The sequence below is a fragment of the Centropristis striata genome, chromosome 16, assembly GCF_030273125.1.
Source record: "Centropristis striata isolate RG_2023a ecotype Rhode Island chromosome 16, C.striata_1.0, whole genome shotgun sequence".
Taxonomy (NCBI): domain Eukaryota; kingdom Metazoa; phylum Chordata; class Actinopteri; order Perciformes; family Serranidae; genus Centropristis; species Centropristis striata.
In genome coordinates this window covers 16,780,959-17,042,747 of record NC_081532.1, presented here as the reverse complement: position 1 = coordinate 17,042,747, position 261,789 = coordinate 16,780,959, and the positions used below count along the sequence as shown (strand labels likewise).

The following is a 261,789-nucleotide window of genomic DNA, read 5'->3' as shown; positions in this document are numbered from 1 at the left end:
ATACACTTTGGCCAGAATTGGATTTTAGGAGGACAATAGACTTTTTTCACAGCAGACATTTTGACATGTCAGAGTAGGACAAGCACAGGTGTCTTTAATAACATTACTAATGATTGCATTCCACTTAAAGTAGCTCCTGGTATTGTGCATGCTGGCTCACCGGAATAGCTTACTAGTACACCTAATGGAACCTTATTCATTTTCACCTGTGCTTATCCTGCACATAATGTCTTTTGAGAAACACAGTCCAGTAAAGAGCTACATGCTACATGTGTCTGTAAAACTTTTTTTAAACGTACCTTTGAACATGAACCTGAACAGTAAGTGAAGCTAGCATCTTTTGTTTGTTGTTTGTTAGCTTGACTGGCAGTGACAGTGGCACTGACACAGTGTTAGTAGCTTTGAAACATACAATAATATCCTCTATAATGTTACATTGTGTTCACAAAATTAAGTAAGTAATGTCTACCATCATTTTGAAAAGAATAAAACTTAGCTTTCAAAACATGGTAAGTAGGCAACACCTGCTAATTGGCAGTATTGGCTGCCAAAGTCCAGCAGTAAATATGACAATTTTAAAGCGTTTATAGATAAAAAGACAAGTCAATAATCATGGTCAATTGGGCGTTCCCAATGGCACACCTGGTAAACCGTGTACCATGGAGGCATTGTCCTCGTAAGCGGGCGGCCCGGGTTAGAATCTCACTCGGAGCCATTTCCCGCATGTCTTCCCCTCTGTCTCTATCAATAAAGCCCAAAAATGGCCAAAAAAATATCTAGTAATATCTACTATTATAAAAAATAATAGTAATCATGGTCAATGGCCAGCTGGACTGCCAACCACTAGACATTATAGCCCAAATTATGCTGATTAATTACCCACTTAAAAAGTTAAGCATCCTACTAAACGAGCATCTGTAAAATGTTTAATGCTGCTTTAATATTATTAACTATATATATTAAGCATGTTTTATGTTGTGATTTGATTTGAGACTTGACTTGCCTGAGACAAAATTACTTGGGAAGCATTTGAGAATTGGACCAAATGATTTGAGTCACATGTCTGGTTATTATAAGTTTGCTTGCATGTGAAAAATAGTCAATTGTGTGAGTCTCATGGTCAACACCTGAGACCTGACCTGGCAGCCCTGGACGTGATGTGTGAAACCCTGTCTGAATTTTTATTTTTGAGGCTGTCATGGGTAAAGCGCAGTTTCAGTGTAGACATTCTCAGCAATGGTGCTGACTGCTTATTATACAAGGTTTAAAACTGAATTTTTCATTGAAGGTCTTAAAGTTAAGAATAGAGCAAGTCAGTGTGGCTTTTTGAATTTTGCAGTAAAACTGGTAATTACAGCTGCACCTTTTCGATTATGAGTTGAAATGGCCATTATAAAAATTAAAAAAAATTGTACCATTGCTCATTTATGTGCTTGGTGGTCTTGATTTATAATGTCACAGCAGTTTATTGAGTAATTAATTTCTGCTAGACCACAGCTGTTTGCACTAAAAGTACCACCAACTTCTGTCCATGGCGTGAATTATCTTGTATTAGAAACTGCAGACTGAATACTAAATAGGCCAAGTTCGGAATGAAGTCATGTTCACAGGTCTGTAGAGTCATGTGTGTTTTATAAAAGTGAAGCTAAAGCAATAGTATCAAAATCAAATCTCAAATAAAGTTTAGCCTATCACTTTATTACACTGGGTTGAAATGGAACCCAGATAGTCATTTCCAGTAATAAAAGCCTGTTGAATTAAACCACTTTTGGGATTTAGATCACAAGCCTATGCAAATTCTCAAGACACAGACAAAGTCACAGACACACAGTTACAGAAGAGTCATTTATTACTCCATTAGAAGAAATACAAAGATGGCAGAGAAACTGTGATCACATTAGTCCTCTGAAAATGTAGAAAGAATGAATGCTGCTCACACCAGGAAACTCCGCACGTCAAGGTAAATGGTGACTGTCAAGATGAGGGGGAACATCAGTTAACGTGCCTTCAGATATCCGGCGTGTTTGAATTCCTAAATTCACACATTAAGGCTCAATTTGCTACACCAGGGCTATTGGAAACATGAGACACTGAAAGAGTATTCCTCATAGCAGGATTAACAAGCTCAGCATTTGAACAACGCTCAATGTCGTCAGTTTCATTTTGGATATCTATGTAGATGCTCTGTGGTTGCGTCACAGTTCTCTTGGCAACCATGGCTGACGTAATCTACTGGAAAACTGACTGTGCACTAATAATAGCCACATTCAGGATATATCAAACGACCTACAGTACCTTTACTGGACATGTAAGTGATAATTGAGCTAGTAGTGTGATTAAATACCGAACAGACTGGCATGAAGCATCACATCAATTATTATTTTGTTTTTTTAAACATTTTGGAAACATACTGATTCTGCTTTCTTATTAAGAGGTAGATGACAATAACTCTCTCTATTTTTGTCCATTAAGTGAAGCTACAGCCAAAAGAGGTTAGCTTAGCTTAGCCTAAAGACTGGAAACAGGGCTGGCTCTGTCCAAAGGCAACAAAATCCACCTGCCAACACATTTAAAGCTAATTGACAAGTCATATCTTGTTTATTTGATCCATTAAAAAAAACTGTGAAAAGTGTAAAAAAAAAATAAAATAATAAAATTGCAGTTTTACAATGGGTTACTTGGTGGTCTATATATCTCAGCCTGGCAATCATGACACCAATAAAAATGACAAATGGAAGTTTTTTTCACTTCGTTTTTTGAACAGATTATACAGATTTTAAGCGTTAATTCAATTTCTCAGGGTGCTAGTAGACATTTTTTCAAAAAGCCACACGAGCGGTTTGCTTCTGACCCCAGTCTTTATGCTACGCTAAGCTAATGGTCTCCTAGTTGTAGCTACATATTTAAAGGGACATACGAGAGTGGTATTGATCTTTTCATCTTATTCTGGCTAAGAAAGTGTATTTCACAAAATATTTAACTACTCATTTTAAATATATCTACTGTAAACTCTTATTTTTGTGTTGCCTGTAATCTAAATTTAGTCCAGTGTGTAAGATTGAAGCCTCTTTTACAGACAAAAATATTCAACCGTCATTGCCCAAGTGCCCATGGATGTTCAGCAATGTATCCACTAATATAATATTAAGTAACACCAAATATTTCATGGTAAGAATTTGATTAATTTTGCTCAAATACATTTGGAAGTCTAGAAAAGGCAAAGTATAGTGTGCTTGCTCTATTGGCCCATAGTTGGGGATGAGCCATAGAAGAGCCAGGTATTTTAATACAGGGAAGTCAAACTTTTTGGCTTCATAGGCTAGTAAGCAACTTACATAGGAATGAATGGGCCAAAAGCGAAGGCAACATTGTAGACAGCAGTGGTTTTTGAGGCCATTAAATACATCACAACATTTGAACAGGGAATTTTTTTTTCCGCTAATATCACCTAAATCCAACATACAGTTTCTTTAAATTAGGTACGTTTTTGAACTATATCTACAATAGGCTTTGAGTTGCCAGTTGTTGAGGTTGTGAGACTTGTTGATCAAGTTTCCAGGAACCCTCCTCTGTCTCAAGTATTGCTTATTCTTTTCCGTCCATCTCTGGGAAATTCATATGAAGTCTGAAGTTATCAGAGGGTGAAAGAAAAGAAGCAAAGCATGGCGTACTAGTTGGATTTGCCCTGAGCTCCACACACCACAGACAACAACTAGCCAGCCAGTAAAAAATAAAAACTCTGAGGTCACAGCAGGCCTGATGTCAAGCCCGACCACTAAGAAACACTAAATCTCATAAATACGTTCATGTTTCCTTCAGAGGATAGAGTTTTCACTAATAAAGCGATCCACGTTTGATATAAGACACATTCAAGTACTTCCATTTAATTTGAGGAACCGATATTTAATTCAAAGAACAATGAGAACCACAGTTAAACTGAGCTCTAGGAGTGGTGCCTCTTGTTTCAGATGCATGTGTGTTTGAATGTGCATGTTTGTGTGTGAGGCCCAGAGGTGCTGGGTGTCTTGTGTCTGGAACTTCCAGTCCTTGGTGCGTTCAAGTCCAGCCTACATTTGGTTAAGGAAATGAGCGCGACCGTTGTCCTCCAGGCGGCGGGTGAGAATCTCGCAGCCGGTCTCCGTTACCAGCAGGGTGTGTTCGAACTGAGCCGAGCGCTTCCCATCTCTGGTCACCGCGGTCCAGCCGTCAGGCCACGTCTCGTCTTGCCAGCCACCTGAGACATGACACAGAATAACACACACACATGCTCGGCTTTGGCTTAGACAGCATCAATTAAACAGAGTTGTAGAAACTAACACCTCTGGCACACACTCACTGGATACCTGATGAGTTGTTTTTAAGATTTTAATGACCTGTTTTAAAGCATGACTGGGTCTGCTATTTCACACATCATTTAACTCCTTCCACTCACCTTCACATATCATGGGCTCAATGGTGAACACGTGGCCAGGCTTCATCACTCCAACTGCTTTGTTTTCTGGGAAATTAATGAAAATAGAAATCAACCTGTTGTAGGAGAGCGTGGAAGAAATTCAATAGGAACATTTTCGGTTTGTTTGAGGGCAGGAATGTGACTACTCACTGGCATAATGTGGCACATTGGGAGCAGTGTGGAAAAGTCTATGGATACCGTGGCCGCAGTAGCTCCGCACCACAGAGAAGCCGTTAGCTTGAGCGTGCTTCTGAATGATGTTTCCTAATTCTCTGTAGCGAATACCAGGCTTCACTGTTAAAACAAAAAGGAAGCATGAGCTAAGCATGAGTTATAGGCCTGGGAAAAACATTTTTTTTAATAAATTGAATTACCAAATCTCCCTCAAAAGAAATTTCTTGAACAAAATGATCAGGCCTTTACAGTGTTTTGAGATTCCTGCTAGACCGCCTCGTAAGTACTGGTGCATGCAATTTATTGGAATTGTTGTTCCCATGCAGCCACCACTGGACTCTAATTCTATAAGTAGTAAAATACTAATATAATATTAGTCTAGCCTGATCTTTAACTGCAAAGGTGGATTTAAACAGAATTAATTAACATGCAAAAAGGGTGGACTTAAATGTCGATTTAAAATGTGAAAGTCAATGTTGTCAATGAATTAGGCTCTGAACTATTTGGTACAGCCTTATTTAAGAGTTAAATCATTCTTTAGTGCCATTTTTTTTATGAGGACCCATTACAGAAGATTTTACCAGTTTTTCCATGTCAGCTTAAATATTGATATTGAAAGTCCATTCTTGACCTTGGAAACGAGTAAGAAACAGAAAAATACTGTATCCAAAGTCAAAAATAAGCGATCAATCTCAACACTCAGTGCTCCCTGGTGGACAAGCTAGGTAATGGCGAAAGTTTCTAAATTAATTCAACTGCATGTTCTGCATTTCTGTACTGCAAGTTGTTGTTACTCGACATATAATTTATTTGTTTAGTGATCAGGGAAAATGCATGGACAAAATATTGATATTGTGATTTGATACCATCTTAGATTCTGGATATTGAAAATCATAATATGGCATAATCATTGTCCCTTTCCGATTTTGAAAGGCTGCCTTACAGTAAAATGATGTATAACCATAATTCTGAAAAAGTAATACTACATATAACTACAAACCTACATTCAATTGAATATGGTACAAAGACAAGATATCGAATGCTCAACCTGGGAAAACTATTGTTTTCATTAACATTTTAAAGTGTCCCAACCTTGTGCTTTTCTGGACTCTGGACTTTTCTGGACTATTCTAGCTGTTTTATTACTCGTCTTTACTCACTAAGTTAATTATAACAACAACATTCCATTGAAAATTATTGATTAAAAAGCTCATAAATAAATATGAATAATAAATACGCATCAATTGGCAACCTAACATATCGTCTCACTCGATAGAGGTTTTGGTCAAATATTTTGTGATATCTGATTTTCGCCATATTGTCTAGCCATAGAGCACATTAGTTATTTAATGCTAACACTTTTCAATAAAAGACATGCAATTTTATATTGTTTCAGACCATTATTATTAGCTATTCAAGCTATTTTAGAGATAATACATAAAAAAAAACTTCCAGAAAGTCTAAACAAATCCTACAAAAGCTGTCCAGTGGGGACCATTAGATCTGGCAAAAGTCACTGATGCTCTCCACATTGATTTAAGCTTCATATACAGTCATAGAAATGTTTTTAGGCAACCCTTGTTTTCTTCAATTTATTGTTCATTTTCTTGATAATGAGTTTGGTTATTATCAAGAAAACCATGGAATGGCTGGATATCAGCTCTTAAATTAAACTCTTATTAGCTATTTTTGTTGTTATCATTATATTTGTCCAAACAAATGTGCCTTTAGTTGTACCAGGCATTAAAATAATTAAGACATTGAAGAAAAAGGGTGGTCTAATAATTTTTTCCATGACTGTATAAGCCTTAAAATGGGTTAAATGACTGCACAAAATGCAGTAAGGGTGAAGATATAGAAGTGCAGTGATCTGCATGCACACATCAACACTACAATGAAGCAAAGCTGGGATTCCTACCAGAGTCGATGGCTTGCATAAGGCATTCATATGTTGTCTGAACCAGTTTCTTCGCTTCTTCATCCACATCGCCGACATAGAAGGTTTCATTGAGGTCACCATGGAAACCATTGTGGTAGACTGTGATGTCCACTGCATGAGAGTGAGAAGCCACTGTGTTACATGACAAACTAGATTCTATTATGTTTAACACAAAGAAAGTTATGTTATGAATAACCTGGAACATGATGAACAAGGATATTTACAAAGCAAGGCCAAACTAAATTATTTTGACTTTTATTAAAAATTGCTGATGAAATTGGAATTGCTAGTGGGCAAACTGGGACCGTTTCCCACTTAAGGAGAAATATAGAGAGCAGTGCATCTGACAGGCTAATCCCTACTGCTAAAGGTTAATGAAACAATTTGTCTTGTCGGACCACGCAGCGAGAGATGAGTTGTTGGCAAGTGCTCCATCAGACACTCTGAGGGGAGTGGCTGATGGAAGACATCGCCTTAGCAGAAATATTCATAAAGAGGCTAAAATTGGGCAAACCCCCGCTGACACCATTTCAGGATGCTGGTACAACCATTTGTCATGGAGGAGGAATCTTTTTTTCTCCTCTCAACACTCTTTAATAAAACATTTCCCTCCATCCAAACTTAGATTAACTGTTTCTATGACTTGGTTTGAAATTGAGAATATGACAAAAGTAGAAAAATTGAGGTGTTTAAAAGCTAATGGAAACATCAATGTTGGGTTTGTTTGCTAGGGATTTTACATACAAAGATTTACAAGACTGTCGAGAAAAAAACTGGTACTGTATGTCATTTATTTCCAGTTAATTCTAACATATAAAAAGTTATAACAGTAAAGCAATCACAGATATGAGAAAAAAAAACAGTTGGAAAACTGGCACTCAGGTACTAAAATCATGTATTGTGTCGTGCAATGAGCCTACCGTTCAGGATATCTCCTTCTTGTAATAGTCTTCTGTCCGGGATGCCATGGCAGATGACTTCATTGACAGACGTGCAGCAGGACTTGGGGAAGTTGTAATAGTTGAGAGGGGAGGGGTAGCAGTTCCTTGCTATGCAAGCCTAAAAAAAACAATGTATGTGATATTCTTGAAAGGGTTGTAGAATGCTGCAGGGATGTTATCATTGCCCTGAAATTTTTCCATTTTTCCAAGACATTAGACTATAAAACTACAGTTGTTGGCAACTGTCTTTTTTAAGACATGTAGATAAATTATCCAAAAGTATAGAGTGCATGGATTAAAGTAAAAAAAGTCTTCTGACACGCTACAGCCAAGTCACGCGTCAACCCGAGTATCTACTGAATCATATTTCTGCATCATATTGTGTTTGTGTGAAGACTTTGGCCCAATGTTTGGGTAAGAGAGGACACAACATCCCACCCTATATAAAGTGTGTGTCTTTGTGTGTATATATACTGTACCAGATGGACAGCATGGTCGATTTCTTCTGTTGTGGCCCCTGGTTTCACCATCACAGCTGCAATGTCTAGTACCTCTCTTGCCAGCTGCAAATAACATCCAAAACCGAAATGCATTAAATGGAAAAGTAGAAGTGCATATCATGACGTTGTGACAGCAAAGACATTTAACTTACCTTGCACACTACTCTCATGCCTTCAATGTCCTCAGGACAAAGGATCTTGATCTGTGAGGTCCCCTTCAGAAACTGCTCAGACTCAGATATCCCTGTGTAAAGAAAGCAAGGACACAAAACTGGCATCAGTTTACATAATTACTGCATCTTAAGTGAGAGATGACATTGTTTTTTTGTTAGTAAGAAGGAACAAGAAATAATCACCCACAGAGTTCCCACACATTTTCCAAAATTAAAGCACTTTTCGAGAAGCACGAAGGTGCATTTTCAAGCTTTTTCAGCACCTTGCAGCTGTGGTAAATGACACATTTACCTACAGTATACTGATTATTTTTCTTCTTCATCATATTAAATTCGATGTCATTAGGTTATCAATAATCAAAATGATGTTTCTTGACAGCATTCTACAGAGGGATGATGAATTAAAGTTAATGCAACTAAGTTTCATGTTTCAAAATGTGTTGGCTGTTTGTAAGTACAGTTGGCATCCAATATTACCCAAATTCAAGCATTTTCAATCACTGTTCAAACTCTTAAAAGGCAACATTAAATTGTTTTAAAACTAGTGACTATTCATTTTTAGCAGTACGCCATGTGGATGGATTGTATGAAGCCACTGTATCCACCATAATTCACTTTTACCTTCTGTGATGTCTGAGTCCTGGCAGCTTCAACAGAGTGCATGATTAATACGACTCCAGAACAAGAGTACATGTTTGTCAATTTAAAAAAAAAAATAACAAAAGCTCATCTGTAGCCAAAACATTCTGTTTAATTAAGGCTACATCTACACAGAGCAAAAACCAAGATTGGGTTGACTAAAAATAATAAGAATTGTATTTCAGTTAGTCATTGTTTTTTTCTTTTTTTACTGCTTTAAGCACCACAAGCCAAGATCCATCTAGTTCTATTATATTTGAGAGAATATAATATATAACAGGCGATATCTCCAACACTCAGCAAATCCCATCTATTTATCAATCTATCCGAAACAATTTGAAAAGGGGACTAGATGATATCACAAACACGCTCTGCTACTTGTTTGATAAATCTGCATAAATTCCACCCATTCAGACTGCAAAATGCTTCTAAAAATGACATTAAAAAAGTAAAGCGTTGCCTTTATGTCTGATTTGTGTCAAAGCTATTAAACTCCTTGCTTTAAGATTGCTTGAGGCATGCAGTGTCGACATTTGATTGTCTTTTAAATCCCTCATCAAAATTCATCTTTAACTCGAGGCCTTTTTCTTCTAATATGTAAGCGATTAAAGCGCTATTTTGTTATGACATTCTTTTGACTTAAATCCCAAATTTCTAAGCAACGTAAAAGCATCTTGCAGTGCGATGGTACTATAGATAACTAGCTGCTGCTGCACAGAATAAGCTACAGCATCAGCACCTGAGCAGAGGCTGAACCCAATGACACTCGCACTGTCGGCTCAGAAGAGCAGAGAAGGACTGTTAGTGGTATATGGAAGCACAGGTGTCAGTGCAGTCAACACATCAGACTACCTGCAGTTTAAATATAGATTAAATGAAATCATATGTTTCTTGGAAAAGCAGATTCCAACACTATATAAATGTTGTCCAATGCACTGGAGTCATCAACAATTCACTGATCTATAATTTATCAACTCAACAACATGATTGCTGGAAGAACATGAACAGTTGCCTAGCAACTCTGACTTTCGACAGGTTTGTGTACAAGTCAAGTGCAGCCCTCCTTCTGACCTGCAGAGCCGACAGCGTGAGCACAACAATCAATCAGACTTACTTACGCTTTGCTACAGCTGCTCGGAAAAGAACAAAGGTATAAGAGCCACAGTGCGCACATTAGAATGTTTTTATAACAATATGGTCCACCATGTGGAAATTGCTGATGCTGGACTACACACACACACACACACACACACACACACACACACACACACACACACACACACACACACACACACACACACACACACACACACACACACACACACACACACACACACACACACACACACACACACACACACACACACACACACACACACACACACACACACACACACACACACACACACACACACACACACACACACGAGAAAGGAGAATCCAGATGGTTTGAGTTGAAGTTAAGTTTGTCAAAATATTACCCAATATGGCTCCTAAACCTATACATACTTTGTCATTGTATGTGCATGAATCAAGAAGGTCCATTCTGTCTGCACAGAACAAACAGAAAGAGACAACTGCTGCAGATCGACCTTGGAGGCTAGCTGTCATTGTCTGGTAAACTCAGACAATTAGAGCTACTCATGAATAGGGCGGCACAAGAATGAGTTCTTAAACCAGGAAGTAAGTTAGCATTTTTGCGCCCTAGGGTCTATCCTCTCAAACTCAGTGAGGATTTTTAATGGGTTGGTGGTTAAATGCCTCAAATAAGGCCCATGGCTAAAACAAGCTGAAGAGGTTTTTGATGTACGACATAAAATACATTGGTAAATACCCCACTTGTGAATTTTTACGATTTTTCGTGGCCTTAAAAACGCGGTTGCTAATAGGTGGCTAAATGAGACTACAGTGGTGGTCGGGGACATTAAACATCATCACACCTTGGACATGGACAGGAACTGTCTTAGTCCACCTCACAGCCTCTAGTCGTGTTTTCCAGTGCTCTTCCAAACATTTGAACAAAACAATAAGCAGAAACATATTTGCCACAGATCTTATTTACTGCAATGATCTAAAATCAAATGCAAAAATCCGCTAAAAAAATCCTGCAAAAAAAGGCTTGACCTACAAATATGTAATTTCTTTAGTCTCTATTGGAGAAAAGGTTGAGTCTGTGTCCAACAGTTTTAAATCATGAGGTCATTTTTAACTGAGAAGAGTGCCTGTGAAGGGTTTAGACATTTCTTTAACACGCCTCCTTATAGGTTTATTTTAGGCAATTATCAATATTTTACAGGTTATTAAAAAAAGCAAGTTGAGCTCAATAACAGTGCCACATTAAAAAAACATTATCCTGTAACAATAGTGCTTCAGTCTCCGAGAAGACGTCACAGGGGAATGAAAGGAGACTGTAACCATGACTACCTGAGTATGGATCTATGCAGTCAGATGAGCGATGTAGAGGTTGCCATGGTTGCAAAATGAATGACTTGCCCAGAGAAACAGATGTTAATAAGGAGGGTTACCATTATAGGTGTCTGATAATTAACATAAAAGAGGCATGAAAACAGTGTGACAACAGGCCTGCCAGCTGGTTTTACTCTTCCCTACAGTAAATCTGAAACCATTATATGGGAGGGATATTTTTATGCTGTTTGGAGTTAAATCAATTCCAGTTTAAGGTTTAAAATATCAGCCTGGAAAGAAAAGTAATCAGGATAAAGGTACCTCCATATCATTTTAATGCTATTTTTCTCCCATAACATGTCGTCTTTCACAATAGTGGAAAGAAAACATCCAAAACAATAATTCCTATATTTGATCCATTTGCACCTGTAGATTTCTCCTTAATTCACTAAAAGCTAATGTTCTGTTGCATAGTGTAGTACCACAGACGTAGTCTAATCCCCTTCATCACAGGCGTCGTTAGAAAGCTCCCACTTTACTGCACAATACAATGTGTTTTAAATATTCTATATTGTAGCTACGAATTAGATTCAATATTTTGTTTTCAAATAGGAATTTCCATTAAGAATGTATGAAATCTTTCAAGGTTTTTTTTCTCAAAATTATGTTTTCCTCATGCTCTGAGCCATAAATCTCAACTTCAGCTACACTTACAGACACCAAACTTACCAGTTTTATTCCCCAATATATCAAACATTTTGTTCCTAAAAACATGATAGCTTTTTTAATGGCTTTGGATTGTATTTTCTGATTTATGAAATGATAAAAGGAGATGTCCCAATTATATCAACAAAATAAAACATTAACTGAAATTTGCTTTATCCAATGTTGAGATGTATGTCCTGGAAATATGTAAATGAGTGCATATCTAATGACTTCACACCTCATTTGTATGTCTAAACATAACATTTCAGAAAACTTGTAATGCAAAAAAATATTGTACAAGTTGTTAATATATAATAAAATAAGTATTAAATCCTGTGAAATTTTAGGCCAATCCTACGGAATATTTTCTTATTTCAATGCTTGTGAGATTTCCTTTTTCTTTGATCCATCAAAATGTTGCTGCAAAATGTGCTACAATCTGCCAGAGATTTTTAACACTGTATCCTACCAATGCATTTACTAGACTAGGCTTAAGTTTCGCTGGTGCAACCGACATGAAGGCCATTCTAAAGACTGGCTCTGACCGACTTGGAGCCCAGTTGGTGCAACCCCCTCCTGGTGACATGCAACCGCATGCAGAATAGACTCTATATAAATAGATGCACTTAATGTGTGCAAAGTTCACAAGCCCAGGTTCTGACCAGAAACATTTCATCATACCATCATTAACAAAATGTGCTGGAGTTAGTACAATGAGTGTATTGGTGATCCGCTAGAACAGAAACAGAGGGAGAGTTGTGTAGAAGAAGATGACAGTGTGCCAGCGTTGCACATAGGGTATGTGAGTGGAAACACATCAAACATACCAAGAATAATCAGGAGGGAAAAACAAACTCTTTTTTTTATTTTTTTATTTCTATTTTAATTTCTTATTTTAATGTTTATTGTAACCTGTTGCTTTTTGGGAAAGAGTTTGTTTACTGTTCAAACCGTGCCATACAGTGTTGTGAAATGATCCTTGTTTTTATAATTAATATAGTGTAAAAAGTTGCCAGTGGGCAACTGTGGTCTTTTTCAAAATAAATGAAAAGAAACATATCCTTATGCATGTGCGTTTTCTACATGTGGCGGTCTTGTTCTTTATTAAGTTCTATCTTCAGCATTACCTACAGGGGTGCAGACACTCAGACTGTCCTGAGTTCTTTAGCCTACAGCACAAGGCATGAATACTTATCTGTGTATTCATGCAAGAAGTTATACATAACACATGCATGGATGACCACTTTGTCTATGGACTGTCCTTCAACAGCTTGGAACTTAGAATGTGTACTTGTATATTATCAAATGTATGCCATCAATAGTTGTTTTGTAGAAGTCACCTAAAAATTCTATGGTTGTAGTGAACACCTGCATTAGTCGATATTAAGCATATTAGATGACATTCACCTTATTGATTATTGCCGGTCAATTTTAGACAGAACAGTCCGTTAAAAACAGTTTAAATTTTATAGTGAAGATTTCTTTGTTTCCATGGCATAAAAATGGGAATTAATAACAAAAAAACACACAGAGAAAAACATTGCATCTGCAAAATAGTTATTATAAACATTGATATCGGCCCAGAATTTCAAAATCAGTGCACACTAAAAATAAACCAAAATAGTAGTTTTCTGGGGAAAAAACCCCACCCCATTCAGTTTTAAATAAGATACAAATATCTCCAAAGTGGATGATGTGTCAATATGATCAACTTAAAACAACTTTCCTTGAGAAATAATAAACATATTTACCTCTGGGATGATCAGCATAGTCAGGTCTTTGTATGTCACCTGGCACGGGCCTCATAGGAGTCTATACCAAGGGCACGGAGAGGACACATGTTATGGAAATCACATAAATCAGCACATTAAAATGTTAACATTTACTGCTATGCTCTGTTCTTTTTAGATACATTTGGTGTTATAGGTATACGAGCCTATTTTGGATTAAAGAGTTATTATACAATGTCCCAAGCCTCACAGTTGTCTCACAAGAGAGTAACTGACATTTAAAAAATTGTGGTACATCAATTAAAAAAGGTCATATACAGTTGCTACCATTGTTACAGCACTAAATTATCAGAAAGTTTAGTTCTACTGTGTACATATCACATATGTCTGTACTTGACTCTTCTTTCCATTTAATGTATCATACATGGCAAATATGCAAGTTTTTGAACAGTTAGAGCTTACCAATGGATAGTGAGGGTGTAGTTTTCCTGTGTAGCGGTAGCCCGGCCATGGGTCTGTGTTGATGTCCTTCTCCACACAGTTCTTCGAATCATTTTGGTTCTTGTCCTCCTCTGACAAAACACAGCACATGGTATCTGAAGCATCTGGCACCACTGTGTCAGCTCACACACAAGGAATATCATCCATTCTCAACTCTCACAACAGGCCCTAATTGAACCATTGCATATGTTCAATTATTAAGGCTTGGCAACATGTCCATTGTGATATAAGACTAGACATTGTCTTGGATTTGGGATATTATAATATGGCATAAATTTGTTTTTTCCAGGATTTAAAGGCTGCATCACAGTATAGTGATGCCATTTAAAAAAAAATTCTAGCCATTTTATTCTTTGCCTTTACCCACTTAGTTGTTATATCCACATTTCTGATTTTAATATCAAGGTATTTGCTAAAAATCCTAATTGCCCAGCCTTGATTCATAAACTGAATGAAACCACTAGTGAGAGACCGAATCAGTGAGCCGATCAATGCCCCTTTTGGAATAAGAGGCAGATTATTTATTATAGCATTTCACTGAGAACAGAACTGACAATAATTAGTCGTACATACTTGCTTTTTTGTGCAGCAACTTATGAGACACCCAGCTCCCTTTGAAACATTCCTGGAGATTAAAAAAAAAACACAGACAGAAACGTTAAATGGGGATAAACAATGACGGATACAGTGCAAATTATGCAAAAGTCAAATTAACTTATGTCTGACAATCACATGTATGGTCACTGAATTCAAAACCCATTCAAATCCAACCAAAAAACAAGGTTACTTGGCTGCACACTGGCATACTGCACCATACACCGTAGAGACTTTCACAAATGTCTCTGTATGTAACCTGGACACAATCCCTCCTCTACAATGTATTGCTAATTGCAATGGTGTTTGTGTCTTTATTTGAAAGTTAACAGCAGTGAGAGAGGGGAAGTATAGAAAGCAGGGTCATGTTGCACAGCCAAAAATGCAATCACAGCAAAAATCTCTTCTAGGGTCAAATACCATGCCACCACCAGATCATTTAAACAGCCAACCAACCCAACTATTTATAAAACTTTTGACTCAGAGAACATTGCAGAGCTCTTCAGCAGAGGGAGTGATCACTGTAGTTTAATGTTTAATGCTTTATTGGCAGAGACTTTTTCCAAGGTAGTGTCTGCTGCAAGAAAGTCCAAAGTAGCACCTGAGCAGCACCAACAAACTTCATCAATAGGAAATCAACTCTCACTTGCAATGCACACAACTTGTAATAAGCTTTATGGTATTTAAGTTAAAAAACAATTGTACTGACAGTGGGGCTGTCAGTACTAAAAGTTGTATGTACTGCAAAAAAAAAGTCATGCTCAGCTTATATCTGTATAAGAAGTGGGGAGCAGCTTTGGTTAAGGCCTTGGGGGCTATAGCCAAGTATAAGGTCTCGTCATTAGGAAGTCCATCTTTAAACTGACAGCTTTTTGACTGGGGTTTGCTCTCAAAGGAGACAAAGTACCAGGGTCAGACGTGAGGGTCAGACATCGTGACAGCAATGCTCTGTCACGCAACATTAACTCTGTGGCACCCAACAGCTCATCATACTGTTCTCTTCTACTGAAATAGATATACATTACAGAATATATATTATTTTATATATATGTACGCAGTTAGCAAAATAACCAGACACTGTATGCTTTTCATTTTGAGCAGAGACGTTAGGCTATTTCACTCACTTTAGCCAATCAGCCAACAGTTAGCTAGCTAAACGTTTTCTCTCGGCCTACAGTTATGGATATAACTTGACAGCAGTTATAAACACAGATTGCATTATTCATCCTCTGCAATCAATATTACGTTAATATCACACAGCCAGAAAGCACCGGAAAACAAATTGGTTATTAACGGTTTACAAAGCACCTACACATGTCTACCTAGCCGGCCAGTTAGCAGCCTCGTGATAGACAGAGGGCCCTGGGTGTGTGGCAACAGCCCACATTTAAAATTTAACAAGCCGAAAAAGCAGCACTACCTGTGAACAGAAATAGGAGCCTTGAATGCCAAGCTTGATACATGTGGGACACTGAAGTTTAGCGTCCTTGCTGCAGCCCTCAGTCTCACACTCCCTTCTAGCCTCGGTGCTCGCCATGCCTTCGTCTGCAGGAGGTGGAGCCGCAGAGGAGCAGCCAGCCAGCGGCGCCACACTGCGCATGTCCGCGGCGGGGCCGTCACGTGGCACAGCCCGGTCCAATCAACTGGAACTTTCCGTTATTATGCTACTTAAAAGCTCCATTACATCTGAACTGACTTTATTGAAATTAGACCCTGCTGACACTAGTGTTGGTCAAATCTGTTTTTCTACTAAGAAAAGTAATAACAACTGTAATATACGTGCTTTATTTCAAAAGGACATAATCTCTGTTCCAAATGTAGTCTCTTACTGGAATAGCTTCACTCCAGACCTGAACTGGAAGAAAATCGGGTGCCTTCCTTCTAAATATCTGATTATAAATAAGGTTAAAGAAGTGTCTTTTAAAATTATTCATAGGTTTTATCCCTGCAGCTTATTTCTACGTAGATACAAAAAGGACATGGACGTGAACTGCTCATTCTGCAAACAGTGTGAAGAAGATCTTTGTCATTTGTTCTGGTCCTGTCTATTTGTATCTGCTTTCTGGCAAGATGTCTGCACATTCATTTCCCAGAATATTTTATCTGTTGTCTCTTACATATTTAAATGTACTTTTTGGGTTCCTCTCCTATCCTACGAACAACAAAGATCAATTTTTCATTATCAACCTGATTGTTCTACTGGCAGAAAGGACATTACAGGAACCAAGAATAGATTTAGAAATATTGAATATCAAGGGAGGAAATCAAACAGCAGATTTAGTACAGGAATTTTATAATCACACAGGTGTTAAGTATGGGGAATTATTTACATTTTTACAGATGGATCGAAGGATGAAAAAACAGGAGCAGCAATGGTGGTTCCCAGTCATAATAGCACATTGTCAAAAATAACATCAGATCATTTAAGCATATATGCAATACTAATGGCTGTAGAGTGGATGGAGGTCATGGGGGAAAGAAAGGTAGTTATATGTAGCGATTCAGTTTTATCAATATTAACCATTAAAAACAGGACAGCCAAAACACATCAGGAAATATTACATGAAATAATGTTAAAAACATCCGGATTGACACAACAGGGGAGGGAAATAGTGTTCATGTGGGTTCCAGCTCATCAAGGGTTAATAGGAAATGAAAAAGCAGACAAAATGGCTAAGGAAGCAATAAAAAAAATAGAGGAGGTGGAAATGAAAGTAAAATTATCAAAAGCAGAGGGAAAAAGTCTAATCTGGAAAGAAACAATCAATCAGTGGAACCATCATTGCAAAAGGGAGATAAAAGGGAGGCATTTATTCAAACTGAAAAGTGTAGTAGGGGAGGCAGGGTGCTATGGTGATAATAGAACAGAACAAGTAACTATAAGTAGACTAAGAATAGGGCACAGTAGGTTAAATAACACACTCAATAAAATAGGAAAACATGCAACTGGTGAGTGGGGAGAGGGAGACGGTAGAGCATGTGGTAACAGCGTGTCCTGAGCATGAAACGGAGAGGGAAAGGATGAAGGCAGAGATGCAGAAGGCAGCTATAAGAGGAGAAAACAAATAAAAAATATAATAGAGGGTGGGAAATCTAGAGAAGGGAGGAAAATCCTTCTGAGATTTCTTGCCACAACTGGACTAATTCAAAGAATATAACAGAAGGAAAGTATGGAATAAGTTAAGTCCAGCAGATGGCGGTAAATGCAACGAAAAGGATGCCAACTGCCGATAAACACCAAAGAAGAAGAAGAAGAGAAGATTTGTAAGATGGCGACCGCCGAACCGGTGAGCACTTTCTCTAAAGAACATATCAAAACGTTGGGGGGGCTGCTTGCTTTAATTAGTTCACATTTAAAGTTTATGTATGACTCTAAACTGTTGTCTGTAATAGAAAATTGACAGTTGTTACAACCACACGGGCTGTTTGACTAGTTTCAAGTTAGTCTTCTGTGCCACGACCGAAGCGTAAAAGAGGAATGGCTTGTGTGTGGAGATCTCCCAACTTTAAAGCTGACGTCACAGCTAACCGACGTGCCGTTCACCTCTGCGAAGAGAACCACGCCAAGTTGCCTTACAAAATGAGTTAGTTTGCTATTACTTAGGTTTACCGCGAAAGTACATTCACGAGAAACAATTATTTAAGAGAAATATTACTATTATGAACTACCTGAAAATTCGGCATGTAATGTCAGCCACCAAATACAAATGTCAGTTTGTTTTTGCAGCGAAACTTTCAACTGTCAGAACTGGTTGACAGTCTCCCTGCTGACCTCCACGATGCAACACAAGCTGTTATACTTTAGTGGCTGAGGTTAACGTTAACTTAGCTAACGCTAGATCAGGGGTCGGCAACCTTTACTAACTAAAGCAGGGATGGGCAACTGGACGGCCGCATATGGCCCGCACCCAAACTTGAAGTGGCCCTCTGTACAACTACATGCATTTGAGCTTGAAATCTTAAAAGTGCAGTGTAAAAATGCACAAAATTGCTTCTTTCAATTAATGTTGGTCTGCTGTTCTTGCACTGAAAAACAAAATAAATCGCAGTACGTGGTTATTTTTTATTTGCTTCAGACCTTTTGTATTCCTTTTTATACTGTTATACATGCATTTGAACATATCAAGTTTCACCTACGTCATTGTTATGTATTTATTTAACAGTAATTTAAATTAATTTAGGAAAACAACAATGTTATTAATTGGAAACAACATTTTTTTTAGATGTCCTTTTTCAAAAAATGTATTTTTGTGTATCACCATCTAGTTTCCATGACTGAAGGGTATAAAGCAATCAACAACTGGAAAGTGGTTTTGAATGGCTAGCCTCCATGCTATTGTTACAGGATCATTTCTCCTCTTTTGACTTACATTAGAAAGTATTGTCGTTTGCGATGGGAATAGAAACCCACTGCCTACTCCCCTGACATGTATCTCACCTCTACCTAACTGCTTTTCAGGAACTCAGCCCCAGTCCAACCCTGCCTGAAGAAGATGGAGCTGAGGAGACTGGACAAGAGATTGTGAACCCAGAGGCCTACATCAAACACCCCCTCCAGAACAAGTTAGTGTTCAAGATAGCCAATTAAGTTAAGTCAAGCATTAGATCACGCAGAGTCAATTTTTAGTGGCAGGCAAATAGAGGTGCATCTCAATAAATTAGGATATCATAGAAAAGTTTATGTCAGTAATTCAATGTAAAACGTGGAAATATCACATAATATAGATCCATTACACACAGAATGAAACATTTCATGTCTTAATTTATTTAAGTTATCCAAATTATAATGATTATGGCTTACATTTAATGAAGACCTACAATTCAGTGTCTCAAAAACTTTAAATAACAAAAGACCAATTTTAAAAATGTTTAATATGGAAATGTAGCCCTCTCAAAAGCATGTCCATCTATATGCATCAATACTTGGTTGGTGCTATTTGACTTGAACTACTGGAAATTGACTTTTCCATCATATTCTAATGTATTGAGATGCGCTTGTACTTTATGAGCTTATTTACACTTTTCCCAGGATATAAGTGTGTCTCTCTCCCCTTTAAGAAGATCACTGACAGTGTTTATCCATTTGGGATAGTTTAAGGGTGTAAAGAAAGTTCTGAATCATTTTCAATAGTTCCCTTGCCTTTACATAACTATTTATGCCTGTCCTGTGCATTTAAGCCAACTTAATTTAACTTATACAAGTCTTCAGTTAATAACTCTATTGACCTTTGATAGTTAATTAAGTTTTAGGTTTTGGTGGTTACATCATCAGATATTCCAGATATGCTGCCTGTCAAGTTGTAAATTCGGTTTTGTACTGTTGACTGTTTGAAGACATCACCATGGAATTTCAGAACATCTCGTGGTCATTTTTCACAAGTTTTGAGACTTCAATTTGAATGAATCATTTGATCAAATACAATTTTTGGTAGTTTTATGAGTAATAAAAACGATGGCAATGCTGTCGTAACTGCTTTAGTTTGCCTGTTTAATTGAAAGGGTTTTGATTGACAAAAGGAGGGTCAAAATGTTAATAAAATGAACATTTGCTATTTTCTTAGATTTTAAATTTTCAGGCAGAAAAAAATAAATCACATGTAGTGGTCCTTTTCAGATAGAACAGTGTCTGATCTCCCTCTGGTTGTACTGGGTGTCTTCAAGACTTAAACAGGATTTGAAGTGTTAAGCTGGAAATGTATGCATCATCAACTTTGGGGTAGAAACATGGGCGTTTAATCTCTAAGCATAGTTCAAGTACTGAATGATCCTTCCTCCTTATAGCTGAGTGGACGGCTCATGCAGAAGAGAAAGTAAGACATGAATTGACCATTCACCATATACAAGGAATGCTTTGTTCAGCAGGAGGAAGCGTGCAAAAGACAAAATGTTCTGCGCACAGCGGACAATAAAAACATGTCAAAAAAATCTCCTTCTCTCCATATTTAAACATGGTTGCTTTAGACATATACTGAGCACTTACTTAAGCAAAAATCATTTTTCAACTAGACTTTTAGTAAAGTCATGTGGAAACAGATATGAGCTATTTATTATGTTTTAATTTTTTTTTTAAAATGTCATTACTTTTAATAACTTTTCTTAATTCAAATATCTAAAAACTACTACACCTATATTATATATTGTGTTATGTTGCTTCCCTATATTGTCCCAAATATTTCCATCTATGTTCAAACCCAGAGAAATCTGTAATTTTATTCAAATTGCCAGTGTGTTCAATTTGGTCGCCTGGAGTGCCATCATATAACCTGAACCCCTTTAGTATTGAGCAGCAGAGGCATTTTTGGTTAACCGCAAAACTTCACATCCATATCCTCACAGCCCTAACGTTAAAATTATAACTTGGGGCTGTTTCATTAGAATTAAATTACATTAGAGGAATAAATTTATTTACATTAATTGAACTTTAATACTATAACTCGTCTCTGAACATTATTTCCACCTCAAATACAGTCATGGAAAAAACCTTAGACAACATTAGACCTTTGTTTTCTTCAGTTTCTTGTTCATTTTAATACCTGGTAAAACTAAAGGTACATTTGTTTGGACAAATATAATGATAAGAACAAAAATAGCTCGTCAGAGTTTAATTTAAGAGCTGATAACTAGCCATTTCCCAGGGTTTTCTTGATAATAACCAAAATCTTTATCAAGAAAATTAACAAAATTGAAGAAAACAAAGGTGGTCTAGAAAAAAATTCCATGACTGTATATGAAGGTTAAATCAATGTGAAGCGCATCAGTGACTTTTACCAGATCTAATGGTTGTAGTTGGTCCAGCTTTTGTAGGATTTGTTTCGACTTTCTGGAAGTTTTTTATTTATTATCTGCTCTAAAATAGCTTGAATAGCTAATAATAGTCTTTTATTGAAAAGTGTTGGACAATATGGCGAAAATCAGATATCACAATATATTTCACCAAAACCTCTATCTAGTGAGACGATACTGTTAGGTTGCCTATTGGTCCTTATTTACTATTCATATTTTTGTTGTTATCATTATATTTTTTACAAACAAATGCACCTTTAGTTGAACCAGGCATTAAAATGAACAAGAAAGCAAAGAGAAAACAAGGGTGGTCTAATAATTTTTTCCATGACTGTACAACAACTCCCTTGATCCCAAACTGCTTGACAATGTCATTAAATTCTATAGTTTATTGTTGTTATTGAGCTAAGAAATTACATACAATGTGTTTAATGATTTATGAGAATATAATACATTTAATGAAATGATGTATAGTATTGTGCATGTAGTTAGAGAGTCGGGGGTCAGCTGTGTTACTTGTGGCCGCAGTCCTGTCTGTGTGTTTTCAGGTTCTTCATCTCAATTTTCTCTCTCAGTCCAAACAAGTGCAGTCTGCTGGATGGGAGACTTTATTTCCCCACAGTAAGACTGTGTCTGTGATGGTGCTGACCTGTCCACAGAGTTACAGTGCCTTCCTCTCAATCCATACTCTGATAGATTCCAACTCCCTTCTGTGCTGAATACAGATAAGCGACAATTGAATATTTCATATATATTTAAATTCCACGGGGATATTTATCTCCAAAAGGGTCAAATAGAAAAACCAAACTCAACAGAAAACCAGTCAGCTAAAAGAAAAGTTGGACCGTAAACATTTCACTGAAACACATCGGTTGATTTATAACGGCAAAATATGCCGACAAATTGACCATTAAAATTGGTCAAATTAATTTGGATTATCTGGTGCAGTTTATCAAACATGGTTTTCCATACAGGGAAGTTTTACTACTACAGGATATACAACATCAGCCTATTAGCCAGGGCTGTACGTTCAAATGTTAAATTACGTTTTTGAATGAAGCTTCGAATGTCTGTCGTCATATTTTTTCACCATAAAAGAATAAGATTCTCAGTTGAATGAAGTGATTCATAGAATGTAATGATTTAATCACACAGAGGCTTTTCATAGAGAGTGAGAGTTTTGCTTGTTGTGAAACGTTGCTGAGCGCCTCGTGTTTTTCCGTTCAAAGTGCCCCGCCTTTTTTCCGCAGGTCAGAGTTATAAGTATTTGGACACACGAGTTTGAAACAATTCTGTGCAGCACTGGAATGTAATTCTACAAATAGTTTAATACTAATATTATTAGTGTAGACTCATTTTTATTTGCAGCTGTGCAGAAATACCAGATTTAAACAGAAAGTTTAACAAGTTCACCGTTATGAAGGAGCAGGGTTCTTACCAAGGCCAGAAAGTTTGGAAAATCCTAAATTGTATTTAGTTTTCAAGGTAAAGAATGTAGTTCAATTTGAATATACTCCTTGAAAAGTGCTTGATTTTCAACAGTATCAGATTTTTCAGTCACTCGTGTCAACCAAAAATATTAGTATTTTTAACTTTTTATATTTAAAATGAAACACCCCCATCAAAAAATTCTGTACATTTAATTTTTATGTATATGTATGTGTATTTATAGTAACAATTTAGATGTAACGATAGAGGCTTTGAGAGTCTGGAAATGTTTTTCTAAGTACCTTGAAAGTGCTTGAATTTTACTCTTAAAAAGCTGTATGAACTCTGATGACATTTTAAACCATTCAGTGCAGCTCTACAATTAGCGTCAGTTTTCTTGACCTGTGAATTTCATCATGGGGTGCATAAGGTTATTCCAGCATTATTAGAGGACAAATAAACACCCTGTAGAGATCCATCTAATAGGGACTAAACAACATATCATGTCTCTGATTATAGATTTTAATCAAACCTTCAAATATTGTACCAGACAAATCAACTCGGTGTGTCATAAACTGAAGCCTACTTACTGTTGGATTGTCATATTTACTCATCAGACATTCTCTTATGCTTATACAAAACCACTAATTTATTTGTACTGCGCTCTCATTTAAAAACACGACCCAAACCCAGTGACAGACGAGCTGCTTTAATGGCTTTATAATAGTGTCAGCAGCCACAGTGTGCTTTATTATTCCCAACGCAGAGAGCTTAAGGCAGCTGCTGAGAGGATGCAGCGTAAAACAAGTGTGACATAACATTTACAGTTAATTGGACCGAGACAGTGATGGCGCGATTTACCAAACAGTCTGTGTCTGCAGCATCCAGGTGCATCCATACGTCGCTCATTTGCTCCGAAGCTCAATGGCTTTTGGTTACTTTTGCTTTCCTCGTGTTTAATTAAGGCCTTGTTACATTTATGCAAATTCCTTTTTTGTTTTCGCCCCAACAGATGGTCCCTGTGGTTCTTCAAGAATGACAAGAGCAAAACATGGCAGGCCAACCTGCGGCTCATCTCCAAATTTGACACGGTTGAAGATTTCTGGGCGTAAGGAGCAATAACTCTCTCCAAGTCTTTTTAGGGTTTTTTCTGTTCCTCTCTGGAATCAAGTCTAAAGCAGTAAAATGTCACGACTGTATAATGTGTTCTAAAATACTGTTAAATCGATATGTGTAGTTAATGGCTGTTCTCTTCGTTTCAGTCTCTACAACCATATCCAGTTGTCAAGCAACCTCATGTCAGGCTGTGATTACTCTCTTTTTAAGGTACGTTTGATTTACTTACTATTTAATATACGAAATAATAATAATAAGCCCAATTGACTATTATTCACATTAAGTATGAAACCTGCTCCTTGTGTCCTTAATCATTTAAAAATAAGCTTCAACTAAATTGTGATGGAAATGTTTTTCTCTTGATTTTGGGGCTGTTGGGGGGGATAAAAATACATAAATAATTCACGACCGATGCATTTGAGTTGACAGCTCTGACTACATACATGCTGGAAATAAACTTAATTAACTGGAGCTATTTAGAGATTTTTCTCAAGCCCTGAAATAGCTACAATTCTGAATGCTTGAATGTCCAGATTTTCCAGAGTAAAAATCTCTAGAGATGTATGGTTTAACTTTTTTCCATGGTCTAGTGTTAAAAAAGTACAACCCAGATTTTTAAAATAAACTTGGAACATTGTGTTAAATGTAAATAAAAAAACAAAAGTTAATCAGTTTTGACATTAAATATTTTGTTTTTGTACAGTTTTTAATTAATTATGTCAAAAATGATTAGCAATTAAATAAGAATACTTAAAAACACCAATACATATAGAATTGGCACCCAAGTATTGTTCAGTGTTAATTTTGTTAACACAAACTATGATGAAATCAAGAACCTTTCCTTTTTCTTTCTTTCAATGAAACACTGAAAGAATTGTGTAAAAGCCTATAAAACATCTCAGAAGACCACGTTGACATCATTACATGGGCCTCTCACATTTGGCAGATTGAGCTGATCGTCATTCACACTTGAAGTGCAAGCAGAAAAACTTGTCTTTAGCTAACTGGTTTTATCACCAGTGCAACAGTTCGGCAAGATTTAATCAAATAAAGCTCTTGCAAACAGCTCATTGAATTGTCAACACAGTGTTAATGTGTAAACAACAGCGTCATTAATGGTGGGTAATGGATGGACGATTTGGGAATAATGTCGAATTGTACACATTTTCTTCCTATTATTACAATTGCTATATGATTCACAATACTGTAGGAAATGATCACTTTTGCATAATTTTCATTGAAAATTAAAAGGATCTTTTTGTAATTTCCTTCTGTATCAAATAAATATAATTCTATTTGTTACCCATGTTTTGCCTTAAACAAATATTGTGCATCCAATCTAGATATTGCACAAGTCAATATTAAGATTTTAATAAGATTTAGATTTATTGTGCAGCCCTAATTTACACCATGAGACATGTTTTGCACATATGGCATCTGATGTCATTCCTGCTTGAAGTACAAAGAGAAAAAGTCATCTTTGTTGTTATTTGAAAAACAACATTTCGGTTTTATCACCAATTAAACCAAATTGCAAAGTTTTAACAACATCAGAATCAATTAAAGCACCCGCACACACAACAACACTTGATTGAATTGTCTACACGATGTTTATGTGTCAACAAAAGTATCAGTAATGAAGCCTGAACTGAAGTTTCTCTGACTAGTCAACTACTCCGCTCCTCTGCAAAGAGCTCATTTAAGCAGATATGATGATTGAAAAAGAGAAGTTCAGTGAGTTAAGTGACAGGAGGCGGCTAGCAGCCACTAATTATATTGTGTGAGAAAGGTGCTGATAATGAATGGAAAAGCAATAATCAAGTATGACTGCAGCCTATAATCAGTGTACTCTTATATCGGTCATTAGCAGGATCACCCGTGGTGAAAACTAACTAGTGAAGTTGTATTCATAGCAGGGGAGCTTATTACTAAACCTGCTATATGAGGCAGAATGATGAGGCAGCTTGAGACAAACAGTTAACCATCACTTGACACATACTGAGTTTTTGCCACACTTTTAGTTCTCCAGCTGCCAACCTTTAATCACATGTAAAGAATATCTGCTGGAATAATGGATACATTTCTTACAGGCAGTGTTGAACTCGTGCTAAAAACTCCCTATTAAAAGCTGTTTTGACGTTGTGGTGCAGTGGTCTGGGATGTGTATTGACAATTTGAACCGTTGCTGCAGGATGGCATTGAACCCATGTGGGAGGACGAGAGGAACAAGCGTGGCGGGCGCTGGCTGATCACACTCAACAAGCAGCAGAGGAGATTAGACCTGGACCGCTTCTGGCTGGAAACTGTAAGTTTGAACTGCAGCTGCTGCGCTTTGTATCCTGTTCACTTAGTATGAGTGATGCTATTACTCATTTTTTCAGTCTCTGAATACATTTATTACCTGCAAACCACCCTGGAATTACATTTGTTGCACTGCTGAAATAGGTGATTACACACAGATCAGATGGTTTTGTGGTGTCATCCTTTGGCACAACAAACCCTGTTATGGTATTTAAATGTATATATACTATATATTGCCTTGACTGTTTGCTGAGTTGATGATAGGGGGTCACAACACGGTCAAATGAGAGCAACTGAAAATTGGCCTGCTTGCTGCTAAGTCTGCAGTCCACACAGTGTTGTGGCGAACCCTCTAAAGGTCACTGACAGCGATACAGATATCTTGCAAGCTATGACTCTCCAGTTAGCAGACAGTAATTACTGTCAATTCTGCACCATAGGTCTTTTTAGGTAAAAAATAAATAATGAATTAACCATGTTTTGTTAAGCTGAAAACATATTTTCAATGATTGAGGACAGTTTTAAACGCGTAGTGAGCTGTGATACTAGGCTGTGGTGGAGGGTGATGCTTTGCCCGAGTCCACAACCTGCAATGTTGAAAATTCAAACTCATTATTAGGTCTTCGTAGCAACCTAAGCTAGGAAGTAGCGTTATATATATCCTGATATTTTGTGAGAGCAAATGTTTAGACAAAGCCAAATATGACATGTCACAAGTATTGTTTTTGAAACTGTTTATTTAAGTGAACATAAATACTGTATAACAGGATTATCTTTTTGTTTGTTTTTTAAATCAAAACTCCATAAAGTGCACATTTAAATAAAAAGATCTTAAATAAAAATAACCTATGAAATTAAATAGGCCAATCTTTTTCTGAAATAAATATATTTATATGAGAAAAAAATAACAAACATTAAAAAAGAACTAAATATAACAAACCCTAGTAAAAGCAGCATTTATATATAAAAGAAAAAAAAATATTGACATATGCGATATGGTCTAATTCCATATCACATTTAAAAATATATTGATATATTTTTTATATTGATATATCGCCCAGCCCTACTAGGAAGAAAAACAATGTCAGGAGGCTGTAGTATAGGGTCTGAAAAGTGAAGCCAATTGAAAGTGCCATAAACCTGCATTATTTCTAACTCCACTGGTCGCATAAAGAAGTCTAAATGTATAGAAGTCTATAAGATCATGACCACACCTCTCACTTGATTTGTTACCAGTTAACATTTTTCCTAATGACTGTTTGGTTTTAGTTGCTAGTTTCAAGTGTTATTCAATACAGTAAGATGCTCATTTTGTAAATTTTGGTGCCATTTAGAGTGAAATAGACCACAAGGGTATGCTTTAGACGAAACACTAACAGGCTAATTGTTTTAGATTAACCTCAAATTTTGGGTGGTAACTTTGTTAGCAGCAACTTCTGCAGCACCCTCTCGTCCAAATTTGGTCACCTTTTGCTCCAAAAAAAAAAACAAGATGGCAACGACCAAAATCCCCAAAACTCTCACAAATGGGTGATGGAACAATGGCTATGTCCACTTCTTTGCATTTTTTTTTTTTTTTAAGATTATTTTTTTGGCATTTTTGTTGCTTTATTGATAGTGAGAGATAGAAAGGGGGTGATAGAGGGGAAGACATGCGGCAAAGGGAGCTCAGGCCGGATTCGAACCCGGCTCCGCCGCAGCACACGGCATACATGGTTAGCGCTCTACCGGTGTGAGCCACCGGGACGCCCCACTTCTTTGCATTTTGAATGGACTCGAGGATAACCTAAATAGAATTTGGTGGTCAGGGTCAAACGTCAAGTTAACTGTGACCTCTTGAAGACGTTTTTTGCCATAACTTAAGAATTCATACGCTAATAATGACAAATCTTACCCAAATGTCAAATAAGATAACATGATTATGTGATAACATTTTATATCCAGAAGGTCAGAGTTCATATTCACTGTGACATCAAAAACACATTTCTGGCCATTATTCATCACCATAACTCAGAAACAGAATGACTGGATGGTGGAGGCATACAATTGCAAAGTGGTAGCTCTAGACTTTTAAAGTTTTTTTTGTAGCTAGAAAAGCAGTAACATCACTGTAAAATGCCAAATCCTTGTTTTACAACAATGTCCAGGTGGTTACTCCTCTATGAATCTGTGGAGAATTTGTAGTTGCAGTCAAAGTGGAGATGTGAATCATCGTGACAGCAGCTGTTATATCATCTCCTCACCAGCTCCTGTGCTTAGTCGGAGAGGCCTTTGATGACTACAGCGATGAGGTCTGCGGAGCCGTGGTCAACATCCGCACAAAAGGAGATAAAATAGCCGTCTGGACATCAGACTTTGAGAACCGGGAAGCCGTTACACACATAGGGTGAGTCGTGTCATCAGTATCAAGGTGTTTCCATTCATAAATACAGTTGATGGCATTTTCTGCATCTTCTTACGCTGTCGCTCCCCTGTCAACAGGAGAGTTTACAAGGAGCGTTTGGGCCTCCCCTTGAAGATGACGATCGGCTACCAATCTCACTCAGACACAGCTACCAAAAGCGGTTCAACCACCAAGAACAAATTTGTTGTTTGAGAAATGCCTTATGTGCCTCTTTAATTTTCTTGTCTTATTTGTTGTTGGTTCACATGTTTACTTTGCTGCAAAGACTCTGCGGAATGCAATCTGGAGGAAGAAAAAAAACAGTGCCAAATGTTTCCATAACCTGCCCAGGACTTGAACCACATGAGAAAAAAAACACCATGGAAAACAGCTGAACATGAATCTTCCAAAACACTAACAATGAGAGGTATTAATAGTGAATGAGATTTAGAGTGTTGCATACTCTACTAAAGAAATTTGTGTTGATTTTCTTTTCTTTGATGTCAGGGAATCCTGAAATGCAAAAAAATGTATATTTCTCTCCCTTTTACTACAGCATTGTTGGTTTGCTGTAATGACATTAAACCCTTTTAATTTATTATTAATTTGCCTGCATATGATTAGATTGTTAGACCTTTGTTTTATGCTTTTATTTTGCCTTAAGCTGTTGCACGTAATCAACCTTTTAAAAAGTATTTCATGACTCATATTCATTTTGAGTGTTAATATAATTAAAACATTGGTTTTGCAATTATTTGTTGTTAAATTGCGTAATAATTTTTTGCAACTTGCAATTGATACCTTCTTTGTTATAAATGGTTTGCTTTTTGACTTCCAGGGGGGCTGTATTGCAGGATATTGACTTTTTGTTTTATAGTAGATCATTCAATAGTTATTTTCCAATGTTCTACTTTTCCACTTTATCAAAAAAAGAACCGAGTGGCAAACTCTGGGCCGTAAAAGTGAAGCCAATGGGGAAGTGCCGTAAACCTGCATTCTTTCTGATGGCCAGCAGGGGGTGACTCCACTGGCTGTGAAAAAGAAGTCAATGAGAAAATGACCTTACTTTGCACTTGATTTTTTTTCCTCACTAAACATTGTCATGAGGAGTAAATGGATAAGATTATTAAGGAGTCAGCTTTTCATGTTGAATAGTCCAATTGTCCAATTAAACAAGCTAGCTAACATATACAAGCATTAGCTGATGATGAAACTCTCATTCCAGCTTCTTAACCATTTTGCACATGTAAAATACCGCAGCTCACTACTGCACAGACCATATACTGTATAAATAATAGAAGTAGTCAAAGTGACGTCACCCACTGGTTTGTGGACTGCTCGTTTGAGGCATCGAGTTCATTGATACACTCGTCACCATCTTGTTTTCGGAAATGGGAGAAGACCATATTTGGACTGTGGAGGAGCGAGAGGGATCAGACGACACTGACTATACGCCTCTCTACACCGGCAACCTGACTGAGTGAAGCCGCTGCTAATTCATGTTAGCCTTAACTGGGATGTTCATTTTGGCTTGCATTAAACAAAAACAAAATGTATGTTACTTACCTAAGAAAAATGAAAAGCGACTCCTTGGAGTGTCTATTAGTACAACCAAATCCTGAATAAGACATTTTTAATGAACAAAATGTTCCAATAAACTGTCATTACGTGAAAATTTAGTGTGAAAGGGTCAAATCTATGAGACAAAACCAGTAAGTGGTCGTTTTTTCTAAAAAAAAAAATATATATAACTTTATTTACATGGTGTCGTGGATACGCTTTGTTTTGCTTCTCTCCTGATGACGGCTCGCCTTGTTAGAAATTGGGCCATTATTTACACAACAAACATCATGATCAAATCACATTGTCTTGAAGATTTTTTACTCGCAATTGAGACCATAGTGTCCTAAAAAAAATTTCTGAGGTAATCAAGTGAGAAGTTTTCTCATTTTGTTTTTAAATGAATGGACCAAAATACTTATGCAGCCACCATCAGCACCCCTGGTTTGTATTTTTGTTAGAATGCAGCTTAAGGCACTTACTGGTTTGCCTTGATGCTCAGACCAGGAGGTTGCAGCTTGGTACAGACTCTGGCTCCAAATAAAGTTAAGATGGCAGCTCCCATATGTGGGATATTTTGGCTTTACTTTTTTTTTTACAGTGGGAGGAAGTGGAGATGTGTCATCCAATCTTTGTACAGTCTTTAGTCGGTCTGATAAGAACACTTTAGGAGGTACAATTAATTTCAGGGAAACAGGAAAGTCCTTCCTCAACCTCCAAGTAGCTTAAGATTCACTGTTCACCTCAGTAAAAGTGCCAAATCCAAACCTAGCCGCCTCCACCCCGTCATCCCAAGATCCCTGAAAATGTCAGTATAAAAAGAACTTAAAAAGAAAAGGTTACTTTGAGCAACATGGCTTCCCATCTCAGTTCATTGCCACCTTTAAAAATGTCACTTCAACATGACAAATGTCATCACATTCTCAAGGATCGGCATTCTTAAAGCCAGCAGGCGCAACATCTACATGTAGATCCTTCTTGATCTGATGAAGCGTTAAGTGACTGTCGAAGCTTCATTAGGTCCTTGTTGAAGCTACGGCGTGCTTGTGGTAGTAACCTTTAAAGGCCAGCAGATCCATCATGTAAGATCCTTTCCAAGCATGCACTCAAATGATAAACATAGGGAATGAAATGTATGTTTAGGCTGTAGCATCTGTCAAGAGCAGAGTAAATCACAATAGAAGACGGACAAAATTAAAGTAAAATGAGTGCAGTAAAAGTCCAAATAATAATCCATCCATCCATCCATCCATTTTCCTCCGCTGTAAGTCATAATTTCTCAACTCATAATTTTCTGTAGCTGAATTACCAAATAACATGGTAAACATCCCACATCCTCTGTGCAACATAGAGCACCCTGATTGGCTGGAAAAGTTTTTTTAAAAATCACTAGATTCTACATTAATAAAATACAATAACATTTCAATCCAATGAATTACATTTTTAAGATGTTTTGATGTCTCTCAGTAATCATAATGTTACATAATGTTTATGGGGATGTTTTGAGATTTTATTATGCAATAAAAATAGAATAGGTTTAAGAGCAAAACCATCAACACTGCAATAAAAAATGTTAAGTAAAATCAATTTGCAATTAAAATGTATTGTTATGGATGGGGAAAAAATTAATATTAAAACCCCACAATTTTATTTGCTGTTAAGCTGAACGTGGGTGAAAGATGTAAGGCACATCTTTATTTGGATTCAAAAGTAATACATTTGGATTTGCAAACAAAAGTTTTTGATCTGCAAAAATACATTTTAAACCTGAAATGTATTTTCACTCGGTAAATAATTTATGGATTGCAGAATGGTTAGTTTTCCTCTAAAATGAACCTTCCTCTATAATTTTTCTGTTTGATTTCATAATAAAAACACAAAAGTAGCCCCCTCTATGTCATTTGAAGTGTAAATATTAGAAACCGAGAAATATCAATAAAGTCATCTTCACTATGCATCTCATCCTTAGTGATTGGTATTCATTTAAAATGCATCATTTTTAATTCAGATAAACTAAACATAATATAAAATAAATCTTTTTTTTTTATTATTATATTTTTTATTGCTACATGGCAAACAAGGTACCAGTAGGTGCAGTAGATTCTCAGAAAACCAACAAGACCCAGCATTCGTGATATGCACGCTCTTAAGGCTGTGCAATTGGGCAATTAGTTGAAAGGGGTGTGTTAAAAAAATAGCAGTATCTGCCGTTGAGTTTACAAAATCAAAACAATTTTGTACAAACTTTTTTGTTTCTAGGATTTAGCAATCCTGTGACTCACTAAACTAATATTTAGTTGTATGACCACAGTTTTTTATAACTGCTTCACATCTGTGTGGCATGGAGTCAACCAACTTGTGGCACCTTTCAGCTGTTATTCCACTCCAAGATTCTCTAACAACAATTCTAACACAATTATTTTACATTTCTTGGTTTTGCTTCAGAAACAGCATTTTTGATGTCACCCCACAAGTTCTCAATTGGATTAAGGTCTGGGGATTGGGCTGGCCACTCCATAACATCAATGTTGTTGGTTTGGAACCAAGATTTTGCTGGTTTTCTAGTGTGTTTGGGGTCACTGTCTTGTTGAAACACCCATTTCAAGGGCATGTTCTCTTCAGCATAAGGCAACATGACCTCTTCAAGTATTTTGACATATGCAAACTGATCCATGATCCCTGGTATGTGATAAATAGGCCCAACACCATAGTAGGAGAAACATGCCCATATCATGATGCTTCATTGTCTTCACTGTGTACTGTGGCTTGAATTCAGAGTTTGGGGCTCGTCTTACAAACTCAGTTGATGTGTTCTTTGGCAAATTGTGACCTCTTCTGCACATGCCTTTTTTTTAACAGAGGGACTTTGCGGGGGATTCTTGTAAATAGATTAGCTTCACACAGACGTCTTCTAACTGTCACAGCACTTACAGGTAACTCCAGACTGTCTTTGATCATCCTGGAGCTGATCATCGACTGAGCCTTTGCCATTCTGGTTATTCTTCCATCCATTCTGATGGCTGTCTTCCGTTTTCTGTCACATGTCTCTGGTTTTGCTCTCCATTTTAAAGCATTGGAGATAATTTTAGCTGAACAGCCTATAATTGTTTACACCTCTTTATAAGTTTTCCCCTCTCCAATCAACTTTTTAATCAAAGTACGCTGTTCTTCTGAACAATGTCTTAACGACCCATTTTCCTCAGGCTTTCAAAGAGAAATGCATGTTCAACAAGTGCTGGCTTGATTCACACATGTTTTTTCACAAAATTGATGACCTCACTGATTGAATGCCACGCTGCTATATTTTTGAACACACCCCTTTCAACTAATTGCCCGATTGCACAGCCTTAAGACCGTGCATATCATGAATGCTGGGTCTTGTTGGTTTTCTGAGAATCTACTGCACCTACTGGTACCTTGTTTGCCATGTAGCAATAAAAAATATACTAAAAAGTCACATTGGACATTTATTTTGAACACTACTGTATAAATGGATTGAACAAAATATTAAATCACATACTTATTCAGTGTTTTGCATCATAGACATAAAAAATACATTTACACAGTCCATTATTTAAGACTTGGCATACAATTTTAAAACCAGTTTGCAATTAAAAAAATAAATGCAAGCTTGGAAACTATCCACAGCATGGCTAATTATTTAAAGAAATTATAAAAAGAAATGTCTTCTTCAAGGAGTGAAACAGACAGAGACAGAAAGCAAACAGCTGTTTTATTAATTTTACTCAGAATAATGTGAATTAATTCATTTTAAAGGTGTTGGAATGTAGAACAATTACAAACTTCAGGTGAAAACTGAAAACAGGAGAGGAAAACTTGTCAAACAAGTTGCTAAAGCTCAATCCTAGGTGTTGTGGTTGCCGTGACAACACATGTCTCCCTGAGAAAAGCACACTGAGTCTTATGTGTGGAAGTTCAGCAGCTATTGTACGATTTAAGGAGCAACTTGTTGTAGCTGCTGTGTCGGCATATTAAAATATAATAAAAAGGGTACCTCAGTTTGACCTCTAGCCTGTGACATCATCAGCACAGGTGTGACATCAACAGAGTTACATCACAGCCCATGAAAGCTCTCTGCACCTTCTCTCAATAGATTAAATTAAATGAAAGGGCACATGCTCCTGCTTTTAAGTGTGGTTTTACAAGACATTTTCAAGAGATAAAATGCCATCAGTTCAATTAATCTTCAAATTTGTCGATTGAGCACTTGGTCTCTTTTTTTTGCAAATTAATAACAAGAGTGTAGGGAGTTGGAGGGTCTGTAACCAGAACTGTATTCAGTGTACAAATTTGTCCAGAACATTTACACATAACGGATTGTGAAAAAACATCCAGATTTACTGATTCATTAAAAAAGCTTAGTCAAGAGTCAAGTCAAGATTCACCTGATCATTTTCATATTGTTCATAATTTTAACATGATAAAAAAATTTGATATCCCGATTATATATATATATATATATGTATATATATGTATATATATATATATGTATATATATATATATATATATATATATATATACAATTTAATATATATATATACATATATATATATTAAATTGAAACCTTAACAAAGATAATGTTTAGGGGGGTAGGATATCGGGGAACAGAGTTGTTTTTTTAACTAACGTGGGGGGGGGGGGGGCGTTTCACACAGTCTCCCAATTTGGAATTGGAATTCCAAAGAAGTCGGGATATATACAGGTGCATATCAATAATATCATGGAAAAGTCAATTTCCAGTAGTTCAAGTCAATATATATATATATATATATATATATGTGTATATATATATATATATATATATATTTATCAATATATTTAATGCCCAAAGGTGTGCAGACAAATGAACACAAGGCTAGTGACACGGTCACTTTATTAAATGGGGTTACAGACTAACCTTGGCAGCAATGAATGCAATCAATGCAGTAAATTGAATTGAGCACAGTTTCTCAGTCTCCAGTCGGCCACAGTTGCCGCAGGACTTGCTTGTTTTCCAATCACAGGCACTTATCGAAATCCCAAACCCTCCGATGTGAGATAACCGGTCAAATCAATCGGGCAGGAGGACATAATCCAGCAGGGGAAATACGAAATGAAGACTAAAAAATCAGAATAGTCTTCCGAAAGAAAAAGCAATGTGATTTAAAGCAATAACTGTGACCTGAATCCACAAAGAGCCCGAAGAAAATATTATTACTGTGGGATATTTATCCAGCTGACTTGTTTTAGGGCTGCGCTGGGGCATTTCTGTCGACGCCGTGGCTCCGGGCAGGTTTTAATAGGTAATCATTTCACTGCTGTCCATCATTTTACACTGGAGGGAGCTGCAGCCCCATTTAACTTTAAACTGGTGCTTGTAGGGCCAGTAGGCAGTACAGGGATGGATTTGTTTACAGCCGTAAGTCTACATCCTGCAGGCTGTCAACTTAAAAGGCAGTGATTTAGGGGCTCAGTGTTGTGTGGATTACACTGTGGTCTTGTCTGTCTGCCTGGGTGTTTCCTATCTGGGGCTTTGATGGTGGCAGCTCACAATTCGGGGAAGAAGAAATTAACTTAGGCAGCAACACAAGCTGAAAAATGTATTGTGAGTGTGCAGAGGTGAAGAGGGAATTTCAGGCAATCAACACAAGCATAAAACATCAAAAAGGAACTTTTCTGTGTGTAAGCATGACTGGCAGAGTCGTGGGAAGAAACAGCAAAGAGATTACATGTTTACCAGCACAGAAATGCGCATTACATGTGTCGCCAGCAGCTATAATTAGGACATTACATCGTGTAATACCGTTACAACTAAAGGATCTAAGCCACAGCCATTTGTGAAGCTCAATGCTTTATCAGCTTACCATTCTTTATATGGCGGATCAATTTCCCTCGGGGCTGTTTGGGCCTTCATTTCTCTCCCAGTGGTATGGGGATCAATGGCGGGATTTGTTAACCCAGATTAAATGAATGAAGGGGCTAATCAGAGAGGCAGTTAGCCTATACTTTGCAGCCTTGTGGTTGAGAATGATTGGATTACATTTAAAGCCTGTACACATACAGCCAACATATGTAGAAGGTCCCATGAGACACAATCATGCAGTAAAGCAGTCATTGTACACATGCTTGGGTTTTAAGTATTGATCCAAACTCCCTGTACACCTGTCTGAGTCAGTGTATAAAGCACATCTCAAAGGAAACACCATTTATGCTTGTTTTGGCTGCACATTGCAGGCTCCCAGTGCAGTATGGGATTGATTTTTATCATTTATTGATTATCTTCAAGGCACATCTTGGAGCACCAAGTTATTTACCTTAACTTTTAACTGTCAGTGGGACCCTCGGGGCTGAGGGAGCTTTTGGGCAACCTTCCAATTTTGTATCCTCCTTTAAAAAAGAAAGAATCATCTGTGTGTGCTATATTTACAATATTTGTATTGCTTTATGGTGCTGTCAGACAGTCAATGGTCTCGACAAAAACCCCAGATTCCACTGACAAAAACAGTAGTTTCACCTCACAGGACGCAGGAGGTGCTGTTCTGCCGTTACCTTCTTTGTCTAGTTTGTTTGTTTTATCATGTGACTTTGGTAAATCCAAACTAACCCCTTAAAACACCAAAGTCACACAAACCAAACAGCTGATGCAGAGGTAGACCTATAACTCCTGTGGACTGCAAGATAAAATAGTTGGTTTTGTCAAAGGAGTCTTGGGTTTTTAAGAGATCATAAATAACGGCTTCAACTACCCCCTTGTAAACTTAAACTGAGCTCAGGTAAAACATTTTTAAAATATATAGTATATACGATAACTGATATGGATATGTTTTGCTATACCTTTAAAGGAATACTTTACCCTTAAAATGGCTATTGGCTATCCATCACTTAGAACATGTTTACTTGAATTCTTAAAGAAAACATTTTTCTCGGCCAAAAGCATAATAAATACATAGAAAGTAAATGGAGTCCAGGATTTACGGAACCAAAACTATATCAAAACCAGGCGGCAACCTCCGGGTCTGAGCAGTGAGGCAAACAAGGAAGTGCATTAAGCTGCATTCTACCAAAAATTCCAACAGGGGGTGGTGAGTTTTTCGGTCCATTCATTTCAATACAAAATGAGAAAACTTCTCATTTGATTCACCACCCCAGAATTTTTTTTACACTATGGACTCAATCGCTAGTAAAAATATTCTTTAATTGTGTGAATAATGGCCCCATTTAGAAGAAAAAAGAAGATAAAGAATCGTGTGATTTGGGGCGAGCCATCATGGCAACGTGTTAATAAATATATATATAAAGGACATTTACCAGTTTGGTCTCATAACTTTGACCCTTTCACACTGTATTTTCACTTAATGACTTTTATTTGAACGTTTTGATCATTAAAAATGTCTTGTTCAGCGTTTGGTTGGACTAACAGACGCTCCAAGGAGTCGCTGTTTATTTGTCTGAGGTAAGTAACGTACATTTTCTTTTTGGTTTTTTTGCTAGCCAAAATTAACATTCCAGTTAATGTTCCAGTTCATGCTAACATGAATTAGCGGCTTCTCTCAGTCAGCTTGAGGTGTAGAGAGGCATGTAGTCAGTGTCCCTCTCGCTCCTCCACAGTCCAAATATGGTCTGCTCCGCGTACCGGAAACAAGATGAGAAGTGTAACGCTGAACTCAATGCTTCCAACGGGCAGTCCACAAACCACTGGGTGACATCACGGTCACAACGTCCATTATTTATGCAGTCTGTGATCAAAACACAGATTTTATACCCTTTCACAACTTGTGCATTATAATCGAAGTCTCATGTATCCAGTTGTATGCATTTACACCAAAACCTTCCTATTTAAAACACTTCCGCCACTTCCGTCCCACATACATCTGTGTCTGTGCACCACTCCATGAAATGTTCAAGTGTTCATATTTCTGATAAGTTAGGTTTTAATTAGTTATCTGATGCTATTGTGTGGGGTGCTCACACTTGACACTCATTTGCTCTATCCCAATGTCAAGGATCCTTCCTTGGTGGGATCCTTCCTTCGGAGTCGGGTCCTCCAGAGACAAGGCCAGAGTCCTTCCTTTCACTAGCCTGGGTATACCCATACTGCCTTGTGCGCTCGATTTCATTTCGAACTGCGAAAGGGTCTGGAAACCACGGCCGTTTCTTAGCCCTGTTTTAGGGATCCAATCACAGAACGGGGAGGGACGGCAAGGCGATGACGCGTACTACTCGACAGATGGAAGCTTGTAGTTTTGTAGTTTTCTTACGGATCCAACATGGCTGCAGCAGACAACTCTCTTTCGATCTAGCTGACGCCGTTTTAAATAGTTTAGAGCAACAGTTGATTTTAAAAGAAGAACAACAATTGACTTTACACTCTTGTTTCACCGCGAAAAAGGATGTTTTAGCCTTGCTTCCGACAGGATTTGGCAAAAGCCTAATCTACCAACTAGCTCTGCTATCGCTCACTGCCGTAACGCCGGTGATCTCGCTACGAGTCGGGGGACAGCGGGGGACTAGCCCGGCTATGTAAACATCCATTTCTGTCGCTCTACGTACATCATCTGGTATAACTGATACGACTGGCTAAGAGCTACATACAGACGCTTATGATAGACATTCTTAGCACCCAATAAACGGTTCCGGAGGATCACACCTCCTCTACAGAAAAATGAATGGCTGGTTTCCAGACTAATCTCATTTGTGATTAGTCTGGCGTTAGCCAGGCTATCCTTTCACTGTGAGTGTGCAGGTGTGTGTCATTGGTTAATTGGACGTCCTGCTTAAATTCAGCGCCGCAACTTCAAAACCAGTTCAGACATGGATGTGGCTTTGGCATCACCACTCTGCCACATATTGTGGAAATGGGAGAAGATTCTTTAAGTTTGATACACACAAGCATCCTTGGAATTTGGACAAAAGAAGGACTCTGTCCATCTTGGACATTGGGACAGTCCTTCGGTGGATGACGATGACGTAGTATCCTTCAAATTCAGCCATTTGAGGATCCTTCCTTGACTTTGGGATACAGCCATGGAATGTGGATCAGTGATCAGCTCAGTGCATTGTCAGGTGTGTATCTCTGATTGCTCCTTATTTAGACCAGATGTGTGAGGTCTACATATGAAGCTGAGTTCCAGTGCTCTGTGCTAATGGTCTCACCTTCAGAGGCAGTGGCCCTCATTTATCAAACAAGCCTAGAAACGAGTGCAGATCTGAGTGTATATTTCGTCTTACAACAGGGTTCACGTGTGATTTATCAAACGATCGTATCCTGCCAATCACAGCGTAAGAATGATTGGACTTTGATAAATGTGGCGGCTGAAAACAATCGTAATTTGAATGTCACGCCCTGATATGTACCGGGTCTAGAGGCCTCGCCCCTAGAGATGACAACATGTGGAGACGACACACAACCAAGAAGAGGAATTTCTCCGAAGCAGAGATTGAGACTCTGACGTCTCACGTGCAACAGCACAAAGTTATATTGTTTGGCAGCCTAAAAAGTGGCATTAAAGGGAGCAGGAAGAATGAAGTGTGGAAGGAGATCACTGCTGCTGTCAACAGTGTGGCAGCAGACACTCGGACCCCCAGCGAGGTGAGCATATTTAATTTATACATCTCTGTGATTTGTATAGCTTATATAATGCTATTATTATAACATTAACATAAAAAAATTAAAACATGTTTTTTTTATTTTTCAGGTAAAGAAAAAGTGGTCAAATTTAAAACTGGCCACAAAAATGTATGATGGCAGCCCTGAGGCGAAGCACCACGCTGACTGGAGGAGGCCAGGTGGACCCCGGCCTTAAACTGAGCCAGACAGAGGAGCGCGGGGCAGCTCTGATCGGAAACACTTCGATTTCGGGCACAACCGTAAGGATAAGTAAGTCTATGCTAGAAGCCTGTTTAATGAATTTCACAGTTGCAGTGTTCATTTTTAAAGTTTTATTGAAAAATTAAAACAAAGCTCTTGATTGTCACTATTAAATAAATGTGTTTCAGAGCCGGCACCAGTGGTGTTCAGCCTTCGACCAGTCTGGAGCCAGCCCCTCAGAGCTCGAGCCAGGCAACTCCAACAAGCTGTGGTGGAGAGCACAAGTCCTCCGCCTCTCGTGCTGCCTCACGACCCAGGATTCATACAGCAGAGGTCCTGGAAAAGCAGAGCAGAGATTTGTCGGTCATTGGTGGAGATTAACATTAATCTCAAAGCTATCAAAGATGTATTGACAATGATAAGGCACACTTTGAAAAATAAAAAAAATGTTTAACTAAACATTGTGTATTGTCTACTTCGAACCTGGTCCCACAGGAATCAGTGAAATAGCCACAGATTCGCTTAACTCAAAATCCGTGGAATAGCCACGGAATCACTCAAATTTCTGTGAAACTGACACGGATTTCGCTACAATGCAAGTTAATGACAGTCATATCCCGTGGCTATTCCATGGACATTTTTCCCTATTGGTTTGTTCCAAGTCACCTGACTTTCAAAGTCCCGGTGGTCAGAACAAAAAACATGGCGGACAGTTCTCTCATTTTTAGTGAAAAAATCAATATTTTGACTTAGTTTCTGCATAAAAATGGATTTTGATCACATTTCTAGCGAGGAATATGTTTTATTTTCTAAACATTCACTCAGTGAATGTACATAATCACTTTGTATGTTGGAATAGCTACGGGATATGACTGTCATTAACTTGCATTGTAACGAAATCTGTGTCAGTTTCACGGAAATTTGAGTGATTCCGTGGCTATTCCACAGATTTTGAGTTAAGCAAATCTGTGGTTATTTCACGGATTTCTGTGAGACCATGTTGCTACTTCAGTATAGGCTACTTGCCAAACAGACGGATTGACATTCTTACATTTTAGAAGCGATGAATGATGTCCTGCCGCCTTCTAATAGGTAGCCTTCTAGTAGCTTGTGGTTTCAGTTTGGTTTGTTTGTTTGCCTGTTTGTCTTGTCAGTCAGCAGGATAAAAAAAAGTACTAATCTGATTTTCATGAAACTTTGTTGAAGGGTGCAGCGTGGGCCAAGGAAGAGTGCCAAGAGGTGGATGCACTTTATTTTTCACTTTCATTAACACTGAGAGCATTGGCAGCGGGTGCCCTTCTAGGTTGTTTTTATTTTAATTGCTCTAAAATTCATATGAGGCATGCATTCACCATAAACAGATTTGTGTGTGTAGTGCACCTGTCATATTACAACCACAGAGGAGAAGCTCAGCCAGGACACTGTCAATTTGGCATGTAAATAAGACCCAAACTTTGGAAGAGGATTAGGGCCACATGTGAGTCTAAACTCAGAACTCAAATAAACTACGCACAAAAAGTAAGGCAATTTGTGTTAGGTAGATTATTTTGTTATTGTAACAATGCTTTTTGGCAATAAATCTTATACCGTTGGAAAGCCTGAAGTCTCCCCTTTTAAATGGTAATACATTTGTAAGGAACATGCATTTGTGGTATAGGCAGCAGAGCTGAGTATGTAGGCTGTGCCCAAGAAAAATGTGCCAAATCTTCTCATTATTTTGCTGTTGCCATTGACTCTTATTTTAAGCTTTTGGTACTCCCAGGTGATGCCAATCAGGTGCCAATCAGAAACTTGATTGGAAGCACCTGTGAGAATGGGCCCTGCCACAGTGAGTAGTCAGTACCAGGGCCGGGTCTAGGCAGGGGCAAGAGGGGGCCTGGCCCCCTCAAATAAATGTTGTGCCCCCTCAAACTAAATCCCCCAAAATATATTATATTTCATATATTTTTATTATCTCATGCCTCTCTCCTCCGCTCCACTTCTTAATGTCTTAATGTCTTGCTTGCCCCCTCAAATATAAAATATATCAAGTTGTTTCTTGTGTCATGTTTCTCGCCTCCGCTCCATCTCCCCTTTTCGCTCTGCTCAGTGTATCGGTCTGCTGCCGGCTCGCTGTGAGGGATAGCTGTCTGCCCAACTTCCAATCACCCTTCAGTATGCAAATGAGCCAGTGTCAGGTTTCTAATAGCAGCTTGCAGCAGTAAACTGCGAATGCGAAGCAAAGGAGCTCTGTTAAACTCGTTCATTGTGTTTTGTGTAGTGACATACTTAACCCTTGTGTTCTGTTCATATTTTTGTTACTCAGCCAGTGTTTGCGGGTCTGGTGGACCCGCTGCATTTTTTGGTTTTTAATTCAACACAATCAAACAATTTTATGTTAAAATACTCTACAGATGTTTACTTCATCCCAATTACAAGCAATATAAACAGCATACATGATTAATATTTGCCCCTTACCTTTGTTAGATCATATTTTTGCATTAAAGTGCTACTCGTTTTTGTTTGTTTTTTTAAGAAAAATGTAATTTAAAAAAGAGAGTTGAAAACATTCAACAAATTTACAATTTTATTTTAGTTATATTAGAGATTTAACCCTTTCAGGTCATGTCAAATGTCCTGCACGAGTAATTGCCATCTGTGTTGGCTGTTTTTGCATTCTTATCACATTGGAAGCCATGCATGGTGGATCATTTCTTGGGCAAAAAGACCATTCCATTTTTTGACATCCAAATTTCTTCACTTGCTAGCTGCTGACAGGGGCTCACCACTGCTCACTGTTTGGTGCCGGGGTTGCTAGCCTTGTGGTTTGTCTTCATTTTGCAACTAGCTGATGCTAAATCTCATCATCTTCTTCAAAATCACTGTCCGACTCTGACTTTTCAGAAATGTGATCCTCATATTCTGTATCCTCTTCCTCTACATCATCATGAAAAGCTTCTCTGGCCTCCTGTACGGAGAATCTTTTGCCCATTTTGAGCAATTGTATTGTATCAGTTGTCACTGGCAAAGCTCCATTTATTGTGCCCCAGCCCAAATTTGCAGCTAGGATAGAGTAGCCTATGTGGAAAAAAGTAATTTGTATTATAAAAATAAAAAAATAATAGTAATAATAAAAATAAAAAAATAATAGTAATAGTAATTTGTATTATAAAAAAAAAAAAATACAAAAAATAAAAAAAAAAATACAAAAACATCCTCCTGAGGGATTGCCACCTTATCGTGGTCAGGAGGTTTGAGTGCCTCAGTGACCCTAAGGGCTAACCCAACAGAAGCTAGTCTTCATAGGGACACCCAAGTTGGGCAGGTCTTAGGGTAGAGGCCTGACAAAGTGCAGTCAGTTTAGGTTGAGGGTAGGACATACAACTAACAGCAACCCAAGTTCATATATGGTTAGTGTAACAACAATAACTACAATAAAATAAGTGTGTTAAGCATTTGAGACCACAGTACTTTACAAGGCACTTGTTCAGTGTACCTGCATCCGAGTGAGTGAATTTGTCAGTTAGACATGGTAAAAGGTGCTGGAGCACAATGCCCCCTCAAGATTTGTGGCAGCCCCCTCATACATGCCTGTCTAGACCCGGCCCTGGTCAGTACAGTCAGTACAGTTGGTGTCTGTTCCAAGAATTGGCATGCCACGTTTGACTGATCTGGATAGGGCCCATGTGATAGGGCAACTTCAAGCTGGTGTTCCGCAAAACCAAGTTGCGGCATTATTTGGAGTGAACCCTAGTACCATCTCCAAAGTGAAGGCCAAGTTCAATATAACGGGGGATGTCAGAGACAGGCCACGAAGTGGGCGTCCCAAGAAGACCGTTTTCTCACAGTGTCAGCACTTAGGCATCGTAGGCTGACTTCAACAGATTTGAAATCAAGGTTTGCAAGACAATATGGCGGACGGCTCTCTGCTGTGGAGAGGATAGAATGGCCTGCCTGCAGTCCTGACCTCAACCCCATTGAACACTTGTGGGATCAGCTTGGGCGTGTTGTTCGTGCAAGAGTGACCAACACAACCAGGTTGGCTGACTTACGGCAAATGCTGGTTGAAGAATGGGATGCCATCCCACAGCAGCGTGTGACCAGACTGGTGACCAGCATGAGGAGGAGGTGCCAGGCTGTTGTGGCTGTATATGGTTATTCCACACGCTACTGAGGCTCATGTTCCTTAAATTAATGAATTGTTAAATTGTCAATATGTCTTGTTTCTTCAAACTTCAATCATCCAATCCACCAAACACCAAACAAGAGTCAATGGAAAAGTAGCCTAGGCATTGGCAGAGAAGATTTGGTAAATTTTTCTTTGGTGCAACCTACATACTCAGCTCTGCTGCTAATCCCACAAATGGATGTTCCTTACACATGTGGTACCTTTTCAAAGGGGAGGCTTTAGGCTTTCCAACGGTATAAGATTTATTGCCAAAAAGCTTTGTTTCAACAACAAAATAATCTACCAAACACAAATTGCCTTACTTTTTGTGCGTAGTTTATAATTTTTACATGTGGCCCTAATCCTTTTTCATACCAGACAAATGAGCTCAGCAAGACAATTCTACAGTTTGCAGAAGTAATCTAAAGTATTTAGAATATGTTACTTAATTTATTTACATTTTATGGCATGTATTCAGTGATCTGTAGTGAAATACATTTGGAAAGTAACCCTCACAACACTGAGTATCAAGGAATTAATTATGGGTTAAGTATTCCTTTAAGCCATTTGTAATATCTCAACTTCTTTGGTATGTGGTCATTTTGTGACTTTCAGAATCAGACTTTTGCTCATTTAATCATCGCTACAAACCTCTTTGCCCTTTTCTTCTTTCCTTTCCTAATTGAAAAATTGACATTTAGTATTCACAGTGCAAATCAACACAGTGATTTGTTTCTTTCATACAGTAGTTTTTCATTCCTCGGGACCCACAGTGCTGCTGGTTATCTGTCTTACCAGGTGGTTAATTGCAGTTAATCACAGTCAACTGGCAATGCAGGTGTCAATTATTCCCTCATTAGATGGCTGGTATAAAAAGCAGCAGGGTTTTGAAACCAAAGAGACTGCTTTTGAAAAGAAAGTGAGAGGGAAATAAAAATGAAAAGGTTGTTTCTGCTAAAACAAGTGGGCCAGTCAATGAGTTTGAGCACTTTGGAAGCAGTTTGAACACATTTAATCAATACAGTTTCTTATTCATTTAAACTCTGCATTCATGTTCCTTTCAAAGAATGATGATGTCATTACTGGCAGGGTTCACAGAAACTGGAGATAATTAGCGTAGCCTTTTGTGACGTTTCACAGTGTTTGCACTTGCAGTTATGTATTAAATTGGCTGGTAATAATAACCCCATGTGCACTCCCCGCCTCATTCATCCGTGACAAATGAGCTCCAGAGATTCAGTTGTCGTGTTTAATTTGTCGTCTCGATTCACTGAGGTGAAAATTTTCCTATAATTTAATTTTATACTTTTTTGTTATATGCCTCCCAATGTAAAAAAAAAGTTATTTATTTATTTAATTGTGATCTGCATCTTTACGTCAGCATCTTTTCACAATAGGGAAATTGCATATAAAATAAACATAAAACTGGAAAAAGAATCCTATAATAATAAAAATGAAGAAAAAAAATATTAAAGTCAGTGCCCATTTTTGCACCATCAGTATAATTTTTAAGACAAATGTCAGGAAGTATTTCACCTAGAGTGAGGCTATAAATGTTAATGGTTTCCAAATTACTTAAAATCTATAGTTTTCTGTGCTGAAGAAGATCTATGTTTATTATAACCAAAGACTTGCAGCTGCATCCAGAAAAATAAAACTAACCTTATAAAGTTGCCGACCAACTTTTTAGCAGACAATGTCCAATTAACACATCATGCAGACAAATCAGAGCCCAATATAGCAAATCATAAATTCACCTCAAAGGGCTTTACAATCTGAACAACATATGATGTATTATTAGATGAAAATTCATTGTCGGTTCATCGCTATGACCCCTTTCACTCTAGCGTCCAACCAATATGACCACATCATTTGCTGCTTCATCGGCCTACTGAAGGTTGGGTACATAGTGCCCCTTACCGGTGGCAGGAGATCAACATTCTCATAACTAACTGTAACTGTTGCAGTTTTAAACATGTGGCCCTAATACTTTTATGTTAATGTTCTGAAACTGAATTTGATTAAGTTTCAGCAACAAAGCTTCTTGGTTTGGTTTAGAAAAAGTTCCAGGTTTGGGTTAAAATAACTACATTTGTTAAATTGTTGTTGTAAGAACGCAATAACGCAAGTGACAGTCACGTCAGTTATATACAGGTACATCTCAAAAAATTAGAATATCGTGAAAAAGTTCAATATTTTTTCTCAATCATTTCAGAAAGTGAAACTCATACATTATATAGATTCATTACACATAGAGTGAAATATTTCAAGCCTGTATTTCTTGTAATTTTGATGATTCTGGCTTAGAGATAATAGAAACCCAAAACTCAGTGTCTCAGAAAATTAGAAAAATGTGAAAAAGTTAAATACTGGAGTCCACAGTCAGTGGTGATTTGGGGCCATGTCCTCTGCTGGTGTTGGTCCACTGTGTTTTCTGAAGTCCACAGTCAACATAGCAGCCATCTACCAGGACATTTTAGAGCTCTTCATGCTTCCACAAGCTCTTTGGAGATGCTGATTTCATTTTCCAGCAGGACTTGGCACCTGCTCACACTGGCAAAGGTACCAAAAGCTGCTTCAATGACTATGGTGTTACTGGGCTGGACTGGCCAGCAAACTGGGCTGACCTGAACCCCATAGGAGTCTATGGGCTGTTGTCAAGAGGAAGGTGAGAGACACCAGATGACCTGAAGGCTGCTGTCAAAGCAACATGCTGCTGTAGGCTGATCTCCTCCACGCCATGCCGTATTAATGCAGTAATTCATGCAAGAGGAGGGCAACCAAGTATTGAGTGTATAGAAATGAAGATACTTTTCAGAATCCTGACATTTGTGTTTAAAATATCCTTTTTTTTTAATTTATCTTATGTAATATTCTTATTTTCTGAGACACTGAGTTTTGTGTTTTCATTTTCTGTAAGCCGTAATCATCAAAATTACAAGAAATACAGGCTCGAAATATTTCACTCTGATAGAGATGGTCATTTGATCCATTGTTGATATATCAGTCTGGAATTTTTCATTTCAAGGGGTGATCAATGAGTGCAGACCGAATTGCCTCAGACCACAACTAATTGGAGTAAGGAGTTGTGGGACGTAGCGTTGAGTGACATGTGCAAGTTGATGCTTGGTCCGTTTTAAAACAGGAAAAATATGGCTGCCTGATCTAACTTTCTCAAATTATAGTTAAACACTGCATTTAAATGTTTCTGAAAACATTTTAGGCAAGAAATAGGCAATGCAGTAACAGCATCTTGATTAATATTTGATCAGTGTTGTCTAGTTTGACCTGAGTTACATGAGTTGCGTAGGGCATCAGTCAATGGAGGCCACTGGGAAGAAATCTGTCTGAATGAGAGAATGACCAAACGTATCTGCTAGAGCAAATAAAACATGAGCTCTGCAGATTTGACTGGTTTTCATGGTTTATTAATGACAATGAAGTGAAACCACCTGAATGTCACTGGTTGAAATGAATGCCTTCTGTAGCTTGTGGTTGCCTGTTACTTTAACTCTACCTTTACCGTTATATTAACTAACTGTGTAGCCCACTATAACATACATATGTGTGTCACAATTCCACACTACACTACAAGTTCTGATGAAGTTCGGAGTGTGAAGTTTTTTCACATTGGATTTTCTGTAGGGAAAAATCCTTTGAGTGTGCTTTTGTCCCACAATCCAATGCACAAAAGAAATATATAAGCTGCTCAGAGCTGCACAGAAATCAAAATAATTGCAGGTGGTGGTGAGACAGATGCATAGGAAAACAAAAGACATGTGCTGAATCTTTGGAGAGCATCTGCCTTCTCTTTGTTTAATTGACAGTTGTAGTTTGACTGACTGACTGACTGTGCAACCATTATTTTCTGTCAGTACAAAACTGGAAAGAAACTGGATTTTTTTCACACTATACCATAACAACTGGCATATGGTGCACAGTGTATAAGTAAGTATGCATCAAAGAATTAGGACACAGAGTGATTAGCTCCCTGTACAGCTGGTTAACAAGGAATTTACAGAAAATATACACAAAGTTGTCACAGTTAGTAGAAAATTAAGACATTATGTGATACTTTAGGCACTATGACTACAATCTATGCATGCAATAAAAAGGTGGAAAGCATATTATGTTGTCTGCCAGAGTCTTATGTATGGTCTATCCTCGAGGCCACTACTGCCCTATTAGGCCTTAAGCCACATTATTGCTGCTGTTATGGAAAACGCATGATTGTCCTTCAAAATGCAGTGTTCTTTTTGCAAATACATCATTTTCATATGGGTGTCCCTAGAGGGAAACCCTAACCTTAATATGGTTGTATTATTTTACTGAGCTTTGTTTGCCTTTATTATAGGTTAAAGAAATTATACATTAAAATCAGAAGACATTTGTAACACATGCACACACACACACACACACACACACACACACACACACATATATATATATATATAGCAAAATTGCATTAAATTGAATCAGGTAAGACATATTGGCATCTCTAAACCTTTTTTTTCTATCTCATAAAAAAAAAATGTTTTTCAACTAATTCACAGCTAGATGTGCTTGACGACAATCAATTTTTTTTCCACTGTTTGTTTTTAATGCCTCAAGTACTTTGCAGTCAGTTGCTGCCTTTGTGCACTTGGCTTGCGTTCACCAACTGATGCAGCCTCCAACTATTCAACGCCCACCTCGGAGCCACTTGTCACTTTTTCATGGTTGTTTTCTCTCAGTAATTCTCCAAACAAGTGCATTTGTGCAAGACTGTATAAAGGATCGGGTCGTGTGAATTTAATGTGCACAATAAATTGGCTGTGTTTTCCGTTTAATTGCTCCTGTGAGGCGTGTACAGTGCAGGATTTTGCCTGTGTTACAAGAGTACAGCTGCAATGAGTGAAATATTTAGGCCTAACTCAGGATAATGAACATTAAAAGTAATTACAAACGCTGTCGTACAGTGTTGGAATAGGAAAGAAAGGCTAAATAAAGGACATTTGTTCTTTTATGCTCATTTTAGTATCTTTTAGCACTATAAACATATTTTCACTCAGCAGGCAAAGCATTAAAAAGGTTCAAATTGTCTGTTTATCTTGAAATGATCACAATATGCTGAATATTTTATTAACATCAGGCATACCCTGTCTCCCATGTCAATCCAATTATGACCTGTTTATAGCTCTGTGGTCTGAATCCTCATCCTCTGATCACTGCCGCCGTGTTCTCATTTACCAGCTATTGGTGGTAAAATGATTTCATTACATGTCTTGAACACCAAGCCGCGTGTTATTAAAGGCGGTCACAGGGTTTTGCTGCTCTCTCCTGACCAATTTGCCTCCCACAACACAATAAAAAGGAATAGATGTTGCAGTATTCCTTGTTGGTGCTTGACCAGGGATAAAGTGGTTAATACACCTGCCTCTTATGCTAACCAGACACTTTATCCTTTGTTTCCCAACATCCTGCATCACCTTCCCTATAGGCTAAGCTTTAATATTGTGCGGTTGGTAAAAACAAAAAATGCCATGCCATGTTGAGCTAAACATAAATATTTGAAGCTTAGGGTTATTGCAAGTTCTGCCATTAATAAAACATGCAGTACATAGTTTAATGATTGTTCTCTTGTGTTGGAGCAGAACGTTCTTATTCCCTAGTCGGCAACTGATTCAGACACGCGAAGACACCTGACCTTCACAGATGAGGCTGCTCTTCGTGTCACGTTTGAAACCAAAAGTCAGCATCTAGGTTTTTGTGTTGACTATTTAACTCATGGACGTTAAGTTACGTAAGAAAACGTACTTATTGAACCAAACCATGATCTTTTTGGAACCCTACCACATATTTTGTTGCCTAAAGATAGCTAAGTAGTTTTATTTTAATTTACAACCTTAACCCAGGTTGTACTTGAACAGTTTGTATGATTTACCACCAGGCGGCAACCTCCGGGTCTGAGCAGTGAGGAAGTGCCTTAAGCTGCATTCTACAGAAAATTCCAGCAGGGGGTGCTGACGGCGGCTGCAGAAGCATTTGGGTCCATTCATTTCAATTCAAAATGAGAAAACTTCTCACTTGATTTATTACCTCAGCTATTTTTTTTTTGGACAACACTATGGTCTCAATGGCTTGTAAAAACTCTTCAAGACAATTTGATGTTAATAGTGTAAATAATGGCCCATTTAGAAGAAAATAAGAGATAAAGAATTGTATGATTTGGGGCGTGGCTACCTTTGATTGACAGGTCACTTAAAAGGCGAGCCGTCATCAGGATAGAACGGGAGAAAAGAAAAGCAATGCGTGTCCAGCATAGACATAATGAAGATTATTATATTCATAATGTCTATGGTATCCAGCGTGAACTTGTTTGTCGTTGTCCATGTTTCCGTCCGGGTTAATTTCATAGCTTTGACCCTTTCATACTGTATTTTCATTTAATTACAGTTTATTGGAACATTTCGTTCATTAAAAATGTCTTATTCAGGGTTTGGTTGGACTAATAGAGACTCCAAGGAGTCCCTGTTCATTTTTCTTAGGTAAGTAAAATACATGTTGTTTTTGTTTTTTGCTAGCAAAAAATTAACATCCTAGTTTTGCTATAGTGAATGCTAACATGAATTTCGCTCAGTCAGGTTGCCGGTGTAGAGAGGTAGTTTTATTCCAGCAAGCTATTTAATAGAAAGTTAAAATTCTGTGTAGAATTGGTGTTCACAGAAAACAAAGACAGGACAAAACAGGAAGGAAAAAAATGAGAAGACCAGACCTCACTAATATCAAACTCAATCTTTTATCCTTGCCTCACGTCATTCATTGCAGCCTCCCATAATACCACCTTCTCTCCAAACTTGTCGTTCGAGACCCTAGTTACAAACTCACTGTGGTCATGTGATGTTTTGACTCTTTCGGTAACCAAGTGAGATCAGAGTTCCACCATATAATATGAACACAGTTCCAAAACATTGCTTAACAGAAGGGTGACTGATTTTAATACTGTCCTGTTGCTTTCAGAACTTCCCCCTCCCCGTCTGTATCCCTTGGCTACTTTCACAATGTATTCTGTTCTTCCATGTCTGGAGAGGAGAAGATAAACATTAAGCAAAGACTCATTGTCTGGAACCCTATGTTCCCGGCTTAAAGCCAAAATGAAAGATAGCGAGGAGACCAGATGAGAGGATTAGTTATTTACCTCTTTTATATTTTTGAAGCTCATGAGTAAATATGAAGTAAATAAAATTATTTGAGTGATGTGACTATCCTTCCGCAACCATAATGGAGCATGGTAGTTGGACGTGTAGTTGTGTAGTAGGCTGTAAAAAGTGACACCATGGGGTTTGGCAAGTGTTCATATGTGATACGTTGGGAATGAGAACAAGGTAGTTGTACAGAAGAAAAGAAGCTTCAGAAGAAGAAGAAACCTCAGGGAGAGCGACAGAGGAGGGATCCATCTCCCAGGACGGACAGACGTGCAATAGATGTCGTTGTACAGGGCAGATCAACAGAGTAGAATAGAGTAGAGAGAGGTTGGGGGGGGGACAGAGAGGAGCAGGAGTTCTGGGAGGGGGCAGCAGCAGGTGATGAAGCGCCATCATTTGCCAGTAGTGATGGTGAGTGGACCAGGAGAGGAGCATTCCCATCTGGGGCCGAACCAGATCCACGGCAGTAAGACCAGCAGGAGTGATGTGAAAGAGAGAGCAGAGAAAAATGCGAGTACTCTGGGAAAATAAAAGCTTATGACATGTATTATTGGGACATCAGAGAGAGAGAAAGAGGGCCCCGCTGTATTGGGCCTATAGCGGCATAACTAGGGGTTGGTCCAAGGCCTCAGCCAGCCCTAACTATAGGCTTTGTCAAAGAGGAAAGTTTTAAGTTTACTCTTGAATAAAGAGAGGGTGTCTGCCTCCTGTATCTGGCCTAAAGAGGAATGGAGGAACATTTTGCGGACTGATGAGAGTAAAATTGTTGTTTTTGGGTCCAAGGGCCGCAGACAGTTTGTAAGACGAGCACCAAACTCTGAATTCAAGCCACAGTACACAGTGAGGACAGTGAAGCATGGTGGTGCAAGCATCATGATATGGGCATGTTTCTCCTACTATGGTGTTGGGCCTATTTATCACATACCAGGGATCATGGATCAGTTTGCATATGTCAAAATACTTGAAGAGGTCATGTTGCCTTATGATGAAGAGGACATGCCCTTGAAATGGGTGTTTCAACAAGACAATGACCCCAAACACACTAGTAAACAAGCAAAATCTTGGTTCCAAACCAACAACATTGATGTTATGGAGTGGCCAGCCCAATCCCCGGACCTTAATCCAAATGAGAATTTGTGAGGTGACATCAAAAATGCTGTTTCTGAAGCAAAACCAAGAAAAGTAAATTAATTGTGGAATGTTGTTAAAGAATCTTGGAGTGGAATAACAGCTGAAAGGTGCCACAAGTTGGTTGACTCCATGCCACACAGATATGAAGCAGTTATAAAAAACTAAAAAAGTTTGTACAAAATAGTTTTGTGTTTGTAAAGTCAACGGCAGACACTCTGCTATTTTTTTGAACACCCCCCTTTCAACTAATTGCCCAATTGCACAGCCTTAAGAGCGTGCATATCAAGAATGCTGGGTCTTGTTGGTTTTCGGAGAATCTACTGCACCTACTGGTACCTTGTTTGCCATGTAGCAATAAAAAAATATACTAAAAACCTGGATTAATCTGGTTAGTCACATTGGACTGCTATTATATTGAACACTACTGTATTTGCATTTTTGGCATGGTGTCTGCTATTTTCATAGCTTCATGCCTGAAGAGTGTTGCCCAGAAACATCTTTGACACAGCAAAATTAAATGAAAAGACAGAATACAGACAGAGGACAGGGTCTCTGAAGATACAGACACCTCCTAACACTCTCGTGGGTCATATGTAAAGATTGAGAGGAATTATTTTTTATCTATGCCGATACATTCTTTTGTGGGGTTTTGTGTTTTTCGCTAAATCCTGTATAGTATACCTTTAAGTAATATCCAGTAACTGAAGTCTGCTGCTTCCCTGTGTGGTGTTTCACACACACACACACACACACACACACACACACACACACACACATATCCTGCACGTGGTGTACATATATAGTAGGTGGTAGTAGGTGGTTAGGTTACCTCACCATACAGTGGGGGGGGGGGGGGGGGACAGCCTGCCTGGCTCTGTCCGTAGGAAAAGAAAATCCCATCCTATCTTATCAGGATCAGTGACTACCGGGTGTCTTCACTGGTTGCCTAGCAACCTCACGTTGACAACAAGACCCAAGAAATGGTGCCAGCCCGCATGTAATACCACAACTTCATCATTTTTGCACTTTTGAGCAGATTAAACAAAAGATGTGCATGTTAATTAGTGAGCTTTAAAGGTGCTGTGAGGCAGGTTCTTTTAAGGGACGGAGCCAAAACCTTGTTTCAAGTCTTTATGTTCAGCTAATCGCCTGCTGGCTCGAGCACCATGGTTGCAGTACTTACATTAGAGTGGTAATTTTCTCATTCATCTCTCTGCAAGAAAGCAAGTATGCTTCCCAAAATATCAAACTGCTCCCTTGGAAAGGCCAATCTACAGACCCATAGAAACTATTTCTACAGTATTCAGCAATTACTAAATGTCAAATGACATTTGACTTTTTGCCAAGAAGTAAGCCACAGCAAACTAAACATCTCTATGTTGTGTATTTACTTTGGAGCATGACCTTTAAGCAGATTTCTGACTGCTCAGAGTGGCGATAAACAACCTGACTCAACCCCTGGACGGCAGCAGCAGCCATGGCAGAGCTCATCAGCTGGAGGTGCTGCTGTTTGTTTAAAGGGGAGCTGTCACACAACCTAACATCTGAGGCCTTACGCAACCCCGCTGTGGTTCACAGGATCACCAGGAGGCTGGTCAGGCATCAACTAGGGACATGCCACTACGGACTCATGGAAGGTTGTAAGGCTTATGTAACTTTCCCACTTTTTGCCTCAATGCATACAGTTTGTGATGCATATTGACAGTTTCTATCCACTAGAGACAGAATGAATGAGCTTCCCAACATCCGTCCACAACAGTGTTGTGCTCAAGCCTGCAACCTATCCCTATGCAACGGTTTAAATATCTTACAGAGATGTTTGGTATATCTATTGAAATAGTCATTGTTTTAAACCAGTGACTGTTCTGTTCAAGGTGGTTTAATGGTCATAGTTTTAAGCACATTATTACTACTTTTGTATATTACTACATACAGTAGTTAACTTAAAGAAAATAACTTTGACTTTTGTGTCCTGAGGGAAAGTCCTGTAGTGACGTAAGTGACGTAGTTAGGAACAGAAGTTACACTTTAAGTTACTTACGTTACTTATGATCCTAACTTAGAAAAAAACAATGTTGAATTTTGGTTTCATAGGCAACACGAATACCGGTCTCCTGAGTAAAGTCCTATTATTAAATATGTGACGTTGAACAGAACGTAATTACACCCAGTTCGAACATAACTTAAAACAAAGAAAATAACTTTTTTTTAAAACATTTGTTCTGCAGTTACTTACGAAGTTATGTAATTGCATACAGAAGGTCCATGTTAACTTGCAAACGTATCTTATAAGATAAAGTTATTGAATTTTGGTTTTACACGGGGAACGAATCCCTGAGTGACTCCTGAGTGAAAGTCCTGTGGTTACAAAAATGATGTACAATGTGACACACTACTGAACGTAACTTAAAACAGAAAATTACAAAGTTGAATTCTGGTTTCAGGAGGGACATGAATAACTGTCTCCTGGGTGAAAATGGAATGATGCAGTTACAACAAACATTCATATGAGTCATAATAAGCTGTGCCTTCTGGTTTACAGCTCCGTGGGTTTTTTACAAATTGGAGTACACTACTATCCCTGTTAATATCAAAGAATATCCATGTACTGAGGACAACAACATTGACTCAGCATTGTCCCAAGGCTCATTCAGTCACAGAACACCTTTGGAAAGATGAAGTCAAGATGGCATGATTGTTTTCTTCAAGGCCTTGGAGGTGAGACCAAATGGTGTGCCTTCTGTCTCTGTTGTTTCTGCCTCTCTGCACAACCTCTGCGTGAGTACAGGCGACATTTACAATGTAAGCCAGATGCTTGTGATCCTGCGGCTCCGCTGCCACCAGGCTCCGGGACAGTGGAAGCGAGTCGTGTTGAGAGCAGGCACGGACCTGCAGCCTGCAGTTTTGTCCCTGAGATATTTCATTATTTCCTGCTTTTAGGTGACACAAGAAGTTCATTCACTTATATGTCATGATTGCTGCTGTCTATGTATTTATATGTTTTTCTGTGATATATGTGGGAAGAGGGGTTATATGTTATATGTTGTATATGTGGGAAGAGAGGGTATTTGGTACTTGTGTGCTACACAGTGTTGCTACACTGTGCTGTGCCTTTTTTAAATGTATGCTGTCCTGAAAGACCTGACTGTGAAAACAATTATCCCTCTGGGGACAATAAAGAACCTAACTATAATTAGCTGTTTTTAAAAAAATTATAAATATGATTCCATCTTTTTATTTCTCTTTCCATTCTCCTTTTTCTTGCTTTCATGTTTTTTCTCTCCCTAATAATGAGTCTGTTGGAAAGACTGGATGAAGCAAACATATATTAATTATCACAGGTATTAATTCAGGACAAATTAGATGATTGCAAAAGTGACTTTTACTTAATAAGGCATAATTACTGTCAGCAAGATCTGGCGGTGTGTGCGCCTCATTTCTGAAAGTGCTGTCAGTCTCAAATTAAGTTTACAGTCTCCTCATCTGACCTTTTGAGTTGGATTAGAAAAAAAGGAAAATTGAAATGTCATGTACCCTATGTTTTAATCACCCGGGATATTAATACATTGAAATAATATTTCCTGTTTATCAATCTGAAATGTCAAAATGTAAGTCGCTTATATTTATAGCCTCGCCTCTGTCATTATTTGCCATCAGTCAAGAAAATATTCTCCCAATTTTGGCAGGAGTATGCAATTCCGCAGACATGATTAGAATACTTAGTATAATATTTGATTATTTATTCACATACTTCACTTGTGCATCTCCAGAGTTCTCAGAATCCTGCTAGTTTTCATAGCTTTAATTAGGGGCTGATTTCCACCTGGTGGATTTAATTAACAAACAAACAGAATAGAAAATTAAAGATTCTTAACTTACACTAACCAGGGATTTCATATTTTCAAATAACAATATTATCAATAATAATGACAATAGCCATTCTCACTGTTGACAAGCTCTTGCACAAGGGGTTCTACATTTTGTATAGATGTATCGATAGGAAGGATTTTCTTTTTATCCATTTTAACTGTTATATTGTATTTAGTTATGTAGATATAAACTGTTGTGTGGTAAAATGTACTAGCAACAAGTTATAGAACCCCAGAACTTAAGTTAAAATCTGACAAACCAAAAAACTGAACTTTAAAGAGGACAAAAGTGGATTTAAGCTAACAATAACTTGCTAGCATATAGCTAACATTAGCTTGCTCACTAATAGCTAATATTTGCTAACATTATCTTGCTAACAGCCAATTGTCTTCTGGTTGACATAGAGTGCTAAAAGTATTCTATGATATGTTTGAATGTAATGGTTTTAGCTAGAGACATTTTTTTTAGCATTTTAGTCCATGGTTGTCTAAAAGTAAACATTAAAGTTAAGTTTTGGGACCTGATTTCTATACGTCTGTGTCCAATTTTTTTCCCCTTCAAAAAAAGTTGTTTATTTTGGTTCAACAGTTTATAAAAAAAAAAATTTGTTCTGGGTTCTTTAACCTGTTTGTAGTACATTCTACCACAAAGTAGCTTTTGACCATTTTTCTGTTTTTTGCTAGTGCACAAAATTTGCAAGGAGGCTCCTTCTTCAATACAAAGTCATGGGAGACTGATAGTTCCAAGCAAACGTGGAACTGATGGGTATGCCATAGGTTTTGGCTGTTTCTTCCCCCATTATCGAGCTATTTCACCAAAATTGTGGGCCGACCAGGCGGCAATCTCCGTGTCTGAGCATGGAGGCAAACCAGGAAGTGCCTTAAGGTGCATTCTACCGAAAATTCCTGTGGGGGATGCTAAGTTTGGCTGCAAAAAAAATCTGTCCATTCATTTCAGTGCAAAATGAGAAAACTTCTCACTTGATTTATTACCTCAGAATTCTTTTTAGGACAACACTATTGTCTCAAGAGCTAGCAAAAAGTCTTCTTCAAGACAATTTGATGTTAATAGTTCTAATAATGGCCCCATTTAGAAGAAAATAGAAGATAAAGAATCATATGATTTTGGGTGTGGCTACCTTTGATTGACAGATCAATAACAAGGCGAGCCGTCATCAGGAGAGAAGCAGAACAATGCGTATCCACGGCAATGTATCAATAAAGTTATATATAACGTTATATAGATATAAAAAAAGCACGCTTACCAGTTTGGTCTCATAACTTTGACCCTTTCACTGTATTTTCACTTAATGACAGTTTATTTGAACGTTTTCTTCATTAAAAATGTCTTGTTTAGCGTTTGGTTGGGATAACAGACACTCCAAGGAGTCGCTGTTCATTTTTCTGAGGTCAGTAACATACATTTGGTTTTTGTTTTTTGCCAAAACTAACACCCCAGTTAATGCTCCAGTTAATGCTAACATGAATCTCTCAGTCGGGTTGCCGGTGTAGAGAGGCGTGTAGTCAGTGTCGTCAGATCCCTCTCGCTCCTCCACAGCCCAAATATGGTCTGCTCCGCATATCGGAAACAAGATGGCGACAAGTGTAACGCTAAACTCGATGCTTCCAATGGGCAGTCCACAAACCAATGGGTGACGTCACGATGACTACGTCCATTTTTTATATACAGTCTATGGGGCCGACTAACTGACCAAAGTCTGCTCTGCTAGCATTGCTAAAGACCTGAAAGAGTTGTCGGTAGAACTGTGTAAGGAATAAGGAAAGATCTGTCTACCAGTACAGCAAGGGAAGTGAACTGCAGACCATCAGCTCATTTATATACAGCAGGTTGGTGAACTTTCGTGCCTGAATTATAGGCAGAGATTTAATGAACATGCTACAGGCTCCTAGACACATCAATAAATGGATGTAATCATACATTAAAACAAAAGTACTACTATAAAAGTACATACTATCCACATTAAATACACCGCAAACATACATAAAATAGATTATAGATTGACTTTTGACATCATTGTTTTATTTTGATTGCATTGATAGTTCTATGGGGGAGCAAAATGTTTTCAAAGCAATCGAGAATAAACTGTTTCTGTGATTTAAATTCTTGCACCATCGGTTATGATCTGTAAGTTAAATGAAATGATTGTCTGTAAGGGGGAAAAAAAAGCTAATGGAGGGATACATTCCTCTAATTTAATGTAATTGTTTTGTTTTTCCTCTTTTAATTGAGGTGTTTCAGTAATGTTCAATCCATCAAATTAAATTGTTTTTATAGCGCCTTGTATGAGTTAATGTTATTAAAGTTGCTTTACAACTGAAAAACTGACGACAATGCATCAAACAGGGTGAGAAATATTTGATGTTAACATCGTGAGTAATGGGATTGTAATGACTGATGGAGCAATAAAAAAAAGTATAAACGGCTACAGTAATTTTAGTTTGGGCTTTATTTCTTCCTCAGCATGGTTGCCATAGATGCCAGAACTGTTCCTCTTTGGTCTCTGATTCTGTCTTTACTGCTTCTATTTTGGTCTCCCTCTCAGTCCAAAGTGTCAGGCGGCGCAGGAGGGGAGTGGCAAGCCAGTCTCTCACCACAGGGACAGAAGCGGAGTGTTAGGTTGTCTAGCCAGAACCCCATAGAGACATTAGCCCCACAGGTACATGCTAATGAAGACAGTGGAATCAATATTCCTGCCATACTCCCCACAGCCACACACACACACACACACACACACACACACACATTTATATTGCTGTATTTGTGAGGACCTTCCATTGTCTACACTTAGTTAGTAGAGGTAGGGTAATGTAGAACCCACTGTATTCATTATATTCAACCTACTTATCTTCAAATTACTTTTATACTTTGTTATTACTCTGCCATATTTCCCAGAATGTTTTTTTAAACACACAAACTATTCCTTATCATTATTGGTCCCTTCACAGACATGTAAAAAGGGGAAAAAAAGAACACCTTTTGGCTTTACTGATTTTCGCACTACTGATGCTGATGCTTTGTCATGGCCCTCAGAATCTGACGTTCAAGGCACCCTTAGAGCTCATATCTACAAGGATGCAAATAAAGTTGGAATAATTTTGTTTTCAGACACAATCCCTTTGGGGTTTTATCTTCATTGTGGTATGTTTGGAAGAGATTTTTTTTTTAGTTTTGGGAAGACACACACTTTACACTTTATCTGTCAATATTAAATCAAATGTCACAATCATGTCATGGAAAGAGGTAAAAAATAATTAATTCCAACTTTATGGGCGACCGTGTACTCCCTTTTGAACCACACGTATTTGTTATAAAAATGTGTATAAATCTGGGTTTTTTCCAACGTTTTAATCATATTAAGCAAATGTGATCCTGTCTGCTGTATGTAGAGGCACTGGCTTTGGGTTACATCAGACCAGTGTTTCTGCTAAAAGCTGGCAGGCTAGATAAGGTTAACTATATGTTAAGATAAAGGGAAGTACACACGACAGGGGGAGTCAGACACGGGTCAGACGTATTTCTGCTGACCATACCTTTGACTTTGGGGAACTGAGAATAACAGCATCTGTGTCAGACAGGTCAACTAGACGTTGGAAACCTCCCACTATAGGAGGCATATAAGCCAATGGTTTTGACTATCATGTGAGCCTTTTTCTCTGTAACCGTACTCGCTGTGTTGCATGATTAAAACGCTCCTCTTGTACAAGACTTTAATTAAATTCAACTTAAACTTTGATACTCTGAATCCAACTGTCTTTATTGAAGGGTCACTGTGAAATGTTCACGTTCTTGTTCATGTGCAACTTGTGTTGCTGGAGGATTCCTCTAGAGGGAGCACCACATAAATCAGACCACAGAACTGTACGCTGTTTCCACAACAACAAACCTTAGATTACTAGTGATTTAAAGGCAATCCTCAATGAGAAGAAGGCAGCTTTTAGAGATGGTGACAAAGCACGGCTCAAACAAGTACAATATAAGTTGAAGAAGAGATTAAAGCTGGCAAAGGTGGAATACAAGAAGAAACTGGAGACAGAACAGCAACATCCGTGAAATGTGGAGAGGAATCAACACCATCTCTGGTTACAACAACAAGAAAAGACAGCCAGTGGTGGGTGATGTAGAAAGAGCTAATGAACTCAACCAGTTCTTCAACAGATTCAATACAGCGGCCTCACCCAATGCTGCTGCTGCTGCTCCTCCGCCTCCTCCTCCACCTCCTCCTCTTCAACATGTGTACATCTCCAAAGCAGCATCCACCGCCCCTCTTACACCTGAGCTTCCACCCTTGTCAGTCACAGAGATAGGGGTTGGGTTGGAACTGGGAAGACTTTGCTCTGGGAAGGCTGCTGGCCCAGATGGTGTGTGTCCAAGGCTGCTCAAGGACTGTGCTGCCCAACTGTGCCAACCTCTCCACAAGATCTTCAACCTCAGTCTACAGTTGGGGCGTGTGCCAGCACTGTGGAAGATTTCCTGCGTTGTGCCGGTACCAAAAATAAAATGTCCAGCTGAACGTAATGACTACAGACCAGTAGCCCTCACTTCTCACATCATGAAGACCTTGGAGCGGCTGATTCTACGCCTACTGAGAGCTGAAGTCAAAGACAAACTCGACCCCCTGCAGTTTGCATACAAACAACACATCGGAGTGAACGATGCTGTCCTCTACATGCTTCACCATGCCCTTGCTCATCTGGAGGAAACTGGTGCTTATGTGAGAATCATGTTCTTTGATTTTTCAAGCACATTCAACACCATCCAACCCAACATACTTAAAAACAAGCTCACAGAGATGGGAGTGGATCTTTCCTTCATCTCCTGGATCACAGATTACCTGACAGGAAGACCACAGTATGTCAGGTTGGATAACTGTGTTTCTGGGACATTAATGAGCAGCACAGGGGCTCCACAAGGGCCTGTTCTGGCTCCATTCCTGTTCACACTGTACACAGCAGACTTCAAATACAACTCTGAGTCCTGCCACATCCAGAAGTACTTGGACGACACTGCTATTGTGGCGTGTATCAGGAATGGACAGGGATCTGAATATAGGGATCTGATAAAAGCCTTCAGTGACTGGAGTCACAAGAACTATCTTCTACTGAACACCCCAAAGATGAAGGAAATGATCATAGATTTCCACAGGCTCAAGCCCCCTCTTCAGCCAGTGAATACCTGTGGGGTGGACATTGAGGTGGTGCCAAGTTATAAGTATCTAGGTGTATACCTGGATAATAAGTTGGACTGGTCCCTAAACACTGACGCTCTCTACAAAAATGGGCAGAGCCTCTGTTTCTTAAAGAAGCTCAGATCTCTGGACATGTGTAGTAAGATGCTGCAGATGTTTTATCAGTCTGTGGTGGTAGTGTGTTGTTTTATGCTGCAGTCTGCTGGGGAGGCAGCATAAGACACAGAGATGCAAGGCGGTTGGACAGACTGGTCTAAAGAGCTGGTTCTGTGGTTGGAGCCAGGTTGGACACACTGGAGGAGGTGGTGGAGAGATGACCTGTCAAGATGTTCGAGGCCATCCTGAAATACCCGGATCATCCGCTACACAAAACCTTTACAGACCAAAAAACAGCAGTGGACGGCTCCTCTTTCTCCGTTGCAGGATGGAGAGATTCAAAAGATCCTTCGCTCCTACAGCCATCAGGCTGTCTCATTCTAACAAAGATTCTATTAGACTAACTGAATTTCCCCTTGGGGATGAATAAAGTAATTTTGATTTGATTTGATTGATGGTAACCAAAGCATCATTTCTATATATTTTATGTTAGATTTGTTGTCTTTTTCTGTATGACACTGATATCCGTTTATTTATTTCTCAATGCTTCACCTGTGTGTGCAGGATTCTGATGTTCCCTTTTGATACTTTGTTCGTTTACAGTTTGAAACAAATAAAACAAACCTGTATAACACCTCAAGCCTTTTCTCCCTTTGGAGGATTCTTCTCATTCCTTGCTGTCTTTGTGAGGACATTTGGTCCCCATAAGGATAGAAGTGTGAGAAAACACTCTGACACACATCTCACATCTTCATTATGCCACATGTGAGTCGGGGGTCCCCTGTGACTCACAGTATGAGGGGATGTCACAGAAGATTAAAATAGGGGAAAGATAAGGGGGAAGTGTGGTGTGTATGAATAACAAGGTGGGTAGGAAAGGATTAAAGCTGATCTCGGAATAAAAGTCGAGTGGAGCTGAGTGAGAAAGAAAGAAGAAATATTTAAAAAAAGGGGGAAGTGAAGGTAGAAACAAAATATATCCCACAGGCACTCGTCTCTTTTTTCCCTCATGCTGTTCACTGGTAATAGCAGACTGATAAACTTGGAAGACTGGATTCCAACCATCCTATAAGCAAACCAGCCAGAATATGAAATAGAACTTCCTCTGAAAACTTTCAAAATAAAACATTAAATGTTAGTGATTTATATAAAAAATAATTTTAGATTTGTATGTATAAAGTTATTCACAGTTATATAAAAATATTTTCTTGTGTTAACCCTGGACACTATAGTTGTGAATTAGTTCCTGCTGTCTATATATAGGCATGCAATCAAATCCTCCTTCTGAAAGATGTGATCAGGGTTTGAGTGATATGTGAGCCATGTATCGACCGGTTCTTAAAACCCAGATAAGCTTACCTTGATGTCAGCATAGTCCACCTCTGTTGAAATTGTTAATTTATTTCAACAGGAATTGATTGGGTAATTGATCAGTGCTGTTTGTCCAAGGGAAGCCTTTCAGTCAATGCTAATGTGACATTTTGATCTGATTGCACACACAAGAGTAAGTGTTCAATTGTCATGTCTTTTTTTATTGTCTTGTTACGCTTCTCATTATTCTCAATTTGTGGTTGACACAGGGGGCTTAGTATGCAATGCATTGATTATTTTTATTTACCATATTGGGGCCAGTGTGTTGTTGAGGTTCTAATGTATGAAGGACATGACCTATTGGATGGATGGATGGATGGATGGTTAAATATGTAATATATATTAGAACTAAACTGACCAATGCATGATGCAACAGATCTCTAAAATGACCATAAAAATAAAAATAAAGCATGATGCTGGGATCCACTTGGGTCTTAGCCATATTGACAAAGACCCTACCTGGACCTGATTAGACTGATAAGATATACACCCACCAGCCACTTTATAAGGTCAACCTGTTCTACTGCTCGTTAACGCAAATATCTAATCAGCCAATTACATGGTAACAACTCAATGCATTCAGGCATGGAGACATGGTGGAAGTTCAAAGCGAGCATCATAATGAGGAAGAAAGGTGATTTAAGTGACTTTGAACATGGTTGTTGGTGCCAAACGGGCTGGTCTGAGTATTTCACCTGCTGATCTAACAACAATCTCTAGGGTTTACAGAGAATGGTCTGATAAAAGGCAACAGTAACTCAAATAACCATCCTATGCAACCAAGATATACAGAAGACCATCTCTGAACACACAAAACGTCCAACCTAATAAAATAGCAAATGAGAGTAGCTTGGACCCTGCCTGACTCAGTTACTAGGACCAATGAAGATCTTTCCTTTCCTTGTCAGGCTTTTCCTGTGATCTAGCACCAGCTGGTGTTCATCAGTTGCCAGCCATCAGTCATCAGTAGTGTTTACCCTTTTACAGCAGTTAGCCAGCATCTTTAGCTCTGTAATCTGAGCCCCTCCACACTCTGCTGACCTTCATCTGTTAATATCTGGTATCTCTACTTTCCAGATATTTACTACAATTGACCACTTAAAGGTATAACGTAGCATTTCCACATCAGAATGTTTATAAATAACTAGGCCTATATATGTATTTGACTTGTATACTTAGATTTCTCTGGGTTTGAATTTTGTTGGAAACAATTGAGATAATGTGTCATTGTGTTCACAGTAACATCCTGTTTCATAAGGTCACTTTTTCAAGTTGCCCTTAGTTCCAGGGAAACAAAATGATAAAGCAGAGAGTAATTTTAATCCATTAACTGTCTTTCTAATGAACCACAGAGAGAGAAAAAAAAGTCACACACTTGCAGAAAAAAACTCACAAATTTATTGGGGAAAAAAGTCACACATTTACAATTTGAAAAAAAGTCACAGATTTGTAAGAAAAATGTTTTTTTATTTGGTGATGAGACACATTCTTAATTTGGGTATTTTATCTTTCTGTAATATTCTCAGTGTATTTAACAAGTTAATATTATCTTCAGTTTATCATTTATTCCTCTATAGACAGCAGCAGGAGCACAGCCTGACTTGTAACCGCAATGAAGGATCACAGGTGATGAGGATGATTGGAGATGATTTTTTTGTCCCTGTGATCCTCTATGCCAACATTTGCAGTGCATACAAGTGACGTCAGTCAATTGGTCTTATCGTTACTTCATGTTTTCGTTGGTGTTAACGGGCTTATTTTATAATCATATTCCATGCTTTTACTTTGAAGGCCGAAGCCCCTCAGCCTGTGTGTGCGGCAGCTGCTGGCTTGACGCTGCTCTCTCTCCTCCCGCTCTCTCTACCTCTCTCTACCAGCCGTCATCCAGCGCTGTGTGCCGATGCCTCGTTAAACCTGGAGCCGCCGCCAGGAAGGATGAGCAGCCCGGTTACCGGAGAGAAACCCAGCTTTTAAAAGAAAAAAACATTAAAGATAAAAAAAAAACGGATTTTTTTTCCAAATGAAGCTAGTTTTTTGTGGAAGATAGAGTGGAAGGAGACCAACTCAGTGAGAGGATTGCATCCCCAGTCTGTGCAAGTGTGTGAGTGTGTGTCAGTCAGAGTGTGTGTGCCTCGGACTCCCCACTCAGTGATGTAAAACGTGAAGGTGGATTTTGGCATGTGGAGGAGCAGGTAAAAGGTAAGACTCATGACACCTCACTGGAGCGCTGAACAGGTCTCAGTTTGGAGCTCCTGTGGTTTCAAGCTGTTTGCCAAGATGAATGGAAATCATTCATTGCACGACTCAATTTTAACTGTTAACTCGGAGGGGGGGAAAAAAAAGATATTGACACTTGGTTTCATCAGCAGGCTATAGGCGTAGTCTATTTGGGCGTGAGGTGTGAGGATTTAGGGAGGATGCAAGTAATTCAATAAATAAACAAGAGAAGTGATGAGGTCCCCATGACGTCTGTGATGAATGAGAATGGAGATGAAAGCTGTGCCTCAGTTTAGGGAGCGATGTAGGTGTTGAGGGTAGAAAATGTGGTGCATTCACTGTGTGAGTTTGGGTGGATGACGACACTTTCCTCCCCACAGCATTGTGGGATGAAAAGGGAACCAATTAAGTGATGTTAAATTGGAAAAAAAAAAAAGTCAAATTTGCTTTGGGTGAATGGTTCGGTGACGTTTCTCTCACTCAAGATTGATGCAGCAGTGAGATTGCATGTGCACCCTGGACGACATGATGACACCAACACACTTCACAAGGTGGATAAAACCCTCCCCAAGCTGCACAGCGGGGGATGACACATGCACCGTATGAAGTTGGCGGTTGGTGCTCTGCTGTGAGTCAAAGTGGCCCTGCAGCAGGGGAACAGTCCTTTTTTTTTTTTTGTACCCCCCAGAGTGGACCAGGATCTCTAAAAGCCTGCAGGGGTGAGATATAGTGTAGATACATCCTTTCATGCGGATGAGTGGTTGCAAAAAAAAAAACCTCACTTTACACACTTCTATCCCAACCTTAAGTATGAGCAATAGGACTGAATTATAAATGAGTTATGCTTCAGCCAAGGGACTGAGCTACTGTCTCCTGTCTGACTTCGGCGGGCATTAATTGAGTATGGCATAGCTACGGTAATTGTGTGCAAATTAAATCTGCCTGTTCTTATCTCTATAATGGAGAGCAAAGTTCAGGGGAAATGGCCAGGGATGCATTTGTAAGCCGTGTCTAAAAATAAAAAGAAGGCACAACAGTTTGGCGAGCTGTGTCAAATAATTTATCACACTGACGAAATTCTTACATCTTTGCGCCGGTATAAATCGAGAATATCAAAGTAGGTTTTTTATAAGTTTTTCTTGTGACAAATGGATTCAGACGCGGGGACTTTCGCCCGTGCGTCAGGGTTTTCGACAACTGCCGCCCCTGCTGTCTCCAAGCAAAGAGGGATGCTAATGGAGGAGAGAGAGGATACAGGCGTTACCGCTGCAAGAGAGAGAGAGCGTGTCTGTGAGAGAGTGTGTGTGAGGCGTTTCCATGGCAACCTGTCAGGGGTGTGTTTGGTCCCTGGAGACGGTGAGGAAAAGGAGGGGAGGAGAGAGATGAGAGGCGAGGAGAAAACTATCCCTCGTTAAGGGTGAGAGGGGGATGGGAACGGAGATAATGGAGGGAAGAGGGAAAGGTAGGATTGTCTCCCCCTCTTCCTATTGTTTGTTTTCTCCTCTACCCTGCTGTGCGCCTCCTTTCCTTTCCTTCCCTCACGGCACCTTCTCTGTTCATTTGGAAGTAAGTGGCAAGGCTTGTCACGGCTGTGTTTATGTCATATGGGAGGGCTTCACGGTTATCATCAAGTGCATCAAAGTGTTGGAACTCGTTCCAGTTCACGGTCGTTTTCTGTTTCTCTTTGTGCGTGTCTTTTAGTGACTCACCACTAACCATGACCAAAATCTTGACCTCCACAGCCTACACTGGTCAAGTTCAAATCCCTGCATTTATCGCTCCTCATGATGAGCAAACTAATGAGTTAACATCCCACCCATGTGGCTGAGCACCAACCAGCTGGTTGCTTCTTGGCAGTTTTATTTCCCTCAGATGGTGCCAGTAATGAGAAGAAGCAATGCCAGTGTTTGGGCTTTATCTGCTGAGGCTTTAGCTCTATTTACTTATACAGATTACCTTTATTGGTATTGTTAGGACCTCCATCATATGCGTCTCTAAGCTTTAAATAAACAGCTACAATGCAGCTCCATATGACACACCCACAGCGCGCACGACAACTCCATTAAGAGACCAACATTTCTGGAATGTCCAAAAATTAGAGTAAATCCACTTAAGCCAACTGTAAGATTTTAGTCATGAACACGAAAGCTTTCAAATTGATTATTTGAAATATATCCACAGTATTTATCAGTATTGCAAAAGGACACATTCCACATGTTGCAGCAACAAGTGTCACCTAAAGATCCAGATTTTTCAAATATATGTCCACATCTTGCACAGAAGTAAAGCATATTATGACTTGGTGCATTCAACAGTCATATCCTTGTGATTTTAATTAACAAGAAGATCTCCAAACCATACAACCACATATGATGTCTGATCCAATCCTTAACTATGACCCACGGGAGTGTTTCTATAATCAAAGCCCTTACTGGTGGCAGGAGGTCACGTAACCATCACTGTTTTATCCACTTAGTTAACATTGTCAAACAGTTTTTTTAGGTTTAGGCTACAAATCTACTTACCTAAGGTTAGGGCAAAAAGACTACATGGTGAGGCATTATAAAAGATAAAGTAAATTCAAATAAATGCATGTAACTTCTGGAAGTGAGGTAGTTACGTAGACGATGTGTCAACCGGAAGTAAAGCAGTTATGTTGCTGACACAGAAACGTGACGCACTGAAGTTACGTTTCTTTACATCAACTAACATTGTTTGCTTTTGGTTTCACACGTGACACAAAGACCAGTCTCCTGGTTGAATGTTTGTTTGACCCATCTCCCACGAGACCTACATGGATTTTGTTGTTCTTTATAGTCCATATCTTTGCTTTTCCCTTCGCTGTACACTCATAATTAAAACGGCCAGTAGAGGGCGCCACTTACTTTAAACATAATAAGGTGCTGTGCAAACCAAACATGGGGGATTTTAGGGGAGGACAATCTACTTTATGCATAAAATAATTAAACATTTGATGCCAACATGTACCTGTGCTTCTCTTATGGTGATAAGGCATAATGGAGGTTTTGCAAGCTAAGAAATCCAAGATTGGCTGACATACTGTTGAAGTGCAGCTGCAGCAAGATAATTTTAGTAATAGTTAATGATCAGCTATCAGTCAACGGGGGACTGTTTTATTGTGCTTGCTAAAGAAAGAATGGAATAAATGGGGTGAATTACAGAGTAAACTTATTTGTATTCAGACAAATTAGAGCTGTGTATTTTCTTATTCGTTGGGTCTCTTCCACCCCCATTTAAGTCATTGTTCTGCAATCAAGTATTATAATCACAATAAAACAACAGCTGGCTGCCTAACAGCAACATTATTAATGCAAGGACTTGGCGAATTCACACACACAACTTTAATTGCTTTAATAATTATGTTTTGAGTTTAATTTTTCTGCAGCATAACTAATGAATTAAATGGTGTTCACCAGCATCCCTGCATGTCCCAGATGTTGGAGCTTCCCACCAGCATGTAAACATGGGCCAAAAATGTGTCACACTTTTAATTGCATTACTATGCAATTACATGGATAAATGTAATGCATTACTAAGGCAGAGCAAGTTTGAAGTCTCTTCAAGTTTATTTAAAGGTAACATTTCCAGATGAAAATTTCCAAATACGACTGGATCTATGTTATACATTTTTTTGAGTTACTTGTTGAGATTTACATTTTTTGAGATTCAAATGTTTTTAATCTTATTCAACTCAATGTTATTTGGCTGCCTGTCAAAAAAATATCCCCATTGCATGTGTAATTTTTGTGTTTATCTGACAGAACTGGATAAGAACTCAATTTCTGACAGCTTCTAAGCAACACTTTTAAATGATAAATGGTAAATGTCCTGCACTTATAGCACGTATAGCACTTTTTTAGTCTAAGCCTCCACTCAAAGCCTTTTAACACTAAAGACTCAGACTCACTACACCCATTCACACACACATTCATACTGTTGGCCGAGGCTACCCTAAACAGTGCCACCTGCCACCATCAGGAATTCATTTACACACAGATGAACTGTTGATTTTAAACAAACAATGACTTTTATTAATCAGACTTCTGAATCTTAAGTAATCGTAGAAACAAACTGAGCAAAAGTTAGCAGCATCTGTTTGCTGGAAAGCATGGGGAAAACACTGATTTTTAAGTTAAACTGCTTTATTTGGGGGATTTTATAGGTTTTAATTTCATGGCCATTTTGGTTTAGTAATCAGGAGGTTTTTAGCCACAGACGTATTAACAGCAGAGGCCTCCTTCTCTCCAAACACTAGAGGAAAAAATAGAAGCTGGCTGCAGGTGCTTCAAGCTGCAGATGGACCGTATCAAAATTCTGTCTTTATTTATTGTTTTGATCGAGAAACCCCCTCTGGGCAGAAATGACATATTGTGCATTTAAATAGAGCAATGAGATCACCTTAAAACAGTTAGCTGCTTGGATGATAGTAAAACACGTCCACCTGTCTGCAACACACACATGTGCTGCAAAATGATCTGCAGTAATGTGAAAAATATCTGATTTATAGTACTGAAATGTATATTTTTTTACAAACATGTGTAGGCAATGCATTTTTTTACGTAGTATATTGTATTCAGATTTGCTTACATTCCTTGGGAGTATATTAATAATTCAAGTCCTTACCTGTAGATTTTTGTGTAGATTGTGGTTACTCAGCCTTTGGGTTATCAGGTCCACCACATTCATTGTGTGTACAATTTAACTGTTTCAATTTATTTCCCTCAAGGCATTCTAGATAGTAGAACAATGGGATAGTAGTAGAAAAGCATCAGATAAAAAGCTTCACTTTCATTGGAAAAGAATGTTCTCTGCAAAAAAAACGTGTGATCACACCCGAAGAGTGATATTAACAAAGCTGTCAGTGTCAAGCACTATTTGGCCCCAGTGGTAAAATTCCAGGAATAGGAAAACAGCGTCTTCTCAAGTTTTTCCCAGACAAGATCAAATCTTAGTGAAAAATAAAAGCTATCCAGGATGTGTCTCTAAGGTACTGTAAGGAGGACTTTTATAAAGCTGGTGGTTTTCTTAAGCAAAGGAAGAGGCGGTTGCAACAAGTGAAGACAAGAAAAGTCATCCGAATGCTGAATTATAAAGACGTGATAAAGTGCTTCAAATTGTAGGGCTGGAACCACTCCGAGAGCTCTTAACGTCACCTAAAGAGCAGTTCCAGTTTCGGAGAGTATTCTCAAAATAGTAAAAAAAAAAAAAAAATAGGGTGCATCTCAGTTTTCTGATACCAGGTGCTCTACTAGAGTGGATAAAAACCTAAAAGACAGCCAGATAAAAAAAGAAACTCTTCAGTATTATCTAAACTGTTGTGTAAAGAAAATCTCCAATGCCTGAAGTACGATAACAGAAGAACATACTGTACACATACACGAGCAGCAGAAATAGAAACAACATACATGCATCATCATGGGATCAAAATGATACCCTACAGTCAGCGCAGCAGACAGTCCATGTGCGCTGACTCTTTTAATCTTCTTGCTCTTGTTCTGAATACAGATTTGGTCAGAGTAACAGGACAGTGAAGGCTCCCTCCAGATGTAGCCCCGCAACACATTAGCCATGCAGCAAGCTATGGAGTGCTTGGTTGTTATTGGAGACGAATTTTTAGTTTGACAGGGAAGACAAGGCTAGTCTGTGGGGCCCTTTACTGGAGTGTGATTAGCATTGCAGATGCAGGTTTCTGTAGGCGTCAGTTTCAACAAACTCAAGGTTCCCCTCCGTCTCCAGTGCATGATTAAAATGTAAGAGTTGTGCGTGGGAAATTCACAGGAGCAGAATTATGCTCTGACACTCACAGAGACTATTTTTTGCTCAGGTATGTTGCACCTCCTCCTGCACACGCTCTCTTGCTCTTTCTCTCGAACATAAATATACACAAGGGCTCGACCCACACAGGGCTTTTTTTTTGTTGTTGCAACGACAAAGCCAAAATTGGCTCAAAGCTGCCAACAGCTATTATTTTCTGCAGATATTCTATATCAAAAATTAATGCGTGAATGTGAAGGAGGACATTGCTGGAAACGAGAGTCATGTGAATTTCCTAGAAAGGACAAAGACAATTTGCAGCATGGAGACAACGCTAAAACAGTCGAAACCTCCAAAATACTGCACTGAATTCACAGTTTGATTATTACTATAATTTTGACTACATTTATGACTAACAATGAATATAATAACACCTATTGCCATATAATAACCATAACAATAATACAATATTCATGGTTATGTAATCCTGCTAACATGTTCCATGAAAATCAATACAGGTCAGTGTCCTCACACAGACAACTAGCGTAGCATCGATCCATTTTAAAATAAATATGTCATCAATCAAACTAAATCATACCCATTGCTGTAGACAACAGCATTGGGGTCATTTATCAGAAAATCAATGTACTGTATTGGTGTCAACTCACATGCAAGAACACAACTTAAGGCTAATGTACAGGTCTTTTAATATTTTGCTAATAGAGGAAAAGCTTAGATAATATATGTGTAGTATTTTTATGTAGCATCTCTTCTTTTCCACATTTCTGCCTTATATATCAATTTATTCACATTGAAATGCCAAGGATAAGAGCACCGTCTACATACCGCTCTATACAGTCTTGAACCACCACGATTACACATTGCATTAATAACTAATAAGGCTATTTGTCGCCCTAATGTACGGCAATCTATATTCTCTCTTGTAGTGGTTACAGCACATACTAGAAGAAACTACTCTCGTCTAAAAGAACACCTTTGAGTTGCTAAAAGTCAAAATCTTTATAAGTGTCTGTCATCCTCGCTGGTATATAAGATGCTCAGCTCTCAGCAATGTCAAGAGCACATAATGGCACACATCGTTCCCATTGAGAAATGAGAGAACGAAGCAACAGGCAGGTCTCTGGAGGACACACTCCTGTAAGAGATGCCAGTAAAATGGGAAAAAGGCTTTCAGCACAATGGAGATCTCAGGTTAGTGTGGGTTTCCCCTCCTCTGGCATTATACCCAGAGGAAGGTTGACATTAGTCATTCCTCTGAAGCTTATTTTTAGATTATTTAAGAGCACAGTCGGTAAAAGGAGCTGGCTGCCCTTTTTAAGCAATACATTCATTAACACAGTACTGTAGTTTATACCTTCTCCCCTCTGAATTACATTTTGGGAGCTTTTTATGCAGGTTGTGTCATTGTTAGCTAACGAGGAGTTTTGGCATGCAGTATGTTTCTCCTGGGTGGCTAATAAAATGAATATTTCCAAACAATTTCACCTTTTTACAACCTTTAAAAAAAGAATGTTTTTTGAGACCCCTCTTATTTTAGTTATGATCTTATTAAGTATCCCAGTTAATTTAGTATTAGGCAGAAAGCTACATAAGCAATGGCTTTGAAGCCTGGTGGTTGTGTAATTTAAACTAATTAACAAAACAGTTGGTAAAAGGAGCTGTCTGCCCATTTTTAAGCAGTACATTTATTAACACAGTAGTATAGCTCGAGGAACATCTGAATTACAGTTTTTTCTGGTCATTGTTAGCTGACGAGGATTTTAGCATACAATACGTTTTTTTTGGGTGGCTAATAAACTGAATATTGAAACAATTTCACCTTTGCAGAATCTTTTTTTTTTTTTTATTAAGCCACTGTATTTCCAACTATAGTCAATAAAGCACATTTGTAGCTCGTGGCTTTGTAGTGGCCTGGTGGTTGTTTAGCCTAATGTTAGCTAGCATTAGCTTAATTAGCGAAATTGTCAATATTTCGTCAATAAAAGGAGCTGGGTGCCCTTTTGTAAGCTGCATTTCCAGCATCACAGTATTGTAGTTTAAGAACGGTACTTGATCCACACTGAATTACATTTTCTGAGCTTTTTATGCAAGTTCTATCACTGTTAGCAAACAAGCAGTTGTCGCATATGGCATGCTTCTCCATGATGGCTAATAAAATAAATATCCAAACAATTTCACCTGTTCACAACCTTTAAAATCTTCTTTTCTAGACCACTGTAGTTCTGATTTCATGATATACTGCAATGAATTTAGCGTTGGCACTGGCTTTGTGTTGACCTGGTGTTTGCGTAAAATCAGCTAATTTATGAAACTTGGCTAATGTAGTGGCATAATTTTCCAGTAATGCAGTAATATATTTTACTCTTAAATACAATTCAACTCTGTTTTAGAAGTTAGTTCAACTAAATGACACTTGCTATGCAAATTGTGTCCTCAGAAAAGGATCCTGGTTTGATCTTTGCTAAGCCAAAAATTTTATCTTTTTATAATGCCAGGCAAAATGATTTTTTATTATATTTTGCATGATCATGCATTCGTGTTTCATTGGGTTTGGAGCAGAGCGACTATTGTGGAAACAGGCAGGAGAGGTGAGGAATTAAATGTGACATAAGCCAGGAGCCAGATTTGATATCAGAATGTCAGAGTACCTGCCAGCCCTCCCGCCCTCAACCTCATCTCGTTCCATTTTGGTATTTATTTATCTCAACAGTGAGGCCCGTAACCCTGCATCTCCAGGAAATCTGCTTGCATCTGGCCCATATTCTAACATTAGCTCCCCCGACCTCTCTCTCCCTCTGCCTCCCTCCGTCTCCACTACAGCAAATTTACTTTAGTCACATATACAGTAAAAAATGATGGAAACACATAAGAAGGAAAATAGATTACACATTGTGCAGGTGATAGAAATGAAAGCCCAGAGGGGTTTATGAAACTAAAAACAGAAGGAGACCAAAACGAGAAAAGGAAAGGTTATAAAGACCTTACTGAATTGGATAATAGAAGGGAAATGATGCCAAAAGTCAACAGGGAGGCATTTTGGAATGTCATTTAAAGTGCACCAACAGCACAGAATAGAATAAAGAAAAAAAGAAATGTAAAGTGAGAGTAGTGGTGGGTGATAAGGAGTGTAACCTAAATAAGATGGTTAAACTTAAAAGCATAATGGAATGACAAAAATTACATCTTCTACTGCCCTAAATTCTAAATCTTACTATGTTTCAGTGCAACCTGATAATGAATGTGAGTGTGCCATAACGGCAAGGCTAATATTGATTGCTTTTGCTTTCATGTTTTTCTCTACCATGTATTTGCTGTGTTGTGGATACTGATGTGTTTGCAGCAGCACTGAAGATATATTAGACCCCACAAGCTATATACTTTAGCATTTCATTGCCATGTGAAGTAAAGATAAGGTAACGTTTTCAACAATGCTGTAATGCCATAAAATTTTTATTACAAGCAAAATAAAACTCCGGTATAAATAGATAGTATGCATGTTAGGCTCCCCGGTTTAACCGCAGTGCAATAAATGACACCAGGTGATAGACAAACACAAATCATACTGATATTCCTGACATCGTATGCGCAGTAATAAAAACATCTGCTGATTGCCTGTCATGTATGATAGAGAGGAGGAGACGACCTGCTGTTGCACTTTTCAGAACAAATATTGTTTCAATCTAAGATGGTCAATATGGTTTTATTCACCTCTGTGACAGGAGGCAGGATGGCTTTGCGGGAGTGCTCGGTAATAGTACAAATAAAAACAGTGAGTGCGGATACAAACAGGTTGTTTGCTCAGACGGGAAACAGAGCAGCGCTCCCAGGGAACACCTGCTATACTTTAGTAACCACCCTGTCAATACGATTGGCCCAGCAAGCTGTAGTCTTAATGCACTCACCCCGCTTCATCATTATAAAGCACTTCAAAGAACACAAAGGCCATTAAACCGACAGTGTAGCACCAGGCCTGCGTGTTTCCAGTTGTGGAGCCCGTGGCTACTCAGCTGTCCTGTTGTGTGGACGCCAGTGCTTTGGTTGATCCTCTGTCTGAGAGCACACTCCTTGCCGTGGGGCCATGTGGCTGGTTGACGGCCAAAGCCGCCGCTTCAGTTGCTTTTTTAGGATGACAGCATCAGCTCCACATACCCTGCCTGCACTAGCTGCATCCGTCTGTGCTGCTGTAGGTAGTGTGCAGAGCTGCCTCTCATTCAGGGTAATTATAATTTATCGTTTCCTGGTTTAGTTTAGATTGTGATTTGAATAAATATGTTTAAGTACATTACTTTTTTTGTTTAGTCTATATGGAGTATTTGTAATACGTCTGCATGTTATATATGTAGGAATACAACAATCTACATAACGAATGTTTCTGTCACAATGTCAAAACCAGCGGCTAATATATGTGATACGGCACTATTTGCAACATTTGCACAACACTTTATCATTGCACGTTGGGGCAAAGGTGTTTTTTAAAAAAAGCTTCACCATGTGGGTTTTATTTGTTGGTCCAACAGAAACATGCTATATCATGATATATTAGTATCATTAGGATAGGAGCCTTTGGCCATATTGCCCAGCCCCCTACGATCCAGCGTTTTCAGACCCAATACAAATCTGATATGAGTGTTTAATTGTTAAGCATTATGCCTCACAGGATGGAAGTTACTGGAAACAGTTAACATCAGGGCTTAACTTAATCATTGGTATTTTAATATGTTATCATTAGACTAATACATCATGCACCACCAGCTTGGTAAATATATATATATATATACATAAATAAAAACAAAATATTAATAACCTTCAAAATTACCAGGAACTACAATTAAAAAGAAATATTTTTAAAGCAGCAAAAATTTAACTTTCACCCCATTTTCGGCAAAACCCAATCCAACTAGGTCAGTCAGTCAACTATTTTTCGGGCATAACTACATTGCATTTTACATCACGTGTAACCATGTCACAACCTAGCATATTAAAGTTGCATAACAAGCATACTTATTTTAACCCAAACTTAATCTTTTATCAAAACTAACCAAGTAGTTCTGTTGCATAAACCTAACCAAACAACCATTTCACAGAAGAACCAAAAACTGTGACCATTATGATCAACAAGTCGTTATCACAGGTATAAAGACTTGTTGATCTCATGTGATTGGTAGCGGTTACTAATTTAGAGGGTAGGAACAATTGACCTATGGGGTTGCATTGGCATAGAGGTTGTAAAATATATATAAAAATTCTCTATCAGTTATACATATTAATGGTTAGAATACTAGAATGATCTTTAGGGCTGACCGTCTGTGTCTTCACTGTTAAATGTGCATGTGCCACATGTGCAAAGGACCCCAGGCGAGAAGCGGCAACAAATTGTCCTTGGCATCTGGCCTTGTTTTGGTTCCCTCTGGAAAAGAGTAAGTGACCTAAGAGTTAATCTAGTTCAGGAAGTTTTATGTAATTATATCGGTAGATTGTGTTCGTGACTTTCTCTGCGGAGACACAGTCATGAGGGGAGTGTTTTTGTAAAGTGTTTCCCTCCGTGTCTCGACAGTAGACCTGTAATATTCCCTTTAAGTGTTGCACATGTTCATGCGTGGAGGAGTGTGACTAAAACCTTGGTTGCAGAAAAGTTGGCACTGATGTGGGTTTGTTTGCCAGAATACATCAAATATTCTGGAGACAGCCACAGATGACTTTTCATCAATAATTTTCACTTTATCTGACTGTGCAGAAAAAGTAAAAGTAGTAGAGCAAGACAGGCAGGCAGGGGGAGAATGGAAAATGAGCAGTAAAAGTAATTTAATTCAAATTCCATTCACCTCTATTGCGTGACAGTGGCAAATCTCAGAAGCCAACATCTCAAAATCTAAGGAGCTAAAGCTGAAACTGTAGCCAAGCCATGGCCAGAGACAAATGATTATAGGGGAGAATATTTGGTGACCCATTAAAGAGTATCTCTGTTACGTATCTCAGCAGTGATGTCAGCAAAACCCAGCAAAAACAAAAAAATTCATGTATTAATGTAAGAACCGAGTTGGCTGAAACAGTTTAACATTGTGAATTAAAACAAAAAATTTGACTAAAATATGTAAATGTATATATTCCCAAGGTTGAAAAGATAATTCATTTTATCAATTAACTGAACTCCAAAATGTAAAAAACAAACTTAACTAACTTAAAATTAGTGGTTGTAAAGTTGTATTATTCTGTCTGAAATATGAATTTAATTAAAAGTATCTAAATCCAAACATTTCTTTGCACACACAAAATGAAACCTATTTGAAAGTCAAATCTAAAAAGAATAATTAAATAAAAATAAACAATTTTCTTTAAAAAAAATATTCCATTCCAAAATCTGACATCTGTAAATATTCACCAACCAGTAAATAGGAAGAATCCGATACTCACAAATGGGATGTTGTCGCTCCAGAATGAGATTCAGAGCATTTTGCTGAGGGCTGCATTAATGCAGGCTCTGTGAATTTTAAGTAATTGTATGCTCCTCTGCCAAAATAAGTGCATTTGCTGAAATGCTGTAAGATCCCTGCAATCCAGCTGGCGAACACGCTGGAATGAATTAAAATGTCTGACTGTAGGAAACCTGCACAAGAGCACAAAGTCTTTGGTGAGAGCCAGATTTTGCAGAACAAATATTGCGCAGCAATCTCAATGTCACACTTTGGAGTGGGTAAGCGAACAGAGAGCTGCTGTTGGGACAGTGACAATTTGACGAGAGAACATCCTGAATGTGTTGCATTTCGCTAATCTTGCAAAATGTGCAAGCAGTCCTCCTCGCAATGTTTGTCAGCTGCTTTGGGGATTAATTAGCATAGTAGTGTTGGAAACGGATCCACTGCAGAATGAGACTGTCCCTTATTTTGCACGCTGTTAGTGGGCCAGCATCACAGTCTCACAGAAATAGACAGCTCATGCTTGAAGAAACTGACAGGTATAGACTATAAACAGTCATGTGATGCTTTTGTCAAACAGGCAGATGTCACTTGGTTATATTGTGCACACCTTTTTGTAGAATGTAACCATGACCTCGGTATTCACTTGTTCCTAAAATACTTGCTTTATAAGAAAGTCTACATGGCAATACCTTTGTTTTTCCTTTTATGACAGAGAAAAAATAAGTAGTGGTAAGATGCTGTTGTTTTTTGTGTTTTGACACATGTTAATTGCCACATTGTGAACCTGTGAGTTTTCTCAGCTTCAGTTCTAAATATGGGATAAAACCAGATTGTTACATTTAATTACTTAGACATATGTCTTCATATAGTGAAATCCCCCTGATGGTACAGATACAGGCACTTTTCTGCAACAAGCAATGCTCTTAATTAGTAATCTTCTTGCTTGTTACTGTTATTGCTCTTTATCCTTCTGACATGTCTCTTGGCTCTGTCTTTTAGAGGCAATCAGAGATGTGTTTTACATCAATTGATTTTATGTGATTTGGGGTTTTTTCATGTTTTTTTGGGAGGGGTTTATTGTCATGCTTCAGATTTCAGTTCTGGTGGATTATGCGACACCTGTGTTTAGTGGTTAGTTCAACTTCTTCCAATGTGAAATAACTGTGCACTTGCAAAAATACATTTTCAAAGTAGCTTCCCCATGCAGGAGTATGTGCTATGTGCACATTTCCAGGATTTTTCCTTTCATATTTCGTGCAGAGTAAGCGTGCATCATTTTCTGTGAATCCCCCGTGCATGTGCATGCCATTTGAAATCCAGTCAAGTATGGCAGACTCCCCCACTGACAATACAAACTACTATATGGAGGGGTAGCTAATGGGTGTGACTATATTTTATGGCTATAGCTGAATAAAGGCCAGCCATAAATAGTATCAACTAAAAGGTTTGATATTGTAAATATTTCAAGGACTTTAACTTTAAAATTCAAAACATTTAATGGTATATTAGTGTAAAACAAAAGAGGGGGTAAAAGTTCCAACTTTACAATGATGATACCAACAACTTAATAAAGTGAGAAGATAATTTGAGATGTGTAAGTAGCAGCCCCTTCTCTGTCTCAGTAACTCACTATGGGCTTCATTAGAGGAAGAATGATATTACTTTTTGGGTTCCTTCGCTTGAATTTTCCCGAAGTCTTGAGTTTTCACAAGAGGATTGCCTTTAATTTCACTCTAAGACTTTGCAGTGTAGCACACTATGCCATTATTCTCTTGTTAAGTGCAGTAAGGGACTTTAGTTGTGACACAGTGTTGTAATTTACCTTTTTGTTGTACCCACTTTCCTTGAAACTGCCTCGTCTACTTCATGCTTCATACAGTAAGTCGTTTTTAAGTTAATCTCACAGAATGCCTTCTTCTCCCAGAAATAGGACATGATCATAACAGCATTCAGCTGGGATATCTGTGCAGAACATTGATATGTAAACACACCAGCATTTAAATACAAAGAGAGAAAAATATCCCTGCTTAGAAAAAAGCCTTGTAGCAGCACTGCATTGCATTGTGGTCTATTGAGTCTAATTTGAAAATGGAGAAATCTGCATACTAATTAGAGCTGAAAACACCAAAGAGGAAATGGCTTGTTGGGCTACAAAAGTTCTAAGGAAATTAATTAGGCAATTTGTTGCTGATCACTCTCTGAAAAGTAAGAATAGTATATCAGTGAGCAACTAAGTGGTGGTAATGTTTCCGGCCATTTATCAGTTTTAATGGGTCATTAAGGGAGAGGGAGCGAGCAGGCTGCACTCAGGTTGCCAAGACATGTGCTAAGTGCACTCAGCATTCCCACATGGGCAGGACCTCAATCACTGTGCTTTGGCATGTTTGGATAATATTTTGCAACGCCACTCATGTCTCTAAAATCAATATTTCTTCATGTGTAATTTACCCGCTTTCCATCCCAACAAAGTTGCTTAGATCGATGCTCTGGTTTTCAAAATATACTTTCATATAAAATATTTGTTGTTGCCACAAACCAGTAAGAAAATGGGGGCAATTAATATTGATCTATCTCCAGTATATTTGCCAAAAACAAATAAATGATGTGACAGAAAGTGAGTGGCATGGCTTTTGACTGAATATTAAAAGAATTGTCATTAGGAACCTCATCTTTAAATTTAAAATGTATGTTCAACACCCAAATTCTTCTCATAATTTTTCAGTTTGTCATAATAAGACAAAGTAACAATCAAATAGTAAACAGTTGTGCATTTGCTTGGTATTAAATGTATTGCCTTCTATTAAAGGTGCCATGTAATGCTCATTTTCAAGTTCATACCAAGTTGCAACATCCAGGTCTGAAAAGTACCTTGAACCTGCATTATTTCACATGACCAGCAGGGGGCGACTCCACTGGTTGCAAAAAAAGTCTGATTGTATGAAATTCAATAGCAATATGGCCCATTTCTCACTTGATTTATTAACTCAGTAAAAATTCTCATAATATGTTTATGGTCTCAATTTCTAGTTTCAAGTCTTTTTCATTACAGAATGATGTTCATTTTGTAAATTATGGTCCCACTTAAATTAAAATAGGCAATAAACCAGGGTATGATTTAGGGTGTTTCTACAGGTCCCTAACAGTGCACAATGTGTTTTCATCTTAGAAATTTGACACTTCCACAGTATGTTTTCACTTTATAAAAAATAATTGTACATTTTTGTTGCCTGGACTAAAAATACTTAATTTTGAATAACAATTGCCAACCAATGGGTGACATCATGGTACTATACTATATACAGAAGTCCTGATGGCATGTTTAAAGCATAGACTGTATAAAATAAAGGCACACGTTCTGATGGATCGACCATTTTGATACTTTCACATAATCTATATAGGACCTATACCTGCTTTATAATTAAAAACAAACAAACATGGAAATCTCACTTTTTACCATAAGGAATCATATTTGAGGCATTGCTCAGCAGCAAAACAGTTAAATGGGAAATATTTTATAAAATCGAAATATGAAGGACAAATGGAGGAGAAAGGACTGACTTGAGCCTGAGAAAATAAAATAACATAAAAAGAGACTACAAAGGTATTGAGGTCCAGATTTCAAATAATACTAGAAAAAGAATCCGTTGCCTAGAAATGTCTCAGGTAGCCGGAGCAGCTGCTACTATTTACTCTGCTGCTCCATGTTCCATTGATAGAAAATAGATGAGGTACTAATGGATGCGTGCCACCAGTAGTTCTCTATCCTCTGTAAGACACGGGTTTTGCTACAGAGGCCCCTTTGTCCTCAGCTTCTCTGTATTGATTTCCTGGCATATGCTTGGTTTTCTTGAATGGTACAATTTGTAAGATTCAGATTGTTGGGACAGCTTAGCCACTGCATATACACAGTGTGCAGAAAAATCTGTGGTTTCACTTTGCTAGAAAAGGAGTCGAGCTAAATGATTTTATGTGCTACTTTCTCAACTGGATGGTCTTTAAACTAGCTTCCCCCGGAGATTTACTTTTTAGGGTACCAGTTGTTTTGATGACTACATGAGGGAAACGCTGTTTAAACATATAATAGAAGCTCTATCCAAACCACACTTCCTTCGAGCAGAGACAGTATGAGTTCAAGTCATTGTGCAGTGGTAGAATTTTTTCTTCTCAGTTAGTCACAAAGGTTTCAAGTGGATATCAGACTGTGCATAATGTCTTGGAATATTTATGCGTGTGCATATGAGTTGATTTCAGTGCTTTTAAGCACATTTAAGTGGTCCAAACCCGCTTCATTCCCAAAAGAGTTCAGTCCCCGGCTATGTTTGCAGGCAGCCAATTATGCGGCAGGTGTAAAAAGGCAGGTAATATTCTGTAAGAGTAGCCAGTAAACTCACTAATTTGATGCTGTTACATTAATTCTGTGGATCCGTATTCTGGCGTAAACAAATTACATGAGAAGAGTCTCAGTCACAGTGAGCCTCGGGCTTCTGTCACATTTGTAGTTAGAAATCCACAAACAGGATACTGCAGTCAGTGCTTTTATTGCTGCAACAGTTTCACCTAAAGAACAGATACATTAGACAGATTAAGGAATTATTGATCTTTGCTGCTACCAGTACAAACTGCAGCAATGCTGGTGTTTTATTTCTTGTAAAGATCCGACTGAGGAACCTGATCTTATAAGAAAATAGATTGTATTTGAAATAGTCCTCAAACAATGGCTTTAAGGCAGTTAATCAGTTAGTTCATATACGGAATTAAAAAAGAAAAGAAAATGTGAAACATTCTTTAGTCCAAACTTCTGAGATGAGAGGATTGGTTGCTTGAACTGTCAGTCTATAGTATTTCTGCCATGTTTGACAGTTTTACTGACCAAACAATATATTACATAATGTCTGTTATTTGCAGTGTCTGAAACGGTGGACTGCATGGACTAAAGACTATGATCTGAAAGGCAGATCGATACAAAGCAGTTTATACAACCTGTCTTCCAATAAAATGGGCCTGAAAAGTGAAACTAATGCAGAAGTGCCTTAAACCTGCATTGTTTCTAATAGCCAGCAGGGGCCGACTCATCTGGTTGCAAAAAGAAGTCCAATTGCATAGAAACCTATGAGAAATTACTACTTCTCACTTGACCTTAGGAAACATTTACCTAATGAGTTTCTGGGCTTTTTACCGTCTTTTTAAATACAGCACGATGTTTATTTTGTAAACTTTGGCCCCATTTAGAGTAAAGTAGAAAAAAAGATTCTAACCTCGTCATTGACAAGTTGCTACAATGGCACACTTCGAACTTTGGCCCTTTAACAATGTGTTTTCAGTTCATGAAAGTTAATTGTGTCATTTTGGTAGCCTGGTTGTACTAAAAGACACTTGAAGGAGTTGGTTGTTCATTCTGAAGTACAGCTGCAGCCAGCTAGTGTTAGTTGATAACTCCATTTAAATATGGTCATCTCTTGCGCCTTTTAGATACAAACAGTATTTCATCGCAACATCAATCAGGTTTTAGAAAACGGCACAGTACATCATCTGCAGCTTTAAAAGTGGTGAATGATTTTATCCAGGCATTGGATTGCAAAAAATATTGTGCAGACCTTTTTATTGATTTATCGAAGGCTTTTGATAGAGTAGATCATAACGTCTTGGCAAACAAACTTTTTAATATTGGTCTTTCTGAACATGCTGTTGGTTGGTTCTCCAATTATTTATTGTCGAGAACACAATCTGTCCAGGTTTCTGGCTCTTCCTCCCTGTGTCAAAAGATGTTCCCCAAGGCTCAATCCTGGGTCCTCTTTTGTTCTCGCTGTACATCAATAATGTTTGTGATCATGTATCAAATGCCTCATTTCATTTCTATGAAATTTTTTGGCTCGATTTTTGAAATGTTTTGCCTCTACTGGATTACGGTGGTCTGCTATTCACGAATGAAACAACTCAGAGCCTTAAGAAGCTGGACTGTGTTTATCATTGTGCTCTGCGTTTGGGAAATCATACACATCATTGTACTCTGTATGCCACGGCTGAAATGCCATCTTTGTATGTTGGCAGGCAGTCTCATTGGTTAGTTTTTATCTATAAATGTATTCTTGGGCTGCTTCCCCCTTACCTGTGTGCATACATGTGTCGAAACCAAACTAAACATGGTCTACGCTCGCAAATCATTGTATAGATGCTGGTGCCAATAGTGAGAACTGAATTAGGTAAGAAAGCTTTTATTTACGCCGCCCCTTTATCATGGAACAATCTGCGAAAAGAATTGAAATTGTCTGTGTTGATCACAATCGGTGAATTTCTAAAGGATTTTTTAAAATTATTTTTTTTTACAGTATATAGTTCTTATACGGAACTTACTTTCGCACTATGCACATCTGCCAATTTTCTGTACAATGTGGACATGATTTTTGGTTTTGGAAAGTTGAACTAATCTTAACTTTAAAGGAGCTTAAACCAGATGAAAAATCACACTTACAGTGTTGTGAAATAAGGGGGGCTATTCCAGGCGCCCCAGGTTCCGAAAGTAAAAGTCCTTTTCATTTTTCCTTTAGAAATATTAAATGACTCACAGTCGGCGCACATCTACAGGTTGGATCAATATGAAACTCTCTTGATTGAATCATCAGTCCAGGAGATTAATACGTGTATTAGAAAATATCGGGTTCTTTGATGTTTAAGGTCCAAGCCTATATAGATAAGAACTTCAGGGGGGAAGTTAACTTTTACTCCCAGGGTGCATTTTAACCAGAAACACCCACTCACAGACCTTAAGCGCATGTCACATATACATCCTGAATGTCTCCAAAGATTATAGTGTTGAGAAAACTGACTTTCACTTCTATTTTTGGGGTCAATATGGGGCTCAATTGCCTCTGGTTGGCCTCATCACCCTGGCCCGGCCCATGCCAAAATGGCTGATAAAGCATGATTTCTCACAAGTGAAGCTGAATTAATTCAACTGAAGTTAAAGTTGAATTAATTTAACTAAACTGGTGGCAGTAACCTACGGTGAGCCTACGGAATTATACCAATCTTGCGAGAGTCTTCCATTTCTATGTTCAGTAACATTGAAATGGCAATCCTGCCACAATATGATCAAAAAATGTGTTATTTCTCATAGACATCATGTAAACCTTTGTAAAAACATAGCAAACAGAAAACATCTAGTGAAAAAGTATCCTCAGAAGTCTTGCAAAGTACTTTAATAAAAATAATTTACTTTATTTTACTGGCTGGGGAACAAGGCTTTTAAATTTGTTGGGCTGAAATGTGTTGTGCCGAGCCTTGGTCGGATTAACCTGCTTGGAGGACTCCGGGGCAAAAATGTTTTGTCAGGCTCTTATTAATCCTCCCTGGCCCCATTAAGTACAGTGAGCACGGAGACCAAGAAATTAGCCAACACCTGATGGAGTACTTGCAACGGTCTGTAATGGTCTTTGTTTTTCTGTGTGTCAGTTAGCTTCAGTCAAAATGCATAACATAACAAAGAAAGGTCCACGATTAAGTCGGACCAACTTCAGCCTTATATTCTTTTATTGTCTCAGTAGTGTAAAATCCCAAACAAACTGGCAATTAAATGGTAAATGGACCTGCACTTATACAGCGCTTTTCTGGTCGCTTTGCGACCACTCAAAGCGATTTACACTACAGACTGTGCTCATTCACCCTTTCACACATACATTCATACTGGTGGCAGCAGCTACCCTAAACGGTGCCACCTGCCACCATTGGGAATTCATTCACACACTGATGAACGCAGCATCAGGAGCCATTTGGGGTTCAGTATCTTGGTCAAGGATACTTCGACATGTAGGCTGCCATGGTCAGGCATCAAACCTCCGGTCAGTGGACAACCTCTCTACCAACTTAGACACAGTCACCCCTAATTTATCATACAAAACCTGCACCATAGTGAAACTGGGGTTATTTTGGCCCCTGGTGGTCTGGGGCCATTGAGACAGCTGCTCACTTTTCTACCTTAGTAATCCAGTTGAGCTGCTGAAAATACAGTATTGATTGACATTCAGAGTCTGGGCCAGGATTGGCTGCACACTGCTCTAATCCTGAAACCACAAGCAAAAATGGAGGTGGCTGAGCCGAAATGGTGTTGGCTAATCGTGCTAACTGCGTTAACACTAGTTACATGGTTAGAGGTGCGAACACCTGCAATAGTATAGAACTATGGACCCGAACCCAAATGTACAACTCTGAGACAAAAGTTTAAAAATAAAGTTTTATTAAACAAAATAAAAAACACTCTTTACTGAGGAAAAACTCTACACTAATCTCAGAAACTAAAATTTACAATACTAAGGCTTGACCTAGAAAAAACAAATAATCACTCTCATGAAGCTATACTAGGAATAAGGAGACAAACAGTAAACAAAGTATCGAAGCAACAAGACAATGACATGGACAAAGCGTCGGTTCTCTGACATGGGACAAGACAAACTGGCACAGGACAAAGGGAGACACGGATTATATATACACACAAGGTAAGGGCACATGTGGAAACAATCAGGGTGGAGACAGGTAATCCTAACTGCAGGAAAACAGACAAAGGGAGAAAGTAAAACTGGGAACAAGGGACACAGACAGGAAGTGGAAACAAAATAAACATAGGAAATCACAAGACAACATAGACACGAGACAGAACTGAATTAATTAACTTAACACATCTTTCTGGACATGAAACCCACCTGATGCTCACGTCATCTTTTTCCACTAAATGAACGTCTTGATAACGTTCTTCGTGCTGAGCTTGGCACCAGACTCTTTCTCTTTCGCTCCAATGTCACCTTGACTGTCACACTGACTTGAATTCGCCCGAAGCCAGAGTGAATTCTCGGGAGTGACGGTGGAGATTGCTAATCCGTCAGAATGATTTGGTGACAGGCGAAAGTGCTAATCCTCCCATGTTATTCAGTGCCAGTGAGGACTGCCTAATCCCTCGCTGAGGGTCTGATGTAAAAAGAGATGACGCTAACTAAACGGCTCTCTAGGAAAAGGATGGAAGAAAGTTCACACTTCTAGTACACACTGATTTTAACACTGCCAATATTTACTGCTGCTCTGTGTGTTCTGTAGTAAATATCTTTTGATTCTAAGCCAAAAATGTATTCATGGGATGATTGACAGCAGAGGGAAGGCATTTTGTTCCTCAAGCGAACAGAAATCATGACTGTTGGGGAAACATGGCCTTCTGTGAGATTTAAAAACCTTCAGCAGAAGTTTCTTAAACCTGTTTTAGGGTTAAACTTCCACAACATTTAAATAACAAATATGGAATAATAAGATTTTCTTTCTGTGTGAGATATTTAAAACTGTAGATACTGATGCTGCAGCAGCTTATTTCTCTCTCCCCTTTCCTAAATACAAACTGATTTGCAGCCAGTGAGAACATGTTGCAGTTTTGGCACAAAACGTCCACACGAGTTCAAACATCTGTCTGAAAGGCTAGCTGTTCCAGAGATCCACACAGCATTCAGGCTTTCATCAGATTCTTGTTATTAATAATTGGTAACAGGCAAAATTACTTCCTCGAAATGTGGAGCTGAATACAGAGAAAATACCAGGTCCCATGCTGACAGACCGTAAGTGGAGGAGACTTTCCAGGGAATGAGAGGAGTGTAAGTTCTAAGAGACAAAAAAATTGGGAATAAGAGTATATTATGATCGCAAATCCCTTGGCAGCTAATAGGAAATGACTGACTTTTAAAGCTAGCGTTAATTATAGAGCTGTCAGGAGCATCTTGCCGTAGTTTCCGATAGGCCTACCGAATATTTACTATGAGTTGCAGTAATCTATTTTTAAGAGGAAATGATGGAAATGAGGTATGCAGTAAGCCAGAGGTTTTGTGCAGATAATATAAGTAAAATGTCCCCAAGCACTGCAAATGAATTGGAAACTTCTATTCAAAATGCATGAGTTAATCACCCAATTATTAGCACTGTGATGCAACTACTGTATTGTTAACTGTGGACCTCTCACTCACACAGATGAATCATCTTTGCTGACTGAATGAGAGGCCTGAAGGTGGGAGGAAATGAGCCAGAGAGATTTTGAAAAAAAAAAAGACAGTCTAAAAATATATTTTGATTGTAGAGCACGCACGTCGAAACAGACAAAGTTAAAGGGATAGTTTGACATTTTGGTAATTAAGCTTATTCATTTACATGCCAGAGTTAAATGGAGTTAAATGAGAAGATCAATACGACTCGTGTGCCTGCCTGTTAATCCTGTATAGCCTGACACATGAAATATTTATGAGGAATTCAATCCATCATTTTGCAACTTAAATTGCGTAACCGAACCCTAACCAAGCAGTTTCATCACCTAACTCTCAGCAAACTGCCACCTTTTCACAACGTTAACCTCATGTTTTAATCTGCAACAGATGGGATATGAGGACTGTTGATCTCCTGCCACTGATAGGGGTGCTACATTTAGGAAAAGCACTCATGGTAGAGGTTTGGAGAAACGTGTGTGTTCATAAGGGTTGGACGACCAGTGTTGCCAACTCCTCAGTAAGGAAAGTAGCTATTGGCTGCCCTAAAATTCGCTGGACATCGCTAAATGATGTCATCGCCTGATTTGCATAATTGACCATGTGCCTGTAATTGTGATGGACGCTGTAGGAAAGAGGAATAATGTCGTGGGAGAGACAAAAACAGAGTAAAAAACACCCTAAATTTGTTTAGACCTACAAATGCATGTCTTCTGTCTTCTGTCACAATTCCAACCCTCCTCCTTTATCTGGCCATGGGACCAGCAAAAGAGACCCAAAAGAGACACTGACTGTAAGCCAGCCAATCGGCGACGATTCATTTGCGGACTGGACGCCAAGGGGTTAACATCTCCGGCTCTGACTGCAGCTAGGAGGACTGAGCCGTTTGTGAGTGCTTTGGAGATCCAATAACACCAGAAGAAGTCGCTAGATTTGTCGCTAGTCTTTTTTTTTAAAGAGTCGCTCGAGGGGTCTGAAAATTCGCTAAATATAGTGACAAAGTCACTAAGTTGGCAAACTGTGGACAACTTGTTGGGTGTGGAGAGCAAACAAAATTACATATTTTTGTAGGCCAACCCGGAAGTCGCATCTCCATGGGGTCTACTGAGAATTATGGAATTTTTGCATTGGACATTGGAACATTGCAGAAAATAAGTTCTGTGGCAAACACGTTTCTGATGCTTACATGTTTTGTCCAGCAGGATAATCTTTACAAATGAACGCTACTTTTATGATGCTTGAGGCGTTAATGTAGCCGATGGAAGTAAAAAGCTAATGTTATGCTATCGCAAACTACCACGTGGTTGCATGATTTTCTACCCCACTACCGTTACGCTTTAGACGGTCTCCGACAAGCTAACCAGCCGTGTTGACAAGCTATCATGTCCGTAGCATAATACCTTGTTTATTAACATAATCTAACAATCTTCAAGAGTTTGCAAGAGTGCTGAAAAACATGACTAGAGACTGTAAGATGGACTAGTGAGAGAGTTCCCGTCTGTTTCCAGTGTGATGATGTTTAATGTCCCCGGCAACCACTGTAGTCTCATTTAGCCACTTGTTAGCAACCGCCTTTTTGAGGACAAGTAAAAAACTAAAAAAGTAGGGGTATATTTACTAATTTATAATTTATTTTGTATAACAACACTTGCGAACATCTCTTAAGCTTGTGTTTACCACAGACCTTATTTCAGGAATCTAACCAAAACCCTTTCAAAATCCTTATTGAGTTTGAATGGTTCGACCCAATGGTGCTAACATGCTAACTTGCTTCTGGTTTAAGAACTCATTCCTGTGGCGCCCTTTTGTGTTCTTGGCCAGGAGCAGTGACTTGCAGGAGTCTCTACTTACTGGGACGGTAACCTGTCAATCATGACAAGACTGCAGTAATCACTGAATAAAATGGTCTGGAAGATAACCTATAATTCATTTTAGCACACTAGATATGTTGCGTTAATTAGTGAGTGTTTTTTTTTTTTTTTTTTTACTTTTGGACAGAGCTGTTTCCACCTTCTCTCAGTCTTCATGCTAAACTAAGCTAGCCATTCAGCTCCAGGGTTAGGGTTTCACTTTGAATAGACAGATACTAGAATATACTCATATAACTCTCAGTAAGAGATTAAATGTTGAACCTTTCTTTCAATTACTGTTTTAGACATTGGGAATTGTTATTGTACTAATACAATACCGTCTGTACTTTGAATAATAATTTTAAAGAGTATATTGCATAGTATCTGCTTATCTCTCCTATAATTGAATCTTGTTGTTTGTATTGACTGTTATCAAAGCTTCAGTTCCTATGAAAACGATACAGACACAAGAAGCAGGAAGCCATTTATGTTTCTCTTCCTAAAGTAAATAAAAATGCCTTATTTATGAGGTTCTGGCTGTTTTCAAATGAGAGCACTTTCCATTGTTCTCGTTTTGTCTGAAATCCAGAGAAGCGTCTGTTGAATCTTAAAATCAAGGACGGACTTTAATCAATACTTGGGATCAATATGGGCACCATATAATTGCAACAGGCCCCTACTAGGACAGTACAAATGCTTCCCCTGAGTTTTGTGGCGAACATAAAAATGTTGACAACAAGAGACCGTGGAACATCAGTGGGCTCCTTTTCCCATTTTATTTTTAGAGGTAAGGAATAGATGTAAGTTAACACTTGACCTTTTAAAGTGGCGTCGTCTCTTTACCGTTGTGGTTTGGCGTCATCCTAAATTGAAAGAGACAGAGTTTTGATAGCCATGGGAGTGTTCCTGAAAAAAGGAATATGTTACACTCTGTGCAGCTTTTTTCTGGTTGAGTAAAACCTTATATATGGGTGATTTGGGTATTTTTTTAATGATTTTACACAAGCTTAAACGAAGAAAACCCAAACCCTTACCCCAGCTGCATTGAGCCTTGGATGGCACTCTGACAAACTGCTGAAACTTACACGATAATGCAGTTTTAAAAACACATTACACGGAACTTGTTTGCCGAAGATAACATTATTAGAATGGATGCAGGAAAAACTGCTGTAATATGCTAAAACAAATCTCATTTTGTTGAATGGGGAAAGGCCTATGAATCAGTGGTGGTACACATATACCATGAAAAATGGATGAGTTCTACCTCCCAAGACTAAAATTAGACAGGAACCTAATATGGTGAGTGTCCTTCAAGTAACACTGTGATTTATAAGCAACAACAAGAGACAGAGGGTGAGAAAAATCGGCTATTCCTCAAAACACTTGCCAAGACAGGTAGAGAAACATAATGCCAGTTGACACAGCGTGGAAAATCTGATTATTCCTTTTGGGGGAAACCTAAGCAGCCATTGAAATGAAGCAATGGCGTCTTTTCAAGCAATCATCTCACACAATATGATTACTGTTTGACTGTCCTTCAATGACAACAAAAAAGGATAAATGTACAGTGTAGTATGAATATTGATAGTTTTCTATACCTTTAGCTACAGATTTGAGTGTGCATTTAAATGTTTGGACAAATACAGTTCAAGTGGAATCATTTGGCAAGCAGCTAATAGATGAGCTACTTAACTAGTTCATTAATTAATGAGGAAAGACCTTAATTGACTTTCTTTTTTTTTTAGGTCTTTTAGCTTCTGGAGGAAGCATCTGTAGCAAAAGGCGAGAATTAATTACTTACTAACATTTTAAAAGCGCAGACTTAATGGCTTATTAATTCGTCATTTAAAGCTCTTTTATTCATGCATTACTGTAAAATACTAACTGATAAACTACCTACTAAAGCTTTTCTTAAGTTTTTCTTGTGGCTAAAAGCTGAGAACTAATTGGTTTTTGTAATCCTGTCATGCAGCAGGTGTCAGTTACATGCGTTTTTGTTAACTCAGACATGACAGTATCGTTAATGAAAGAGCCACAACGCATGCAACACTATTCATAATTGGTGCATGATTGTCTGTTTGCTAAAAAGCTGCATTAGTGATGGATAGCCTCAAATGATGAGCAGCATGAGGATAAAATGAAAAGACATTAATCCTGCTTTCATTTATATCTTGGGCCACTCGGGGGGCGTGTGGAACTAGTGTTTGCCTGTCGGCCCATTGATTTTCTCAACAACCGTTTATATGATCAACTTTACACTTGTGGGTGTGTAAGTGAGCTCCACAGGAAGTGCAGTGTTGAGTGTGAGCTCTTGAAATCTGCAGGACATATGTATTAATAATGTACAATGTGTGGTGTATTAACATCACTGAATGGTTTGCATAAACTCACTCACTGACAGTCGTTACAGTACATTCAAGAACACGTAGAAAGACAGACCGTTAGCAAGTGACAGTGCTAGGCAGGGTTATAATAGTTTTGAATTTTCATTAGTTTTAGTTTTAATTTCGTTGTCAATTTTGGTTTTCAAATTCAGTTAGTTTTAATTCCTTTTCATAGTGAGTTTGCTATTATTTTGGAAAATGATTAGTTTTAGTTTAGTTTTTATTAGTTTTAGTGTTAGTTTTTTTGTGATGGGGTATTTGTTGGGTGCCAGATTCAAAAAGGCCACAATAAATGTTGCCTTTATTTCCTTTGTCTTATCCATCTCAGCCCCAATAAGTTTATTAAGTCATAAAACCAGATAGATGAAATAGATTTCATATCGACCAAAAAGGTTTACGTATGAAAAAAGTTGACAAAGACGAAAACAAAGGACATTTTCACTATAATTTTAGTTAGTTTTGTAACCACAGAATACAGTTTCAGTTAGTTATCGGTTTATCGTTATCGTTTTAAAAAAAACCTCTTGTTTTTATTTTTATTTCAGTTAACGAAAATGTTTTTTCAATTCTAGTTTTCGTTATTTCGTTAGTTTTCATTAACTGTAATAACCTTGGTGCTAGGGGATGCAACCATGTAATGGCAGTTGTATTTCTCAGAACACAAGGAAGTGCAGTGTCGAGTGGGAAATTTGTTGGATGTGTGGTTTTCAAGAAAATTCCAAGGAACAATACCAAAGGCCAAGCAATTGGCCTTTTTTCCCCAAACAGGCACACTTTGAACAGGCACTGCACCAGTTAAGGTATTTGTATTCGTGACAGTACTTGACAACTTCAATATTCACTCTCCTTTTAGCTCTATTTTTGTCTCCACCAAGTCCTGAGGGAAATAGCTGGGTCTTTAAATGTATAATGCTTTAGTATGTTCACCAGCTTGTTGCTAACACGTTATTGGTGAGGTAGGATATAGTGTACAGAAGAGCTTTTTTGCAGAAGACAGCTGCCTGCTCCATCTTCAAATAACACTAATGAGAGTAATATATATATATATCTATCTCTATCAACAGATGTATATTAGGGCTGTCAATTGATTAACAAAAATGAATCGCAGTTTGCCTTGATTATTCCTGATTAATCCATTTTTTGTGGTCTTACCATCAAAGCTTGTGATAATGGATATTTCTCTGTTAAGGGGAGACTCATGAAAGAGACCTCTTTTAATATGGCCATGGAAGTTTTTCCTCGCCAATAGTTTAAACTAACTTTGGAGCATTACCAGTTAACTTCACCTGATTCTGTACCTTTAAAACTCAGCCTGCTACAGCTGCTATCTATCTATCTATTCAAATTAATTACTGCAAATTGTTAATCTTGGTAGCACTACTACATATGAATACAGAATCTCTAGGCAACAGGAAAAGATTTTGTTCTCAGAAGCGTTCTGGTTTACATTTTAAATCCACTTGGGGTCTGGCTAGTATTGACCAATCCTGTTCGAACAAGCAGGTAAATAGTCCGTCTGGAGAGCAAAAAATGGGGAAAGCATTGGTCGAAATACGGTCTGAAGTTGATTTTAGCTTCTTCTTTTTCATACGTAGATATCGGTATGACATAAAACACATAAAATATCTATATAAAATATCGATGAAGTTGTTAATTGTATTATCAACTATGTACGGTACATGAAAGAAAAAGTCTTGGATATTTGTTATCCTGCTATAATCTGCTGGCTACACCTGAACCCCAAAGTATTGGTCATGTACTCCGCAGGCTAAATGCTCATCAGACTGACATCTGATCGATTCTCACATTGATAGCATTGGAACTAAATTAAAAGATTAAAGTTATGGGCGTGAAAAACATGAAAAATTCTCTTTGGGTTTGCCACTACGAGCAACATCTTTCATATCATATACAGTCATTGATCCATTATTAATCTGATGGCATTTGATACAGACTTGTGCCGACAGTGTCATGTTGAAAGTGTCACAGAAATGTCATATGGTCTGAGCTGGTAGGATTGCTGTCATAACCTTTACATAAAGTGACGTGGGTGCTTAATCAGACATGAGTGCGGCATGTAAAAATTGTCTATATTACGAAAAGGGGCTTGACTCTAAATTTAAAAGCGACAAAGCGGAAGAAATGTCACATGCTGGTGTGATAAAATTCAGCTGGTCGAGGGACGATATATTCACATAATTCATTTCCACAGTATGGAGGCTCTGTTTCAGAGTGTTGGTGCTTCGGTTCTGGAGGCTATAGTTTAGAAGCACTACACCGTCCCTCCCTCTGTCTATCAGTATGAGCAAACACTCACTAAGTATTAACTGGACTTTTCTAAATCCAGAGACTGCGGGGTAAAGCAACATCCCTTGTGAGCCTGCAGCACAGCAGACGTACAACAAGCCACATGGTGGAAGACAGGATACGCTGTTGATGGCTCAACAAGGCAGCGCTTCAGAGGAAACATGGCCAGTGGTGCAGAAAGGAGCTGCTTAATTGGCAGAGTTTGAATGCACAAGCACTAATTAGCCGCGCAGAACATGGTTCAACTTCCGATTCCCAACAGCATCCTGAAAACTCCGCTGACATTTTGCGCTCTGCAGGGTGGTCAGTGGGTGTGCAGAGTGCCACAATTCCCAGAATAGAAAATGCATTTGGCTTGTTAGCATTTGTTTGTGAAAACACAGTGAATTACCATTAAACTGAGCTCGGGCTCCACTGACGATACACAGTATACTGCTTCCTGGTGCTCAACTGCCTCACATGCTCTGTGTAATGGTGTGGACATAAAAAGGCCAATCAACAGGGATTTTCTTTGTTTCATCAGACAACTTGATGAATAGAATATGTATCCCTTGTGGTTTGTTAATTCACAACAAGGTCTCGCTTTGAATCAGCATCAAATTACATGTAAAACACCGCTAGGAGGACGTAAACACAATTTGCACGCACGTTTGTTTGTGAAACAACATGTAGACGCGAAAAAGGACGATCACTTCAACAATGCGTCCTTTCAGGTCAATTATCATGTGGAGTATGTCATGTTATGTGCTCACACTGCGGCAATAATCGCCTACATGAGAACTCTCTCATGTGAAATAATTCCATTATTCATGGCAGTATTATATCTGGAAATGAGCATAGCGGAACAGTCAGGCCCATGTTTAATATTTCAAGGGAAAACAGCAGGATGAATGAATGCGATGCACTTTTTATGACTCCAGTGATCCAAAGTGACAAATGAAAACTTAAAAGAAAAACATTCTTTCTCCTTGTTTCTTTCTTTCTATAAATGAGCAAACAAGTGTAAAATGTGCATTAAACTTCTTTGCAGAGGAGTAAGATTTATGTTAAAGAAAATAACAATGGCTTCTTTCCAAGGGGGCAAAATAATTGCATCATGTAAGTGAATTCAAAGCCTCGTCTTTGCAAGGCTCTGCGAAGAGCAGAGAGGATTTATGGTCGACATTATTATGCATGGTCACCACAAAAACCACCCACGCCTTTAATGTTCTACACCTCCAACCACACATATTGGGGTAACTGTGATAATTACCTTAAAGTTGCAGTACCGCAGATGCTACTTCACACAAAGCATTGATTTAATGGACACCTGAGGGCAAAAAGAAATGTCTCAGGCACACATTATGTCAATAACTCATTATTAATTCATAAATACTTTTGTGGCGATCAATACTTTAATTTTGAGTAGTTTTAAAAATTAATTGGTACACTCCAATTAAGTCCTCCTCAGCCTAAAATGCATTTGCTCTGCACCTGTCAAAAAACACTGATTTGTAAAGTGCGGCGATAATGAACAGGGCTTTAACCCTGCTCATCCTGACAGATTAAAATCAACATGTGCGCGGAGCATTGCTTGAGTATTACCAAGATCTCCTGGAAGAGCTGGAATCACTTTCTCAAGCTTTACTCGGTTAAATTCACATTAGAAATCACAGTCAACTCAAGCAAACAAGGGTTTTATCTAATCTCGTAAGCGTGGCTTTCCTCATTTCTTCATGTATTTCTGCTTTATCTGTTACGTCGCTCTCTTTATTCTTCCCTCCTCTCTTCCTCTCTCTCCCGCTCTCACTCTCACAGTGACTCATGCATCACCCTACAGCTCCTTTTCGGCTGTCAGATTTTCTACAGTTTCACTGACTCTAATCCAATTCAGAACCAAATCCCAAAACGCTCAACCCTGTAGGCTGCCCTTCTCAATGACCCCCCTCACCATTACCATTTACCCAGAATTCTATGGGATCTTGTATGTTTTCTATCTTGCCCATGACACGGTTGGCTCCAAGTGTTTCTAAAAATATGGCCGGGCTCGAAGGGAGTCGAGAAATGGCCACTGCAGTACTGTATGTGTGCCACCTGGGTCAGCCTGGATCAGCCTGTCACAGGCACTATATAGAAATAGGCCAATCAAAGTATAGTCATATGCCATTGGGGTGCCAAAGCTTATTTCATACAGCAGATGGAGCCATAGTAGCATTTGGATTCTTCTTCTAACTCTGTTTTGGTCTCAACCAACTCCTGAGGGAAATATCTGACTCTTTAGGAGCTAACCAGCTAACATTAGCTTGTATCTTTGTCCGTCTTCCATACACTGCTAGGCAGGTAACATACAGGTGGTTCATCAGATACGGAAACAGTGTCGGGACATAAAACTTTTAAAATGCTAACATGCTAACTAAAATGCTTATTTATTTGTGGCTCAAGCACATTGAAAAAAAAAAAAATGTTTTGAGGCAGATTCTGGATAGACTCCAGAGCCACATGTGGCTCTTCAGGCCATCTGCAGTGGCTCCCTGTGGCTGTGACCAAAACATTTATACAAAATAAAATCTTTATAGAAATATTTGTTTACATTTTAATTTTTATTTAAAGCATCATAGCTTACGAAAGTCATGGCATGGCACCTTAGCCTCTAAATTTTGGCAAACTTCAAGTCTAGTTTTAAGTCTCCCTTGCCCTTGGCTAGCTTTCGATTCCAAATCTCCTGAGATATGTCTTCAGTGTCAAGCCTCTCATTTGCACTTAGCTTCTCACTGCTTTCTGACAAAATCCATCCATCCATCCATTTTCTTCCACTTCTCTGGGGCCGTGGTCGCGGGGGCAGCAAGCTACGCAGGGTTATTAGTAAAGCTGGTAGGCTAGATTAGATTTACTAGGTTTTATTGTCATTGTAAGGCTTGAAATAAGGTTCCATTCCAACATTTTTTCCCTTTTTTCTGCCAATAGTGGCTCTTTTGCCCATAAAGGTTGCCGACCCCTGCTGTAGACCGTATGTTAATTTGCGAATAAGTAAATAACTTACTAATACTATTTAATTCAGTCAGTCAGTTATATTTATATTCAAATTGTGGAATTTAATAGCAAGTTTTTCAGCTAGTTTAACACATTATAATTTTTATTTAGCTAAAATATATGGTTAAAATAGGCTACACCACCTAAATAAGACCACATTTTCCATAAACACAGCAGCCTCCCATTCTTGCCATGTTGGAAATGATTTTTATTTCCATCTGCCTTCACTGCTTCCACCATCTGCCGTTGCCAGAAAGTCTGCAAAGCTTTAGCTCTATTTAACTGAAAAAACAGAGGCCTCGTTAAAACAAGCTACTAAATCTCTGGCTAACTCTGAACAGGTGCCACACAGTACAACACTAACTGCAGAGGACTCCATTTTTCCAGCAATGACCTCGCTATTTCTTTTAATCCAACCAATGTTTGAAGAAGTGATTTTCTAAAATGTTCGCTACACTTTTCGGGATTTGTTATCAGTTACTTTTTCTTGGATATTTCTTTCTCTATACTTTTGTATTCTTTGAAACAACATGCTGTCATATAGACATGAAGGATCACATACTATTATATTATATTACATTCTGTCAACCCTCATCAGCTGTCCATTCAGTCACTCTTCGTTGGGAGAAACATGACTTTAAGGCAAATAACTGAAAACTTGAAAACACAAAGCAGTCGGAGGACAGCGGGCTCCATATGCCAGATATGGATTGGGACATCAAACAGACTGCTGGTCTTCAGCAGAATCAAAGCTACATCATTTTTCAAGGTTAGACACTTGAACAAGTGCTGAAATAGTATTTTAATCCAAGGACATGATTTACAGTCTTTGGGGAATCATCTTTATTTTATCAGTGTCTGCAACGTGAAACCTGGATCAGGACAGATTTTGATTTATGATAACTACTGTAAATACGTCAGGTTTGTTTGGAGGATTACAGCTTAAAAATGCAGAAATGACGCAGTAAATCTCATACATTTACAGATAAGACATTCCAATTCTTTAGAGGTCCCTCAGGAAGATTGAACTGTCATTCTTTTCAGGTTAAACTCAATCAAGAGGAGAGAAAAAGTCCAGTCACAAGAATAAATGCAGGTATTGAACATTTTTGCAAACCACAGATACAGTGATATGAAACACACAGCCCCCTTAAATGTCTGTATGAGATGCAGCAGGCTTTTAACAAACTTCAATCTCATACCGTCCACATCTACAACAAATACACACTCGAGAACAAGTATTTATTTTAAAACCAAACCAAATCTTTTCCTAAACTTTGTTTGTTGTTTCCTTAACCTAACCATGTAATTTTAGTTTTAATTCTAAATGTTAACCACCTGTTTAAACAGCCCAGTCGGCAACAAAAATGCTTACTTCTCTGCAAAACCACAGATTTGTTAATCGGAAAGTCAAGAGAGGAAACAATGTGCTTTTTAAAGGCACATAGGGAGACTTGTTTTTGTGTGTCATTGTTGGAATTAAGACTGGAATTAGTGTGTTTTACCGAACCTTAACTAAGTGGTTTTGTTTTTATTAACCTAACCTTAACAGTGCTGTAAAACGGCAACTGTGACGTTTAAAACAAAACCATGTCATAGTCTACAACAGGTGTCGTCATATATATGTCAAAAATGTGTTGTGGTCTGATGTCAGCAACCTGTTAAAATTAGCACTTGTCACATATTCATAGGATATCACTGTTACTTTTGACTGCAAAGGTATTCATAGTAAATTATAAGAACTTCTTTATTAGAATCACTATCGGGTCATCTATTGGGAGGCTCAAACAAACCTATGACTTTCAAGCAGGAGTGGTGTTTGTGTCACCTTATTGTAGTTAATATCCAGAAGTAGTGTTTTAAGCCTAACCCTGTTATTTTTTCCTAAACTTAACTACGTAGTTTTGGTGCACAACCATAAACAAGGTTTCTTGGTGCCTAAAACTAAATATTTTACAACATTAGGAACAAAAAAAAATGTATGAGGCGATCACCACGTCATATTTCATAGGTTGTCATATGAATATGTTGAGTAGGGATAGGTTGCAGAGGTTCAGAAACATCCATTTCAGGGTATCTGTAATTTACAAAAAAAAAAAAAAAGTGCAACATAACAATAACCTTTGTATCATGTGCTTTTTTTGATACGAGCTTTAATAACTTACAAGGCTGTGGTATTTTTGTGTGCGCACTGACTCTCCAAGTAGAGCCGCGGAGACCGCGAGTGGCCGTGAAACACAACTCTCCGACAGATCACCAGACCAGTCCCCCACTGCAGCAACAGACAACTGGACTGTAATTATTAAACAGAGAGGCAGAGAGGAACAGAGGCTGACGGGTAAAGGCAGACAGATAAATACACAAAGACAGAAGCAGGCTTGTGGACGGATAATAAGGTAGACAGACAGAGATAGTTACCAGAGCACCAGATGGATGGGCAACAAGACAGGTCGACAAATAGCAAGGCGGCCAGAATGACAGATTGGAAACACCTTAAAGTAGACGCCGCTATACCAATGAAACTGAATTTCCAGGAATGTATTCAATTTGTACGTTCTCCAATGCCAGGACTAAAGGAATATGAAAAAATGTTTCCCTCCTTACTCTATTTCTTCCTTTTTTCATTAATGTGATTGGCAGACTACATAGAGCGGATGGGAGTAAGGGTTTGTAGTTGCTGTGGCAACGGCCTGCTCTTTGTTAAAGGCTACATTCCTGGCATCTGATGTTTCTGCGCTGCGATCGATAAAAAGCCAGCCTGCAGGGACTGATGAACGGACTGGGGCTTTTGCCAGGCCAGGCAGGACCGCGGAGAGAAAAGGAGTTAGGTGGAAGATGTGTGAACAGGAGGACGGAGAGATAAAACAGCGATAGGAAGAAAGAGAGGATAGATATGGAGATGCGAGCAGTGCAGCTGCTGAGCCGGGCGGAGGGGTGAGTGCTGTGGGAAAGGGAAAGTGTGTGTGCTCTCCGGCTCCTTCTGCCTCATCTCGGCTATTTTCTGAATGTCACTCACTTCACTATCAAAGTAAGGTATGTGTCTGTCTGCGTGCTCATCATCTGCTTACCTCGGCTGCATTTTTGCTTTGCAGTGATTGACAGAGCTCTGCAAGCAGTCAAAAGCTTTTTTTTAAAGGCACCTTTCATATTTCGAGCATTTTTCTTTGCCTTTATAATGTGCACTCAAATTTCCACCGCTCACAGATGTGTCTAACGTTTTGCACACCTAATTGGCAAAGATAGCCATGAGCAGAATGCAGATACAACTGGTAATGAGGCAATTATGGTCAGCCTCACTGTCTACATAGCCATCTGTCAATTCAACAACCTGTGGCTGCTGGAAGGTGTTTTGCTGTCAAGGTCTGTGTCTTTCCGAGCTGTAAGGAGGCATGGCTCTCAGAGAACATAATGTTTTACAGTTGAACTGTGCATCCTTCCCCTCATTACCCTGCCGTTATCTTCTCTTTTCCATAAAATCCCCCGTGTACGGTGGCTGAGAAGCAGAGCCAGTAAATTAAGAAAATGTAAAAGAAATGATGGAAAAAAATTAAAAAAACAATCAAAAACAATTTAAAAATGTCTTGAAAATCACTGCAAACTTCACATATCAATTCTCATGTATTCTAAAATATGGAAGACAAAATGTATTGCTGTTTTTATTTTATTTATTGCTTTTCACATGCACAGTGCAGTTGCCCTGTTATGTAAAGCAGAAAGTGCTCCCATATCAATATGCTTTGAATCATCATGAGCTGAGACTGTGTGTGCACAGTGACTGCAGTAATGATACGCCCATAATGTATGGACTGGGATGTAGCCTGCAAGTGATGCGCAAACATTAAACATCAACTGGCTTTCTTATAAGAAGAAACTTTACTTACTGCTTTGGAACAGACGGGTCGTTTCAGGAAGAAAAGTTATACAACAATTATAGAATATAAAAAAACAGTAATTCGAAGTAACAAGCAGTAAAAAGACAGAACATTAAAGGAATGAAGCAAATAGAAAATGTTGTAGGGTAAATCAGTGATTCTCAAAGTGGAAGTCCCTAAAAGTTATCGGAGTGTAAGGTTTGTTATAGATTGCACATATTTTATGATAACACTTTTGTCACTATGTTATAAGCCTTATTCAAGTCACAAGCTAGGCCTATTTATTGTTCTTTTAAAATGTTTTTAAATGACTATATATGTATGTATGTATAATTTTATGTTGTGCAATATGGGCTGATGTGATTTTTTATTTTTACAGAACAAATGATGCATGGGGTAAATTAGAATTTGTGTTTACTGTTCATTTTAGTTTAATATATTCTTTATTTAAATGGTCAGCAAATGAGTGATACTGAATTTATGTTTATTAAGCTATTTACTTTTTATCATTTTTCTCAATTGTCATGTCCAGAGTTGGTTGAATTTAATACTTTGTATGTTTAATGTTCAATTAGATTTTATATATATATATATATATATATATATATATATATATATATATATATATATATATATATATATACATATTTGTGCACAAACCACATAATAATGGTCAGTTTTCTCTCTGCAGCTCAAAAGTTCATTATATTGGCAAACTTTTCCCCTCTAAAATCTGTTTGGTCTCAAAAGGTATTATTTAAAATAATCAGAATCCACATTTACTTCATTTACATTTCACATTTACAAACACTTTCTCTAAGAGTGTGTGTTTGTGTGTATGCAGATGTGTAAAACATATATAGAATGCATTGCATTATTTAAAGAAACATACATAGGGATAACCTCTGATGTACACACACACACACACACACACACACACACATATATATATATATATATAGAGAGAGAGAGAGATTCTGTCCACATTAATTATGTACATTTAAATACCACATCTTAGTGATAAATATAGAAACTGGGTGCATTCAATATAAATTGAAACAAAGAACCAGTGAGATGACTCATTATGTTGATTACTTATATTTATTTGTTGCTGGTCATCCTACTGGGGTTCCGTGCGCTTGGCAAACGCTGCTGTAAACTCTGTGGATTCACATTTAATTCCCTGCATAGTTTGTATTTTAGTTTGAACACTTGCCACATAGTCCATTCACCACCCCACCCCCTCACACACACATACACACCATTATGCTGTGTGATATACAAAGTCAGACACATACAGCACCGCCAAATCCACATGGGCGTTTAGCCTCAGTGCACTCTAACGAGGGTCATTTCTCGCCATCGGGCTGAAACATCTTCCATCCTCATGAAACATCCTCAGTTAGCCTGCAACCTTTTGTGCTAACAAAGTGATGAGCGTTCACATTTTTCTGCTGCTGATATTTCTGTCGCCCTGCTGTGAGTTTAATTCCATTATATCCACCTTGCCAGAGAAAGGGACAGTTCATTAAGTGGGAAAATACACGGCGGTTTAAAGAGACATAAGGTTGGATATGTAAAAAAAGGCAGGGGGCAAAGAGGTGAAGAGAGTCTGAGATGAGTTTTCTAACATATTTCTTGTTCGTATTGTGTCTTGCAGGGCTTGTTCGTGATGGTGCTCTGTATGGACAAGAAGCTGTGCCATGACAGAGGGCAACGTGGGTAAAAGAGACATGCGACACCCAGCCCTGAACCACTGCCACCTCTTCCTGGGCGGGGCCTTGCTGCTTCTCCTGGTCAGCCCGGCTTTGAGCTGCCCCGCCCGATGTGAGTGCTCCGCCCAAAGCAAGTCGGTTAGTTGCCACCGCAAGCGACTGCCCACCATCCCTGAAGGCATCCCCATCGAGACCCGCGTCCTGGACCTCAGTAAGAACAAGCTACGTATCATAACACCGGACAACTTCTCTTCATTCCAGCAGCTGGAGGACCTGGACCTCAGCGACAACCTCATCAGTGTGGTTGAGCCCAACGCATTTCGTTCTCAACTTGCTCTCCGCTCGCTCAACTTTCGCAGTAACTTGCTCCAGCTGGTGCCTGTTGGTGTACTGTCAGGCCTGACCAACCTCACCCGCATCGACCTCAGCCACAACCGATTGGTGGTTCTCCTGGATCATGCCTTCCAAGATCTGCGGCGATTGTCATCCCTAGAGGTGGGTGACAACGAACTGGTTTTCATCTCTCAGCGGGCCTTTACAGGATTACTTGGACTCCAAAGTCTGACCCTAGAACGTTCCAATCTGACCGTGGTTCCTACTGATGCTTTGGCACATCTGCACAGCCTGGTGGAACTGCGCATGTGCTACTTGAGCATCAGTTTTCTCAAGCCTTACTCCTTTAAGAGGTTATCACGTCTCCGCCGACTAGAGATTGATTACTGGCCCTGGCTGGACACACTGCCTCCCTATTCACTGCACGGCCTCAACCTCACAACGTTGTTCATAACCAACACTAACCTGTCTGCCTTCCCCGGCGCAGCACTGCGCAACCTGCCCTACCTCACACATCTCAACTTGTCCTACTGCCGCATCCAGCACATCCATCAGGGAGAGCTGGGCCAACTCCCACACCTGCTGGAGCTTCACCTCCAAGGGGCTCAGCTGATTTCGATCGAGCCCTTTGCCTTTGCGGGCCTCAAATCATTGCAACTACTGGATGTTTCACAGAACCGCCTGGACTCTCTGGAGAGCGGAGTGTTTGCCTCGCCAGACAGCCTCCAGAGGCTCTGTCTGGGTGGAAACCCATTAGTGTGCGACTGCAGATTGCTTTGGCTGCTCAATAGCCATAAGCCCCCCTCTCTGCAGATTCTGGATGTGCAGCCAGAGTGCAGCGCCCCTGAGCACCTCCTGGGGAAACCTCTCCGTGACCTCAAGGAGCCTCTGGTCTCTAGATACATGACCTGCACCAAACCACGGATTGGACCCAACACGACCCAGCTGCTGATGGCTGATGAGGGTCAGCCTGCCCGCCTGAGCTGCACGGCAGAGGGAGCGCCTCGGCCCTCGGTGGTATGGATTACACCTCACAGACGCTACATCACGACCAAGAGCAGTGGCAGGGTGGAAGTCCAACCAGACGGTACCCTGGAGATCAAGGCAGCAGAGCTGCACGACAGCGGGGTGTACTTGTGTATTGCCAGTAACCCTGCTGGCAATGCTAGTCTGTCGGCCTCTTTAGCTGTGAAGAGCCTGGGCATTGGGGACAGATTTCACTATAGCAACAGGAGCTCAAACTATATGACAGACTCTAACAGCACTTGGGGGAATGGGACTGTACTGTACAACATGACAGTCCCTATAGACATTAAAACTATCATTATATCTACAGCCATGGGCTGCCTGTCCTTCCTAGGTGTGGTTATCTTCTGCTTCCTGCTTCTTTTCGCCTGGAGCCGAGGGAAAGGACGCCATAAGAGCAACTTTGATATCGAGTACGTCCCTCGCAAATCCAACGGGGCGTCAGCAGATGTTGCAGAAACAAGCGGCCCACGACGGGTCAACATGAAAATGATTTAAGAAACAATGCACACTGACGCATATGATGGCAAAGTCATCAACAACGTGCACACATATCAGAAAAAAAAAAGTTTTTTTCTATGACACAGTGGATTTGTGACAAAAACGAAAGTGACGTACAAATATAGTGGGTGTCGATATGACGGTGATCTCGTGATAAAGTGGGCATGTGAATATAAAAGTGATATATGAAACTGTGGACGTGTTTATATGACATAATGTTCTCATACAGTACATTGAATATAATACTATAACCAACATATCAATATGGGAGTGATATAGTGCTGCACTAGGCATGTGTTTCAGTGGTGATGTGATGAGTAATGATGTTGTCGACTCACCGTGACATCAAGGTGAAGGAGGGAGCCGCTGGGAGTGACGGGGGACATCTTCGCGTGGCATTGGAGCTATCATCGCTGCAACATGTCGGGACTAAATTGTCTAATACCCATCTTAGCTGCAGTATGAAAGGTGCGTGTGTTGTGTTCATGTGTGCGCGCGTGCGTGTATGTGTGAGTGCATCAGTGTGCGCATGTTGCATTTGTGCGTTTCTTTGTGCATGTGCACGCATTGCCTTTCTCGTTGGACGGAACAATTAAAATGAATGATGGGGTCCAAAGTATTTTTCCAGGCCTTTGTTCTTGTTCGGTCATTGTAACAACAGTATTGTTGCTGTTGAGTAAAACAGAGGATTATCTATGTTTGTATGCAAAATCACAATTATTATATTGAACAGAAATGCTGCATAGATTTTGAAAAAGGTCATTGCCCCCTTTGGAATGACTCCAATATTAGATGGGGATTTTTCTAAACTCAAGGAAGCATACAGTAGTTACAATGTGAGGTCTGAGCTTTGTCTTTACCAAAGAGCACACTTACCAGCAACACTTTTCCTGAGAAATAGCAGTGGTCAGTGCCGTTATTACTCTGGAAATGCTTCCAGCTACAGAAACAGCATGTTAAACCCATTTTATAACATAATAAATCACGGGCAGATTTTCCTGCCAGACAAATCCCTTGATATGATATAAAAGAGTCGGTGGCCAGACACAATGGTGAAGATTTACTGGCCGGTGCCCTCTTTGGGACAAGACAAAGTTGAGCTTCACAGATTTATGGGTTAAATTTCCCCCCTCTCACATTTTTCTTTGATCGCACCACTTCAAACTAGCGCGTCCGGATTCTTCCCGGGGGCACCAAGGGGTTGTGGGTATTTAATAGATGGAAAGCTGTAGCGGAATCTTGTATTGTTTAGTTTTTTTGTTGAAAATGTTTTAAATGTTTAGAGAAAAAAAAAACAGTAAAACCAATTAAGGGCAATTCTTTGTAATGCAGGGACGTGGGTGTTAACTTGTGTGATCCTGTTGTGATAAAAAATGTTCAAGGTTGTATAATTGTTTTCATATGACAAATTTATGGGTATATTTTCAAAAGGAAATAAATCTTAATCATACCCCTAAAATTGAAGTTCCAGTAGTTGAAATTTTGTTTACTGCCTTTACAGTGATGTTAACATATTTCCTTTTAAATCCTTTTCCCTAAATTATAATATCACCTGTAATATTTTAAAATTTTCCTATAACCCATGGTATTTCTCTGTCACTGAGTATTGTATTGATCTACAGTCATGACTTTTTCCAGCTTTTTTTGCTATTTATATCATGTCATATAGTAAACATTCTGTTGTAACTACTCAACATTTATGTCATTTTTACTCATATGATCAGTATATCATGGTAATGTGAATTGTGTATTACTGTATCCTTTCGTTTTTGCAGGCTATTTTGACATCTCAGTTGTTGGCTCACACACGTAATGTACATGCACATTCAGATCAGGAGCAATGTACAGCACCCAATTTACAGTGACACAACATTAAAAACATAGTGCCTCGACATTGTTGGCTGATGCCTTGGAACTGTCCACACTGTAGACCTTCAAGGCCAAATTACTGCTCTGAACTGACCTTCAGCCATGCTAACACCACAACTCTTGGGATGACAGTGTTGGCTTGGATGTTTAGCCAATAAGTTTGTACAAACATTAATCCCAACATGTTAAATCCAAATGACTTTGTGAACCCCAGACTTTTCTCTCTGGCAACATGATGTTGGAAATTACATTTTTAAATGAAATCTGATACAGCCTTAAATATTACCTTAACGGAGTACTACAACAACTTTGGGATCTAAATTTCAGCCTCAGCTGTACTTTGCAAATGTTAGCATGCTAACACGCTAAATTAAGATGGTCGACATGATACACATAGTATGCCTGCTAAACATCAGCATGTTAAAGTGAAAACAGACAACCAATACCCCTTTTTCGATCGTGGCAGTTCCACAGCTGGTTTGGAGCCGGTGCCTAATCTTGGACCAGTTCCTCGAACTGTTTGCTGGTCTTGAAGTTAGCACCACTTACATCAGAGGCTGGGGGCTGGATTATCATGACAATCAAAACCAACTAAAACATGTATCATTGATTTGATTTGATTTGTTTAACTGCTACGTGATTGATACGTGTTGAGCGTGTCTATGTTCCCCTCTTTGTATGAGACTGGGGAACATAGGACCCTTTTTTCCCACTTTTCCTAAAAAGGGTCCCATGTTCCCTGGTCCGTTACTTTTTCCACCATTACTGCAAAATTCCATGGCAAATAGGCCTAACCCTAACCCTATTTAAAAAGCCAAAAAATGAACTGCAAAGTAACCAGAAAGTAGCTGCTGTGCAAATTTAAGTTTTGGGCTGCTTGAGCTAAGGTAGGCCCTGTGACGGTAGGCCTGCTGGCCATGCTGAGAGTCTACCATAAAGATTGATAGATTGCGGGGAACATAGGACCCTTTTTCAGACAAAGGGTCCTATGTTCCCCGGTATGTATTGCTACAGGGGAACATAGGACCCTTTTTAGGAAAAACGTTCAGGAAAAATGGGGAACATAGGACCTTTTTCCAAACATAGAACATAGAACATAGGGGCTGACCCCGATACGTGCTAGCGTTAGTGGGCTAGCGTTAGCTTATAGCAAAGGCTAACATCAACATCTTAAGTTCAGTATTAATAAGAATGTATTTGCCGTCCATACCATCAAGGCAAGCAGCACAAATGTGTTGTACCAGTCTTGTTTGGATGCAATGTAATGTATAATATCAGCCCAGCAAAATAACTATGTTTACGTTGGTCGAAAAGGGGGACAAGTGGTATCAATGTTCATACTGTTGCCGCAAAGACAACCGGGTCGCTTTTTCCTCAGAGGTAACATGAACAGCAAAACTCGATACACAGGCCTTTTGTTCAGAAACAAACTGTGCAACAGAGCTGGTGATAACATACTTTGACTGTTGATTTTCATTTGAACAAGTTTGTTGATGTCGTTCACATATATCATTAGCAATATCGCTAGCACTAGCACTGTCTACAGCAAGAAACAGCCGTTAAAAGTCCCAATTTGAACTAGAAACCCCAATCATTGTGCTTTCATAAAGGCTGAATAAAACACCCCATTCACAGTGTATTCATAACAAGCTGCTAGAGGTTGCACGCACTGAAGTGCATCACACTGCCATGTGGTCCAGATGGGAATTTAAAAACTGTGACTCCATACAGCTTTTCACTGTTCATACTGATCAGAAATCATCAAAACTGGGACACATTATGGAAAAACATAAGAATTAGGACACTTGGAGCTGCAGCATATATGTAGTCTAAATATCCTGTAAGCAAGCGAAACGTACATTACATGACCTGACACTTAGTTAAGGTGGAGCACTGCGTACGGTCATATCAGTATATTTTCACCCAGACCAAGTGCTTAACTGATAAAGAGTTTTAAAGCTACCTTCTTCGCAGCCTCACATGACAATCAGATAAAAGTAAATGCAAATTTGGCATCAACCTCAAATAGAAAGTGTCTTTTTCAGACAGCACTTGATGCTATCGTGCCAATGGTTAAAAGAACATGTGCCTTTTGTGTATGAATGCTCACAGGGAATATTCCAGTTGCTGCTGTGGCATCATGAAGACAAGATCAAAGTCTCTCAAACAGGCTTTTATTATTGCCGTTGCCGTTTCCCTTTTACAGAGAGAGTGCTGTAAACAATGGAGAGGGAATGTAATGCATCTATTACTGTCTGCACACCGTATCTCTCTTTGATGAAGGATTTCTCAATCAGTTTTTCAATGATTTGAGCTAATGCAAGCGGTTAACAATATAATTTATATTAGAATGTAAAAGATTTTCAGTAATCTGGCAAAGAAACACCATATTAGCTTAACTTTACGCCTGTGATTAAACCCTGAGCCATCATTTATTGCAGTAAATATATACGATTCCAGGACTTTAGGGGAATTTAAACAGTAATGTCTTTGGTGGCTCTCAAGTAAAGGTGGTCAGGGCCTTGCACCCCTAAATTAATAATTTCACACATCATAAAGGATCTTCATAAAGTTTCTGCCACAACCTTGCAGCCTCATCAAAGAGTACAAATCAAAGTGAGCCAGTCTCTGTGCACAGGGTGCTGCAACAGTGTGAGTTTACCTTGTTTGTGACAGAGGAGCTTTGTCACAGTAAGTTTCTGTAGGTGGGCGAGCAATCTTAATGTGGGTTCTTTGACTGGTTTGCCACTGATTGAAATGAAAACATTTGTACTGAGCTTTTGGTTGGTTTAGCAGTGGGGGTTATAAGTTCATCCTGTCTCATAAGATCATCTTTCTTTGGAAAAAAATAAACAACCTCAGTACTTTCTACCTCACAAGCTGACATGAACAGCCTGGCATCACCAAATGGCATGAATAAAGTGCCAATTTCTTAAGCCATTTTGGATTTTATCAGAACACATTTTCTGCTTTTTGAGTGTCATTTCACTCCACAGCAATATTTGACCGAATCAAAAAACACTCAGAGCAAATGTTCTTCAAGTGAGGTGATGAAAAATAAAGGGCGAAGAAGCCTTTTTTGGGTGGGTCAAAAAACAACAACAGGACTTTTAGCCAAATGTAACTTTTGGTTTTGTTTCATGGTTCATCACATAACATAACTTATTTTCCTAACCCTAACCAGGTAGTTTTGTTTCCTCAACCTAACCAAGTAACTTCGTTTCACAACATAAACAACAGTCATTAACAACATACAGTTATGTTATATTAACAGTTGCATAATGGTGGCATCAAAACAGTAAAGCCTGATTTCCACCGGGCTAAACAGCATCAAGTTCAACAGTGCAGATTGCACCAGACAGGAAATCCGACACAGAATCAACGTAATACACTTCAGCCCCCTTTCAAAATTCTTGACCGGGGGCACCAGATCAGCAAGCAATCAATCAAAGGGTTGAAGAGGGTCAGAGACATGGACGACAAGACACTGATTTTTTAAGTGGAACAGCATACAGTCATTTATGACATAACACATTATTTTTATAAGTATAGATGGTCAGATAAACAGATCTTCCACATAGGAAAAGCAAAGTAAGCTGTTTGTTGTTGTTGTTTACTTTATACACACAGTTTATCACGAGATCTCGCGGTATCCCGTACGTTCAGGATCATCGCGTGTTATTCCACGGCCGTTCTGCGCCAGGTGGAAATCCCCAGTAAAACAACAGCTGTGCGGCAGATGAGGCTTCAATGCATAATCAGGACTTTCACAGTCTTGGGCCATTCCATTTCCAAGATGAACAGTATAGAAACCTGCTGTATAATATGCAGTGCGCATTGAAATATACTTTTTAACTCCATTTTATGATTCCCTGAATGATTCCCTGAAAAATCAAATTAGCAAACAAAGTGTGAAACTTAAAAAACGGGTGTTTCTGAACGTTAACTGTGCTTTCAGTACAGTTTGACAATGTACAGAAGAAATCTTGCATTTTAATTCAAAGTTAATTTACCGCCAGGCTCGATAAGACACCAAACTTATTCTAAACTTCCACAGCCTTGTTCCTGTTACCAATCATTTCACTGTCTGGTTGCTCCAGACATCTGTGCTGTTTTGATGCGTGCTTCACAGTAACCTGAATCCATAGAAAATATTGGAGTTTGGTGCAGTGCCTATTCCCAGTGCCCCGAGGCTGGCTGATGATGGACAGACGATAATGAAAGGTCAGTCGCTAATCGAGCTGGCCTGCAGGTTCATGCCCCTGAAGGCCCTCGGTAAGGAGCTGTTAAAGCGTAATGTTATAGCCTGTTGGTTTTGATAGTGCTGGTGTTGTACTGCTGCAATAAAAGCTGCTGCTCTGTAGCCACGTACTTCAACTAATTCTCCTCAGACCATCCATCAATACATGAGTACAGCCTTGTTTGCATTTACAGTACATTACTGCTGATACCGCGGGTACATTAATCACTCTTCTCATCATTCTTGATAAAAAACTACATGAGATTAAGTCCTCCAGTTATTGACCTATCATATCAAATAAGAAGAAAAAAATTACAAGCTAGAAAAACCTTATGAAACACTCAGGGAAAAAGGCCCATATTCAGGCCAGAAGTAATCATGCACTTAATGGTGTAAAAAACAGATGGAGCCCCAAATTTATGCTTGTGTTTACAACTTGGAAAGTTGCAGCTTGGCATCTTTCACAGTGTTGGAAGTGTCTTCATGTGAAGCAACCACAGATATTATATCTCAGCAGCAGCGAGGAACAGAAAGAAGCAAGTATCTGATGGTTTTATGAAGTAGATGAAAACATTCACAAGGCTTTTATGACTTTTGAAAGAAGAAATAACACATTATTCATCATACAAATTAAAAGTTAAAAGCAATATGAAATACACTGACTGAGTTTGATACACTCAATGATTTTAGTCAGTGTGGTATGGCAAGTAGTGGGGGTGGATGTCCACAGTTTCTCATGTGATCAGAATGATATCACAGTGCTAATCCGTAGTCAGTTTTCCATTCAAATCTACAGTAGTGCCAATTTAAAATGCTTTTTTAAAATCTGCAAAAGGAAACGCAAATTGATGTGGGTTTCCATCTACTTCTGTAAATTTGCAAATATAGGAGCTGGCCAGATCAAGAAGAACAGCTGGTGGCAGTAATTTTCCAGTCGGGGGGCCATAACACTATTGCAGAAGAGGGCACAGCAACATGACATGATTAAAAAAATACACCAGTCAAGCCTCAGACTGAATACAGTATTGAAAACCTGATAGACATGTGGTATTTATGTTTTTTTTTTCATTTATAAAGGATGTTTCTGTCATTGTAAGAGAAAGATCGAGTGACAAATAAGTCACATGCTTCGTGTACATCATCGAAGGACAACCTCCAGACTTTTAAGTGAAGCTAATGCACAAGTGCCCTAAACCTTTCTAATGGCCAGCAGAGGGTGATCCCAGTGACTACAAACACAAGTCCAATTGTATAGAGGTCTATGAGGAAAGGACTCTACTTCTCACTTGATTAAATACATTTCAGAATGAGTCTATGGTCCTTGTTGCTAGTTTCAGGTATTCTTAAATATAGCATGATGTTCATTTTGTAAATTCCAGTCTCATTTAGAGTTAACTAGACAGTAAAGCAGGTTAGGATTTAGAGATGGGCTACCTCGTGATGGCAATGTATACATTAAATAGCTGTCAACTTGTTTTTGGATGTTGTCCGTGTTTTTCGTTTGAGAACTTTGACCCTTTTAGTTCATTAAAGTTAACTGCAACATTTTGGCCACCTAAAATGTCTTCTTCAGCCTTTGTACATTTTGTCTGAGCCTGTTTTTCATGAGCAAAAAATAAGCCAAATAATACTGCATATAATGTAAATCAGAGATGCCCATTGTCAACCAAGCTTGCTAGCTAGTTTTAGCAGGTAATTTAGAGTTTGCTGCCAACTTAACATTTGCCATGCTAACGGTATCTGGCTCAGGTAAAGTGTAACCAGTTTAACTTCTCTAGCTCCACCTTCTTTTCCAAATTGTTAATTCTAAGCTCCAGAAAAACAAGATGGAGACAGTCAAACTGCCAAACGTGAGCAATCACACTGTAGACCCCAAACCAGTGGGTGAGGTGATAGGGGCGCCGTCCACTTATTTTGTACAATCTACTCATATTGTTTGAACTTCTCCAAATAGATATTTTGACTCATTTTTGATTTCTTTGACTCAGGTTTTTTAAGGCGAACACACAGGCCAATGGAAACACACTTCATGAAGTCAGTGCAGCTTTTTTCTTCTGTGGAAATGTAAAGATTTTTCATGCTGTAGAGCACTGAATTTTATTCTCATTTGTCAGTGATGGTGAAACCGCACTCACCAGCAGCTCCCCATTTAACCCAGCTCCGGTCAAAGTCGAGCACCACTCATCTCATCTCCGTGGAACTGCCCCATTAAAACGCAGCTTGTGGCAAGTGTCAGCGAGAGGTGCAGTGTGAAAGATGAGAGCAATAACAGAAAAGAAGCACTTCACATTGCATCAGTAGTCAGCCCCTGGGGTGTGGATTGAATTGATACGTCGTCCAAACCTCTGGGGGTCGAAAAGATTCAGTGTGACGTCATTTAAAAGACTTTTCCTCTGAGTTGTATGAGCCTTGGCCAGGAGCTTATAAAGGCACCCTCTCTGTAGAGCGTTACATGTGTATAAAGAATTACAGCTGGGTGCCTGAAGGCATGCAGTGTGATTTGTGCTGAGGCCATGTAGAATTACAGTCATATTAGAGATGTCCCCTGGGCTTCAATTGCCACCCGCGTGAACACTAACCCTGTAGGCAGCAAAGTGTTCGAGCTGCCTTAAACTCAGCAGCACTGCAGTATTGCTCCTATAAACCCCCAGAGCGATAACTTTATTTTGAAGGATAAAGGATGGAGAGGAACATGTCATTTACATATCAGTGTATCTTATCAGTGCATGTTAATTCATTTTTTTACTGTTGCACTGCAGTTAGCCAACAAGTGAGATGAATGATTATAAATGATTAATTTGTGAGTTATGACTCCCTGCCCCGTTTCCTCCTGCAGATACTACATCACAGAGGAAGAAAAGCAAAGCTAGGTGCTGATTAATTCAAACATTAATTCTCCTTACAACAAGCCTCCCAGTCAGCTTTAAATAGGCCCATTGTTCAACTGAAATTTGCTCTCACAAGACACAGACGTCTTTTCATGCCAGTGTTCTTGTCAGTGAGTCACCAATTAATTTGGTGCAATCTGGAGGGCTGGCCAGTGGCAGTTGGTTTAACAGCAATCACATGTTGGTTTAAACATGAAGATGTGACTGATATGCAGCCTGCTTGGACTTTACATGGCACATCTACCACAAATGTGTGAACTGCTTTTTATTAATTATTAAGTGAAATTAAAAGTAATTTAAAGTGGACCTATTATGCTTTTCCTTATTTTCTGTCAAATGTGTAATGTTTCAATTTCAGATCAGTTCATATTAAACGTGGCAAAAGTTTCAATATATAAAAGTAATGGCTGTGGGGTTTCCAACTGTTCTGAATCTGCTACTGCAATGTTTGCATTGCATACACTGCTACATAGCTCGTTGCTAACATCAAGGAATCCTGTAATCTTGGTTGACGATGTTCTCTCCAATTTGGCATCACCTTCTTGCCGGGACTTGTTCGATTGGGTTGCTTTTGATTTCAAAGCTTAATTGGTGATTTTTTCATGGCAGAAAGTGATGTTGCTGCTGTAGTTGTTACAGTCATTCCACTGCTACACATAGCTAATCGCTAACATCTGGGAATCATGTAAGCTTGGTTGCCAGTGTTGGTAATTCTCCCCAATTTCATATCACATTCCTGCTAGTTTTTTTGTTTACTTTTATTGGAAAATAAAAGATGATTCTCAATGGCAGATATTGATGCTATAGTAATTCCACTGCTACATGTCGCGACATGCTAACATCAGGAAAACCTGTTTTCTTGGTTGCAACATTCCTCCCCATTTTCGGAGCATGTTTATTTGAAGAGTTTTCGATTTAAAAAGTTTTAATGGCTCCCTTACCATCATTCCACTGCCATGTCAAGGAAACCTCTAATCTTGTTTGTGGATGTTGTTAATTTCTTTCCATCTTCAGATCACATTCTTGCTGGAACATTTTCAATTCTGTATAATTTGGTGTAAAAGCTTTTACTGATGATTTTTCACGGTATAAAGTGCTGTTATACTGCATTACATGCATTCCTTCTGCTGGCTGGTCCAAGGCTTAAAGCAAGCATTACTCAAAAGGAGTGTTTCAGACAGAGGGTGAATAGAGAGAAAAATTACCACTTTTTTGAACATGAAAGCATTTTTATTAGAATCCCAAAATACTAATATGAACCACAAAATAAGCATAATACCAGAAATTGCCTCAAATAACTAGTTCTAAATGCACGTATCGGCCCAAGAAGCACCCGTCCATCGTTTAGCACTGGTTGTGTGTCAGCCAGCAGTCAAAGTGATGAGGCAGAAGTCAGCGCCTTTACTGGATGAAGAGTTCACTGCCATGCTTAGAGGGTCAGGAGAGCTAATTAGGCAGAAAGAACGACGGGTACCTGAGGGGGTAAATGCAATTACCAACAGAATGAAAGGCATAACTAGAAGAGATAAACCCATGAGATATCCGCTGATGAAAGTATAAATTTTTTAACTTTAAACTCTGAAATACCTGAAGTTAAAATCAAATATATGCAGTGCTGTTAGGTGGCTTTGAGATAGCAGGAAGCTTTCAGCAAAAACAGCTTTTGGCTCATTACCCAACAGCACACACTCTGATCATCGTTAGCACATCATAGCTGGTTGCAGGGCAGAATATATACGTCCCCTCTGCCAGGGAATTTATGGACAATATGACAACTACGATGACTGTGTAAAAAAAATTGCCTACTTGCCAAATTAAATGGTGAGCTAAAATAGCTGCAGTGTATCAGGGTAACAAGGATCACCTGCTCCTAAATATATACATCCCTGTCTCAGCAGGTGCTGTGAGATGAGTTGGACTGAGCCTGCAGACGGCAGGATGTCACTTCAAACACGTCTGGAGAGAGAACCAGCCTGAATAATCATTATAGCCTGTTCAGCTCTTTCCCAAAAAGGAAGCAATAAGCAGAAGAAGTGCCGGTGCTGCGTGTTTCATGTTGTCTGTTTGATTGTTTGATCCGGGATAAAAGACGCACGGGAAACCCAGACGGCTGTCTGCTTGGCTTCCTTCCAAAAACTGTCACAGTTTGGAAACGACTGGGAGTTCCTTAATGTCTTAGCACTATGGGAAGGATGTCTCAGGGAATTTGAATCTTCAGAAGAAAGACCGGGGTTGACACTTAACAGTGTCTGATGGTAATAAGAGCAACAGGGTATAAATGAACCCCTGAAAACATTTGTTCATGCAAGTGAGTCTGCTTGATGAGTCGGTCATGTATAGTATGACTGATAATAAGGGAATAAAAGGACTTATAAAAGGACTTAAATGAAAACAAAGCCTGTCCCAGACAAGAACGTAGATGCTCAACATTCTCATCCCAACTAATCAGATACTGATACATTATTACACTGACTCGCAAGAAACCCCTTTGCTTCGGTTTTGGACGTGTTGGAAACAGCGTGTCACTTTCCATGCATAGTGGCTTCCATGCTTACAGGAAACAGATTAATATAGGCAATAAAACCAGACCAAGGTTACAGTGAAAGAACAGGTTTGGGACAGCTACTTCTGCGCTTAACTGCCGGACACAGTTACACTGGTTAACTTTTCGTGTCCCAGTTTCACACGAGACACAAACTTTGGCCTCCGGGGTTGAAGTACAGGATTTGTTTGAACCATCCACCTTGAAGAACAGTCCATGCAGAGAGGAAGACAGGGTGGTTGGATGGGTCAAACATTTCCTGTGTGAAACCAAAGTTAATTTTAAGTTTTAAAGCACGGGCTGTATTATCATCAAATGTAAAAGTTAATGTAAGGCAACTTAACGTTTGGTTAATGTTAGGGAAAGACTGTGGTTGGGGTTAGTAAAAAAGTTAACACAAAACAGAACAATGGTTACACACAGATTTAATCACGATATGTGGAATTGGATGCAATGTCTCAGGTTTGGGTTGATTAAAACCTATATGTGAGATATAGGGGTATACAGTGATAATGTGTACAACGACAGGAATCTATATAAAAAAACAGAATACTGAGTCAGAGTGCTCAGGTCTGAGTAAAGCAGCCCCACTGAGTGCCACTGGCACTTAGACATCGAGAATTGGAAAACAAGTTCAAAGGGATTGTGGAAGCTTTGGTCTTGACCCAAGAAAACCTGCGAGGGACAAAGCAACAACCTTAGAAAACAGCAGGCTGCTAGGAGAGGAGGTATATTGCAAGAAGGATGTGGCAAGGTGAGTTAAAACAGATTCTCAAGCTGAGACATCGGGCAGACTGGGAAAACTTAGAGAGAGGATCTTTGTTGTAGAGCTCCGTGGGCCACCGTGAGACATATTAAATGACACATGAAAGGAAGGCGGTGTGGTACAGTACGCTGTGCTACTGTAGCAGCTGTTGCTGAGAGGCTGTAAAGAAAGGATACACCCCATGGGATTTTTGGTAATATGAATTTGCAGGCTCATTCATTTCCAGTCTACCTTTGAGTTGATACTGAGTGTGGGATTCAGCGCCAGAAAAGGCAGCTTCGAAATCAGCTGCAAAGAGCGTGTGCATAGCCTTTTCATCATTCATTATCACATCCAATGAGGAAGAGTAAACAAATGTTAGCCACAGATAGTCAACTCAGCATACAAATGCGTATTTACATGTGAGGGTGACCAGAAAACACCAGTATAAACAGTTCATATACACAGCAAAATGGTAGAGCAGAGGCAGGTGTTCAAAGGGTTCACAGCTTACGGCAGAGCAAATAAAGCGTGATGAGCACATGTGGGGCATGAAATCCCAACACAAACACAGCCACTCGGTCTGGACTGGACAATAACTGGTGCCTTGAAGCCAGAAACGCATGGATTCTTGCAACAACAGCGCATATTAAAAGACACTATTGCAGTGCCCGTAGGAAGTATGTATTCGCTAGCATGCTAATCGTGAGATAGCACATTACGCAGTATGCTGCACTAAAAGTACATTAACATGAACTCAATTTGCTGATATACTATATTGCATGTAAGTATCTCATATCAAATGATTATGGGCATTACGCTAAGCAACATTAATGTCATCCGTGAAATTACACAGTAATGCAACATGAGAAGTGAATAAAGCTAAATCTTCGCTTAGCATGCTAATCGCGAGTAACAGAATTTGCACATTACATGCAGACCACTACAACGTCTGCAACTCCATGAAATACTTACTTTTCATAAAGTACGCACACCATCCAGCACATACACATTAAACATTGATATTCGCTGAAAACTATTCGAATATTATTTGAAAACCGAACCTTGTAGCGCTCTTTAAAACTTTAAAAATAGTTAGGCTACATAGACTTACAGAAGAGATGAGTCAGGCGTGGAAATCCAGAGTGAATTGTGTTACTGACCAGGCGTAGGTCTATCACACAATGGGGTAGAGCTCCCCTAAAAGACATCCGATCGGAAACAGTGCAATGCCGCAACACATCCTACGTAAATAATGATATTTTGAAAAATGAATTTAAAAAATCTTCGAAATCAAGGATGCACACCTTCGTGCCATTCGCAAGCCACATACGAAATCTAAGGTCAGTCTGACTAAGGGTCAGCGAGATATGCCCTAGAGACACACACACACACACACACACACAGACGCTTCTTGCTTTTATAGATGGAAAACAGCAGCTAAGATAAAAGACAGGCAGGTATGTGTGGCATTAAGGAAAACTCACTTTCAGAATGCATTTGAAGTGGAACTTGATCAAACCTGAGGTGATGCATTAAAAATCAAAAGAGATCAGAGGTACACTGTTGTCATAGCATCACCCTGATAAAGGCTTGTTCAAGGTGAAATGTGTCACGAAGTTTTAACTATTGAACACCATTCAGTCAGTACAGAATAAAGGCTGTAGACTTTTGCTATCAAAATCTGTCTGGGATGGTTTTAGGCTTTTAATACATTCTGGTAGTCTCCATTTCGAGGAGGAGCTATTGATTCCTTTCTGCTAATGACATTCCTGGTGCTGGCTCCCTAAAATCTTTACTAACACCTCAGGTAATTTGTATTGATCCGGGCCAAAGTTTTTGGAGTTCTGACAGATTTTAGGAAAACATTGTAAAAGGAGTAACACTAGGTTGGTAATGTTAAAAACATATAACAATGAATACATTGATATCATTACTGAAGTTACAGTTATAAGGTTTGCTTGAAATTTACAACATGGGGAAACAAAATATGTCTTTTGCACCGAAGCTTCCAATACAGTATGCTATATTATAAAGTTAATTTCTTATTAGCATGTTTGGTCTAGTGTGCAAGTATTTAAATCATTAGATGTTACTCAAACAGCAAGTATATAAACTTTGATTATCGCTCTTGTTTTTGAACATCTTCAAAAAGACCTGACGCTTCAACTGCTTTAACTTTTTTTTTTACAGGAGCATATATTTAGTATTCTGACACTTCAACTGCTTTAATTTCTTGCCCTTGAAATTGCATTTCAACTGCCTCCATTTAGTCCTCTATAATTGAAATTTAAACTTCTTTCAATGCATACATAACAACTGAAAACTTTACCCTAAGGTTTAAGTTTTTTTACACCAACAAAAAACAACAAAAACCTTCTTTGGCTCTTATGTTTTCCTCAACTTCAACTGTTCAACTGTTTCAATTTACACAACTGCTTTCAGTAGAGACTTCCACCAACGCCTTTAATTTAGTCACTCAAAGTGGTACTAATTTCCTCTCCACTTCAACTAAAAGCTGAAGCTCAATTTACCGCCTACAGTTCAACTGACAGCTCAACTACTTTCAGGGTTGGAATGTCACCTAAAACTCCTTTAATCTCTTTCCCCCCAAACGCAATTTCAAGTCTGTTCAGTGCTTACTTTAAACCCTTTCAGATCTCAGGTCTTCACCTTTAAGCAAACCAAAAAATCCTTTCATTTAAATTGATACTTTAACATGACTTACAATTAAAATGGCACATCAACTTAATTTAGTTCTTACACTTAAGATGAATCGTCAACCTCTTTTAGGGCTTCCATTTAAACTGTCACTTCAACTTCTTTCAGTATTTCAGGTTTATTTTAGGAAAAATACGATGTTTATATGTAAATATAAAGTTATTTCAAATTATTAGATACATTTATACCTAACACTTCATTCACCGAGGGAGTCTAAGGGAGTCTTTAGATCAAGTTGCTCCTTATAGTGTACGTACATGATATTCCAATGCACACCCATTGAGATCTAACAGTATTGCTTCTCAGACAGCAAGTACATAAACCTCCATTAAATCTACCGTTCTTGATCATCCTAACATCTCATGATCAGACTCTGAGACCGTATTTGAGACAGATTCTATACAGAAGCTTGCAGTCATAGTCTGTTTAGCTGTCTATTCAAAGTGCTTTTTTTCCTACTCATTATAATGATTGGCCCATGGCAGTGAGCCACAGTGCAGCTGGGCAAGAGAAAATGAGTTTCTTTGAAGTTCCCTCTTTTGAATGGCAACACAGATTGTTGTTGTTGTGCCTTGTTTCAAACCTGGAGCCTGCTTTGAAAGCATACAAAGGCATCGGGCTTATTATGGCCCAGTAGCCTGTCCATACTTTGCCCTTTTTAAAAATTGAGAAGTAATTGGAATTGGCAGGATCAGCCTTTGCTGAGCGTGATCATGAGCGTGACAGACTTTGTGATCATACTTATGTGATTCATCTTTATCATTTTTGTTCTTCTTCATGCATTCATGTCAGTGTTTTGCGTTGTCTAATTTTACATGTCATTTCACCCAACAAAGCATGTACTCTTCCTTTACTACCAATATGTGTGATATTTGCAGATCTAACACAGGGGATGTGAAAGAAGATAGGAGGTTATTTCACAAAGACATTGGAGCGGGGTGGCAGAATGAGGAAAGCTGGGATTCATGGAGGCCCCGGAGGCTGCTCTGAGGGCAGTTTTGCCCCATTTCTCGTGGCCATGTAGGTTAGTGGGGAAAGGACTGATGTTAAAGCGATCCTAATGGATGTTGGCGGTGGGCATCAGGCTGCCGGCCTGGGTGGAAACAGGAGCCTGTCTGTCTGTCTCATGTCAGATGCAAAGCGATGCTGTGCTGTCACTTCTCTCAATCACGTCTCCCTGAGCAAAAACACTGACGCTAATGAAGTGAGCCACAGACACAGCCTGAGACTTCATAACCTCAAAGCTTTTACCACAGATCACTGCTCAGTCATTCAATATAGCTCTTTGTACTTAAAAAAATCCAAATTTAATCTTGTTTAATCCAAATTAAATTAGCAATTCATGAGGAATTTACTGTGCCAAACACATTACAGATCCATTGGAAATGACTTAACGAGATGCTGTTAAGTGACTTGTTCATCAAGGCTCGAAAATTAACATTCTTACCTTAAAGCTAAGTTTACAATGATGAGGAGTAAGTTATTTCAATTTGTAATGATTAATGAAAATTAACTTGCAATGCTATTTAGTGTTATCACAAGGCCTTTGTGTCTAATTCAAAATTAGAAAGCAGGCTGCCAGTCAGAGGGAAGCCAACCAACTAGTCCTCCAACCCATACAAACACATGGGTTATTTGTTTCTACCCAGAAATACGACCCACAGGAATGTCTCCTATATTAAAGACCAACACCTCCCCATAGCTTAACTTAATGGTTGCTCTTTTAAACACATATAGTTGTGAATGGGTGTGTTTGCTATGGTTTAAGCAAAAAAACGATACAACAACTACTTGGTTAAGTTTAGAAAAAGATCGTGTCAGGCTTTGAAGCTAGTTTGACATAGTGGCCAAATGGTGGAATTACAATTTCCAGGTCCTTCACGTTATGGGTATCAGCCCATAAATACTTTTTCCCATACATGCTTACATGTCCGCAAATCGTCTGATAATTTTTTTTAAACAACAAAAACCCTGCGAAATGACTAATTTAATATCGGAATATGATTTTTTTTTCGGTCCAATAGCATGTGGAAAGTTTAGAAGGGCTGTACAAATAATTTTATTCCCATTCAAATTAGCGGAGCCATTGTTGCCAACTTAGCGACTTTGTCGCTATATTTAGCGACTTTTCAGATCCCCCTAGCGATTATTTTTCAAAAAAGCGATTAGCGACAAATCTAGCGACTTTTTCTGGAGTTATTGGAGACTCGTTCTTACTCTTTTTAACGAGCTGTGAGGGCTGCCGGCGGCCCCTCCCAACACACTGACAAGCGGCCCAGTCTCTCCCAGCTGCAGTCAGAGCCGGCGGGGATGTTAACCCCTTAGCGTCCAGTCTGCAAATCGCAAATGCAAAAAGTCTACAGTGTCTCTTTTGGCTCAGTTTAGCTGGTCCTAAGGCTGGATAAAGGAAGAGGGTTGGAATTGGGACAGAGACAGTGCACTTGCAGTTCTAAACATATTTAGGGTGTTTTTACTCACTTTTTGTCTTTCCCACAACATTATTCCTCTCTCCTGCAGCATCCATTACAAGTACATGCACATGGTAAATTATGCAAACCGGTCGTTAAGTCGTTGGCTCGATTGGAAGAAGTCTGTTGTGCGCTTGCTCCAAGGGCCCAAAAATGCTAAAGAGATCCTGGTACTTTAATGCACAGAGCAACCCTGTCTCCAGTTCACTTTATACATCCATGGTCCTAACAAGCTGCTGGTACATACAAAACAACCACTACTAATTTTTGTAAATTAAAAAAATAATAAATTTCAGGTGAGGCCCAGTCAGTGGTGCTTTCAACTATATGCTAGCATTAGCATGCTAACATGCATAAAAACAACGCTAACATGCTGCTGTTTAGCAGATATATAACATTTGCCCTGTTAACCATCTTAAAATACCAATAATAGCTAATTAGCACCAAACACAGTGTACGGTTGAGGTTGATGGGAATGTCATTAGTTTTGAGGGTATTTGGTCAGAAACCACCTGATAATGGCGCCAAAGGAAAAGTAAAGGGACCATACTCTTCTGGTGACCATGGAAGACTGTAACAAAATATCATGGTGTACCAGCCAACAGTTGTTAAGCTATTTCAGTCTGGGCAGACCAAGACTGAACAGCCATTTGCTATACATGTTAATGATGACTAATGCAGTGTTTTTCCCATCTTTAAGTAATTGAATAGCCCACACACTCTGTTCATGTAATAGGTCAGCCGCATGTACAGTCAGTGCTGTGTCATGTGTACTTCTCAGAATCATTAACACTTACACTCACAACTATACAGTTCATTATGTGTGAAAGTGTGAAACAGAAGGTTTCGTTTAGTGAGTTAAAGCATCATATAGCGCCAGATAGCTACAGAAGTTTATATAGATGACTGGTGAATTTTTATCTCACTGTGAATGGGAAAAAATAGAATGTGAATGTGAGATAGGCCACACAGACAGATTTAGCTCCCACTCATTGAGGCACAGATAGAAATGGCAGCTGAAAAGAGCAGTACTACTGCATAAAAAGTCTGCTTGCCAAGTTGAATGATGAGCTCGAATGAAAGTGGAGTCATGCAAATTTAAAATAAAGCCTTTTTACTGTCAAAGAGAAGAGAGATTGCATTGAAAAGGGGGGCATTTCTAACAAATCAGAGAGGCTGAAAAGTTAAATAAGATAGTAAAAATGCATTTTTACAGACTAAGAGGACATCCAGGAGTTAAGACATGATGTGGAAAGGTACTGAGAGTGCAGAAAGAGGTCAATAATGCCACACACAGAAGTATAGGAACACATTAGTAATAAACTATGATTAATGGACAGCTTTAGGACAAGTAATTATATCAGAATTAGTTTTCAAAACCACTGATTTGCTAGTAATGTTTTACATTTTGGAAAAGCGCAGAGATGAGAAGATACGAAGAAGGAAAATCTGTAGTGAGGAGAATTGGCAATTCTAGACCAATTTTACTTTGGGGCCAGTTTAATCAGAGGGGCACATTAAAAAAACAGCAAATATAATATTTAAGCATTTAAAACCAAATCTAATTTCAGTATATTTGGAAGACACAAAAACATTGATTGAAACAATGAGATTCACCAACAATAACAGTTATTTTTGTACGACAATGACCTTTCTAATTTTTGTGCACAATTCCTTTTTATTTTTATTTTGAAAGTGCAGTACAGAGAGAATGATCTTTTTTTTAATTTACACAAGCTTTTATACATCTTTTTTAACATTTTAACATTTTTTAAAACAACTTTGCCTTGGAAAAGGTAAACACAGCCTCTTTTACTCTTCATATCGTAAATTGCTTCAGGCATTAATAATAACAACTATATAGAAATAGCTCATCTTCTTGCTGATGTTCTGTTTTCTTTTGTTGGTCATTTTGAGGCATCAGTATTCAAACTGAGACTGTTTCATAACCATTTTGTAAACTCTTTTTAGTTGCTTTTAGAAATTGCTATATCTCTTAATTTCCAAGAAAGACATTGTGTAGGCAGAGAGTTATTTTGTGCATCTGCGTAGTTGGTGTAATGATAAAAAATCAAACGTGTGAATTTAACATTGTGGTTAGCACCTACTGAAGCAGGTGGGAAGTATCAGACCTCCAAAAGTGGTACTTAGAGACAGTGATATTGTGGGCGACATACATGATTACCCAAGCCTTGGTTCTGGTGCAAGAAAACCTGCAAGGAACAAAGTAACACCATTACAGTGTGCTAACGCTGCCAGTAAGTTAGTTATTGGTCGGGTCTGTTCTGACTGTGGGTGGTTAAAGAGTTTGATTGCATCTTTGCTGTAGTCTGCAGCCACAAAGTGCCTGAATAGGTAAATTTAATATGTACTGTAGTTTTTTTTATGATGTTACAGCATCATACCATCATAAAGCAGGTGGTCTGCAAGGAGCAATAATATACAAATAACCCAAATAAAATGTATTCTAATCTTATCCTTGACCAAAACAATGGAGGTAATTATTTTCTAAAATGGCATCTGTGAGAATTCAAAAGAGATACAAAAAGCCAAACGCTCAATCAGTTACTTATGAATTGAAATCCAGCAACTTCAAGGTGCTTCTGAAGATGAAAAGAATATTAACAGGAAAGGAAGAGATCTTTAGGCACTTTTATGTAAAGCAAAGTAATGAGGTACATTAAACCCCTTTTAATCTGGTGCGACTATGGTTAAAAAACTGAAAGCGTTACACTTTTGACCTCAAAGGGTCTTCATCGGGGCACAGATAATAGAAGAAGAAGAAAAAACACCTTCCATTAAGAGACAATTCACACAGAGTAAATTACCTATCACAGACATATAATTATCTATCGTTGCCGCATTTTTAATAGAATGCATCATGCATAAAGCAGTGCTGCATGTGATTTAAAATGGAGTTCGTTTTTTTTTTTAAATGTATTTATTTTCTATTTAAGTGGTAAGTGATTGACTGATACGAAACATACAGTATTATTGAGCTATTTATATGATTTTTATTTATTCTTTATTCAAATGGTCAGTAATTGACTGATACTAAACGTTTAGTAGAATTTAGCGTTTTGTTTTTTTTATTTAATTTGACTTTTTAACAAACATACAATACTATTAAGCTTTTCAATTAGTATGTAGCTATTTATTTTATTTTGTATTATTCCTTATTTAAATAGTTAGAGATTGACAGATACAGAACACAGAGTAGTATTTAGCTTTTATTTTAAAAATTTCTCAGTATTCATTTCTAGAATTATAATGTTAAATATTAATATAATTATTATGTGATTTGAAATGTCTATTTTTATTCCAGCTCTGCCATACCAGTAATCATTTTTCCCCTATTAAAATGTTGGTCTCAGTAATCCCTTAAACATGTTTTTTAAATATAATATTTGAAATGGTTCTACAAATGTAGTTTCTTTTTAGGAATATGCCCCCTATTACCTCTGAGGCACACGGAGAAGTGGAAGCCTCTCACCTCTTTTGCAGTAGAAAGGCTGCAGTGCTGTTCACAGAGTGCAATCACATCAGTAGGGTGGCCAGGAGGTAGCTACACAATTTGGAGTGGCTGTTGACGGTCAGTGACCTTGGAAATTTCAGCAGGAGCCAACTTTTTTTCAGCTGACTTGCCGGCTGAGCGTCCACACATTGTCCAAGTTAGCTGATGCTTAGCTCTATAGTGTCTTGTTCTTTATGGGGCTCGTTCATAGAGGAAAGGGCAGTAGAGCAAACACTTAACCCTTAATAGGGTACTCATTGAAATACTTGCAAATTCCAAATGTCAACCCTAGAGAATATTGGAGGATACATACTGCCAGAATGTGGACTGGGGAATGTGTAAAAAAAAAAAACTTACGGACCCAGGGGAGGGGGGTAATATTTTGAGAAAAAAGTTTACAAGATTAAAGTGGCAAATCTACAAATGCTCATATTTATGACATTTAAAGTGTTGAATCTGCGAAATTTGCCACTTTAATCTAGATCCACTTTTTACCCCCCTCCCCCGGGTTTGTATTTTTATGTTTATTCATACTTAATATGCCCTAATATGCCGTCATAGTCAAGTTCTCCTGGTACAAGTCATTGAAGAATAACTCTGTTTGTACGACTGTTTCTTGCAGATTTTTTTTCTAAATTTTTCATTTTTACATTGGAGGTCAAGGTCAATAAAGTTAATATTATTATTATATTAGCTGGAAGAAATCCATGTGGTTCTACGATCAAACAGAGAGACATGGGGACCCCAGTTTGATATCCACTGAAGTTACCAAATATAGTTCTTCGCCCGTTAAAGGGTTAAATAGCAAAGGAAAAAAAATATGTTGGGCAAAGATTTCCAAATAAGAAAAGAATATGCATGTGTCAAAGAATCTTCAATCTTAATTATTATTATTATTATTAATAAGTTATCATAAATTATAAATATGGTTCAGCTGAACGTCAGCCGTCACTTCTTCACTGTGTTTTTTAACATCACCAATACCAACTAAATGCGATTCAAATGATTAACTTTCTTTCTGAGAGTTGGATGAGAAGATACAAACCATTAAATATGAAGCCACAACCAGGTGCTTGTAAACTTAGCTCTGCATAAAGACTGAAAACATTTATGCAGAGGTGGGGAACATAGGACCCTGGCAAGTAAATTAATTAATTCATTCATTATACTTAACCGCTTATACGCACTCTGGTCACAAGAGAGTGGAGCCGATCCAAGCTGAAATTGGGCGAGAGGCAGGGACACATAGTGACACATAGAGACAGACAACCATTCACACTCTCATTCACACCTACGGGCAATTTAGAGTCACCAATTTAAAAGTGCATGTTTTTGGAGCCCACGCTGACACGGGGAGAACATGCAAACTTCACACAGAAGAGCCACAGGCCGGAGTCAAACCGGCGACCCTCTTGCTGTGAGGCAAAAGTGCTATCCACTACACCACTGTATAGTCCTGGAGAGTAAATGTTCTTCTCAAAACAAAATCTTGTCCCCACAAGCACTGTTTAAAAAGGAATTATTCCCCAATGCAAATGCAAAAACCCAGTTGAAACACTGTCAAGAGCATGCCAAACCAATTGAATGGTATCGTTAAATTATGTATGTATGTATGTATGTATGTATGTATATATGTATTTCTGTTCCTCACTATGGTGGAAGTGTAACTCTACATGTACATGTATGTCTGAACATGCAAGTCCTGAAAGGTTGGAACCAGCACTGTTTTCACTATGTCCACCATTGTTTGGTGGAAATGGAAATGTTTCCTCATTTGTAATCCCTGAATTACAGACAAAAAAATGATGATGTTCCCAAAAAAATTTTTTTTCCTGTCTACATCAAACATTCAACATTGAAAACTGAGCTTCTGAAAACTTTAACCCTGGAAGAAGTTTTCCAATATGCCTATTTTCAGTGAGCAAAAACGCTGTTTCATGGCCAGGAGCAGTGATTTAGTACAATTGTCATCGTAAGGTTACTGGCAAGAAAGTGAATTTAAGCATATGGATCACCAAAAGCATTTTCGGTGGTGGCACAACTGAGTAGACAATTTTCAACTCTCTGTGTAATTGTGTTACATAATTAGGGCTCACTGCTTGCATGAGCATTTGCTCTGAGGACCCATTTCGAGCCAACAGTGCCAGCCATCCCATTAGCCTCTTACTGAGACCATTAGGAATATTATTGTGAATTAGGTGTAAGCTCAAGTGTGTATAGTGTTTAGATAAATATGTGTGAAGAATAGATGTGAAAGTATTTTTGGTCCTATAAAGTCAACCACACTTCTGTGATGGAAGGGGCTCACCAGATATAATTTCTTCTGCGGTTGTGTGAAAGAGGGGAATTTCTAATTTTCCTGAAGGTAAAGGAGGATTAAGGGTGTTTAAACTTCCTGTAGATGTGAAAATATCACATTTAACCTTAAGGGAAATAGCACATTCATTTTAAATTCCCCTGAGGAGGTCTGCAGACAGGTACTCATGGGAGAGCCGTTAATATAATTTACAGTGGTATGATTAAAAAGGTGGGAGAGGGGGAAAAAACAGTAATGTCCAGGACTGAAGTGATTAATGTGGACTCCGAGTACCCTCAGACGATAGAAAGAACAAGAAAACAGAAAGTGTTTAACCCTCTGGAGTCTCCAAAAGCTCCAAAGCATGACTTCTTCATCACATCCAGACGTAAAAAACAAAGCAGCGTGGAGCCTTACTGCAAATTTACCTCTAAAGGTTCTGGCTGTAAACTCAATGAGGCCAGTTTCAGTTTGATGATGATATACCAAGTAAAACTGGAGACAATGTCAAAAATATTTTATATAAAATTATAGAACTGGATGTAACCCTCTTATATGTTATATTTGCAACCTTTGTTCACATTTGCAACATTTAAAATTCTTTATTGAGCATGATAGTGTTTTGAAAGTTAAAAAAAAAAGATTAAAATTCACATTTCATGTTGGGCTAAAGGACTAAAAAAGACACAAAATGACCAAAAAAGACACAAAATGACTAAAAAACAACATGGCATTTACATTTTTTTACGTGGTGTATACAGGCAGGATGAAAAGGATTCAAAAATGGACAAAATAGCCCAAGACTCCATAGAGTTAACCAGGAGCCATGTAAATTAGTCTAAATAACACATTTTCTGCAGGTGTTCACCTAAAATAAAAATGACATCATTGACTCGCTCTCCACTGCCACGCCTCGTTCGCTAGAGGACGCTGTGCGTCCCTGTCGGTTGTTGTGACGTAGGACTGACGTAGTAGGAAGTGTGTTGAAGACAACAACACCACAGCTTGCTAATCACAATTTAAGTGTTACAATAACAGGAAAAAAATGTAATAATGATCTGCAAGCAATATCTGAAAATCTTCTTCTAGAAACACTGCAGTGTGGCGATTTATCACCTCAGGGAGCGAAGAAGTAAGTCATGCCGATGTCATTCCTCTGCTCTTCGGCTAACGGTAGTTAGCAAGCTCAGCTGGTTTTAAAAACCTTAGCAAGCCTGCTGGAAAATATTGCCATTTAAAAAATAAAGTTATGTGCTTCTTTACTGTTTACCGAGAACGCAATTCAGCCGTTTAGCACCGCACTAGATGGTAACTTGAGTTTACAGTACGCTGATTTGAGTCCTAAGCCTGTCATTCTGCTCTGCATCAAATTCGGTTGTAAAAGCTGTTGATATAAAGTTTCATGACTTGTTGCGGATGTACAGAGTTGCCTTGCAACACGTCGTCTACAAACCATTAATAAACCACTGTTACTGGTAAATTCGGCATGCGTATAATCAATCAAGTAAGCAGTTATATTTCCTATTTACCGTTAAGACGCTTTGTTTGATACACCGTATCCCTCAAGATTTCCGGTAAGGTAAAGATCTAGTGAAAAGTAAAAAAGACAAATTTCACTGAAATTAAGAATGAGTACATTCAGTGTTGATACGGAATTACACAGAGGTTCATAAAGACTGAGATAGGCTTTTGGGTAAGTCTTTAACATATTTATATTTAGCCAGAATTAATAAAGTATGAAATGACCCCTTTTATGAAAGGAGTTTGGTGAGACATGAGATACGACATGGTCATAAAAAGAGAAGTTGCCTTTGCCTGGGTCTAAGAAGTATCAGCTGACTTAAACAACATCCCAAGCAAATCACTTTCGTTTCCACTTAACGCATTGGGGTTATTAGATTTCTTGTGCTGTGTGAGCTGAAACAGGCATGTCTTATCATTATGCAATTACAAGTAACAAATCAAATGGGTTGCTTTAGAGACATTTGTGAATTAAAGTATATTGTACTTTTTATCATAAACTGACTACTGTTGTTTTTTGTATTTCTGCTGTAGGTTTATTATCATTCAATTTGACACTTGGGACGGCCGTGACACTTCCAGACCTCTCTAATGTCCTCTGGCTGTCCACCCCAGTCCCCCGCCGTGGCAAAGTCCGAGGTCGCAGTAGAGGGAGAATGCCCGCTGCTGGCTGCCACCTTTGCCTACTGGGACAACATCCTGGGTCCGCGGGTGCGCCACATCTGGACGCCAAAGGGAGAACAACTGATGTTCCTCAGCGATGGAGAGGTCACATTTTTGGCCAATCATACACTCAATGGCGAGATTCTGCGGAGCGCTGAGTGTGGCGCTGTGGATGTGAAGTTCTTTGTCTTGGCAGAAAAGGGCGTCATAATTGTGTCTCTCATCTTCGACGGCGAGCTAAAGGGGGACAAGAACACATGTGCCTTGTCCATTATCCTGCCTCAGACCGAGCTGGCCTTCTACCTGCCACTGCACACCATCTGCGTGGAGAGGCTAAAGCATGTTATCCGCAAGGGACGCATTTGGATGCAGAAGGTATTCTAGCCTTGATTTCTCAGTGTTGGACACAAGAGTAGGCAAATTATTACCCTTTATACCCGTAAACCTACTTTTTAACCTGATCTGTCCTTAGTTCCTGATTTGAAGTAATCTATCACCTCTGTTTTACTCATTTGGGATTGCAGCAACATTGGCAGAATAATAAAGGTGCAGTCTCCTAACACACAGTAATAAATAGCTAATTAGGCCTGAAAGTTCTACAGAGAAAGCTCGTAAGTAGGTAATAATTGTGGTAGACTAAATAATGTGACCCACAGCATTATATCACCACTGCAGACGATGCTGTAAATGTGGGTTTACTGGGTTTAATGTCAGCAAGATGAATGCCTATTCATCAATCTTGTATGTTCTGCTTATGCTCATCACATCCCCTTTCTTGTTATTTTTCCCTTTTGAACAGTGTGTCTCTCATTGGACTGTTCCTCCTGACAGTAAATATTTTAGTAGTTTTTTTATTTTGCCTGATGCACCTACAGTTTGGCCTTTTTGGTTCTCTGTACATCATCATCCGACCCCAATTCCTCCCAAAATAACCTGGGACAATGTGAAAAACATAATAGGATAAGAATGCAATGATTTTTAATCATTTTAGACCTCCATTCAGTCGCATACAGTACAAAGACAATATAAGACAAGATAGAACTTAATTAATCCCAAAGGAAGTTCTTGTTCCAGAATGCTCCAAGTTACAAAAACATTACAAAAACAACCACAATATTAGATAATATAAGAAAAACAATGAACAAAATAGGTAACAGTAACAATATATAGTATAAATATGACTATACATTTAACAATATAAAATAAAATATAAAGTGTCAGAGGAGTAAAGTGGGTAGAGTGCAGATGACATGGCATGTAATAAATACAGATATATTACGCATGATAATGACCATAATATAGTATGTGGTGTTGAAAATGGAATTGCACATGATGTTAATATTATTCATTCCGATATATTAGCTTTCCTCCCTGCAGAAAGGGGAGGAGTTATATGGTTTGATGGCCACAGCAAAGACCTCCTGTGGCGCTCTGTTGTGATCTTTGGTAGCCTCAGTCTATGGCTGAGGCTACCACCAACCACCATCCACCAACCACCAGGGGGCGAACGCATAGTTCTGAGCTGTCTATTGACAGGACTTTTTTCGGCCCTGTCAAAGAGCAGGGCCGTTTTTCTCCCCTGAAAAAAGCCTGGTTGCTGACTAGATAGAACGCTAAGCAGAGTGTGACGTAGTACTCAAAGCCACAACAATTTAACTTTGTTGCTATATTTAGCGACTTTTCAGACCCTCTTAGCGACTATTTTTCAAAAAAGCAACTGGCGACGAATCCAGCGACTTTTTCTGGTGTTATTGGAGACTCCTTACTCTTATTAGCGAGCTGGGGAGGCCGGCGGCTCGTTAAGAAGAGTAAGAACGAGTCAAAGCGGCATACTCCTCCTGCAGCAGTCTTTCCCAGCTGCAGAGCCGGAGGGGATGTTAAGCCCTTAGCGTCCAGTCTGCAAATTGCTAATAGGCTAACAGTTAGCTCTGTAGCAGTACAGTGTGTATGTGCTGTTGCTGCAGGAGGTGTTCACTTAGCGATCTCTGTTTGTTTACAACAAGCACCAGACACTCTGTGCACACACTAAAAACCGTTCCTATTGTTTGTCTAAAAGTAGTTCAATAAAAATACAGATTTTTTTCCCTAACATGATGAATAATCGTGATTCATAATCATGATTACAATATTGATCAAAAATAATCGTGATTATCATTTTGGCCGTAATTGTGCTGCCCTAGCGTGCATATATTTAATGTTCACACAAATCAAGTTTTCTGATTTTAGAAAGATCTTAGAAAGGTACACTTTGTATTAGCTGCTGGCCCAAAATTGAATGTCATCAGTCTCCTCTTTAGTATTTGTGCAGTGCTTGAGTTAAACGTATCCACTTTGCTTCACCTTCAGGGCTACAACATCATATCAGTGCTGAGCCTGGAGATTATCCCCATCATGGAGCTGTTGGCGTCTATGAAGACTCACTGTGTGCCAGAAGATATAGATGTGAGCAGCACAGACATGCACACATATTACCTCTCACACTTCAAACGGAACAATGACCAACAAAAGAAGTAGAAACTTTAATGATTGATCACATTTTTAACATTTGGTTAATGGCAGAGTTTATAGCTTATCTTCGAAGCATCATGGGTTCAGTGACTGATATCTTTACTGAACACGTCATGGCTTTTGAAAAAAACAAAAACTTTCTCTAACTTTAGTACATTTCAGTTGTTTAATTACTCTGCTGTTCATATAGTTTTTATTTCCAAGAGGTTTAAATTATCCAGGTTCTCTGCCAAGATTACCACCCAGTGAGATTCAACACATTTGTTCCCCTCTAATATGCAAATGTGACAAAAAAAGCAACACAAAGAAGCTCCCTGCAATCTTTCTTGCTGTTTCTTACATTGTTACACGATGGTGGCTTCTGCATCTTATTTTCAATGCAGTGCCTGAAAATGTGCCCATCAGCACTTTTGCCTTTGTTGAGACCAATTTTAAAAATGACTAATTTGTTTCGCTCCCGCTGAGTAGATAAAAGACACCGTGCTAAATGATGATGACATCGGGGACAGCTGCCACGAGGATTTCCTCCACAAGTAAGCACTCTCCCGTACAGGCAAATGGAGACAGATGATGAACAATCCCCATTTAACACCCATCAACCTTCCAATGATGAGTTATAGCCCTCCACTTAGCCCAAGTTTCCTCCAGAGAAAGGACGAAAGCTAAATCGCTGCTGTTAGTGTCGAGAGTCCGGAAAGTCCATTTCGGCAATGAAGCTCCCAATTGCTCAAAGTTGAACAGGATTAGCTCAGCATCCTGTGGTGATGACAAATCATCGGCACACTTGAACTTATTTACTTGAACCTTTAGTATATTTATAGCTGAAATGCTGATTTTTATTGGAAATTAACAGACTAGTTGTATGTTTGAGGTGATGTAAAGATAAGTTTAAAACTTATCAGGCAAATTGTTATTTTTTGTGACCTACAAATTATTGCTTAAGGCAGTGGTTCCCAACAATTATGATGTCCGATGAACTCACATACTTCATCACTTCCTAACGTATGCTTCACATATGTAACAATAATCATTGTATAGAATTGTATATGTTTCCATACAAAAGAACTGTCAACATTCAGGTTGTTTTTTGTCAGCAATCTCATTACTACTACTACTACTACTACTACTACTACTACTACTTGAAGCAGTTTATTTATTACTTTTAGCTAACAACTAGAACCATTTTACTGTTAGCAAGCAATTGTATTTGAACCATTTTACATTACTTTGAGCTAACTATCTTGACATTTATTCATCACTTTTAGCTAACTATTTAATGGTTAATCCAGTACTTTTAGCTAACTCATTCATTACTTTTATCTCACTTTTTCAAACTGTTTTTCCATTACTTTTAGCCAACTTATTTAACCATACCTTTAATCTCACTATTTTAAGTGAGATTAAAGGTATGGTTAAATAAATTGGCTAAAAGTAATTTATTCATTCAGTTTATTCATCACTTTTAGCTTACTATTTTAATGCTTATTCATTACTTTTAGCTAACCATTTGAACTGTTTTAAATTGAGCAAACTACTGTATTTTACCCATTTTAACTGTTACTTTGAGCAAACTATCGTAATGTTTAACTAATTCAACCATAACTTTTTAACCATTTATACATTTTAATTTGAGCAAACAACTGTTTTTCAAAAATGTTCATAACTTTTATCTAATTTTTATAACCATTTCTTTTATATAACTGTTTTAACGTTTATTATTTTTAGCTATTTAACCATTTATCAGTTACTTTTTATCTTTTTCAACTGTTATCCATTACATTTAGCTAACTTTATTAACTGTCTATCCATTACTTTTGGTTATTTTAACCATTTATTCATTAACCATTTATTCATTACAATTCTATCCATTTACCATTAAATTTAGCTCACAATTACACTGGTAATTCATTACTTTTAGCTAATCATTTGAACTGTTTAATCATTTCCTTAAGTTTACCACTTATTTATTAAAGTTGTTTATCAAATGATAATTTCTCATTTGCATTTGGATTGAGCTTCTCTGCAATCTTTCCACAAACCCACTGGAAACAGCAGAAGTTAGGAATCCCTGACTTAAGGGACTATTTAATACCGCAGAATATGTTTTCAAAGGCCACATTATGAACCAAACTACATGAGTAAAAAGGTCAATTGAATGATTACTAGGCAGTAACTCTCCACTGGCCTATAGCCAGTTACCATCTTAATTCCCCCTCCTTGTAAAGCCTCATGTCTGTTTTTTGGGCCCAGTTCCTCCATCGCAATATTTTTTTTCCTAAAAGCTGTCATTAATGAATAGAGCAATGCTAATGAAGCTAACCGGCTTTAATTTGCATGTCTTTGTCTGTGCGGTTCAGGGCCATCAGCTCTCATCTGCAGACTTGCGGCTGTTCAATAGTCGTTGGAAGCAACCCAGAGAAAGTAAATAAGGTAAATGTACCGTATTAGTGGCTGCTCACAGAGAAATTTGTAATGCATCTACATAATTTAAAATGTTTTGAAGTGCTTTGTGCTGTTCTTTTGAATTTAATGAGCCCCCTCATGCACTTTTTCAATCTCTGTTACTGCTTGAGAATGTATTTTGATTGTCTGATTGAGTTTGGCAGCTCAGTTAGTGCTGCAGCCATTTCCAAAAAGATGGAATTTATATGAGAAGGTTCCCTACATGGGCATATAGAGAAATTAAAGGGAGAAAGTTGGACCTGCTTACCGAGGAAAAAAACTGATATTGCACACCATACGCTGTTTGTTTAACAGCAGAAAACAGCCACTAACAGTTTGCCCAATGAATATCAAAGTGCTACACAGCCTTAATTTGTAGTTATATTGACTTGAGGCCTGAACTGAGCACCAATTAAATCAAGACTTTTATTTGCATCTAACAACTGGCCTCAAGCCTAATGTTAGATTAAGGTCTATCACCAAAATGTGGCTTCTTTAGTGAATTTTGTGCTGAAATGTTGCCCCTTGAATACATTTTGTGCTGACAGTGTGCAGAAATCCACCACATGCAAAGCTAACAACCAGGAAAATCAACATATAAACAAGAGGCCAATTATTTTCAGCAATGATTTAAGCTATTTAGTTTCAAAATATGCCCAAACATGTTTTCCTTCTCTTGAAATAATTTAAATACACCATGTAACAATAGGGCTGGGCGATATGGACCAAAAGTCATATCCCGATATATTTATGCTGGATATCGATATACGTTATATATGTCACAATATTTTTATTGCAAAGTGAGAGCAAATGTTCAGTCGAAGTCAAAGCCAAATATAACATGTAACAGGTAGTCTTATTGAAACCGTTTATTTAAGTGAGCATAAATACTGTATAACAACAGGAGTACCTTTTTTCAAATCATAGAAAGAACAAAATATGACAAACCCTAGTAAGGGCAGCATTTATAAATAAAGAAAGAAAGTGTTTTTTAACTATATCGATACATGCAATATGGTCTAATTCCATATCACATTTAAAAATATACCAATATATATTTTATATTGATATGTCGCCCAGCCCTATGCAACAATCAAACCCTCATATCTTCTGTCACAGTGATGAGCTCTGACTATTTTTGATTTTCTTCACAGATTGTGCGAACTCTCTGCCTCTTCCTCACCCCAGCTGAGAGGAAGTGCTCTCGCCTCTGCAAGGCTGACTCTTCTTTTAAATACGACACAGGCCTGTTTGTTCAGGGTCTGCTCAAGGTAGCCACCAGTTCCCTCTCATTACACAGCACAGTGTGATTTGAATTAGAGCCTGGATTTTGTTCTGTTCTGCCTGCTTGTTTGATGTTGCCCAATCTATTGTTCTGACCTAATTTATTTAGTTGAATGAAGATTCAGATCTGTTTCAAATGCAAGTAGCTTTTCTGCGTGGTCGTCATATGCTTTTCTATTTTTAATCATCCAACTGCAATATGTAAATTAAGACATGCTGCAATATCTACATGCGTTGCAAGTGTTTAGATGTGTATCTTAATGCATTCTAGTCACATTTTTCAACATTACAACTCATATCCCGATATATTATGGCTCAATATCAATACACGATATATATCTCGATTTTTTTTATTGCAAAGTGAGAGCAAATGTTCAGTCAAAGTCAAAGTAGTTTTTATTGAAACCGTTTAAGTGAACATAAATACTGTATAACAACAGGAGTACCTCCATTTAAAAAAAAAAAATCAAAGCTCCATAAAGTGCACATTTAAATAAAAAAAATATCTTAAATAAAAAAAGCCTATAAAATAGGCCAATCATTTCTGAAATAAATATATTTATATGAGAATAGAATAACTAACATTACAAAATAACTAAATATGACAAACCCTTGTAAGAGCAGCATTTATACATAAGGAAAGGATAAAAAATTGAGCTATATCGATAAATGCGATATGGTCTTATTCCATATCACATTTTTAAGAATATATCGATGTGTCTTTTGTATCAATATATCGCCCAGCCCTATGCCATGTGGGGTTTTTTTTGCTCTTTTGTGAGACAGGAGGGCTCAGCGTTACACAGGCAGGAAGCTCTTTATGTCAACAAGAGAATAAGAGCAGCTATGGGGTAGCAATAGCCTGGTGGTATTTGTTAGCTCCGTCATAAAGAGTTAGTATGGTGCACATCAGTTGTGTTGTGGAGCTCCTGCAGGAGCTTCTTATAGATTTCCACATAAAATGCAGTGGGCAACAAGAGAAACTAGCCCAGGGAGACACAACAAGAAAGGAAATTGGAAGTTTCTTGCTTGCGAAGGAGTGGAATTATTTATCACGGCATCATTGCACATACATGACAGGATGTTTCCACAGAGGTGCTCTGATTTTCATTCTTTGTTTATGTATTATATTATGCAGGTCAGAAGTTCTAGTAAGTCATTTCAGTTTCAGGAGCTTCCTGTTTCTTCTTATAGAAATATCGTGTCTGTGCGGAGCGCTCTTTAAATTAGGACACAATATGGAGCAGGGAACAGATTTCATACACACTTAGCAGAATAATATAAACATACAGTCATGGAAGAAAGTATTAGTCCACCCTTTTTTTCTTCACTTTATTGTTCAGTTTAATGCCTGGTACAACTAAAGGTACATTTTTGTTTGGACAAATATAATGATAACAACAAAAATAGCTCATAAGAGTTTAATTTAAGGGCTGATATATAGACATTTAACATGGTTTTCTTGATGATGATTTTGTTGATTATCATTGACCAGTTGTACCAGGCAATAAAAATGAAGATAAAATCAAGAAATTGAAGAAAAAGGGTGGTCTAATATTTTTTTTTCCATGACTGTAAATAAGAGCATGATGTAAGTTTTCCTCAGTGTTGACAGATATTCAATATGTGCTCCCCCCCCCCCCCCCCCCCCCCAGGACTCCACAGGCAGCTTCGTCCTGCCCTTCCGCCAGGTGCTCTACTCCCCGTACCCGACCACGCACATCGACGTCGACATCAACACGGTGAAGCAGATGCCGCCGTGCCACGAGCACACGTACAACCAGCGGCGCTACATGCGGTCTGAGCTGAGCGCTCTCTGGAAGACGGACAGCGAGGAGGACATACCCCCCGACACGGTCATTCACACCGACGAAACCTTCACACCCGACCTGTAAGCCAAACACACACACTATCTGTTCTTACACTTCTACACTGTTTCATTTGCACTTCTTTGTTTTTAAAAAAATGTAATATAACCACAATGCCTTTTTTTTCTTAGGAATATATTTCAAGATGTCATGCATAAAGACACTTTGGTGAAGTCATTTATAGATGAGGTAAGAATATATGTACAACACTCATTCTCATTCTCATCAAAAATAGATAGAGATTGTAAAGCACTTTGGATAAAAGCACTATTTAACATTTAACTCAAATAGCAGGTTTTGAAGGGCTGAGTCATCTCTTTATTTATTTTTTTTAGCTCACAATAGGAATATGTTAGTTAGGAATATGAATATTATTGAAATGTACTCTCCAATATTGTTCTGGGACACCTGCTGTGTTCTGTGAGAGCTATGTTAATGGTTTCTATCTGAAATGGTAACAATAACAGTGTCAGAAAAGTGAACGAAAAAAACCCAGCAAAGAACACAACTAATGATGGAGCTTTGAATTGAATTGAAACTGAATTTACATTTGGATAAAAATGTTCCTCCATGCAGAGCTGAGGCACTTTTGTTGTTACGGATCCATGTATTGTTATGTTTAACCCATAAACAAACAGCCCCTTTTTATCTGAAAATGTCATGCCCAAAAAATCTGTTGATTCTGAATTGATTCTTGATATTCAGGTGGTCAGGTCTTTGGAGTTTACTTTTAAAGTTAAAAAACAATCGGTTAAAGTGATGATAGTGAACCTAATTTACAGAGGACAACTTGGTAGGAATGTAATTTTTTTTCCTGCCTTTTCTATTGATATATTGCTGTGTTTAATAGGGAAGTCGATTTCCACCAGGAAAAAGAAAAAACAAGAAAACAAGACAAACTTTATTAATATTACGACTTACTTATAGTATCTCAAAATTATGTTTTTTAGAAGATACTAAATTACTATTAAGAGATAAGATACTAACTAATTTCTGGAAGGTGTTTCATTATTATGTGACTTATGACATATGTGTTACTAAGTCATTATAATGAGAAAGCTTCTTATGAGGACATACTAAGTCATTGTTTATAGATTAGTAAGTCATATTGAGAAAATGTCTCATAGTATCTCAAAAATAATGACTTAGTGTTGCAACATCCATTATTTCAAGATAAGCAAATCAAATTTTTTAAATTCCATCATTGGAAATTAGCTTAGATACGTTTGTTTGCATTTCTGTTACAAGACGTTGCATTAAAATTAGGTTCCTAAATGTTCAGAAAGAAATCACAAGGCTTTCTGCTTCAATTAGTACTTTAATAATATACAATAATACATGATTGCACTTGTCGGCTCTGAGCGATGATCCAACCAGATGACACATTAAAGGGTTAAGCACTGCTAAGTCAAGAATGTAAAATCTGAATGTGAGCATTGCTTTGGCCCTGTATAGCTATCTATGACTAGCCTTTTTTTTATTACTGCAGTGTAATATTATAAAGAAAATGCCGGAAACATTTTCATATTTTATGTGTGTTACAGTGCTATTGAATAGAGACCCGACCTGCTTGAATGATGTACTCCCACCTCACTGATACAGTCTCTAGAGCCCATAGATACAAAGCAATAGAATTTATTCCCAATGGTCACAACCCATCATCCGCTCCTATGAGAGTGCTCCCATTGTTGTTGTTACAAGTTTCTCTCACGACAACAGCAATATGTTTCCCTCTCAAGGTTAGCACAGAGGAGGGGGAGTGTATTACTCCAGCCTTCTCCAGCAGAGCCGTAGCCTGGACTACTAATTGACATCCTGTGTCGTACCCAGGTGTTCATGCTGAAGCCGGGCCTGTCCCTGCGGAGCACCTATCTGGCCCAGTTCCTGCTGCTGCTCCACAGGAAGGCCCTCACGCTGCTCAAGTACATCGAGGACGAAACGTAAGAGCTGTCACCAATAAGACTTTAATCCAAAATAACACAAGGGATTATTGTTTGGCAACTGACCACTAATACTCACACACTCAGCTCCACAGAAAAGAAAAAATCCAAAAGTCTAAATACTATAGCAGTTTTTTCGCTGTTTGCTGTGTGCCATTGCTTTTGCATTAACTTGCACTGCAGCCACTGACCTTGCTCCGATAGTGACATCACCACGGGCAACAGCCTAAACAGCCCTGTCGTCTGTGGCCTGATGTCACACACTCTCCTGAGTTAGGAACCAAAATAGTCGTGGCAGCCTATTTATTGGTTTAGTTGACAGGGACCAGGTACAGAACAGGTTCTTTACCAGAGTTAGCTGAATAGCTAATTTGCATCTGTGATCCCTGGGCAGGAAGTTAAAACGGACAATAAACACATACTATACATTACAGACAATTTCAGAAACAAGACAACAACAGCATCAGCATCATTGCAAAGTAAACATAATATAGATAGTATACAAAAATACGTAAATACAGTTAATGTTCTATATACAAGGATCAATGATGGCATGGCATAATTATCCTTCAGCCATTCACTTTTTAAAACTGTTAAGACTTCCGCAGTCTCTAATATGGAGTGGGATTGAGTTCCACTTTCCTATTGCTTGGAATGAGAATACTGATTGCACAAAAGAGGTCTTCTTAAATTTGGTGGAATCAATCACCTCTCACTGAGGCCCTGGATACCCCTACATTGTCCCTGCAGAATGACACATTGGTTGAGTGGTGGTGGTGCAAGGTCATGAATCAATTTGTACATCAAGCACATGTCAGCAAACCAGAGAATACTGTCAAATGTCATCAGGTTATGTTTTTTTATAATGGTACAGTGGTGGTAGTTTCTTGTTTTTATTTTATTTTTTCAAAAACTGGTAATGTTTTCCCCAGTGATCTGTTGTACCAGGGTAGGTAGGGATTGGAGGATATATGATTTTAACTGCGTATCATGCATAGACTGTATAAAATGATAAAAACACTCAATAACACAGAGTTAGTTGATGGTGGATTTCTATTTTCTGGATAATCATTAAGATTGTGAAAAGTCACTTGAAAAAGCCATCTAGTACGCTAATGTATAGTCCTATATTGATTTTTTTCTTGATATATTTTGAACTGCCTGTGCGAAGAGGTCCCCCTCTTCCTATCTCATGCCTGACTGTTCACACAGGAACTGCTGTGGCCTCCTGCAGAAAAACTACAGTTTACTATAGTTTATTTTAAAGAAAATCTGTTCTGTTATTAGAGCTTTAAGGATATTTTGATGATTATCTAGACAATATTGTGAATAGCAATTATTTTGGCCATGATAATCATCACACCAAATTTTCATATCCTCCCATGCCAAGGTGAAGTACGGCAAACCCAGAGGGACAAATGACCAAACACAGAACGAAAGGGAACTAAAAAAGGTTCCTGTTAAGAAAGAAAGAAAGAAAAATCTGTTAATCCTGAGCTGAAACCAATCTCAAACACCACTAGGTGGATGTACAGCAGGGCTGCAGGTGAGGAACACATGGGTGTGGGGTTCAGCATGCAACCCTCCGAGATCTGAATCAAAAAACAGTGTTTTGGAGATGAAAGAGTTGAATATCGAGTCAGGGGACCATGCAGGCTACTTTTTGCAATAGAAGTAGTGCAAAGAACACATGCACCATTCTGCTGAGCAGTAGAAAAAAAAATCATGATCAGATGAGTCATCCTTCACCCGGCTCTCAACAAGTATGACTGTGATGCAAACACTACTGCAGTTGGCTTGACTGATATAACTAGGAAACTTGAGTCCGATAATACTGTAGGTTTACCATAGTGACTGCGCTGCTTTACAGGGGATAGTGAGTGGCAATAATTAAAAAGACATTCTGAAAGATTAGATTGTTCCACTGATGAGGCACCCTACCCTAAAAGGAAGAATTTTACCTTATTAATTTTTAATGGCAAGTTTTAAGACATCTTATGTCAGCCAGGGATCCAATAGCATAAACTATCCAGAATGTAATTGATCTAACACCTTTCTATTCTGCATAGTATCAGTGTATTTCAGTGTTGCTGAGCTGGCAACAACAATCAATCCCTTCTCTGAGGCTGGAAAGCTGTAGAAGATTACATATTTTTTGTAGTGACCTAATAGCAACAGGCAATATATATTCATGATCTCCCCCTGTTTCTCTGCAACACCAGAATAGCAGCTATGTTCTCACAGCCAAAAGTTATCACATGCTTGATCTTATTGTTAAACATCGCACACAACCAGAGGTGAGGTTGGCACTTTGCTGTCTAATGAAACAAGTGGAGGCATTTGAATGATTCGGGTTTCTACTTTTGCCCTTCAAAACAAAGTGACACATCATGTTAATGTATGTGTTGAAGTGCACAAAAAGTTAACACAGAGAAAAGCTGAGGGCATGCGCTTCATTGCAGAACTTTAATTTAAAAAAGTTTTTTGCACAGCGCAGCGACATACAAATTCAATGCAAAGACACAAATGGATGTAAATTAGTGCTGAAAGTCGTGCAGACTGATATTGGATATTTGAGGCCGATACTGATATTCAGGAGTAAAATATTCATATATCAATATATTGGCAAACATAGTATATATATACATGTAACTCCTATTTATGTTGTAAAGTATGGGCAGAATGGGCTCAGTAGTTTTTTTTAGTTTGATATATGTTTCAATATGCAAATGTTACATTTCATGATGCCAGCTGTGTTTTGCTACAGTAACGTTAATCTGAAATCAGAAAAATTCTCTGAGCTGTGTGTGCCTCAGGCTGATGTTATGAACCCAGACACAACAGTGTCTTCGGTCGGTTTCCAACATATCTGGGACTTCCACAACAGGTTATTTCAGCCATAATTGATGGCGGAAAGAAATTTTGGTATCAAGCATAAATCGTGGGTTACATACATAGACTGTATAAATAATGCACGTAGTGACAGTGACGTCATCCATTGGTTTGTGGACACCCTGTTTGAGGCATCGAGTTCAGCGTTACACTAGTCGCCATCTTGTTTCTGATACGGGGAGCAGACCATATTTGGGCTGTGGAGGAGCGAGAGGGAACTGATGACACTGACTACACGCCTCTCTACACCGGCAACCTGACTGAGAGAAGCCGCTGCTAATTCATGTTAGCATTAACTGGAGCATTAACTTGGATGTTAGTTTTGGCTAGGAAAAAACTAAAACTAAATGTATGTTACTTACCTCAGAAAGTTCAACAGCGACTCCTTGGAGTGTCTGTTAGTCCAACCAAACACTGAACACGACATTTTTAATAAACAAAACATTCAAATAAACATTAAGTGAAAATACAGTGAAAGGGTCAAATTTATGAGACCAAACCGCTAAACGTCCTTTTTTATATCTATGTAACATTATATATAACTTTATTGACACAGTGCCGTGGATACACATTGTTCTGCTTCTCTCCTGATGACGGCGTGCCTTGTTAGCGACCTGAAGGCACTTCCTGGTTTGCCTCCCTGCTAAGACCCGGAGGTTGCCGCCTGGTTACATACTGGTGCGAGGAGGGAATTAGGCTTGTAATTTTAGGGATGCACATTATCGGTAGTTGCAGATACTGTCTTTAAAATGAACTATTGGACATTGGCCAACATGCCGATATTTGTCGATATAATAAAAAAATAGGCTGCTGCTCATAAATAAATATCTAGTTTTAAGTACTAAGTATTTTTCTTATTTTTCCCAAAGAATGAATATTGCATAACACGATAAGAGTATGCACAATTATATTGTATGTTAATTCCACTACAAGAGACTTAATGATCTCTGTAATTACTTGTGGGAGGAAAAAAAATCTATCATTCAAATTAGTTGTAAAATAACAGCATATCGGATATCAGAAAAAAAAATCCAATATCATGCATCAGATGTTATTAGCTATTGGATTATATGATTCTAAATGTACTATCTTTGTGTTTTGGGCTGTTGGAAAGATGAATCAAGCAGTTCCGAGATGTTACTTTGAACTCCTGAAACTTACGATGGGAAGTTTTCAATATTTTCTAGATTTAGATCTAGATCATTTTGTAGAATATAAACTGTTAATCCATAATCAAAACGATTTTAGATACAGCCTTAGTTCCAAAATCTCTCTTAAATGTTATGAACCGAACACAGCCTGTTTGATGGTAAATCAGGCTCTCGGGGCTGGTTTATGATGGTGATTGGTGTTGGGAAGAAACTGGGAAGAGGCGGCTACGCAGGATGATAAATCCTCAGCATCATCCCAGAATGACAGCCTCCCCATCTGCATGGCACGTGTTTGGTGAATAATGTGCCGAGCAGAAGAATGATGCTAAGCACATGCCACGGCCTACCCAGTCACCATGGCTCAACATCTGAGAGACCCTCATCATCATCAAAGCCCTAAATGATGTTTTTATGATCACCATTTGATCACTGACAAGAAATTCTTCACTTCTCTGCCCCCTCCTGAGGCACAGAAACGAGACATGTTGCAAGGTGACCTGGTGGCTTTTGATGGTCTCACACCAGACTTTGCATTAATGCGTCTCTCACGAAGGCAGAACAGTAAATGATAAAACAAGTTAGAAACCAGTAGTGTAGCTTTACACTCTCCTAAATCCATGTTATTACCCTCCCCTCTGGGGACCTTGTTCACTTGCTAGTAAAAGAACTACAAGTAATTGTATTTCTGGTCACGCTCTAGTCCCATCAGGGTTACAGTAACCACCTTCTGGCTCGTCTCTCAAAGCACCTTCTTAAGCCCCAACAATTCATCTGAGACACTGTCTTCAGCTTTTCCTCGAATATTTTCCACATCGTTCGTCCCTGTTGTGACCTGGTCATCGCTCCATCTGGGCCTGACTCATCTCCTTCTGTGCTCCCCAGCAGTGGACTGACCTTCCCACTCCTTCAGGACAGCAGTCACTCCCTGTTTGTTTTTCTACTTCGACATGATTTGGCTTCTCTCTTGTTTATGAAAGACATTTTAGGACACTTGAGCAAATGCTTCTGTTGTGCAGCAAGTATGACAGCAGCCAGGAGTATTTGTAATTCTTCATTCTGGAACTTTCTTATTTCTGGTTGGTTATTGTCTTAATACATTTCTTAATTTATATCTGTTTCGAGACCATTTTCAATCACTTTGCAAAGTACAAAGTAGATGACGCAGCTTTACATATTACACTGGGGTTACTAAAAGTGTTGGAATTGTTGCATCAGTAAATGCAAACAAGCAAGCGTGCAAACAAATTGCTTATGTACCTAAATTAATCACAGCATGGCTGCATTAGGTTTTTGTTCCTTGGTGTTTGGAGCACATTAATTTTCTGGCACTATATTTAAAATGTTAAAGCTGCACTAATGAATATTTTTGGCCGGACCCGACGGGGGCCGGAGCCAGCAGTCTGAACGCCAAAGTCTGTAGCTGAGTCACTGCATGAGTGATGAAGTCACACCATTGGGTGAAGTGAGCAATGACATTGGTTCAAGTTGGAGCCTCGTCATTGGCTGTTGCTCTTTAATAATGAATCGGTGCAACGGTCATTTCATCAAGACGTTGTTGTTGATGCTGCCACCGCCATTTTAATGTTCGGGCTTGCCGGGCCTCTGCTGGTAACATCTATGACCGTGGATGTATTATAAAGCAGCATAAAGCGCTGCCACTCTGACTTTCAGTCATTTTCTCAAATTCAAAATGACTTTATTTATCCCCGAGGGGAAGCCTGATGGCTGTAGGAGCGAAGGATCTTTTGAATCTCTCCGAGAAAGGAGCCGTCCACTGCTGTTTTTTTTTTTGGTCCATAAAGGTTTTGTGTAGCGGATGATCTGGGTATTTCAAGATGGCCTCGAACATCTTGACAGGTCATCTCTCCACCACCTCCTCCAGTGTGTCCAACCTGGCTCCAACCACAGAACCAGCTCTTTAGACCAGTCTGTCCAACCGCCTTCATCTCTGTGTCTGATGCTGCCTCCCCAGCAGACTGCAGCATAAAACAACACACTACCACCACAAACTGATAAAACATATGACTCTTTCTATCCATTTATGTTTAATCCATGGAGGTTTTTCATTTGCAAAACTGCATTAAGCCCCAAAAAGTTTAAAATGTTATGATCTGTGACGTCACCACAATGTACAGTCTCTGGGCCTACGCATATTCAGTTAGCCGCATACACACGGAAATAAATCCAGAAATGTTTTTGATGTATGTGCCAGGTGAGCAAATACCATAGGAATGACCCATATTTGGATTCAGTATCCAATAATAGTTGCCTTTTTATTTTATAAATAGCATCCCAGCTTTGCTGGAATCAAGGTTGGACATCAGAAAAGACATTTTACCATGCTTTTAATTATTTTGGATTTCTTAAAATTGCAATATGCTTGATGATTGAAAAAATAAATAAAACTACATTAAAGTATAATAGAGATATTAATTTATTTCCTTGCTAAATAGCACAATAAATGTTACCATGATACTGCAAAACATAACATTCATTGATTAATTTGATTGTTTTTTATCTACAATGAATGAAATCTTAAGAGCTGTGATTCTGAATTCAAATGTCCGCACATATGTCACTCCAGAGAAAACACTAACTACAAAAGCCGAACCATAATATGTGTGCTCCTGCGAAGGGATAAAAGCGATCTTGTTTATGGCGCCGCTAACAGCCTGAGGTCTAAGGGCATACTATTTTACAGATGCTTTGACAAGATTGTTTATGCTCAGTTGCCATCCTGTAGCAGCATACATAATTCATGGTGGCATGGCATTCCTGTACACAGCTGCAGCCCGACTAGATGCTAATGCAAATCCTCTGACCCCACGAGCATTGCAGGTTGTTAACCGTTAGACTATAAAGCCTCTTCTCCTTTCTTCTCAGGCAAAAAGGGAAGAAGCCGTTTCGATCGTTGCGCAACCTAAAGACGGACCTGGATCTGATGGTGGAGGGAGACCTGAACATCGTGATGGCCTTCGCTGAGAAGCTGAGGGCGGGACTGCACTCGTTCGTGTTCGGGAAGCCGTTTTACACCAGCATGCAAGAACGAGACGTGCTCATGAGCTTCTGACTCCATTCTTCACCTGCACTTTATGTATTAATGGAAACAGATGTTGTATTTGTACTGATTTGTTTTATTGTTACATCAATGCAAGCATGTGTGTATTCTATAATTTCTGTTTTGCTGAAATGAAAAGAAAAATGGGTAAAGCTTTATATTAAGGTCCTTGTAATAACCATTAATTAACAAGTAATAAGGCCCTTGTAAGTCCTTACAAGATGCTTATTAACATTATTGTGTGTTTATAAGCTTATATAAGTGTTAATAATGGCATTACAAACACCCATTATGTCTTTGCCATGCCTTTATTAATCTTATTTTGTTTGCTTATTGATATTAAAATATACTTTATTGCTCATCTATTATAAGTTAACTATAAGTTAACTATGCTTTTTGCAACTACCAGATCTAAAGCGAGAACAATGCCTTATTACTTGTTAATTAATGGTTATTAAGGACCTTATTATAAAGCGTTACCGAAAAATTTGCCTTCCTTTTATGTCTTGATCTATTCAAGTCATGATTTCAAAGACTGATTGTTTCTGCTGTTATGAGCCACTGGAATTAAATATATTGCCTTGACCAACTGTAAGCATGTTTTTAGAAGCTTTAAATAATTATCTGCAAGATGAATTATTCATGTGTTCCATGCCTTCTGTTAATGGAGGGTCTGTATTAATTTATGGTGTTAAAATTGGCTGGGGTGTCCACCAGGACATTTGCAATTTAATTTAAAATGGTATTTATTAAAACATGAGTTATTAGTTTCGTCACTGCCTGTGTTACAAAATACCTTCAGAACCTTTTGAACTTGAGAATTGCCTTTTTAGAAAGAAATTCAATTAATGAGCTTGTGAGCTGAATGTGAATGGTGCAGATCAAGTGACTTTACAGAAAGCTTTTGAGTAATCATGACGTGAAATCTTATCACAATCCCTTCTGTAATAGCAGACGTGTGTGGAGCTGACAGAGACTGTCATCATTAAATGCATTTACCCAGCTGTGCGTAAAATGGATTTGCATTTGATTTTTTTTCCCTTCCCGCCCACGGTAACAACACTGCTATTTGCAATGAGGATTATCCATCTTTAGTGGTGGTCTTAAAGTCAAGCAATCTCATTTATATTCCATGAGTATTGCTTAAAATGCAAATTGTTTTGACATTGTAATATGTTGAATTGATAATGTTATGAGCTCTTGCTCCTCTTCGATAGAAAGTCCAACCATGTTAATCAGAAATGCCTAAAATGACAGAAATGTTGTCTTTAATACATTTAATCACTTTGCTTCCAGCTCTTTTACTTTATTGATTATGTTTTCTATTGTTAATCCTCTATGGTACGGTGTTGCCCTCAGGCAACATACACATTTTTGGCCTGTCAAATTTCTAAAATGCATGTTTTTGGGAGATGCAATACTATAAAAAAAGAGGGAAGAGTATAGGGAACCACTAGCAATGCTTTCATTTGTCACATGACCTCCAGGAGGCCATATTTAAACCCTTTTTTGCAGACTTTTCCAAAGGAAACAGCTTTGCCATTTTGCGCCACAAAGAAATCACTCAAAACGTATTTTCCTGGCCGTTTTCCATCTGAAAATATATATATATTCCTACTAACAAGTGAGTAAACCTTCATTTTTGATAGTTTCATACACTTAGACTATTAAAGACAATCATTTCAATGGGTCGTTGGTTCAATGGTACAATGTTGCCAGGCAGCATTCAGACAAGAAACCAGTTTAAAAAAGTTCCTTTTATAATGTTTTTAAATGTAAAATGTTATGTATTGTACCCTGTTGAAGCTACTGAATCTTGTACACATATTTATTGAGTAAATTATGTTAAAATGAATTTAAAAAACTATCTTTTTTACCGTAATGGTACAATGTTGCCTGTGGACAACAAACCCAAAGAACTTCAAAAGAATAATATATAACATTTCTTCAGAATATGTTTATTTAGTCTATTTTAAGACAACAAAAAAACACTCAAACTTTTTTTCCTAACTGGCATAAAGCGTACCATAAAGGATTAACAGTGAAATTTTGTCTACTACTGCAGATGGAGCGATAATAGAGTAACACATTTAATATGACATATTTGAGACTGTTTTCAATTTACACAAATGTTCATTTGCTTTAGAGCTGAAATCAAGAGAGTAACAGGGTGCAGCTTTGCTAGCAGCTGTGTGGCTGTACTCATGGGTCGATTATGAGACAGCACGGACATGCACAGCACACAGACTTTCAAGTTGTGCAGCCTCTTTTTGTTTTGTGGCTATTGGTAGTCATTATGCATCTCTCTGATTTTGTGTCTTTTTGTGGTCAGTTTGTGTCTCTAGGTTGTAGTTGTTTGGTCTTTTTTTAGTTCTTTTTTTGTATGAGGTTGTTTTGCCCCTTTTTGTCGTCATTTTGAGTCTCTTTGTAGTTGCCTTTGTAGTTGCCTTGCCTTGTCTGTAGTGTTTTTAGTCTCTGTGGTTATTTTTGAGTCAATTTGTAGTTGCTTTGAGTTTCCTTGAGTTTTTTTGTTGTCCCTCTAGTCCTTTTGTGTCTCTTTGTATGTTTTTTCATAATTGTTGTGAGTCTGTGACCTCTTTGCAGCCATTTTCATTTTACCAATTTTCAACCAAAGCAGGTTCAAGGCCGGTTCGGAGCTGGTGCTAGAGTGTGTTTGCAGTTGGGTCAACTTGCGAACCAGTCATTACGTCACATTGCAGTTAAACAAATCAAATAAATGAATGATACACATAGTTGGTCTCTCTCAACGGCACCGAGTTGGTCTTGTTGGTCCGATAACCCCGCCCACAGCCCCTGACATAAGTGGTTCACGGTTCAAGAGCAGCACAGAGTTCTTGCCGCTGTTGAACCAGCTTCACTGGCCGGAATCAGTTCTTTGGCAGTGGAAAACCAAAGAACCGTTCACAATTGGGCACCGGTTCTCATCGAAAAGTCCTACTTGTAGTTGTTTTGGGCTTTTTGTGTCTCTTTGTAGTTGTTTTATGTTTTCTATGGTCATTTTGAGTCTCCTCCTGACTGGTACATGTCTCTTGGTAACATTTTGTAGGAGAAGGACTTTATTTCCTTTTTATTCAATATGCTCAATTTGAGTGAGGCCTTGAGGGACGGACACGTAATATATATTCCCTTGTCTGGCTGGACCCTCTTAGGAATCTCCACCAACTTTTACAGCACCGCTGATGGAATTATTAGTCAAATATCTCTCTCTGATTTCTACTGGCAAGCTCAATTTTGGCTGACCGACAACTAAGACGGTCCTTGACAAGGTTAATGGAACTGAGTGTGCCAAACTTAATGTAGGCATATTTACTGCAAGATTTTAGACATTCAGTACATGATGTCTTGATGTAAAGTACTTGAAAAATGATAAGAACTGGCAAAGTTTTGTGAGTCACGAAGGAGGTAGATGTCCTGCTGAGACCAAGTATGCAATGAAAGCTGCATTGGGCTTAAATTAACCCTGAGAGCACACCATATATCAGATCCGGTTCAAGATGTATCTGAATTGCATTAAATAACATTATAAAGACATTGATGGAAATAACTTTAACTGAGGCATTTCATGAACTGTGACGTCCCTCACAACCTTCAGTTCCTCTGAGATGTGGTTATCCATAAATTATATCTATGTGGAAACTGCTTTCTCTAAACCACTGGATGAAAAAAGGCAGCTTGAAGATCGTAGTCTGTCTATAATTGCCTCAAGCTAGAAATTTATAATTAGGTGTCCTCTAGAGGGCCTTGAACCGTTGCATATTTAAAACAGGAGGGGAATGAGCCAAAAGTGAAGGAGCTATTAATTACTAATAGAATATCTGTAGCGACTGTAACAAGGACCTCCTTCAGGAATGTAGTTGAAATAACATTCACAAGACAGGTTAAAGAATTCATGTGAGATATTGCTTCTTTTAAAGCCTCTGCCAAAATAGGTTGGTCTTGAGGGGAAGACTTGATTGGCAGGGAAAAGCTTTGAGCCTGATGTTTGGCACCTTTTCAGTAAAACGACTCCTACGTGTTCATGGGGGAGGCTTTGTTGTTGTGACTAGAAGAGGGCATGACAACAGCCTCTTACATTAAATAGTACCCTAGAGTTCCGACAATTCTTAGAGATAAAACAGAAGTTGAAGTTGTAACCTTGTAACTGTTTCTGGGGCTTTGACATTAGTTTGTTTTTGAATAGAACAGAAAATCAAATGCCCTCTTGTGTTCTTTCCTTTTGGCCCCCAGGTCAGATTAACAGTTTTCAGCTACTTTTAGATTCAAACCACTTTTTTAACTACTTTGTGATAAGTTGAGCATTTAAGGCGTACAACTGAGAGAAGCAGCTAAAAATTCACAGTAACTATTGATGCAGAGGGGAAGTTGTTTGTAGGAATGGCTCAAAAATAGCTTCAAAAAGCTCACTTCCATGTTGCAAACACATTTCAAGTGACAAGTGAAACTTGTGACACTTTGCCAGCTTTGTGTCATTGCAGTGTGAGTAGATGAACATGTTTGGCTTTCCTCTATGTTACCCTGCCCAAAAATCCATGTATCACCCAAAATGCACTGCCATTGAACCTTCCAGAAAATGAGCGGGAGGGAGCAACATGGAGGGAAGCAAAACACCATCTGGGTATGCTATCCATGCTGCAATGACACAAATTTAGTTGAAAATTTGCAAGATTTCCTTTGCCAATGGTGATCAGTAGGCTGATCCATCACTTTAATCCAAACTGAAATATCTCTACAACTATGACATGGGTAGCTCTGAAAATTTGCAGATGCATTCATGGTCCCCAGAGGATGAATCCTATTAACATCCTCATTGCTCCATCAGCAGATCAAAGGTTTCGCTTATCCTGTAAAATATCTCAACATCTACCAGATGGACTATTGTGAATTTTTGTACATTTTTGGTCTGTAGAGGGTAAATGGTAATGACTTGAGTGATCCCTCAACTTTTTTTGTAGCACCACCATGAGGTTGACATTTTTGGTTTGGAGTTAAAGGTCTAAACAACAATTGCATTGAAATTATGTTGAGATGTTTTTGCGACTCTATGATTATCACTAGCTTTGATAAGTTCAGAATCCTCATTGTCCAACACTCAGGGCATTACCATCACCCTCGGCTTGCTTATGTAGGTATTAGCAAATGTTAGCATGCTAACGTGTTAAACTAAGATGCTGAACATGGTAATTAAACTAGCTTAACATAAAAATGTTAGCATTGTCACTGTGAGCATCTTGCCATGCTAGCATTAGCACTAGCAATTCCTACTCGCATATAGAACTTTTCAATATTTATGGTTTGTTTGAGCATGGCAGCAAAGTATATTTATTCTTATTTAAGACAGGAAGCCTGATTAGGAATTGCACTGTATTTTTTCTGGCTATATCTAGATAGTCAATTAGTAAGGGGATAGGACTTGAACATATCAGGTACCAGTACCTCATGAGAGCATGGATACCTGGCCAGTCCTCACACTTGAATGCTAACGAGGGCGAATCTTGCTAAGAAATAAAGTGGGATGTCATAACAAGGCATACACCAAAAAGCCTCACTCTTGTATGAATGGAATACCATTCTTTGCAGGTACTCAACAAAATAACATTGTCAAAGAGTGTTGGATATATTTCACAAAGCTAATATACTGAAAGGGCAGAAAAAAATGAAGTAGTAGTTATAATTATTTTAAATGTAGTTCTTTACTTTTCCCAAGAAACTTGATTAGCCTTGAAATCAGAGGCAATGTGGTGCTAAACACAATAAACTTTTGCCAGATAAAATCTGTGAAACGAGAACCTTAAATTAGGAATTACATGAAATATCTTCAGCAGAATATGCAACGGGGTGAATAAAAAAGGCTGATTTTACAAGTCTGCCAGCCTACATATTACACTTTCTGTTTCAATATGATGGCAAGAAAGAACCATGGGTTGTATGAGAGGCCATATTTGTGGATTCAATGTCAGCAGACAGTGCACTTTTGATTAATAGACAAACTATAACTACTATACTAATGAGGCTTTAAAACACGTAGACATGGAGTGGTGTCACCCGCACTAAATTTAACTGCTTCTGTAGCCTTCAAACTCTACTGGCCAGAAGCCGTGTTTTACTGAGATAGATAGAGATGGAACTCCTCTGTATCATATTCACTGAAAAAAGGTAGTATTCCTGCATGTTTGTATTTGTATTATTTTTTTATTTGTATTTATGTATTTGCACCATAAGAAAGGACAATTACAAAAACCAGAAATGAAACAAGAATAGTAAGTGCGGGAGAGGTAAAAAACAAAACAAACAACAACAAAAAAACCTATATGGGCTTGTAAAAAGCACCTCCCCAAGAAATATACAAAAATTCTAAAATAAATCAACAACAACAATGTGAGAAAGCAACAATAAATAACAACAAAAAAGAAAGCAATACAAGTGCCATTTTATAGCACACACACAAAAAAGTCAGAAATAAAAACATGGGTGTGAAGGCAAAATAATTGTATTTCAGTGTATGAGTGTATGGACATGTATAAGAGATAATGATCCAATGACAACTATACTGGTAAAGAAACTATTATGAGTCTTGATTTAACAGGTAAGCTTTTGGTCTTAACTTTAAAATTATTGAGGGATGAAGATAGTTTAACTACATGAATATGAGAATTCCAAAGTATGGAGCCCCTGTAAGCAAAAGAAAACTGAGTATGTGTAGTGCGGTAAAAAGGAAGATGAAGTTTATCAGTGTGTCTTGTGTTATAGATATATATGTTAAATATAGTCCACAATGAATATTGAATCCCTTGTAGTTTATGCAGAAAATGTAAATGAGAGGAAATGAGAGAAACCTTTTAAGCTTTATGCTTTTAGTTTAACGCTATGAAACATTACAGATAAATGAATCACTTTTATTTCATTGCTGTTAAGTGAAAAAAAAAAAGTTTTTTATTTTCTAATATCGTCACCCTGTTGAAATAATCGCCTAACTCATTTTTTCAAGTTTTGCAGGAAACACAAAAAACAGACACATGACACGACAAGTATCATGAGCATTAATGTTACTTCAAAGTGTCATTAATGTTCATGACACATCCCATCTACTCTTATGTAGACACCTTCAAAATAAAGTGTTACCATGTCTTGCTTAAGTCACAAAGGCATGTTCAAAAAATTGCCTAAGTCACATTTTATTTTGACTTAGGCATAATAAATCCTCTTAAGTCACACACACGTCACATGATCTGATCAACTGAGGATGTAGGCGATTTTACCATAGGTGGCTGGCGTCATGAGGAGATGATTTAGGCAAAAAACCCCATTTTGACAAAAAAATTATTTAGGCGATTGTTTAACAGTGTGACGATATTTATAAAGTGTGTGTAATAAATATTTGAATATTATTAACCCAACTCTCTTTTTTGTATCCTACATTAATGCTGGTGTTTTTTGGTTATTATATTCGAGAGAACTTTAATAAACAAAGAATTAAAAAAAAGTCTTAATCCTGCAGATCCTGCTTTGGGTTAAACACAACTGAACCGATACAGTAGCAGCACTGCTCAAATCCCACTACAATAAAAACATTTGTGTTGATAGGCAGAAAGAACCGTCTGTCAACTGTTTGCGTGGCCTCGCTCACGCTTTCCTCTGATTGGCCAGAGTCTGACTTGACATTTTTCCTATTGGTCAATTTTGTGACTGCTGTCGACAGAACAGGAAGAGATGTTAACTGGCCGTCTGCCAGGTAAATATTCAACAGAGGATGCTAGCTGTGTGAGTCCATGTCCGACACGACAAAAGGACAGCAACTCCTGAATAACTGGAGCAAAGATGAAACCACATGCTTTATCGAGGACATTAAGGTATTTCACCATCACCACGGGATTTGTTTTGACAGTTTGGAAAAGGAGAAGTTATAGGGTGCGGCCTGCTGTCATTAGCTTGCTAGCTAGCATCAGTGCTAACGTTATAATAATCAGCGGTTAGCATAATAACAGCCTTATCAACAAGCTAAAACGTCGTTATCCATGTGGCTGTCTGACTGCACTGGACGGGTCAGCAGCCTCTTGTATCAACGTAGCAAACGTAAAAAACGAAACACGTTAGGTAACAACTCGTATGTGTTGCTAGCACTGAACATAATGCCCAGGAAAGACTTGGGATTAGCAAGGTGGCTAGGTGTTTAGTTATTGTCAGATATCGTCACCCTGTTAAAATAATCGCCTAATGATGTAACAAAGGGTGGCTATTGGCATAGTAATAACACTGTGTGTAAATTATGTAACTTAAGAGAAATAAATGACTTAGGCGATTTTTTGAACATGCCTTTGTGACTTAAGCAAGATATGGTAACACTTTATTTTGAAGGTGTCTACATAAGAGTCACACAAGCCTGTCAGAAACATGACATGACAAGTATCATGAGCATTAATGTTACTTCAAAGTGTCATTAATGTTCATGACAGATCCCAAGTCATGTTTATGACACACTCATGTCACTCTTATGTAGACACCTTAGAGTAAAGTGTTACCAATATTAGTGTCAACAATAAAACACTATCAAACACTGATAACTAAACAATCTCCCTCTCGCTCTTCTTTGCTGGGTTCTTATCTGATGCCTATGAATGTGGCTAATTGTCAAAGAAGTGATGATCTTAAAGGGGTAAAATCACATGATCTGATCAACTGAGGATGTAGGTGATTTTACCATAGGTGGCCGGCGTCATGAGGAGATGATTAAGGCAAAAAAACAACAACAATTTTGACAAAAAATGACTTGGGTGATTATTTTAACAGAGTGACAATATGTAAACAAAGTCAAACGACAGTCAAGTACTCCAAATAAGTTCACTAACGTTACAGCTCTCTTTTCTCTTGTCATCCTCATGGTCTTGTTGAACATTCAACAACACGCATCACTCAACAGAACCTTAAGTTATTTGGTTTAAATGTTTAATTTGGCCAAACTGCTGCTTTGTGGATCACCTGTGTGTCGAATAAGTGTCTCCAGCTATGCTGTAAATTTCTGTGGTCATACTCATCTGGGTGTGTATTTTTCTGATAATTAAAGTCACAGTTAACTTAATGGCCAGATATCCACTGCATTTTGTGAGCGAGAAGGGTCAAATCTACCAAACATCCTTGCTGCAGACTGGTAGTTTTTTGTCATTAGGGCTTGGTAAAAACATCGTGCCCTATGTCTCAGTCCTGACAATTATGCTGTTGTAACGCATAAAGTTGGCGGGTTGTGCTTTGTGTCTGGTGGTTGATTAACATGTAGGTTTGCGACATGGTTCTCTAAAGGTTCAGATGTGTGCACATTAAAAACCCCTGACTTCCTGTCTGTGCTAGTGTGTGCTTGTTTTTATCAATTTAGAAAACATTTTTGTGTACCACAATATCTCAATATATGATTTAATCACAATAACATTTAATGGAAAGATGATGCATTTAGGCTTTGGAGGTATCCATTTATCACACTGTCTAACATTTCACTAGGGGAAACAGTATATGACAGTATTTGTATTTGTGTGTAAATACTGCCTAAGCCTGGATAGATTATCATATTGAACAACAGTGATATATTTGTTGATAGCTAGTTTCCTGTGAAATGTTTTGTGATCAAGTATGCTTGTGTAGTTGTGGCCAGGCTCCTTGACTCCTTGGCAGGATTGATTGAATATTGTAAAGAAGCATAGGAATTCCAACTGTGACTGTTCATATGTATGTCTTCAATGATTATACAAATAGGTACTTCCCAAAACTGGATTGTTAGTTGTAATGGGTAGTTGCTCTAGCTGACATTCGCTTCACCTGTGCTGTACTTAAGCCGCCATCTGTAAACCAAAACTGAAAACAAGTGTCAGGTACCTGTGATGAGTCACTGAAAACACTGAACTTTCTGGGATGGCAGCATACTCCGCTCATATCTCATAACTCATGAAGGGCATTACTCAAAACATAAACTTGCCTTACAGGAATATCTGTGATCTACTGATCAATTCAGATAGACTAACTAACTAAGTTAGGTTAGGTAATGTAAAAATAGAGAGGCAACTGTGGCTGAGCATTTAAATACTCCTACAAACACTGCTTTAGTTCTATTAAGTGAAGTCGACCAACTAATTTGACATAGTAAACAAACCCAGCAGCCATAATTGGATTAGCATCTGGCAAAGCTACCCTGGTAGTGTTGCTGTTAAATTACCGAATTTGACTTTAACAGATAATTGTATTTTGTGTCTTTAAAATATAGGGGAAAAAGGCAAATTTAGAAATGTTTTTTTCTGTGAGAGTGTGCTGGGTTTGGTTATATCTCAGTGGTTTTACAGCCAACGTCATTTAAGGTGGATTAGATGAGGATTTAGGTTTGTGTAAGTAACAGTATTCAAGCTTTTGACCTCTGAGCATGGGCTGGCTGGGATCACAGCATGCACATGTAGTAGCCACACACACACACACACACACACACACACACACACACACAAACACTAATATCCAACACCGTTCCACCAGCCCCCTGCCACACACAAGCAAAATAAAATAATCCTCTCTTCAGAAGCAAAGTTCACGTCATATAACAGCATGTGTCCTCATGACATGCAGAGAGGTCGCATATATAGCTTATTTGGATTACATGGGGTGGTGTGCGTAGCGAGCCTTTTCTTTCTTGAACAGACTGTGTAGAACTCAGCCCATACCATGTACACGTCATCCTTTTGCTCTAAATCTTAAATTTGGAAAAAAAAAATAGTAAAACCTAGGTCTGTTGTCAGGAGATCAGGGCAGTCTAGGTTATTTTTCTACTTAATCTCAACATTTGCAGAATAATGACTGGCAGAGTGGGAGCAGCACTTTCGATAATTTACTTTTTTAAGTTAAATTATTATTTAATATTATAAAGTATAATACATATATTTTTACAGCACTTTGGCCTCATGTTACTTGTGTCAAAGAAAATCTTGCATTTGGTATTTTGTAAGCTAAAATTTGCATCCCTGCTTGGAACAATTGACTTAATTTATTTTATAGAATTATCACATTTTATAGTTTGACAATTTTGTAGTAATAGGTGCAAGTTAGTATTGACATAACTTGTTTTTCCCCCTTATGTCATTTTATTCGTATGCCTTCCACCTACAACTTTTTGAAAGGAAGAATTAATTTTTAAGTAATAATGACTTAGTATCTCAAAATAATAAAAACCTGGTCAAAATAATGACTCAGTATCTTAAAGTTATAACTTTATAATGAGAAACTTTTCTCTAAATAATCAGTTATTCTCTCAAAACAATGTGAAAATCGAAAAGTTGACTTGCTTATCTCATCATAATATGACGTATCTCAAATAATATAATCTTTCTGAAAATAGTGACTTACTAATCAACTCACTATTTTAAGATACTAATCCATTATTTTGCTGAAGATTGGTGTTGTTCTTGTTTTTTTTAAATACTTAATCATTTTTTGGCATTAATAATGTTTTCAGTAGATTTCTCATTATAATAACTTGCAGGATATTTTGGGGTGAAATAGGTTTTCCTACAAATGTCTTATTTTTTTCCTGTGCCATGGAATAATCTGACATGTGACTGTTTGTAGTTTTAGGTATCAGACTGAGAGCCTGTAGCCATGGATGGGCATGTTGCCAAAAACAATGAAAGCACTTTCCCCAGCTTCGTGGACCTGGATGACTTTCTAACCAAGCACAACTCGAACTTCATCTGGCTCCTCGTTGGTAAGTGCTCTGTGTCTGCACTGTGGGAAAAAGATACACATCAATGGATATTTTTCTTGAGACTCGAAGTAACCTGTCACATGTAAAGTGCAGACCTGTCAGCACTGGATCAAGTTGCATTTTTCTGGCTTAACAGCTCCATAGAAGATGTGTTATCACTTTCTTTGATCTAGACCTATTGTGAATATTTTTTTACTAAATACTTCATTTTTACGTCATTTATTAAACAGGTTTGGTAACATGTAATCTTGACTTTTTGGAGGAGTGATGATATTATTTCTCTCCCTCTGTGAAGTTTTCTACAGTTGCATCAATTGCTTTCTTTGGCCTTCATACTCATTATCTATGATACAAGGACACATTTGATGACATGGGAAATTAATTTCAATATTAGTTCATATTAAGTTATTTAGACATCTGTGCCATGCTGTAAAATAAACCAGAGTTTGTGAGAGCTTCATGATATATGTAATATTATCTAATATGTTTAATTAGTATTTGCTTTTAATGCTTTAAACTGACTGTGTTGTTGTTTAATTGTGATGGAGTTCAGCTAAAGGATGACAAATTACTGCTCAGTCCAGGTGCAGCTCTTGGTAGACCAGAGATATTGAATGGCTTACAGAATGAAGCTGCTGTTTTCTTTGTACGGCTGCAACATCTTCAAGCTGAAAAAACTCTTTTGGGAAAAGGCAAAATAAAAACAAATAAAACCAAAAGAGTAGTAGTAAAACCCAGCTGTCATCAAAGCTATGAAAGAATAAGTAGTTTTACTAGATTAATTCCATCTGCATTGCGGTATTCCTTTAAAGAATAATGAGCACGTTTTAGGTGGAATTTATAACCGGTTTAAGAATCTACTAGTGGTGTGAATATTACTACAGTAATGCTGCAGTTCTTTTTCTGTGCTGAAAGGTTATTGTCATGTCAGGAAAAGTAGCATCTGGTACATTGTTTTCAAAGGACCAATAACAGTTTGTTGACCCTTTTATAAACAAAAGGTAAATAACATGCATAATTAAAGAGCTAAAACACAATATGTAATTTCTGCTGGTCTCTGATGATGTTGTGAAGTAGTGTAGGATCATGGGAGTTGTTGTCTTCAATGTTAAACAACCGGTGGCCAGGTAAATCTTTCAGTTTGACATTGAAAGTTTTATTCAAGTAACTTTAAGTCACGTTTATTAACGTTATATCATTTAATTCTAATGAAATAGCCACAAGTAACATTAGCAAACATCATATTAACTTGCTAATTTATCATTAGATGAGTGAACTACAGCTACGGCAAGTAATGTTATGTGGCAAATTCAATTGTTGGGGTAGCACAATGCTGTTATCCTGTTATCAAAATAATCATTCTGAAAAAGTAACTGAGCATATAAAGAGCATGTTAGTGGAGTGTTATAACTAAACCGTACCTATTAGTTTGGTGGTTGACACAAGCCACTTCTCATAGTAGCACATAGTAGTTAGCTAGATTGAATAAATTAGGGCTTTGTTTGATTCCTGTATTGCAAAATAGAGGCAGTTAATAAAAATGATGCCGTGTCGCAGAAAAAAGAGCTATATTACTGTTATGTAAATATGTAATGTAAATATTACATTGAATAACATAACAGATTTCTCTTGGTCTGAACACAATATAACAACAAATCAACAAACAGAAAAATAATTTTCAGATGTCAGGCAAAATCAGCATTAGTATTTAGTATATAATAGTATATTCGAAAAGTTTAAATCTACTTTGTTGTTTGGTTCACAAACTTCATTAATGTAAACAAACTATTCCAAAAAGTTTTACTTATTGTCTTGTGTTAAAAAAAACATGTTTTGTTTTTGTCTTTCAGCCACCATTCTGTCCTGTGGATGGATCATCTATTTAACTTATTACAACTCCCGCAACATTGGCCTCATCCTCACCCTCATCATCAACAGACTCTACAAGGATGGCTACATTCACATTGGTGTGTTCATCGGGAGCTCTGTCACACAGTGATGAATTGGGAGAGGAACACTGCCAAAGCTTTCAGTTCAAGGCGTTAACTCTGTCTGCTGAATATTTCATGACGAGCTGGCTTCCCTCAGTGATTATCTCCATTGAGTTTGAACAGCAACCAACACCAGATTGAATTTCTCTACATAAATGACACAGAACCTAATTTATAAAGCGCCTCGAGGCCATAAAACCCAGTGTAACTCGTCCATTATTTTATAGCGAGTGATTAGTTTTCTCCGAAGCATTAATTTCTTTTCCTAAAAGGTAGACCTTGCCAGGATCATCTACTCTGTAGTAAAACCCTAAATACTGTAAACTCCAAAAATTAACTCAAAAGGAAGCCAGAGCATTTTATTGTGAAGTACTTTGCATTGAGGCATGTTTAAAATCATCATTTTATCAGTGAATTAACAAATTCACAGCAGAAACTGCAGCTAACTGGATCTGAGTAAATAGGAAGTGCATGATTACCAAAGCAGCATTAAAGTTTAATGAGGAAGGCATGCTTTAGTTAACGTCTCTCTGCCAACATGTCACTACAAAGTGAGCAGTCACCCGTGTGCCCGCTAATCAATTTTTTAAAATATTCTGATTGCTTTAACCTTAAAGGGATAGCTGGATTTTTTTTTAACTGGGGTTGTGTGAGCTATTACCTACAGTCGATGTCGGGCGGCATGCCCCCCAACACAGAAGCTAAGCAATGAAATGCTGGTAACGCTTTATATTAAGATCCTTGTAATAACCATTAATTAACAAGCAATAAGGCCCTTGTAAGTCCTTACAAGATGCTTATTAACATTATTGTGTGTTTATAAGCTTATATAAGTGTTAATAATGGCATTGCAAACACCCATGACCCACCCATTATGTCTTTGCCATGCCTTTATTAATCTTATTTTGTTTGCTTATTGATATTAAAATATACTTTATTGCTCATCTATTATAAGTTAACTATAAGTTAACTATGCTTTTTGCAACTACCGGATCTAAAGCGAGAACAATGCCTTATTACTTGTTAATTAATGGTTATTAAGGACCTTATTATAAAGCGTTACCGAAATGCTTTTTGTTTAACAGCCACCTAAAATAATCAGTATCAGTTTAAGTTTATGCTATATTTAGAATATTTTCACTGTTTAACCTTGCCATCAGACAGCCATACATTTCTGGAACTGGAACTATTATATCCATCTATGATCACTTTGAAAGCACCAGACTTCTTTGAGAAAATCAGTCATTTCACCTTGTAGATTTTCTTGTTTTAAAGTTTATTTTGGATTTACCAAAGTCGCACAATAACACAATTAAACTAACCGATTGAGGCAGCGGTAGACCGACAACCCAGGTTTTTTTCAGTGTGGTGGCCTTGAAGGGAGCACATAAAAATATAATGGCTTCTGTTCCTAGTTGTAAAGAGGTGTCTGATGGCAAGTTAAACCATTTAAAATATTCTTAATATAGCATACACTTTAACAGGAATTGATGTTTTGGTTTCTTTTTTAGGTGGGTCTTGTTTAGGTGGCGAAAGAATGTAGCGCCTGTCCACAGCAGTACATTGCTTAGCTTCTGTGCCAATACTCTTGCTGGCTTCTTCAAACTTGTGGCGTGCATGTTCCCTTATATAACCCCACTTCAAAAAAATATCCCTCTAAGTTCTAAAGAGATTGTTTCTCCGTCTAAGGGTGGCATTAACAAAAAAACAAATACGCTCGGGTTCAAAAGTTTGGAGAAAACAGAAGAAAAGCAAATCCCTCATAACAAAAGCAGTTTTGAATTTGCTTTACAGACACACTTTGAAATTTGCTGAGCAGGTTTGAACATGCCTGAAGGTGTCATCACCAGAGTTGAGTAAAAGTTCCTGCATATATTGACAGGGAGGCACTGACCAAAACATGCTTCCTGGTAAGAGGAAATGAGTTGCACATCCTGTGCTCAGACAGGCAGAGAAAAAGTGAGAAATACCATCAACATGACAGAAGTGTCAGCTCGGATGATTACAGTTGAACCACTCAGTTGTTGTCTGTCTTGGCATGCAGTTATTGAAACAGAGAAAGACATGTTATGAGCCAAAAAGGATTAATGATGGAAAATGGTGCTCAGTTTTCTTGTTCATTTTTCATGCTCAATGACAGACTGTGACCTACTTGTTGTACAATTAGATCCTAATTAAGATAATTTTTTTCTCAGTGAGAAAGGAGACAAGGTAATTAAATATGCCAGCAACGCCCGGACTGTTTTTATTTTTAACACAACCGTCTAATTACATCTTTTGTTTAACATTTTAATTAGCTCGTTTGTTGGTTTGAATTCACACCACTGCGATCAGATCCCAACAGCTTCATACTTGCTTTTGGAACCTGTAATCATATAACTTTATATACTACTACTGAACTGTTGTTTATGGAAATATTATACTTTTTGTTTGAACCCTCCACAGGCTCCTTCTCCTTCTCTGTGCTGTCAGGGAAAGTCATGTTCAGAGATGTCTACTACATCAATCAAGACATGTCTATCAGGTAACCTGGCCTGTGCTGCATTGTTTGCTTCTTCTCGGTTCCTTTATAACCTTACAGCTTGCTTACTGATTGATTTTTTTTTTCTGTTACAGGATACAGGATGGCTTCCTCATATTTCGTTGGTGGAAAATGTATAACCCAAAACAGAAACAGCATGGTAAGTCGAGTGATACTTGTTCAGTGTAAGAGTAAGCTAGCTTGATACCTTAATTAATGCAGCTTTAATGAGCTGATCAAATTCATTTATCAGCCCATATATATAATAAATGCAATATTATTTAATATTGTAAAACAATATTTTTGACCTGCCACCAAGTGGCTACAAAGTGGTCTGAAATGTAAAGCCAATGTGGACATTTGTTCACCCTGCATTCTTTCTAACATCCAGCAGGGGGCAACTCCACTAGTTGCAAAAATAAGTCTTCTTTTATAGAAGTTTATGAGAAAATTACCCTATTTCTCACTTGATTTCTTACCTCATTAAACATTTTCCTCATTTATTATTGTCTCAATAATTAGTTTCAAGTCATCTTCAATACAGCATGATGTTAATTTGTGGTCACATTTAGAGAAGAATCAATGATAAAGCAGAGATTGACAAGTCTCTGATTGATCTGCCAATCAAGATGGAGGCGTTGTAATGTGCATCCATGGCACTGTGTACATTAATATGTAGCTGAACACTTGTTTTTGGAATGTTGAACCATTCAGTATGTTTTTAGTTTATGAACGATAATTGTAACATTCTGGTTACCTTATAATATCTGTTCAAGTGTTTGTTGATACCAAAAGACAGTTTAATGAGTTGGCTATTTGCAACTTGCCAGTGCTAGTGCTAGTTCATAACTTTGCTACACACTCTTGTCCAATTATGTTCCAATTAGCTCCAAAAAACTAAGTGGCGACAGCCAAAACTGCTAAATGTTAGTTTGAGGTCGCTAAAGTCTCTTCCTTCCACCTTTTAATGAAGCATTTATTGTTTGCTTCCTTATCTCTTGTCACCAGATCCCAAGGCAGAGACCAGGCTTTACGTGACAGTTAACGGCTTCGAATTTCACGTCTACAACCGCACCGACCTCTACGCCCGACTGCAGGAGACCTTCGGACTCGACCCCACACTCTTAACACCCAAAAAGGATGATGAGAGGGGACGAGAGGATAGAAACAAGACGCTAGAAAGGTACAAGGTCTCGTCATACTGCAGTTGGTAGGATTTGTGGTTTGTTTTCACAGTTGGCCCCTCCTTCCCCTGTTCAATATATCTAATTAGCCAGTGAGTTTAGCGATCTTTGGTCTGGCTAGCTAATGGGCATAGTATTTGTCTCCAGACAGGAGAATTTAGTGGAGCTTTCAACTCTGTTGACACCGATTACAGTGTCAGCCAGGGCAGAACAGAGCCCCGGGAGAGAAGAGGCTGAGGAGTGACAGCTGGAGGCAGAGGCAGCGCGAGGGGCAGAGAAAGCCCAGAAACGTACTTAACACAGCAGAATGAAAAGAAAAGAGAAAGTACAGGCAGAGGGCAGGGTCTCTGCAGTCACAGACACCACCACACACTTGGAGTGGGTCAAAAGTAATCATCCAGAGGGATTATTTTTGGCGTCATTTTATACAATGGGTTTTTTTTTAGGAAAATCCTGCTCATTGTGCCTACTCAAGTTGTTTGTTAAAAAGTTTAAATTACATTTTAATAAATACAAGTTCCTTATTGCTGAGTTTACAGTATCTTGCTTATGAAGTTGACTTAACTTGATATAAACATGTCACTCGGTAAATTGCCTATAGTTTGCTAAATAATCCACAAATTTGAATTGTAAGCAAAACTGCAACACATCAGGAATCAGCAATTTCCCATCAAAGAGGACTGAGGAATGGAGATTTGATGACAACCAGTCCAAAAATGCATGAATGCTCCCTTTTTTGTACGTTATCACTAAATGCATTGGAAGCGTCTGCACAGAGGAGATATATGTATCTTTTAAATGCTGTAACACTGAATGTCTTCTGGTCCCTGTATAGTGTAAACATCAAAGCAGAGAGTCCAGACCACTCCTCATCATGGCGCTCCCTCATTCCTGTCATCAAAGTTAACATCAGCACCGTAAGTAACCTCACAAATTCAACAAAAAATCGCATGGGATATGGTGATTGATCGAAGAAAGTAAGCACGATTCCCATTTTATTCCCATTTAATAGCTTTAGAACATTATTGAGAAAAACAAGTGATTATAAATTGAAATGAATGTTTTTAAAGCAGTTGGGACTCACTCCTTTATTGCAGTTATTTCTAACCAGGGGTAATTGAACCCCAGGGGGTAGTTCTGCAGTTGCAAGGGGGGTATGTGAAATGATTGTGGAGGAGCTCAAGTAATTAAGAAAAAAAAATAGAAATTATGATTTGATTGAAAAAGTATATCCACACATTAAGTCAGCAAGCCACAACCATGCACGCACAGAAGTTCAAACTGCTAAAACTATTGGATAAATGAGTGCAATAGTTGAAATTACTGACTAAAGTGTCCAAATAATTAGCTTTAAATAATGGATAAATTGTTAAAATAATTAACTAATGGATAATCGATAGAAATGGTTCACTTAAAGTCTTGGATAAGTGGCTTCACTAGTTAAATGTAGTGCTTAAACCGTTGACATAGTTGGCAAAAACGAATGGATAAACAGGTTGACAATTAGCTTAAAGTCATGAATAAGTTGTTGACAAAGTTTGCTAAAAATAATGGATAAACTGGTAACATTGTTAGCTTAAGGTGAAGGATAAACAGTTGACATAGTTAGCTAGAAGTCATGAACAAACAGCGAAAATAGCTAAGTACCTAAATAGCTAAAAGTAATGGATAACTGTTAACATGGTTAGCTAAAAGCAATGGATAAACAGTTGATATAGTTAACTAAAAGCCATATATAATCAGCTAAAATAGCTAAGTAACTTAATAGCTAAAAATAATGGATAAATGTTATTATGGTAAGCTAAATCTCATGAATACACTGCTAAAATAGCTAAGTACCTAAATAGCTAAAAGTAATGGATAAACAGTTGACATAGTTAGCTAAAAGTCATATTTAATCAGCTAAAATAGCTAAATAACTAAATAGCTCATAATAAAGGATAAACTGTTGACAAAGTTGGCTAAAAGTCATGGATAAATGGTTAAAATAGCTTAAAAAAAAACGTTCAATTGCATTAAAATATCTGTATCCACTTCGATAAAATGAAAAAAATGTATAAATACAGAACATGCATTGGGAATCGATGAAGAGGCAGTTGACCTCGTTTGACAGTGCTGTGGGGGTCACTCGGACCAAAAAGCCGGGGAACCACTGCCTTAATGTGCGTGTTTTCTCTCCTGTAGGGTCGTTTGGCGTTTGGGAACCACTACCTCCCGCAAACTCTGTGTGTGAACTTTGAGGACGCCTTCCTGACGTACGCCACCAAGCCTCCATCCAGCCACCTGGACCAGTACATGCACATCGTCAAAGGCTCGCTGGAGAATGTGCGCGTCATGCTGGTTCCCAGTCCACGCTACCTGGGCATGCAGAATGATGAGTAAGTCCAAGTCAATTACTGATTTAGAAACATTGCTGGGGCACCGTTTAAGTTATTTTTTTCTCAACTTGAGCATTACTGTAAAATATGGAATGAATCAAATTCAGGAGTGTATAGATATTTTCAAAAAACAAAAGAACATTAAAGAACATTAATATCTTGTTTTTTTGTTGTATTCAATTTATCGTAGTTTGAAAAGGATTTGCAAAACATTGGATTCTGTTTTTATTGCTGTTTTTGCAACTTTTGCAGTCAGGGCTGTACATCAAGAGGCGTTGCTGTTTAAATTAAAGGGTGAAATTCATAAGAACGTAATAACAGAGAGATTGAATAATGCAGCAGACTCTGTAAATTTGGTATTTATTTATTCAAAATGATTTCTGAAACTGTCAGTACTAAAACTATTTGGAGATAATGCTCTTGCCTGAAGAATAATAACTTCAAAATATCCTTTGCCACTCATTTTTTAAGCATACCATAATGGATGCAGAAAATTAGGTCATTATACAGTTTGAAACAGATAATTCTGTGAACTGCTCTCTCTCTCTCTCTGTTTTTTCTATTTATCCTGCCATATGTGATATGTGTGAATTGTAAACACAGGCAGAGAACTTGCTTACTATTTATCTGCTTGATTGTAAAAAATATAAATGAGAGTTGACATTTGTGTCAGTTTGCAAAGTACAGGAGCTGTAGCATCTTTGAAGTATAATCTTTAAAATATAAAATAAGGGAAGTATATAACTGAATTGGGCAATTAATCATTTTAATGGCCAAACATTGGCAGAATGTTTGAATAAGACATCACTTTCCTCCTCCTGTAATGTCTTATCTGGCAGCTTTAACCATATTGCATTAAAAGCAGGGATATCATAAACCATTATCTGCACTTCAGCTGAATGAAATGACCCGGAGAGTAAAATTCCGTTTACCCTCTGTGATTAAGGAGTCACTCTCAATATAGACTTGGCAGCTGTAGCCTCTGGTCAAAGCCATCAGTGATTTCAACCTCCAACAGTCCTTGACGTGTCTTAAAGCTTTATTGGAACGTCCACTGAGATGAAGCAAAAATATGTAAAAAGGAAGGCCACTGCATTTATAAAATTGAATGAGGATCTTTGTGCCAGAATCAAGCTTCAATGCGGACTGAATAATTAATTTAGGCTTTGGTGCTTTTATGAACTGCTGTGAACCCACTTGTAATTATTTAAAATGGAGTTCATAACCTCTGCATCAAATCTGTACTTGGCCTTTTTGAAGTTCCATATTGTAAAAAGTGAGATTTCTGTGCTACACAAATACTGTGAAAGTGTCAACACACTCAATCCACAGAGTAATGCACACAGTCCTTATTCAGAAACTGTGCCTTTAAATGAGCTGTGAGGACTTCTGTTGTGATGTCACAACCATACTATATGTAAGCAGAAAGTGCCGCTACAATGTGTTTACTGCCAGTCATTCCCCGGCTGCATTGATGGTGCAGATAAATCTGAAAATATTGATGAATCGAAACAAACTGGGCTTTTTAAGGAGGGGTTCTTAAATATACAGGTATTTTCGGACAATATGAGAAAAATAATGTGTCTTTGAACATGTTCTTGTAGGAACCCCAAATACAAGTATGAACCTGAAAATGACATAATATGTCCCATTTAAACTACAACCTTGTGGATTTCTCATATAGACCTCCCAGACTGATGGGTGAAGGCTTTGTGGTCATGCAATCCAACGATGTTGACATCTACTATTACCAGGATGAACCAGGTATGTATGCACACACACAAAATTTGAAAATGTTAACCAGCTAAACTCACCTTGCTGTGACGACACCAAAAATGGTACTATCCTGGGATATTTCCTTTACTTTTAAATAACTTTCAGCATTGTTTTGTTTTTTGCTACTGAACAAGCCCGCACAAACTCCCCTCCTTTATTGTAATGTATTTGTAAATGTTCTGATTTGTTTAGATTGTATGATGTGTATGATGTTCTGCATTGTTTTTTGATTTTTCCATGTTGTAAGGTGACCTTGAGTGCATTGAAAGGCACCCTATTAAATAAAATGAATTATTATTATTATTATTATTATTTACACTCCAGTGCTAGCAGAATATGAGCATGGCCAATGGTCGTTGGCTAGTGAGCTTTTTGTACAGTTTTTGTTAAGTATTAGTGTGTCTTGAAATCAGTTTGTGTGTGTTTCTGTGTGTGTCTGTGTGTGTGTGCAGGTCTGGTGCCTGTGGAGCAGGAGGCTGGGGAGGAGGCAGAGACGTGCAGTGAGGGCGATAAGCTTCAGGACCTGCCTCCATGTTGGGGTCTGGACATCGTCTGCGGGAAAGGAACTGACTTTAACTACGGCCCCTGGGCAGATCGTCAGAGGTGAGTAATTATCAAGCACAAACATCAGAATTTCAGCATGAAATTGCTTGTAAATCAGACTAAAATTCAATATATGTAATGTGGCATTTGTTGGGAGTTGGTATGAATGTGGTTTATCCCGGTGCCTCACTAGGAACATTTTTGGCTTTTAAGTTTTCCGATTGTCTCAATCATTTTCTAATTATGGAAGTTCAGCCTCAGCTTCTATAATAAGTCTATAATTAACTGTGTAGCCACAATACAGACATTCAACCCCTTACGGGCAAATATGTCCCCATCGAAACCCTTTGAGAAAAACATTTTTGGTCCCGTGACCATCAAAGCATAAAGTCATGCATTCTCAGGTTTTCAATCCCAGGCTGAACCATTTTCTCATGGTTGCCCTATTTTCCTGATTACACCCTAAGGTTATTGCTGCTGTATTGTGGAGCACTTGTTGTATATCATTTATATGTCAGACTGTGGAAAAAAATAATTTCACCTAGCACTTAGTTTACACAATATAATTGATTTTTTGATACATTTCTCATAAAAAAATATGTAAACCAACTCTGAAAGGTAATGAATATTTGGTAGTTATGATCAGGACTGAAGTTATACGTGTTATTAAATGTTATAGAATGTTATTACCTTTTATAAATCAGAGCAACTTTTTTTTTAAAAGTGAGGGCAAGGGTTAAGATCTTAGCAAGTCTTAAAACACAAATCAGCAGAAAACTGCACACTAACAGAACCTCTTCTTTCAAAAGGACTGATCATTGTGGTTAAACTCCATTTTACTTGCAATGGTAAATGAAATTAAGTCAGGAAACACATCATGGTTTTGTATCTTTTGTATGCACCTGGACAGCATACAAATATGTATATAGATGTAAGATGAGTGCTGTTCTGGTCAAGTGAAACTGAAACTTTTGAGGCTTCAGATGTGTGCTTTATAGATAGGATCATGGATTTACACAAACTCTGGATTTCCACAGGGACTGTCTGTGGAAGTTCTTCCTGCCAGCTGACTACCAGGCCATGAAAGTGACCGAGGTCGCTCAGCCAGGAAAACCCAGGCAGATCCAGGCCTTCGAGCTGCGCATGAACATCATCGCTGACGCCACCATCGATCTGCTCTTTACCAAAAACAGGGTGACTCTTCCTCTTGTTTGCTTTCTTTTTTTTCTTTTTCTCTTTCTTCCTAGCCAAGCCCTTTGATCTTTCTTCCTCTCCCCGCTGCTCTGCTTGTCTTTGTCTTCATGCCTCGTCATGTTTTAGCTATCGATATTGCTTCATGTTTTATGCTTTTTCAAATTTTCCTCCTGGAGCAGTGCAGTGAATTTCACAAAGCTAAGTATGTGAAGTGCATACTAAACATCAACATTAATGCGTGTTGAATAAAAACATAAAACGTCTCGAGTCTGGGAAGATTGTCATGTTATTATCTCTTTTGAACATATTCTAGTTCAGATTAGGTGAATTTCTTTTATTTTTAAGGCAGTAAGGCACCTTCAATAATAATTTGACAGCATGTTCTGTTTGCTCTCTCACTCTCTCTCTCTCTCACACACACTCTGTCTGTCTGTCTCTCTGTCTGTCTCTCTCTGTCCATCTCTCTCTCTTCCTGTCTCTCTTTCTCTCTCTCTCTCTTTCTCTGTCTGTCTCTGACTCTCTGTCTCTCTCTCTCTCTCTCTCTCTCTCTCTCTCTCTCTCACTCTCTGTCTGCCTGTCTGTCTGTCCCTCTGTCTGTCGGTCGCTCTCTCTCTATATCTGTTTTTTACTCTTTCTGTCTGTCTCTCTCTTTCTGTCTCTCTCTCTGTATGTCCCTCTGTCTCTCTCTGTCTATCTCTTTCTCTCTGTCTGTCTCTCTCTCTGTCTGTCTCTCTCTCTCTCTGTCTGTCTGTCTGTGTCTCTCTCTCTCTCTCTCTCTCTCTCTCTCTCTCTCTCTCTCTCTCTGTGTGTCTCTCTCTCCCTCTCCCCATGCTCTGCCTTCATCCCTGTTACTAGGAAACCAATGCCATCCATGTGAATGTAGGTGCAGGCTCTTACCTAGAAGTCAACATCCCCATGACTGTAGGAGAGAATGGTAAGTGTGTGTTTAAAAATGAAATAAGAGAAGACGAGCAGAGCAACATTTCAGCACTTGGATCAGCTACCAGAGCAGATGTCCCTCTAGCTTAAGGACAAATCTGTTCATATAGAAGCCCATATCATCAGTTTTGCCATCATTTTGTAATAATCTGTTGCACTGACTAATATGTGAAGAAGCTTTATCAAATGTCAGGATGGAGTCAAACTTTAGAATGTCAAGAAGTGTATTTAGAATGAGAGCTGAAGGTTCCTCAAGCTGGTCATATTGATTTTCTATTTTTTTTTTTTTTACGATTTAAAATTGGTAAAATCTTATTTCATTGTGGAGCTGCACAGAGCTCATTGATCAGCTTACCCCTCTTTGCCCAGCTCTCTCTGGCCCTCTTTTATCAAACGAGCATACGACAGAAAGTGAGCGTAAAGTGGGCACACGATCATTTCTACGCAAGGCTCTGCATTTATCAATTTGGACGTGAGCGGAGGGTACGATCAGAGCCACAATAAAACAGATTTTAACTACATGGCGAATCATCTAAATAAAATATAAAACGTGTGGTGACACACTTGAGTTTAATCTGTGATCTGTCTTCACTCCGGTTTGAAACTACAGAGATAGCATATTCTAATGTCAGTTACCACCCCCTCAACTCGAGTTGGCTCCCAGAGCGGAAAAAGACACAATCTAATCCTCCTTGCATTATCAGATTGCCGCCTTGAGACACTTTCTAAACAATTGAAAAACAGAAAAGTGTGGCACTTAAACTTTACTGTCTTTTTTTTTTCCCAACATATTGCTGTTTCTTCACTGAATACTGGAAATAGGTTTACCTTGAATAGATTTAGGATTTTTACAAGAAGAGGTCAAAGGACCTTATTGCACATTTAGCAGTGATGGGTGTTTCCATCACCTGCAATGAACCTAACACACTTCATCATGAACCCTTCAACACTAGAAAAAAGTAATAAAACTGGAGTTAAATGTCAAGGCTAGGCCTTTTGTAAATTATATGAATGTGTGTGGGCAACTGAGAAACTCCTGGGAAATGTCCTGAAAAGGTTGTCGGAAATGGTTTCTAATTTTGTGCTTTCTATTGCTGAAGGTCCATCAGACAGTGGTGTACCTTTAAAATATATAATAATATAAAGCTTTATAGTATGAAAACTTTAGCAGTTGTCATTATTTAGCTTTCCGGCCTACAATTCTACTGTTTTGGTTCATGCTCAACGCTCCCATAGCCCAATTATCAGTGAAAAACATGATTAGTGAAAAACCTCTAAAGTCCACTGTACACTACCTGCTCGGCACCAAACGGCAGACAGACACAGTTAAAGAGTGAACATAGTGGAACATTTAGCAGTGGGAGAGACAGATATTTCCCTCAGGAGTTGGTAGAGACCAAAAACAGAGCTAAAACAGAATGAATAATTCATCAGGTGGCCACAAACATGACTCCAGATGAATAATAATGTTGCTCCATAACTGCTGGATGTGTAAACAAGCAACTGTTTGCTAACAAGTCAAATTAATGTTGCCAAAATAAAACCAAACCAAGGTTTGTTTAATCATTGCTAATGAGGAGCTATTTTCCACAAGGAATTAGCAGAACTCAGGAGTGTGTTACCAAGAACTCCAAATGAAAAATGACCCTCTACTTGTGTGCAAAAAGTTTTATTGTTTAAAATCAATGTTTGCCTTAGGGCCGAGCCCTCAGTAACCAGGTTTCATGGAGGGCTAAATTTCCTTATATACTTGTGCATCTCAATAAATTAGAATATGATTGAAAATCCATTTCCAGCTGTTCAAGTCAAACAACCCTAACCAAGTATTGAGTGCATATAGATGGATATACTTTTCAGAGGCCAACATTTCCATTTTAAACATACTTTTTGAAATTGGTCTTTTTTAATATTCAAATTATTTTGAGACACTGAATTATAGGTCTTCATTAAATGTAAGCCACAATCATTATATTTATAAGAAATCAAATAAATTAAGACATGAAATGTTTCATTCTGTATGTAATGGATCTGTATAATGTGTTATTTCCACTTTTTGAATTGAATTACTGACATAAATAAACTTTCTATGATATTCTAATTTATTGAGATGCACCTGTAGGTAGGGCTGGGTGATATGGACCAAAAGTTATATCCCAATATATTTAGGCTGAATATCGATATACGATATATATCCCAATATTTTTATTGCTAAGTGAGAGCAAATGTTCAGTCAAAGTCAAAGCCAAATAAGTCACAAGTTTTATTGAAACCGTTTAAGTGAACATACATACTGTATAACAACAGCAGTACCTTTTTTTTTTTTTTTAAATCAAAGCTTCATAAGATGCACATCTAAATAAGAAAATATCTTAAATAAAAATAGCCTATGAAATAAAATCGGCCAATCTTTGTCTGAAATAAATATATTTATACGAGAAACAAATAACGAACATTACAAACAAACAAAACAACTAAATATGATCCTAGAAAGGGCAGCTTGTGTGTGTGTGTGTATATATATATATATATATATACACAAGAAAGAAAAAAAAAAAGAACTATATCGATATATGCGATATGGTCTAATAAAAAATATATCAATATATTTATTATATCGATATATCGCCCAGCCCTACCTGTAGGTCAGCATGCAAGCATGCTCGATGTCAGGACTACCAAAGTATAAATCTCTACATGACACTTCATTGACTTTGTTCACATAAAACTTTCCCCTCATGCATTATGAGTTCAGTGAGCTTGAAGTAAATATTGAAGTTTTCTGCCATTGAATGGTAATACATTTCATAAGATCAAGCAAAACTATCAGTAATGAGATTTAAAGCCATATCCAGAATAAAACAACTGACCTCAGGGAACATTGACATTGCTAGTTATGAGAAAATGTGTAATAATTTATCACACTGAGCAGATAATATTGTGCCAGTCATCAATCAATGCTTTCCTCTGTCTCCAGAAATGTAGTTAACATGAGTATCTGTTCAAGTTTTGCTGGTAGATGACATTATTTGCAAGAACTTTGTCCTAGCCTTGGAGTTTGAGAATTGATGGCCCTGCCTTGCTGCCTCTCTCCCCTGCCCTCAGGCTACTCTCCCACCATCAAAGGCCAGCTGCTTCACGTGGACACCACCAGCAGCATGCAGTACAGGACTCTTCTCGAGGCTGAGATGCTGGCTGTAAGTAGCAGCCAATTATTCAGGAAGCTTTTTAGCTCACTTTTTGGACATAAATTTGAAAAATGGTTGCCTCTCCAATTAAGATGCAAAGGAATGTTGAGCCAATGCAATGTCAAGCATGCATATACATAGTAAGAAATGGTGTCCTGCCTCTGCCTTTTTTTTCAGTTTCACGTCATAGCCAGCTACCCTCGAGTGTGGAACATGCCTCAGTCGTGGCAGTGTGAGATCGAGGTGTACAAGGCCACCTACCACTTTATCTACGCCCAGAAAAACTTCTTCACCGGTAAGCAAACAGACTTTAAAAAAGTAACTCTTTTCTTGTATAGCCTTAGCGCTTAGCATTTTAATCATGACATTTATAGTTAAGAGGAGAAGTTCCCTTTTTTTTTCTTTTAATCCCTGCTTCTTCTTTCTCTTTAGATTTGATTCAGGACTGGGCGAGTGATAGCGCTCCAGACATCTACTCCTTTGTGCCCTATTCCTGGAAGTTCAAGGTCCTTTTCCACCAGTTCGAGATGATCTGGGCGGCAAACCAGCACAACTGGATCGACTGTTCCACCAAGCAGCAGGAGAATGGTGAGAAAGATGCTCCCCTGGGTGCAAATATCCATAGAGTTGGACTGAATTATGTTAAGAAAATGTATGTAATGGTCAGTTCACAGCAATGCAAAGTTGATTTTTTTGCACAATGCTGTTATTTACAAAGTCAATGCAAAGATGCGAGTAGACGCTAAATTGATGAATTTTTTCGCTGTGATGTAGTTGCTTTGGCATACATTTACTCCGTTCATTGCAATTCAATTACAGCAAACAGTTTATTTTGAATTCAAACGTACTGTTGAGTTGTGTGATGCTATTATGAACCCCGACACAACGACATTTTGTTTTCCGACACATTTTGATCTTCCACAGAGGGTACAAAGCAGCAGTAGTGGTTATTTTGAACCTGGTTGATGACAGAAAGAAATGATTTTATATCAGTTTGTCTCTCGTAAATACTCCCAAATGTCATCACAAGGTTGAGCTTGTGTTGGTATTACAAGGTGAAAATTTGCTGTGAAAAAAACACAATATCTTTCTACCTTTGATATATCTTTGATGCCAGTTAAACACTTTATACAGTAAACATTGACAGTAAATTAAGTATGACTGGGGTGTAATTTTGTAGAATGTGCCCTCGTAAACCACTACAAATTCCATCTTTTTCTGCATAAACACCTTCAACATATTTCTGTAACCTTTGTTCCATTATGTTGGGTCAGACTACCAATCATTTGTCATTTTAGACAACAAATTATTATGTGACAAAGTAAAAATGAGAAGACAAGGGATAGAAAGATAAAAAGGGAGATTATTTTATTTTTTTGTTGTATTTTCTTAAGAAGAAAGCACCTGAGATTTATAACATATAATTATATTTACAGCAGTTCTATCAAACCATTCATTTAGAATGTAATGATTTTTAAATGCATATTCTGGAATAAAGTGTAGAATTCTGTCACAATATGTTCAGTTTGCATGTATAAAAATCTTCACAGTATTGTATCACTCGTTTATATTATTATAAACGTTTTGCAGTGTAAGACTGACTGTGACATATGCTTTTAGCATTCGCACTAATGCAAAAAAATAAAAAGCAATCCAGCCATGCAAGCAATCGATAAGTTAATGCCTTTTTAACTCTGGAAGCTGATGTCCATGACTGGATACTTTAACTCCTATCAAGTCATGATATATTTTATATACACTATATCCTGCACCTAATCCCACAGCAGGGCAGACTAATCAATTGCATTATTGATCTCATATAGTGTACCTGGCAGCATGCGGTGAGACGCTCAATATAGACTTCACTCTGCCTTTCAACGAGTTCGTTCCCACCACCTGCCATACCCGCTTCAGCTTGAAGGTGAGTCATGCTTTAACTGAATATGATTTGTTCCTTAAACCCCTCAACTACAGTGATTTTTATGTCTGAAAAATGTTCCTACACATGTTTGACTGTACATACTCTGTATTTTTATATTGGTTATAATGTGTTTTTTAAGAATTAGATATACCAGTGCAGTGCCCGTAGGAAGTATGTATTCGTATAGTTGGAGATTATTTGCTGGAAACTATTCCAATATTTTTGGAAAATCGAACCTTGTAGTGCACTTTAAAACTCTGAAAGATAGGTAGGCTAAATAGACTTACAGATGAGATGAGTCAGGCTTAGAAATCCAGAGTGAATTGGGTTATTGACCAGGTGTAGGCCTATCACACAATGATGCGGAGCTCCTCTAAAAGGTGTCCGATTGGAAACAGTGCAATGCTGCAACACGTCCTACGTAAATAATGATATTTTGAAAAATGAATTCAAAATTCTTCAAAATCGAGGATGCACACCTTTGTGCCATGCGAAAGCCACATATGAAATCTTAGGTCAGTCTGACTAACAGTCAGCGAGATATGCCCTACACACACACACACACACACACACACACACACACACACACACACACACACTAGGGTTGTCACCATACTAAAATTTTCAACTCGATACCGATACTCAGGAAAATATTCGATACTCAATACCATTTTCGATATCACAAAGACCCCAAAATTTAACAGAAATATTTTTATTAACAAGAAAAATGCAACATGTAAAGATTAACAGAACAGAAGGTTAAATATTTATAATAAAAAACAGTTGTGCAAAAAGAAACTGCAACTATGATAACAAGCTTCAGATACTCGATACTTTTGAAAATGAGTATTGTATCCGGATACAACGTTTTAGTATCGATACTCAAAAAAGTATCGATACTTTTGACAACCCTAACACACACACACACACACACACACACACAGACACTTCTTGCTTTTATAGATAGATTATGCAAATACTTTGCTTTGTCCTCTTCAGGCAGAGGATACCGACATGCGGCTGTCTCTGCCCGAGTGCCACCCGAGCCGCTACCCCCTCCTCACGCTGGCCAAAGACTACCAGAACGTCAAGCTGCCCCCTGACATGTTCATGCCGGGGGAGAACCAAGGTGCTCCGCCTCCCAAACCCGCCAAGTCCCGATGGAGGAACATCACCCACGCTGAGTGAGTTAAACCTGGGAATTATGTCTCTCTAGTTGTGGGCATAAAGGCGAGCGTGTTAGCAAAGAGCAGGATGACTCATCATCGTAACACTGACTCACATTAGGTAGAAAGGAAGTGCTGCCAAGGTAGTAGGTGGTAATTTAAAGTAAATGTACCACTAACCTTCACTTTTTATGCTTTGCTTCGTTCAGCAGTTGCTGCCTCACTTGGTTTTAAGTGAGATGCAATAGCCTGTGTAATAGGGCTCTTTTTGGTATTTGAGATGAAGATAAGAGGTAGAAACTCTGTCTTTTCTTGGAGCCTTTGCCAGGGATGCCATAATAACATTTTCCATTCAAACTTGAGATGCACTGCAATTTTCTTTCTTCTTTATAAGAACTAATGACAACTTACAGTAGGGATGGAATAGTTCTTTAAAAAATATGAAGCATTTGGGGTGCGTATGTACAGGTGCATATCAGTAAATTAGAATATGATGGAAAAGTCCATTTCCAATAGTTCAAGTCAAATGGCCCCAACCAAGCACTGAGTGCATATAGATGGACATACTTTTCAGAGGCTAACATTTTCATATTAAACATACTTTTTAAAATTGGTCTTTTGTAATATAATTTTTTTTTTGATGCACTAAATTTTTAGGTCTTTTTTAAATTTCAGCCATAATCATTTTAATTTGGAGAAATTAAATAAATAAAGACATGACATGTTTCGTTCCGTGTGTAATGGATCTATATAATGTTCCACTTTTTCAATTGAATTACTGACATAAATAAACTTTTCTATGAGATGCACCTGTATTGTATGGTTCATTTTAATTTCACAGATTTCAGTCAAAAGGATTGCACAGAAAAAGAAAAAAACTTTCAATTAAGTTATTACAGGTGAAAAAAGCCAATAACCCAGTGAAACTTCTCATTTAGCACAGATGAGGTGCTGAATGCAGCTGTCAGTAAGTCTTTGAAAGACAAAGGATTGGATTTGGATTTAGTGTAACCTGTAGTGTAAGGACAATTGCGAGGAATAAGTGTTATGCTAGTGGCAATTCTTCCAATATGATGCTGCATCTACGAAGACAACATGTGGTACATGGGTGGTCAAATTGAAAATTGGCTGGTCAGCGGCTGATTAATTGGTGCATCTCTAATTTAGACCCCCTAATGTCTACAGCTGTGTTATTCTGCAATCCTTTTGGAGATTGCGGCAAAACAAGGTCTGTTTCCACCATGTGAGCAGCACCACCCTAAAGGTCAGGGAAAGTTCAAAGAGATTCTTTGACCTTTGCTACTTGGGTAGCACATGCATCGTGCACTCTGTACATGATAAGTCAACAATTAGATCATTTATAATGCATAGCCCAGAGCCAGACTTTACTGATGTAGCACTGCTAGAGAGCCACTTACCCCCCGGGAGGTTGCGATCGAATTCTGTCTGGACCGGTGCACTCTATGCTGCAGAGAAATCAGCCGCAACACATTTGCTGTCTCTTGCCTCTACTGTATGTCCTTGAATTGAACGGGTCATAAAGCGAATGATGTACTGGAAAATCCACTTGAAATGATGACAAACTCAGAATTATGACTGTGTGTTTTCTGTTTATCTTCTTTACATCAGAGCTGGCTGGGTGGATTGCTGGAGTGTACCCAACTTTTTGCTCATCATTGACTACACCTGGCACCCCATTTATCCCCAGAAGGCTGATGAGCAACTCAAACAGTCTTGTAAGCTCCATGCTTTCGTATCAATTCTTTGTTGTTCTGTCTAAAGCCAACAATGAAACAAAATGAAATATAGCTATCTTTTAAATCCCTTCCCAGGCGGTTTTACATAACATTTTCTAACATGCTTGTGGTTTGTGCCTGAAGTGTCTGAGATGGAGGAATCCATGCTGTCAGCTCTGCGTCCCCCGGAGCACAGCTCAGTGCACCACAACGCTTCACCACGCTACACCTCCACATCGGCTTCAGCTGCCCACAGCAGGATGCCCACGGACCCCTCGGAGCTCCCCCCCGACAGACTTCACGTTGAGATGGAGATGTCTCCAGATTCTCAGATCATCCTCTATGGGCCTCTGCTCCGAGCACTGATCTCCATCAAGGTTTGAAAATCCTCCAGTCAGTCTCTAATAACAACATTCTTGAATTTGGTGACAGTCGTCAGTCACTGTGTGTTGGTGTTTTTTGTTGTTGCTGTAATCAGTAGTTCAGTGTATTAGTGTGGTTGCTTGGTGCAGATTTTGGGTAGTTATGAATGCACCAAGAAATCATTTGTGTAATGAGTAATTAGAAGTTTATAATTTATTAACCTCTGTGCACCTATGTCCAGCTCCAGTGTCCTCAAATGTAAAAATGTCCTGGTATTAATACGGCCATAAAGTTATGTATATATTATTTTCCACTTTGACAGAGTTAAATTATTTAACAAACATCAGTTCTGATCCTAACCACCAAATATTTATTAATTTTCAGAATTTTAACCCTTTAAATGCCAGTTTGTTTACATGAAAATAAACAAATTAATTAAATAGAATCAGTGTGCTAAATGCTATTCTTTCACAGCAAAATGCAATAACTAGCAACAACACTGAGTTTGATATATTACATCAAGTACTGCAGTGCTTAACAATCCAGCAGCAATAACTCTATTGGAAACCAGGAAAAAGCATGTTTTTTGCCTCCATAGGGCAAACATGACAAAATGTCTCAATCTGGTGGAAAATAGTAAAAACTACAATTTTGAAGCCAGGGCTCCAGATTGAAAGCCTGATATAGTAGAATGCATGATTTTACGCTGTAATGGCTATGGTAAAAAAAAATTGGTTATTAAGGGTTTCATTCGGGACATTTTTGTCTGTATGAGTCTGAGTGTCTGTATTTTGGCCACAAAATTAATTAAATATTTATCAAAGGAACTGAGGTTAAACTTTCAGCATTTGCAAAATAACCCATCTCACACCCTTGCCAAAATGTATGCCACATGCATTAACACAGCCAAAATGATCAAGTTAAAAAGCCCCAAACGTCCCTAGTAATGAAAAAGGCATTCTAACATGTCTTTCCTCTGTTCCCACAGGAAAACTATTTTGGCGAGGACGACATGTACACAGACTTTGAGGAGGCCGTGTCCAGCCCTGTGTTGTCCACCTCCACCTCGTCAGGCCTCGGCTGGTCTCCTCTGGGAATGGAGGACAGCGAACAGAAGGAAGGCTCAAACATCCATCCCCTGGACCTGCGCCCCTGGGACATCACTGTGCTCATCAACCTCTACAAAGTCCACGGCCGACTGCCAATGGTAAAGCTGGTGACTGCTGGTAGTTCAGTTCACAGAGCTCAGTGGAGAAGTTAATGGTCTACGATCAAAGATTATGACACTATTCCATCACCACAGTGTGAAATACAAATAGTGGAAATGTGGACAAATGAAAGAAAAAGAAAGGAAATATGTATTATAAAGATTTCATGTATGGCAATAGAAACTGTAGGTAATTAATTAAAAAAAAAAGAGAGCATATGAGAAAAGAAAGAAATGAAGAAATCCGCTGTAAAGATATATGTTTCATTCCACTTTAATATTTCGCCTCATTTCTTACCTTGCATTTAAGGAATAACTTTAATTTTAAACCTGGCAGCAATGCTTTTTGAGCTGTTTGAGATGTTTATGTTTACGATAACAACTTGATGCATGAGTCTACATGTTTTCATCCTCTCTGTTGCCTCCAGCACTGCAGCAGCGAGGGTCCCGAAGGTCCATCCGGCTTCTTGGAGCGGTTGTGTTTTGAGATGAAAAAGGGTTACAAGGAGACAATGCTTCAGCTGCTCCTGTCTCCCATTCACATCTTCATCAGTGACAACTACCAGGTCAGAAACACAAAAACACGTGTGCCTGATGTGATGTGCTGCCTAGTTTGACTCTGTATAGTGCATTCATTGAACAGAAAAGGAAAGCATGTCTGTAGATAAAAGTCTGTCCCCAAAATGATGATTTTTTTTTTTTTATATCATTGTTATTATTATTATTTATGTATTTTTGAATTATTATAATTATAATTTTTATGTATTATTTATAATGAATATTATTGTTTATATTTTTATTATTTAAATTGCTTATTATTATTTTGTTTATTGCTCATTATTAATATTATTATTTGTTATTATTGCTTATTCTTTTTGTTTCTGAACCACAAAAAAATTGCAATTATTCTCGTAAAAGTCTAAATGTAGAAGTGACATTCATCTTTTAATTTGAAGGTGTTAGCAAGAGAGTTTAATCGAGTGCAGTTATACAAACTTAGCCTATGTGGCACAAGGTAATTAATACACAAACAGCTACTCTTTACTGAAGGGGTGACTCAGTCTTTAGAAAATGCCCTGAATACAGCTTTCAGGTTTAGAGTTGCATAATGTCAAACATGCTTTTCAGCAACCACATCTTTGCATAAGCACCTGCATATTGTATAACCACAGCATTTTCTAAGCTTTAGCCATGAGTTGGATCCTATTTACTGCTCAGAGTGAATATCTTCCCATAATCCCTGACAAAGAATGTGAATCCCTCGTGTGTCTCCTCCAGTGAGATAACACGCTTCTTTTTTTATTCCACATGCGGGGACATTATGGAATGAACATTGCTATGTTCAGTTTCTGTAGGTTTGGTGATATAAGATAAAAAATATTTGTGTGTTTTGTGTGTGTGAATCCACAGCGTCCCACAGCGGACGGGGTGTTGAGGGACGGCCACCTGAGTCTGTCTGGTCTGCAGATGAGGGCACACGCCATGTTCTCCGCTCAGGGCCTCCCCCTGGGCACTGACACGCTGGAGTACGCCTGGCTCATCGACATGCAGGCCGGGGGGCTCACCGGCAGGGTCACTGTTCCACAGGTCTGTGTGTTTGATTGGCTTGAGTGATTTGGAAGTCACTGATTTCCCTAGATCAGCTGCCTTGGGGGGATGGTCATTATTTCCTAAAGCTGTTATTCAAAATATTAACAAGTTATTTAACTGAAGTTTATGTGACTTTAATTTTGGCCAATCTCCAAATTGAGCCAGTAATCAGAGTAGTCAGAGTTGCTCTTAATTGAAATGTGTAATACACTGTGAGGATTTTTTCCCCCAGCAACCAAAAATAAAAAAAATAAAGCTATTTCCCTCACAATTTAGTGGATTTTTTTAAATTTAAAAAGGATGCTGGAAACATGTTTGACAGTTCCTGTGAAAATAACCCAATTAATCCAACTTCCATATGTGCATTTTGTTATACTCCGTGTTAACACATTATATTCATGTGTATTCTGGGCCATTTCAATGCATTTACCATAAAGGTGAGAAAACGTCTGCACTCCCAATTTGTAGCTGCAGCTGTTTATTCATTTGACATTATTCAGTTCTTAGAAATGCTGCAACTCCGTATGCCACAACTAGAGCAAATAATGCAAAAAATCTCTTTGAAAGGTAAACAACTATGAACAAATTAACAATGCTCCCAAATGTATTGGCAGAAGAAATATTGATGTGGACGGGATAAATGTGTGCAGTCTTAGATAATTATTACATCATGGATCTTTGGGTCAGCTGTGTGGGAGTGTGTTTGACTGTGTTAAAGTATTTCAAAACGTGTTTTCTTTGTGCTTTGTCCACCTCCACAGTGTCTGTCTTTATTTCACTGCTGTTTTTTATTCTGTGCATTTGCCCTCGCAGTAAATGTATTTATTGATTGTTTTGAAGTGCTAATAGGCCTGTTTGTGATTATTAGGTGGCCAGTATGATCGAGTGGGGTGAGACTTTCCTCTTCCACGGTGTGTCCCGAGAGTTCCAGCTGGAACAACCCAAGCCCTCTGTCATCTGCCAGCACGGTGTTGACCGCCGCATCTGTGATGCCAAGGTACATACAACAAGCAAACGATAAAATGCTGCACAGTCTGAGCCTCATTTCTCACATTTTCACTTTATCTGCTCTTGCTGCCCAGCATCGGTTTGATCTAGTTAGCAGCTGTCTGAATCTCGCACTGGAAGCTACCAAATTAGCTCATTATGGCTGAAAGCTTTTATTTTTTTGGGGGTGATTTCAATGTTTGGTCAGAACTGTCTAGTGTGAACATAAAATGAGCGACTGACACCGGATAATAAAAGGAGCCCACTGTGAACTTTTGTGTAATGATGCATGACTCAGAAAGGACACTTTCACACTGCTAAAGGAACTCCCTGAAACAACAGCCTCTAACACAAAACTATTGATGTTCTCACCATACATGGCTTACATACACAACACTATGATGTATGAAAAACTTTGAGAGAAAACAAGTCTTTTTCACAAAATGTCTTGTTTGTATGCGAATACTAACAAGGATATTTTTAAAACCTCTGCCTGAGAGCCCTCATTAGTTGCAGCTGTGGCCACAGGCTATGTAAGCACAGCCAGACTAAATTAAAGATCGCTTCCTTTCAACCATTGAAAAGTTTCTAGTCCTAAATGATGGTTCTCTTTCAGATGAGCTGCCTTCCGGGTCACTGTCGCACGTCAGAGGAGCTGAAATACACCATGACCCGACTGGCCATGGATGGAGTTGACCTCTTTGTTGTGGAGCATGGCTGTGCTGCCAACATCAAGGTAATTGGCACCAGCCAAGTATGTATTGCATTTTAAAGATACTATGTGTAACTTTCAGAAAATACTCGGTATTAATGACACAAGTGGCTGACGAGTGAACTGCAGTCAGCATCCTGTGTCATTTTGATAGAATGCTAAAATAAAAAAATAAAATCATATTTAGATGAACATTATCTGTAATTTTCCTATAAATTATTTGGAACATTGGCTCCATGATGCTAACCAGCTTGCTGTTTGCAAATTACTTCATCAGCAAATGCTACAGAGCTACCAATGCCATATCCATGCCAAATAGCTTACCTTGCTTACCTTAGCGTTAGATCTCGTTACATTTAGCTAGTTGGCCTGCCTCTGCCTTGCATTGTTCTTGGCAAGTGGAAACGATCATTAGTTATACACCTTTGCTTTGTACCATCACATCATTTATCTACGGCTAAAATAATATAAAAATGTATAATATATATATAATATAATATAAAATATTATAAAAAATAAATACAGTAAATACAGAATTCAACCCCAAAGTTTGGACGCTTTTTGAAACGTATAAAAGAATGCGTCAAATTCAGAAATCTTTGTTTGTGTTTGTGTGTATTTACAAAAACAAAAGTTTAACAATTTGAAATGATGAGCAAATCATATTCTGTAATAATTATGTTTCAGAAAACATCCCAACTTCTTTGGAATTGGGGTTGTAAGTTTGCAGCTCGGATGGCATTAGCTGTTGAAGATATTTGTTAAGCTAACCAACTAACTTATCAACCCAGATAGTATTTTGCCAGTGATAACGTTAGTGAGCAAGCAAGTAAGGCTAGCCAGCTAGCTGTAACTTAGCCACATGGGTTAGGTTTATCAGTTTCAACATAAAATATATATTTTTTTGTATAATTTTGAATTGGTTATATGTTGCAAAATATATGCAAATCATCGTATTCTGTTTTATTTATGTTTTATACAACGTCACAACTTTTTTTGCAATCTGGGTTGTAAATTGATACCCTTTAAGTAAAGATATTTATCTGAAACAGTTTGACTTTGACTTGATTTTTGGAATGTTTAAAGATGTTTTTTTTTCTTTCTTCCTCCCCAGACGGCGAACATTCGCGTCGCCAACTGCAACCTGCACAACCAGGCTGTGGGAGAAGGAATCAGCGCTGTGGTGCAGGACGTAAACATCCGGCAGTACATTGAACAGCAGCAGCACAGCGAGGCGACCAGGCTGCAGCCGGCTGGGCAGGGTCAAGGTCTTGGTCAGCCATTAGGTCTCGGTCAGCCCCCTTTGCTGCGACGCTCTGTCTGGCTGGAGGCCGGTTCAGTCAACCTGAACCTCATCACAGCAGACATCGCCCTGGCTGCTGACCACCCTGCCAAATGTGAAGTCCAGAGGCAATTTCTGGAGCTACATGACGCTCAGACCAAAAGGTAGAAAACCCACACACTGTCATTTGTTATTGACTTTTCCATGCTTTTCTCACATTGTGTGTGTGTGTGTGTGTGTGTGTGTGTGTGTGTCTGTGTGGTTTGTGTCTGTGTGGTTTGTGTCTGTGTGTGTCTGTGTGTCTGTGTGTGTGTGTCTGTGTGTCTGTGTGTGTGTGTCTGTGTGTCTGTGTGTGTGTGTCTGTGTGTCTGTGTGTGTCTGTGTGTGGCGGGGAAGGTTCTAGTTGTCGTCCCTCAGCTATCCCAGAGCAGCATTGTGGCATTTCATGTATATATCAGTGGCTCCAGTTGTTCAACACTGGTAATGTTAAAAACACTGTTTATATCAATGCAGAAACTTCTTTTCAGTGTGAAAATGACTCACTGGCTATATCACACCTCTGTATCATGACTCACTGATGCAGTCATGAGATGTTCAGCTCGTAATGTAAAGCAGGGCTTTTTCCAACAAAAGCAGATGAGTCATTTTCTGTCATGTACAGTCACCCAGCTCATGATACGTGATTATCTGCAGGTAGACTGCTGTGATAATGAATTCAACATAATTCAGGATCTCACAATTGGTCTGCAGGGAGCCAATTATGAGTACAGATGTTCTTGTCAAGCTTGTAATTGGACATGATGGTTTCTTATTAGTTTAACTAAATGTACTGTAGGTGAGTTATGAGAAATTGTAAAGTTTGCATCGATGTACATTTACGAGTCTGTAAGATTATACCAAAGCAGAAGTTCTGCAAAGCAGAAGAAACTTTGCTGAACAAATAAAGAGGGCATATATGATAATCAGATGTTGATGAAGAAAGGGAGACCAATGCAACATTTAATCTACAAGTGTCTGGTATGTCTGCAAGACTGGACAAAATCTTATAGACATATAGAAACTACAGTGTGTCAATCCAGGTTTATGCTCATCGTAGGGTCCCCGGTGCAAGAGAGTGTGGCCACAAGAAATACTGGTGGTCACGACAAAAACATTTTAGGAGAACCAGCACAAAATTTAGGAGCACCTTTTACATCATATTTTTCCATTGTAGCAGTATTGCTGATAAATGCTTTGGTAACAAAAAGATGATTTACTGAAATTTTCTTTTTGAGCGAAGAAATCACAAAGTACTATTGGTTAAACAAGGCTTACAGTGAATGGATTTGAGCTCTTATCCTGATTTATTCTTTTTCAATATTTTTTTTCTTTTTCATTACAAATGTGTTTCAGTTGTCAGTTTTAAAAAAAGAAAAAATAATGTCTCACTGGAAACATACCTAAAATGTTAGACAAATAAACCTATTCCTGACACAAAACTCACAATACTGAGTGAAGTTTAAAGAGTAAAGAACACAGATATCAGTCAGTATCAGTCATTCATCCTGTCCTCTGCTGATGCCTGCAGGCCAATTCATTTTTGAAATTCTTTGAAATCCACATTTAAGTGAGTCATTTGCAAGCTAAATCAAATAGTTTACAGGATATTCAGGCTTTGTTTTCATTAGAATATGTTCATCCAAATATTTCACAGTTTTCTGTAGAGGGATTGCATAAAAAGCAATAAAGTATGTCCATGAATGTTTGTAAAATATATATATTTCACAATTACTTTTTCCTAGAAATTCGGGAGATGCATGTTCTATGGTTGTTCTTATGGTTATTATTATTACTTTGGTTTTTATTCACTTTCTTTCAGCAACCCCAGTACCCCAAATCCGTTTTTTTTTTTTTTTTTTTGTGCATTCTTCCTCATTCTCTTTGATTACCTCTTCCTTTTCCCTGTCCTCCTCAGACTCTGGTTCCTGTGGCCAGAGGAGGCTGGCATTCGCAACAAGCGCAGCAGGAACCGCTGCGGCTGCCTCGGAGGCTGCAGGTTCTTCGGCGGTACCAACATGGGCCTGGACTTCTTCAAGCTGGAGGAGCTGACACCGTCGTCCTCGTCTGCGTTCTCTTCTTCCAGCACCGATGCAGACATGTCTTACGGCCAGTCTTTGCTACAGCCAGCAGAGTGGATTATTACCAAGGAAACGCCCAAAGTGGATGGTAGGCATTTGCAAAGATTTATTATAGATTTCCTTTTACTCCGGAGAGTTGCTTGAGGGTTTTTTTTGTACATCCCCAAGCAAAATGGAGAATAGTTAGTATCCATAATGTAAAATAATTTTTTAAAACAGCTACTGATTTAATACAGGAACCACTGGGAGTGATACTGGAAGTCTTATTTTGGGGTTAATTGCATAGGCATTTTTGATAATATAAGTAGTTTGTTGTTTCTGTAATATTTTATGGGAAGGAACATTTGGTGTAGAGAAACAGACAAAACACAATTTATTGTGTTTTTGCATCTTAAAAATAAATAAATAAATAATATATATATATATATATATATATATATATATATATATATATATATATATATATATATATTACCCTCTGGGGAAACAATAGGTGTATTTATAAATAAATACCTTAAATAAATAAAAAATAAAAAAGTAAATTAAAAACAAATTAAAATAAAAAGTTAATAAAATAAACAGCAATAATGGCAGTAATAAAATGTATAGTAATTCAATTCTGATAAATATAAAAAAAAGAAAATACTACTAGTACTACATTCAGTCATCTAATAAGTATGAAGGTTAGGGACAATATATTAATCTTTTCATCATGATCTTGTCTGGCCTATTCATGATGTTAAACTTAGTGAGACCATCTCCCTCTAAAATATGAAAAGTGTAAAATAATGATTGTAACATACATATACAGTCAAAAAAAAATCTGGAAGTATCAACAGTTACTAAAAACAATGTATTTTTTTTTTTCAGGGAAAGTTGTTGGACTGAAGACGGGCACACACTCGCCCTGTCTGCCTCCTGAGCTGCCGGAACGACGCGGTCAGCAACACCTCAGTCTCCAGGTGCCCCAGCGCTCCCACAGCTCCGCATCCTCCTCAGAAGAAAATAGTTCCTCTAGTGCTGCATTGCCTCTGCTGGCCGGAGAGAGAGACACTCCCTCGCCAAGCACAGAAGAACGCATGTTCCCTGTGAACGGCAAAAGCCCTGCTGAGTGAGTAACATCATCATACAGTAAATATAAGCAGAGCATCTACAGAGCAGGGTTCGTACGGGTGCTTGAAATCCTTGAAAATGCTTGAATTTTAATGTTGAATTTCAAGGTTTGAAAAGTGCTTGGATTTTGGATTAAGTGCTTGTAAATGCTTGAAATTCTTACTGTATTTCTCTTGGAATCTGACCATAGATAACCGCATTTTCAGTGGAAAAAAATAAATAAACTGAATAGCCTATAGCCTATCTGAAATGAAGACCGATCCGCCTGCGTCTCGCCTGCGTCTTCTTGTTTCTGAGATGTTTCTTGTTTCCCTACCCTGTATCTTCTTACTGAAGGGAGTTTTTCAAATTCATAAAGGATGTGAGGGGTCCTGAAGTAGGCCCATTTGTGAGGCTTTCCTCCTAGTTTGGGTAGTGTATAGTTCCACGAGCTGCAGGTTGATTATTTTTGTGAGCTAACTTTTGCTCCTAGCCCCTAGATTCCCATACCAGTATGTTTTATGAGATTAGCAAACTACTTTTAGTTGTTAAAAGTTCAATACCATTGGTATCGGTGGCTGGTGGTATGGTTAAGTGAAATTACCCCTTTTAGTATCGAAGTACTCTAAAATCTAAAACACGCCATTAAAAGGTACTGGAAAAGCTTGAAAATGGACCGTGAAAGTCCTTGAAAAGTACTTGAATTTGACCACTGAAAAAGTGTACGAACCCTGACAGAAGGAAGAAGGATTTCTAGAGAGTGTGTCGTTATTCTTTTACTACAATCCTATCAGTCAGTGATGCCCCGCCATGTTATTTTCTCCTCTCTCTGTGCAGCACTCTGGGTGAGGTCCCAGAGGTCTCACCAGTGTCACCCAACAGCTCCCAGGACCGCTCCTCAGTGCGCTCGCCTCTCTGCTCCCCTCTCAAGCGCCAGTCCTCTGTCCACTCAGGTCGACTTGGCAGCACCAAGAGCCTGTCAGCCGCCGTCTTCACCGACAAGCCTCCGCCGGTTCTGTCCGGCGGCGTCCAGTTCAGCAGCGAGGTTTCCCGCAGCGACGAGAACGTTCTGGATTCACCGCGCCAGCGCAGGAGCTACGGCTCTTTCCCCTTCACACCGTCAGCAGACTCCAACACCTTCCACCAGTACCGATCCGCCGACTCCAGCATGTCCGTGGCCGACAGCGAGGCCTACTTCTCCGCCGCCGAGGACTTTGAGCCAATAAGCAGCGCTGACGAGGGTCCGGGGACGTACCCGGGTCGCAAGAAGAAGAGGAGGCAACAGATGCAGCAGCCACAGCAGCCCCCGTATCACATGGAGAACTACAGGTCAGCTTCAATGATAATGTGCTTTAAGAAACGGAGGGTGGAGTTTTTGGCAAATTGAGCTCAGCATCAGTGGAACTTACAAAAGTTCTCAAAGTTAAAGGGTTGTAAAAACTGAGAGGAGACCGTGCAGATGGTCAGATCAAGTACAAAGCTAAGCACGGGATTAAGGTGATGGTAGAGTCTAGACAGCTCACAGTAACATCAAAGAGTCTCTCATTTCTCATCTGTAGGAGCAGATGAATTAATGACCTGTCTAGCAAGTTCTGACTTTGCCAGATTGCTTGAAGTGTTACCCTTTCAAATAATGCTAAAGGGGCCATTCTGACAGATTTGTGATTTATGATTTACATTTTAAGATTGTGATGAAAGCAGGAATTCCCTTTTTTTTTCATAATCTCCAATTTGTCCGTTCCCTTATAGGAATGTTACTGTGATAGTCTTGTGAAAGAATTACAAGGTATTTAACGACATGTACTTGTAAGCCATTGCAGATTGGAGTGACAAACAGGCAGTAAACAATTTGGTCACATTACTTCTGATGACTCACACTGACATCTTTGCAATGATTGCGAAATGTCCTTATGGCACGATATGCAGGAATACATTAACTGTGTTATGGCATTTTTATGTTTAATACCCAACGAGTTTTGCATTTCATTGTGTTAAGCAACTTGCCCCGAAGCGAAACACGTTGCAGCTTTTTCATTTTATTACTTTGATTCGATCATTCAAGGATGGATGTGATCTGGAAGTGTTGTAGCAAATGAGATGTTTGATCCATGGGCAGCCACTTACTGCTGGTGTGTTTTTGCAAATTGGATTTCAGTCTTGCTCGGCAACTACCTTGTCATTTTTCTATTACCCCAAAATGTTTCTCACATTGATTTCAACACGCTTTTTGATTGATACAGCCTCCATACAAACACAAATAATCAATTCAGTCTCATGAAAAGCTTCAACAGGCACCAGCTTGTGGAAACACAAGGCTGCATTCAAGAACATGAACCTTTATACAGGAAAGACGTACGGTAGACCCTGTTTAGACCTTGTTTTCCAGCTGACCGTTTCTATTTTATTAGTGCCTACACTACTTCTACTAGAAGGTCAAAAGGATCAGCAGACAGTAATCACATCCACACTCCCGCCACTCAGCAGAATTCAACATGTCTCGCTCCATAGGGCAAAACAATAGACGGTGACGCAACAATTCATCCAACTTGTCAGAAAATGGGCAAGTTAGAGAGCACTGATTGGCTGTCCTCCAAACAACCACCACATCCTGAATTTATGATTTCCTTATTACTTTTTATGTCAGGGACGCATAAGAACACATCAGTGTTACACGTGGTCAAATGTAATCCAGATAGGGGTTTTCAATTTTATGGTCATGAGTCAATAACATTTTTGATATAAACTTTTCTTTTCAGCACTGAAGGCCAGCTATTGTTAGACTATTGAGTCGCGTTTTGTAAAGATGAACAGGTCAATGGTTTTATGACCCGATATGTCATTAATATGTCATTTACATTTTCAAATTATTTTTTTTAAAAAGATGGGCTACCTGGTATTAAGTATGCTGGGACAACTATACGGGTGCATCTCAATACAGTAGAATATCATGGAAAAGTCCATTTCCTGTAGTTCAAGTCAATTAGCCAACCAAGTTGTGTGTGTGTGTGTCTCTGTGTGTCTCTGTGTGTCTCTGTGTGTGTGTGTGTGTGTGTGTGTGTGTCGCTGTGTGTGTAAAAGCTTATTTTGGCCGATACTTCATTTAGAAGAATTTAAATCTTGACACCCCTAGTCCCAGACTGCCATGGCAAGTTGTTTGAGTGACTGGATCACAATGCATGTTGGTGGTTGTTAACACTTGTATTTAGCACTGTCCTCCTGTGATCCAACCAACCACGACGCATTTTAACATCAAGTGTAAACAGAGTCAGAATCTGGCCGGAATCTTGTTAAAAAGATGGTTGATGTTGCCATTTTTAACATCACTGCTGCTTTATTGCCATTAAAAGGAAATGTATGGGTAAATTTATAAAATTCACTGTCATTCACCTCTCCCCAGCCGGAGCTCCATCTACCACAGTGTTGAGGGACCCCTAACCTACGTTCTCAATGGAGAGCTGATCACTGAGCCACGTCCCCTGCCCATGCCTCCAATACTGCCCCCGCTGCCGCCCCAGCCCCTGCCCAGCCACACATCCCAGGCGTCCTTCGTCTCAGCTCTGGCCATGGAGGAGGAGAGCTCAGTGGAGGCGGAGAAGACGGCCGAACCCGGTCCTGTGACCCGCCAGCCCCACGTCATGGCATGCTACCAAAGTTACTTGGCTCACTACCAGGTAAAGCCTTAAAGTTAATCCATGTATGTGCAACTCCTGGGGTCCTTCAATAATCAAAACAGTTGCACTTGTGTGTGTAGTGTTATTTTACTCCTTATTATGCTTTTATGTAACCAGAAGCTGTGGTAATGCCTAGCCTGTTTATATTCACTTTTTCCAATTAAAACAACCTTTACTCTCTCTGCCAGGTCTCAAATTGGTCTGTCAAGCAGCCCACCAATAAGAGGACTTCAAAGTCTTCTCTGCACCGCCCCTTAGATTTGGACACACCCACCAGTGAGGAGAGCTCCGCCTCCTTTGACCAGCTCTCTGTTCCCAGCTTCAAGGTCTATACTTTACTATACAATAAAATAATATATACTACTACACACTGTAGACTGTATAAAATAAGTTGACATAGCCACCATGATGTCACAATTTTGAAGTTTGGCATTTTGGTGGAGCCAGAAGTTGGATGACAAAGCGGAGCTTATGCTCAAAGTTGCTTGCTAGCTTGGTTCAGTAAATTCATTGAAATGGTAGTTTTGCATTTTGCCAACTTTTTTAGCAAAAAAAAAAAGTTTTAAGACAGTACCCAAAAAACAATAAACTGCTTGAATACTTTCACAGATTGAGACCAAAAACTAATTTTGTAAACTGTTTTACTGAAGCGATAAATCAAGTGAGAAGTAGGGTCATTGTCTCACAGACTTCAATCCATCAACTTCTTTTTGCAACAAGCGGAGTCGCCCCCTGCTGGCCATTAGAAAGAATGCAGGTTTAAGGCTTAACCTTTCAGATCCAGAAGTTTTTCCCCTTGTGTGTAACATTTTTTGTACCTTCCAGGTGATAAAGCAGGGTCTCTCAGCCAGCTCTCTACTAGACAGAGGACTTCAGCTGATGGGGGACAACAACAGGTATTGTTTATACCCATTTGACCCAATGTCTTTACATTAAAACCCTATGCTTTTTTGGTCATGATCATTATCTCTTTATTCCTCCACAGTACACCATACACCCCGCTGGACAAGAGGGCCATGGAGAACACAGATGAGGACACAACGACTGATGACTGGACTCTGGAGCAGCCCTTAGCTCAGACCAGGACCACCGCCATCGTGGAGGTGAAGGGAGCCATTAATGTGGTGCTCACGCCCCTTGTGGCTGAATCCTTGGACAGGTAACTGACTCTGCTTTTTTTTAAAAAACTCTGTGATTGTTGTTTAACGTATTTCTATGTCCTGGTTTCTATTATTGTTAGTTTGTCTGTTTGGCGTGCTGCTTCATTGACCCAGACTCCCTTGAAACAATTTTTTCCAATCTCATTTTCAAGAACACGGTTTGAAAAATATGGTAACTCGGCCGACACAGTCAGTCTCACACTACACATTCTGAGTTAAGGGTTCTTTTAGCCTGAAGGTAAGACTTGACCTTAAGACACTTTATTCCCAATGCGTTCTGCGTTCTGCGTCTTGGATCTAAAATTCTGCTGACATTGCTTCAGAGTCTGGTTTCTCTTTTGGTTGTCTACCAGTGCGAATCATTAGCTTGCCAAGGGCTAACTGTGCTGGGTTCAGACTGTCCTCACAAGACTTTAGCTTTTGGCTAGTGCTGTGTGGAGACGGGTAAACTGTAGCTAGGAGGTTGAAGAGAGGCCAACCTCCAAGTTCTGATGAAACAGTTTGTGTTTGTGAATTCCCTCCTGTAAATACATGTGAAATAAACAACATATTTATAATCCTATGAAATTATAATGTTTTTATTACAGCTGTTTGTCTGTTTTGTCTGTTTCAGGTACATTGAATCCATGGTACACTTTGCCAGTATCCGTCATCCTGCAGCCATTCTGGATGACCTGCATGGTAAAGTCCTGAATGAAGCCTATCAGATCAGCAAGTCCACAGTCACTGAGTCCGTAAGTATAGTAGATATATATGCTGTTTTCTTTCACTATAATAAAGGTCTTTGAAAGTTGACATACAGCTTAAATGTACTATATGAAGCAATTCACATGTATAAATGACTTTGAATTGACAATGTGTCAACGGATTGTTAAGATTTGACTAATTTCCATGTAAAACACTGGGAACATTTTTGTTGGGAAATTGTAAAGGTTGATACATTTATGCCCCCTTGACTGTCTTCACCTGCCCTACAGCACCATCAGTGTTTAGGACGCTATAAAATCTGTTTTATTTTTCCCAGATTCGTTTTTATTTTGTCCCTAATTCTATGTTTTCTTTGTGAGTTCTTTGTTATACGATTCAAGCACATTTTAATCAGAAATAGTGTCTTATCATGTGATAAAATAATACAATATAAATATTAATCAAAAGATGTCATTCCTTTGATAATATCAAATATGTCACTAATTTAAGTGGTAACAGGAAGGATATTCTAAATGTTTTGAGGTTCGACAAAAATCAACTTTCCAATCTAAAAGTGTCTTTTGTCGCCCGATGACTGATGTCCTGCTGATTTGGATCTGAATCTACACAGAGTCAAACAGGCAAGCAGGAGCACAAGCTGTCCAAGACAGAGGGCACGACCCCTGGCTCCCTCAACATCACCCCCGGCCAAACAGACCTGTCCGTCAAACCGGATAATGTGAAAATCAAGGGCCTCCAAGCCAACGTCTCCATCCCCAAGGTAAGACCCGCGACCCCGAATAATGAGAGGCCAGCAGTGTGCTCCGACCAAGGGGGGTTCAAGAGCAAGCACAGAATCATGAGCTTTGCTGTGGATCAATTTAATTTCATTGAAACAATGAATATACAATACGCTCAGCATTTGTGTAGAATAATACCTTTATTAAATGTAGCATGTAGCATCACAACACTCTTCTACTATTATTCCCCTGAATGGAAGTGTAGTATAGATTTTTTTCTTGCCTTCTGTACAGCTTCATATAGATAAATACCAAAACAATCTCACATTTGGGGAAAAATAGCCCACACACAGTTTACTCATCTTTTTATTACTGTATTCATCCCTGTGGAGAAAAATTTAGTCTTTTTAAAGAGATCCATTATTTATGACCACAGCATCGCTTTTTAAATGTTATTTGTTAGAGAACAATATTTTTCAGCACAGTGGGGTTTAGTTTCTTTTTTGTTTTGTTCTCTCTCCCTGCAGGTGAACCTTTGCCTCCTGCAGGCTTCTGTAGAGGAGGGGTCACCGTCGTGCTCCAGTAAGTGTGTCACACATGTGTCTCTTGTGGCGCTGTGCTTCGACAGGATTGCCACCCAGTTCAGAATGAACAGGTAACGCCTCCACTACTCCTCAACTCATTATTTGTGTTTGTGTCTTTGTATTTGCGTGTACAATGACTAAGCTGTTTTAAATGTACAGCTGCATCTCAATAAATTAGAATATGATGCAAAAGTCAATTTCCAGTAGTTCAAGTCAAATAGCCCCAACCAAGTATTGAGTAATATAGATGGACATACTTTTCACAGCATTTCCATATTAAACATACTTATTAAAATTGGTCTTTTGTAACATTCAATTTTTTTTGAGACACTGAATTTTAGGTCTCCATTAAATTTAAGCCATAATCATTATAATTAGAAGAAATTAAATAAATTAAGACATGAAATGTTTCATTCTGTTTGTAATGGATCTATATAAAGTGTTATTTCCACTTTTTTAATTGAATTACTGACATGAATAAACTTTTCTATGATATTCTAATTTATTGAGATACACCTGTATATGCTTAGGGCAAATATACCTGCTGTACGTGCTTTAAAATGCCAGCAGACATGTTCAATTGTAGTAATTTAGATGCCATTTTTTTAAATTTGACTATGAGAACCAGTTCAGTAGGGTAATTTGGGAATAACAGATTTTTATTCACTAATTCTCATCTCCAAAAGTTGATGTGTTTTGTAAGAGTAATACATCAACAAATTACATTTCTTCGACCTGCCTAAAGCAGCCAAGCTCAAATATGAACTTCATTTTCTTTCCACTTTTCTCAGGGGCATTGTAGAGGAAACACCCAACACCACCGAGCACGGCCGGCCATCCGTCATGCTGGAGAAGTACGCCTCAGCCACCAAGATGCAGCCTCAGTCATCTGGCTCGCTGCGCTCCAACGCCGGCATCGAGAAAGGCAAAGAGATCGCCGCCAGGCTCAACATCCACCGTATCCACAGCCAGCTGCGAGGCCTCGACTCCACAGGTTGGTTCAGGAGGAGGGCAGCCCTATTTGATCCCTTGTGCTACTTTTTGAAGTGGTCCACTGACCTTTTAGATTATTAGTGCCTTTTTGTTTATATACTGTACTAGCTGCCCATACTAGGTCAAAAATGACATTCAAATATTCCTTATACTTATCCTTCCGTTTTTTTACTGTATTCAATTGAATGTAGTTTGACAAGAATTTGCAATTCTGTTTTTATTTAATACTGTTTTTGGATCATGGTTGTTCAAACTCAACAATTTATTGTACATTTTATGCGTCATAAAGTCTTTTTCAGATTTTTCTTTTGTTCTACCTAACCAATTTCCTGTGAAGATGTTTAACTGTAAACCTCCGAATAATTGTATTTTCTAACCGTTGAACTGTTTCTTCTCCTTTCATAGACATTGGCACATGTGCCATCACAGCCATCCCTTTCGAGAAGTCCAAAGTGCTGTTTGGCCTGGAGGAAATAGAAGAGTTTTCAATGGTGGATGAAACAGACGCCCAGGCCTCAGCAGATCTCAGCCGCGCCGCGTCGTCTCTTGAGAAATGGGGTTGGATCATGTTTGAATGCGGCATCGAGAACCTCACAGTCAAAGGTAAAAACACAGAGTAATCACTTAGACCAAGAGATATTATACGTTTATTATATAAAAGGGATTAAGGAAATGTGTGTGTACAGATTTGTGAATGTATAATGCTTTGTGTCACAGGGGGCCGTCAGTCAGGAGCCATTCTTTACAATTCATTTGGTGTGATGGGCCGTTCGGACACTGGGGGGAAGACGGGTATGTCCAAGTCCAACGGTTCCACCGGCTCTCAGACGGGCAGCGGTTACAGCACTGATGTCTCTGATGACAACCTGCCGCATGATGCTATCAGCCCTGCCTCTGATATCAATGAACACTCTGATTCAGATGACCAGGTGAGAAATGCTGAGGCCGCTTCTGTTCTTTAAAATATCCTCATCCTTGGGGTGTCTTGGTGGCACAGCTGGTAGAGCAGATACCATCGAAGCTTTGTCCTCGAGAGCAGAGGGTCCGGGTTCGAATCCGACTCAAAGCCCTTTTCCCGCATGTCTTCCCCTCTGTCTCCCCCTTTCACCCTGTATTCTCTGTCACAATGAAGCCTTAAAAATGGCCAAAAAATATCTTTAAAAAATAAACACCTGCATCCCTCACTCAGATATTTTTTGCTCAGGTTAAACAAAAACCACTTGTTTTCACAATCGTCCAACTCTCCGCAACCCTACCCAAACCTGAAGCTCTACAGTGTTTCTTTTATGAGCTGAACTCCAGTTAATTCTTGAATTTTTACTATTGCGTTTGAATGTCACAGTCCTTTGCAGAGTTAAGCTCCACATCTTCTTTTATCAGATTTTCATGAGGTCGACAAACACATAAAAGGCTTTTTATCTCTGCTGACGATGACCTCAAACTCTCCCTTATGTGACTGAGGACAAAATGAATTCTCTTTGAGACGATTTCTTTTTCATTATATCTGCGGCTGTTGGCTTACTCTGTTAAAATGTGACTTAGGGCAAGCTTACAAGCTCCTAAATGTCACAGAGAGTGCAGTTAGATGTGAATGTCTTAATAAAAGCTCTGTCTCATCTCTTTTTTTTTCATTATTATCTGTGTTTTGCCTCTCTTTGATTAGAATTTTAGGAATTGCTCACAAAAATTCAAAAGTTCCTTAAGACGTGTGTATCAAAAAGTTTTTTCTTCATCAGAGCGAGAAGAAAGAGATTAAAGTCATGAAACTAGAAAGGATCTAATCTGATTTAAAAAATAATCCAAATCAAATCTGTTATCAGGCTGACAGTGATGTGCTGTGGCTCCAGTTAAAGATAGCAGGAAATCTATTCCAAAGCAACAATACAGTAATGAATTCCCTCTTGTGCTCTCTTGTGCTCTGTAGGATGAAGGGGTGGAGTCAGACGACCTGAAGAAAGACCTCCCTCTCATGCCTCCACCACCTGACTCCAGCAGCATGAAACTAACCATCAGGGAGATCTGGTTCAGTTTTGCTGCTCCCACTAATGTGCGGTCACCTTCCCAGGCCATCTCCAGGTACGACTCCAGGTGATAAATATGGACCTTTTTTTTTACACACAAACTTTCACATATAGTTAGTCTATAATTTGTTCAAGAAACTGTTGAACACATTTAGACAAAAGTGACCACATGTCACTTTCATATGATCAATATTTAAAGGAATAGTTTAGATTTAACCCTCCTGTGGTTCTGAAATACATAAAATACATTTCAACTTTCATCATACATTTTTACGTGTTTTATATATTTTTATAGCACCTGTGGTCGTCGGGGTCAAATGACATTACACTGTTTTTAGGACATGTAGAAATGAATTATTAACGACTCTTTTCACCTTTTAAGGCAACTCATGGCCAACAAATTGTTATATCATTTTCATATTTTTTTCATTATTATTGGTCAATTTTAGTCAAATATACATGTAAAAATATAAAAAGTATTCAGGTTTCATTACTTTTTTCACTTGAAATGAGGCCTAATTTTGTATATTTGACTAAAATTGACCTATAATAATGGAAAAAACATTGGACGACACAAGGGTTAAGCAGGGTTGAATGATGTACTTATCGATAGTTGGAGAAGCAAGCAGGAGTACTGGCACAGAAGCTTAGCAACTTACTGCTGTGGACTGCGGCCGCCAGACAGACCTGTTTAACTTTAAGCCGGTACTACTTTAAGCTCTCTTCAAAGCCACCAGACTCCATTCACAAAAACAGTATTTTTTCCCAAACCTTTTAATTCACCAAAGTCACACAATTACATGAACAAATTAACCAATCCATGAATGGTAGACCAGAAAGTATCTGGTTCTGTGAGGTAAAATTACTTAGTCTGGCGGTTTTGAAGACATCATAAATAACACACTGACTATGGATAAGTACCTCTTACAACCCCACTTCTAAAAACCAGACAATCTCTTTAAGTGCCAGTGGTGTGGCAGTGATATTAAATTAAATATTATTTACTCAAGAGGTTTTTTATTAAAATTCTTGCCAGCCAATTTTAAAAAAACTTTTATGCCCCCTGGCAACTGTTTGCGTTAGCAACTCTGGTGCTAATGCCGACCTGTCAGCAAGTGTTATAGTGTGGATCTAACATTTATTAGAAGTCAACTAAATCAGTTGCAACACACTTCTTGTGTTTCCTGTTCAGAATAAAGGAACAGAAATCAATTCTTTACCAACTTGTGATAAAACATGGCAAAATGTTGACGTCATGGTTATTTACTACATAGAGCAATGTATCTGAAACTACCGGTAGTTTTTTTTAATTTAATTTTTTTAAACAATATGTTTATTGATTTTCACAGCACACAGTGAAAAACAAACAAACACAAAACCCCACACTGAGCTATACTACACTACAACTCGGCTCACAGACACAGAGAAAAATACATATCGACAGATGATTCAGAAATTATATAGATACAAAAACAAATGACAGTTAAGCACCCCACATGTTCCTGTCCTATGTAAATCCTCGTGGGAGTTTTTATTCTATCCTCTGACTGTTGTGTTCACAGGCAGTTGAATCTGCTCAGCACAGCCACACCTGCCATTGGAGCCTGGTTGGTTCCCATTGACCAGCTGAAATCTTCTCTACGCAAACTGGACATGGAGGGCACGCTGCGAGTTTGTGCTGTTATGGGCTGCATCATGACTGAAGCCCTTGAGGTGAGCAAGAAACCCAAGCGAATGTCCACTGTCCTTTTATTGCATCATGAATGAACATTGTATGAAACTAGCCTTTTAACCTGTTACTATTCAGAAGCCGAAGAAAAGATAAGACAGGTTTTTTTTCTTCTGAAGGGAAATTTTAGGACTATACTGAAAATAATGATATCATATGAAACTAGAAGATGTAATATCTTATCTATAGAGCCCATGCATGTTAGGATACCTTGTCGGAAAGTTGTTGAAAAAACGTTGCAAAGTTAGGCTATTTTGGCGATTTTCAAAGTGGTCATGTGACCTCTGACGTCATGCTATGTGAAGGCTCTCTGTGTTCCTACAAGTCTCCTCTTTACACACATGCCTACTTTATGTTGATAACATGCAGAACAACATAGTTTTTCTCATGTAGCACACATGAACCATTTCCGCCTACAGTATTTGAATATTTGTGCATACTGAGGTCCTTAAACAGGCTTTTAATTACATAAACTGGGTATTGCTGGAAAGCTGGGACTCGTGGATTCAATGAGCCCATGTGGATTCATGTGGGATGATGTATGTCATCAGTAGTAGCTAGTTCATTGCAGTGAGGGCATTTCTTGAGTCTCAACCCCTCTGTATAAAATTAAACTTTTATGTTTTGTGAAACTTTGCAACCATAAACTAGAGACCTAGAGCATTCAGAGGATGTGCAGCTTTCCCAGGTATATTGACAATAAGGGTGTTTCTCAGAAGTTTGAAGAACAGAAGTGCTTGTCATCCAATCGCTGAAAATACAGAAATATCTAAAATGACCAAAGTTTTTGAACCCAAATCACAGCATGGATTCTTCTATGTTTTTCTAAAGGTCATGGCATATTGATGTTATATTCTGGGGGGCTTTTCTGACCATTTTTATCCATTCTTGGTATGAATAAAATTGCATTATTGAGCACCAAATGTGTGTAGCAAAATGGTATCAACCCAAAAATTGCTGCAACAACTTATGGGACATAGTTGAACATGGACTGGGGCCGGATTCACCTTGCTATCTCCCCCACAACATCCACTGCCTGCAACCACCAAAAAGGTCTTTGAATGGTAAGAGGTTAACACCTTGTAAATGCAACATGTGTCTAACACTTTTGTCATTCCTTGACAGAAAAAAAGCATCCACATCCCCATCAGGAGCAAGTACAACCGTGTGACCAAACGAGCTCGCTACCTGCACGAGAATCCCTCCTGTATGCTGTGTAACATCCTTCACCGCTACCTGCAGCAGGCTGACTACTCCGTCATTGAGGAGGCCACCATGGTACTTCCTCAGTCTATTCTTTTCTATTCCCTAACAATCAGGAAACTCTCCAACTTGACCATGTGTAATTAGATGGCTACTAAAACTGATATTGTCTCATTTGGACTCAGGTTGACAGAAATAACTGCCAATTATTTTAAGTGGTCTTAAGTGCTCTTGGCTCAGCTTCACTATTTTAATGAATCCCTTCCCGGTGGCATTAATCCAGTTCTTTCCTCTTCTCCTTTCCATCCCAGAATGATGGCGTTCCAGCACTGGTGACTTTAAAGAAGGGTCTGGTTGCTTTGGCCAGACAATGGATGAAATTTATAGTGGTAACTCAGGGCTTCAAAGCAATTGGTCTGATGAGGCCCAATCAGCTTGCCAAACCCAAGGAGCCTCAGCAGAGTCTGGGTGAGACCATCTTGGGCCTGGACAACGGCGCCGCACTGCAGAGTGACACCAGCGCAGACGGAGCTGAATTTGAATTTGACGCAGGTGGGAACTTACAGCTTTCAGTGTGCTAATACTATTATGACCCCCCAATCTGTTAGCACAGATGGACTGTGAAACTCCTCACCACTACTTCTCAGTGTTTGCACAGATATAAATAGACTGTTATCACTCAGCAGAAAGGTGATTTACGATATAAACATAAAGTATAGTATGAATGTTCAGACGTTACTCTTGCAGCAGTCACATGGTTCTTCTAGGAGTTTTATTTGATGTAATTATTGTGAAGCCACAGTGAGTGAACACACCATGTTGCTGGAGGGAGCATGCAGTCGTCCCCCGCCAAAAGAAGCCAACTCCGGTCCTGTCAGCGGAGTGGAGATCATGAGGAAGCTGTCCAAGTCCCACACACACAACGAGTCTGCACTCAGGATAAAGGTACAACTTTAATTATTAGTTTGCTCCTTCATGTCCCAGTTATCTGCTGTAAGGATTGCATAGTTATACCTAACAATATATGCAATGTATACATACTTATACACATTTCTTGGCCCCCATTTACCATTCTCTCCATTACTTTATGGTATAATCTGCATTTTATAGCTGCAATCAGCAGCTCATCTGAAGGAACTGTTGGTTATGGACCAACGTTTAGCTTATGTCTCGATGCAAAGTCACAACAAGGATTTATGACTCTGTAATTGACCAATCTGACACAAAAACAGTGTAACAAAAAGGTGCATAGTTTCTAAATGGATTCACATTTCGCAACCAAACACATGAACTGTTTGTCATCATCACACTCTTTTATTTGTGTGGTTTAGCCCAACCCTCATTCATAACTCAAAATTCACATCCTCAGAGTTCTTTGTGATGTCTTCAACTGGCTTGTTCTGTCCAACCATCTGTATGAACCCCAAAGCCATTTTTGCTGAAGAAAATACCCTCTTAATGAATTATCAAGCTAGCTGCCAATTAGTGTTTTGTTGATTAATGGAAGGATTGGACTAATCGTTTCGTCTCTACACATCTCTATACCTGTACCTGTACTTTCTCACACTGTCTGTATATAGTATATAAGTTTCCTCCACCCAGCCTACTCGTCCAGTGAGAGACAGTTTCACAGAAAAAGATGAGAGTTTCCAAGTACATGAAAAAATTCCATTGTGGCAACAACTTTTTAAAAGGACATACTTTGTAGCAGCTAGGATGTGTTGGCAAGGGTTATTTCACTTTTCCCCTAAGGAGGAGGATTACATAGTGAGCCATCAGAGAAACAACACTGATATATTCTTGTTTGGGGAATACTCTTTCACCTTTTTCTGGAGGGCATGAACACTACAAAAATGGCTTTTTTTTGCCAGAATGTCAAAAATTCAGTAGCTCCAGTTGCTCAAATGTGAATATTTGCTGGTTTTTAGTAAGCCCAGCTTCACACATGCATGTTTATCCCTGAAATTTTCAGGAACATTTCCTGAATGGGGTCATGTGTGAATGGGAACTGGGAAATCTATACCGCCAATTTCCACAAGGCTGTGTTGTGAATGACAACAGTAACAGTGCAGATTTTGTCAGAAGGATGTTTTTTCATGTTTTTGGTATGAGGGAATCAATTACAAGACTCCACTAATGTATTTTATTTTGCAAGTCCTTCTTCTTTGTCTTTCTCTTCTTCTTCTTCAAAACAAGAAACAGCCGTTGATAACATTTTACATTTTATAAACAAAATGTGTACTCAATTGCTAAACGAAATATATACCAGATGTATCAGTAATGACAGTTATAAGTTGCAGCTTTGAAAAACACTAGTTGATACTTTACTGAAAGTGACATTTTGCTGCAGACTGTTTAGTCCTGATGATGGTGTGAAGGTGATTTCACTGTTAGAGAGCCACGAGGGATCAGAGCTGCCACTGAGCAGAGATATATCCACACACATTTATATATATATATTTATAATCTCAGGGTCTGCTATTCAGCTTTGTTGTTGAAAACCTTGTATTACCTCAGCCACTGCACTATTTCCACAATGGATGTTGGTCGTCACCGTGTATCAACTCATCTTTGAAATGTGAAAGCCACAGGCAGTTGGTATAGCGTGGACACAATCTGTACATTTGTCATACCCAGGGCTCCCATCCATACCAGTCGCTGAGCTACACCAGCGGTGACACAGCAGCTGACTCACCCGCCCACGTGAGCCGCGCGGGCCTGCCAGCTAAGGACAGCCCCAGGAAGGAGAGCCTCCTGAGTAATCTGACAGGCAGCTTTCGGAGTCTGCACAACCTGCTGGAGGGCATGCCCCAGAGGAACGAGCCGTCTGCCGCCGCCGCCGCAGCCAAGAGCAGCTCCCTCACTCGCACAGGTACTCACGCCCGGACCACTGTTGCATTGCACTGCCGCTTACCACAGAATGATGTTCCATCGGTTACCACATGTCTTCTTGTCATTTTTGCTGCAAGGCTGACCTCTATTGTCCAATAATGTGAATAAAAAAAGATGGATCAACAGCTTGGTTTCTTTTGAGCTCATGCCCTCAGTGAATGTATATACAGCATCATTGTGAAATGGGTTATTTACCTTATTTCACACTGTCAACATTAAGCAGCCTGCAGCACCTGCTGCATGGTTCCCAAGGGTCCTTGAAATCCTTGCAAGTTTTTAAAATTCAGGAAGAAGAAAATCAAGGCCTTGACAGTTTTTGAAAATAGACATACTAGACTAGAAAGTGCTTGAATGTACAACCCAGATTCCCAAAAAATTGGACCACGTGGAAACCATTAAAAACAACAGAATGCTTCAAATTCAGAATAAGTGTATCCAGTTTATTTACAAAAATACAAGTTTCCCAGTTATTGAATTTGGGTCACAGAGGATTTGCAATTCATGCATTCTGTTTTAATTATGTTGTTTATAAAGTCCTAACTCTTCTGAAATCAGAGTTGTTGTATATTTTGCACCAGAATAGAAATTGAAAAATATAGAAAGAATAAATACAAAGTTCTTTTTTTAACGTTATATTTGTAAATAAGCTACGTTCCAATGCCTGCAGTCACTTTAATGTTGCATGCACCACCTGCCTCGAAAGAGTGCTACATGCCCTTAACACTGGGCATCATGATAGACGATATATTGTTGTGGGGTGGTCTTATGGGCTACCCCAGTATACCCCTGATATCATTTTAACTAATCAAACTGTGATGATGTGTTCAAATTCAAAATGTTTAGAACAATTATTCAATATTTAGGCATTGTGTGCTCTTGGTGCACATTTGTATAGACTCTAGTAGTATCTCTTAATTCTAACAAATTATCTTTTACCTTGGGTTTTTGTGGGTCCATTAGTTAATACAATCAGAACTGATACTTTTTAAGTACACAGTGATTACCATTAGGGCCACTGGTTTAAATCCTGATTTTTAGCTCTGCGGCTGATGGCTGTTAGTATCATCCATTGATCCAGCCCGGTGTAATAAAGCACAATTGAGAAAAGTTGACACATTCAAGCCTCTCTCTCTTTTAAATTGTTTTCTTTTAGCTTCTGTAAGGCCTACTAGTTCTCATTATAAACATTTTTATTGTTGTAACTGTTATAAACCTTAAACCATGTCTCAAACTAGCCTTGTAGGGTCCTTGAATCAAAAGGAATCTATGTTCAAGAATGTAGAGGAACCTTGTTTCATGAAAGCAGAAATACTAAATCCAAACTTTTGCAAAAATGTTACAATCCTTCTTGATGTCTTCTCTGTCTTTGAATTTACATTAACCACATGTGCCTTGATGATGCAAGATAATAGTGATCCATGAACAGCAGTTGGTGTCTGTGTGATGTTCAGGTTTTTTTTTGTTCTGTGATGTAATGCACGCTCAATCTTTCTTCTGGGTTTTAGGAAACAGTTTAGGAACAGACATGCTGACGGAGCACCCGCTGCTGTCGGAGCCCTCCTCTGTCAGCTTTTACAACTGGATGTCCAACGCTGTGGGCAACAGGACGGGGGCTGTAGCTCAGGACTCCCCAGTTAACCGCTCCCAGCACAACAGCCTGCAGACAGGTCAGACTTTGTTTACAATGGAGGAGAAATCCTCATTGTATATTTGTTAAAAATCAAATTACGTTAATAAATGTTTTCTTATAATGCTGTTCGAATGATGCTAATTAACACTGTAACGATTCACCGTGTGAAGTAGCTATACGGGATTAGACTTCAGTTAAATGTCCATATAATGTTGCTGTTTTACTAGACCCGCTGGATTCTCCCGACAACCACTACCAGTACCAACCACTTTCAACAGTTAACAGTCCAGAAGGAGGTCAGGGGTTGTTGCTCAGTGTTGTGCTGATGGTGCTGGTGTACTAGTTAGCTACCTAGCGGTTAGTTTAATAGTCACCTAGAACTCTGTGTCAATCTGTCCCACAGAAAAACCTGGAAACATGTAAGTTGTTGGTGTGTTAATAAGCCAAACTTAATTAATACTTGAGAGAAATTGATTAGACATCAATTTACTACTGTATATTGTGAGTTAAAGCCACAATGTATAGATTTTTCTGTGATTATAGCATGAAACAAATTATTCTGATGGTATTATTTTTAATTGAATAGGTAGACAAACTGGGCATTTCTAAGCAACCAAAATATTAGTTAACTTTCATAAACTGACACTGTAAAAGGGTCAAAGTTCTTAAACATAAACAAGCCTTATTGTCTGTTTTACTGTAAATGGAGCCAGTATTTACAAAATGAGCATCATGCTGTTTTGAAAAAGACTTATTAAGTAATTAAGACCATAAACTCATGAGAGAAGTGTTGTTTGAGGTAATGAATCAAGTGAGAAGCAGGGTTATTTTCTCATAGACTTCTATACAATCTAACTTCTTTTTGCCGCCAGTGCAGTCGCCCCCTGCTGGCCGTTAGAAAGAATGCAGGTTAAAGTAATTTTCTCATTGGCTTGACTTTTCAGAGCTATAAAGCTATCTCCACTACTGACTTCTACGTTCGCCCTCTGACATGTCTTTAAAAATTGGCTTAATAATATAAAATATATTTGATATCAAAAGAGGGAAGGAGTCCCTTGTATCTATGCTACAGGCCTGCAGCAGTGCTACTGTGATGGATAGTTCAAGTCATGTTGTTTCCTCGCTGTTCCTGTTCACATTATGAAAGAACCAGAGCATGTTAGTGGAGTTAAGCAACCTGACGTCTTTGTTCATCCCTCACAGCGCTGCTCCTTCCCACCCTTGGTTCATCTGTACTCCCACTCATCTCCCGAGTTCCAAACAGCTGCACTCTGCACTCGTTCCACCCTCCCTCAATAGTAGTTTATTACTTGAAATCACCCACTTGAGCTCTGAAAAGATACATCTCACCTTCACAATTTAGCCGAGCACTTCTGATTGTGTGAAAGGCTGGATTTGTGCCGAAGACGATAAGCTTTGTCGTTATCTAATCACCCAGGTGTCAGTCAATGACAGCACAGCAAATTAGCTCCAGCAGCTCCTCACAAACACATTAAGAGGATGTGATGTGGCTGTTTAGAGTTCCAAATTGTGCATAAAATGGCTATAAAGTTCCTCTTAACGCTCCCTGTAATGTGATGGTTGCTTTTTATTTAATTCACTCCAACGTCTTTGTTATGAGGAGGCGGAGTGGTAAAGTGTTTCACCGTAAAGACTCTACTCACTCACAGCTGCTTATACTTATACGTCCGTTATTATAGTGCCACTGAGGTGCTGCTCTGCTCACATGCTCTGGTGTAAACTGTAGCTCCCAGGACCCGTCTGGTTTAACACCACATGAATCCCAAACCTCTCTTCAACACCTTTAGGTGGGACCTGTAATCTACCCACAATCCCCTCAGCATCAGACTTCAACACAGTGCTGTCCAGCGACCAGAACACCCTGGATGGGACCCACTCCCAGCACTCCCAGCACAGCACCAGCCAGGACGACATGGCCGACATCGAGGAGGGCAACCAGTGTCCGGCTGCTGTTCAACTGGCCGATGCTCAGGTGCTGTTTTTAAAAAAAAAAAGTAACAATATTATTATACATTTTTCACTTTCACAAGTAAAGGGTGGTTACATAATATGGTTCACAGAAATAAAAAGCTAAACAAGTATATATATATATATATCAGCTCAGATCTGTATAAATAATACATGGGGTTACAGTAATAATGTGTAGTATGAGCAGTCAAGAAAATCCCTGCAGCATGATATTAGAGACATCAGGCTCTACATAATTCAAATAGGGTTCCCACACTTTATAGAATTGGTCTGTTTTTGAATGCAATATACATGTAAGGTACTCTAATGGCACTAGATCAAATACCACTCTTTGCCAGCTTTTAACAGTTGGTACTTTTTCATTAATCCACTGCAATAAAATATTCTTCCTCGCTGCATAGGTAAGAATACAATACAACCTCTTATTATGTTTGGATGTTATGCTCAGGTGCTGTTAATACACCAGTTGGCATGATTAACATGATGAAATCTGTGATTATTTTAATATAGCAAGCATTAACCTTGCAGAATAAATTAGATTAAAATACATCAATTTGCAAATGATGTAATGTCACCTATGCCAATGATCTGGTTTCCAACATGTCCTGGAAAGCCTGAAAAAAAGTTGACCAGTTTTCAGTTGACCAAGCCTGTTTTTTGCTGAAAAATGATTCTGACATTCTCCTGCTTTCTGTCTAAACTTTTACCAGGCAGGGAATGAACATGATTTTTCCAGCTTCTTTAAAAACTCTTGAATTTTGTTATTGTTTTAAAATAAAGTCATGAAACATGTATATAAATAAAATACATCAATTTACAAATGAACCTGGAACAAGTTGACTGGTTTTCCAGTAATGGAAAAGTGAATAATGGGAAAAGTAAAATATTCTGGAAAATATTGTTTTGTCCTGGAAAATTATTCCATAACATTCTACTTTTTTCCTTTAGAATCAGAAGGAACTAATACGCCGTCCATCACACCTTCCCTAAATGGATAACATTACAATCTTAAAGCAAAGGATAATATTAATGTTCAAATGGTAATATATGAGTAATATAAGGCTAAGGCTAGAATGTGTAAATCATGTGTACTTTAAAGTTATATTGTGAACATTTTAATTTAAGTTCCTCTCAAGACATTCCTCTCAAAAACAGGGCTGTTTTGACTACCACTCTGACCCAACGTTGTAATATTGCAACAATTATAAAACAAGCTCTAAATAAAATGTAGGGCATATTTTCCTCTAGACACTGTAATAACCACACAAAAAAAAATATTCAAAGCATTTTACTTACTTGAATCCGATGAATCCAGTCCAGTAAATTAAAGGGATGTTGCTCGATCAAAAAATTGGAGGTTGTGTGACTTCTTGACCTGAGGGCGGGCCTTATATACAAATGTTGGATCCAATTGCATTGTGAGTACAACCAATAGGATCCAATGATCATGTTAATTTGGTTGAACCAAAAAAACAAAAAAAACACTAGGTCTTCCAGGGTTAAATAGGCTGTTCTCAGTTATGTTGTAGAAATGCTGTGAAATCAAGCTCAAGTCACATCACATAGTAGCACATGCAGGTTGGATGACATCTCAACTTAGGCGGTCAAAACTACAAGTTATGTCCATTACATTATCCTTCAAATGCATTAATTAGTCACTGCTGACTGCTAACTGTGGTAATTTTTTTTGGTTCATAGATTAACATTCCTTTCTTCCAAATTTGTTTGGGTTGAGTAATGTTAAATGGTGCGCATGTTTGGTTCAGCTGATGTGCTCGCTAGCTTGATCTTCCCTGCAAATCTTAACCGAAAACAGCCTGCAAAATGATCCATAGAAAAGAGTGGGAACCTTGATAATGTCACTAATGCCATGTTAAAAAACAATCCATATCTCTGGTGCAGATTAAACACTTAATGAGCATTTAGCCTGGTTTAGTGTGTTCACATGATTCATGAATATTTCTCCATCTGCAGGGCTCATCGTTTGGTTAACACACCACCTCCACAAACACCTGTCTTCATTCTTTGCCTTGATATCTTTTTCCCACCCTCAGGTTGTTTTCAAGCCTTTGCTGAGCTACACAGGCATCCAGGCCCAAGACACCACTCCTCTTAGTTACAAGATGTATTTTGGAGAGCACCTGTCTTTTTCTGGCAACCTGGAGTGTCTCAGAGCAGACATCGTGGACTCTGACACCTCCAAAGAGCGGAAAAACAAAAGATCCAGGAGGTAAAATAAATCATAGCCATAAAACAACATCAAAATGATGAGGACATTAATTTCCATTTTTTTTCTTACATGATGATTTCACATTATCTGTCTATCTGTATCTTTAGACAAGGCATGGTGAACCTCCCTCCGCTGGAGTTCAAACCCGCGCTTCTGATCGAGACATTCAGCCTGAACGCGGTGGTGATGGAGAAGTCGACGAGCGCTCCGCAGGGCCCCACCGCCGCTCCTCTCTCCTTCCACGACCTCAACCGCCGCCACTACAACACATTCCACTGCGACTTCACCACAGCCTGTCAAGCCATCAGCCAGCGTGTCGACATGGCCCTGGTGCGCCTCATCCACCAGTTCAGCACCATGATCGACGACATCAAAGCCACGCAGACCGATATCAAGCTGAGCCGCTACACCGCCGGCTCCGCCTCCCCGACTCCCACCTTCAAGGCGCGGCCGTACCGACACTTCAGGTCCTCTGACTTCAGCCGCAGCTCCCGGGGAAGCCTGAACGGGGCGGGGCGCAGCGGGACCCAAACCCTCAAGAGCAAGAGAGGGGTGGGTGGAGGGGGAGCAGGTGGAGGAGGAGCAGGCGTTGCTGGGGGTTTACCACCTAACGGGCCTCCATCAGGCATGGACACGCTGGGGAGGAGGGAGCCTCGAGGACGCAGCTCACTGGGACGGTCAGAGCGACGCACCTCCAAGGTAACGGATATTTTTATACTTTTAAGGAAGTTGACAACACAAAAATCAGGACCTTTTACTTTAAAAAAGTAATTTCAGTCATCATGTCAATCATCTTTTCAGTAAGATTGCATTGCTAAGAAACGGCCTGTTTTCATATTGAATGTGTAGACCAGAGGTCATCGACTACATTTGTCTAAGGGAAATAACTTTTCTAAGCTTTTCTTTTCTGTCGGGGCTGGAAAAGTTAGGCCAATGACTAACTAAGTAGGCTATCATTGTGTAATATTGGCCCTTTTCTTACAAAATTTACGTTTTTTATTAGCCTGTATCGGTGTGGACAGACTCCATAATTATTACATCATATTATCTAGAAAAAGCTCTCATACCTGCAGTTCACTGAGGAGAAAATCTGTGTCTAAGAAAGGCAGTTCTGATTCAAGGGAGGAACAAAAAATCAACTTTTACGCATTTTTGTCTATATCCTCACTGCGCTGTGCGTCTGATGTATGACTGTCTGTAATGTCACTACGATGTTTTTTTTAAATAAACAAATCAAATTTCTTGCCCCCTTCTCACTCCCTCTACCCCTCCCTGCAGTTCTCCTGCTCATAGAACTGAGGTCACAGTAATTACCGTAACTAACTGCAGAATACAGGGGAAACACCTGGAGGTTTTTTTTCTTCAGCGTTAATTGTACTGTTTGGCTAATATTTTCTAAATTAATGAATATTCTCTGGGCTGGATTGGGCACCATTTGGCGATCAGTGGTGTAGACTTTCAGCCTCGACAGCATAAACGAATTGGGTCCAAGTTTGTTTCTGTCAGATGATATTGGACTTTTTTCCCCTTTATTTGGGATCACATTACAGCAGGAGAACCACACATTTAGTCTTAGTCAGCTGCTTTTACAGAATAATCTATTTTCAGTTTTACTTTAAAATAATAGAACGAAGAAATAGAACATTGGGTGTTTTTTTTATTTTTTATTTGCGATACATAAATTAATAAATTTCCCAAATTTTCTCAAATGTTGTTTCCCTCATGGAGAAATTGATTATTTCCCTTACAAAGATGTCATTATTAATTTAATTAATTTCCCACTTTCAACACCCAAAGCAGGCCATTTCAAAGTCTCAGAGCCAAATTGCCGTTTTAATCTACAACTTGGAACAGCCAGTACCTGCCCGAGGACTTCAATTTCTTAGATTTCTTTGAAATAGTGGTAAATGGTCTCCATTATCCCTCAGTGGTCCACCTGTATGTACCTTCGAATATGATCAGTAAAATCACCATTTCATTCTGAAACTGTCATTTTCCACACACAAACCCTAGAGGGAGCCAGTACATAATAAGATTTTCTCACTGAACCAGTGTCAGCTGGTAACAGAGTGCTTTAATCAGTCACAGTTTTCAGACAGAAGGTGAAAAAAATAGAAATTTCTCTGTAAATCTGTATGGGCTTCAAATTTCTTACCAGGAAAGGCTTTTTTTTCCCTTTCTTCTTTTTTTGGGACAGCAGTGTATATTACAGGCAATCTATCAGGACAGTTTTATTTCCTCTACTGTCTACATGTTCTTCCAAATATGTAAGAACTGTTGGGAGGTAAAGTGTGCAGACAAGAGCAATGAAAAAAATATGTCAGGTTTTCAGAAAACAGAATAAAAATCAATGAGGTTTGCTAGAATAAAGTAATAATACAGGTTTGTTCAATACTTCCTAAAATTGACCATTAGTGTCTAACATATTTGACCCTTGGTTTAGAAGTAAAAAAAAAACATTTTTCAGAAATCAAAGACAAAAAGTTAGTTCACACTAGAGAGATGATGCATTTCCTCTGGAATTTACACACATGCAGCCATTTGATTGGGAAAAATATTTTTTTTTTTGCCTTTTGGAAAATCTGGAACGAGAACTCTAATTTGAAATACCGAAAAATATTCTTGGTATGGGATCATCAGATGTAAACATTTGAAAGCATTGAATGGGATGGCGGATGATTAAAGTATGACGCATTCATATCATGTCACGTCCAGATGCTGCAGGAAATGTATACGAGAGCCTTACTTTGAGCAGGATGATATTCTTTCCTGAGCTTCTTGAAGTCTTGCTATTGTCAGAACAGTTTTCTTTTCTTGGCAGTTGGAACATGTGCTTCTTACTTTCTAAACATTTTTTTGAAAGGAAGGGATTTTTCTAAAAGGAGAAGATGTTTAGGGGAGACTCGTGACAGACTTCCACAGATATAATCTAAACCAGAGCTCCTAGAAATCTGTCTGAAGCAACACCTTTCCTGTTTACTCTCGTTAATGTGATGAGTAGATCTAAAAACTCGTCTGTCGTGGCGGCCCGCAGGCTTCTAACTTATTCTGTTGCAGGAAACAGTAGGGCTATAAAATAAGCTATAAGTCAGCCAGATTGTTTATTTACCCTTCAGCCTTGTGATGCATATTTTGACATTTCTATCCATTTCATAACGTTGTGTAACGTCTTCAGGTGTCGAGGAAAGGCTCCCGTGACGTGGCCGACCACATGGCCATCCAGATGGACGATTCCGACTCCATCACGGTGTCGGAGCAGAGCGAGCCATCGGCAGAATGTTGGCAGAACATGTACAAGCTGCTCAACTTCTACTCCCTCATCTCCGATCCCACTGGCATCCTGGAGAAAAGCTCCCCAGAGAATTGCCTTTCAGGTGGGAACCAGCTTCCGGCTGTCTTCCAGTTCCCTAATTTCCATATTTTATCCCAGCCATGATTTGTCATTCCACTTTGCTTTGCACTTTTACCTTTTTCCTCTCAGATATTTTTTATTGAATTAAATTTTTTTAGCCCATCACATATACATACATGTTCAAACAATGTAAATTTTTCATAGTGATCCAACATAAACATAAACATCCGGTAACGCTTTATAATAAGGTCCTTAATAACCATTAATTAACAAGTAATTAGGCATTGTTCTCGCTTTAGATCCGGTAGTTGCAAAAAGCATAGTTAACTGATAGGTAACTTATAATAGATTAGCAATAAAGTATATTTTAATATCAATAAGCAAACAAAATAGGATTAATAAAGGCATGGCAAAGACATAATGGGTGGGTCATGGGTGTTTGTAATGCCATTATTAACACTTATATAAGCTTATAAACACACAATAATGTTAATAAGCATCTTGTAAGGACTTACAAGGGCCTTAATACTTGTTAATTAATGGTTATTACAAGGACCTTAATATAAAGTGTTACCAAACATCCCTCCCCTCGCACTAGCCGCACCCACAAACCATTATTTCTCAGGGTTACTATATCTGGTGTTAAAGGGAACTGCTGGAAGTCAAGTATTGAGTTGATAGATAAGCAAATAATAACAAATAAGTAAACAAACAAACAGGCTAAATAAATAAATAGAGGTGGATAAGTAGAAGAAGGCAAATTAAGAAATTGGCTGATACGGACTCTGTAGCTGACAAACGGACGGAGAAGCAGGGCAACAGAAAGAGAGGCAGATACATCAATTTGACTTTAGGTTCTCAAAGTATTTCAGGAAAGGTCCCCACGCCTTCTGGAACTTCTTGCTCGAGTCACAAACTGCATATTGGGTCTTTTCAAGGTCAAGACAGGACATGATGTCACTCAACCACTGAGCATGTGTGGGCGGGGCAGGATCCCTCCACCTTAATAGTATCGCACGCCGAGCCAAAAGCGAGGCAAAAGACAATGTACGGCTTGTGGTTGGAGTAAGACGTGTGTCATCCTCACCAGTGGTGCCAAAAAGGGCAATCAGTGGGTTAGGTTCTAGCTCAAGATTAACTTTTACCTTTTTTTTTATTATACTTTCACAAATGACCCTGTCCTACCCATCTACCTTTACATATTTCAGTCCTCAGCAGCTGTTATTTTTCATGCATTTAATACTTTCTGCACTTTATTATTCTAAATAATGTGCTCCAAGTTAATATATCAGCTGCTGTACTTATCTTCTTCTCTACTTCATATTTGCTGTATGATTTATTAATTTCTAGTCTATTTTTCCTGATATTACCTCTTGCTGCTGTTATGACCCAGCATTCCCCTGAGGAGCTCATTAAGTCTGACAGTATCTTGTCGTGGTGAAACAGTGTTTTAACAAAAAGCACATTGATGTAATGACAGAATGAGTTCCTTAGGGACTAAAACTTTGCTCAGTCCTTTATTACATTTTATATTTTATATTTCAAATTACAGTGCAGCGGTCATTACAAACGGCACGTCATCCTGCCAGCCTGCAGTTAAACAAAGTCTATATCATTGTGTACTGAAATCATAGCTCAAAAATAATGTCTAGTCTGTACAAAAATGTCATTAACCTTCTGAACCCCAATGTTTTTTTGCTCCTGTCACATTTCACTCGATGGCCTCGTTTTTCACTGCAATATTTAAGTCCTGCACCTCTATAGAAACAGCACAGTCGTGGTGCGAACTCGAAAATGACTTTTGTCCAGTAACACACACTTATAATGCCATTAATCATAACAAAAAGAAAAAAAGAAATGGGCACGGATAGGTATTAAATAAACATCTTGATCCAACTTCCATAATTCTCTTCTTGTGTAGTTGAGTTGTTTGTAAAGTACATTTCAGCAATAAGACAATTCAAAGTACTTTACATAAAACAATAAAATCATCAAGACAAAATGCAAAAGTAACACAATATAAAGTGACAAAGCCAAAAGAATCAAAATCAAATAAAGCTAAAATAGAATTAAACAGGAATAAAGACAAGAATAAGAGTAACAGTGCAGAAAAGAATGATTATTTGATTGAAAGGTAGCATAAACATCTAGGATATTTTATTCTACATGAACCTACGATGGCTGAATTGCAATACAGATGCATCTCAATTCATGTAAAGTCAAATAGCCCCAACCAAGTATTGAGTGCATATAGATGGACATACTTTTCAGAGGCCAACATTTCCATATTAAACATATTTCTAAAATTGGTCTTTTGTAATATTCAAATTGTTTTTTAGACACTGAATTGTAGATTTTCATTAAATGTAAGCCATAATCATTATAATTAGAAGAAATTAAATACATTAAGACATGAAATGTTTGATTCTATGTGTAATGGATCTATATAATGTGTTATTTCCACTTTTTGAATTGAGTTACTGACATAAATAAACTTTTCTATGATATTATAATTTATTGAGATGCACCTGTATGTATTTTAACATCTCTAAATGTGTCCTTTGCTTCCCCTCTCCTTCCTGCAGAAGGCGGACGTCGACCGTCGGAGCCGCTCTGTAAAGTGATCTTCGAGAACGAGCAGCAGGACCAAACGCCTAACAAGCCTCCTGGCGCGGGCGGGCGGCGGCGTAGCCTGGTGAGCTCCGAGCCCCAGCACGTCACACTCATAGTGTTCGGCATCGGGATGGTGAACCGCACCCACCTGGAGGCCGACATTGGCGGGCTGACCATGGAGGCCGAGCTGAAGAAGATCCACGGAAGCTTCACCCTGAAGGAGAAGATGAAAGGTGAGGTCCAGATCTGTGCAGGTGGTAATGGGTTCTTCAGTCTTAAAATACAGCTGAGATAAAAAAAAAAAAATTGATTCCATACACCAGGGGTGTCAAACTCTGGCCCGCGAGGCAATACCAAATTATTATATTATTATTGTAAATTAATGACATTGATGTGTTTTTTATTTGAAATTTGATTTTGCATGTCTGCACTATTTAGTTATATATTGTATGTTTATAAGCGTTGCTGATTCCATATTTAATGTTAAAGCAAAACATGTTTGGTATATATTAAAAAGTTTATTTGTTCAATGTTGGCCCGCGATTTTATTCAAGTTTTAAATTTTGGCCCATTGTGTATTTGAGTTTGACACCCCTGCCATACACAAAAGATAATCCATTTCATTTTAACAGGGAAGCTTGAGCTGTTTTGAAGTGATCTTTTTATTTTTATGTTGTCCTCAGACATCCTGCACCAGAAAATGACAGAGACGTGTGCTTCGGCTCACATAGGAGGGGTAAACATTGTTCTCCTGGAGGGCATAACTCCTGACATCCAGTACGTACACATTCTCTTTAACTTCTTATCAGGGAAATATTTTTTTCAATATTATGGTTTTTATGTGTCATCTCGAAAGAAATTTTTTTGAAAAGAAAACAGTTTTAAGAGTGTATTGATTCTTATCCTCTCTGAATGATGGGTTGTTGATTGAGGTGTGAAGTTTGAAATCTGTAACAAATTACAGTCTTTCAAATGATAACTACTAATGATTTCCCATGTTTTTATTCAATATTCTTTTACGTGTTTACGTTACCCAAAAGACACAGCTATTTGATTTTAACTGTCTCAAAGATGAAGAACTTCTCAGCTCATCAATATCACGCCTTTGCCAAAATGGTCCTTAACTTTTTTTGAGATACTCGGTGATCAAAAAAAGTGAGTGAAATCAAAGTAATACCTTCCACTTGAACAAGAACACAGCGACATAACTTGCACATCGATGCTTTAATCTTCAGTACCTTTGTAAAATGCCAGAGTTTAAACTAAAAAGTGGATGCAGTGTGCTCACAAGCGTTTGCGCTCAGCAGGAGCCAATTACCGACTCTTTTCCAGCCGTGAAATTTTAACAGCAGTTTCTGTTTTTACTGCGAGCAATTTCCTCAAAACATAACCACCCTAATCAGGTTACAAGCCTTGTAGTCACGCGTCTAGACAGACTGATGTATCTCCACGCAGCTTTGATTCAGTTTGGAACTTCTGCTGCTGCTTCAATAAGAAACTTTTTTTCATCTCATTCTATTAAACAGATGCTCCCGCTGCGAACATAAACCTAAGACTTAATCCTATTTTCATACTGTATGCTCTGAACTGCACTCAAGTACTTGAATTTGTATATGGCACACATCTTGGCACTTTTTAGTTGTTACTAAAGTATTTAATTGCCCCACATTCAGATGTAAGTAAGAAGTATTGCAGTGCCACTGGCATGTTTTTTCGACTATGTGTGTGCAGTGTGCAGACAAAAAACATTTTATTTAGTGATATTCAGCAACAGGCTCCAAAACAAATGTGTTTGGTCACAATTAAAGTTAGGGTAGGCAGTTTTATTTTATTGTCATTGGGCAAAAATCCCATTATAAGCTTTCAGTATGTTTTAATTCAAGAGGTCTGAGAAAAAAAATAGACTTTTGCAATCATCTTACTTCTGTTTTCAGGCTTTTAGAGAATCTAGCCAGTGACGAGAGACTTTGGCCAATCACAGTTCAATTACTCTTATTGGCGGTTTTCCCTTTAAAAAGGTGAAAGCCTGATTCATGGTTGGTGGTGAAAAATCCTGCAGAAACAATTGTTATTCCAGCATTGGCAGCAACTGTATAAAAGAAGACTTTCAAAAAAGGGGCTAAAGACAAACAATATAAAATGTGTCATCATCAGCAAAGTGTTTGAGAGTGAGTGGAGAGAAATGTGTTTTCCAGAAAACAAGCATACCCCAGCTTTAATTCAGCATAATCAACAGGCTCCAATACAAATGTGTCGGGTCACAATTACAACATTGTGTCTGTTATGTTTGCACACTGACAGCTATTGTTTTGAGATGTATTCATTTAAATGCAATTCCCTGTTAGTATTAAACATAACTCTGGTTATCCTTGATGTTTCAGTTATGCTAGTTTTGACCTACTTTATTAACCTGGGCCTTTTTTATCATAAGCGTGTGCAAAACAAATGGCCTCAGAGCCCTTCTCACTAGAAGTTATGTTTTTGCTTGTGGAAAACTGTTTTCACCTTCCTAGAACTGTTTCACACTTTCTTCTGCTCTTCTTCTTTTCTTATTATTTATTTCTTGGCTTTCTCTTCCAACTACTTGCATAGACTGGAGGATTTCCCAACATCTCCCACCAGCACAGCTAAACAAGAGTTTCTGTATGTTATTGCTACCATTTAGGGCTCACATGCATCACTGAATCAAACCACAGCTGCCCCGATTGCACATCCTTCATTTGTCTGAGTCGTCTGTCATCCATGTGTATTTCCAGTGAAAAGTTTCTCAGGACTCTCCTTGTTAAGATGTTTGTGTGTTTGACGCCACTTTTATTGTTGCAGTTTATAAAAGCAGAAAGTTATTTGTGAATCTCTTCATTGTTCACTCTGTTCGCAGTCTGCCAAAATACTGAAATATCTTTCAACCAGGTTGATGTTTCAGCATTTTATTCAAGATTCAGTAGAATAACACATTCAGAAATGATATTAGAATGCAGAAAACGTTGTATTTACCACCAAAAAAATCAGCATAACAGCTTGCATTTGGCTGTCGTAGTGTACAATTCATTACCTTTCATTCATAGTGGAACATGTGTTATGATTGCTCATTCTACCGGTGCCCAGAAAACTGAATGCTGTCCTGAATCTGCATGTTGGTTCACTGTTTGATGTCCTCTCAGTACTTCCACTTAAGTTGCACATCCATTCATATGTCCCCTGGAAAAAACAACACATTTCACTCCGGTAGCTCATTCCAGTTTACTCTCTGTTTCAGAACGGTGGTGAAATGCAACATTGCCAAGTCCCAGGCCTTGTACAGCGCCCAGCGAGGACTAAAGACCAACAACGCAGCTGTCTTCAAAGTCGGGGCCATTATGATCAACATCCCGCAGCACCCGGCTACTTTGCACAGCATGATGGTCCGCAGCTCCCACCAGCTCTCCAAACAGATCTCTGACCTCATCCGCCAGCCCTCCAACGTGTACGTCCTTCACCATTTATCTGTCTTTTAAGTCCCATTTATAGCATTTAAAAGTAATGAGGAACTGATCTTCCACACTATATTTAAAATCCTAAATGAATCCGTCATGCAACACACTAATGTCATTAGATTGTAATCTACACTTAATAACATCCTCGTAAGAAGTCTTTCATCTCCATAAGTGACAGGTTACTGCACCATAACCACACTGCTGCTGCTTTCAGAGCCTGTCTGTGTGGTCTGTTTCCATGGTAATATTCTGAATTATGTTAATATATTTATAGGCTTGTAGGTGTGCTTAGGATATTAAACAACTTTTCTATAATTTGATGTTTATAGGAATGTGAGCCAGTATCTGCAAAGCTCTTTATAATAACACACACACACACACACACACACTCACACACACTCACACACACTCACACATACATATTCACACACAACTAAATTCAAGAAAGTAGCATTTTTTCTGTTTGTACTTTAGTTCAAACAACAGTTTATCCCATAAGTTTTGTGACTGACACAGTTCTGAAGCACTGCATGATAAATCCAGTCCAGCAATGAACATAGCAACAGTTACTTGACAGAACAGTGATTCCAGACCTTTTTGGTTCAAGGTGCCCCTACAGCTTTCAACAATACTTAATGTATGTTCCAAATGCTATTCATTAAATAACAGTTGTTATTGTCATACAATTTAACTGTCAATACTTAGGTTGATTGGTCATCAATTGTACTAAATCTCAGAGTGAACTTTAAGCGAACTATTTCAATTGTTTATCGATTACTTTTATCTGATTACATCAACTGTTAATCTATCACTTCAAGCTAACTATTTCATTCATTTATGCATTACTTTTAGCTAACTATTTCAGCTGTTTTGTATTGCTTTTACCTAATAATACAAACTGCTTAGCTGTTACTTTAAGCTTACTATTTCAGCCAAATATCCATTATTGTTTAGCTTATTTGCTTAATTTATCCATTACTTTTAGCTTACTATTTAATTATTTTCTCCATTACTTTTAGCTAACTATATCAACTGGTTTATGCATTACTTTAAGCTAACTATTTTACCAGTTTCTCCAATTATTTGCTAATTATTTGAAATTTTTAGCCAGTTTAGCCAGTACTTTTGGAACGTATCCAATGCTTTTGGATACTTTCGCCTAAATTTTAATCATATATCCTTTTCTTACCATTAGCTATTTATTTGAAGTCTTTTGACCAAGTAGTTCAAACATTTAACCATTATTTATCAAATCATAATTTCCATTTTTTATAATTGGTTGAGCTACTCTACAATCTCCTCGTATTACCCTCTGAAGTAGTTGGGTGGAATTTGCTGTGACAAAGCACCGGCTTCACATCTTCAAAGTCATCACTGAGATAATGAGTCAATCATGACTGAGTGAGTTGAATGTTTTTTTCTCTCCCATCACAGTCAACCTCCTAACAGGGAGGACACCCCCACCCCGCAGCCCTCTGACAAAGCATCCAGCATCAATCAGACCCCCGTAGAAGCCAACGAGTTCCCGCAGCTCCCTGAAGGCCTGGAAAAGAAGCCTATTGTCCTCAAGTTCAGCGCCATGATGGATGGCATCACTATCGGGGCTGCCCTGCTGCCCTCGCTGAAAGCAGAGTACAAAATGGGTCGTGTGAAGAGCCACGGCATGACAGGTGTGTGAGGGGATGTCTGACTTTGATTTTCACAATGGCTAATTAAAGAACAGAACATTTCCCCAGAAAAAAGACTTCCACCTCTCCTTATAGTTCTTAAAACTGAAAAAAGAAAAATACTTTGTGTTCTCGTGCAATGCCCAAGCCCTGCAAAAGAATAAGTAATATTGCATTTTTCTCCCCCCTCTTCTCCTGTGTTTAGGGGCCCAAACCAGTTTCACCTTTGAATTGCCAAACCACAAACTTTGCTTCCAATCAAAAGTGTCCCCAGTGGACATGTCCACCATGCCGCCGTCAGCCAGCCTCACCCTTCCTCCAGTCACCATGTCAGGAGAGTACATCATGGAGGAACACGAGAGTCACTCGGACCAGGGCTGGGCGCCTGACGACTTCCCAACAAACAAAGGAAACTACCTCCAAGGCAACTACCTGCGCTGTGTAGCTGAGGTAAGACGCTCCTGATGGGTCTTCACATCTTTGATCAGTACAATGAATCAAATCTTAGTCGATGGATTGACACAACAGCTGATGTTGCTCTTAACTTGCCCTCACTTGTGTTTTCTGGTGTGCAGATTGGTTCATTTGAGCACAACCTGACTACAGACCTGCTCAACCACCTGGTCTTCCTGCAGAAGGTTTTCATGAAGGAGGTCAACGAGGTTATTCAGAAGGTCTCAGGTACTGTACCAGAGACCAGCACACTGCAAGCATACCAGATTAACATGTCGTGAAACAAAACCTGCAGATATCTGTGAAACCTGTACAAAACCTTGTCCTTTCTTTGCAGCTGTAATGAGCCAGTGTTCCTCTCAGATCAATAGAGTTAATCTAATCTTAAACATTCGACTGTTCCCAACAGTATTCTGTAGCCTATAGCTGCTACTTAAGTCAATGAAATGTATTGTTTTCCTTACAAAACAAAGCCCAAGGCACTGACACAAATCCAGTCATGTTCTTTTCAACCACAGTATTGATTGTTTAACTCACTAAGCTTGGTCGATGTAATTGCCCAAGAAAGAGAGAGAACTGGGAGTTTTATGCCATTTTATGGTAAAGAATAACAAGAATGATGTAAATATTCACAACGTGGACTTTAAACGAAGTAGCACTGGGACTCAACAGTAGATATTCGAAGTCACACATATACAAGTACACAGACAGCATAATCCCAGTGTATCACACGTTATCTAGCACTTTGCAACAGTCTGTGTTGACTTGTGAGGCTGACTTGTATACTCTCTTTGCATGCAGGAGGAGAACAACCCATCCCACTGTGGAATGAGCATGACACCTCAACGGATGCAGACAAGCCCAAAATCCTGCTTTATTCTCTCAGCCTCATGTTCAAGGTATCTCATTAAAGTTTGTTTCAGCTTGGATAGACAAAAGATTGTGTCCCAACTTTGTGTTGCTCCAAGTTAAAAAAGATCTTCCAGATTAAGAGATTTTTGTTTCATTTTGTATGAAAGCCCATTTCTGCGAATGCGATGAAAAACAAAAGAACAGTAAGTCATGATAATGACAAACTTTTGAAAATGAAATAATGCTTTAGTATCTGCAAATAATCAGAAATTGTTTTAAAAAAAACTTTAGTCTAAGAATGATTCTCATTATTTATATTATATATATATATATATATATATATATATATATATATATATATATATATAATTATTTCCATATTTTTTTTACTTACTCTTTCTTCTACCAGTGGAAATGGGCTTCCATAGATCTGAGTGTTCGTTAAAGTTTTGGAGAAACATCTGAATGCTGTTGTTTGCTCACAGGGAATCCAGATGACAGCCACCACTCCTTCCATGCGAGCTGTACGCTTTGAGACGGGCCTCATCGAGCTGGAGCTCTCCAACAGGATCCAGTGCAAGGCTCAGCCCGGCGGCAGCAGCAGTTACCTGAAGCTGTTCGGCAAATGTCAAGTGGATCTCCACCTGGCTCTAGGACAGATAGTGAAGCACCAGGTACAGATCAGCCACATACAAGTGAAATTCAAGCTCTAAGATTTAAGACTAGTGTGACACCCTTTATCCTTCCACTCTACAGGTGTATGAAGAAGCTGGCTCGGACTTCCACCAGGTGGCGTACTTCCGAACTCGTATCGGTCTGCGGAACGCTCTGCAGGAAGAGATCAGCGGCTCCTCGGACAAAGAGGCTGTTCTCATCACGCTGAACAGGCCAATTGTTTTTGCCCAGCCCGTGGCATTTGACAGAGGTTCGGTTTGTTTGTTTTTATCTACATCATATTGTAAAAAAAAAAAATTCTTTTTTAATTATAAAGCAGGTAGGTGCACTTAGATTAAGCCACAGCTCATACAAGTGCATCACAATAAATTAGAATATCGTAGAAAAGTTTATTTATGTCAGTAATTCAATTCAAAAAGTGGAAATAACACATTATATGGATCCATTACACACAGAATGAAAAAATGTCATGTCTTAGTTTATTTAATTTAATTTAATTTAATTATAATGATTATGGCTTACATTTAATGAAGACCTAAAATTCAGTGTCTCAAAAAAATTTAATATCACAAAAGACCAATTAAAAAAATGATGTGTAATATGGAAATGTTGGCCTCTGAAAAGTATGTCATTCTATATGCACTCAATATAAACTACTCGAAATAGACTTTTCCATGATATTCTAATGTATTGAGATACACCTATATTCAGAAACTGTGACTTTAAATGAGCCGTCAGGACTTCTGTAAGGTTGTGATGTCACAACTAAAATGAAAATGAGCATAATATCTTCCCTTTAAACGTCTCTGTACTTAAGACAATTTGTTCTAGTCAGTTAATTTTGTTGTATGGGAAGAACATTTTAATTATTTCCCATTAACTTTGTTTGTTGATGCTTAAGACATCATCAATGTAGCAGATTTAAAAACTGCCCCTAGTTTCAATTAAGACTTAATGATTAATTATCCTACTTACTCACCACTGATTAAAAAAGAAGGCTCAGTGATGGAACTGATGTCTCCAAATCTAATGTGAATGTTTACACGACATCCCGGATGTAATTTAAAGTTCTTTCTACTCACCTGTGTGTCCTCCTGCAGCCGTGCTCTTCTGGCTCAATTACAAGGCAGCGTATGATAACTGGAACGAGCAGCGGCTGGCCCTAAACAAGGACATCCACATGGCCACTAAAGAGGTGGTGGACAAGCTGCCGGGCATCCAGCAGACCTCGGCCCAGGCCTTCAGCACGCTCTTCCTGCAGCTGACTGTTAATGACCTGGGCATCTGCCTCCCCATCACCAACACATCCCAGGTAATCTGCTCAACATGGTTTTGATCTATAAAGTTAATAATGTAGAACTTTAACATTTTTTACATTTTAACTGCTGGATGTCCAACTTCAAATATCATAGTTGCTTATTATACAAACAATATCAGGCTGTTGGCTTCAAGGTCATTTAGATAAAGTTCACATTTACATATGTATTTTCATGTTTAATGCAAATAATGTAATCAGAGGGCTGAGAACGCTCAAGTTTTAGCATCTTTGATTGGCATTAAAATACTGTGGTTTAACTTTAACTTCACTGCACATAGAAGCCATGGTTTGCAGATGTGTTGTATTTAGCAAATGCACAATAGATCTAATGTTGTAGTTGTAGTATTAGTATTATCTAACTCTAACTTAAGAAACGGAAGCAGACAGAAATCATTTTTGTGCTTCTTTTGTCAATTTGTTAAAAAATTATGATATTACCATCTCCTCTTTAAAAAGAAAATTAGATCCTAACCCTTATCATTCTAATCTAAATCAGCACGTGGCAACAATAACTAGTTGTTCTGATATCTATACAAGTATCAACACGAGTGTTTGCACTGATGGGATATCACGTCATCATATTTTTTAAGCTACACAAACAGAAGAACTACTTGTGTCGCCCATTACCTGATCCGTACATCCTGCCTGATCGGTACTGCACATGTGCAACTATGGGCTCATTCATTAACTACTTCAATCATCATCTCTGGTAAAAAAACGATCACTGGGTCTGAAAATAAAGAAGGAGGTAGCTAAAGAGTGAGCGATCTCACTGCACATGCTCAGTACCGATAGGGCGGGTGACAGTGGAGAGTCTAACGTTAGCCAGAGCTAGCAAAATGTCAGCAATTTATGCTAAACATACCACCATTAACACGACAATGCTTACAGTATGCAAGGCTTTATGTTCACAGTGGTATCGGGTCAGTAGTTTTTTATCTGCGCTGGTATCGGAACATCTCTAACATTACCTATTCTAGTATTCATTCGTATTGCTTATATTAATAGCCTTAAAATGCAATTGCATTGTTGTTCTTTACTGTAATGAAAGAACAATTTCTCTGTTATCACTTTTAATATCAGTGTTTCCCCTACCTAAGATGTAAAATCATCATCAATCTGCCCAACCACACATACTCTGCCATTCCCTCATCAACCTTTATAATGCATAGTTTTAGTGCAAAGCAAACAACCACCAATATGATACACAACTTTAAAACAAGTACGGAATTAAGCGGCAACACAATTGTGCAAAAATGGCTGTGATGTGTCTTTTTGTTATTATTTTGTCCAGAAATAATATTTTGTGTAATAATAAACCAGTAGAGCTGCACCAATAGTGTGCTATTTAAGTATTCACGAGACTGCATCAGAGTAGTTTTTAAAAATTGTTTATTTATATGAAGAATGATTCAGAATAACTTGCTGATATGAAAATATAACTAATGTTTTTGTTTAAAAGCTTTAAATGACTACTTAAACTTTTAGGGGAAACACTGGATATTAAGGAATGGTCTTGTTATATACTCCAGTACTCTGCTATTATACAGTATGTCCATAGAGACAAAGATATACCAGCTGTTATGTCACACTTATTTCCATAGAGAGGACAAGTACCAGTAACGGAGGGCATCAACTCTGAAGCTGGGGCCAGCACATCAGTAGGCCGGCATAAAAATGCACGAAAAGTAACCTACAATTTCTTACATCTCTTGTGATGGCTTGTTGTGGTATAATGACTTAATGTGATCAATACTCTGCATCACAAGTTCTCCTTTGTTTAGAAATGATAGGTCACACCACTTTGTAACAATCAGATTTTCCCCCACAAAGCTGGCATAACAACTAATGAAGCTTGAGCTGGTGTCTGGCTGTGTTTGGGTTGTGTAATTACTTCATACTAAAAAGAGGTTATGCCAGTTGGTGTCCAGAGTATTCCTTATCTGTCTCTAAAATGGAAACGAGGGAATCTTTCAGGCTAATCTGTGAGAGACTGCCATGAAATTGTATAAAATCGCATACACCACAGCAGATATAATGACTGCACATGGTAGGCTCTGTCTCTGAGAAAGAATTTGGAAATTACCTGGATTTCTGCAGTAATCGTCCCAAAGCTGCGGTCTGATTTTGATCCAAGTGAGTTATTTTGGAGGTGAACAAGCCTCCCGTTATGGCTGGGATGATGATCAGACCCATCTTCTTTTAGGACCAATGCAGAGTTAATCCAGAAATTCAGGGCCATTTCCCCCCAATCCTGCAATTAAACACAATCTAACAAACTGAAAAGCTTGGTAACATTTCACTCATTGTATTTATTGTGCTTCTTAATATTCTGTCATTTGTGAAATTTGCAGAAAAGACCCAAAGTATAATTTATTTAAAGTTACATTGATCATCATTCTGGATGGGGATACACAGTACAGTTGAATGAACTGTTACCAGCTGATTCTGCCTTTTCTGAACACATGGAAGTGGGTTCTTTTTCCATGTACTTCAATCACACTTGAGGGCTGAATAACCCCCCTCTCCCTGCCCCTCTGCCAGGCCAACCACAGCATAGATTTTGACACCGGCTCAGCGATGGTCCTGACCATTGAGAGCACACTGATCACTGCCTGCTCCTCCGAGTCTCTGGTGAGCAAAGGCCACTTCAAGAACTTCTGCATCCGCTTCGCCGAGGGCTTCGAGACCTCCTGGGACGACTGGAAGCCTGAAATCCGAGGAGATATGGTCATGAATGCTTGTGAGTGACACGTTATATTTCAGTATTGATTTTTTTTCTCACATATGGTTCATTCTGACTCAGTTTTATCGCCTTTCAAAACATGCCAAAAGCATTGATTAAGGAATGGAAAGTATCCAAAATTAAAAAATAGATATAAACAGGTTGTTTAAGTGTTGCATGTAGCATCCTTTAAACATACACTTATTAAAAGATTAATTATTTGTTTAAATTAATACCATATCTGTCAGTGTAATGACATAATATCTCAAAAATAATGAAACTTTGCAAAATAAAATGACTTGGTATCTCATAATAATTACTTATTATATCTAAAAAAAATGATGTAGTGTCTCAAAGTAGTGATAAAACTAGAAAACAATGACTTAGTAACAAGAAATAATGAGAAACTTTGAGAGACACTAAGTCATTCTTTTGTGATATGCAGTACTTCTTTTTAGAGATTTAGGATTATTGAGATTAATTGTGATGGAAAAAAACAGATCCTGAGTCTCACGTCATTATTTTTGTGATGGTAAATCATTATTTTGAGGTACTAACTTGCTTTCTCATGTATTTTACTCTAAATAGGGCCATGATTTGCAAAGATTTACCAAGATTTTACAAGATGAATATCATAGTGCACATAAAATACAGTTTTTTACAAACAAAGATATATATTTTAACTGAGTGTAATGACCCGACCTTAGTCAGGAGAAACCAGTAATTGTTATGTGACTCTCCATGGTCTCAGCCCCTCTGAAATATTGATTCTGTGTCTGTATACAGGTGTAGTCCCTGATGGTACATATGAAGTATGTTCCAGGACTACAGGGCAACCTTCTGCAGGCAAGTTCTTTTAACTAAGTTCTAGGCCATAAAATATGGATCGCACCCTGGAGCTGCACAATAATCTTGAGACAACTGTCTGAAAAAGTTATTTTGCATAAATTTTATCCACATCCTCTGCCGTTCTTTCTCCTCCCCTCCCTCCTGGCTTCCCCTTTTCTCTCGGAAACAGAGAGCAGCAGTGCCGGTACCTGGACTCTGAATGTACTTTGGAAAATGTGTGGTATCGATGTTCACATGGATCCCAACATCGGCAAGCGTCTCAACGCGCTGGGTAACACGTTGACGTCACTGACAGGTGAGGAGGACGTGGACGACATCGCCGACTTAAACTCTGTCAACATGGCCGACCTTTCGGACGAGGACGAAGCCGACTCCATGTCTCCCACCATCCACATGGTCAGTCAATACAGGGTTCATTTACATCATAGCTTCTTAACGATACACTATTCCTTACTGCAGCTAGATTTAGTTATTTAAATACCACTTGTGATGACACATTGTAAAGTTATGAAGAATATCCTGCCAACAACAGATGTTATAGTAGAAGTTCTTAGGAGATTTATATATATATATGCAATCAATTTCTTTAGACACATATACAACACATAGAAACATATAGACATAAAAACATATAGAATATGAACACTTAAACTTCAGTGGTGGTTGTCACGATTTAAAGGAATAGTTCAACATTTTGGGAAATAAGCTTATTCATTTTCTTGCTGAAAGTTAGAAGGGAAGATCAGTGTTAATGTCACATATTTTTATTAGATATAATGCTACGGTCAGAAGTTGCAATTCCTTACGCTAACCTAGCCAATACCTTAGAGCAGGGGTGTCAAACTCAAATACGCAATGGGCCAAAATTTAAAACTTGAATAAAATCGCGGGCCAACGTTGAACAAATAAACCTTTTAATATATACCAAACATGTTTTGCTTTAACATTAAATATGGAACACGCAACACTTATAAACATACAATATATAACTAAATAGTGCAGACATGCAAAATCACATTTCAAATAAAAAACACATCAATGTCATTAATTATTAAATAAAAATTAAATAAAAATCGTATGCCTCTTTTCTATTTGAATCCTTCTGATTTAAATATCAAAATAAAGTTTTTCAATAGGTTAATACATTTAAAAATAAAATAATAATTTGGTATTGCCTCGCGGGCCAAATAAAATTACACTGCGGGCCAAATTTGGCCCGCGGGCCAGAGTTTGACACCCCTGCCTTAGAGTGTCTTTTAGTGCAACCAAAAGCTGAACAGCTAATTTTTAAATTGACCAAAATGATGTTACAATTAACTGTCATGAAGTGGAAAACGTACTGTAAAAGAGTTCTAAGACACCTTGAACAACACCCAGAAATAAGGTCAGGCTAGTTAAAGGCCTCTATTCTGATTGATTGATGCAGTGGTAGCAAGTCATCAATCGCAAGATAACTACACCCACAAGCATACTCTGCTTTATCGTCTATTCATCTCTTAATGGGACCATCGTTTACAAAATAAACATCATGATATATTGAAAAACACTTGAAATAGCAACAATAACTTGTTTAGGAAAATGTTATCTAAGGTATTAAATCAACTGAGAAGTAGGGTCATTTTCTCATTGACTTCTGTGCAATCAGACTTCTTTTTGGAGCCAGTGGAGTCGCCCCCTGATGGCCATTTGAAATAATGCAGGCCAAATGCACTTATGCATTGGCTTCACTTTTCAGACCCGTAGACTACTAGACAGAGTAGAGTGTGGTATTTATCTTCTCTTGTAACTCAGCCAATAAGTGCATTTCCCAAAATATCTAAATTATTTATTTAATATCGCTTCAATATATTTGAACTCATCCTACCTGGCTTACCTTAAAGCTTCAGAAGGTAAAGTCTGACCCGAGTGGTCTATTCTTCCACCTCTCCATCTATTTGTCCCTGCCGTTGTTTACAGAGTCCAGGGAGCCAGTTCAGCCCTCGGCTGACCTTAAGGAAACGTCTGGTAAACCACATCCTGGGCCTCAGCCCCAGGCCTCAGAGTGTGTCTGTGTCACCTGAACCCCTAAACTGTGCATCGCCTCGCCTCGTAGCGGGCAGTGCCAGGGCCCAAAGACCTCTCTCCTGGGCCTGTGTATGTAGCACCCACAGTGTTAAACTCTTCTCTGGGCTGACACAATCACTTGCAAGGTTACATCTCAGTCACCTGTAGTTATCAGATGAAGGTTGTGGATTCCAAAATGCTGAGCAATGCTATTTGATGCTTTAACTAAATAGCATGATAATGGACAATAGTTTTGCTTAGCATTTGCTTTCCCTGCACTCCTCATTAAGCTTCAATGATGGGTGAAAAGAAATGAATTAGTGTTACACAATTCCCTTTGGCAACAAAGCTTAATTTTTCCCTCTTGCACTTTGAGTGGAGCGGTGATGGTGACGGTGGTGGTGGTGTCTCCTTTTGTGTGACATTCTGTGTTTTGTGATACCTGGTGTGTGGATTTGACTACATGTAACCTACTCTAATTGATCCTAACAACCCCCTTTAATCAGACAGACTTGGGAAGGAGGCATTCTTATGTACAGCAGCTCCCTGGCGGAAATCTTTCAGGAAATAATGGTTTTTGGGTTTAATCAGCAGGGTTTGTTTTATTTCGCCATCAGTTTTAACAGATAAATATGTCTGGCTGTGTATCATTGCTTTGACTCAACAGGAGGCCATTGACCCCAGAAGGCAGATGGCCATGGGGAACCAAGTGATTGATGCTCGTGGGAGGAAGTTCACCAAGAGGGTGGTGGACATCAGAGAGCTCAACGAACAGGCCAAAGTCATCGACGACCTCAAGTAAGATTTCTGCTTACTCATTCTGTATGATGTAATATTTCAGAGCAGAAGAGCCCTTTTGGGTGCCCCTATGATAGATAAAACATGATCAAGAGGCCTTAATGGAGAGAGTGCTGTCCAGGGTGCCCTTCCAGTGGAGAAAACGGGAAGAAGTGCTTTCTGGTGTGCTCTTAAATAGAGAAAATATGATGAAATGCCTTGTAGGGTGCCATTAAATTGAGAAAACCTGCAGAAGTGCCCTATAGGGCACCCTTCCAGTGGAGAAAACATTAAGAAGCATCTTCTTGGGGGCCATTAAATTGATAAAACATGAGTAAGTGCCAACTAGGGTGCCCTTCTAGTGGAGAAAACGTGACGAAGTGCCATCTAGTGTGCCCCCGAATAGAGAAAAAATGACGAAGCAACTTCTAGGGTGCCATTCAATTGAGAAAACGTGAAGGAGTGCCCACCAGGGTGCCCTACATGCTAGAAAACTTCTGTGAGCCCTTTTTATTTTTTCCACCCCTGCCCCTCAGACAGCTTAAAGTCGCCATAGTTGCATTTCATTGCTGTCCTGTTAAAACTATCTACATCCTCTTTGCTTAACCACAGGAAACTGGGGGCCAGTGAAGGCACCATCAACCAGGAGATCCAGCGATATCAGCAGCTGGAGTCTGTGGCCGTCAATGACATCAGGAGAGACGTCAGAAAGAAACTGCGTCGCTCCAGCATGAGGGTAAACGCTCATCCATTTCCCTTCCCCAATTAGCAATGTAGAAAGTTTGGACGCTGTCAATTAAAAAGCTACCCCTCATGTATTACAATACATAACTGTCTATCATTCAGAAATTAATGAAACCAGGGACTGACATTGTGTTCTCTCCTCACCAGGCGGCCTCTCTGAAGGATAAGTGGGGTCTTGGCTACAAACCAAGCTACAACCGCTCCAAAAGCATCTCAGCAGCAGCAGGCAGGCCCCCTCTGAAAAGGATGGACAGACAGAGGTAAAAAACAAGGACAGGAGTAGCCAATTTTCCTTGGTGTTATACTATTATGGTAATGCCACTGTTAAAGGTGCTTCAGCCAGCATTTACTGTCAACAAACAAGACCAAGTGACCCCTGTCTCGCACCTTTTTAAAACACATTTCCCATTACGCTTCTTATAAAGAGGGCGCAGTGACTCACAAATTAGAATGTAGTGTAGAGGAGAGGAAGTGCTTTTCTCATTTGTTTATAGTAATTATGCGGATGTCTCAGAATTAATGGAGTAATGGTGGTAAAACAGTTGACACTTTATTAGACCCTGTATCATTGGGAAACATTAACACTGGGCCATAGTGAAAATACCTGGAAATGGAAATGATGAGTAACAGTTTGTGGTCTGATTGAGAGGTGTTTATTTTCTGAAAACAAGAAAAAATAAATGTAGCGTATGTTGTACCAATTTGAGGGATGGTTTGTATTTTTTGAAGTGGGATTGAAATGAGGTACTTATCCATAGTCGTAGTAGTCATCATAGTTCAATGATGCAGGCACAGAGGATGAGGAAAGCATGGCTGTGGACGGGGCAGCAGCTTCACATATTTTAGCCACCTGAAAAAATCAAGATCAGTTTAAGTTTGTGCTTTATTTAGAATATTTTAACCGCTTTACCTTGCTGTCAGACGGACCTTTTTCCGACAGGGAACTGAGGGCATTTTCAGCCATCCATGCTCTGTTCAAAGCCACCAGACTCCTTTGACAAAAACAGTCATTTTCATCGTAGCACACTGGAGTTGCTGGTCCACAGCTGCCTCGATTGGTTAGTTTGTTTGTGTTATTGTGTGGCTTTGTTGTTTTAAAGGGTTATTTTGGATTCATCAAAGTCACACAATAACACAAAACGAATCAATCATGGCAGTAATAGACCAGAAACTCAAATGGTAAAAGTGCTGGTTTTGTCAATGGACTCTGGTGGCTTTGAAGAGAGCTAACAGTTAGAGTTCCCTTTCAGAAAGGGTTCAGGACATGGCTCCTGCCAGCTACTTTAGTAATACACTCATTATGGATACCTCATACAACCCCACTTTTAAAAAAAATCCAAACTATCCCTTTTACTTATGTGTGTGTTTGTTCACATACTTTACTTTGTCCTTAGTTCTAGAATAGGGGATGTGGATGATCTACCAGATATGCGAGTAGATGCTGCCTCACCTGGACCCCGGGTCACCTTCAACATCCAGGACACGGTAAAAAGATTTCTTAAATCATCCTCCGTATCTCACATGCTGACAAAAGAAGAGAAAGCTAAAAGCATATCTTTATTGCACTGTAGAGAATATTCTTATTTTATTCCAACCAAATCAATAATTAAAAGTGATGATGAAAGTAGATATTTTCAGTTTTGTGCTGTTTTTATGTCGACAGTTTGGAGATCATCATATCATCCTTCACATCCATGTGTTTGTCACTGTAATCGTTCTCCATGCAACATGATATTTACATCACACTGTGGCTCATGTGCGATATGGTGATGGGTTTTACAGTTTTATTTAAAGGCGGCTCAACGGAGGAAGCCTTTTTTTTCTCATTTTGGATAAGCTCTATATTTAATTACTCTTTTGTTCAATTTAAGATCAATAATCAGGCCTTGGATGCTGCAAATTCACCTGTCAGTCCAGGAGAGGTATTCAAGGTATACGGCGAAAGAAATTTGAATTTAACAAATTAAAATACCTAACCAACACCAACAAGCACTTCTGTTTCCTCTTCTCCTCTGTGATTACCTTGAAAATGCTGAAATGACTTTGAATATGCAAAATCAAGACAGGATGATGAAATACTAGCTTCTGCTGCGTAGATAATATACACTAATATTATGTTAAACAACAGTGTCTTCATTTACATGATAACTTACTGTAATCCTGCTCTTTGTGTCTCCAGTTACACTGTGATTTATGTGATGTATACATGGAAGCACATTACAATGCATCCTCGACAGTCTTTAGTACTACTGAGTAGATAAGTACCAGCAGTGCTGCATCAATCACAGACATATGTGAGATTGCAATTTGTCCCTGATTTTATTTGAATAACCTTTATGCGAACATTCTTTCAGAAATTCATTTAGAGACTCACCTGTAAATACAACTTTCTAGTTGGCATGCTGCTTGATTAATTATGGAGTCACACATTCTCATCCTGTCTTGAAACTGCATAAATAACCAAATCTACTTCTTAATCTTAATATATTGACTGGTTTCTAACAACTATGCATGGTGAGGCTCTGAATAACAGGCTGTCGGCTGCTGTTTGTCACAGCAGTCGTTCCTCTCTCACACCCAACCAGATCAGATCAAATACACATTATAAATGGACATTGGTCGAGCTTTAAGGGTCAATAGTGTGTAAAATAAAATGGCAATTACTTGATGCAATTACCGTACAGAGAAGGGTTTATGATCAACTAAAAAGTTGAGTCTCACACCTTTATTGACATTTTACTTTTTAATATCTAGTGGGTCAAAACGTAAAGAACAGTGTAGTATTAAGTGTAGTGTCATGTAAACTTATGATTACTTGGATACAGTAATTAAAACAGGATGCAATTAATCCTTTTTGACAATTAAAAACAATTCAAAGACAATATATTCAAACTGATCAACTTTTTATTTTTACACAGTATCTCGACTGAAAGATTTATCTTTTCAGAATTTATTATTGTTAAAATAAATGCTCCGTAAGTCATCTTTAGACAAGTCTAAGCAGTCAATAGACATCAAGGGAATAGGCCAGCATATTGGGAAATACACTGTTGTTGAGAGGTATATTATGAATTTGCTGCCACTGTCCTATCTGTCCATTCAATAAGAAGTTAAATCCAGTGAGCCTGGTTCTGTCCAGGATAACACAATCGACTTATCAGCACCTCGAACATTCACTACTGACGTGTCAGGCTGCTGAATAACATTCTTTTATTTGATTTGACCCCCTGGCTTAACAAGTTAATTTAAATTTAATTTAGTGAGAGTTTAACTATAATTACTATAATAAAATGAAAATTAATTAATCATTTTTTCTAAATCTCATCTTTTGATATATATGTATATTTTATTTTGCAGGGAAAACATTGTTAAAATAATTCATTAAAAGAATTAAATATACTCTCATTCTATGATAAATAATAAAATAAATCTTATACTATAACAACTTTTATATTTAAGTTTTTGGGGCATTATCTGTCATAAAACCAAAATTATATAAAAACCCCTCAGGACCACCAGGAGCTGCACAGCACCAAAACCCTCTATAACCCAGGGGGCCGACACGGCTACACATCAGCGACGACTTGCTGTGGCGTTAGATTCAGGAGGATACGTTGGTCTCTAGAGACTGGTTAGGAAAGTCTGAACCCCCTATTCCCCAGAAATCTTTTAGAGTGGAGGCAATATCAGACTGGAGATGGAAATGAATGTAACCATTTGACAATCCCGTCTGATATCAGTCAACAAAAAAAACTATTTTATACCAGACAATGTTTATTGAAAATGCACCTTTATTTATTAAGAGAAGTAACTTAATTCACAAGTGACCTTGATCTGTGAAGGTTTTGTTGGGTTAATTTCCCCTGTGCCTGGATTGAATGTTGATGAATCTATCTGTGGTGTTATTTTCCTGCCAGAATGATGAAATTGCCACTTTGCAATGCCTCCAATATCCAGTCTTTAATGATGGCAGACCCAGACTGTCTCTGCTTCAGGCCAAATGACTGAGTGTCCCACTTGTTCTTCTGTGGTCATTTGGCCTTAGACACCCACATGCTTCCAGTCAGTGAAATAAATGAGAAATAATGACAAATATTGTTGATGTTCTAACAGATTTAGGTCCAAAATGGTTTCAGGCTCTTTTATTGATGTTCAGCAACACTCAGACTCTGTCAGCACCGACCTCTGGGATCTGTTGCTGCTGTTGACAGCCTTCTATAGGCCGTTCTGTCCTTCCCTAGGTTGGTTGTTTAATCGGTTGATCAGTAGGTTAAACAGTTGATTAGACAGTTGATTGGTACACAAAAATTTGCCCAGCTTCTAGCAGCAGTTTTTGCTCTGGGGTGCTGAAATTTGGTATGGAGTAAGTATTTGTGTGTCCTTGAGTTTGTGCCAGTTAGCAAAAATAGGAGCTTGGCAATGGGAGTGGTCTATTGTAAAAACAATTGTATTAAAATAAGGAGCCTCCTTGACAGTTTAGTTGCTAGCGAAAAACAGAAAAAGGGTAAAAAGCTGCTGTGTGGTATAATGTACTACCAACAGGTTAAAGAACCCAGAACTAAGTTTTTATAAACTGCTGAACCGAAAAAATGTACTTTAAATAAGCAAAAAGTGGATACAGAGAAACCATGCGCGAGATTGAAACATAGCATTTTATTATTTTAGCACTCTACAGTCATGGAAAAAATGATTAGACCACCCTTGTTTTCTTCAGTTTATTGTTCATTTAATGCCTGGTACAACTAAAGGTACATTTGTTTGGACAGATATAATGATAACAACAAATATAGCTCATAAGAGTTTAATTTAAGAGCTGATATCTAGACATTTTCCATGGTTTTCTTGATAATGATTTTGGTTATTATCAAGAAAACCATGGAAAATAGATGTATGTCTACCAAAGAGGACATGTTGGCTATTAGCTGCTAATGTTAGCTAATATCCACTTTTTCCGATTTAAAAAACTTAGTTCTGGTTCCTTAACTTGTTGATAGTATATTCTGCCCCACAACAGATTTTGACCATTTAAAAATGTTTTGCTAGCAGACAAGATTGTCAAGGAGGCTCCTTCTTTCAAAAAAAAACCAACTCATTGGAGAGTGAGAGTTTGTTTTCCCTTCCCTCCTTGATGTGGGTTAGCCTCACTCCCTATACCCAAGCCCCGCCCCTTTCATAACTCATTTATTTTAGACTTTCTGGTTTCAGTGATGTTAGTTATCCCCACCCCCAAACTGTAGCCATGCTCCTTTCATAGCTTAAAAATTGTACATTGTCATACAGCTTAGCAGGAGGCACCATGTGACCCAGTTGAGCGTAGCTTTTAGCTGCAGTCAGTCAGTCAGTCGGTCGGTCGGTCAGAATCTCCCCACCATTTAAAGGCCATAGTTTTCTCCCTTAAACGGATGAAATTTGGCATGGAGGTCAGGTGTTTGAAGGTTGTGGGAATGCATGAAAGCGTGGATGCATGCTCAGGTGGTCGCAGCTGTCACGCTTTTTCCCCCAGCTGCTGTCAAGGATACTACTGTTATATACTTTCTTGGGCATCTTTCCATTGTCACCCTTTTGAGAGTGTGTTTCACCTTTTTCTCCTGTCGGGGTGTCGCATCATTTTCCTCGTCTCACGCTGTCTCTCTTTCATTCCTCCTCTAAGAAAGTGCATGACCTCTCAGCTCCTCTGGGAACTGTTGCGGGCTGGTAGTGTTCTGTTATTGGACATGTCAAAAAAATAGTGCTGGGACATTTGATTGTATCATTTGTCATAAATAATAATAAGAGAATACATTTCGGTCCAGTAAACAGAACACTATGTCCTTCAAAGTTGTGATTCCTTCTTACTTGGGACGTCATGTTTTCAAGTAGGAAGAGTTTTTTGTGTCTTTGTGTGAGTTTGACTTTCTGTCCTTGTCTGAAGTTTCCTGAGGAGACAGAGGTGGACCTGTTGTCAGTCAGCATTGATGAGACATCCCATCCTCATCATCACCATCATCTTCATCTTCCATCCGTTACCGACGGCCCACACTCAGTTTTCAGTGCTCCTGGCACCCCTGCTGTCTTCTCACCAACAATTCCCTTCCAGCACGACGACATGAGACGCGACGACCTGTCTTCCTCCTCCTCCGAAGACTCCGAAAAGGAGGACGAGTTTGAGCGGGAGAGACCGCCGAGCTATCGGAGGCCTTTGTGAGTTGTTTTGTTTTTCGTCTACTCAAACATTCTTGTGATGAATGTTAGATGAAAGGAGGCACCATTAATCTCCCATTACAATTGCGTGAAAGCTTTTTTCTGTCATCATTTATTTTTTTTTGTACTATAAATAAAGCTTCACAGTTTTCGGCATTCACTAAACATTCCCTTTCTTCTTTGTTCTCAGCCAAGCGTCTCACAGGAAGCCCTCGGGGTTTTCCGCTGTGAGTCAGCTGTTCAGCGAGCGCTGGCCGAGCACACCTGCCAGCCGCGGCTTCAGTGGCCCGACGACTGAAAGAAACATCGACTTTGAGCTGGATGTCCGCGTGGAGATCGACAGCGGGAAGTGTGTCCTTCACCCCACTACTCAGCAACCGGAGCATGAGGACATTTCCCTCAGGAGGTACGATGAAAGGCCCATTTCTTTTTCTCATAACTACTGAAGAGAGAACAGAATTTTATTTAGAGTCTGACTCACTTTTCCTGCTGTTTTTGAGATAACATCGAATAAGGAGTCAAATCAAACTCTACATTATGAAATCCACTTGCCAGAAGACATTTTATGCTGTAGCTTGTCCTCGGTGGAGACAAGAAATCAAACTTTGTCCATGCAGGTAACTAAACAGAAGACATAAGCACATCTTTTTCATATAACAGTGCTCTTTGTGTCCCCTGTGGGTTTTCTAGGAGCTGTGAGCGAAGCCTCAGGAGTCTGGACCAGGAGTCTCCCCCCAAGAAGAAGAAGCTACAGCCCACCTACACCTCCACCACCCATCTGCTAGCTGGCAAGAAGTGTCCCTCCTCCCTGCAGACCAAATCCAATGACATGGAGACCACAGTCTTTTACATTCCAGGAGTAGACGTGAAGGTCAGTTTCTTCTGTATTTGTTTTTCTTTTTCTTTCTCCCTCATACTATTCACTGTTTTTTTCCCTGGGTTGCTCAAACAACAGAAAAACTAGACAGAAAAGAAAAATAACAACATCACAATCTCACTCATGATGAACTGGCTAAGTCAAGGCAATGACACCTCTGAGAAAAAGATAAGAAAACTAAATAAAGGAGAAAAAAGGGAGGGGGGAAAAAGTCTTAGGGTTAGGCTTCTTCTTCTTCTTCTTTTCTTTTTTTTTCTTTTTCTTTTTCTTTTTATCTTTTTCTTTTAACTTAGCTAGCCTCTGTATACTGAGTATGAAAGGGAATGTTCTCGTGTGTTTATTGTTTTTCGTTTACATTCATTTAGTAGCTTTTTAAGAATCTTGACATGTTCTTAATATTATTATTATTATTATTTTGTTATTAAACTTACTAATCAAGGTTATTATTATTACTACCATGAATTTACCTTTTTTTATTTCATTTATTTATTTCTCTCTCCTACTTCTTTTCGCACATGCACATACCTGCTCATTCCTCTGGTCACAATTATCAAGGTTCCTATGGTCAAAACCTGGAAAAGTCATGGGATTTCAAAATCAAATGGCAAAATCTTTGGAAAAGTCGGGCAGTTTTGTGGCATTTAACAAAATGAATTGTTACAGCAACCTACCACTGACAACCATCCATGTGATGAAACATAACACAGAATGTATTTTCTGTAGCTGTTGACGTAACGTGGCTCTAATTAGCGATGATGTGTGAAGTTTTGATTACCATCATGTATGTGTTTCTCCTTGCTTTCTGCCTCCATGTATGCCAGCCAGCTGAAATTATGTTTTCATCTCATATGTTTGAATAATACCGAGCAAGTGTACATTTAATATTATATACTGATACAAGTTGTATCAGCCATTAGACAGCCATGAAATACAATAAAGTACAAGGTATTGATGTGAATATGAACCTAACCAACTATTAGAGATTGAAAAAGGTTCCTTAACATTTGGAGTAAAGTGTCAGTTCTGTTTGTGTGATGGTATTTTCATTATAGGTCCCTGAAAAGTCATTAAAAAATTCTGAAATGTTTTTCAATGAGAATGTGCCCAAAAATAAGTATATAAGACACACTTACATGGCACACTTCCATACACACACACACACACACACGCACACACATACAGGAACATAAACAACTAAAAATCAGTACTATATTAGCATTATAACATCGGTTTCATACGTCTTGTGTTAATGTCCGTATGTCCTGTTACACCTTTGATAAGTCACCTATGTTCACGACAAACGGACGGACAAAATACAACAAAAAAAAAAAAAACGCAATCAAACCATAAATAGATACAGCCAGCTTTTTCTCTGCATCCATATTGTCCACTTTTCTACTCTGTACTGTTATTTTCTTTAAATGATGATTTTTTTCTTGTCCTTCCCCTCAGTTGCATTACAATTCCAAGACATTGAAGACGGAGTCGCCCAACGCTTCGCGCGGATCCTCCCTACCTCGCACTCTCTCCAAAGAGTCCAAGCTGTATGGTATGAAAGATATCGGCCCTCCAATCCCTCCCAATGCAGTCCAAAGCAAGACTAACTCGCTCCTACCTCCCCCGCCCCCACCTATTCCATCAGGTACTGAGCATTCCCTCATTTTTCCTTGCATGCCCTAGCACCATCTGTAATCTCTGACACTAGAGTGCCGCGGCGCTCCCATCTGATGATTTTACATCCACACGTGGACCCAGCGAATCAAATGCATGTGATTTCATCCTTTATTTTAAGGCATGAATCCAGAGGGCACCTTTGATCAGAACGGGCTCATGCATATTGATGCGTACCACAGAGGGGAAGACACCAAAGACAATTTTTAAAAAGCTGTTTTTAGTGTGGTTCCAGATTATTTAAAGTTTAAGAAATGAACTTTCAAAAGTGTTGTCGACAAAAAGTCCAGCCTGCGGATGATTTAAACTCCCGTGTGTCATTGCAGCCAAAGGTAAAGGCAGTGGCGGGGTAAAGACGGCCAAGCTGTACGCCTGGGTGGCCCTCCAGACTCTGCCGGAGGAAATGGTCATCAGCCCCTGCCTGCTGGACTTCCTGGAAAAAGCACTGGAAACCATTCCTATCACTCCAGTGGAAAGGAGTTACGCAGGTTTGTTTGTTGCACCATGTGATCTTTCCGGAGCATGGTCTTGGAGGACTTTCCTTTTTGGCATTCATAGTAAACTGTCATTGTGTGCATGTCTTTGTGTATCAGCTGTGGCTTCCCAGGAAGAGGACATGGGTCCGTTTGAGACGGTGGAGCAGCTGGAGGAATCCACCACCTCTCTGGTTTCCTCTTCCACATCGGCCTACTCCTCCTTCCCTGTGGACGTGGTCGTCTACGTCAGAGTCCAGGTACCCACAACCTGACAGTTATTATTACAGTTTTTCAGTCACAATTTAAAACGGCATCCATGCACTCAAATCTGTACAAAAAATCTTAATTTCACCTTAATTTGAAAGATTTGGATCTGTTTCATTCTGAAGAGTCAGTTTTTTCAAAACCAACATGGCTCAGTTCAAAATGTAGTTTAAAAACAAAACTTCTCATCTCTTCTCTGACATGATTGTGATCTTTGTTCAAACAGAAAGACTGAAATCTCATCTGTCACTGGATTTAAATTAATGCCTCTGACTGCAGTAAATGCAGAAAAATCTAACATCTGTCAAATCAAATAACTTCACCTAAAAGCTAAAATAGTGCCGCTTTATGATACCTAAAAAAAAATACAACAATAAATGTTATAATATAAAAATGTAAAACTTTCATTAGCCCCCCAGAAATGTCTAAAAATAATGCTTAAATATAAAATTAATAGTAAACAGGATTCAGTTTGCAGATGCTCTTTTATTGAGTTGGCTTTGCTCTAGCATTTCAGCTGAGTCTGATACTGGGTGAGCAGTGGGTGACAATCTTTATTGTCAAGCCATTTGCAAAATTAGAAAATAACAATAACATTTTTTTTTTCAATAGCGTTAATCGTATATAGGCTAGATGTTTGGCCCCCTTTTCCTAGCAATCTGATCACAAGTGGTCAGATGATCGCCGTTTACACCTTCATCTGTGCTTGCAGCCCTCTCAGATTCGCTTCAGCTGCCTGCCAATGTCCAGGGTGGAGTGTATGCTCAAACTGCCCTCTTTGGACCTGGTTTTCTCTTCTAACCGTGGAGAGCTGGAGACCCCAACAGGCCCCCATCCCACTGAGGGACCTCACCCTCCCCCCTCCTCCACCCCACCAGGGCAGCACATCCCCAAACCACCACCCAGCAAAGGTATGTATAGAGACTGCACACCAAACCGGACACATCGACAGTGCCGCACTTTCCGGTGTTTTAATGGTCATTTCGACCAGAGTAGGTATAAATGATTTATACATATTTAACAATCTACGTGTGAAATTTAATATATGTACATGGAGATTTACATGTCTAATTACAATATGAAAGTAAATCTGATGAGAGAAAGCAGTAAGAACGATTTCAGTCAACAATCTTAAAAGGTACATCTTTGTTTTTACTGTATAGTATTTTATTGTGAAGGACAGAAGTACGGTCTCTGTGTGTTTATAATGATGGTTGATAACAGTGGTATTTATTTGGCTTACCCAGAAACATCCAATTTCCCCCGAAAAATAGTTACATTAGAGCTCTTCTTGTGGAATAATGACGATATGTGAAGAGCAAAAGTTTTGCAGTCAAACTTTTTCCTCGTCTTTCAGACACTGTGAGCATGTCCATTAGCTGTCACTCCATGCCATGTCTGGGCCCTGTGTGATTTAATGTTGCTCACAGCTTGTTCTCATAAATTCATTACTTTGCTCTCCAGTCTGTCTCTTTGCAAGATCATGCAACTGCTGCCCTGGTTTTTCTTTTTGCTATTTTATAGAGCATCTCAGGTCATATTTTTTATTTAATCCAGGGTTATCTGCAGAAAATCATTTCAGGCAATAAGACGAAAAAAAAGATTCTTTCAGTCATTATAATGATAAACAAGTACTAAGAATGTCAAAATAATTACTTAGGGAGCAATTTTGTCAAAATTAGTAAGTAAATGGGTTGTATTTTGATAATTTGTCAATATTTTTTAGATAATATCTCATTATTTTGAGATACTAAGTCTTTTCTTGAGCTACAGGGCTGTCGTGTGTTTATTTTATGATTTAGATACTGTGTCATTATTTTTAGATACTAAGTCGTTATTTTGAGACAGTTTCTCTATTTTTCATCGTTTTGGTTTTCATAATAAATGTGCAGTTTATTCTAAAGCAAAAAAAAATGACCATCATGTGCATGTGATGCATTAACTTTTAAGCAGACACTCAATTTGGATCTCTGCTCTAATTAGCCCTCTTATGAAACGTTATCATTAATGTCAAATAAAGGCAACTGATGGGTGTCACATCGTAGTTAATTATTCATACTGAAAACGACTGCTTGATTAAACTCCTGTGTTTTTCCGCCTTCCTTTCCCTCATTCCAGCGTCTCCGTTACTTGGCAGCCCTCTGGGCAGGAGCCGCCACAGCAGCAGCCAGTCCGACCTCACCGGCCCCCCCAGTAACTCCTCGGGCCTCAGCTTCACTGCCTGCATGTCTGACTTTTCCCTCTACGTCTTCCACCCCTACGGCGCCGGGAAGCAGAAATCTGCTGTCACAGGCTTGCCTCCGGGCCCCGGGCCACTAGGTAAGGAGAGGAAAAACTTGTTGGAATATTAAAATTTTCTAATAACACTTGGCTGCAGTTTCTACTGTGTCGGATAACAACTAAATATCCTCCTTTCCTGCGCCGTTACAAACATTGAAATAAAAGTTTATCGATGGTCCTGATTATTGCTGTTTTCTTCCTGAAGGTACAGTAGATGAGGAACCTTCATCTGTAACTGGAAGGAAGGACTCTCTGAGTATCAACCTGGAGTTTGTGAAGGTCAGCTTATCCAGGATGAGGCGGACTGGAGGCCCCACCTTTATTGAAAGCTTCATTCCTGCCAAAGGTGGCAAAATGGACACCACCCTCATCAACATCTCAGGTACGTCGTCAGTCCAGAAGAAGACGTCTTTCCACGTTTAGTCTGTTCAGCGTTCAGTCTTAGACATTTTGGAATACCTAGTTTGTGAAGGTTTACTTTCGGTCAGAGAAAGTCCAGGAATTTGATACATTTCCAGAAAGAGCAATTTATAAATTGTATTTGAAGTAGACTCAACTGAACACGGAGTAGGGTCTTTTGGGGATATGAAGCACATTTTTCCAGTCATAAAATTTTATCAGTTGCTCTGCGGTAACTTTGATGTGAGCTACATCAAGACAAAGGCAGTGTTTGAAGTCTTCCTGTCACAATGAAGCTTAGAAATGAACCCGGAGAGCATGATGGATGAAAAGTGCTCTTTTCCAGTCTCTGAATATCAGGATGTACAGTAGTTTTCCCCCTGTAGATTTACTGTAAATGACTTTAGATTTGCTTTAAGGACCAATAATTGCTTTTAAAGACATGTCTCATGTCTGAACAAATGTAATATTTTCCCTCCAGCTGTGTGTGACATCGGCTCAGCTTCCTTCAAGTACGATATGAGACGACTGAGTGAGATCCTGGCCTTCCCGAGAGCCTGGTACCGCCGAAGTATCGCCAGACGCCTCTTCTTGGGAGACCAGACCATAAACCTTCCAGGTGAAACCAGGATAATAGAATGTATTTGCCCCATAGGACAAACATGAGAAGAAGGCTTAGTCTACAACAGAATGCATGATTTTATGCTGTAATAGCCCTGCAATCAAAACTAGTTTTTTGTGCGTTTCAGTGGGGACATCTCTGTCGTTAAGGGTTTTTCTCCTGTGCTTTTCCCAAAATAACTACTTTATGTCTGTTCATTGTTGACTGTTGTATGAAAGTATTGCTACCATTTAACATATCCTTCAATTAAAAGAAGAGATAAAAGTAAGGGGAACATTTTTTGGCAGACATATACAAGAAAATGTTCAGATTTTTCAAACACGTCCGCCTTTGTATACCAACAAATCTCCACTGGTTTGGCTCATGTTCATTTTTAATATCCAATCTCGCTGACCTTCCTTCAGCCAACATTTCCTCCCACTGCTGTGTGTTGACATTTCCAATGCTGTCCTTTAACATACATCTCTCAACCTTTACCTCGCTTCAGCCTCTGGCCCCGCCACCCCTGACTCGGCTGAAAACGTTACCCAGCATCTGTCCCCGGAGTCCAGCCGGAAAGCCTACTGGAGGACGTGGGACGGCAGCACCGGGACACAGCACATGCCCCAATCCCCCAACGTCTTTTCAGAGCACTCCACCGGAAGCAACATGTCCCCGGGCGGCCTGGGCCACCTCAAATCCCCTGCACCTGGACGCACCAGGAGCGTGTCTGATTCCTCTGCTCCCAGGAGAGGTGATTACATTCTTTCCATTTCCAGATGGAACTCAAGCAACAATATCCCCTGTGATGTTTCGTCAATTTGAGTCTTAACACGGAAGCACAATTCAGATGTAAACTCCTTAACATCCCAGCCCTGTTTTTAATGTGGGGCAGTGGATTTTTAGGAGGAGATAGCAAATACAGGTGCATCTCAATAAATTAGAATATCATGGAAAAGTTTATTTATGTGAGTAATTCAATTAAAAAAGTGGAAATAACACATTATATAGGTCATTTATACACAGAATGAAACATTTCATGTCTTAATTATTTAATTTCTTCTAATTATAATGATTATGGCTTACATTTAATGAAGACCTATATTCGGTGTCTCAAAAAAATTAATATTACAAAAAAACAATTTTAAAAAATATGTTTAATATGGAAATGTTGGCCTCTGAAAAGTATGTCTATTTAACTTGAACTACTGGAAATTGACTTTTTCATGATATTCTTATGTATTGAGATGCACCTGTAAATAGTGGATGCCACATAAAAGTGGCATAGACCACCTGAAAGCTGGGAATCTGGAGAATATTTTGAGATGAATCTCAGCAATTATTAATAAAGTGTTTAGGCTATGCAGAAATATTCAAATAAAATAGGTGAGAACATACATTAAGTGGCAGGAAAAGAACAGCCTGTGTTTTGCCTAAGCTTATAGTGTGTGTGTCTTTAAAGGGGAGTCTTCCAGTACCCATCGAACTCTTTTTCATTCAGATATCTTGAGATAAAAGGTCTAGGCTTCCCTTTGAAAATCGCCATGTCAGTTTTTCTCTTGCTTAAATTTCGTCCAACTTTTGAACTTTATTTCACATCTTCCCCAAGAGATATAATGACATCATTGGTACCTGCTTTAAATCTAAGCCCACTGACAGAAGAAATGCAGCAAAAAGGAACACTAAGGGGCTAAATGAAAATTTAACAACCATTATAGTGAAAACAATTTACAATTTAATGGAATCGTGAATTAACATAATTTTGTCTACTTCTGCCTTTCACCCAATCTTTGTCCACTGTCGTCTAGATTCGGTGACAAAAACATCCACCCCTTCCTTCAGTAAAAATGGTAAGGCAGCAGGACAGCAGGGGGCACCGTGGGAGACACTGGTGGTGTTTGCCATCAACTTGAAACAGCTCACCGTCCAAATGAACATGAGCAACGTCATGGGGAACAACACGTAAGTGATCAGCTGCTGTTCTTCTCTACATGAGCCAAGAACTGCCGAGCTCGCAATGTTTTTTGTAATGCTGATATCTGGAGTTCACTGCTGCGTTAATTAGCTTCACTTTCTGAGAGTTGGGTGAGAAGAACAATAGCTTAGTTTAGCATAAAGACTGAAAACAGGTGGAAAGAACTAACAGCTACATCAAACAGGTGTCTCTTGTGTCCCAGAATGAGAGTATTTATTATTATTATTATTATTATTATTATTATTATTATTATTATTATTATTATTAATAGGAATATTTCCAAACTGTCCAACGGTTCCTTTAAGGATCATATAATTAACAGTAAGATCTTATGCTTAGTTGTTTTTTTTAACAGTTTGTGCCTCATGTTGTGTATTCTGTCTGCACAAATATAAACAGATGATGCAATGATAAGAAATATTTATACATAAACATCCACCCTCAGGACTTGATAAATCCTCTCAGTGTTGCTTAAGGGAACAGTGTGTAGGAGTTAGGGGGAGGCTATTGGCAGAATGTAATAATCATAATTATGTTTTTATTACTGTATAATCACCTGAAACTAAGAGTCATTATGTTTTTGTTAGCTTAGAAATGAGCCCTTTATATCTACATAGTGAATAGGTCTCTTTTCCACAGACACCGCAATGTTGAGCCATCAGTTTTTTACAGTAGCCCAGAAGGGACAAACCAAACACTAGTTCTAAAGAGCACCTTTTTCTGCATTTTCATGACTTGACATGTACAGGTGCACATCAATAAATTAAAATATCTTTGAAAGTTTATTTATGTCAGTAATTAAATTCAAAAAGTGGAAATAACAAATTATATAGATCCATTACACACAGAATGAAACATTTCATGTCTTAATTTATTGAATTTCTTCTAATTATAATGATTATGGCTTACATTTAATGAGGGTGGGGAGAGAGGTACTGCCTCAAGCGAGGGAGCCTGGAATGCCCTGCTTATCCTGCTGCCCCTGCGACCCGGCCCCGGATAATCGGACATGGATGGATGGATGGATGGATGGATGGATGGATGGATGGATTTAATGAGGAGCTAAAATTCAGTGTCTCAAAAAAAAAATATTACGAAAGACCTATTTTTAAAATTATGTTAAATATGGAAATGTTGGCCTCTTAAAAGTATGTCCATCTATATGCCCTCTGTACTTTGTTGGGGCTATTTCACTTGAACTACTTGAAGTGGACGTTTCAATGATATTCTAATTTATTGAGATGCACCTGTAGGTTTCTGACATGCTTGGAAAGGGAGGGGTTATTCATTTGGTTACAACCTGCAACCTCACCACTAGATGCCACTAAATCCTACACATTGCTCCTTTAGAGTTGACCTTAAAAGTAAATCTAGAAGTACATTTTGGTAAATGAGTGTATGAGGGGCTCAAAACAGTCCCTATAATTAGTCTTGCCCAATCACATGATATAATACTGTCTGGAAAACACTGTTTCAGTGTGAAAGAATCTATGGAGAAAGTCAAGGTGAAGATATAAATTCAAGCCAAGAAGAGTATTGACTAAACTGTCAGCATCATTTATATACATTTATTGGAGTAATCGGCTGTTTCGTGTACACTGGTGTAGAAATATGTCTCTGGGGTGTCTCTTTGCTTCGAATTGCACTTTTATCTCCCGCTGCTGTTCCAGCCCTTTATGGTCCTTGATCGCCCACACTTATGGGCTCAATTCATCTCTTATACACTGTTGTATTTCACCGGTCGCAGGGATGTGCAGCCGTTCCGACTTTCTTCCCTACAGTTAAGGCAGAATTGCAGAAAATCTTGCTGAATCACTGACAAACACAACACCCTCATAACCGAGGCAGTACTGTTTTATGAGCTCTGCGTCATCATAAAGTTTAAAAAAAAATGTGGAAATGTGTGGGCTAACATATGTCTCCTGCCTCTCCCTCTCTAAGTCAGAGTACACACGACCTCTCTCTCTAGTTTAAATTATTTAGGACTTCCGAATATTCTTCTATCATTAAAACTTTCATGCAAAAGTGAAGTGCTTGTTCAAAGTCCGATTAGCATCAACAAAAATAAACAAAAAAACACAAAGCAGTACTTAGGTTTGCTGCTTTTCCCCCCTTTCACTTACCTGTGTTTATTCTCACAATGAGAGTCCTTTATGGTTCGTAGAGAGAACTTCTGCATTATTCAGCAGTGTTTTTCCGCAGCACTCACAGTTGTGTTTGCCCCTGCAGCTGGACCACCAGCGGGCTGAAGAGTCAGGGCCGACTGTCTGTGGGCAGCAACCGGGACCGGGAGATCAGCATGTCTGTCGGCCTCGGACGCTCCAAGCTCGACTCCAAGGGCGGGGTGGTGGGTGGCAATATAGACGTGAACACCCTGGAGATGGTCTGTGAGTAAACAAAGCCTCAACTTTTCAGGCATCTGGTGTTTTTCTCAACTCGTTAGCAGCTCTTGTTGTGGCAGACTGTAAACTGGAAATGGACCTGAGCCAGAGTTCAGTGCAGAGTTCTCACACAACACTAGGAGCTGTTCAGGGATATATATAATACACACTAAAAGACACATTCACATTTTACTCTTCCTTCCTCTCCCCTTACTGTAAATAGATACTGTACTATAGATACTGTTTATTGCATTGGCCATTTGATAAACTAATATAGAACATATTACATGTTACCTACATTTCTAAATGCAATGTATTTAAAGGTGTGTTTTCCTTTATAATAATAACTTCATTCATATAGCACCTTTTAAAAACAGCAGTTTACAAAGTGCTTCCATAGAGAGCAGTTAATTACACAGAGAACGATGCCATAAGGCTAAAAAAAATTCTTATGTTAAAAGAAAAACAATTGGGGCGCCCCAGTGGCTCACCTGGTAGAGCACGTCCCATTAGATTGGTAGGCATTGTCGTCTTGAGCGGGCGGCCCGGGTTCAAATCCGACTCGGAGCCCTTTTCCCGCATGTCTTCCCGTCTGTCTCCCCCTTTCACTCTGTCTCTGTCACTCTCATTAAAAGCCTTGAAAATGCCCCAAAAAATATCTAAAAGGTTGCAGGGCAAGATTCACAATTTCTCAGTTGGGTAGAAAGAGTAGATGTGTTTCCAGCCCCTTCTTAGGAAACCATGTTATATATAATATTAATAGTTCTGTTACATACTGTAAAATGTGTCCCGTGAGAGACTTTAAAAAATGTGCAAAATCTTTTCAATTAATCTTCATAAAACATTAGCTCAGTATTTGGCAAAAAATGATGTGTAAATGAAAGATTTTGCAATCTACTGGATGCTCATTTTTTGCTGGCAGCATGCCTTTATAAGCCGCCACTTATATGTTAATCAATTCCTGTTTGTTTTCTAGCCCACATCTCCGAACACCCCAACCAGCAACCCAGCCATAAGATCCAGATCACCATGGGGTCTACTGAGGCACGTGTGGACTACATGGGCTCCAGCATCCTGATGGGAGTTTTCAGCAACGCGGACCTGCAGCTGCAGGATGAATGGAAGGTCAACCTGTGCACCGTGGACACCAGCCTATCAGAGAAGAGGTGTGAAATTACACAACAGCTTGTGGTTCTTGAAATATAGCACACTTGATGGAGTTCTAAGGGCGAATCAGAGTGAATTTGATAGATTTGGTTCATTCTGTATTTATTCTGGTTTGCTTTCACAGTGCAGAAATGTAAGCGGACCAAATTAAGAAAAATTATTTGAAGAGGGGCGTGTACGAAGGTGGAGGGCTGGAAATCTATTCACACTATTATTTCATATTGATTGAAAAGATGGCAGTAAAGAAATGTAAACACAAAAATAAACAGCAGTTGGTAGAGTTGGTTGGCCCCCAACTGAAGGGTTGGTGGTTCGATCCCTGACCCGTCGCAGCCTACATGTCGAAGTATCCTTGAGCAAGATACTGAACCCCAAATTGCTCCCGATGCTGCGTTCATCGGTGTGAATGAATTCCCAATGGTGGCAGGTGGGACCGTTTAGGGTAGCCTCGGCCACCAGTATGAATGTGTGTGTGAAAGGGTGAATGAGCGCAGTCTGTAGTGTAAAGTGCTTTGAGTGGTCGCAAAAGCAACTAGGAAAGCGCTATATACGTGCAGGTCCATTTACCATTTACCATTTGCACAGGTAGCCCACAATTCACTGCGTTTTGGTTCATTTACTTTTATTGGGTCGGATTCTGGTCTGATTATGTTCACTTTTATTGTGTTATCATTCATTAAGGGAGCATTCACACCTGAGCTATTTAGTCCACTTGAACTCTGGTGCATTTTGTCGGATAGTCGGTTTGTTTTTTGCTGGTGTGAATGCTCAAATGAACCCTGGAGCTGGCTAAAGAACTGAACTTCCAAGTGTGCCAGAGTTTGGTTCAATGCATGTGAAAACGCAGTCTGAAACAAAAGAAGAAAGCAAAACAAAACAAAGCACATTCAGTTAAATGTGCGCGGAAATTTGAGAATCAACATGAGGCAAGGTAGTAGCAGGCTTGAAAAATGTCTTGTGGACAGACGTGGTCTAATGATGAAACAAAGGCTCTTATTGATTTATCGTCAGATGATCACATAACACAATTGCTAGTAGCTACACAAAAAAACAAAGAAGTCTTCAAATTGTTTAGCGACAGGATGGTGGCTAATGGATTTAATAGCACAGCGGATCAGTGCTGCATAAAAGTAAGAAAAAAAACTCACGTTAAAGTCAGAGACTTGCTTCAAAAAAGTGTCTCTCAAAAAAGCTCTTTCATATTCTGTCCAACAGACGAGGGACAGCATTAACAGCGTGACATTTGTTTACAATGCTTGGTACACTTGATAAAGCACAGTGCGGAAGCAAACCGAACCCAATGAACCCAATTCAACAATGTTGAAACATCACCACTGAATCACACAGAGTCCAACAGACTTTATATGTGAAAGCGACCTCAGTGTTTTCTCTATGGGCGGTTTGAACACCAGTCTGCTTCAGTCCTATTCCTGCTTCATGTCGCCTGGTGAAACAAATACCACCTGGATTTACATATTCACAAATATCTGCATTAGAGCATGATTTTTTCCAATGAGACCTTCAATATGGTTTTCTTAATTACTTGAAAAGCCAGTGTAGCAAAATGATGATTCAGATCTGTCATTCCAGATGCAGCGGCGATTAATCTGCACTATTACAATCTGCTTTTTGCCTTTCTTTAATGTTTCCTGCAATCTCAACTTTTTAATCTTCCGTCTCCCTGTTTCCTCACCTTCTCCCTCCCCATCTTTCCTCCTTCTGTCCTTCCAGTGAAATCTTCGTCCATGGAGACTTGCAGTGGGACATTTTCCAGGTGATCATTTCACGCTCCACAACACCAGACCTCATCAAGATCGGCATGAAGCTGCAGGAGTTTTTCACTCAGCAGTTCGACACCAGCAAGCGGGCCCTGTCCACCTGGGGACCTGGTCCCTACCTGCCCCCCAAAACCCCCGTCATCAACACTGAGAAAGGATCTGCAGAGCTTTGTAAGCAAGCCTCTTTCTATACTGCTGAGAGAATTATTTACTGTGGAATAATAAGGCATGCACAGCAAGCGTCTTAGGCAGTCGTGCTGGTAATAGGAAGTGAACTGATTTGTAATTCTAATACGCTTAATTTGTATACTACTTTTTCAAACAGTTGACAAGGTGGTTCAACAACTGAATGTAATCAAACCTTCTCATGAGATAATTAAAAACAAACAAAAAGCAGCATGCATTTAAAAAGAGGTTATACAAGGATAAAAACAACATAATACACCAAAACAGATCCTGTTGGCGCCGGCAGCAAGCCTCATGTTCAAGTCAGAATCGATCTGTCTTCTCTTCATTTTGTGTCTCCTAACCGTCTTTGTCACACAGACATGGATGCGGCCCATCACCGACACTGGCCCGGGGTGCTGAAGGTAATCGCTGGCTGCCACATCTCCCTCTTCCAGATGCCTCTGCCGGAGGACGCTGTGCAGCTGGGCGGTTCAATGAGCCTCCATGGCAATCACATGACCCTGGCCTGCTTCCACGGGCCCAACTTCCGCTCCAAGTCGTGGGCTCTGTTTCACCTGGAAGAGCCCAACATCGCCTTCTGGACGGAGGCACAGAAGATCTGGGAGGACGGTGAGACAAAAATTTTCTTTGTATAAATGCTAATTTTTTTTCCAGTAGCACTGGGTTTGGCACTGTAATCTATGGAAGCCCATTTTTACCTATGTGATGGAAAAAAGATCCTGTAAGTCTTTATAATGCTATACTTCGAGATACTCATTATTTCTCATAAGTCATTATTTTGAGAAACGACATCATTATTTCAAAAATACTAAGTCATTATTTTGAAAAACGACATCATTATTTTGAAATACCAAGTCATTATTTTGAAAAACTAAGTAATTATTTTGAAAAACCAAGTAATTATTTTGAAATATTAAATAATTATTTTTGAATAATTTCATACTAATTACAGACATTACTTTGATGTACTAAGTAATTCTTACGAGATACTAAAGGCCATTTCACACCGCCGCATATCAACACGTCAATGTTTTTTTCAAAAAGCTGTTGTTTTTTTTTCATTTTTTGACCTTTTGCACCACAAATAAAGGCAACAACTAATTGCTTTGTGTTGTTTACTTATGAGGATTATAAAACAACACAGAGGCTCTGTAGTGCCAAGACTGTAAATTTTTATTTCATTTAACCCTGACAAAGGGAGCCCTTACCAGATTCCTTCTATCCGTTCTTATGCTTTCACAATAAAAGCCCTAGACATATACATTATGGAACTACAGGTGCATCTCAATATGTTAGAATATGATGGAAAAGTCCATTTCCAGTAGTCCATATCAAATAGCTCCAAGTATTGAGTGCATATAGATGGACATACTTTTTAGAGGCCAACATTTCCATATTAAACATACTTTTTAAAATTGGTCTTTTGTAATATTCAAATTTTTTGAGACACTGAATTTAAGGTCTTCATTAAATGCAAGCCATAATCATTATAATTACAAATTAAATAAATTAAGACATGAAATGTTTCATTCTGTGTGTAATGGGTTTATATAATGTGTTATTTCCACTTTGAATTTAATTACTGACATAAATAAACTTCTCTATGATATTCTAATTTATTGAGATGCACCTGTATGTACCAGAGGAAACTCAAGTCCACTCAAAGCATTTTGATTAAAAAAAAGCTCTGTATTTTAGCAGACTGCCAGATATACAAATATATTTTTGAACCTTTTATTGAACAGAACATGAACATTGCAACAGTTGCATATTCACTGGCGTTTTTAATCATTTCAATGTAAAACATTCACCAGTGAGTATTTCCTATTTCCATGGCATTTAATCGTCACGCCCCAGTGTCATTATTTTGACATACGAAGTCATTACTTTGGTTCTGTACCAGGTCATTATTTCAAAAAAGTCTCTCATTATAACAAACTTACCTCCGCCCTGTAACGCCTATGATAGCTCATCCCTACATGCCCGTTGTGTGAGATGTAAGCAGGTAGTGCTGACCAACAGGGCAAATGATCACAGAAACAATGATGAAAAGATTATAATGACTTACAGAAAGGGGTTTTCAAAGTCTCAAACTGTGGCCCTCCCGTTGGACAAAGCTTTGATAAATCTTTTCTTTTACTGTTGAAAGAAAGTAATGTAATCCCTTTATATCAGGGGTGGGCAACCTTTACTAACTAAAGAGCCACTGTTGGCCAAAAGAAAGAGAAAACTGCGTAATGGAGCCACGAACCTTATATTGAGCCTAAAATGAAAGTTAACAGCCTAATAAGTCTAAATTAGCCTACCAACATTATTAATAGTCATATTGAGCATTTATAAATATGATTTTCAAAACTAGTCTATCTCGGGGAACTCAAAACTAAACTCAAAGTTGGCAAAATTTAAAGGTTAAGGCGCCGGGCCGCAGACTTTCGAAAGCTATGAAGCACATTTTAGTTGACTCAAATGTCAAAACGTTTTTAATATGCTGTAAAAAGGCTATACAATTTTACAATTGAGGAATACAAATAGCTTTTGGTCTACACCATTGATAAATGAACATTTTAATGTAAAAATATGTATATCTTTTTTTTTGTCTAAGCCACGGGGAGCCCCCGCAGGCGGCCTAAAGAGCCACATGAGGCTCTGGAGCCACGGGTTGGCCACCCCTGCTTTATATAAACGTGGCTTTCATTTCTGTCACACCCAGGCTCCAAAGATGATTCCACCTACATTGTTCAGACACTGGATTTCCATCTTGGCCATAACACGATGGTGACCAAACCCTGCGGTGCACTGGAAAGTCCAATGGCCACCATAACCAAAATAACCCGCCGCCGGCATGAAAACCCCCCACATGGAGTCGCCACAGTCAAAGAATGGTTCAACTATGTCACTGCCATGAGGAATGAAGGTAACCATGTTTTTCAAATCTATGTTGACTATTTATGCAGCTTTGTTTTTCCTGATACCTTTTCCAGTAAGTTGACTTAGTTATCAGCCATACCGGATTACACTGCCCTACAAAGCCTAACTGCAGTTACTACATTTTTGTTCGAAATTGAGTTATACCAGAAAGCTCCTTGATGTCTATTTTATCATGTGACAAAGTTATAGATTTCAATTTTACTTTATTTCACAGAAATAATAATATAAAAACTGCAGTAACTATAAAATCCAACTCAGAACCAAAGCAGACGTAAGTGGTCTGCAGTGTCGCCTTGTATTTCTTCATTGTGTTGAATAGTGAAGACAAGAATAATAGAAATTATACGTTTTTTTTTATGGGGAAATTATTATCTAGTTTAGTAGTAGTAGTTTATCTCCGTATAATGCAGTACAGTTCAACAGCACGAATTCAGTCAATACTTTAATCAAGATAACCTTCATGAAGTTTGGATTCAGTGCAGAGTTGGTGCATTCAACTACATTATTAGCTAATAAAGTGCCAAATGAGTATATAGAGTTATTTCATTGAAGTATCTTGTCAAACTTTTCTCAACTTCAGACAGCTCTGACTTAAAGAAGACAGACACAGCGCTTTCTTTTTTTTAACTTTCTGTCTGCCTTTCCTTGCAGCTGCTGCCTGTTATCTCAAATGTAAAATAGGTGCAGATAGTATTTAACTAAGCGGAGAAGTAGAGAAGCGTGAACCTGACCTTAAAGAGTTTTGACATGTCTTATCTCTCGTTTCAGAGTTGAACTTGCTCAGGAACGTGGAAGCCAACAACCAAGAGAGCGGAGTGGCTGCCAAAAGCTCCAGTCTGCTGAGCAGCTTCCGCAGCTCCTCCAGCTACAACCACGAAACTGAGACCATCTTCGCTCTTCCCAGAATGCAGCTGGACTTCAAGTCCATCCATGTACAAGATCCTGAGGAGCCTTCTCTGACAGGTAGGACTGGAGCCAGAAAAGTAAAGTAATGGTACATAAAGGCAAAAAAAAAAAACATTGTTGAAGTCTTTTAATTGTGTAAACTGTAGTCCTTCACTAACATGACCTCATCTGTGCCTTAATTTTATATTCATTTTTTAAATGATTTGCTCTGGTTTCAAGAATTTTTTATGGATGCAAATTTCTCCCAGTTTTATAACTGAGGAAGTTTCTTAATATTATAATATATGAACTCGTGATTTTGAGATACGACGTCCTGATTTTGAGATAATTAAATCATTTTTTGGGGAAGAATGTCATTATTTTTTATATAAATAAAACAAAAATTTGATAAATAACCTCAAATATTTAAAGATAATTAAGTCATATCTTTTTATAAAGCTTCTCATTATTCTGAGATAAGTAAGTCATTATTTTTTTTAAAAACGTCTAAGAGATAAGTTGAATAGAAAGTTAAAAAAAATGTGTTTTGTTTGCAGATTTTTTGAGAAAGTTTCTTATTATTTTCTTATCAGAAGAGTATTATTTTTTGTGGAAGCATCTCATTCTTTTTTTTATTTTTAATTTTTAAATGAGATAAGTAATCTCAAATATTTAGAGATAAGTGAGTTATTCTTTTTTTTAATAAAGTTTCTTATTATTTCTGAGATGGCTTATCATTATTTTTACTTTTTTTTTTTTGAGAATCTCTTAATAGAGAAGTTGAATAGAAAGGCATTATTTTGAGATAAGTAAGTATTTTTTAAATGTATTTTTGTATTGTTTTGTCTTTTGAGGAAGTTTCTCATTTTTAAATTAGTACGCAGATTTTTGAGAAAGTTTCTGATTATTTTGAGATAAGTGAGCCATTATCTTGGGAAAGTTTCCGTTTATACTAATTGTATACTCACAGCAGCAAACTTTCAGACTTAAAGAAGTCTAAGTATAAGAAACAATGGTTTGTCTTTGGTCCAGAACGTTTATCTCTCTGTTTTGATTTGTTCCAGACTCCAACAGCAAACCCAAAGTGGAGTGCAGCGTGGTGACAGAATTCACGGACCACATCTGTGTCACCATGGACGCTGAGCTCATCATGTTCCTCCATGACCTGGTGTCCGCCTACCTGAAGGAGAAGGAGAAAGGTTTTGGCTTTAACATCGTCATTCATTCATTCTATTACCCTTAAAGTCAGTCAGTCGGAGAGAAAATAAACCATGTGAGGCACTTCAACTGTCCACGCTTTCTGCAACATGCGTCATCCACAATGGGTGAAACAACAAAAATAGTTTCGTTTGAGAGGGGGGAGGGGGGGGACCCTGACATCAGCATGTCAAGAAAATGACTCCTGAAATGGTCCAAGGAGAAAATAAAAATATTAAAGACATGTGTCTGCCTATGTAGCTGTGAAGCTGTTTGTATGCTGTTGGACACATTTTGGAGAGCAGCATGAAACGCAGGCAGCTGAGTGTTATTTCCACACACAGCGGGGAGGTCAGAGTGCCCAATGCAGGCAGCATTTTAATGGCTTTCCCATTGTCACAAAGGAACAAATTAGCACTCTTTATGCCGGCAACCCTCAAATTCTTCATGACAATTAGAATAGTGCCACGACTTTGTTCTGTTGATTCTGCAGCTGAATAGAAAGAGAAAAGTTTTTCATCAGTTTGATCCATCCTGATGAATTAAAGTAGGGCAGACGGGTATTTGAATGTGAATGGAGTCTAGATCTATACTATCAAGGTGCCGCCAGCGCTTTCACAGATAGTAATGGATGTTTATTGTGTTCTACTTCTGCGTGTTGTTTTCGGAGATTGTGTTCGCCATGTTTAAGAGCAGGGACGCAAATGGGATTTGAATGGACTGGGGGGGACCAAGCTGTCAGCAAATTATTTCACCTCAATGAGTTATTGAGTTATGAGCACTCCATGCTTGAACCCAAAACATTTTTTTTACATTTTTAAATTAACTGTAGTGTAAACAACAACCACCATGTTTACATTAATAAAAAGAAGTTTGTACATGAAATTTACAGTGCAGCCAAACCAATTCACCGACTTGAAACTGACTCAATGAAGGACCCAAAAACATCTCTCCTCCCTTCATTACCCTGAACATACTGCTGGGCAATTTCATGTCCATCTAGGGTGTCAAGTCTTCTTGTAAATTCTATGGTGGACTCTGCTAACACATCCACGTGCTCTTATTTTGAAAGCTGTGTTTGGTTCCATTTTGAAGGCGGGTCTAACATGTTCTTACCGTAACGTTGGAGCACTGGGAACAACGTCAAAAATTCTGACATTCATGTAGAGGGGGGGTCGGGATCACTATGAATCTGGGGGGATATATCCCCCCCATCCCTAGTGCCATCTGCATGCATGTTAACCCTTAATAGGGCACTCATTGAAATACTTGCAAATTCCAAATTTCAACCCTAGAGAATATTGGAGGATATTACATACTGTCAGAATGTGTAAAAAAAAAAAACATATGAAAATAATATTTTGAGAAAAAAGTTTACGAGATTAAAGTGGCAAATCTACGAGAAAAAAATGCGTAGATTTATGAGATTTAAAGTGGTGAATCTGGGAGAAAAAAGTAGCTTTTTTACCACTTTTTTCTCGTAAATCTGCGACTTTTTTCTCATAAATCTGCAACTTTTTTCGCAGATTTAAATCTTTTTTTGCGCAGATTTGCCACTTTAAATCTCTTAAATCTGCAACTTTTTTTCTTGTAGATTTGCCACTTTAATCTAATAAATTTGCAACTTTTTTTCTCAAAATATTACCTGAAGTTACCAAATATAGTTCTTTGCCTGATAAAGGGTTAAAGAGCGAACATCAGGGCGGCAGAGCGTGCAAAGCGACGACCTTATTGCCTTTATTTCCCCTCGGTGTCCGCAGCCCTTTTTGCCCCGCGGATGTTCGCAGCCCGACCAGGCCAGAAGAGCCCCACGGCCCTGCACGACGACAGCTCCACAGACTCCAAGGACGACGGCATCAACTACACCACGGTGGACTGGAGGGAGTTCATGTGCAACACATGGCACTTGGAGCCGACACTCAGGTCAGCTCTGCTCCGCCGAGCCACAGACAGACGCCTTTTATTTTTCTTTGGGTAACAATATGACTGAGTTAAATCCGGTCACAGTGCTCAGTCATGAATAATGCTCATTGGAATCCAGCAGAGGACAAAATAGAGAAAAGCACTTGTGACACTGTGGGAGCGTCATTCTCTGTGACCTTGTGGTCACAGCACATTTCTAGTGACGCAAAGAGAAAATTAGCAGATACACAAGGATGTCATGTGTCACTGTAGAAGACTATTAGGTTTAATAAAACAAACAAAACAAGCCAGGCAAATGGAATTCAAATTATGTTTTACGCACTGAACTAAAACATTTTATCAGTTAAGAGTGACTTATATTGACTTATACTACATTCTAATATTTATAGCACAAATAACATAACTGCTTTTTCTTGTAGTAACACTAGAATATACTGTTGACTTTTTGCAGCATAAATGACAGTGAAATATATTTTTTAATCATCATGTTTGTTTGGTTAGTGTATTTTTGTTCTGTAAGGTTTTTAACTGTGAGCAGTGGATTGTAAGTGACAGATATTCAGCCTTGATTAAAATGTAGGAATACCATCATAAATGTTTAGTTAAGTTCAAGTACACAAGTAATGGCAATAACATTTACATAAAAAGTAAAATTACTCATTCTGCAGAACATCCATCAGGTTATATTATCTGTTAAATAAATTACGGAGATATGGCTCATTTTTTAGGGTCATTAAAGGTGTAATATTGTAAATAGTTATTCCAATTTCAATGTCATTTTAATTACAAAACAGTATCAACTCTCCATTTAAATGAGCAGTCTGGACTTCTGTAAGCTTGTGATGTCACAACTACATTATATATAGGTAGAAAGTGCAGTGACAGTGCCATTACAGTCACCCCCGGCTGCGATGATGGTGCAGAATTGCCAAGAGAAACACAGAGCAGACGGGGTATTTTCTGGAGTGAAGCTTAAAGAGATGGGTGCTAAAACAGAGCATTTTTACTGACTTATTCATAATATGGTAAAAAAATAATCTTTTGTGTTTTTTAACATGAAAGAATGTAAATCAGTTGTAGCAGAAACCCAAAATACAAGTATAATATGCTTTCGTTGGATAATGTAGTGTAGTAAAAAATCCAATATTTTTCTCTGAGACTTGTTGGAAGAGAATTACAAAGTAGCAGGAAATGGAAAGAATCGAGCAAAGTTCAACGCTTCAGTAACTACTGGTTTGCATTCTATCTCTGTTGGTGAGGATATTTGAACTGAAATAAATAAACAAATTAGTTTTTATATGTCGTTTTTAAAGACTCTTTTCTTAATCTGAGTTGGGACTATTCTCCAATAATTAGCATATACTGTCTGCATTGATCATTGACTGAACTAAACCCCGTCCTCCGTCTTCAGGCTTATCTCCTGGACAGGACGTAAGATCGACCCAGTGGGCGTGGACTACATCTTGCAAAAACTGGGCTTCCACCACGCCCGGACTACGATTCCCAAGTGGCTGCAGAGGGGCGTGATGGATCCGCTGGACAAGGTGCTGTCGGTGCTGATCAAGAAGCTGGGCACGGCCCTGCAGGACGAGAAGGACAAGAAAGGCAGAGACAAAGAGGAACACTGAGGAGCAGTCACACCACTGTCATCAAAGCTACAGGTCACAGACACTGGATTACTGTATTACGAAGCCACTACTGTACAACACATCTGTCGAACGTACCCATCGTACCTGCTACAGCCTGTGAATTTCAGCATAGTTGTTTCCTGTGGAGCATGCCACTAGCAGCTCTGACTGAAGCATTTTGCACCAATGTTGTTTTCTGTATATTTTGAACAAAGTAGCAAATGTTAGATTAATTTGACTGCTTTAATGGTTAAACCCTTGCCTCTTTTACCTGTTGTAAATGACCTTACTGAAATCGCTTGAAAGTTTATTTTAAGGCTTACCAATATTTCATGAGAAATGATTTCTTATACCATTGCCTTTTCTTTGTTTCCCATGGAACACATGGTAGATATGCTTTATGTATTTTATAGTGTAGTTTTAAGATATTTAAGAACAGTTCAGTGACAGTGTTCTTGATTTTTTTTTTTTTTTAATGTGAACAAATAAACACTTGGAGGTTACGGCACATCTTTCATGAGGATGACATGAACTTGTAATTATAATTTGAACCGAGATCACTATTTATGGGTATGTGAAACGCAAAGTCTATAACATGTATTAGCTTGGTGTGTCAAGCTTATTTTTGTCCTTTTTTTAAATCCATACAGTAGAACCAGTGTACATAATTAAATTTCTTAAAAATGTTGATTTCCTAACTTAATAAAATATTGCCATTCAATTTTAGATGAAGCTCAAGTCTGTCTTTTTGATCAAGTGGTTAAAATTAATACTTTTAAAAAGGTATTGTTTAAAATTAAAGAAATTGTGTAAAATTTCTGTTAAAGGTTCATTGCATAGATCTTATGCATAAAGGTCAGTTTTCTTGTCTTTAATCTGAAAGATAACCCTGATGATGTCACAAGTCATGGTTTCCATCAACAAATTTCTATGCGAGATTTGAGAAAATTGCATGAGAAAAACTTGAAACACCAAAATTTTAAAAACTTTTAAAAATTTGCATGATAGTTTTTCCGCTTGGTTGAGGTGTTTTTCTCTTTTGCGAAAAAAAAATAGTTAATGCGCTAAACGGTAAACACTAAATTTCTGACGTGGCGAGCATTTAACTCACAT

General features: G+C 38.6%; 6 protein-coding genes across 8 annotated transcripts; 5 read left to right on the top strand and 1 right to left on the bottom strand.

Annotated features, from left to right (window-relative positions):
* Positions 1–1,831: 1,831 nt before the first annotated feature.
* Positions 1,832–16,331, bottom strand: metap1 (methionyl aminopeptidase 1). Its single transcript, XM_059353277.1, has 11 exons — positions 16,176–16,331; positions 14,735–14,786; positions 14,123–14,232; positions 13,682–13,742; positions 8,160–8,251; positions 7,987–8,070; positions 7,487–7,625; positions 6,546–6,677; positions 4,604–4,747; positions 4,433–4,498; positions 1,832–4,234 (listed from the first exon to the last, which is right to left on the bottom strand). Exons 1-11 carry the CDS (start codon positions 16,290–16,292, stop codon positions 4,068–4,070), a joined length of 1,164 nt encoding a protein of 387 aa, XP_059209260.1. The 5' UTR covers positions 16,293–16,331; the 3' UTR covers positions 1,832–4,067.
* A 1,657-nt stretch (positions 16,332–17,988) lies between these two features.
* Positions 17,989–29,539, top strand: eif4eb (eukaryotic translation initiation factor 4eb). Its single transcript, XM_059353625.1, has 7 exons — positions 17,989–18,042; positions 19,215–19,318; positions 23,979–24,074; positions 24,229–24,292; positions 26,274–26,387; positions 28,630–28,769; positions 28,865–29,539. Exons 1-7 carry the CDS (start codon positions 18,025–18,027, stop codon positions 28,977–28,979), a joined length of 651 nt encoding a protein of 216 aa, XP_059209608.1. The 5' UTR covers positions 17,989–18,024; the 3' UTR covers positions 28,980–29,539.
* Positions 29,540–39,160: 9,621 nt separating this feature from the next.
* LOC131988751 (t-SNARE domain-containing protein 1-like) lies at positions 39,161–40,145 on the top strand. Its single transcript, XM_059353984.1, has 2 exons — positions 39,161–39,916; positions 40,023–40,145. The coding sequence occupies exons 1-2, from the start codon at positions 39,716–39,718 to the stop codon at positions 40,128–40,130; spliced, it is 309 nt and encodes a 102-aa protein (XP_059209967.1). The 5' UTR covers positions 39,161–39,715; the 3' UTR covers positions 40,131–40,145.
* Positions 40,146–65,113: 24,968 nt separating this feature from the next.
* Positions 65,114–105,192, top strand: lingo2b (leucine rich repeat and Ig domain containing 2b). 3 transcript variants are annotated; one of them, XM_059353978.1, is made up of 2 exons: positions 65,114–65,339; positions 102,653–105,192. In XM_059353978.1, exon 2 carries the CDS (start codon positions 102,696–102,698, stop codon positions 104,562–104,564), a length of 1,869 nt encoding a protein of 622 aa, XP_059209961.1. In that variant the 5' UTR covers positions 65,114–65,339; positions 102,653–102,695; the 3' UTR covers positions 104,565–105,192. The 3 variants fall into 3 exon arrangements, with proteins under 3 accessions (XP_059209961.1, XP_059209963.1, XP_059209962.1); XM_059353980.1 differs by lacking the exon at positions 65,114–65,339 and adding an exon at positions 100,018–100,148; XM_059353979.1 differs by lacking the exon at positions 65,114–65,339 and adding an exon at positions 100,070–100,153.
* Positions 105,193–128,789: 23,597 nt separating this feature from the next.
* c9orf72 (C9orf72-SMCR8 complex subunit) lies at positions 128,790–147,844 on the top strand. Its single transcript, XM_059353992.1, has 10 exons — positions 128,790–128,982; positions 129,906–130,409; positions 132,381–132,476; positions 133,011–133,075; positions 134,900–134,972; positions 136,139–136,255; positions 137,924–138,159; positions 138,268–138,325; positions 139,967–140,076; positions 147,003–147,844. Exons 2-10 carry the CDS (start codon positions 129,963–129,965, stop codon positions 147,187–147,189), a joined length of 1,389 nt encoding a protein of 462 aa, XP_059209975.1. The 5' UTR covers positions 128,790–128,982; positions 129,906–129,962; the 3' UTR covers positions 147,190–147,844.
* Positions 147,845–154,906: 7,062 nt separating this feature from the next.
* On the top strand, positions 154,907–261,402 carry kiaa1109 (KIAA1109 ortholog). Its single transcript, XM_059352715.1, has 91 exons — positions 154,907–155,045; positions 158,788–158,923; positions 160,774–160,890; positions 163,360–163,438; positions 163,531–163,595; positions 164,444–164,618; positions 165,455–165,536; positions 166,804–166,997; positions 168,682–168,761; positions 169,226–169,376; positions 170,354–170,510; positions 171,366–171,444; positions 174,552–174,643; positions 174,812–174,929; positions 175,067–175,222; positions 176,458–176,555; positions 177,555–177,739; positions 179,351–179,457; positions 179,602–179,834; positions 180,809–181,027; positions 181,456–181,593; positions 182,438–182,614; positions 183,486–183,614; positions 184,221–184,340; positions 185,431–185,762; positions 187,553–187,803; positions 188,586–188,826; positions 189,645–190,136; positions 192,205–192,478; positions 192,667–192,804; positions 193,304–193,374; positions 193,464–193,637; positions 194,252–194,372; positions 194,957–195,106; positions 195,593–195,720; positions 196,441–196,643; positions 197,048–197,245; positions 197,360–197,571; positions 198,567–198,718; positions 200,226–200,376; positions 201,518–201,670; positions 201,907–202,147; positions 202,392–202,540; positions 204,233–204,467; positions 205,993–206,154; positions 207,926–208,110; positions 210,161–210,336; positions 210,444–211,035; positions 213,512–213,710; positions 216,274–216,534; positions 216,985–217,078; positions 218,894–218,944; positions 219,558–219,764; positions 221,209–221,444; positions 221,647–221,891; positions 222,017–222,122; positions 222,696–222,793; positions 223,232–223,420; positions 223,503–223,671; positions 224,522–224,733; positions 226,344–226,427; positions 227,284–227,482; positions 228,251–228,310; positions 228,483–228,709; positions 230,270–230,446; positions 231,024–231,154; positions 231,746–231,869; positions 232,025–232,137; positions 233,272–233,362; positions 233,749–233,808; positions 237,789–238,057; positions 238,248–238,463; positions 238,748–238,928; positions 240,387–240,576; positions 240,932–241,093; positions 241,199–241,338; positions 242,058–242,256; positions 243,464–243,664; positions 243,831–244,007; positions 244,506–244,643; positions 245,134–245,379; positions 246,434–246,587; positions 248,830–248,987; positions 249,958–250,147; positions 251,880–252,097; positions 252,473–252,724; positions 254,826–255,029; positions 255,812–256,006; positions 256,993–257,127; positions 258,886–259,048; positions 260,460–261,402. The coding sequence occupies exons 2-91, from the start codon at positions 158,818–158,820 to the stop codon at positions 260,674–260,676; spliced, it is 15,576 nt and encodes a 5,191-aa protein (XP_059208698.1). The 5' UTR covers positions 154,907–155,045; positions 158,788–158,817; the 3' UTR covers positions 260,677–261,402.
* Positions 261,403–261,789: the final 387 nt, after the last annotated feature.

Coding starts and splice junctions, on each gene's coding strand:
- kiaa1109 (XM_059352715.1), top strand. CDS start 158,818: ATGGATGGGCATGTTGCCAAAAACAATGAAAGCACTTTCCCCAGCTTC. Junction 211,036..213,511: donor CAGAGCGACGCACCTCCAAG/GTAACGGATATT, acceptor TAACGTCTTCAG/GTGTCGAGGAAAGGCTCCCG. Junction 252,725..254,825: donor ACAGAAGATCTGGGAGGACG/GTGAGACAAAAA, acceptor TGTCACACCCAG/GCTCCAAAGATGATTCCACC.
- LOC131988751 (XM_059353984.1), top strand. CDS start 39,716: ATGTGGAGACGACACACAACCAAGAAGAGGAATTTCTCCGAAGCAGAG. Junction 39,917..40,022: donor ACACTCGGACCCCCAGCGAG/GTGAGCATATTT, acceptor TTTATTTTTCAG/GTAAAGAAAAAGTGGTCAAA.
- lingo2b (XM_059353978.1), top strand. CDS start 102,696: ATGACAGAGGGCAACGTGGGTAAAAGAGACATGCGACACCCAGCCCTG.
- eif4eb (XM_059353625.1), top strand. Junction 19,319..23,978: donor AAACACCCCCTCCAGAACAA/GTTAGTGTTCAA, acceptor TCGCCCCAACAG/ATGGTCCCTGTGGTTCTTCA. Junction 24,075..24,228: donor ACGGTTGAAGATTTCTGGGC/GTAAGGAGCAAT, acceptor TCTTCGTTTCAG/TCTCTACAACCATATCCAGT.
- metap1 (XM_059353277.1), bottom strand. CDS start 16,292: ATGGCGAGCACCGAGGCTAGAAGGGAGTGTGAGACTGAGGGCTGCAGC. Junction 4,748..6,545: donor TATGCAAGCCATCGACTCTG/GTAGGAATCCCA, acceptor TTGTTTTAACAG/TGAAGCCTGGTATTCGCTAC. Junction 4,499..4,603: donor CAATGTGCCACATTATGCCA/GTGAGTAGTCAC, acceptor TTAATTTCCCAG/AAAACAAAGCAGTTGGAGTG.
- c9orf72 (XM_059353992.1), top strand. CDS start 129,963: ATGTCCTCTGGCTGTCCACCCCAGTCCCCCGCCGTGGCAAAGTCCGAG. Junction 130,410..132,380: donor GACGCATTTGGATGCAGAAG/GTATTCTAGCCT, acceptor CTTCACCTTCAG/GGCTACAACATCATATCAGT. Junction 132,477..133,010: donor GTGTGCCAGAAGATATAGAT/GTGAGCAGCACA, acceptor CCCGCTGAGTAG/ATAAAAGACACCGTGCTAAA.